Source organism: Anopheles nili, chromosome 3, assembly GCF_943737925.1.
Source record: "Anopheles nili chromosome 3, idAnoNiliSN_F5_01, whole genome shotgun sequence".
In the NCBI taxonomy this organism is placed as follows: Eukaryota; Metazoa; Arthropoda; class Insecta; order Diptera; family Culicidae; genus Anopheles; species Anopheles nili.
The window spans coordinates 50527248-50807761 of NC_071292.1; the positions used below are offsets into that span (position 1 = coordinate 50527248).

The window sequence follows — 280514 nt, forward strand, 5'->3', positions numbered from 1 at the left end:
GAAAGAGAAACCAACGTGGACGAAGCAACGTAAAAAAAAAGAGTGAAGGAATTTTAAATTCGCCACACATCACGCGGCGTCGTGTGTGTGCATTTTCTCAAATCATGGTGCACTAAACTTTTGTCAGCTTTTAGTCAGCGTTTGCGTGAACACACATGTTAAACCATGATGCTGCTTCGTTTGAGAGCATAAAATCCTGCCCTTTACTTTGTGGGATTGGTTTGCACGGGGTTGTTGAAAAATAAAACTTTGCCATTCGTAGCATGCAACCAAAGGGAAAGGTTCTTTTTAAGAACATCCTGTGAAAAAAATAAACCTCTCCCACTGGCCGTCGTCGTTGCATCTCGGTTGCAAACTCCCACTGCATCCGAAGCGTCAACAAAGCCACCGCCGCCACTAACAAAGTATCGAAAAGTAAACGGATCGAAAGCGGATTACGTTGTCCCGCAAGTGTTCCATGTCAAAGTGAGCGAGTGAGTGAATGAGTGAGAGAGAGAGAGTGCAACTATTTATAGCTGAGGGTACCGGTGCTGTGGCGATGCGACAAAAACGGATCTCGAGTCCTGACGTAGCGTTCCTTCAAGCGATGGCGCCGTGAGTTCAAAAGTGAACATGTTATTAATGGATATATGCACTTGCCTGGGCGTGAAATTCGTCCAGGGAGCGATTTCTCTTGGTTAGGTTCGAAGTAATACACGACCCTTGTCTTGACGGGCACTTTGCTCGTAATAGTTGGTATTTGCATCCTTTGCTTATATGCAGAAGCAGCAGAAGCAGCAGTACAACAATTGTGCTGCCATCAAATTTATGCTCATTAACGAGAACGATCACACGCGACGGGGGTTCGTCAAGAGGAAGTAAACAATTGGGCGGTAATAAAAAAAGGGGTATCTTCCTTTCGTTTCGCTTTCACAACCTAACATAACCTCTCCAATTAGCTGTTTCTTTTGTGCTATGCACGCACGAAATGGTGATGAGTTGCTACACATCTTAAGGCATCCAAACACCAGTTGTTTTCTCATCCACACTACCATTCGCTCTAATATGCAGCTTTTCGTTCAATTTTAAAACAATTTTCCAAAACACTGGTTTTGATTTTTTGCATTGTTTTACGGCGTTTTTTTTTCTTCTCTGCCTGATGAGTGAGACTAATGAACAGAGAAAAGTAGGAAGCAATTTCCAGCAGTAAAAACCCTCTACTAGGAAGTGCATTGTAACTTTCTGCAACTTTACCACACGCACACACACAAGTGGTGTTATATTTTGTTTGATAAATTGCCCGAACCGTGCTTTGGTGATCTCGAGTAAAACCAAAGCGCCATAGAACACCATGTTGATAATAAATTAACAGCGCTTAATATTAATTCCAGCTACCTTCACGAGACAACAAACGAATAGGAAATTAAAAAACTTCACCTTTCAAAGCGAATTGTAGCACATGCGGTTGCCCACAGCAAAAGTGACCTCCAACTCGTACCAGCAGCAACGGTTCCACCTCGCCGGGATGCATTATTCAATTCATTATGCTTCCATTCTAATGCAACTAATTTTCCACTACCCGTGAGCTGGCGCCAGCGACCGACGTCGGGGTCTTTTGTTTCGTTTTATGTACGGCTAATGTACCACTTCCAGCGCCGCACGCGTTTGTGTGTGTGTCTTAGAGCAGGACGAACTTTTATGCTCATGTTGGGGGTGGTGGGTGGGGCTAGTTTATGCTTCCGGTGCAGTCGCACCGAACCGAAGCATCGTCTCCACTGCATGATGATACAGTGCAGTTTGAAAGCCCGCTCGCGCAAAGCATTTGCTGCTATCTGGGAGACAATTTTCTGGTCACTCGAGTCGGGCGTAGGGAGACTACTATTAAACGAGCAAAAAAAAAACAGAAAAAGAAACCCACAAAAACGCCCACTGGAATGAGAGACGAAAGCGCAACATAATCGAGCAGTGGAGTGGCTGAAGTAAACGCACACAAATTGCAGGCTGCATTTTGTGCGACGATGCATCATCACTGCACTCGATTCCAAAAGGCGGAAGTTTTGTCGACGTCATATGGTTGTTGCATCGCGTTGGTCCAGGTTTCTTAATGTCCCAAAAAAAATTTCCCCCGACAGGAAAGACGGATGCGTTTGTGCAATAAGAAAAACAAAATGCAAAGCAATGAAGAAAAAAAACACACACTAATATCGTTAACACATGTAGCTCTCGCTCGTTCGCGGTAGGTCTGTGTGGTTGCTTTTCCCCACGAACGCGAATATGCGTGTCCCGGCCGTGGTTCCGGCGGCTTGTTTCTCGCTTTTCGTTTACAAGGTTCGCGCAAAGAACGACCATGTACCGGATGCAAGCGGCTCTCAACAACGTCGTCTAGCTTTTCCGCCCATTTTCCATCAGCTCACATCAACCCGATGTGGGGGGAGGCCTTTAATGATGGTGTGTATGTGTGTGTTTTTTTCGATTGCATTTCTGCATTTCATCACCAGGCGTGCGTTCTCTCCCTTTTTTCGGATCGATTGCTGTGAGGGTGGTGGTTTGCATTTCTCTGCACGTTTTTTCCAACTCAAAAACCAAACACCAATTGGCATCTAATATTCCCGTCGTCCCCAGGGCTTCGTGTTTAAAAAGGCATGCGAAACCGTTCGTTAAAACGCGCACGATTAACACGCGAAACGCCCTGCAACCGGCGGGAGATGAAGAGAAAAAAGGGCCGCCCGTGCTTACACCGTAACAATATACTTAATCGATCGGCGGACCGAAAAAAGAAGCCGCCAGTGGCGGCGTCTATTACAAAAATGAAGGAAATTAATCGGTCGCTCGGCGGGCGGCACAAATCGTTCAAATGTGATGGAAGACTGCTTCCATATGGGGTTTTCGTGAGCCTCCCCCACCCTCGTGCAGGGCTTTGTTGTCGGTTAGCCCAACCGATCCCACCCACCGACCCCTTAAAGTGAAGCAAGAAAAATACCATGGGTGGAAGAAAATAGGAAATTGAACGCATTTCTTATGCGCCGCCGAAGTCGCGCTTCTTTCGCTCCTTTCTTGTTAGGGGGTCCATTTTGCAACGGATTCCGCCCGTGAGGTCGCTGAACTCTCGCTTGGCGTTCGTCGTCGCAAAGGGACGGTGCATTCCTTCGGTGGACAATGAAATCGAGGACAGAGAAAGTGCACTGACCGGGTGGCATTTATGGCTCGCAACGTGGAGCAAATGTTTCCTGATTGGACAGCGATTAGCATTTGGGTTCATTTTTCATCATCTAATCAATTATATTGCGCCGCTAACTGTTCGACTATCGACGGGATTGGGTGTTATTAAAGAGGAAAATGACCCTTTGATCATGCCTCGCGGTACGATAAGATGTTACAAAAATCTCAGCCAACGACCGGCCGTCGGATTAATCAACGCGTTCACGGGAAAATTAAACCCCTCCCGTCACCGAGGGGAAGTTTGTTACATTATTTTGTTTAACATCGCTTCAAACAAACCGCCATCAAACGCGACAAGTGTTCGTTAAAACCCGTACTTTCGCTCATTAATTGCAATGTGGCGCAGTGAAAAGTGGGCGAAAACGCCAGAATGGCAATCGAAATAACGAGGGTTTGCGAAAATCGCCACCTTCTTTTCCGAAAAACTGGCACTCGAGAGGCGCGGCGGGGATTTCGGGAAAACGATCAAAAAGTTTTGATTGAAAAGATAATCCACCGCGATGAGCCGGTTTTCCCATTCGTGGCCCGCTCTGTCGGGTGTTTCAGGTATTTCCGCGATTTGATCTCACCGCGTAGATGCGCGAGAAGGATTGGGCAGGCGCCGAGTTTCATCAAAAAAGTTTTTCCCGCGTCAAATCAAAACACACGCACAAGCCGCTAAAAAAGTGAAATAAAATTGAAAAAGTGATGAGGAGAATTTTGGGGGAATAAAATGTAATGATCAAACACCGAACACCCGTGCCGTTTTGATGGAACTGATGGTCAAAAGGCAGCGAAAGGAAGCAGCCGTTTGGTTTCATCCTTCGTCCCGATAAAATGACGTCGGAGTGTTTTTCACGGTTCGTCTGTGCTCGAAGCTGGATGACGAGGGCATAAACCACCGACCAAAACGCCAAAAAAAAGGTCCGGACTCTTCCACCCAAATTAATCTCGTCCGAATCAGCATCTGAATGGACTAAAACCTTTGCGCGGTCGTACGCGAAAAGCCCATTGATATCGTCTGCAAAAACGCACGCAAAAACGGAAAATCCCCGCCACGCACACACACACACAACAGGTTATAAGTCACGGTCGGCGAGCCGATGGGTCAAAGAAAAAGCAAAAGCAAAAGAAAAAGGGCCCACAGATGATTACATAAATCCGTCTGTCGAACGGATTAAGGGTTGACAAGCGATAAGCCAATTAATGGTGGCCTAATGGGCGACGGAAATCCGTCACAGCCCGTCGAGGTCTCCTTTCTCTCTCTCTCTCACCATATCACTCTTCTTCGCTACATTTCAGCGATCATGACCGGGTGGGGAAAAAATGACGAAAGTCGGCGGTGATTTCGTAAACATTGTGTAACAAACACGGGACTTTCGAACTTTGCTGGGGTTGCTTTGGGTGTTTGGATACCCGTTCGAGAGCCCTTTTCCAGTGTTTGATCCGAGGCGATAGAGTCATTGACCAGGCAGTGTCGGCTAGCAAACCAGCACCTGCCCTAAGATTGCCCCCTCCCCAATCCCTCCATCTCATGGGTCAACAGGTCCCTTTCCATCGCATTCCAATGATACGGTGATACAATTCGAATTCGGCAAGTGGATGTGGATTGGGGCGTTTTCTCTTTTTTGATCGGCTTCGATCCAGGGAAAGATCATTCGTGGGAGAAGTGAGTGGTTGCTGGTTCGAGCAGGATTGATCGCATGTTTCGATCGGCAGGAGCAAAAATAGCTAATGAAACACTATTAATTATGAACTTTCATCAACAAATTCTGACGTTTGAAGGGCTACGTTTTTCAGCCAATAGTTTTCCCAACATCGAACTAGTTTTTATAGTAGTTTTTTTGCTCCTCAGTAGGCTATGAAAACATCCGTTAGAAGGAGAGTAAAAAAAGCCATGGAAACGCGTATTTTCTCCACATCTCAGCACCGCACACCATAGCGCATGTAACAACGTTGAGCGATTTTTCTTTTCCCTTCATCGTAAATATACAGTTTCTCTCGCTCGAAAGGCACAACTTATCAACTCCATTTTGTTACCCGTTCCACCCTCGGAGCTGGGGGTTTATGGTTACAACTATAGGACAAAATAAAGCCACAAACTCGTCGAACAGTTTTGGCACCGTTTTGTTGGCCGGAACAACCGTTGCATGGTGTTTATGCTTGCCCGGTCGCGGGAGAAGAAAGCGTTCATTTTTCTTTGTGGCAGATACATCAATCGAGCGAAGAGACCGACCGGGGGCCACCAAACACAAGCAAAGAAAAAACGCAGTGAAACTGTTCCACTCTCCTCAGCCACGCGCACCGCCATTTGGGGTGAAGAAAATTGTAAAGAGGACAACAAGTTTATTTATTACGGGAAAAAAATAAATAAAAATAATGAAAACAAAGTCAATCCCACTGCAAGTGTTTTCTGCGGCTTCGAGCAGCATTGGGAGTTGCGTGCAAAAGCGAAATGAATGTGATTGCAAGAAAACTAGGAGGGTATATGTGTAAGCAAAAACGGCAACGAAAAAAAAAATGTAAATAAACTCCATTTTTCACCTTCCCATTTGGCTACAGCTTCATCTGCACCGACGCGGCCGTGTGAAAAAGTGGCCAACTAATCGGCTACGCCATCAACGGAAACCGGAAAGTGCCATCAACTTCCCCATTTGATCGATGGCACCCCGATGGACCGGCTCAGGGGGTTTTCTCTTTCACGGGACAACGAGCGGAGTGTTGGAGTTTTTCCTCTCGCTCGCCACAACCGCTTCTTCCACCTTGGCCAATTAATTTGATCACTTTCACGCGTACTGATCGAAGCACACGCAGCCACAGCCGTTGCGCAACGCGAATGATCTTGTCAAGACGATCGGATTAAGTAATGTGGTGCCGGTGGATTTCCTTGGCGCACCTTTTACAAACGGCCACCACCACCGTCAGGCATTTGTAAATGGAGTTTTGAAGTTAAAGGAAAGGAAAAATAATCACCATGCATGCGACATACGTATTTCCATCCATCATGGTTTCCCCCATCGAAGAAAAAAAAACCAACCTAAAACAACACGCAAACCATCCCCAAATGCATACCAAGAAGCACATCGACGTAAGAAATGTGTAGATGCATTCACAAAAAGAAGAAAAAATAACAAACTTACGCAATTCTCTTTCGCCAATTCAAGCGCCCAGAGGGGTGTGGCACTGTCCATTTGGTAATCGCGAACAAAATTTCCCTACAAACGTTTTAAAAGACGGCAAAAAATGAAGTGTGGCTTCTCTCGATCTCGGAGCTTGAGCTGGGCGAGTTGTGCGAAAAGGAATGAAAACGAAAGCTAGCTGATGGTGACGACGGACCATTTGAGTAAGTGTGTTGGTTGAACCTCAATTGAAATGTAATTGAATTCCGAATTGAGCCCAATAAGAGACGGAATTTAACGGCGATTTTTCGGCAACACCGCCTTGGTAAATGAGCCAAGGCAAAAGCATAAAAACCCTCGCCACGAGACGCCATCGTGGAGAAGCATGTTTTTGGAAACTTTCATTTCTGATCTGGTGTGTGGAGCTGAGAAGGAGACAAACAAAAAAAAAACAAAACAATCCCACAATGAAGTTTAAAGAGCCTTAATTTCTCGGCATGGCCAAAAGGGGGGCCTCCGCTTTTAATGATACACGATCAACATGTTTACAGCGGAAGAAGTCGATTATGCTCCATGAGGAGGAACAATCCGTGCAACGAAACCTCCTGATCGACGTGAGGATGGATGAATGGTTGTCATTATTTTAGGTTTTTATTTTTTGTATCTTCCTTCTCGCCGTGGTTTTGAGACAACAGAAATGAAACCTTCAATTATGGATGAAAAATTATTCACCTCCATGTGTTCGTTGGTTCCCGTGACTCTTCTTCTCCGTTGGATCGATGTCAATCTTCGACCAGATGTACCATCGATCCAAGCGATGGGCAATGGTTGGCTTCCGAAAGCGTGGAAAGAACAAGGTTGAGCAGAGTTTTACGGCGAGCTCATTTTCCCGGGAGCGTGTTTCTGCTTCAATCTTTACTGTTTTTTTTAAGGTAAAAAAAACCCTCTCAGAAACGCAGCTCCAGGCGATTCGGAAACGATCATCGCTCGATGGCGACAAAGGACATTCGAACGTAATTGGATACCTCCTTGGTAACGAGAGGCATCGCAACGAGCTCTGTCTTGCTCTCTTCTTTTTCGCTCTTGCTGCGCGCGTTATGCTTGGGATGAGAAGGCCACCTCCATATCCAGCTCGGGAAAAATAGCTGGAAATTAATCTTGACAGTCACTGGGCGCAGCGAGTTGACACGAACCAGGACTCACCGCCGTCAATTGGTTTCTTACGGCAAGCGAAACTCAAGAAGCGAAGAAAGCAAATCTTTACTTTCGGTCGTGGTTTATTTTTTTCCAACGCACCAATAGAGTGAAGAATTTCCTTCCGCATTTCTCAAGCATGAATACAGTTGTCACACCATCTTGAAAAAGCCACAGCCAGGGACCAGGACATAACATTTCTCTCGAGTTCAACGCTTGTTTGACGACACACCAGTGCTCAACCTGCCACGGTGGTTCCTTCCATTCGTGCGATGTGCAGTGGCACATAAGGAGCCATACTTTGTGTGGCTGTCATAACTTCTCGTTTAGACCGGAACGGTTGCGAGCCGGTTGCTAACGAGATTCCGAGCATGGACGAACGTTCCTTCGACGTTGCATCGGTGCTGTGGAAAACCCGGCGAAAAAGCGTGGAAGCTGTGCGGCCACCGACCTCTGGGTGCGGTGAGATTCGAATTTCATTTCCAATCATTTTTCATGCGCAAGTAAATTATTGCCTCCACCAAAAATGGGATAGAATGGACCCGAAAGGGAAACAAAACTCCTGGGTGTGGGTCGGTGAATTTTAGAGACTGTTCGTTGGAGTGCTGCTTTCTACATTATTTATAATCCTGGTGTCTCAGAAGACCGGGTTCTCTAGGGCTACATTTAAAGCAGGAATGTCAATCGCTCGTTTGGCGTATTTCACTTCCCGTGAAGCTCGAATTTAAAATGACACATTCTGGTGCATAAGATTGACGCGATTGTTGCTTATAAAATATGTCGAAATTTGACAACCAAGTAAACAGTGTGGAAGAAAACGAATTCATCCAAACGCCCACACGAGGAAAACCAAGCATAACATTTCCATTATGAGCTTCTTTAGGATAACGTTAAGCTAACAGGAAGACTCAAGTGCGTACATCACAAGCCTCGAGAAATTTAGAACACACCAAGCGGAGAAGAAAATTAGAAAACAACGCGGCGAACGTCATGACGGAAAACACAACAAGTTAGTCCAGTCGATCAACCCCAACCGGGACACTGGTGAGGGAAGAATTTTTACATAACTTCCGCCCAGTTCCGACCAACGCTCCCCGTTAAAAGGCGAAAAACCACTAATGAATACGAAATAAGGATCGCTTCCTTATTGCGCCTTTCCCAACAGGGGGAAAAAAAAGGCGTCCAAAACTAACGACGGCCGTGCTGTCATTCGCTCCCATTACCCACGCATTAAAGGATCTGCCCGTCCCGTAAAGGCACCCGTGAAAACAACAGTTGGTCTATAAAACCCGCCACACGACCGCGTTCACGCTTTTAAGGGGTGTCTTTCGGTGGATTGGCGTTACGAGGATGACTCTAGAAAAGCAAGAGCGAGAGAGATAGTGAAAAAAAAACCCTCCACAGGAAGGTGTGTGAAATGTCTCGCCTACTGGGATGCTCGCTCTCGGGGTTGCGCCTCCTGTCGGAAGCCATTTCCATCGACTAGCCCCATCTATCCGGTCGCAGTGGCGTGGAAAAACCGGCTGACAGCAGCTGCATTGGCTCAAGCACGGACGTGTTTGCTTTGCTTCCGCCGATGCACTCGAGAACCCATCGAAAAACCCCGCTGCATTGGGTCCCAAAAATCGAGCACAACGGTGCAGATCGCGATCCGCGCGTGTAGACGAGGGAGTCGGGAAAATGCCCAAATTCCAAACTCGAACCTGAAAGCCTCGTGGCGTTGTGAAATTCGATCGCTGTTTGGGTGTGAAAACAATAACACATTCGAGCGAGCGAGTTTTCTCCTATGGGAAGCCCTCGCGCGGCTGGGTTCGTTTCATCATCAGTCGCGAACGATGCTGGCGAAAGATCCCGCGTGGGTAGGAGGTTTGTTTTGAGGGAGGGTCGAAAGGAAAAAATGTGTACATTTTCCAATTTTCTACCACTCCTATGGACGGGAAATGTGATAAGGGAACGAAGCCGCTGCGAGCGCTGTGTTTAGCTAGTGGAGGAATATTTTTCTTCGGCGTTTGTGCGAGAGGAAACCAGAAAAAATGATCGAGCAGCTCGTAAAATAGAACAAAGCGCAATCCGAGTGTGCTCTTCTAAAAAAAAAAACTGGCTGAAAATGTTTTTATTGGCCACTTGGTCGGGGGCAACGAAATTGCACCGAAACATATGCTTTCGTACAATACTTTTTGCAACCTAACGAAGCTCAAGAGAGGAAGACAAATTATTTTCCATCCAAAGCAGACGCTTTTTCTTCAGCGGTTTGATTCAATGGCGACGCATTAATATGTAACACGACCATCATTTATCACTATTAGATCCACCACCTAGTAGGGAAGGGATCAGTTTTTGGTGCGCTTGATAAAATGGGATTTTCATTGTAATCCCGATCAAGGATTCCTCCGCAGCATGATCGCGCTCCACATCCATATTCACGAACGAACGGTCAGGTTGGTGTCAAAGTGATGTCGCTTGCTCTCGAACATTTGAGGGACGATTTTTCATCTTTCCATCAACAATGTGAAGAAAAAAAAGCACTCCTTCTGTGTCTTTCCCAACCCATGCGCATGGCACACATGCACAATCACCAATCGGAAGGACGACCGATGGGTAGAAAAGGGAAAAATAAATCACCATCCGTTACGAATGGAAGAAGATACACACACAAAAAAAGCAAACACCACGTTCTTCGACGCTAAATCATTTCATTTTCCTTCTCTCCGCCCCTGCTTGGCATGTTTCTGTTTTGGGAAGGAAAAGCTTGTTTGGTGATGTTTGTTTTTTCTTGCGCATTCAGTCTCTGGCTTTTTTTTTCATTTGTCCCCACGCAGCAGCCTCGGATTGTCGTGGGAATCCTTTATTTTTTCCCTCATCCTTTTCCACCGCTGGGTGCTGCTTGCTGTTTTCGATTCCGGGCGGGTTTTTCTCCAGCATCAAGCGACGCTTGGAGTCTGGAAGCAACGAAATGGTACCAATACAAGAAAAAACAGACGGAAAAAAGCAATTTCTTTGCAGCAGCTGGAGAAAATTGGTTTTCCTTTTATCCTTTTTCATTCCTTGGTTCCTTCACTAGTTTTTTAAACGATTTCATTCGGCAATCGATTTGAAAATTGATTGCTCGTGATTAGTATTTGTTTCTAACATTCATGGGGCAAATAAATAAAAAACGGGGGTTGCAGAAAATACACCAAAAATCGCATTGCACTCGATACCCCAATATCGATTCGTTTGTTCCAACAACGGACTGCTCTTTCCGCAAGTGAGTGAAAATTGGCAGGTATGCGAACATGCGAATTCCATCAGGAACAGCCACAAACGACCGTTCCAACTTGCTGGAAAACGGAACTAAATACCCACCAGAGAGAAAGAGCTTGACACGATCAAATCGTAGTTTGCTAATGTACTCTCCATATCCCACCCCTGCCGGAAGCAAAACGAAATTGAACATGTCCAAAGAGCCGCCTGCACATTAGCGACGATGGCACACGCAGAGTTGAATTTCCTTCCGGAAAGTAAAAAAATAACCCTCGTACGGTGTCAAATCTGGCGGAAAAATCTAACCTACATTTCACACACGCACGAATACCAAGAACACACCGGGGAATAGAAAAACACATCGTTTACTTCGAACGGGAAAAATCGTCCTGGCATCGTTTCGGACGAACGTGCGCCCAAATCGGTCGACAGGAGTTTTCCTGGGCCAAGGAAAGATGCTGCTGCCGCCGGCACATCCTTGAGGAGTACGTTTGAACTGGGGCGACGGTTCTGCTCTGTCGATTGTGCTAGCAACAAAAAATAGAAGCTACAACCAAGGACGATTACACAACAGCTCCACTCGGATGGTGGTTTCCGTGTTCTGATGCGAACAGTAAAAATGGAGCCTCGGATCGGGTGAAAGGAGTCCACACCCTGGAGTTCCAAAAAAAGGGGGACCCAAACGAGCCCGAAGGATACCCCAAAATGGCACACCGGGGAGTGGAGAAGACGGGCATGCGCGTAGACGAAAGGGAAAACGCAGGAAACAGAAGCGACACCTCTCGCGAGCTCTGCGTTTGTCCTTCGGAAGTGCGTGCGTGTGCCAGAGCGCGTCCTGAGTGGTGGCTTCTGGTGCGGACTCTTGATGTCCTGGACAGGCGTTTTCCGGAGCCCCACCCGAAAAGAAGCAGGAGCAAGCGAGAGAGAGAGTGAGCGAACGGAAAACATGAAACACCGCAGACACACGCCAGAGATTACGCGTGACCTAGTTTCGGAACGCGACGCCTGGAAGCCGCCATCAGATCCAGCAGCGTGTGTGCGAGAGGATGGCTGCTTGCGCTTTTCAGCTAACGACTGTCTGCGTTTTTCCTTTGTGGCAGGAAAAATATCCGCCAGGGAAAATGGTCGAATGGTTGAGTCACGAGGCCGCGTGGATCGAACGGCGTAGAGTGGTCGTTTTTCCACGCAGACAGCGCGTCGTCGGGTGTTTTCTTGAGAACTTGTTCCACGAGTTCCACGTCTTATCCACGGCAAAAGCTCTGGTCTGGTGGTCTCAGCATCTTTTCCACATCGTCCCTCACAGCTCAGGTTCGGGCTGATGACGAGCAGATGAGGCAGCACTCGTCCTTCTCGATCCTTCCACAGCCGGGCGGGCGTTCCTTTCGGTTTATTTTCGAGCTCGTTTTTCTTTTGCGGGATTAAAACTTTCCAACCGAAGCTCATTCTGTGCGCGCGAATCAAACCACCCGTAGCATTAAGAGAACCACATTTTCACACAAAAGTTAGCCCCACGTAGGTCCCATGGAAAGCAGCAGCAGCAGTGTAAGATGATAAGATGCAGCAGACGACTCTCGGCCCTTTTGCCCTTTAACTGGCACCCGATAAGCCACGGCCGTGCTTGGAAGCCACGAAACCAGAACTCGCTCAAATGGCAGAAGTAATAAAACATCGACCAACCGACAGGAGAACGCAAACTGTGGCTGGAGAGGCCGATGGTTGTTATTGTGTGAAGTGTGGTGTTTTCTTCCGGCCCACGCGGCATTACGCTCTAGGGAGCGATTTTAAGCAAGAAACGGAAAGTTTTATGGTCCTGCTTTGACGAGCGTCAACTTTGAACTGCAAAGCTTCCGCTCGCTGGATGCTGGAAAATGGCATCTTTCTCTGCTTTTGATGCCTCGGAGGATGGACGGTGTTTTATTGTGCATCATTGAAGTGCCCCGGGAATCATCGAATGCGACCTTCAAACAATCGAATTGATTGAATAGCTCCAGTCTGAGTCAGCGTGTGCCTTTTGCGCGTCGTAATGCCACGCTTCATTATCGGCCCTCGCTGGGAGAATGGCCAACGAGCGTACGGCAGGCGAGATTGGCAGCGATCGATCAGGCAGCGGAGGGCTGTAGTGCTATTAGGGATAATTTTCCAACCACGCCAGCGTAATCGCATTTCCAACCGGGTGAGCTTCAAGCGTTCACAGAAATGCACGGTGACAAAACTCGTCCAGTGGGGACAGGAAGTTGTTAGTCATCGCTCTCGCGCTCGTGTATCACATCGCGGAATTGATTAATTCTATCGTGCAAGAAAAAAAAAGCACAAAATCAAAGCTAATGAGAAAAACTTTTTCCAACAGCACAAGCTGCGTTGGCGGCTTTCAAGCTCATTTAGAGGTGAAGGAGAAAAAGAAAAGTGAGAGAGAAAGAGAGCTAAAAAAAGCGCAAAATATATATAGCGAGAGTCACAATCCATTTCCCGGGCGTCACCACCGGAACACACGGAAGCACATCCTTTAAATATTCATATCCTCGTTAACAACGATGCGGCCGTTGTTGGTGTCGTTCCACGGGTGCATACGGAAACAGATTATGAAGTTTGAAGTGATTGATTGCCTTCATCTGCTGGCATTCCTGACCCGGAGAAGGCGAAAAAAAAAGAACAACACGCTCATCCTTCGTTACCTTCCATCACTCGGCAAACAGTGTTTACTTAAGACGTGCCGCGAATGCGAAACGGGCCGGGACTCGAGAAAGAAATGGAGCAGATTTACCGATGCTTCCTCTAATGGCCGGGAAACTGCTAGAGTGAACTAAAAGGGCCATTCGAAGGAACAAAATCCAGCCTTCGTAGCTTGTGAGTGCGTCAAAAAGCAAGCCCACTGTGGGCATACTAATGCTTCATCCACGAAACAAAGAACTTTCAACCCAACGACCGTAGTATGTGACGGACGACGACGCCTCGAGACGAAGCCGATAAATGGAAACTTCATCCACAAAATGGACCCTCGAAAGCGTGCTTCAGATGGGTGGTTCACGTGTGCATCGACTTCGAGTGGTTGTTGGCGAAAAAAGGGCAACCAGAGAGCTTTTTTTCTTCTTGAGCCGGAAAGCCGATCGACAGTATGCTCCCCTTCAGTCGACCGAGACATCAACTTCAAGCGTAGTGGAATAGCCGTCACAAGCTTTTTAGTTGTTGGCTTTCGTTGCCACCCACCCACACACACACACACACACACCAGGGCGACCAGAATGGACCAAAAGGTTATTCCGTCATCATCGGCGATGATGATTTTATCCCCAGGCCGTGAGCCGGGAATAGAAACACCCGACAGGTGAGCGCCGGATTGCAGCAGCCGGGCGGAAAGGTTAAGAAGTTTAACACTACCATAAACCATCCAGTGGTTTCTCGATTGGAAAGTTTCCACCATCTCCGTGAGGAGGAAACCATCCTCCGTTTCCTTTCCAATCCCACCACGACGCGAAGGTTCAAGAGGGCAAATGACTTTCCGCTTCAAAAAAAAAAAGGCGCAATCTCTCTCGCGCGTTCCGTTCCAACTGCAACCGACCGTTTAACGTTCGCAATGCCGCAAAACATAAACGTTGCCAGTCGGAAGCATCTCATCGTAGCCATTTTCCATTAACGATCTTTGCTTCAAAACATCCCCATCGCATGGTGCGGCACAATATCCGCTTGCAAATCCTGAAGAATACGCACTCAGGCGTAAAGATTAGACATCCCCCGGCGGCCCTGGAGGAACAGCAGTTGATGTTTATTTTGCACTTCTTCCGCTCCAATCACCCGATATCCTCATCCTTTCGGTGTTTAAGCCAGGAAATTATCATCCGCCCTAATCTTGCAGCTCGTGGCGATGGATTGCGATGTGTCCTGGTTTTCAATTCGTCTTCTCTTTCCGAAGCGCGCTCGCCTCCGGGGTTATATCGGAATTCGATACGGCTTGTAATAAGCCCGGCTGGTCAGTCAGGTTTGTGTGGTATGGGACCACGTTGCAAGGATGTTTAGATTGAACCTCCTTCGGACTTAGCCTCACACACACACACACACGCGAGCGTAATTGACCAGGATCGAGAGCAAGCAAATGGTCAGCAATTCGATGAGTCATCCGTTCGTTTTCCCCGTTCGAAAGAAAGCAAGCAATGTTTGCACATGGTATGGGTTTGTCGTTCCCGATCCTATTATGCTCGCTTCATCGCTAGACCGAACCACAAGCACATGGCCGTTGGGGAAGAATTATGTACCGATGGAATTCAGCCCATGAAAACCAACCCGCCGCCTGGGATGGTTTGTGCGACCGGATGGCGACCTCTTTCGACATCGATCGGTATCGGTTTGTGCTCGTCGGTGGGTTCATGCCGAGGAATAACAAATTCAGAGCGGTTTCGAGAAATCCCGCAGGAAGAGTGAAGGATTCGATTTCCACCATACCGGCGCGGTTTGGCACCATATGGGTGATTTCTCGGGAAATCTGCAGCGTAAGGTGCGAGTGTGTGGCCCGAGGGGAAACCAAATCTCGGTTATGATGTGGCAGAATCTCTGGGGGGAGAGTTGAGCATCGGAAACCATCAAACCGAAAAATAAAGAAATGAATTCACAATCATAACACCATTACGCGGTTAACGAATCGTTTGAATTCGACACAAATTGCGCCTACTGTGATGCCGTAAACTGTGGTTTAGGGGAACCAGAGGATTCCCGATGAGGGATTTTGTAGAAGTCAACATCGTTTAGAGTTTAAATCCGTACATACAAATAAAATATTTGGCTCCATTTTGCCATCCCTATATCTGAAAAGTAAAGTAGTAAAAGTGTCGGGAATGTCTCAACACTTATCATGACATTTAAGCTCTATATAAAAAAGATGCACTGCTGCTACTGTATTCGAAGTGGCATGGGAAAGAATCGACTTCAGCAAACTCATCACCCGCTCTAGATAGTTTCGTATAAGGCACTAGTCATAAATCATCCATCCAACATGAATGCAGATGACGAGAACTACATCAGAGCCACCATCAGGAAGGAGTTATGCTATGTCACTATAAAGAACGATTCGCTTTAAACTAACTAGTGGTACGAGGTTTCGATTCAGTTTTTCTTCTCAGCTGTAGATCAGCATTAGTTTGCATTCTGTGTTGCAGAAGCATATTTTTTCATGTCCATCAACACTAAACGTACCAGAGTCATTGCATAACCCCAGTTGCATTAAACAAATCATACGAATGACTGTTAGCAAAGTTGAAATGCTTAACCTGCAGCAAGTATTACCTTCCTCGATACAAAGCAGAAATTATGTATCATTCTGGCGACATTCACATAGCACTGTGACCAGCAAGTGTCCATTTGCTCGACTGTCGAGGAAAATTGCCTTCGTTTGTTTACGGCATCATTTTCCATCGAGGCCTTTCCAAGCGATAAAGTTGCGTTACCAAACGTAAACATTCGTCGTGTCTAGATCTTACCTGTAAAAGAGAGAAAGAAAAGAAGAAGTTAAAATTAGTTACATCCATTATAAACAAAACCAACCGGCCATCTTCGTACGGCGGTCCCAATTGTGATTCTCTCGATCCAAACGATCAACCAGCGGTTATGAACGTAATTCCCCTTCCTGTGCGAGGGCCTGCAGGGTTTCGAAGAATGAAAGGGCTATTTCTTGAGAGTCGCCCACGGGGAGAGAAGGGCCAAGAACTCAACGCACATGACGCATGGTGCAACGGCTTCTTGATGGCATGCTGATGTGACCGAGTTGGACTAATGTGCCATGGACGTGGTTCACTTCATGCTGATTATGAAGCTGCTGCTACTGCTGTTGATGCTGAGCAACGGCAAAGGAGGTCATCTCATTCACATTCTCAAACGAACCAGAATGGCGAGCAAATGTGAAGCTCCATAGCATCTCAACCGGTTCCTCGTCACGCCACAGTCATGTCGTTCCATCGCATTCGAGCAATCGGCCACTGCAAACCACTGCCAACGAGTGTGCCAGCCACACTTGGGAGTTGCGTGAGTTATGAACCTGGTCAGTAATGCGTGCAAGAAAATATTGGAGGCACTGGGCGAGCATTGAATAAACATTAATGTGATGTAGTGACTTTGGAGCATCGGAGATTGCACCTCAGTACACCACAGCAAAACTTCACTCCCCCCACGGGTACCATAAGACACTCGAGCACATCCTACGCGGGGGTTCTAACGAGATGAAGAGAATGGAAGCCCCCTTTTAACAGGCCCCGACGACGAATGCAGTGAGGAAACACCGGTCACATTGAATTGCATTAGCATAAGTGCAATCACAGCTCTTTACAGTACAACAACAACATCGACTGTACGAGGATAACGCAATCGTGAACGAAAAGTGAGGTTAGTTACGCGATTGATTCTTGCGTGAGCGTCCAAAATCAAGCGTTGCTTTCTTCTGCGTGACCATTATCGCCTCATCCTCACTCGGGAAGGACGCCTACACTCTGGTTTACTCGAGAACATCTCTAAAGTTCTTGGTCGCCGATTGTCCACTTCGAAATAATTCACCGATTCTTAAGAGAGGCAAGAATTATATCAACCGTTTCACCATCCGGCCTTGCACTCGTAGGTGCAGCAGCCTGGCGCGTTACGATTACTTCTTTTTTCTCGTTCGAATACAACGCTAGCCTAATCTGAGACAGGCCCCGCAAAAGCAGTTGCCACTGAGCAGTTGCTTAATGGTCACACATTTTATTGCCCCAAGAGCGAACTGCTCGAGCACCAGGGCGCCCTGGCGACATTGCGAAACACGATTTATGGGGGATTGCCTTGCTTGTTTTGTGGCAATTTACGAGGGCTCTCCCTCCCAGAAGGGCCACTACACTTCCTCCCATCGAGGCTGGAAGCGCCCGGTCACCGATTTCATGCCAGTTGTGAATTGAAAGAATGCTTCGCCTCGTTAACGTGTTTCTACACTGTGCGTTTGGGCGTCGTCCCACCCGAGTCCTGCTGTCCCGAGGACCCAGCAGTTATTGTTGATGTTTCTGCTGGTGTACGTGCTCAAAACATCGACCAGTGTCAGTTTATTAGCCCAAACGCAACCAAACGGGAAGTCATATGGCTCTGCCATTTCCAGCTTTGGTGGTCGGAAAAAATGTTTCGAGCGTCAATAATAATCTATAGCGCCCGGACGATTTCATCTCATCATCAATTTCAACAACCAATAAAACCGAAGAATAAACGACCTCATTTGTGTGTGTGCTTTTTGTTTCGTTCGTCCTATTTTACTTCCCATGCAATTACGATGATTATGCTCCATAACTCTCCCAAGGATTGACGGTTTGCTCTCATTCAGACGCTTCAAATTGTGTGCTGAAATTGCATTTTGTCCCCGCGAATGAACGCGCGGTCCATAAATCAAAGCACCTCCACTTGGGAGGAAGTTTATCCGCACATTGACCGCAAATAAAACGTCTCACACAACAGATCTACGAGGAAGAATTAATGAGGCGTCTATTTCCAAATGGACGCGGACTTCAACTCTGCTGCGCTCGTTTCGAAAACAAATCATCACCACCGACTGACGGATTCACGCCGTTGATCAACTTCCTCCACCTAAGGAGTCATTCGTGCGCGTATTATAATGCATTCCACTGTTGTTGCGATCCGCTCGATTGCGATCTGCATTCTGCCGGCCAGATTGCATCGCCAAAACCGATGCGTAGTGTCGACTGACGTCCACGAATCGGAGCTCACATTATCTCTCCACACGCACCGGTGCCTTCGCACAAGGATACTCCGGACAAAGCTCATTACCCCCGTTGTGTGGTGCGTTTTCCCAGGTATCCTTGACCACTTCCTGTTCGGTGGCTTATCGGAGATCAAGATTTCGTTGACTGACCAACCGGTGGTGGGCATTCTAATATCGTCGAACCGTGTTCAGGCGGCCGATGTCCATATACAACACGCGCGGCGGATGACCTTGTCAAGTTCTTTAACTTCGCTGCCCGTAAGCAAATGTACGCAGCTACTAACTGACAGGGTTTAAGGTTTGTGTGTGGTACTTCCAACAATAGCCGCCCTTGTTGCAACCAGCGAACCATGCACGGTGCACTTACGTGAGAAGCGCGCGTCAAGTTCCTGAGCGATCCGCGAATCATCTGCGATTTAGCGGGAGGTTTGCAAGAACAATGGAAGCGCAATTTTCCCCCAATTTTCACCCTGCTCATACGGACGCTCGGGCACGCCCTGATGCATGAAGGGGGAGAGAGAGAGAGAGAGAGAGAGAGAGAGAGAGAGAGAGAGAGAGAGAGTGACAAAAAAACACCAAAGTCTATCGGCACCAGGAAGCGCATAGGTACGTCACCTGTCACAGTAAACTGAACGCCCTTGTGGCAGCAGTTCGAATGAATTGTTGATGAGCTGTCACACGTCATCAGCGACGGTAAGGAAGCCGGAAACTCGGTCAATCGGAAACTGGGTCTTGGTGTGTGTCCCTTCCAGCATGGTGGCCCCGGAAAAAAAATGGAACAGCAAATTTGCTTAACCTAAAATCCGTGTGTCCCTCTCTGCTTATTGGTTGGCCACCTTCGCCGGGCCGCTCCTTAGTGAGAGCGCAGCTTTCGAAAGCACGGTGTGGGGAAAGAAGCATTGACAAAGTCCACTTGCTCCTGTATGGAGACCTAATTTCGCATGCATTCTACATGACCGACCGACATGGATATGTCGGTAACGATGACATTGGAGCAGTCTCAAGCGATAAAACCATTTTGATCATCAAGTTTATGCAACATTTGCAGCGACTCTGGCGTTTGGAGTTTTGGTATTATTACAAGCTCAACATATGCTGATGTTTCAGAACGATTGTGTTTCACTGGCGTACCGAACATTCGCCAAAAGATTGGAAAGATTCGTTACGTTGGCGTGAGTTTGATCGGAGATTGAGGTCAATTTGCGCCGGTTTCTGCTACACTCACCGCAGAGGGAGTCACGTTATCAAGTGCCTCCATGACCCAGAAGTCGGCCACAATCATCCGTAATTGCCGATCGTTATCGCAAAGCATTATTCTACGGGGTGAGGTTCTATGGGGATGGAGTGGTTAAATTTTAATAGACTTTGCATGCCAAAATCTCGACCGATTCGTAAACAAGCACCAGCGCCCTCTGGCGGACCAAATCGAACACGAACTGCGTGTACGGAAAATGTTTGGTGGTGGGAAAGTTAGAAGAAGTCACGCGCATGGGACGGAAAGGACGAAAGAAAATTGGCTAGAAAAAAAAAACAGACATAAATTTAAGGAAAAAAAAAGAAAAATAAAATGAAAACAACGCGCGATGATGGAGTGAAAAATGTATCGAAATTAACGAGCGAATGATGAGAACCGTTTGCTACCATTATGCCCGTCTTTCTAAGTACTCCCAAAATGGTTTCCTTTTCCCTCCCTCTCTCTCTCTCTCACTCTCACTTTCATTCATCTATTGGTCCACGCCCTCGCCGACACCCACGCGCAACCATTGGGCCCATAAAAACGAGAAAAAAAAACCCAAAATCCATCCGATGCTGGCACATTAATTCGTCCGTAATCAACGATGACTTCTTCGTGCGCGGTTCCCGCGTCGGAGGTAATTTATTTTCAGCGGCTGTGCTGTCGCTTGGCGCGTGCTGAATGGGGCTAAAGTCGACTAGACTGGGACTGGGACCACTAATGTGTTTCGCTCTCGATAACCTTGATAGCGAGATGATCCGAGCGGTGAAATGTCGATGATCCCTCGCTGATGGTGGGCAACACCCGATTGATGCTTACCAGCTGACTTCTCAGAAGCGTTATCTATGGTTTTGCTGACGTAAGTGAGGGAAAATCATAATGAAAATTCATCACAACTCGGCGGGTGCACGAGGCAATGGATAACACCCACCCAAGGATACGCACGCACCGACGATTTTGCACGTGTGTTTGACACTTCCTTGAACTGGCCGGCGGCGCAAAATCTGCTATGGAAGGATGCGGAATGATAACGAAATCGATCGTGAACCCACCGAACCAATGTTCGAAAAACCACCAAGGACTTGCCCTTTGTGTCGCGATCTGTTTCAGCAGAAAGCAAGCAACGAAAAGTTTGTAAAGTGCCATAGCAAACATGTGACACATTTTGCAAGAAATTTATTTTAGATCTCATCCTCTTTATTTTCTTGTCATGTTTGACAAGCTCCTGATGCAGGGTAAAACATGTGCGAAGAAGGATGGATTTACGATTTGTGTGCTTGTATTGAAAGCATTTTGTGTAATCCACCACAGCACGGTCTATTCAAATGTCCAAATGTTTACGGACTGCTGCTGTTTATTCGCCTGATCGCCTGAAATGACATTCCGTTTCATCCGATTCATGGGAAGATGACTCAAACATTCAACATTTGAAAGCGTGGAGTGGTGCTTCCACGGAAATTTGAACTAAACCCAGCGCGCACAGTTAGCAACTAGACGAAATTTTCCACACATGATGGATTGAAATACACATGTTTTCTCAGTGTTTTTAGATGGGAAATAGACAAAGAACATGAAGAGCTCGCTGGCCGCTTAATTATCGGCACATCTGCGATCGGTACTTCAGTTCCCTTTTGTTGGTTGGAGTTGCGATCGTGTGCTTTTTTTCACATCGGCATCAATTTTAGATTCAACACAAAAAAACCCAAAAATCGTCGAGGAGGGAACTCACCATGAAATGCCATTTTGGTGGACTACATTTTTATCACGTTCTATCGCAATTATTTCTTTATCCAACCAACGAAGTTTTCTGCTAACGAAAAAACGAAATACAACGACAACACATCTGCGAGTAAGGGCGGTAACAACACCGCGAACACCGGCACACGAAAATCGTGAAAAACATAATGCTCCATAGAGAATACGTCCAAATGAACAAGAAAAAAGAAAACAAGGCACGTTTACCTGAATGCTGGATATCATCCAAATCAAATGCAAAAGCAGCACGCTGCACAAACATCGCGGAACGATTTCGTGTTCCACATCGCTGAGCAACGAACAAAACGGATTTCTGCTATTTGTACATCCCCCGCTGTTTTATTCGCGCCTCAAGAACAGGCTCGTGAAAAGCTTGAACTTGTGTACGCGCAAGCAGCCCTGCAATTCTTACACTTTCGATTTTGAGCATGGCGTTTATTTTACGTATTTTTTTTCTTCTTCCTTCACTACCATTCGATGGTTGTTGCCCTCAACAACAACAACGAAAAACAAGCGTGCACTCGTCCCTTTGCACCCCAAGTTGCCCATTACTTGAAGCATTGGGGGCCACCACACACCACCGGCCATTTCGGTCCGTTTCGCGAGATTCGACCGACCGACAGAAGCGACGGAGAGATTCAACAACAACAAAAAAACGCGCACCAACGAGATGCCGAATATCCAATTTAAAACCCATCCAATTAGCGCCGCCGTACTGCGGGGAATGGTTGGAATTTTTATAACTGCCAATTACTATCCGTCGGTGGAAACGACGCGACTTTCCCGGTTCTGCCCCGCAGACGAGCCCAGAGGGAGCACTTCGAGAAGTATAATATGTGTGTCTATTTGCTCGTGTATGCAAGAAAGATTCGCACTGTGAAACGATGCGAGTGACCGGAGACACTGTCACGTTTGAGGTCATTTTCAAAGTGTCCAATTTCACCGATACGCCCCCGACTCTGGCGTTGCAATTCAATTTGAATTCCGAAACACCACTTCCTGCATTTCGTTCTCTGTGTCCAGTGCAAAACCCCGATTCGAATTCGAATGCAAATGGTGGCTATGGGTGATTTCGTCAGATGGTGGAAAACAACGACAAATACCCTAACTCCGTTCTATTCATTTATCTCCTTCCGAGAATGACATAACACTCTTCGATCCTGAAAGACACACAACAGCCAACGGCAAGAAAGAAAGACATGAGAGCGAAATGGTCAAGCGGAGAACGTGAAAAAAAGAGGTCGCCTTCAACGAGTGCATTCCAGTGCGTTTAGCAAATGGTTCCTTCTTGTACGTTTCATCCCCGGTGGTGATCTTCTAAAAAGGCCAACTCCCCCGGTTGCGGAGAAACGAGAAACAGGCCAACAAACGCATCAAGCGCATCTCTACACGAGATAGTGGCTAGAGGACAACGCCTCTGCTCGCCAATCCCCGGGCAGGCCATGGTCGGTATGTGCGAGTCTGGCAAATAATTGACTTAACAAGGCTGCAGCAAGCGAGTCTCTGGTCAACGGAGACCGCACGAAACGCATTCCGTTCCCGGACACGCAAAAATCCTTGCCCGATTCAACGCGCGTCAGTGTGTGTCTGTCCTTCAGCTGGCTAACGCCTACACCGTGTCGAAGCAAATACAATTGATTCCATGGCGCCCATTTGCAAATAAAGAGAGGCGTTGCGTAATGGGCGAATTCAAAAACGAGAGGACGCGAGAAACGATGGCTTCAAAACGGACGAGAACTTGTCCATTATTGAACAACGGTTTCGCCCTCCCCATTTGATGCCGTAAATTGAGCGTTTTCGACATTGATCGGTCATTTTTAGCAAACAAACAAATGCACCTCATCAATAGCAATGAGTGAGAGTGAAGGTGAAACCATTTTCACTTCAACAAAAGTAACACAAACTGTTCTGCTTTGGACAGGCCGTTTAGCTGATCCAGCTTCCTTCGATCGAACATCGGTGACGGTTGGAAGGACATTTCATTGTTTGACAGCTGTCAAAATAAATGCCGGGAAGCAACGAAAAGCTGTAATTGTTTGCAACACGTAATGAAAACGGAAACAATTGCTTCATCAAACTACGCACGATAATATAAAAAAGAAGATCTTCTGATCAAAGTCGATTCAGTTCAATTCCATTGCCATCTGTGAGACAATTATTAAATAACATTATTTAAAGTTTGTAAGAGAAGCTCTCTTGAACCTCACACACCAGGGTATCACGCTACAATGCTTTATGCGATTAATTTTACACCTCACAGCTCAGCTTCAAGTAACGAAAAAAGAAGGGAAAAGCAATAACACCACCATAAGCTAAGAATAAGTTTCCGAACCCCCGAGCTATAATCTCTTAATCGTTTTCTTCGACTCCGAGCTCCCGTGTTGCCGTGCCCTGAAAACACCCTTCGTACCCGAAAATGTGCAGTAGCCGCACGGAGCGCAACACGTATCGAATGTCAAGATGGAAAATTCTGGCATTAAATAATAATGAAAATATTAAATCCCTACTTCTCTACCACCCCCAGGGGGTGATGGTTTCGTCCCTAGCCGGCAACGCAATGTGCGTGACTTCCGGCCGGCCAACCGGGACACAACCATTTGCCACAGGGCACAAAAATAATTATCCAAACTTCCCTAATCCCGCGTTGCACACGGGGCACTCGTCGTCCTCCGGGGGACGAATCCACCCCGTCCTGAAATGTCCAGAACTCACGAAAGGAAGAAGAAAAAGACAAACGGAAAAAAGGCATTATTGTACAACCGATAAATAGGACAAATGCCAGTCGACACAGAGAGAAAGAGAGCTCCCGGTGCTTGCGAGTGTAGAAAGTTCACACAAAGGAAGCAGGATTAACGAAAACTTGCGCTTACCGTCAACACCGTTTGTGTGCTTTATTATATCTTCCCGCCCTTCTCGGGGTGGAAAAGAGGCTTTTCCCAGGGAGTGCCCATCGCACAAAACTTCCTCGACGTGCTTTTAACATTGTGCCAGCCCCGGTTACCTTTAAGAAACAACGCCCTGCAAGGCGTATCCCTATGGAGAAAGCGAGAGCACGGGCAGATTTCCAGTCAGGCTGTCAAAATTCATTTCTTAGCTTTTTGCCATTCTTTAAACATTGCGCGCCCATGGTTACGTCGGTACTGCTGATGACTAACCAGGTGTTTTTGCGAATTGGCCGCGGTGTATATTGACCCAGTTGCATTGCCATTGTGACAAAACACGATGGATGAATAATGTTTGTGTTCGATGAGCGCCCGGTTTGCAATCGGATATGCTTCTTTAAGACAACGATAGCGCACCCAAACACCGATGAGTCATCGCTCAATCCCCTCGACCGAATCTGTGGCGATTATCAACCAACCTTTAGCTCATGCGGACAGAACGAAGCTTTATGAAGCCCAGAACATTTTGGCAAACGGCCAACCGATGTGCAATGTTCATCATGCGGATGGCGCAATTTCTCAACATGACAGCTTATCTCGCATTTGCAATCCGAGGTCTCCCACAATGCGAGTAAGTGAGGAATTTGAACTCAGCGAAAATTGGGAAAATTGTAACAACAAAAAAACAACAAGTTTTCGTAATCACCGTAATCGCACACACGACGGGGCAAGCGAAACATAAAGAAATTCCACAACCCCGGGGCCAGCAGTCGCTGATAAGAGAGGAAGTGGCTCGCTTCTCCATCGCGGATCCGAAGCGCCGATTAAAACAATTTCAAAACACATGCTAATCGCAGCCCGAATCACACCCCAGGCACGTGAAGGGCGGTTGTTTCCCGAGCCGTTGGTAAAACAAAACAAAAAAAAGGAAAATGAGGGAACGTTTAGTCGGTTCCAGACGTGCGGCTTAAGGCAATCAGGCATCAGCACAAAACGTCTCGTTTCAGAGCAGGCCATGCATCGTCCATGCATCGCGTACCAAGGACGACTTCGAGATGGAACGCGCGCAAAGGGGAGTGAATCTCGCGCAATGAATTATTAATCTCACCCAAGGGAGCTAAGGAAACTCCGCATCCCGAACCCAGCACACACAAGCCAACCCGTTCGCGTGCGGGCCCAGGAATGTGCTCGTGTTGGAGCGTTACAGGCAGGCACAGAGAGAGAGAGAGAGAGAAAAAAAAACAGCAGCTACACAAACAGAGCACGCGAAGGAATTTCAAGAATGCAGCCACTTCACATTTAATGCGTACGTTTGGGCCCGCGCGTTGATGCTATTCATCTTTCCGATCGAATAACACAGTAACTCCGTGACGCTGACGCCCCCGGATGTTTATCGCCATCTTGAAACCGGGGTGTGAAGCCAGGATCAGAGCAAAAACGCCAACCATCGGCCTCCGGAGGGTTTAGCAAGAATCAATAACTCACACCGGCTAAGAGTGCGTGGCTCACATGCATCATTTGGCACCGGAATCTATGCTCCATGTGTAAGGAAGCAGCGAGAGAGAGAGAGAGAGAGAGAGAGAGAGAGAGAGAGCTCACACCCGCTATTACACCCCAAACAGCGGCAGACAAGTCATCCGTCCAGGCAGAACAGACACCCTGAAGCCAGCCAGCCGCCACCGCAACCAGACAGACGGACAGACAAATCCAATTTCCTTTGGCGCGTCAACCGAAAATGCGCCACCGTGTAGGCCAGACCAGGAGGTGAGTTCGCTCTGGCACGACGTGGAAGCCTGGCGAAAAGCAAACAAAACAAAAAAGAAAAGCAAAAGCCCTAAAAGGAGAGCGCCGCCAAACAAAAATCAATTCCAATCCATCCGGCTTATATAGGGGCCGGACGAATGCGACCCCGGCCCGTCCAAATATTGTAGTTTTTCCACGTTCCGTAGCACTGCGTGTGTTCTCTCTCTCTCTCTCACTCGCTCCCGTTCTCTCTCTTTCTGTGCATTCCCATCGATTTTCTCCACTGCAATGGACACCAGGATCGAACGGTCACGGGCATGACACGTGAGGGACGAAATCCTGTAAAAAAAAAACAAAAGATCTCTCGCAGGTGTGTGAGTGTGTGTGCATCGAAGCAAGCAAGGACCACCCGCCTTTCAGAAATTTCCATTTTATGTGCTCCAAAACGATCAACTCCCAAGGGCGGGAGACGGACAGAAATGGCCATTTTATAGGCGCACTTAGCGCTGGCGATATTAAAAAACCCCGAGGGCAACCTTTTTTTTTGTTGCGTCAGTTGGCCAGGCAGGCCGGGAGGTTTGCATTTTGCATTCTAGGCTCCCGTTCCCGGGGTCGTTTGAAGATTATCTCCCGCAGGAGGAAAGAAGAAAAAGAAGCAAGCGCACAATTTCCTCGCAACAAGCAGCAGCAGCAGCAGCCGCAGACTGAACGGTAGCATTAATATCCGCTTTCAGGCTTTTAGATGATTCGACGGTCACTCCTAAAAATCACCACCACGTTTTGTGAGTCATCATGCGTTGGATTTCGTCGAAGAAACGCCACGCCAAGGAGGGAACGCTGCAGGTAACGGTCGACGTCATCACCGCCCAGTCGGCAGTTGTATGGCCGTTATATTTTTGGAAAAGAAAGGCCCAACATTAAATATCGATTTTGGTGCTTCCCTGCTTATTTGTTATCTTTCGTGCTCGAATGCAACGCCAGTTTTAAATCCGCATATGTCTGAACCTCGCAACCGTTGTGTGATGCTGGGAAATGTGGGATCTCATCCCCCTTGAACACCTGCAGATTAGAAATCCCACCAGTAAAAGGAAAACAGGGAGGTGGGTGGCTCGCATGAACTATAACATCCCACCAGCCACTTGAAGGAACTAGCGCTAACTGGTGGTGTCCCGTTTTCCCGGACGAAACACCTAAAAGCAGACAGAAGTCGTCGCCTTTGTAGCATGTGAGTAATTTCCGTGCGCTTTGTCATTCCGTTTTCGATGGGGTCCCAAAGAATTGGGAGCAAGTTGGGGGAAAAAAAATCCATAAAAACAAAACAAATCCCCGCCAACCAGACCAGAGAGTTGAGCGCGTTGGGGCCCACACAAAATTGGTCGAATGACTCAACGCGAATTGATCGTTCGCTTCCAAAAGCGGAACCCCGCAAGAAACACCAGCCTGAGTGGGACATTCTCGAGTGTGTGTGTAGGAGTCGGCAGCTGATGGATTTACTACACCATCTCTCCATCTCCAATCGCCACCCGTTCATCGATGGAAAGGCGCACTCTGAAGAAATGGCGATTGGAACTCGATAAGTCCCGCGACACGGTTACGTGGCAAAAATCGCGGCTTCGAGGATCGCATCGAGCGACCACATTCGTGGGAGAACCCCACGTCGTTGGGAGGGTGCTTTCTTCCGTCTGGGCGGGAAAGCTGGAAAAAATGTCATCGAACTCCGAACCACGATTCCGCAAAATGTCTGTGAGGCGTGAGTTTGCTCTTTTGTGCGGTTACCTCACGGTCGTTCGATGCTTCTGTCCAGACGAACGAACGGAACACACCGACCACCCCAGACCTGGCGTCACATAATTAAAGGGTGCCCTCTTGTTTTTCCCGACATCGAAAACTTCCACGTTCGTTCTTGCCGTTGCGCACTCTTTGGCGTTGGTTCGCCTGATTCCCGAAGAAGTCTTTGTGGCTTGAAGTTCACGCTCTGCAGCGCTCGGAACCTTGACTCTTGGCAGGGTCACACTTGGCAGGGTGGTGCAGCAGTAAGAAAGGGGTCATGGCTGACCCCACACACGGGCACAACATAACCACGAAAAGAGCCCACCCAGTGGTAGGACCGAAGCTCGCTTTTAACACCAAACACACCGGGAAGCAATAGGTCAACCGTGGTGTTGAACGTTACGTGACCAAGCTAATTTGCTTCTTGGTATTCATTAAGGCCAACGCCGGTATTACCCTACCACAAAGCGTAATCCTTCGCTCGTACAACTTCCGAGAGCCGAACTTTGAGTTGGGGAAAATCTCTCTCTTTCTTCGGACGTGCTACGGCAACAGATTTATTGTAATTTTCCTAAAAGCAATCTCCTTAGCGATAGCTTTTAAGCTTTTGCGGATGAGCCACCACAGCCGCAGTAGGCCACGCTGCTAAGCAAAATCAATATTCTTTAGCAAACGTAAACAAAACTTTATCGTCTGGGAGGGTCTTCTGCAGGACTGGAGAGTTTGAAGGCGATTTTGTGGGCAGTCAGGGTAGCGTACCGATTTCATCCATCCAAGACAAGAAAAAGGACGTTCTTCTGTATTATAAACTCGCTTAAAATGCACTGGAGTGTGGCACATTGCTACCATAACGCGTAACGCCGTCACACGTAAATGGTGTGCGTCTTTCTGCTCGTAAAATAGCGCTTAAGATAAAACAAAGCAAACGGGAGTGAAAAATTCCACATGCCAACTTCAATCACCAGCCACATCGAATGCAGCACCAAAAACCACATCAACGACGTCTAAATCCATTTTGAAGCGAGGAAAATCTCGTCGAATGTCATTGAATTACCACCAACCCACCAAGGGGCTCGTAAAACCCTCTAGTTCATCTTTGTCGTTTGGTTTTTTGCTTCCTCGTCTTTCTATGCGACCCCCAGTCGAGGCCGTCACATCCAAAGTAGGCATCTTCGAAGGGCACAAGATTAATAGAGATCCCACTCGAATTCGGAATCTATTTTTAACGCCCGCGAGTGTTATTTCTGCGCCTTCAGCCGCCTGGAAAACACCGTGCGACACACAATGCGTTCGAGCGGGCTCGAAACAGACCTGTAGAACCGCCTCCGGGGTCGTGGATTACAGTGAGGATTGATCCGTGAAAACTTAGTCCTCGTTTCCCGATCGTCCTTGTCTCGAGTAAACACGGCCCCATCGGTGGAAGATGAAACACACTCAGGCTCAGGTTCGCCCTTCAAATCATGCCCTCGCTTGCGGGCTATAAAAACATAAAAAATGCATTACGTCGTCCAGCCTCGCGTAAACGCGCGTCTGCTTCTTCCCCATTTCGTGAGGGCATATACAAAATATTCGACAAATTGGATGTCTCATTGATTTTTATCCACCCTTTCGCCAGACGGTTTACGTGAATTTTCAATTCGTTATCGAACGCCCGGAGCTAGAATTTCGAATCGAACGCCCGGCTGAGGAGATTCGAATCCTAGCACAAGCTGGCAACACTGCCCGTGGCAACATGAACCGTGTCGATTCGGTACGATAATTTTCAAACTTCGGTAGGGTTACTAAAGTTATTAAACACACGCCCCCGCGTTTCACGGTGTTGGCGACAAAATGCCTATAAAAAAATATAAATTCGAGAGTTCCAATCCCATCCTTCCATATGTTCCCCATGCGTCTCGTATTTCTCCGAGAGGTGTCTGCGGCCCTAAAAAACCCTAAAAAGAAGATGATCCATCGAGGCGGGAGATGATACGCACGTGCAGGGATTATTTGCTTTTCTCCGTAGTGCCGTGCGTTCGCAGGGATGTGAACCAGAAGGATATCTGGCCCTCTTCATCAACATACGCCCAAACGTTGCCGACGAAGCGGTTACTCAACCCCTTTCAGACGTTGCCCGGTTGACTAACACGTCGAGACCAATCGAGTACACCATGAGATAGGTGCTCGAAGGGCTCCGAAGGGCACCGTCTCCATGACGACACATACGCAACACCGCGTTCCGTAAGTGCCGATTAACTCCTTCTGTCGCGCCAGACCAAACGAACGTCCTATAGTGTCCTATAAGAAGCTCCAGACCATCCGCTCCAACAAAAAAAAGCAAGCCCTTTTCCATGCTCAACGGGCGGCAAAATTCGAGCATACACAGGGACGTGCATAATGCTTCAGGGAAGCGTGTTTCCGGCCTCAGCGGGAAGCCTATTTTCGGTGTAATTTTAATGATAATTTAATGGTTATGGTTATGAGAAACGGCCAGACTTGAGAGAAGGGTGTCTGCCCGCCCGCCCACTACACCACAATTGCTCGTTGTTTGACCCCTTTTTTATGACCGTCGAAGGGATAGAACCCCGTCTACCCATCCGAAAGACCTATCGATATCAGGCAATCGTTGACACGCACACCCTTCGAGTGCAAGGGTTCGAAATCTTATCACATCCCCCACATACACACGAACACCCTATCATCGGAGTCGTGTTTTGACGGTTCTATTTCCGTGGCTTTCTTCAAATCGCTCCGGCGAACTGCAGCCACTGCAATGTTGGTTGAAGCAGAGAGAAACCTCCTCGCGAGAACCGTGGGCTTAAGCAGACTTACAGAACGAAAGGGGATTTTTTGTTCCCTATCATCAGCACACCCTTGTCGGCCCGCAGCACGATACGATTAGGCGGACGTTCGCTTTTCCTAGCTCCTATCACACCCCAGCTTCCCGGGCAGAACAAAACTCGCTGCTTTCGTGAGCTTCTCAGACGCCTTTGCACGCAGCCCGGAAGCGATAGTGGGACAGAGCGCAATTCACGACCTCAACCGTGGCTCAGATTACCCCAACGGGCTGGAAAAGGCGAAAAAGGTTAAGCGATCGTCCCAACCAACCACACGGTCTTCGGAGTCGGTGGTTCAGGCTCAGGTGAACGTTTCGCGATTCGCAACCGGCTAAAGGTGCGACAGGAAATCGACGACGACACTAAATGCCACCGTGTAAGGAAGGTTCTTGGGACTTCGGGTGGGGCTTTTTTCCGGCGATAGAAGGGAAATATCCCTTGAGTTCTCTGTATCTCTGTGACGGGGTTTTCCCCCATTCGCCCTCGGGGGAGTATTTTTCATTTTATTTTTTATGGCACTGCTTTCGCTAAGTGTTCTCAACCCTCGTCCGTTCGTACCTGTGTGCTCTGTCTTCTTTGCCTTTTCTCCCCACAGAAAACGCGGCAAACATTTACGAGAGATGATTGGCTTATCTAACCAATCCTGCGGAGGGACATATTTTCCCTCCGTGTGTGCCTTTTCCCTGCAATAAAAGCCTGTACTCCATTATCACACCGATAAAGCTCACATAAGAGATCGAGTGGAACGCTTGGTGCAGTTGTACCTAACGCACACGCGTGCCAGTACTTGCAGTGTCATTGTTTTCTGTCGAAACAATCCGCTCTAGACTCGATCCCGGGCGGTATCTTCTCGGGGTTCTTATTGTGCCCTTCAAAAAAAACGAAATGATGTGATAACTGGCCAATATTTGCAACCGGTTTGGCTCTTGTAAAGCTATACACAGATAGGAGCATTCACAGATAAGACCGACCGATGCGGATGTGCAAATGAAGGGCGAGAGAATAATGTCTCTCAGCGAAAGCCCATCAACATCGTCGTCGAGAGGCAAGTGCATTATCTAGAGAAACCACACAAAAAACCTCGTGAATGTGAGCAAGCACGTCAATATTTTTAATTCAAAAGCGAACACTCATGTCACGGTGAGATGAAGCGAATTCGCCACCCAAAAAAAGGAGGCAAAGCAAGCCTCTTATCGCCCATTCACACGTACCAAAAAATGCCTCCCAAAACTTCTCCTCCAGCAGGGAAAACCCTCTCCCCAGACATTGGGTGGCTCGTTCCACGCAGTGAACAATAACAAGAAGAAGCAAAAAACAACACCCAGGTAAATAAACAACGGCTTCAAAAGAAGACGTGCCACCCAGTCGTGGGCAGCAGCGCCAGCAGCAGCAGGGTCGCTCATGAGTACGAGGAAAAGCCAAAAAAAAAGCACATATAAACCGTTTAGTCGACCGTTAAAAACGAAAATGTAAAGAAAAGAAGCCGCCACTAGCAGAGAGAGCGAGAGAAAGAGAGAGAAAGAGGACGTGGCGCATATTCGCGTGCACGCAACCTCCGCGTTGCGTTTTTTCTTCCCAATTCTTGGGCGTTTTCTTCGCGCCGACGGTAACCTTGAACAACGGGTGTATAGCCAATTTTCCCAACCACCCAAACAACCCCCCCCCCTCTTCGCCTCCTTTCCCGGGACAACCTAAGTAACAGCACAACAAAGAGACAGAGAACGGACCACCAGAAGGAGGCAAACTCGTCGTCGTCGTCGTCGTCGTCGCCGTGGTGACTTTTCGCCTGAAGGGTAGCAAGCCTCGAGAAAAAGGAAGAAAACCGGGGCCAGGTTACTACGCGAAAGGTGCACCGAGGAGTGGCCCCAACGATGGGGGTGGTGTCTCTGGTAGATGATGATGTCAACCGTGTCGTTTGGATGGCTTCTGCCATTCTTACTCCCTGGGTCGATGGTGTGTCTTTTTCTCTCGTCGCGTTTGATGCCACACACCACTTGCAGCAAAGCAAACGTTCAATACGCACACACACACACACACACACACACGCTGCTGTTCGCTCGTTCGCCAGCAATAGAAAGGAGTTTATTAGGCGAATTGGAAGTACTCATCTAGATTAGAAAACTTCCCAACGCCGACAAAAAGCAAGGTGTATTTTGTTGTTGTTTTTCATTCCTTCTCACTCTCTCTCTCTCTCTATCTTGCTTGCTCTCTTTCTGGATGCCTTTTTCGCTCCACGTAGCGCTTTGATGCTAAATGATGCATTAACGAATCGCTCACCAAAAACGATTCGCCAGCTTCGAGGGAAGCCAACCCAACGTCAACACCGAAAACGTGCTGTTTACTTCGAACCTGCGCGCCACTAGGAGAAAGAAAAAAAAAACAAACGCCACCTCTTCTTAATCAACATTTTGATTCGCTTTTTCAGCTCAACGTGAAGCTTCCAGTAGAGAGAAAAAAAGAAGAGGAAATTGCAATTTGTTTCCGCTTCATCCAATCAACGCCCCAAAAAATGATGGGTTTGTCACACAAAAAGGCTCCTCACATGCCAGCACTGGTGTCAGGAGAATTCGAGGAAGCTGGTGTGTCAGAAAACCAAACTTTCCGCATAGTGCCATCAGTCAGACGTACGTACCACCACCTCCGTAAAGTCCTGCCTAATATTTTCGCCCCACAAGAAGCCGTGAGATCGTTCTGCGCTCGTTCGGTGTGACGTACGGAACAGGACATTACGGGACACCCGGGTAGCAGGAAGTGGAAGGTCGGAAAGTGGTAGAAGGTCGTCGGCAACGAAAAAAAAAAAACAAGCGACACATAAATAAGCCACATTTTTGCCTTCCCCATTCACACTCGGTGCACGCGTACCGGAGACCAGTCGTCGGAGAGCCAAACAACAATCACTACGCGGGCTTTTAAGCGCCACCAGTGTGTATGGGTGGCCACGAGTGTTGTTATGTTTTTTTTTTCTGTCGCACTCTCCTATATTTTGTTGCCATGAACTTCCTTCTCCCCGTTCGTTGTTGCGTGTGCATTCGTTCACCCCTTTTTTTTCAGTTCGCTTCCTTTCCGCTACTTCGCTTGGTGTGCGCTTTTGCATGTGATGCAAAAAACAAAAAACAAAAAAGACAAACGGTAACAACCGTCGGCATGCGTGTCCACAACAACACACACACAAAACGGGGGGGAAATGGTAATTTTTTTAAATATCCCCTCCGCGAAAAACGAACGAATTTGCGAATTGATCGAACACCGACCAGCACACGGTGAGGCTAGTGATGTTTATTTTTTGCTCCCCCCCACACCAACCCAAACCCTTTGGCTCGAGGAAAAGATTTTTCATTTGTATTTTTCGCAATTTTTCGCCCCCTGATTTTTTGTTGTTGCGCGCGTTCGCTCACGCGCTTGGGAAACGATATCTTCGGTTGTTTGGTTTGTGTGTGGCGCTTTTTAGCCGCAGGTGAAATGCAACCCCCTGCCGTTTGGGAGGGTTTTTTGTGCAAGTGTTTTTCTTCTTCCTCTTCTTTTTTCTCTCTCCCGTACCGTGCCGTACCTTTTAGCAGCGCACCAAACAAAAATCTGCATACGCGAGAAATTTCGCCGCAAAACGTTTGTGCATTTTCGCGGGGGTTTTCTTTGTGGCGTTTTTTTTTTGCTTCGCGAATATATGCCACAGATGGTGCGAGGGAATTGAACAAATTCCACCCAAAAAAAAACCCAGCAACCACCACTTTGCGGGATGTTTCAAATGAAATGAAAAAAAATACGTACGAGACATAACCAAGCACGAATTTGTACAAACGGTGATGAATTGTGCTTGCGCAAAAGAAAAAAAAGGTGCACCCTCTCCCTACTAGCCAGGAGCAGAGAGTTTTGTTGATTTATGTGCAAAAATATTCCCGTCCCACCCCCACCCATTACGTGAAATGATTACACCAGCACCCTTCGCGGGAAGGTGGAATGGAAATACGAAAATAAAGATTGATAGCCGTTTCCTAGAGGCACTAAAATCACCCCAAACGCCATGAAAGCTTATTCTCGCGGGTTCCGGTGCGATGAAGGACCCTCTCCTGTGGTCGGTGTTGAGCACCATCGTCACATCCCCCCTTTTGCAAAAGGTCTCAAATTTCGCACCAAAAACCAAAAAAAAAACCTGCCACAATTTTGCACCATCACTTCCCAGGGGCTTGCGTGCGCGCATGTGGCACTAAATTAGGCAATGACTCCACACAAAACTAGTCCAAGGAGAGAAAAGGCACTCAAAAATCGTGTGCTTAGCTCGTGCGTGGGTCAGTGAGACTCGGCCAACTTTTGACAAGCGTAACCCGAGCGTTATCCTGACCTACGTGCAGAAAGGAGCAACACAAGCAACCCGTCCAATTTTCAACACCCACCACTCATTAACCTGCCAACTGGAGGAAGGGATGTTGTCTCGTGCCCTCTATACTGTCTGGAGACCGTTATCAGGACGACGACGACGACGGCGAAGATTGCAATCATCGTCACTGAGCGCGCACGATCCATTTGTTATCCTAGACAGTGGGGGTCAATAAATCCACGCCACGGTAGTAGCCGGGAAAACGCGGGTTTAGTTGTCGACGAAAATCACGACAAATTAGCGGCACGCCACGCACAAACACACGCAAACGTAAGCACCAGACCACACCACAACGTTCTCTATCGTATGGAGTTGCAGAAGTACACCTCGCTACTGTTCACTATTGACCATGAGCTACATTTGTTGCACCCCACCGCCCGCGACTCGGTGACCCTTGCACCCTTTCACCCACGTGGGGGTGGGTTTTGTTCGAGATTGATTTGCATGTCGACCGGACCCCGACGACCAGCTGGACAGTTTCACATGACCCGGCGGGGGGAATTGTTGTTTGGTTCGATGGTCAGCGTCAGCCTCTTCTCGATTCAAGCGTGAGCGATCGAACGGTCGTCGTGAAACGCAATTGCACATCGGTTTTTCGAGTGGCCAGAAAATTCCCATGAAACCCCTTTCTATAGCTTGAAGGCCGCCGATGGCGGGAATTGAACCGTTCTCGGCTACGGTACCTTTCAAAAAACGGATTGAGGGGGCGCCATTAGTTTTGGGGAGGTAAGGTTTTTTTTGTCTTCGCTGATCTGGTCCTCGAAAGTTCCCCCCTAAAATGATGCTGTGACCGTGACCAATAAAATGTCGACCCCGCGTCGAGAGGGTAGAACGAAACGCAACCACTCTAAAATGTGCCGAGAAATGTATCATGGCGTAGGCATTTCGTATTGTTTTAAGTTGCGGTTTTACAACCCCTCGCAGCTACACAAGCGGAAGCCTCGTGCAGGTAGACCGGAATAATCCTTTCGCATCGCCAAAACCTGTTTTATCTCCACAAAAGGTGCCCCCCTCCCCCCCATTGGCCACAACAGGAAGAAGCCAATTCGGTTTGGCGATATTCAATGGGGGTTCTTTCTTGAAGGCGACCAATTTAACCGGTGATCTCATCCCGCCGCACTAATTTGCGACATGTCGCTGGCATGGGTGGAGAGGGGGGGAGGGAGTGAGGGCGAGTAGGTGGAAGCGGGCAAAAGGCTGCTGGTCACAAAATCAGGTTTTCGTCCTCTGGTTCGAGGCTGGCGTCAGTTCTTTGTATATTGTGATGACGGCATATCATGGACGAAAAGTGAGTAACTGCATTTGAGGATGCTTTTCGCAAATGTTTCGTTTAACACTTCAGGTTGGAGTGTATCGTTTTTTAAAGGTTCTTACGGTTCTAAAGCACGCATAGAATTTGCGAAATGTGAAACGAACGAATCGTTGTTTCTCAATTTTGGCTCACTTTTCTCCTGTTCCATGTTAAGACCATCCTAGCATTGAAGATTCTGGGCATTTGACTTACCTAAAGAAAATAAAAGAAACAAGAGATACAAACTTTATGAGTTTAATTTTGTTCGACATTACTCGTCCTAGTATAATTTGAAGAAGAGCTTACGCTACGCCCTTTCTCTCTCTCTCTCTCTCTCTCGCTCTGCCCGGCCGGCCGCCCATCAGAGATAAACCATTCGAAAATTATTCCCACCCGATAAAAAGAAGCCCCCCATTACACGTCCATAAACACCGGATGGGTCGTAAATTCCCGAAACGTGCCCTATCTCCGGTTCAATAGCGCGCGACTGCAACGAGAACGCTGGTTAAAGAAGGGCTGGCCATCCTCACAGCCACATGGGCGGTTGGTTTCATTTTTTGCTCACATTTTTGGCCGCTAGAAGTTAAAACTGCGTGATGGCATTCGTACGAACTTATTTTCCACAACCCTAGACACACACACACACCAAGCTGAGCAAACAGAACTGTCGGATTATGGCGAGCTGGCGACAGGAAGACTCGTGATAAAATATGGCCGAAAGTACACGCTTCAATAAATACGCGCTGCTTTCGTTGTCATCACCACTTCCCCCGGGGGGACGAATCGACGAATAATTTGCATCGAATCGTAGAAAAGCGCACAACACAACCCGTTGAAGCCAAGGATCATCATTTATCAGCAACGTTATCGCTGAGGTAAAAATGCCATCCTGTCTTCCTTCAATTGTAGAACAGATTCTCGCGCTTCTGCGCTCACTCTTTCTCGCTGGAAGGATGACTTAAAATTTGACACAAAAAAAAAGAACCAAGACTAATCTGCTGACACACCCACCTAATACCCGGGGGTGGCGCAAACGAGCAAACGAGCAAGGAGCTGCTTCCCTTCGGTTGGTGATTGATGAACCGAGTCCTGAGGCGCCAGGAAGGCTCTCATAGTGCGCCTCCACACCGGTTCCTATCTAATTACCGTTAAAACCTGTTATACCTAATCTCGTTTAGATTTCCGTGCCACTGATTCCGATGATTACCTCGGTCGCCCTTTCTCCCCCCCCAGCGGATCGGTAACAGGACGTGACGGTGGAAGCGTAGGACGTTCCTTCTGCGTTTCGAACGACAACCACCCCACCACATAAGCACTTGCGTGCGAGGACACGCAAACGCAGGAGCCACTTGCTAACCAACCGCCAGAGAAGGAGGACTCGATTGCATCAGTGCCTTCAGTTGTATGGTATCGGGGAGGGATCGATTGATTCATCGATTCCTGCGGCTCGTCGAGTTCCAGGAAGTACGTCATTAGCGTGACGCGTGTGCACACACACACACACGCACAGAAAGGGCGGTGACTGGCGCTTGTCGATCAAAGCGAACCGATGAGGGGTAATGTCCTGGAAGGAAGCGCAACGAACATAGCCGTCGACGTTGGCCTCATTTATCGTGCTTCTCTTCAGGTCCTTGCCACTGAACGAAGGACCTCCCCACCCGTGTTTCAAAATCTCATCGCATTGGGAATGTTGCACAAACACTCCTACTCTTCGTCCAGGACATTCTGCTATTGTACCCCCCAAACGGGGCAAAAAGGATCACTCTCTCCATCTCTCTCTCTCTCTCGCGCGCTCTCGCTCTATAAACAGATGCCGGAAAAGCGATATAAGCACGGGAGTAGCAGAAGGATTGTTTGTTTTCCATTAGGGCAATGTACGGCTTGAAGGGTGAAACGACGATGTGGTCTGCCTTGCGGTTAGCTGGGGACAGCTGGCACTAACCAAAACATAATGGCGGCTTCCTCCCACACCGAGGAGAATCACCTTTCGCAATCCAGCCCTTCTCGCCCGGAAATGTCCCCGATGATACATTTGCGGGACATTTGAATTCGAGCAAAGCTGATACATGATCTTATTGTTCTAGCCAACTCAACAAGTAGCGGAGAAAGCGGCGACATTTCACTGCACGTTGTGGACCGTGCAGAGGGTATTGATTATAAACAATAAAGCAATTAGTTAATTGTCTCGAGCCGTTTGCACGAACGTGCGCACGTTAATGTTTCGCTTATTGTGTAAACATCGCATCGGAAGGCCTATAGATACTTGCAGAATAAATGGTGAATTGATATTCATACATAGATAGTTTTGCTATTCCCAAAGCGCCGCGGGCGGGCAAAGAAAAACACTCAAGTCAAACAAACTAACCCAAAAAATCAACAAGGGCTTCACGATTACAAAAACACCGCACCGCAATTTTCCACTGTTTATTAGGCTGTTTTCCGGGAAGAAATACGTCGCAGCGGCAACAGGAGCGTAAACAGCAACTTTCAACCCTCGTGGGATCTGAAAACCCGGGACGAAAGACTACGGGATTGGCTTCCAAATGATACAGTGGCAGTAGATGAACACCCTCATTACGGTACGAAGGAGAAAGAGAGAGACATTACATTCCCAAAAGAAACCGAAAAAAAAACCAGTTGCTCGATTAGTTTGTTTTCCTACTTTGCGCGTTGTTTGACCACAGTATTTTTCGTGAACAAGTACAAAGCACCGTAAAAATAATAATCATTAACAGATAAACAGACGGAAACGCGGCAAGGCCGCTGTTGCCTTTCTAGGGCTGAATTCTGCCAGAACCCATTGGGGTCAGAGAAAAAAAAGTAAAACACGACTCTAGGTGAAAGGAATAGCAGGTAAAGCTAACGGCAACCGCTCAATGCGGCCCGTCCTTAGGGCCAGCAATTTTCCGATACAAATACCCATGTTTAGCCTCTCAAAATTCCATTCCGTGAGACTCCTTCTTGGCTTGGTAAGACGGTTTTTTTTTCTTCAAGCATCGAGATATAATGTAAGCGTCTCCAGCAGGGAGAACCTTCAGGGATTTGGTCAAGCGATTGAAGAAGGAAGGCAAAAAATAAAAGCATCTGCAACGAAAGGGACGATCGTGTGAAACCGCACCGCATTCTTGAGACAACAACCAGGCCAGAAATTGGAGCTCGGAGAAAGCAGAGAGAGAGAGAGAGAGGGTGGCTCGTGGTGAAAAATATTTGCCTTTAACTATCCTTTAAAGTCCGTAAACCCTAGTCCCTGTTTTGGCCAACGCAAACGTTTGGAATGTATCCTTGGCAGCTACCTTTAGGAGAGGAGAGTTCTTCTTTTTCTTCCACTTCCATTTTTGCTGTTTTGGTTCTTTTCTAGACATTCAGGTGTACACACCAACGGCATATCGGGCGGCTGCTTTTTGAGTCATTTTTATCGGTTAGATTGTATTCGCCTCGCCTGGCCATCGATAAAAGTCCCAACCGAGCAGAACAGGTAAACTTTTCCCAATATCCCTGTGTACCGATGCTACCTGCGACACCGTGGTGAGACACGCAAAACAAAATAAAACGCAGGAATTCCTGAAAGGGTCGATTCTCGCTCGAGATGAAGCGCAAATATCGCCTTTTCATCGCCCCCTCCCCCCCCAAAAAAAGGTTTAGGTGACCGAGTTGAAAGGATAAAAAAAAGGATCCCCAGGAAACGCCCAAAACGCCTCTCTTTTATGTATGACCAAACGGGTTCAGTTCGCAATGCTCAGGACTCGATCTGGGCTCGCTCACGCCATTTTGCACGTGCACACAAAACACCCATGTATGCGTGTGTGTGTGTGTGTGTGTGAGCATATTGTTTCCCAAAACGAGCTTAAACCCTAATGCCCTCGGCTTCCGGAAGGAGGACCTTCGAGGGTTCAGCAGCCTCTTCAGATTCAATTCGACCCCAAAGGCGCACGAGTGGTGCAAGTGTTAATTGTGTGCTGAACTTAATGAAATTCTCCCACACCACAATGCGGAAGCTCGGAGGATAAAGCAAAAAACAAAAAGGAAAAAAACACACACAACTCACCATCCCACCACTCCATTAACGGGAGCAATTTAGCGCCACCGTTATCGCTGGTGTCTTGGAGCGCCATTTAGACGCCCCGGAAAGTGCTTACGATTACTTCGGTTTAGTGTTCGTGATTTGTTGCTGCTTCTGTCTTACAACCAACACCCGGAGCCAACATGGCGGCGATGCATTTAATCGCTACTTGCCTTGCATTCCTGCCATCGGTCCGGCTACAATGGTCCGCCATTTTATCTCCCATTCATAGTGCCCAATTTCCAATGACATCGGTGATGTCTCCGGTGCCACGTTGCGTTTCTGTGAGGCGGAATGCAATATCCTCCCCACGAGGCAACAAACGACAGACGCTATTAAACGGGTGCCCACAGCCTCGAGTCCACACGACAAAAGGTTGTAAATTGAAAAATTGTTTTACAACCAAACCGGCGGGTTTCCTTCTTCACCCAAGACAGGCAGCAGGCTTTTGAGTTACGCTGCGATGCCAGCCCTCAGCGTGATCGTCGTGATGTCAAGTGGAATGTGGTGCGTTGCTGGAGTTGATCAACAGTTGGCCCCAGCGCACTTGAGCTAACAATCAAAATTCCATAGCCAATGAGTGGCACACACAAAAAAATCCACATCAACAACCAGACTATGCTAGCAGGCTTCTTCTTAGCTTTTTGATCTGGCTGGTTGAAGTCACTGGAGCAAAGACTTTCACCCAAAACGACGGGAAGCAAACGAGAAGCGAAACGCCTAGTGGCACGAATTTGTTACAATTGTTGACAGATTAAGTTTGATTGAGTACTTTCTCTTTCTTTCGCCCGTTGCGTTGTCCCGTTGCCATGAGATACCGCCATGATGAAAAACAAGAAAGAACTGCACGAAGAAGATGCTCAGTAAACCATGCACGCGTACCAAAGCCTACTGCCTTTTTCTTTGCGAATATTCCCAATCGCCCTGTCGAATGACAATACCCAAAAAGCCACAGCACTACGAGACAGTGTTTATCTTTTGGCTCCCGTTCGTGATCCGCCATCTTTGCCGGGGTGTCATTTAACGCAGTGACAAATCACATTTTCCGCTTCCGTCGCAGAAGAACCAGCGACGCGGGAAAAGCGAGTGCGCTCGTTCGAACGGAAATTCAATTTCCACACGGACAGGGTGGGGCGTTACCGCCGACAGATCGTCGCGATAGAAACATCATACCGTTTCGTCGCTTTTCCACCAACCCTTGCACGGGTTTTCCTGTGGTTTCTTCCACGGCCAGGCCAAAACACTTCCGCAAACGCACTACCGTACAGCTCACATTACCACCAACTTCCGAGTCGCAGACAGAAGGCGTCGATGAAGCCAAAAGGGTACGCGCTAGAGAAAGAGAGAGAGAGAAAAATCACGCAAATAAATGCACGCGTTATGCGCGTAATGAGACAACCGCGCAAAAGACATGTACGCGCGTGTGTTCGCACGACTTGGGGTGAAAGTTTTCCCGAGCTTTCGCGCGCATCGACCGGCAAGCGGCCAAAGCATCCGGTGTGGTAGTAGCGCATGTAACTATGCTTATGTTCATGTGTTCCCTCTCTCTCTCTCTGCTCTTCCTCGTTGGCACCCTTCGAGCAACCCTTCCGAAAACAGGTCTTTGGCCGATTTTCTCGTTTGCTGAAGGGTTTAACTGCACCACCAAGGAGCGTTTAAATAAAGGCGCATGCCACAAGCAAACCAAACTAGTTCGTCTATTCGGCTAAATGGCCCGGAAGTATACGCGAGGGAGAGCGCTAAACCGCGCAAGCGATGCCGGGAACGGGTGATCGAACTGAAGGTGGGTTTTAGTTTGTATTTTTCGCGACCAACAACTAAACAAAAAAAATGGTTGAAACTTTTCCGCGTAATCGAGCGAACGAATCTCCGCCACGTCCGCTGACCGTCCGGTGGTTGTGCCCAAACAATGTTATCTATCGAACGGGATCGCGATTGCATTCGCAACGAATCGCAAAACTGAATGCAACCACGCCGCAAAGGCAGTGCTTTACTCTCGCCGATGGGTATCAAAAAGTTTGATGATGAAAATCCCGCATTGGAACTGCATAACTGTCGGATTTAGCTGGGTAAAGGATCCTTATCTTGCTTAGCTTTGGATGATCGTGCTTGGTTGGTGTGCCAAAATCCATCGCACCAAGGTAGATGGATCTCTCTCTCTCTTTCTTTTTACATCTCTTCTTGCTTCTTTGGAAAATAATTTCAGCTCACGCGTTACCTTATTTCACCCGCACTGCTTTTTTTTGTTTCTCCACCACTCACGCTGGATTGCTGCTCGCACGTCCACTTTAATTAATTTACGTCATCCCAGAAAAGCCGCTGGGAAAATTAATCAAAATCCCACCGACGAGCCGGTCGGTCGGTCGTCGCTCGGCTGTCTTGGGGCTGGAAAAAGCACGATGAAAATTACCAACCCACGCGATAAGACGCGCCACCACAGCTGGTTCCTTTTTGGCCACCGTACCATGCGATTACTGGCTCTCCTGATTTGCTACATTTTCCCATTTGTTTTCCCTAACTGCTTCGATGGTTAGGCTTTCATTGTTAGATCGCGCTTTATTTCCCACCTTTTTTCCGTGATAAACACACCGATTTTGGACGAGATTTTACACTTGAACCAGCTAGTTTGTGTGTCGTTTCCCCGTTGGTGTTTTTGAGCTAAAATGATCCAAAATGTAGCCAACCAGCAAACCCAGCTGGCAACAATTAAACAATAGATTATCTTTGATTATTATTTTGCGCTCCCTCCCATCCGAAATCGGGAAAACGAAACTCCGATGCAAATTCGCCCGAAAGTGATGATTTGAATTTTTGGAATTTATTACCCACCAGCAAAGGCCACGGATCGGAGATTAGATTAGCACCCGGCAGCGTTTCCTTGGGAGAGAAACAATCGGCCAATTAGGCGAACGGAAAAGACGAACCACCGAAGCGATCGCCACCACGCGGAAGGCAATCTATCATTCGTCTGCAACGCGACAAAACTGCGACCGTGCAAAACTAGCCCAGATTTCTAATTTTCCGGCAATCTATGTCAACATCGCAACACCCAGGCCCGGGCGGTAATTACACCAAAGCAACCTTGAATAAAACAAACCCTCCTCTCGGTCTCTCTCGCTCACTCTCGCAAGTGTCACACTGCGGGGTGGTTGATGGTTTGAAATTTTGACGTTTCTCTGACGTTCATTAGTGGGGTTTCACATTTTTCCACTCTTTTCACGACACGGCCTGCGTGTGCGTGCGTGTGTGTTTGTTTGTGATGAAAACGGCACAGGAAAAAGATGGCAGCAACCTAAGCTCTGCCACACGTGAAGCGACACTACAAGCAAAATTTGGGATGTATCGTTCGTCTCGACGTTTCATGAGCTTGTCACCTCTTCGATCCATACAAATTTCCAAGGCGTAGCGTTGTGCATGGGTGTGTTTGCTATCGTCGTGAGCACCGCGCGTACCGCTCAACACCCCGCTCCACACAGCTCCCACAAACTAGCTCATTTTTCTTGTCACTCGTATCGGCCGGGGTCGTCACGAGTTTTTGTTCCGTTCTGTCTGTACCAAAACTATCACTGCACTCGTCTTGAGCTTCAAACCCGTACTGAGCGGCCCTAACGTAGCTCAATCACTCAATGTTATTATCAGAACGGAATGTCCGTGGAACAACGACTAGAAGTTTGTAGCGATCGCTTATATTTAGCGAATTTCAATTAGGGGTTTCCCATTCTTAATAAATTAATAATTTCAAAATAAGTTTAACCCTTTCCGATGCCTCAACAAAATGGTTCAACCATTTAAGCAAATCACACAGTAGAAGAAAACCGGAGGGAAAACCGTATGGGACAATTTATTTTATCAATTTTGTAATCGTCGCGAAATTGTCTAAATTACGTTTACGATAGCTTTTCCTATAGGAGAGATGCATTCATAAGATGCCATGCATGCGAAATTCATTGACTTCAATTTAAAGCATAGACCGGCAATTGTTTCTACGATTGGTTTGCAAAGCACATTTTCATAACGATTCAGGTGCTTGTTTATATTAACAAAATATGGTATTGAATTTACTCACAACCGAGGGTAGGCTTTCTGGTAAAAGATACAGCAATTCGTACATTTAGCCAATCGCTTCGATCAGAAAGCTATTGGATTGGTTTTACCCTTAGCGAAGGAAGTCTGTTTATGATAAACACCGAAGAAGCAAATCCAGTACAATTGAAAGTATGCGGAATGATAAGGAATGAATGATTGGTTGGCGATGGGAATCACGATATCGGGGGATCGATGGATATTACCTACGTATTTATTACCGATCGATATATTACCTACCGAGCTCCATCACCTAAACATGGGAAACGGAAGTCCTTCCCTGCAAACCAGCCAGATATGGATAACGCTTTTGTAAGGTTGAGTTAAAGTCCGTAATTATGTTCAATGTTTTTTTCTACTTTCATATAAATAATATCGACTGTTGAAAGATTAGTTTTTTATATTGTCAAAGACATATGATTTTAACTGAAATATTTACGCTCATATCTCTTGGTGGTTCCTACTCATTTGCTCAAAAGAAATAATTTAGTCTGTAAGAAGTTTAATCCAAGCACACTTAGCGCCAAATACCCTAATCATTTTTTTTAAATCCACTAAAAATATCTGTCTTTTTGATTGTGATTTGCCGACCATGAACGTGAAATTATGGTGCAGATCAGAAACAAACTTACGAGACGGGATATTGCTAGGCAAATTCAAGTCAGTTTCACGTTATGGGTAATATGGGGTTCTCAGCGATCTCAAAATATATTTTAATCGGCGTCATAATTTGGCCTTAAAAGAAAGAAAGTCAACCGTTAGCAACGGGGCACATAATATGAGACTCGACGGCTGAATCGGTAAATTTTCGACGCTCAATCATTTCAATACGAAACTTCATATCTCATCAATTCTAACTTCTCCCCTCTCTAATTCGACCCGAAATAATTCAAATTTGCAAAGCAAAGTGAAGAGAGGCAGAAAAAGCAAGGCAGCCAAGATCAACAAGACCTAATCAGAACGAATACAGAGCATAGGGGGGGGAATCGTTTCGACACCTAGAACACTCAGAGCTAATGTTCCACTCCGACATGCACTCGCGGCCACACGGTCAAGAAGAGCTTGAAGCGAAAGTAACGAGAGCAGAGCGTACGGGCCTGAGCTTCCTTCCACATGGATTTTTTTTTATTTCATGATCACTCAAGTTTACGTGAGCGCCATTGATTTGCAACACATGCTAGGCAACATCCTCATGAAACGTCGACTTTTTACTGCATCTCGACGTCGACGCGACGGTCGAGGCGACGATACGAAACGTCGGCTCGACGTACAGAATACAGAGCATAGGGGGGGAATCGTTTCGACACCTAGAACACTCAGAGCTAATGTTCCACTCCGACATGCACTCGCGGCCACACGGTCAAGAAGAGCTTGAAGCGAAAGTAACGAGAGCAGAGCGTACGGGCCTGAGCTTCCTTCCACATGGATTTTTTTTTATTTCATGATCACTCAAGTTTACGTGAGCGCCATTGATTTGCAACACATGCTAGGCAACATCCTCATGAAACGTCGACTTTTTACTGCATCTCGACGTCGACGCGACGGTCGAGGCGACGATACGAAACGTCGGCTCGACGGTCGAGCCGACGATATTTAACGTCGCCACAGCCCTAAATGCTAGTCGTGGAACTAAACGCTGAAACATTCAACACACGAGACACGTTGAGCAATCGGAAACCTAAACAATACCGGACCTCAGGGGGGCTTCGGAATGTTGCTGGGCTGTTTATGTTGCTGCAAATGATCGCGATGGAGTTTGCAGTTGTGGATGGATCGTTTTTTTTTGTATTTGTGTGGTTCCCTCGCGCACCGTTTCGATACATTGTTTCCGTCACATCCTTTCCAGTTCTCCTGCTCCGGAAGCACCCCAAAACTCCGGTGAATGAAATGTTTGTGTTTTAGCAAAACACACGCTCAAATAGCGGTCCGACGTGTTTCGTGACCCTACGCCAGACACGGTTATTGGGGGACGGAGATCCATTCAAAAAAAAAAGATCACAGCTCTCGAATTTAGTGCAACCGTGAGGATCGGGGGGAGATCTCATGAAACTAAAAACTATTCTTAAAATCTCGCACCCACCACCCGACGCGGGGTTTATGATGGTTTTAATTTTATATTTTTTTTTTTCGTATCTAACCCCACCCAATGAAACCTTCACCCTTTGCGGAATATTACCAGTTCACTTCCCCACCGCTCAGGTCACCCGCCGGAAGCGGTTTGAATAGACAAAAATAGCTCCCCGGTCAACGGAAGCGAAAGGGGGGAGAAGATGTTTGTAAAATTGTTGAGCGACTAAAACAATAAAAAAGACGGGGGGGTGGGATGAAAATCACCATCACCTAACCTGCCTTGGACCGCGTGCAGGCCGTTATAAAAACCTGTAAAACCACTATGCAAAGCTAGCGTTTGTCGCCACGGTATCGTACAACGATAAGTCCCCCGGCCAGTCAACGGACGCGACCGCAGAGACCAGCAGCAGGTTCGGTTTGGGGGGGGCCCACGTTTTGTACGGTGTGAAGCAAATATTCGAAATTCGGCGCGACAAATGTCGTGCCTAAATTTTCGATCCCGCGGCACATTCTTCGCATTCCAATCGTCCTCACCTCCTCCTCACATTAATGCCTCTAGTAATGGTGTTCAACACACATACGCACACAGAGTACGCGAGTACGAAACCGCGATCGTGTGTTTACAAACATTCAAACATGACACCGATTTCAAATGGTCCGAAATGGTTTGACAGTTGGCAACCGCCGTCCATAGGAATCAACCGTTGGCGATCGACGTACAGGGGAGAGGATGGAAACGAGGGCACGACAACGGGGGGCAACGGCACTCACTTTCAATTGCGTTCAATCAAAATTCCACCGGGTGAATGGGGAAACCGCTAAAATGCCAGCGCGCGCTACCGAATCCGGTTCCCTCGCGAGGGTCTCGAATGACGAGCACGCGTGGTCGAAAACAAAAAAAACTCAACCCTTTCCTAAAAAAAACTCACCCCTGAGAATCGGGGTCGGTTCGTGTCAATCTTTGCAACCCCTAACCCAAAGGGGGGTTGCCGTGCGTGACGTTTGGGAGCAATCTTGGCAAGGTGTTCGTGCTCGTAAGGCGTAACAAACCGCTCCGTGAGACCTTCGCGGGTTGACCGCGGGGGATTCAGTGGTCTGTTGGTCTTACGCCTCAAACATCCTCCGAAATCGTGTGCATGCGTGTGTGTGTGTGGTGTCCTAAATTTCTGCGGTTCGCTAGCGATTTTGTAAACAATATTTCAATGCATGCATCCTGTGACGTTGGCGGCCTCCGTGTGTGACCCAACCATGATGAGGTTTTTGGGGGTTCAACTTTCTTAATGATGAGAACACCCGAAACACACATGACGGGAAGAAAACCTCACATCCAGTGCTAGCCGCTCGAGGGTTGCTCACTAGGGGGAATTACATTTAATTCAATCATAACTGCTTGGGCAGTGATGTCAGAAGGCATATGCTCCACAATACTGCGCTGGGTGTGACTTTGTATTACAAACGCACACACGCACACACACAACACACATATTCAGGGTCACTTGTAGGGGGGGTTGGGGCAATAAAGCGAACCCAAAAAATGACCACCATCCCCTAATTTAAGTCAAAAAAAGACACGTTCATGTGGTCACCTCTCTGGAACGGAGACCGTGTGGTCGTTATTTTTTTTTTGTTGCTTCTTTTCAGTGGCAAATGTGTAACTGGCTTGTTTGGCACTGTTTGTGGAGCCGTAACGGTGTAACGACCACAGCACCACCTTCCTTCTCTAATCGACTTCACCGTGGAATCCGCTGATCCGAAGACCGGAGACTTATGCGCCTTCAATCCGAGACACGCGCGCAAGGTCAGAGTTGCGAGAGAGGGAGCTTATGGAACAGGTCCGAAGGCGGTAGGGGGTGGTGACACCACCCAACAGCTGTAGGTCTTCCGGTGCCAGTATCAACTCCTTCAATGTCAACGCGAGCCGCGCGAGAATTACGCCTCCTGTGGTTTTTTTCCACGTGTGCCGCTTGTTCCTCCGGAAGGTTGCGTTGTTGGTGCGCAATAAACTACGCAAGGGAATGGATGTAACGAATCCCGGTGAGCTTACCCTCTCTTGAACGCGAAAAAAAACCAGATTGAAAGCATCCAAAAAAGCACCCACAAGGTCGCACGCCAAGTCAACGGTGGAAGTGGTGCTAGGAATCGAAAACCGAAGGAACATGCTGGGTTCACACGCATGGAGAATATTGTACGCGGCCCGGGACGCACGTGTCTGCACGCGTAGAGACAAAAGGCATGTGATAGAGGCTCCCGGACTGGCCGTTACGGAGCAAGCTAGTGACCATCACCCACTTGAAGACGCACGCCCAGCAGCTGGGGTAAACTGAAAGGGGTTTTTTTTACGCAATCAACGCGGTGGGTGATGGTGACGTTCGAAGTCACGCGCCAAATTCCAACGCGTCCTCGTCAAACCACACGACCCACTGATACCTTGGCCCGCGAGAGAAGGCCTTTTACTAGCGGATCCTCAACAGGAGCTCAACACTACTGGGCTTACGGGGAGAAATTACACCAAACATTTGAGCAACTTAAGGTCAACATATTTAAACCCTCACCAAACACGAACGTCTGCAGTCCTGCTCGGGGAGGTCCAGTAATGACCTCCCCAGGAAGACTCGCCAGCAACAGCGCATTGCAACGAACGAAGGCAGTGATTTGGGGGCCAAACTCCCGAAAGATCCTTGCACGAGGTGAAGAGGCACGATTGCAAACACCCATGGAAGGCTGGAAAAATCAATAAATGACGACGCCTCGACCGCAACCTAGCGAGGTCTTCTCGTGTTGTGGGCTTTGCCAATGCGAACCATCCCAAGGCCCTTTCAACTGGGAGAGTCCCTGATGTTCTGAGGGGGCTGGGTAACTTGGTGGTGCCACCACTTGCTGGTGGCGTAATTATGCCACCACCACGTACACGTTTACTTCTGTTGGTAATTGCTACTAGCCGGGGGAGACAGTGGGACAGTTCCATTAGGACAAACTGGTGGGCCTTTAAACGCTCGCGGGAAGTGGAAACATATCGCGCGGGACCTTTTAAAGCCAATGCGCGACGTTTCGTATGGCACAACGTGTCGATAATCGATCGTAAGCCAGCTGGGACGGTGGTGAGAGTGCTTAGTAGGGGGAATAGCGCCAACGGTTAAATCTGCAGGAGGTCTCGAAGGGTGAAACCCTGCCAGTGGCTAAATCCCTCTAAGCTTTGTGCGAGCTCCAAGCAGGAAAACCCGATTAGGCGACATTCCGAGGCGTTTGCATTTGTTGGCCAATTGCCTCCATTGAAGCTGTCTGCTTACTGTACCTGAGAGCGCCCAGCACGAGGTCCAGCGATTACGAAATGTGCCTGTGGACCAGAAGGTCTCAAGGCGGGAAAGGGGGCTGCTTTGGAGATTGAGTGGGGATTTTGCCTTACGTCCAAAAAGGCCCTTAACTAAAGGGTTCGCTTGATCAATGCTGGCATTACGTTTTTTTCCCCAAACGAACCGTCCAGAAATCGCGTCAACAGCGATCGAATCAACTCGATCTTCTTATCAACCGCAAACCCTCCGGGAAAGAGAAATGAGTCACAAAAACGTAAGTCAAAAGTCCATCACTTCGCAGGCATCGTAAAAATTCATGTTACAAAACTCATCAGCGCGTAAGATTACAGTGAAGGACATATCACTGTTACGCTTTTTGGTTGATTTTAAAGCTTCAAATTTTGACGCACGAATCCACGGCACTGGGCTGTTGCTTCATACCCATTTGAGCATTTTAAACAACATCAACCGACCAAATCACAACCAAACGGTTCGCCGATGCGTGACGGAACGCCTCATTGAGGGCTAACGGCTTATCAACAATGTCCTCGCAGTTGTCTCGGAAAGGGGTTCTAGAACTAAGCCCTCTTCTTCCGCCTCGTCCGATCAATGACCGCACGCGGGAAGTGCGCTGGAATTCGAATGCATCGCTTCGAATGGGCATGGAATGGGTAAACAAATAAATTAGCTCCCCTGCGTCTCGGACGAGAGCCAACGCCTCAAGTGACCCATTTTGTGGCGCCCATAAAGCTTCGAGTGCGTCCCAATCGAGAAAGTGTGACAAGAGAGCGCACAAACGGGGCCAGCAGAGGGGCCAGCGCTTTATCAGGAGGACAAAATCCAACCACCGTCAGCGATCGGTAAATGTGAGGAGGACGAGCGTAAAAAAAAGAAGGGGTTTAAAAAACAAGCACCCTTGTCACGAGCGACTCATTGGCAACAAATGCTCATCCAAAAACGGCAAAAAAGACACCCAAAGGCGCTTCAAGCGAGTGCATTACCAACATAAGACCTGGGGAGGCAGCGATGATAAGGTTTAATCTGCTCGAAGAAGAAATATTCCTCCATTTCAACCGTCTCGGTAAGTCAAGCAAACTAATCACGAATCGCCTCGCGCGCAGAAAAAGATGACTTAATTTCCGGCGGCTCAATAAAGGTTTTCGCGGGTGGTTTTTCTTTCCCCCCCACCCAAAACATTCCCGGGCGTTATGCCGCACTTTGCCAACTTAATTTCGCTCGAGTTAATTTATTAAAGGCCAGCGAAATCCCCACAAACTTGACTTTGGAAAGTCTGTGATTTTTTTTTTGCGCTACCTTTCTGTATGTGTGCGGTGTGAAAGCAACGGTGGAAATGTAATCAATAATTCAAAACCACTCCCGAAACCCTCGTCCAAACCCCCAGAAAGAGTGCAGTGGAGTTGAGCTTCGAGGAAGATGGATGAACGAAGCGAGGGCTAACTAAACGGAGGCTATTATTTAGGCTGAGAGCTCGATTCCATTCTCAACCGAATAGGGGGGTGGTTTTTTTTTGACAGCCGGGGTGAAATGTAGACCCCAGCCCCACATCAGCAATCTCGGAAAATTTGCAGGTACGGCAGGTACACAAACGAGTGAAGGCCGTGAAAAGCCGACCAAAACCTTCCCCCAGCTCGATAAAGATTGGCCCTAATAACGCTCGTTTAACGTTTTCGTTTACGACTGGCGGCCCTTTTTGTGCCGTTTTCGAAGAACACGTGCAAGAGAGGCAAGATTCGCGATGGCGATAAAGGTATAGTTGGGTGAGAAAATACAGCATCAGAAAAATAAAAACACACGCGAGAACATATGAATTTCCCAACGAACAGCTTTTGGTGCGCGTCTCGGCGAAAATGCGATGGATGACGCGGATTTTGGGTGGAAAATTGGACCACGAGACGTGGCGAGCAGCAGTTTCCCTTCGACTAGGTACGAAAGCGAAAACCCACCGGACCGGCATGGATGGAAATTACGAAAATATGGCTTCTTCCCCGTTTCGCGAGCTTCATAGGTGGATGAGTTAGGAAAGGAAACGAAAGAAAAACCCTCCCAACCCACGATAAACAGAGGGGTCGCTCTTTTATCTCTTCTGCACCGCACCGATGCCTTTCGAGGTCATTATGATGATGATGCTGATGCTGATGATGATAGTCGTGGAAGCGGCCTAAACGCAGCCCCCGGAAAATGCACCCTTATCTGGAGCGTTTATTTAGGAGATGCTGATTTTACTTTATCTATTTTTCGCCACACACAAACACCATCCATTAATTGACAGAATAGTGTGGCTAGTTGGCGAATTGTTGCTTCTCCTGCGTACACAGAAGGTTTCGCGTGAAAACTTTCTCGCATGGGAGTGAGAGAAAACTCCCACTTAGGCACAGGCAACCACCGTGGGCCCGGAAAAACAAATTAGATTTACTCTCGTTGTGCGCACACATGTTTCGGGTGTTTTTTTTCTGTGCGATTTTTGCTTTTGCCGCACTGTCGACAGCATTTTGCTCGAGCACCGTGGCGTGATTGATCGAGACTAACCGAAAGGACGTCGCTGGTGTGGGACCCTATGGGAATGTGCTCAATTATGCGGATTTTTCAGCACCGGGAAAATGAAAACTCGTGCATGAGCAACAAAGTGAAACAATTTTGTGCCTAATAGCGCATCTGCTTCCCAAAGACGACAACTCGCTCCATTCCAGCCATTCCTCGCACAGATAATGAATAGCCACATTATCGTAGCGGCAGCAAACGAACGCCAGCTTTCAACGAACACGCCACTCCCGGGTGTGGGGGGCTTTATGTGAAAAAAAACTTTGCTAAACAATATTTCACAACCAGGCACGGGGGGCCTCGAACAAAATTTCCTTCCCAATCTCGGATCCATCAAACACACTTGGGGCGGATGCGAAGTTTTTCCCACCTCTCCTTCTTTCAAGCTTTTTGATCGATCGGACGCAAAAGGACGAACCGAGATGCATCCTTTTCTGCCCGGTGGCTGATCTCGTCACTGAATTCGCCCGCTTACCGGAAATAACGACGGCGATTTTCTGCGGCTCCCGAGCTGGCTCCAGCAAAATGGGCCTTCAATGGGTGCGGAATGTGGAAAATAGCGTACTCAAGGTGCTCGAGGAGAACGCAACGTGTGAGAACGTGCAAAACCCCTCCCGGCTGGCTGGCTGGCTGGCGCTGGCGACAAACAAGGACACTCCATCCTTGACTGGTGGCTGGGGTGCAGGAAGAAATCGATTGTCGTAGGCCGTCGGTGAAGGTGACGAGGCCGCAGGAGAGGGTCCTACTACACACATCATCGTCGTCGCCGACGTCCACCGTCGGTTCTCGGTTGTACCGGTTGTGTCCTTGGGGTTGTCGGTGCCGATTCAGCGGTTTCTTTCGTCCCCGTTTCGTCCCTACGCGCAGACAGACGACGCGGATGGAGGGTGTTTTTCCGTTTTTGTTTTTCTTTTCGGAATTTCCCAACCCCTTAGCTTCTCTCACTCTCTCTCGGTCTTCTGAAGCGCATCGAGCAACGGACCGGCTTCATTCATTTGCGAGGAGGAAAAAGCTCACTCCATCGTGAGTGCGCGAAAAATCGGAAATCTGTAGCAGGCGTAGGAAGGTGATGGCATAAAAAATTGCCTAACTTTGATTTCCATTAGCCCAGCCCTAGCAGAAAAACTTTTCCTTCTTCTTTTGCTAGAGAAACCCCTCATCTCTTATCAAATTATCCTTTCACACCCGCATGCAAAAGGATCGAGCTTTGAACAGGGGGGAAATAGCTCGAATTTAGCCGCTCACCAAAAACGCAAAGTGAAAAATATCCTACTCAACGGCAAACTGGACGCGCCCTTCGAGCTGGCACAACGCGAAAGGGGGGGGTCTCTGCTTGGGTGGCCTACAAATCGTGCCCCAAACGCCACGTACACTAGCAAATGCGACGATGACGACGGCAACGACCCACACAACGTCACACAGCCAGGCACAGGACACGAAGGACGAATCGGCTCGAATGGAGTCGCCCAGTCTGTGGTGAAGTTGATCCACCCTGCGCTGCTCCCCATTTATGCAGATACGAATCCGCGCGCGTGTGTGTGTGTATGTGTGGGAAAGTTGGCTCGAATTTACTCACAAGCTCAAACACAAACACACACCCCGAATCCGTGTGCCATCCTGCCAAGGAAAAGCGACTCATTTTCACTCTCGCGTCGTCAGGCAAAAGAGTCCTCGTACGCTCTCTCTCTCTCTCTCTTTCATTTGCTCGCTCTCGTGCTAGCCCATTTTGCCCGCTCGGCAGGATGTGGAGCAACACCCACGCGTTTTGGATTGGGTGGAAAAATCGCACCAATACACGCGGCCTCGTCTCGGCCGTCTGTTGGCAGTACAATCCGGCTCATCCAGTTCGAGACGAATCTGACGAGTCCTGTCCTGTTGTATTCGGGGATGTCCAGCTTCCTTCCCAGGACACCGGCGCCTGAATGGGGCGCGGAGGTCCTGAATGAGTGGGACCGCACGATCGGGATCGGGAAAGCAAAAAATAAATCTTCAACCCTTTCACGCACGCACGGGCGGGGCCACCTAGCCGGGTTGAAATTTCGAGTTGGTGTTGCAATCGCTGGCAAATGGAATTTTCCCACCACCAGCGCCCAGCTGCTCTCTCTCTCTCTCTCTCTCTCACTCACTCTCTCCCCCATTCAGGGCAGCTAACCCAATCCCAGCAGGAAGCGTGAAAAAGTGCTTTTAAATGCCCCCCAATAATTGTGCTGTAAGAGGCAACAACACCTCTCTCGTCAACGAACGAAACAACGGAATCCTCCGGCCCCGTGTGTGGTTTTGCGCGGGGTGAAAGATGATTTACGATGAGCGAGAAAAAAAAGCGGCCGGGAAAAATGCTTCTCGCAACTTCCACCCTCCTTCCACTGTGCGGATGGTTGCGAAACCGTTACCGCCCTCGCTGGCGGAGGGAAAGGCCTCAAGGGAATCGGTTTTGTTGCCGTTGCCGTATGTGGGATGGGAAAATGTGTGGCATTCTCGGGAGTTGGGGAGGAAGGCACGGTGCGAGGGCGGTACAATTTATCGGAAATTGGAAAAAAATATATGATACGTATTTCCAGCCGTTTTATTACGCACAACGCTCGCGAAGCGATTTTGCGTAACGTCAGATCGAGTTACCAACATAAAAAAACACACCCAAAAATGCCACCCATAAGCCTCGAGGTGCAACAAAACACCACAAAACGAGACGAGGTAGAAATGCAGCTGGCTGCGCTGGTGGAAAGCCCTTTTTCCAGCGCCCTTTCCATATGGTGGGAAATCGATCCCGGAACCGCAAAAAGTTTACTCATCCTTAAACGTTTAAACACCCCATGCCAAGCACCCAAATGGCGAATCCCCCACGCGTAAGCGCATCCTTGCGTGAAAATCCTTTTCCCAAGATCACCCTGTCCGCACTGGCAATCCCCAACTTACCTTGGCTATTTTTAACTGCATGCGGCACGTTTCGCGTATTCCTGGGATGTGCTCGAACCCACTGCACTGCACCGTACACATGTATCCTTTCTTTGTGTCGCACAATGTCGGCCGGGAGGATATCGCCGACATTCGTACCGTTTAGCGCGTTTCACTGCAAATTTTCCACGAATGCGCCAAGAAAAGGACCCAGGACACCCGGGGACAGGATCACTCACTCACGCACTATCGCGGATATCGCCCACAAACGGCCCACAAACACACACACGGCACCATTTCCGGCCCGCAAAACACTGGAACCTGAAGGAACCTGTGCAGGAGACAGAAAATCACGGAGGTGGATGAAAACAAACACCCGAAGAAAGAACAAAAAAAAACAACGGAAGGCATTTGTTTATCACCTTGTGCTTCTACCAACACACACACGCGCGCGCCCGCGCGAGCCCGCGAACGCGCATACACGCTCGCACGCACGGCAATAAGAGAGACGGGAGCGGCACTCACTCAAGAAGGGACAAAAAAAACAGCACACACACGCTCCAGCAGCAATGGCGTTCAGGGGCGTTGTTTTGGCTCGTTTTTCGGTGCATTCGTTTGTTGTGCGGAATTTGGCAGGCGGCCCTTCTACGCCTGCGAATGGTTCACGGGTTCACGCTTCATCCGCTACGGGGACGTTCCATCGTTTCGCGCAATTCAGCTACACTGGAAATTAGCGTTCGCGATGCGCTGCGGATGAAAAAATAAACGCATTGACCCATGCACACACACACACACGCGAGCGCACACGGGGACGGATGGGATGCAGTGGATGACGCTTTCTCACTTGCGCGACGCACGCGTCCGCTTTGTTGCGTTCTCGCTCGCACCTAGTAGCTGCCACGCAAACGGTACTCGAGACCGCGGGTCCAAAAACCAGGCTCGTAGCAGTGCGGACCCCCGTTGTTGGTACCCTTTGGCGCTTCTCGCTCACTGACCTCGCTCGCACGGGATGTCGAGCTGCACTTGCGTTTCGCGCTCGGAAATAGGAACTGTGCAGTCGCTAACCAAATCCCACCGATCACCGCAAGCTGCTGGGTTTTGGTTTACCTTCTCGCCACCAGCAGCTTCGAGACGGGTTCACGATTTTCACTATTTCAATTTTCACACAAATGGACTCCGCGCGCGACCTCTTCTGCTTCGCTCGATGGACTAAACTGTCAAACGCCCCGTTTGGCCCACTGACGTTATGGGTGTCATGGCCGCCGCGAGCAGGGTGAGATTGTCTCGTAGAAAATGCACGCCAGTGCCAGCAAACCGAGATGCCAGCATGAAAAATGCTGTCACATTTCATCGAACACATCGCACCGAGAACACGAGCGATGTGTTTCTACCTTTCTGTGTTGGCTTTCATAGCTAGGAAGCTCGTGGCCGTAGTAGAACATAGCGAAAATAATCAAATAAAAGAATAACAACCTTTGAATGCCCTTCGTCGTTTACAACACCAGAAATCTATGAACCACTTCCATGTGTGATGTAGTACTTTCTCTATCGGATAACGCCTCTCTTGGAGTATAGCCATAATTCAAACTTTCAACGATGTAACGACGAATTGAACTAAAAGAAATAATAAATAAATATGTTGATCATTGCAATACTTTTTTCTGTCCAACTTTCTCATATGAGCTAATTTAGACAAATTGAACTCACTTCCAGGCTCACACAACGTATGTTCCGTTGCAGTAACGTATAGCGCCGCATACGTATGCCACATGTATCCCCTCAGGGGGCACATATGTATCGAATACCAACATTTTTTGTGGGAATCAACCCACCCTTCCAATCGTAAAAGAAATCAAATTAAAACAACAATCCACGGTATGAGATCAGTGAACGATTTTTCTAGGGTCAGGCGAAATGGACCACACTTTTGGGTAAATGTGGGTACAATTCTTGATTGAAAATGATTAATTCCTTTCACTTCAGCAGCTATGCTACTGGTAAAAGTCGCAAGATTCCAGTAGTCATGCGGGACAAGTCAGCATAAAACTTCTTTAGCTACTTCGTGGCTTCAACCATTGTGAGGGAACCACCCGTATTCTATTGAGAACGGGAACTGACCCTCATTGTAATTTCTTATTAGCACCCCATATGGCGAGGGTAACAATGTGACGCATTATGTTACGCGCGTGGCTCTCTCGTTTCACCTAGAATTAGATTAGTTTGCCCATTACTGCTGGCAGATAAATAGTATAACAAGGGGTGAATAGAAAACATGAATAGACTATACACCACTCTATCGTTGCTTAAAAGGCCAATAGAAAATTCGCATTATCTCGAAGGATGAATTGGCGTTCGAATATAATAGACTGGAGAAAACTTCGATACTCATTAATACCCATGTCAATTGTAACAAACGGGATATTCAAACATGAAGATTACAGATTTGCATAATTGCCGAAACCTATAAACCTATAAAAACTAAATGTATGATAACGCAGCTCTTGAAATGATCAGCTAAAAATTTACAAATTTATGCATTATACCATTCTTTTGACTCTTTTAATTCTTCATGAGTATATCGTCTAAAAATAGTTGTCTTAAGAGGAAAACGTTAGCTAGTCGGCGTTGGCGGAGAACTTTAGTAAGCTTTGTTACATGAGTAAGAAGTAATATGTGATACATCGTATAATGCTCTATACAAGGTACAACTATATCAAACAAGCAAGAACTTTCCGATCGATTCCCTATTTACAACTAAATAGAATCTTTTATGTCACCAAAATATTTAAAACAATACGCATGACAAATCGTTTTTGATTTTTGTTTAGTTACTTGGTTTTTGAGGATATTTAACCATACTTACATCACTTCATTCGGCACTTATTTGCCTTTACCCTTACGTCGTGACAGAGCTCGCTTTTTGCGCTGAATGTTCTTCAACCGTGCCGCCTTTTCACGTGCCTGTTTCGTTTCTTTCTGCATTCGGGCCTTGACGATCTGTTCAGGCGTTTTCAGATCCGCATCGCGCAATTTACGCAAATCGGCCTTAGCGTTATGACGACCCCAGTGGGTGGTAGGATAGTGCTTCTGCAGAATTGGAACAGATGGTGTTGCCTCTTCATCATCCGATTGCTGTGCCTGCTCGGCCATAAGCTTCTCGTCCATCTTTGTGCGATCCTTCCACTTGTCGTAGCGACCTGTCTTGTACGAGGCAGCAATCCAGACGCCGTGCTCAGTACGGATCTTTCCCGCTTTTGGATTCTCTACGTTTACCATCTTCTTCTTCTTGCGATCCCATTTCTGCAGTTGCCGGTTCATTCGCTGGCCGTCAGCCGTATCGCTGATCACGCTCAATTCGGCCGTGTTGGCCTGTCGCGCAAAGTTATCAATCGCATAACCATCCTCTTCGACCGCATCCTTCGCTTCGTAAGCAATAAAGTGTTCCTCATCACGAGAGGAACTTGGCTTAAGGCGTTTCTTTCCGCCGACAGTCTCGGCAGCATCAACGGCATCTGCTATTGCAGCATTACTTTTTTGTTTCATTTGCTCTTCCGCCTCCATTTCGGCGAGTTTGCGTTTGTGTTTTTCGATTTTTCCTCCGTCCTGTTCACGTTTCTGCGTCATCGCAAGCAACTCGCGGGCGTTAGGTTTCGGGTTTAGCTCAAATATGGTTGCATTTGGACGGTAATTTTTCATACGTGCTAGAAAATCATTCCTAAACGCGTCCGGGTCCACGTCAGATGCATTTGTTTTTCCAGATTGTTGTTTCTTCTCTTCTTTCACAGTCTCCGCATTGGTTGTGGTTTGTTTCTTAGTCTTCGATGCAAACAGTTTTCCCTTTTTCCATTTCTTTCCCTTCATATTTTGGTTCTCCACGTTGTTTTCTTGCAAGAAATCCTCCAACACTCCTAATTCGTCCTGCTTAAACTGCTTCGCTCGTTTGTTGGATGCTGCTGAGGCAGCTGGTCGGGTCACGATATATTGTTTGTAAGCATTGTTGCTTACGCGGTATGCCGTGGCCAGATCGATATGTTGAACGTACTCCTGTACAAGCTGATGTTCCGTTTCCTGTGTGTCAGGTGGTACGATTCCAACATTACGTTTGTCGGTCGTATCAAGCGGTCTATTGAGAAACATATGCAAGTCGATCAAATGCGCTATGTCGTCGTTTGAGAAGATAGAATAAGCGGTTCCACTGCGACCGGCACGAGCACATCTTCCAACACGGTGGATGAACAATTTCGGCTTGCCAGGGAAGTGCAGATTTACTACAAAGTCTAGTGTAGGGATATCGAGACCACGAGCCGCTATATCCGTTACAACGAGTACGTTAACCTTGCGATGGGTAAACTTTGCCGTGTTTATCTTACGAGCGGAAGCGTCCAGCCCAGAATACACATGACTGTTGGGAATTCCCGCCTTCGTAAGCATCTACAAAAAAAAAGCACAAACGTGTACCAAATGCGTGAAATTTTTACCAATATCGTGTGCTACTTACCAGGGATATAAGCTCCACGTGGTGTTGAGTACCAGCAAAAATAACCGTTTGGGCCGTAGTTGGAATGACGTCCCGCAACAACACTAATAGTGTGGCGTAGCGTTCCGCTGGTCTACAATAAATGTACTTCAAATCCAGCATATCGGGTATTTTCGACTCCACATCTAAGCGTATCAGCACTGGCTGGCAAAGTCCGGCCGACGCAAAATCGACCATCAACTTCGGTAACGTTGCACTAAACAGGACCATTTGACGGGCTTCCGGAAGGCGCTTTATGGTTTCTGTCAGCTGCTCGCCGAACCCCATTTCAAACAGCCGATCAGCTTCATCCAGAACGCAGTATTGCACTGAGTTTAACTTTAAATCCATTTCGACACACAGATGTAAGAAGCGGCCCGGAGTGGCTACGATGATGTCTGGGAGTGTGTGGACTGCCGCAAACTGTGAATCCATTGAATCACCTCCGAGCACCAGAATCGTCTTGAGGTCCAAGAATCGTCCCAGTTGTTTGACAAACTTGAACGTCTGAATAGCAAGTTCGCGTGTTGGTGAGAGAACCAGAGCGCGGGCGCCTCCGCCCGCTTTTGCTTCACGTTGTTTTAACCGTTCAAGCAAAGGAATAAGAAAACAACCGGTTTTACCGGAGCCTGTCTTGGCCATGGCCACTACATCACGACCGTCCATGATGATGGGAATAGTTTTCCGCTGAATTGGCGTGGGTACCTTATAGCCCATCTTAAGAATGCCCTTCAGCACCGGTGCGCTTAGCCCCATAGCTTGGAAGCCGCCGGACTTCTTTTTGCCCTTTTTTCCAGATGATCCTTCCGCTTCATCATCGTAATCAACTTCAGCTTTGTGGATCGAAAAGCCTGGCACTTCGTCCAGTGCCATTACACTCATTTTCCCCGTATTATGGGTAATTTTAACCAACGAAGTTCACGGAAACACGCGGTTAGCTGCCGTTGTTTTCATTCAGTTAACTAAACTTACGTTTGTTTCACGAGCTGTCACTGAGTACTAAAGCAACATAATAATTGTGCTAAATTTCAGTGCATCTTCCAAAAACCGTTTTTACTTTGAGGCGGTATGTATATTAATCCCTGTTTCATTAACTAATAACACTTCCAAATATCGGCAAAATGGTTTGGGGATGGATTTTCTTCACCTACAGTCCTAAACTATTTACATGACATGCTGTATTGTTTTCTTTGTTATCCTGCCGCTAATGCCCTTATGGAGATGTTTGAAGGAGCCATCGGTTTGTTTTGATGCACCCGCGCGTCTGTTGACAACATATGATTTCATCACTTTTCTCTCTTACCACATCCTGCCAATCCCATTAACGCAACCCGCCAATTTAACCTGTTTCACCTCTTCTACCACATACCGCGACGATGATGGATTTCCTGACATTTCCTTACATCAAAAAGATGTTGCTGCCGCAAAACAACCGTGACACTACAAGCGTACAAAAATAAACAACATCTGTCAAGCTAAACACCCATCGTTAATTTGGCCGACGCTAAAAATCATGGAAAGTACAAGTGTATCGACAGTTGCGACGGACAACATTATCAATTCCACTGACTCACCGGAAAACGTACAAGAGAAAAGAACAACACAAAGCACAGAAAGCTTACCGGAAACAGATGAAGCCAAGGAACCGGTAGACGAATCCAAACAACCTGAACGCAGTGAGGATATCTCTTCAGGACAACGCGAATCTGTTCATCAGACCGTCGATGAATCAAACGAAAAACCGGCCAATGAACAGGACGAAGACGAGGATGAAGAAAAGCTCCAACAACGATTACAAACTCTGAAGGGAGATAGAATCGGTGAAACGATGTACTCCGAGCGCTTTGTACTGTCGACCATCTTGAAGCTATCGAAGCAAGAAAACAAGTTGCTCAAGGACGACGAAGAATTTGAGCATGATCTCTGCAATTTATGGGACATGACCATAGAGCCTGATGTTGTGCGGTTTCTTCTGCAACAAGACGTTACCGAGCTCTTCCTAGCTTTGGCCGCCAACTCGAAAGACGACCGGTTGATCGAAATCCTTTTTGGCATCTTCGGAAACATGTGCTGTGTCGAAGAGATGCACGATTTGCTGAAAGAGAAAAATAATATCCTTGTGGAACTTTGCGATTTTCTAGCTATCACCGACGCATTAGCACTGGTTCAATTAATGCGCACTTTCACGACCCTTTTCGACCGGTCTGATGATGAGCGGTACCACTGGTTTGGCGTCATAAAGCAAGTGGACAATCTAACGGAGAAAATCGCTCTCATCCTTGCTACCAGTACTAGTCGAGAGTTATTACAGCACACGGTCGAAACGGTTAACGCCATGATAAACCGCTTTACCGAGGCAGAAGTAAATTACGAACAATTGAACGAGTTTTATCGTCTGTTTGCCAAAAGTTGCCTAATGGAAGGACTTTTTGAGGCTTTCTGGCAACTCTATCCGATGCCTGCGAAGGATGCAATGGATATTTCAAGTGGTGACGATTTCGATGAAGATACACTTACGCTGAAGGACATTAGAACTATGCGTCGCTTCCTAGAGATTCACGAGCACTTCATGGTGAACGCGAACGAGCTTTATGAAACCTACGTTAACGAGGTCGATCAATGCGTTCAACGGGTCCTTTCGTCGTTCGTACGCAAAAACGTGCTCCTTCCGGTGACCAGAAACCATGTCACGATCTTCGTGGCGATCAACAAAATTTTCAGCGGTATTATGTACCACTTTCGGCCTGATACGTTCATCAACGTGGTGCGCATTTACGATCTTCTGGCGGAAGCCATGGACCATCCAACACAGGAAGATCAATCCCCGGTGCACGATGCTGCTGACGATCGTGGTGTCTTCGACCTAGAAACAGCTTGTGAAGAAGTGCGAGAGATAATCTTTTATCTGGTCGCACCAATCAACGAGAAAATCATCCGTGCCGCTATCCAGGCGGGGCAGCTCAAGGAGTCATCATTTGAGCGGCTCTGTCGTGAGCTACGTGAAACGATGGACGGAGAGCCTCTGCTCTACCAGACGTGTGCGAAACTGATGAAAGCCATTCATTCGACGGATGAAAATGATGATTTGCCGCATCGTTCCGACGATCTAGCGACTCGGGAGTAACGTAATTTGTCTAAAAACCGTAACATATAAGGTATGCTTAAAATCATTGTCACAGTCGTATTAAGCCATCTTTAATAAATAATAACCATCTCCATAGAATAATGGTTGAGTTCTCTCTACCCAACGTACGAATCCTTAAAACAATCAAGCAAAAGGTCCCAACAGGATGCCTGAGTCTGTTCGTTTTCAACCTTACTCTTTCGTAGATCAAGCAGTACGCGGTGAGACTCCAGCATGGCAGCGCTTTTCTCCGGCAAAATTCGACTGATTACTCGTACCCAATTTCCGCGGACCGCGTCATACAATGGAAGCAGAGGGGCTGCCATCAGCGGTACATCCTCCCTTGCTGCCAGGCGCAGGAGGTGTGCTAACGATAGACACAGTTGCTCCTGCAGCGAATCGCGACGCTTGTACTCATTGTAATCCACTAAATTGTCCGATTGTTCCAATGCTTGCAGCAGTGTTGCCCAAATTGTTTGAAAGAACGACCCGTAGTATGATCGGCGCCCGACTACCGACAGCGCTTGGGCGGCATTGATGCGCACCTTAAAGTTCGGTGAATTCACAACTGTCTCGCATAGAGCGGGGAATACTCGACGCTCCCAAGAGGCACTGCTAGTAGTGAGCGTGAAGTAGGCTTCATTTTTCATCATGTTCCCGAGCGCGTAACAGGCATTCCATTTTACCTTCACATTTACGGTGCTCGTGACTGTCATGTTTTGTACCAATCGTTCGATCGCATCCTGCCAAAGCACACTCCAGGCGGCTTGTTCGAGCTGCGCTTGTTTCAAAAGATGCAGCACGTTACCTATCACACGTACGGCATTGCTGCGCACTTTATCGTTGTCGTTGGCCGAGTCCAGGGCAGCATTCAGAATGCGTCGCATCAGTTCGTCACTGATCATCATGTCACCATCGTCACCGACGATCGATTCCTGCTGCGATGCATGGTGTTGTTGGTTGAGAATGAGTGCATCAGTAACGTTTCCGAGCGACCAGCTGGTTTTAATCCGTGCCATTGCATTCGGGTCGCGTAGTATCCTTAGGATCGATTCGATCGTATTGTCCACGTAACATACGTCGTCCCGAAGGGACGGAAACATTATATACACTGACAAGGAGCGAGCTGCCGCTGAAGAGACGGCACTATCTTCATCGAAAGTGCAACCAGTCAATAAGGAAACCAGCGCTAGTTGACGGTCTCGCTGTAAGGAAGAAAGAAGTCATATATTTAGAAACTCACGATAAAGCCCGACAGTCAGCTGATAGGGCAATCATCCACGCTTAATTATGTACCGGAAATTTCTCGTATATGTGCACACCAACGTTTCCAAGGGCATCGCAATAAACCGAGCGCAGGTTTGCCACCAGATTAACGTTCTGTATCTGCTCCGTAACCGTCGGAATGATGGTGATCCAAAAGGTAACAGCCACTTTTAGTTTTTCCTCATCGATTTTGTCTTGTAAGAAAAAAGGATATCAGCACAACCTAATCGAAAGCAGGTTTTCTTGCCTACCAGGCTTACCTTTTAACAATAATGAAGTATGAATAGCGTGACCAAGCAGATCCAACAGCCGACCAGCATACAGCTTTATCTCCGCCAAAGGATCACCGAATGTGTTAATTAGTGCTTGCGCCACCGACGGTAGATGATCGGCTAAAAGCGAATAATGGCTGCTCATAGCGCACAAAACTTGAAGGCACTCCATGCGGACGGGCATCACAGGACTGGCAGTACAGTTGACTCCTAAATTCTCTAGAACCACTTGAAACAACCACGACATGGATATATCACTTTCGGAATCGTTGCAATCGCCGCTGGAAGCTTGTTGCGTTTTGGTATCGCATCCATCCACTAAATGTGTTTGCTCGGAATCGGAATCAAGTGCTTCTTCCTCTTCCTCGTCCTCTTGATTTAGCGACAGGTCGAATCTGGAGTGATAAAAACATATAAACCGATCGTTACCGACACCTTCTTAACCGACCGTTTCAATTATAGTGGTTTTGTCGGATAGTGCATACCGCACTTACGCTTTTGTGACTGGCTTGCTCCGTGCTTCATTTCCGGTGGGTGGCTGTGCTAATTTTTTGATCCCGATCAGTTCTGCAATTTCCTCAGTCATATCGGGAACCGATATCAGAAAACCCATCACCATCATCGCAGCCACTTTGATAGTTGGATCCCGGTGTCGCACCAGCGGCCGTACGATTCTCACGAAACGGCTGGCAATTCCATCTCGCAGACGATGGAAGGGTGTCGCCTGAATTAACACAGTTAGTCCTTTCAGCAGTTGCGTGAGAACGGTCAGATCGCTCTCGAGCGCTATAGCCTGCGTCAACATGGCATACATTTCCACAACCATGTTGCCTAGGATCACAGAAAACGGTGTGAACGAAACGAGGGGTTTCTTGCTGTTTTCCGCCTGTATCAAGAACGGTTTCGACTTGTACAGCAGAAACGATGTGGCTTGGATGGCTGCTATGCGACATTTAGGTGATGGGTCGCGTAGTACGCAGTTCAGCAGGGAAACAGTGGCTACGGAGCGATTCTCATCAGGAAATAGTGCGTGCCAGTAGCCAAACAGGAGACGTTTCTCAACGTGTTGAGCCATGGTTCCGATCAGAGCTAATGCCGAATGGCGAAGCTTTGCAGAGCGGTGTCTTTCAATCTGTGCTCGAGAGGACGTTGCCTCGTTTTCCGAATAATCCGAATCACTTGTGTGATAACTTCCAGACTGGAAAGATTGTCCTTTTGAAGACCCTAATGATAGAGAAAAGATAAAGCGAATGACACGTGTTATTTTCCAATGAATAAAGACTAGTAACATTCGCACCTACAATCCAACACCAGGCTTAATTCTGAATACGGCTGTCGATTGATATCTCCTTCGTTGGTTTGCTTCTCTTGCATTCGTCCTCCAGTTTTTTTCGTTGTGCCAGTTCCTCTCCGATTTTTTGGATGAGTACGTGTTTTACGCGCCTTTGCTATTTTTCCTCCCTTACTGATCGGTATATGTTCCGGTTCAGGAATGCCCTGTTGTGATACCGGAATACGTTGTGGTAGCAGCTTCCCTACGTCAGGCACCCCGTACATCATAAAGGCCTTGGCTGTGCCAATCAACCGGCCCAGTTGGACATTTGTCCATTCGTTCGTAGTGTCCAACGTTACGATAATCCGCAGACAGTTTGTTGCAGATGTAGCTAAATTGTAAAAAGTGAGCTCGGTGAATGATTCCGCGCGCACTTTGAATAATAAATCCAGCACTGCATTGCCCATCAAGACAAGGTATGGCTCAACCTCCTCACAGGATGATTCTGAGCGTATTAAAATCGATTCCAGGCAAAGCAACGACGAAAGATAGAGCTCATTGGTGCTGCAATGCTCGAGGTTGTCTATTGATGGTGACTTTTGTTCAATTCTTCTGTAATCCGGATCGACAAGAACGTTGATAAGGATACCGTTGTTCGATATTAGAAAATCGAGAAACTAAAAGAGAAAAACTGTAACATCAGAATGTAGGCTATATGTACAAATATCGTACCGGAGAAATTTCGTAACACTGCCGTAGAAGCAATTGCATCGTGCCCAAAACTTCGGAAGCTACTTGATAGAATCGTCTTTCAAGACATTTTCGCAACCAAGCAATCATACTGCGTGCTGCTCCATCTGGAAGTACTAACTTTTGCCGGATAACGAGTGATTTGACGAGAAAGCAAGCTTTCACTACCAGAGTGTCCTCGTGTGGAGGAATGTTTACGAATGATTCCACCAGCCGTACCGGGGAACGCACGTCGGTGATTCGAGCGGCACGGTAGTTCAATCCATTGAGCTCATTCAACAGTGTATTGATTTCATTTCGGTAATCGGCCAACTGACTGCCACAGTTTAGAAAAAGGAATTTTGTAGACAGTTGAAGAAATTCCTGTTCCAGCTCCATATGGCGGCTAGCGTGTACCAAAACAATTGTAAAACTACTCTTGATTTTCTGCTTCTTCTCCAAATGTCAGTCTAACGTCAAACCAACTAAACATTTCCAATTATTCAACTGTACAACAAAATCGGTACTAATTATTATCATTAACTATATAGATACACATATACATATGGTTTAGGCGCTGCGACATTTTTTTTAAATTTACAACAGTTGTTATGCAAAAATGAGGGTTTCATAGACTTTCTTTTAATAAACAAAGAAGACAGAATGTGTCACTACAAATGAACTGCATTGTATTACATCTATTTCTTTTTCGACGCCCCACCCATATCGTCCAACTGTTGCTTAAGTTCTTTCAAATCCCGATCAGGAACATATCGCGCTTCTTCATGATCCCACGTATGTTCCGATACATTCAACGAAACACCTTCAGGCAGAGCCGCCTGAAGTGTTCGAAGCAGCAGCGGATACAGTGGAGCTTGTACCTTATCTACCTGCACCGTGCGTTCATACACGGTTAGCTTGTACTCACTATCCATAACACTGGAATTCGGTTTGAACTTTTGTACAGTCAGTTTCTGCGGTGGATGCGCGTAAGCATCCACAATTTCTAAATCCATAGAATCAGCTACGTTGTGAATGAACTTTTGATAGCTCTCAAGCAGTGGATAATCATAGCCTTTAATAGTAAAGTTGAGCGTGTCGTGAAGTGGATACTTAGGCTTCAGCAACTGCAAAAAAATATATTCAAATTGTTAAAATTGCCAATGTTTTGGTATTGTACTAAAAATTATGCTTTGGATGACTTGGGTGAAGTGTATGAAATATAAATGTCAAACAGCGTCTGTTGGTATTTCCTAGCGCTTTGAATTCAAGTGGTTTTATAAACAAATTCCCGTTAAGTTTGAAAATGCCACGGAAAAAGGGCAAACCGGAAAAGGGAAAAAAATCGACGACCAAAAATATAGAATCACGACCTCGTCGAACTTATTCCGATAGTTCTAACTCAGAGGATAACGCATCATTATCATCAGCATTCGATACAAGACACAGTCACGAAAGCCGGAGTAGCACGGATTCTAGATCAAGGGTTTCCGATGGCAAAGGAGCACGGTTATCGTCCTCATCAGAGGATAGCGCATTTCCACAATCACCGTCGTCCAGCACGAGGCACAATCGTCGAAGTCGGAGCAGCACAAATTCTAGATCAAGAGTTTCCGATGACGCAAGACCACGGCGAAGATCTGCTTCATTATTTTCTGAATCGTCCCGACCTATCACTAATACTTCATACAGAGTTGCACCGTTTCTTCGCGACGTAATAGCATTACAAACATCATGGAAGCTCGTCATCCCGAAGGCATGCATTGCAAGAGTGATGCGTGAGATACTTAATTCCTTCCACATGTATCGTATTACTATGGGTGCACTTGAAGCTTTGCACGAAACCACTGAAAACTTTTTGGTGCAATTGTTTCAAGATGCCTACTTGTGCACCTTACATCGCAACCGAGTTACGTTATTACCTAAAGACATAAGGCTAGTGCAGTATATCAGGAAGGACTCCGATTACCTCTAAATAATCCGGCTCATACATTCGATTCAAGCATCCTGTTGTTCTGCTGTACGATCGACTGCTTATAGTATCCAGTAGCAAGCGCCGAGCCGCCTAGAAAGAGTACAAACCAAAGTGCTCTGTAACTATCTACACCATATGTATCAGACAATTTTTTTACCATACGAAGCGCCATGTCTTTGTAATTTTAACTATATTTTGCGAAGTTTTATATCTAATAAACCTCGGAAACGAATCTACTGTGTGTTGTTTTGGTAGTGAAGCTGAAAACTGTAATCTGTCAAAAAGCGCTCTCGTTTGAGGTTATGTAAGAGAAAAACAAAAAGCTAAAAATGATACGCGCGGAAGCGCGAAAATATTTTGCCTAGTGCTCAGAGTTTTCCATTTAAAATAAACAAAGCTAATTATCGAAATGCATGTGTTACGTCGTACTCAACTATTCTGGCGAAGAGTGGGTTCAAAGGAATGTGAACGATTTGCTGGGCGCTCATACGCCTCCATAAAACGGCGAAGTGTGCTTCGGCAGGATGTATCCCAAATGCCAGTGAACCGATTTCCTATGGCCAAGCCCAACGATACACGAGTATATGTGTGGGGTCTGGCTGCAACGGGGGCCCTCGGTATACAGACGTCGGTGAAGAAGCAGGCCAAAATATTTACCGATTTTGTTCAGCATCCTAGCAGGCTCAGCTTTGCCGAGGCTCACTCAGTCACAGACGTAGCAACGGGCTACGGATTCACGATATACGTCGTGAAATCTCTCGAAGGCACAGCACTATGGGGTACCGGCATTAACACCGATGGACAATTGAGCTTTCAAAAAGCTACCGGAACGCACAAGAAACCGATCGAGTTAGTTATCTATCCTGCTCCAATCGATCTTGCCGGCGCTAAGACGAACCAGGAAGACATTGTTCAAGTGGCCGCCGGGAGAGCTCACCTTCTAGCACTAACTAATAGCGGCAAAGTGCTCGCGCTGGGTAATAATGCTTATGGGCAATGCGGTCGGCGAATCGTTCACGGTGAAGACTACTTTTCGAACCCCGTGGTAAATACTGTCACCGTTGATGAGCCTGTGCAGGGCGTAGAATGTGGCCAGGATCATAGCCTGCTGCTTACCGAATCGGGAAGGATATTTTCCTTTGGATGGAGTGATGATGGACAAGCAGGCCAGGGTAGATATGGATTGATCGATGTTCCCGGCCCGGCCGAGGGAGACATTAAAGGTGAAAAGATCGTGAAATGTTCAAGCAGTTGCGATACGATTCTGGCGATAAATGGTAAGCATACAGTAGGCTGCTGCGCATCAACGCAAGTTCAATTTAGAAACTACCTATTCTTCACGATTGTTCCACAGATAAGGGCGAACTATTTGGATGGGGAAACTCGGAGTACGGTCAACTTGGGGACGTTTCCCAGGATAGTCCACAAATCAATTCACCGCGCCACTTGTCTTTCGCACGGGAATGCGGCAAAATTGTCGACATAGCAGCCGCTGGCTCGTATTGTCTCATTTTGAATGGTACATAAATCAGTTCGACTACTAATTACATTCGCTTTCGAATACATATTCAGTAGTTCCGTTTTCTTTACTTTAGATCAAGGCGACGTGTTTTGCTGGGGCTACGGCATACTTGGCTTAGGGCCGGAGGTACAGCATCGGCCCATTCCTACTCGAATTTCTTCCGCATTGTTCGGTCGGAACGAGTTCAATCCAAACTCACGAGTGGTTGCGATCGCTTGCGGAATCACTCATTCGGCAGCGGTAAACGATCAACAGGATTTGTACATGTGGGGACATAATCGATACGCCTGTCTAGGACTTGGCCACAAAAACGATCAATTCTTCCCACTTAAGGTAGCCCTCAATGCGCGAGTTCATAAGGTCGCATGCGGGATCGACCATACAGTGGCACTTTGTACGGCTTTTGTATGAGAACATGCATCGTTATGGAGATTAATGATCATATTGATTATTTAAACCGATGTAAATACATGCGAAATACGTAAAAAAATGTATGATCGTTTTATTGTATGGACTCTGTCTAATAAGAGACAGAGGTTAGGCAAATTTTTTGCCATGAGTCACACGCAGCAATAAATCCAGAGCCCATTTAGGACGATCTTTCGGCACCATGTGACCGGCGTTGCGCACCAGAACTTCGACCAAATTGCCGGCCTCCTTAGCGTACCCGGCAATTTCCCCGTCCACTCTCCAAATGTGGCGAGGAGCCTTCTTGTAGTCATCCATTGCGGGGAAGCTAAGCTTCGTCACGTAGTTCATCGTGAGCGGATAGGCGACGATAATATCCAGCTGGCCGTTGTAAATGACCACACGGTACGAGTGCAACAGCTCATTCAAATATGGGACGACCGACTGCATAACGTCTAGCTTCAGGTGTTCTTCCACCTTATTCTCGCCTTCCAAGTCGTGGAAAGAGTTGTTGCCCACGTGGATGGCCCGACGCGTTTCCGCCAGTTGCAGGAACTTGCCCATATAGTCGTCCGCCGGATCCGGCACTGTTTGCAAGTAGTTAAAGTACGTTGTGAAGCCGGATACATTTTTGAACAGCGATCCACCAGCGTATTGGTCGCCATTGATCAGCTCATCGAACACATTGAAGGCACACTGGTAGTCCTTCTTGGTGATGCAGTCGCGGCCCTTCGCCTCGTACTGGTGAAACAGATCGCGCGTTTTCCCATCGATCAGCCCCAACTGATACAGGTAGTCACCGTACACCAGCTGGTGATAGGGATCACAGAGCCCGTTGCCGATCGCGATTCCTTGCAGGTTCAGCTTCACCTTCGCATTCCCATTGTTTCTGTGGATCGTGTGCGCCACGGCCGGGACGTACTTTCCGCCGTACGATTCGCCAGTTACGAAGAATGGCTGCTTCTGCAGATCCGGGAACAGGGTGAAAAACTGCTGCAGGGCATTGTACAGGTTTGCCCCGACGTGCGTTTCGTTGGTCGAGTAGCCCTCGTCCTTATCGGTGAAGCTGAACCCAGTTCCGACGGGGTTATCGATGTACAGGAGATGATGATTCAGGTGCCAGCTGTATTTGCGCGGTTGCAGCTTCATGTCACTGCGCACGGAAAATGGGCCGTTTTCGGTAAACAACCCGTAAAGGGACGATGCTCCCGGACCGCCCTGTAGCCATAGCACCACCGGAGCGTCCGGGTTTAGTTTGGCCGGGAAATACCAGAAAAAGAGATTCGAATTGGTGGCGGCGTCCACTGTCAGGTAGCCCGAATAGCTCTCAATGTCGGACGGAATGGCGGAGTGGTTGACTCGGGCAGCCTGGCGTCCAGCGTCCACGGATTTGTTGGCGATAAACGGCGTCAGAAAGAGCGGTTCGCCAACATCCTCTTGTGGGGAGAGTGGCAGGGCCTTAAATTGTGGGTACGGATTGATAAACGAACGTTTTGCTTCGCTTCCAGCTGGATTCCATGCCACAAGCAGCAACGAAGTGCACAATATGGCCAACATGGCCGTTCCTTTTTTTCCCGAATGAGTACGGAGTAATTGAATTAATCACGCGCCACCTACCAACGAACGAAGAAGACTGACTGCAGGTTCTCTACTGACATGTAAAGCGTCGAATGCTCCAGACGCTTGGGTCGGACCTCCCGCTGACCCCCTGCCCTTACGAACTATTGTGATTGTGTCAATCATCGCGTGAAGAAGAAGAAATAATGACCCATTCCTGTCAATAGTTAGACGGATCTGGATTAAAGAGCTTATCGACAATCGATAAGGCAATTTGTTAAAATAGCTTAATATATTTTTAATTGTGTCAAGCAACAGCAGCAGCAGCAACAGATGATGAATATTTAATTTATTCAACCGAGTAAAAACACTTGCAAATTAAGTGAAATGCTCATTTAAGGTCACCGTCTGGGGTGTCTTATTTTACCATTTGAAAAATGGTATGATGAAGTGGTGAAGCAAAATATATACATCAAAACCGAATTGATTGATATGTCCGAACGAAGAATAGCATAGATATCACATATTATCTTATCCATCATATCAGATATCACCTGTGTCACTCACTTCCGCAATTTCTTCACAAACCGGCATCTTTACCGGTCATCGTTCGCTTATCGCTAAAGTGCATAAGCGACCCCTCAAAGCGAATCCGCGATAGCGCCCGGTTGTAAACAAATCCCGATACAAAACAAAGCAACCCGGCTACACCACTACGTACACACACCACGTGGTACTTCGAGCCCCACCTCTAGCATGCTACTCCCCAGCATGGTGCCCCAGCCGAGGCCACCCACCAACGAGCAACATTGCCGGGAAAACAGCATGTTTCCCACGAACGAACACAGCTACATGTGCTTTGTGGTGTGTGGTACTACCGCACATCCACGAGACACGGTGTGCGCGTGCGGCGTGAAAAATTGCGGCCTGAGCTGATGGGGGAGGCAGCGCATATTTTTTGACAGCAACCACTATTTCGCAACCAAACATGATGATTCACCCGGCAACGGGCGGTACGTTAGATATTGCTTTGCTTCTGTTCGATATTCTAAGCACCATATTGACGTAACCATGAAGTAGCATCTCGGTGTGCCGTCGTAGCGTGAGATTGTGCCGTTTCGAGTGTCCCTCCACACCAGGGCAAGTTCTCCACTGTGGACCGGTTTGTACTTAAGGGACTTTTCTGTGTACTTGGCACCATAATTAGGTACTGCAGTGGAGAAACTAAAGAAAACAACAAAAAAAGCTCACACACACACACGGGGCAATGGGAGCCGAGTGACGCCATTCGAAATCGTTTAACCATTAACCGCGGCAATCTCTAGTGTGCCTTAAAGCAAACAACCGCTTACACTCTCAATCAGTGCCGGCTTTATGCGGCTGTGTTACGCAGAACATACCTCATCAAAATTCGAAAACTCAACCCGTCTACTCTCTCCAACAAACATGGCTACTACGAGCTGGCACAAATTGGTGCTGCTGTTGTGGAAAAATTGGATCATCCAGAAACGCCACTACGTGCAGACCACATTCGAAATCACCATCCCGGTGTTGGCCTGTTCGCTGCTCATACTGGTGCGCGGTCTCGTAACGCCTACAGTCTACAGCGAACCGACGACCTTCAACGGCCTCAATGTACAGAGTTTGGCCATGATACGGTAAATTAAACGGGGAACCAGCAAGGATCCAGGGAATATGAATCGCGAGGTTTCAACTGTTATTTTGTTTTCAACCCCCGTGCTTAACACCCCACAAAAAAAGAGAGATGGTCACCAACCATCCGATCAGCTTAAAAATTGCCTACTCACCGCGAAATGACGTGCTGGGGCGAATTGTTGGTATAGCTGCTCGTATGCTCGGTACCGATGTTCTGCACCAGGGATACAACGACAGCGGCATCATGTACAAGGAACTCGTGACGCATAATTACCTCGCCGGGTTGGAGTTCGATGACGAGCTTAAGGTAAGGGACACCTGCGGATGTAAAAAAAACCCAATTAGTACTGACCTCGATTGCTCTGTTGCAGAATATAACGAACCTTCCGGACAGGATCAATGTGGCCGTTCGGTTCCCGAGCGAAATGCGCACGACTCGGTTACCGGGGGCACAGTTTTGGGCCAACTGGCGCACGTTCTTGATCTTCCCACAATTTCAGGTGTATGGTGCGCGCAATGTGAACGATAGCGATGGTGGTTTTCCGGCGAACTATTACTCTGAAGGGTTCCTATCCGTTCAGAACGCACTCAGCCGTGCGGTGCTGCAAATGCGCACTGGTCGAAACGATTCCTTGCCGCATGTTGAGCTAAAGGTACGTGTAAAATTAGCAGAAATACTTGCAAAATTCCGTCAGGCTTTAGACTTACCAAGTAATCACGTGTTTTGTTTCACATGGTCATCAATTTCCACTAATTTTCTTACTTCCGTTTTTCTTTTATCGACAGCGCTTTCCATATCCGCCCTTTTACGACGATCCGCTCCTGCGGGGATTAGAAAATCTCTTTCCGTCAATCATCATGGTTGCTTTTTTCTATTCGTGTATCAATACCGTTAAGTTTATAACGCTGGAAAAAGAAATGCAGCTGAAGGAATCGATGAAGGTGATGGGCCTCGACGGGTGGATACACTGGGTGGCCTGGTTCATGCGCACTCTTACGCTTCTGACCATCTCCATCACACTGATCACGATCCTGCTGAGCTGCAATCTTACCACCAACACGAAAGTGGCCATTTTTCCGTTCTCCAACCGCTTTTTGATCTGGTTGTTTCTCTTCGTGTATGGCATAACGACGATCATGCTGTGCTTCATGATTAGTACCTTCTTTTCTAAAGGTAAGAATTCTGCGGACACTTCTTAGCTAAACATTTTCATCCTGTACTGATTATTTTTTGTAGCAAACATTGCTTCCGGTATCGCGGGAATCGTGTGGTTCTACTCACTCACGCCGTTCCAACTGACATTTGGAAATTACGACCGGATGTCGTTGGGCGCAAAGCTCGCTTCCAGCCTGTGGAGCAATACCGCAATGGGATACGGAGTGATGCTGTTTATGAAACACGAAGGAACATCAATTGGGTTGCAGTGGGATAACATCCTTGCTCCCGTCACCGTCGATGATCAACTGACGATGGGACACGTGTTCGCAATGTTGCTGGTCGATGCCGCGCTTTATCTCGCCATCGCACTGTACGTCGAACAGATAGCGCCCGGGCAGTTTGGTGTGCCCCGGAAATGGAATTTCATCTGCACTGCGAGCTTCTGGATGGAGGAGGTTTTCTCTTGTGCACCATCACACGCCTCGAGAACCGTTCTTACCGAGGAACCGATCGAAAGAGAAAGACTCAGACCAAGCGGCAAATACCAGGCAAACCGTGAGGAGGAACCCACCGATAAACCGGTCGGTATCAGCATGGTTGGACTCACGAAAGCGTACAATGGTCAATCCCTGTCCACTGCGGCGCTTAAAGGACTCACAGCTAACTTTTTCCGCGACCAAATAACGGTGCTGCTGGGCCACAACGGGGCAGGAAAGACAACCACGATGGGCATACTGACGGGGCTGTATCCACCGACGACCGGTTACGCGACCATCGAGGGCCACCAGATTGGCAGTAAGGCGGTAAACCAGCTACGCAATACTCTCGGGTTCTGTCCGCAGCACAACGTGCTGTTCAACGAGCTTACCGTGGCGGAACACATACGGTTCTTCGCCAAACTGAAAGGTATTCAGCAGGAGGACCACATCGAGGTGGAAATTGACCGGTATGTGCGCGCACTAGAACTCGACCCGAAACGACACGCGCAGTCACACACGTTGTCCGGGGGCATGAAGCGTAAGCTTTCGCTGGCCATCGCACTTTGCGGTGGATCGCAGGTCGTTTTCTGTGACGAACCAACATCCGGCATGGATCCGAGTGCTAGACGGATGGTGTGGGATTTGTTGCAGCAAGAAAAAAGCAACCGTACGATTGTGCTTTCCACGCACTTTATGGACGAAGCGGATGTGTTAGGTGATCGCATCGCGGTCCTATGCGATGGTGAACTGCGAGCAGTCGGGACACCATTCTTTCTGAAGAAACGCTTTGGGACCGGGTATCGGCTGGTGTGTGTGAAGAGACCGACTTGTCAGCCGGATGTTATTACGGAGCTATTGCGGCAGTACTTGCCGGATGTAGCGATCGAGTCGGATGTCGAAACGGAGTTATGCATTCGACTGCACGAGCATCATCGAGCTATGTTTCAGCCGGCATTGGAAGAACTAGAACGTAGCATCGAACGTTGTGGTATTTCCAGTTACGGCATTGCTTTTTCCACATTGGAGGAAGTCTTCATGCGGTGAGTTATAAGACACACGTTCTTATGCACGCCAATTTCATCCATATTTTTCCATAGTTTGGCAAACGAAGATACTGAAAAGGATGAGCTGCAGCCCAGCGTAAATGACGGATCGATGGAAATCCACAAGAAGCACCTGCAAAACGGAACACACGTTCGCTCAGATCCACCTCCAATAACGATAACCGAAACGTACGAACTGCTAACCGGTTGGCAGCTGATTCGCAGCCAAGTTCAAGCAATGTTCAGCAAGAAATGTCTAACCTTCATGCGCACGTGGAAGATATCGCTGCTGCAGGTGTTACTGCCAATGCTGTTCGTCCTGCTGGTTATTGCGATCGTTCGTTTCTTCCCGAACAACGTCGTCCTGCCGCCGCTAGAAATCACGATCAAAAGCTACGAGCGCACCAGTACAGTCGTGTCCGCAAATCCTCGAAACTCGTCGCTTGTGGCCGCCTATGAAAAGTCGATCGATAACGCCCCGGGAACCGGTTCACACAAGTTCATAGTGACGGAGCGAAATTTCACTGAATTTATCCTTGAAAAGGTAACGTGGAGGCGCTCCATGAAAGCTACATGCATTAATCATCCGTTCGTTCTCCCAACAGGCGGTGGAAAACATTCGCGTCGTGGATAATACCTTCATGATTGGAGCCACCTTCGATGAGACTAAACGGAATTTTACTGCCTGGTTCAACAACAAGGCCTACCACACGGCGCCACTTTCCCTTAGCGTGCTTTACAACGCACTTACGCGTACGGTTTGCTCAAACTGCAGCCTCACTGTGACGAACAAACCGCTTCCTTACAGCACACATGTTCGATTTTTGCGCACACAATCGGGAAGCAATCTAGGTTTCCAGCTTGCCTTCAACACTGGCTTTGCCATGGCCTTCGTTGGCGCGCTGTACATCCTGTATTACGTCCGCGAGCGAGCATCCGGCTCGAAACTGTTGCAATTCGTGAGCGGCGTCGATGCGGTCACGTTTTGGGGCGTATCCTTTTTGTGGGACTTTGCCGTGTATTGCGTGGCGATGGGTCTGTACATTGGAACGTTGGCCGGCTTTCGCGAGGAAGGTTGGTCCACGCCGGAGGAATTGGGACGCGTGGCGATTGTGTTCCTCTGCTTCGGGTTAGCCGTCATCCCGTTCACCTACGTCGGGGCGTACTGCTTTGACGTGCCGTCCACCGGTTTTATTAAAATGTTGATTTTTAACATCTTCACTGGAACGGTCATGTTCACGGCGGTGTTTTTGCTCAAGGTGAAGGACTTTGATCTTCGGCACGTGGCGGAAACGATGGAGTGGGTTTACATGGTTTTCCCGCTTTTTGCCCTTAGCCACAGCCTGAACAATATTAATGTGATGGAAACCACACGTCAAATTTGCGATGCGTACTGTGACGCGATGCCATTTTGTACGCCTCAATTGGCGTGCAAATTTGAAGAACTTTGCTGTGGTAAGTTAACTGTCTCTAGGAAGCTTTTATAACGTTCGAATACGGCAATACTAACGTCTCGCTTCTTTCACCGATAGATGTGGAAATATTTTCCTTTAACGCACGAGGAATAAACCGCAATTTGGCTTACCTGCTCGGTGTGGCCATACTCTCATTTACGGTGCTGCTTCTCAAAGAGTACCGTGTTCTTTCTGGAATAAAATTGCCGACGCAATTAAGCACCTGGTGGTCTAGCCGACACCGTAGAACAACGGCAACATGCGATCATCTAGCGAACTCTACCACCGTCAGGGAAGATACGGACATCAACGATGAACGCGACCGAGTAGAACAATTCTACGAGAGCCTGGAGCACCAGAAAACGTCAGGACGTGCCCTGCTAATGGTGCGGAATCTATCGAAAAGATACGGAAACGCAGCTCCACCAGCAGTCGATCGGCTTACATTTGCGGTCGGTGAGCGAGAATGTTTCGGATTACTCGGAGTTAACGGTGCCGGAAAAACGTCTACCTTCCGAATGTTAACTGGTGATCGTCGCATAACATCCGGAGACGCGTGGGTCACTAGCTACCATCTACGCACGCAGCTGCCTTCAGTGTACCGGAAGATCGGTTATTGTCCGCAGTTCGATGCCCTGCTCGAGGATCTCAGCGGTCGGGAAACGTTGCGTATTTTTGCTCGTTTACGGGGCATCCCCAGCCGGTCGATCGAATCACTGGTGGAAAGGTTGGCCGTGGATCTACACTTTAAGTGTCACTTGGACAAACGCATTCAAGCGTACAGCGGTGGAACTCGCCGGAAATTGAGTACTGCGCTCGCGCTGATCGGTGATCCGGCAGTGGTTTATCTAGACGAGCCCACCACCGGCATGGATCCAAGTGCGAAGCGCCATTTCTGGAACGTCATGTACCGCGTGCGAGCGGAGGGTCGAACCGCCCTCGTCCTTACTTCACACAGTATGGAGGAATGTGAAGCTCTCTGCACTCGCCTAGCAATTATGGTGAACGGCACGTTCCGGTGCCTCGGTTCGGTGCAGCACTTGAAGAACAAATTTTCACACGGATATTTCCTTACGATAAAACTGAAGCTAGCTGGCGATGGCTCGAAGGATGAATCTGAAAGGAGCAAGCAAACGATAAAATCATTCATGCAGGCGACATTTCCAGCCACCACCATTGTTGGTGGCGCTGTTCTGAAGGAAGAATATCAAAACTACCTCACCTATCACATCCAGGACACCGGGCGTCGTTGGTCGGAGATGTTTGGTACTCTCGAACGAGCACGGGAGCAGTTGCAACTCGAAGATTACGCACTTGGACAAACGACTCTCGAGCAGGTGTTTCTGGCTCTGACTGCCAATCAGCAAGCATGCAACGAACCGTAGGAACAGAATCTCAAAATTGCCGCAAGCCTTACACGAATCTGAATAATTTCACGCTCTAGTCTATCTCTCTTTCTTTCTACGATCGTCAACACCAGTTGTGGAAGGCAGCTGCGCATATGAAAACTGTGGTACAGGGACGGTCAACACGATTGTGATTCATAAATCTTAATTACCGCCTAGTATTTCCGTATTTTAACCGATGCAAATAAAAAAAATGTTAATTAAACGAAATTGTTAATGAGAAATACACTTTACGAGCGCAATTTTATGGAAATTTTCTTGTATTTGCTTCCGCATGTGGGGCATAATCCGTTTCTTTTCACAATCTGTGCTGCCGAGTGGCTCTGAATACTATTAAAATTTCTGAAAATTAGTTCTGGAGAGAATTACTTACAAGAAACTTGCTATTTTTTTACCAAAGATGCACGATGTCGAATCTTCTTCTTACACTCTTGCCTTTTCTTCCCACAAACGATTGCAGGATTCTACATCATTATTGGCGGTGGTGGAAAAAGAAGAGGGTTCTTATCTACATAAATTCTAATTCTCAATGAGTAATTTCATGCCATTTTCCTTAAGCTTATGATTTGAACGTTGGCATTTCCTTTTACAAACGCGAAACTGTATCCTTAATTACGTTAGATGTATACTATACAATCTTCTCACTCCAATTGCATGCTTTATCTAATGATGTGCTTAATTGCAACGTTAAACGTGTTGTTTAGTATTAGATTCACATTCTCGCGGCTTAAAACAAAAGATCCATAATCAACAACGAATAATCAAAAATTAAAAATAGTACCAAAACTATATGAGAAAAAGTTGAACCACAAAAACTTCTATCAAAACTAAAACAACAAATAAAATCATAGAAAATGTACAGATGCCCAATTGTTTGTTGGTGCGTGAAAACCTGGTTAAAAGAAGTACAAACAGACACTTGATATCAATCGGGAAAGGCTGCTTGTCCGACCTACGGATCTTAACACAACCGGTGGTATTACTACCCCCTCCCAATCACGAACGACTCTTCAATTATCTCTGCAAATAAAAAAGGATTAACAAAAGCAGAAGAACCACAATTTTGCGACCTAATTGTTGGCGCTGACGCTGTTCAGTTTGGCTTGTTTCTTATTTTCACGTTCTCGTCGCCGCAGCTTCTTCCGCCGACGATCGATACTAGCCAGTTCGGCTTTAATAGCGTTGTACGTTTTTCGAAGCTCCTGTATCTTTTTCTTGATTATCGCTATCCGTTGATTGTTGTTGAGAGAAGGATCTAAAAGCAAGACAAAGGAAAGTAGTTATGCTTATGCGAGTTCTTATTCTTACTTTTGGCGTTCTCTGAAGCCTTCCATTGATTTTTCTTACCCAAATTGACCAGGAAGTTGTACTGACATGGCCTTCCAGATTTGCTGCCAATAAATACCAGAGACGATGAAGATGATCGTTGTAATGCGGCGATGGTGTCCGAGTTATCTTCACTGTCAGTTGCTGCAGTAGTAACAACAATATTATTATTATTACAATTAAAAGCGATCAAAGATCTATAACTAATTTTTTTTCCAATTCACACACCATTGCTTGTATTTATCCCCCGCTGGTTGCGACCGTAGCTGCCGCTGGAACCATTATTTGCACTTCCATAGCCACCTTGGTTGATATTCGTCGTCCGTCTGCGCTTAAGTGTTGGCTCTTCACTGGGCTTTCGTTGCCGACGTTTCTTAACCGGAGACGATTCTTGATCATGTGCTAAAATTAGCAACAATGAAAAATAAAAAAATGAATGTGAAAATTGGAAAGAGGCGAATCAATATCCATGCACTTACTCTCATCTTGACTAACTGAATCCCTCGGAGAGCTGTTGGGCGTATCGACAGCAGACTCTCCTCCACCACCGCTGGGGCCTATTTTACCTCGCAAAATCTGTTGATGTTGCTGCTGCTGTTGCGGTGCTTGCTGCTGGTGTTGTAGTTGCTGCTGCGGTTGTTGCTGTTGATGCTGCGATTGTTGCTGAACTATAGTGGAATTAAACGAGCCACCAATTCCTGCTGAAGCTCCACCTGCAGTTTGCGCGTTTTGACTACTGCTGCTAATCGTTGTATTGCCTCCTATCGTTATCGTCATAACAGGCGGCTCCAGATCCATCGGCACTGGCTTCAGATCGGTCGCGGTTTGTACTGTTTGTGGTTGTAGGAAGGAAGAGGAGGACGACGACGACGTCGATATTGCAAGCGGTGGTTCAGCGTATACCTTCCGCCCCACCGTAGAAGGCGGTAAACGATCGTGATCTTTCGGTGCTGGAGATCCGGGAATTGTTTCCTCGCACAACAACAATGAGAGCGATTCATTGTTTGGTGCCTGCTGCGGTTGAGATTGGGGATGCTGAACCGCCGGCAATTGCGTTTTATCTTCGCCCAAACTTTGCCCTTGTTGAGAGAGCGATGGTGTTACTGTGACAACCGATTCGCTTGGTCCTGTGGATGTTATAACGGACGCCGACGTGGATACTTTACTTTCGGAGTGCTGCACAGGCAATGGGACGTCCTTCCGACTTTCAGCTCCAGTGCCCTCTCGTTGCTGCTGTTCATGCACTTTAAGCATCAAGTAATCCTCTGAGCTCATTCCACGGCTTGCGGTGTTCATCTGTATGATCGTTTCTAGTAGGCTCTGCTTTGCTCCAACTGAAGTTTTCTTTTCGCCTACGCTCGTCACCGCCGTAGAACCTGCCATGACAGGTTTCACTATTTCGTCCTTGACTTGCACGGAAGACAACGCCGGATGTTCGATGGTTGCTGACCTTTCATGCTTCAAGACTAGCTTTTCTTTGCCCGCGACAGCCGCCACGGCCGCGGCCGAAGCAGCCGAAGCCATTTCGTGCGTTATCGATGGAACATTTGTGCGTGGTTTTTCCTCAAAGAGTTCTTTTTTGGCTGAGGTCACCGACGGTGGAACGGGCTGTTTGCTGTCGTAGTGTACAATCACTGCCGTTGTGCCTGGCGAGTTCATAACCAATGCTGCTGTCGGAGTATGTGCCGTTGGTGCTCCGATACCGGTGGAAACAGGCTCACCGCTGCCTTGGGATTCGGCATCCTCGATTATCAATCGATGTTCCGAATCGTTGCTATCCGTGGATTCATCGTCATGTATAAACCTTGGATCCGGATCCAGCTTGCGTATCGACTCGGTCAGATCATTGCTGCGAGATGTAGGAATTTGTTCGAGCAAATGCAGCTTATGGGCTCCGGAATTTTGAGAGGCTGGAGTTAGCGCACCTTGCGAAGACTGTTGAAGGACCGTTGGAATGTTCGTCTTCGAATCAACACCGATCGGAGACGATTTTGTTACGGGCGTAAAGGACTCGTCAGCTTCCTTCTTGATGCCTAGACTGGCCGTAATTACATGTTCCGAGCTCTTGCTTAAATGTGTCTCGTTTGCCACCTGGCCCGTCGCCTTCGCTGGTAGCGCTCCCGTGATCGATGTGGAATAAGACACAGTGCTAGTATTGCTGCTCATTAAATCCGACTTTGTCATCGTATGAGCTAACGACATTGCAGTAACGGAAGACATCGTGTTGCCCGATTCCAAGCCAGCACCCACTGAAGACGATGATGCGGAACTTGTGATTGCAGGTGGCTTATTTGTATGATGCATGGAGCTCGGCATGTACTTTGGAAAGTCTGGTTTTTCCGATTTAATTACTTGCTGTTGGTTTTGTTGTTGCTGCTGTTGACTCAATGCTTTCAACACCTTGTCCGCGATTGATGGCGGTTTCTTCACGTTTGGTGTTTCGAACTCAAAATTCATATCGTTGAAGTACTTTTTACAGTTTTCCAGCGTTGGTTCTTCTTTCGCGTTATCATCACCTGCCTTCGCTAAAAGGACGGAAGTGGATGGCCCCTTTCCGTATGGATAGAGGACCGACGAAATTGACCGATCGTTGACCGAGCTGCCGACGTTCGATGTTACCGATATAACCGGCGTAAAAATACCTGGCGTTGTGGTTACCGTCGCTGGCGGAGGCGTCGGCTTTGTTTCGCTTTCTTCTGAACCTTTTAGAGTTTCCTCCTTTATTCCCGGTTGGCCTGGCGTTACCAAGTTAAAGCTTGGGGACTTCCGCAACACGTCGAACGTTGAATCATGCTTTATGGGCGTTTGCACAAAGCCTGTCGACATCGCAGAGATCGATGAAGACACCGTAGCTGCCGCTGAAACGTTCACCTTCTGCGAAGATTTCTCCTTCAATGATTCACTAGCGGCTGACGATCGGAGTCCTGAAGATTCTGCACCTGTTACTGGTTCACCTCCGACCGAACTCTTTTGCTCCTTCTGCTGATCTTCTTTTTCCTTTTGATCGCGCCGTACCAGACCTCCTACTTTCGGTGACTTTGTCTCCGTTGCCACCGGTTCGGTTTTGATCGGGGATGGTTTTTTCGCACGCTTTGCTGCACTGTAGAGTCCGGTTCCTATACCAATGTCTAGCGGATCGGAGGACGTCATTTGTGTCTTTCTTTGCAATGATTTCTTGCGCTTCTCCTCACCAAGAAGCCCACCGCCGGTGGAAGATCCAGAGGATACCGAAGTGAGGGACATTGAGCTAACCACTTCGGCAGGAGGCACATCCGAAACGAGCTTGCGAGGGCCACTTACGGATGTGCTAGTTGAGCTACCAGTACCGTTACCGCTTATAGTACCGCTTGGGGTTTGCTCATCGTACTCATCTTCGAATTCATACACGTCGGAAATCTTTTCATCCATCCGGTTGGCGGTCGACTCAAATATAGATTTGATTGACAACGCCTCTTTGCTAAGGAGTTTATTCTGCGCCGGGGTTAGTGTCGAGGAAGAAAAGTGCTTCTTTTCTCCTAACGGTCCAGAACCTCCATGTTTTAAGGAGGATGCCGAAGATACAGGTACGGTCGCTGTTGTTGGCGCCGTAGTGCCACCATGCACCGATAAAGACCCTGTTGTCGTGGAGAATGCTGACATTCCCTCTCTGCCAAGAGTAGGTTTCTTGTCCGTTCCCGAAATCGTTGAGCCGACCCCAGCGAATTGGGCCAATGATTGTTTCTTCTCAGATCGCAACATTCCAAAACTAGTGTGAGAGGGTCCCGACGAGGCCAAGTTCTGCAAGCCTTTGCTAGAGGAACTGTTATCATCTGATGAGACAGCGGGCACTATTGGTTGCATCGAGGCAGCAGATTTTAAAATTCTATTACTAGCTCCGGTAGCAGCTGTAACGCTCTGCACTGTGGATTCATCCTTGTTTCCTCCTGTCCCCGACGGGGATGTGCCAGTTCCTACTTTTGTGCCTGTTGCTGTCGCGGGTGTCGTTCGATTTCCTGCTCCTAGAGGCGATGTCATATTAGTGCCAGACGAGACTTTTTCCTCCAATATACCTCCTTTCGCTCTTGTAGATAATGCGGACGATGGCCCGATTTGTGGACTTGTCGCCAAAGCAGGAGACAAGTGTTGAAGATGTTTTTGTTGCGTTTCTGAATCTTTGTGTGATGCTACTACGATCTGCGGTTTTACTTCGCTGTCCGACGGGCCGTCTCTCAAAGAAGAGAAGGCCATCTTTTCGGCATTGGCGATGATTGTAGCCGCTGTTCCGTACGTCTTGATCGGTGGTTTTCCTGCCAACGATGCCAGGCTAGTAGACATTTTGTCCGCCATCGACGGATCTATGGTTTCCTTTTTAACGCTGACCGCACATTTTTCGAGTGACGCCTTCATGTCTGCTGCCTTGTTGACCACGGTAATGAGCGGTTCGGTTGAAGATGAATCATCCCGCTCGACGCTGGGGGCAGGCGAATCGGAAGTCTTTGGACTTAATACGTTCGTATTGGCCAACGGTGTCTCGGCCGTATCCGAATCGACCATTGTCGTGATCGGCGAGCTGGAAAATGCTTTGTTAGACGACTGGGATGAATCTTCCTCGCTGAGTGTTTCCGATTCCGACGACTTTTCCACTTCGTCATCTTCTTCGGTTACAGTGGATTCTTCTTCTTTCACTGCTACTGGAATGGCTATCTCCTTCTTCACAGTTACCAGCGTACTGGTGTTCGTAGAGTTCGATTCGGCTGTATCCGTGGACGCTGACAGGACATTCCGCTCGCACGCTGGTTCCTGCTTCGGAATGAGATGCTTAGGTACATCTGTCGTGGAAGATCGTGGACCGGACGATCCTTCACATGCTACTGCAGTTGTAGTAGTTGTTGTGGTCGTGTCAGAAGCTGGAGAGCCGGGTGATTTTAAATCCTTGAAGCCCTTCAGTTCAGAACGAATCTAAAACAAAGGATTGATATGGTGGATGGGATCGGGCAAATACGCATATTCGTTTGATTAGAAAGGATATAACACAAATAGATGAGATGAAATAAAAAAAAAACAATGCAATAAAAGGAAGCAGTACCCAATGTGTCGATGAAATGAAGCAAACCCGCGAATCGCGTGGATACGAAAGGAGCAGAAAGGGAACGAGAAAGAAACAGAGAAGAATGGCCCTCGGTTAGTAAAGATCTAGATCGAATGGTTAAATACAGCGCAGTTGGTTGGGAAATTACTTGATTGAGATCATAGTCACGACCACCACCCTTGGTTGCTCCGTTGGAAAACTCGTCCGATATGGCCGCGGCATCGGACGAAGAACCGGCCTCGGCAGTTGTACTTACTTTCGTGCTGGTGGACAGAATCGAGATCGACGAGTTGGACGAGGTAGTCGACGAGGTGCTGTTGGTAGTGCACTTTTTCATCATCGGCTCGTCCGAGTCGGTATCGCTCGTGTTATCCGGATCGGTCGGGACGGAGAGCGACGAGGAAATGTCAGTATTGTTAGACGTGCGCCTTCCAGCGGCGGCGGACAGCGACGCACCGGAAACGGCGGATGATCCACCACGTGTTATTGGGCGCCGATTGGACGGCGTTGCCGGGGATTTGTTACGCCCGACGTTGGGAGTGGTGGAGCGAGGTGTCGAATTGCCACCTGGCCCACCGCTCTGATCGCCCTTTGAATTACCGCGGCTACGTTTGCCAATTTTGGGTGTTTTATCACCACCAGGCGTTAGTCCGCCGGCATTGGAAGATGATCTACTGGTGGCGGATCCTCCGCCAGCCGGTGGATTGTTGGATGATTTGCCTTTCTTAGTTTTGCTGTTGGTCAAATTCTCCGCTATGCGCTCTTTACGGACCCACTCATCGTACCTGCGAATATATTAACCACATCGTTAGCGTTGTTCGAGTTATAAAATAGCTCATAGAAGCCCTTACCTCGTATTCCAACCGGTGTAGTGCACCAAGTAAATTGGACTTCCTTCCTGTTTGGCGATCTCGATCACCTTTGCCTCGTACGTTACTTTCTGCTCGTCGTAGTACACTTTTAGCTTATCCCCTACCTCGATGGGAAAATCAGGTACCGATCCTGTAGCAACTCCTCGAGCAGGGCTAATGTTCCTGCTACTGCCACTTTGGGTCCCCCCTGAGCCCGGACCTGTCCCATTGCCACCACCAGAACCACTGTTCACGCTGTTAACACTTGCACTGCCACTTCCAGGAGGACCTCCGTCTTCCTTCTTGCTGACCGTGGCTTGCTTCTCTTGTTTAGTCGTACTACTGCCCCCACCTCCACTGCTACTAGCGGAACCGGCAGTACTTTCGCGATCGTCTTTCTTTGAATCTACTGAATCGGCATCTTTGCGCTTGCGACCCCGCTTTTCCACCGTTTCCACGGGTTTCACCACTTTGGGAGTAAACTTTTCCTTTTTAGCTACCGTTGGTTCCTCTTTTTTGCTGGCCGTTCCACTACTATCTCCCGACGCTTTGCTACTTGCCACCGAAGACTTTTCCTTCTCACGTTCCTTCTCCTTCTCCTCGAATTTATCCACCAGCGCTTTAACCTTCCCCCCACCGGCTTTCCGTTTGGTGGCGCTTGGCCGCAATACCGCACTTTCCGCCGCACTCGATTCACTCGTGTTGCCTGACTCCTCCACGGCCGAGTTTGATGTTTCCGCAACTGTGACGGCCACTGCAGCCGATACCGCGACCACGGAAGACGACGAGCTGTTTGCTTTGGATGATGAGTCTGCTGCCAGAGCCGCCACTGCCTTTTCCTTTGCCGTTTGCTGCTTCTCTTTCTCCGTTAGCTTCGGGGATTGCACCGAGCTAGCACGGACCAAGCTACGGCCCTTCGAGCGACTCGTCTTAGGATGGGGCACCATCGTACATCCGAGCTTTCGGTTGAACTCCTCGAACGAAAACAGAAACTTCTTGTATGCCTGCTTAACGAGGTTGGTTATGCTGGCGGTAGCCGGTGAAAAGCCTAACCGTAGCGCAATCTGCTTCCATTGATTCTGAGTGGTGACGCGATTGTACCCGTGCAATTTTTGCACCGCCCGGAACAACCGGTACAGATCCACGTCGCGGTTCGTGATCGACGGAGCCTTGTTAAGCGGCGTGCCACGGTCATCCATGAATTTGTAGAGTTGCGCCACGAAATGATCCTTCTCCTCGGTGGGTTCGTCATCGGAGCTGTCTGTTTCCAGCTCCTGATCCGAATCGCTGCAGCTTCCGGACATTCCAAACAGTGCCTCGCGATCCCAGTGCGGCGGAAGTACATCGTTGTCCATGTATTCGATCGCGGCGGAAACAGCGGCCGCTTCCGACTTATTTACGCTGTCGCGCGTGAATTCGGTGGCTTCCTTTTTCGGCACAGTGTAGTACCGACCGTCTTTGAACGAACGCACCAAATATTCGTCTTTCACGCGGATGCGTACCGTGTCCTGAGCGGTTGGTGCGACCACCAGCCCCGGGAACCAGTTTTCCTTCGGGTTTTTCTTCTTGTTATCGCTGGTCTCGACGCAAACCACCTTGCCGATGTTTTCCTCCTTGTCGCTTGCGTTCGAGCGAGAATGGGTTGTCGGTTCATCTTCCTCGTCCGAGCTTTCATCGGGCAGCAGGTGACGGGATCTGTAAATGAAACGCGATGCAGAGGGATGTTGAGCGATTAGTGCTCGAATCATGTTGATTGGGGAAAATGCTTTCAATCAGTCTTACCTACGACCCCTTCGTCCTCCGATGACCGGATTGCCAAAATGCTCCGGATGTGTCAAGGGAAGCTGATCCAGCGTTTCGCTTTCGTTAAAGTGTCGGCCGCTCTTCAGACACAGCGCACTTCTCCGGAGGGTCGTTATGTCCCCATCATCGAACACGACCGTGTACTGCGAGCAGTCCTGGATCTTCGTAAGTGTCGCCTCAACGTACTCTTTCCTTTCGGGGTGTTTCACCTCGACCGTTGCACCCACTCGCAGCGCACCTTTGATCTGGTCGTCCGAGACGACACCGGACCCTAGGCCTTGCTGTTTGTACGCGACCTTGCATTTGATGTTGCGCACCACCTTGCGTACCTTGGCCTCGCAGAACGCCCCCTTATATTTGGCGCTAACCTCCGTTCCAACTGTTAAATAAGGGGGGTCGTCCACTTGCTGCTCGGAAAACATAGGAAGATGGAAGAGAAAATAAATGTACCACCGGAAGAGATACGGCCACTTTTGATGTGTTACTTGCAACACATCATTACGAGCGTGTGTTTGTGCGTATTTGTGCATGTGTCACCGCTCCGATGTAGGAGGTAGGAAGATCACTTTCACGGCCCCTGACAAACCAGCTTACCTGCATCTTTTGGAGGAAATAGCGCTCGAAACTCAAATTATCGCTGACAATCGCCACTTTTACTTGTTGGCTTATAAGCTGGCAAGGTGCATAGTATTCTCCTTCCTTTCCTCTATTTTGGCCGCTCCAAACACGGTTGGGTTGAGCGTGCCTTTGCCAGAGTCGGTGAGATGAAGCGTAGTTACGCGTGCTGTTGTTTAGACTCCTGTCGGCTCGATTCACGACAATTTATCGAACGGACGGCCGCACTTTCGTTTTTCACCTCACCATGATCGACACCGCTAACCGTGTAGACAAGCTCACAACGCGTTTCGCGTAGCTTCACAACAGGATCCTTCGCCCAGAAATTTGGCTCTTTTTTCTACCGTCCCATTGACAGACAGCTCACTAGCGCGTATGCAGAAGATATGCGCGCCCGTCGGTCCACGAAGGGCGATGGTTACGGTGAGCGGGGTAGTGCGTCGCTGTCACGTAAGCGCGCAAATCAGCTTGAATTGCATCGTATCCGTAAGCGAAAACGGGAAACACTAATGGAAATAGGCCACCACGGACTGTATTCGACTGAGCTGTTCTCTTTCTTTCTCCCCTCGCATTGAACATGCAAACACTACGTCCTCTTCTTGGCACTTCATTTGCTTTCTCTTTTTCGCACTGTATGTCAGTTTCTGGATTCGACCACGACCGACCATTCGAGTAGTTCAAATTCGAATAGTCAGTGCATTTGTGGATAAACAAAACCTTTTTATGACCGCTAAAATGTTACAAAAACACATCAAAAATCGTATAAATATTTTGTTTAAAGGAATTGCTTGTACCATTTTAAAATTGTTGGGCTTGTTTAAATAAAATTCAAAACATTATGATTTGAAAATGACAACAAAAAAGTCGCGCACTCGGTGCTACCAACTGCAAAAAGTAATGACAATCATACGAAGCGGCTCTGTTTGAATGAAAGTCAAACTGTTAGCTTGGTGCAGTTCGCAAACGGTCAAATCGCTCCTCCCTGGCAGGGATTTTGTGTTCGTTTGTGTATCGAAATTGTGCAACAATCCTCTTCAAACGACATACCACTGCTTGTTCTCACTCAATACAGCTATTTATTGATAGCAGGTGCGTTGTTATTAGTACGCCCAACTAAATTTGTGCTGCATGCGTGCTTGTTTTGTTGTATAAAAACCGCCACCATGGACGCCAGCAACGGGCAATCGGAACGAAATCAATCTAACAACAATAATAAACCAGCAAAATCCAACCAAAATGTGCAGGTTTATGTGCGCGTTCGGTAAGTATGCTGTGAGCAACAAATACACTGTCCTGGTGTACTGACCGGTAACCCTTGCTTTTCTATCCGCGGTTTACACATGCTAGCCCAACGAACAACAGAGAGAAACTGATTCGCTCACTGGAAGTTGTAGAGGTGGTATCGAACCGAGAATTACAGCTTAAATCAAATTACGCCGATTCGCGAACGTCAAAAAAATTCACTTTCGATCGAGCTTTCGCTCCAAACTCAAAACAACATGAAGTGTACCACGCAGTGGTGGCTCCCTATATCGAGGAGGTGTTGTCCGGTTTCAACTGCACAGTATTCGCTTATGGGCAGACCGGAACCGGTAAAACATTCACCATGGTAGGTGAGGAAGAGCCCGAGTTGAGCGCGGCCTGGGAAGACGACACCCAAACGGGTATTATTCCACGGGCAGTTAATCACCTGTTCGATGAGCTACGAATGACGGAATTGGAATTCTCTATGCGTATATCTTATCTGGAATTGTACAACGAGGAGCTGTGCGATCTTCTGTCGACTGACGATACAGTTAAGATACGCATATTCGATGATGTCCAGAAAAAAGGATCCGTTATCGTACAAGGATTAGAGGAAATTCCAGTGCACAGCAAGGACGATGTGTACAAGCTGCTGGCCAAAGGCCAAGAACGACGTAAAACAGCTTCGACCCTAATGAATGCTCAATCTTCCCGATCGCACACAATTTTCTCCATCATAATACACATCAAAGAGAATGGCATCGATGGTGAGGAAATGCTCAAAATTGGAAAGCTCAATTTGGTTGATCTTGCCGGTAGCGAAAATATTTCAAAAGCTGGCAACGAAAAAGGCATCAGAACCCGCGAAACGGTCAATATCAATCAATCGTTGCTTACGCTTGGTCGGGTAATTACGGCACTGGTTGAGAAAACGCCTCATATTCCGTACCGTGAGTCGAAGCTCACGCGCCTGTTGCAAGAATCGCTAGGAGGGCGAACGAAAACGTCTATTATCGCCACTGTGTCACCGGGGAACAAAGATTTTGAGGAGACCCTTAGCACACTCGAGTATGCACACCGGGCGAAGAACATCCAGAACAAACCGGAAGCGAATCAGAAACTTTCCAAGAAAACAGTCATAAAAGAGTATACGGAAGAGATCGATCGGTTGAAGCGGGACCTGATGGCTGCCCGTGATAAGAACGGCATCTATTTGGCGGAAGAAACGTACAACGAGATGGTTTACAAATCCGAATCCGCCACCAAGGAACTCAACGACAAGTCTGCTCTTATCAAGGCATTAAAAGACGACCTAGCGAAAAAGGAAACAATTTTTAAGGAGGTGTACAGCAGCCTAACCGAACGAGAGGAAGAACTGCGACGCACCACAGAAGATCTGGGACACACACGAATGGAGCTCTCCAACACAAAAAGGAATCTTTCGCAAACAAAACGAAAATACGTCGAGAAGAAGGTCATCCTCGATCATCATCGCAAAACTGAACAAACACTCACCGGACAGGCAAAAGAGTTGATAAACGTTGTGGAAATGGTAACCGAAGACACGCACGGTTTGCATGTAAGTTTAAAAAAAATTCTCCCATGTTTCGAAATTAATTTTAATCTTGTGCGATTCTTTATTTTTCTCTTAGGACACTGTTGATCGTCGTAAGGAAATCGATAGCAAAAACAAAAGTGCATCGGAACAGTTCATCGATCGCGTGAGGCTTCAAATTTACACGATCCAGGACGACGTTGGCAAATTAGCTACAGAATGTAACCTGTTGACTGCTGACATGAACTTAGGGTGGAGTAAGTGCTGCATCACTTCTATTCGAATCTCCAACGTTTCACATCGAATGCATGCTATGAAATGTTATGTTTTTTTTTATATTTAGAAAGCTGTAATGAGCAAGAAGAAAAGACACATCTCGAGACAAAGGGCTATTTGTCGACGTTGGAAACGGTGTGCTATAGTTTACTTCAACAGAAAACAACTCTCGTCGAAGGTTTCAAAGTAGCGATGGGTGGTAAATTGGATGAACAATACGGGGACGCTATCCGGTATCTCGAAGAAGTGGATAAGTCCCGTGGGGCGCTGATGCAATCGTTCTCAGCTGCGCTGGAAAAAGCCAAAAATGGCATACGCGGTGTGATAGATTGCCAATTAGAGGAAACACGGAAGCAGTTTGATCGAATGATAACACATGGTCGCGCTTACGACACGAAGTGTATAGAATTTTGTAACACATTCTCTGAGCGTCTGTCTGAGTTGGAAGCAATAGCAACGGCTTTCGAGAGAAATCACAAACGCTTGGAAGAATACGCTGCTCATTCGAAAGAAGAGTATCGAAAAGAGACAGAAGCGCTTAAGGAATATGAGCAGAACGTGAAAACGTTCCTCGAGCGAATGGCCACTTCCAAGCAGAGGCAAATGAAACTTTCCGATATCGTTTCTGACGTTTCTAATGAGCTGAACAATCAGGGTAAGGTAGCATCGGACCAGTTATTCGGTCTTCGTGAATCCATCGAGCAGAAGAAAGTCATTGCTCAAGAATCAAGCTCTGAAAGAGATCGTCACGTTGACGAGTGCGCTTTATTGTCGCAGCAGCACAATCTGAAAGCAACGGAAGAGCTAGACAGTGTGAACCTTGTGGCAGTGGAGGTTTGTAACCAACAATTGGGCAGCACAATCCAAGAAGAACACGTCCGATTGTGCAATGCTCAAAAAGATATTCACTACAGTATCGAAGAGTTTACAAGCAATTTCGAAGCACAAAACGTACACTTCAAGCAATCGCAAGAAAAAAGCGTCAAACTTGTGGTTGAAAGTTTAGACGCCCAGCAAACCACACGGGAGCAGTTCTGTACCGCTAATCGCGACTATATTCAACGCATTCGTCAAACTGTTGAATCCTATGAGCGAAGGGCAAAGGATAATCAGTTGGTCGAGCTGCAGGGCGAATTCGAGCGTTTCCATGAAAAAGATTTGACATTCTATCAATCGACGGGAAAAACACCGATCCGGAAAAAGGTGCAATACCCCAGAGATATTGCTATGACCTCACCAGATGATCGTATTGTACGACGGTTTTGGCGTGAAAAGGGCATTCACGATATTGATCTTTCCATGACGATATGCGAGGTAAAGTTAAAGCGAAAGGATCTGAACTAAAAGGATCAAGCAGCTAATAACCGATAATGATTCAATCTTTCAGGACATCGAAGAGATAAACCCCATCGAACGTTGCCACAACAGAGATCCAGAAATTCGTAACTCAACACCACTCTTTCAAAGATCTAACATCATGAACATGGATCAAGATCGGCAACATTTGAAGGACCTGCAGATATCAAACATCGGTCCTAAAGTAAGTTAGATTGCACTCATGCAAATGGAGGGTGTTACTTACCGACTATGCATTTTTATTGATTTCAGATTCACTCTGTGCAACTGTTAGATGACAGTGTGGAAGAGAACAAAGAAAATCAAGAACTCGACCGGAGGGATATTCATCACAAACAGGAAGCTGGTGTGAAAGAAACATCCCAGAATGGTCATACCGCGTTTATAATTATGTCCCCATAGGCTTCCTTTCAAGTTAGACGGTGTTTTTTTTGCACTTTGCACAACCACTCTTTTGACTTTGATTCCCATCAATTGTATAAGCGCCTAGATCCACGCATTTACGAATCCACTAGGCTGATACCAACGATGATTCCTTATACACTAAAGCAAGAGTGTCACATCGTTCCTTTCTGCGTTGTTTTGCTTGTAACCCGAACGTGTAACGTAGGACACTAGCCTTGAAAACCATTCTATCCTTCCAATCGAATCGCGATTGCGTACATGAATGCGAGATAGCGCTTATTCGATTATTGGCACCGAAGTGATAGATCATCAATAGTTTTTAACTAATGCATGCCATTGAAATGATGCAAGTACGAAACACAACATAAGCTTGAAAATGGGCAATTTTGCTACAAAAACGACGTAAAAGTCTTCTGAATACATATAAGGTTTTATCAATTGTATCTTATCTGTATTTTATCTTCAATCCCTTGATCACATAACCGTGGGCAGAGAGCATTTAAGCATCGTTTTAAAATAGGGTAGAACTATTACTTGTACTAACACCGATAGAACGTTTGACAAACCAAGGAGTTTATCCACGGAGTAAAATGAAACACCGTTGATGTGCAAGATGCGCAAGTAAGTTTTAATAAAAAAAAATCAAAAAATGGAAATCATACTTTTTAGCTTAAAACAGCGGATTATTTTTCAAGTTGTGCGGGGAATTTTCTTTTGTACAAAACTCTTTAAACACAAATCATCACAAATGTTGCATAGTTTTTTTTTGTTTGTTTGTATCGGTTTGATGCTGTATCCTTATTTTATTTTATCGTTTTGTTTTCCTCGTTTCTCGCATTTTGAGTATATGCCGTTTATATCCGGTTAGTTTTATTGGTATTTGAGTATGCCATTCTGAGGATCACGAAGAAGAATTCCGGAAGATTGTTGTCGATTGATACGCGTTAAAAATTGTAACTTGCTCTTCTCCACACTCGCGCTGATGCCATAAACTTGCCACCCTTTCCTCGTTATTGCGGTATTTATAATAACATGCTGTTTTGTCTTAAGAATTATGTGCCTGTTTGAAGTAGAAACGCGGTTTTGCTTCTCGTATGTTCGTAATTTTCGTCACTTGCGGGATTGTGAAGGTGTTCTACTACGTTCGTTTCATTGTTCACGTGGCCGATGGGCATATTATGATTCACTTCCACGCTGTATCCCTCCGTGCCACTTGCTATTCTAGGTGTGCCATTTTGATTGATGAAGTGCTACCTTTCTACTATCGTCTCGAAGATGAAGATCCGCATACAAACGCCACAGCATGCGCTTGAACCGGGTGCATTATTGTGCATTGCTATTGCCACTTACTTTATATTCTAACATTCAAAAGAATGAATAATCAAAAAACAAAGTAAATAAAAATCACGTAACCCGCTCCCGGTTATCACTGGTTGCCTAGGTGTGCCTTAGCGAACTAACCGGTCTCTACATCGCGTCTAGATGACAAAATAAACCTCGTTGCGAAACGAAACGTATGCGGCTGACTAGAGAGATTGCTTTTTTTTATTACGATCACATTCAATAGAAAAGAAAAGACACAAATAACCACAATTCGCGTTTGCTCGTTCGTCTCCTGAGTTGGGAGATGCGATCCTGGTGTCGCGCATTCCGTCGATCGGCAAAGACTTCTAAAATCCGATGCGAAAAACAAAATCCGTCAAGTTTTCCCTCCCATAAGTGCACCCTTTTTGCTCACCAGCACCACACCTCCGGTCACATCGCTCTTGCTCTTTCTACTGCCGGCAGAACAGCAGAGGGTGGTAACACAAAGAATCCTTCCCGGGCGATGCAGCAAAATGTTTGTAAATGATAAAATGGTGTTCCTCATCTTCACGCGCAACTCCTTTTCGAATGATATTCCCATAGAAAAACAAATTTAATGATAAAAAAACCCCGAGCGGCAATCCAAGGAGGGAATTCCATGTGTTTTGCAAGCAGTGTTTCGTTGTAGAACCCGATTTTGCCTGCAGTTCGTTGCGCTTGGGTAGCACCTTCGGGATAAGGATGGTGCAAATTGCAAAGGTGTTCTCTAGGCGGTCCTTACCCTGCTCTATCTCATGTTACTCAGTGCGGTTCACAGTAGAGCTGAAACCATAAGCTTCCGATGTCCTTTTCATAATAATGTCCTTTTCGTGTTGAGTATTGTGCATGTTGAACTCCGGGGGGAAAAACACAATTCATTCGGCACCACCGGCGTATCCTTAACAGTAGATTGCCTGCGTTAAGCTTCCTTTTCCTGTTTTCGCTTGCTGCACGGAAAATTGCCTTTTTGTTCGATTGATTTGGTTTGGTTGCTGGTTGAAGAATTTAATCCTTTCCCCGTCTCATCCTCTCCTCGCGCCTCCATTCGTCATTCTACTCCTTTCGCTATCGTACGGTCTAGGGAACTGAGATCAGCAGCGGAGAGCAGCATCTGGGGGGCACTTTTACTCCTGCTTGAGTCCGTTGGAGGTTGGCTGCGAGGCAGCTGCCAGGGCCGCTTCTCGCCGGCTTGCCTGCAATGGCGGAAACAGGTGTGTGTGAGTAAATAATTAATATATGAACGGGCAAGTTATGCGCTTACCTGATACCATATCACTAGCCGGCCGATGAGCATGAAGGTGAAGACGAGCGCGGGACCGGACCGTTCGAACGGATCGCTGACCATGTAGTGCGAGTAGACGGCCAGGAACATCAGCATGAGGAGCGTTATGTTGGCCGCATTTTTTATTTTATCTTACCAGCCGTACGTGGAAAGTGGGAGAGAGTTTAAAGGTTAGCGAAATCAACGACAAAGGGAATGGATATGAATCCATGGCAGATGGTTTGCGGTGGTGTGAAGAGGAATTTAAAATTTTACTATTTTCCCGAATGGTGTTTCGTGTGAAATTTCATGTACTATTTTTTTCTTTTTGAGCTCATTAAAAAAAATCATTGTTTACAAAGCTTTGCAGTGTGACTATGCTAACAAAAGAGCATATTCTCTATCACTTTCTTACTAATTTATATCACTATTTTACGAAACAGTTAAGCTAAGTCCAGAACGGATAGAATTCATAAAATTATCCAGGCAAAATAAAAACAAAAAAAAAACTTGCGATAATATTTGTTCCTACCAAGAATAACTTTGTGAGCCAATCGTGCCATATGGCCGGACCCTGAAGTGGCCGATTTTCCAGAAGGGTTCACTCGACGGCGGATCTGTGTCTTTTCTGCCGATAGTCCATGAATTTCCTGCCTCGCTCTCCTAACGCCCCCATCCTCCATCCCCTCTGCGCGTACCCCCAACCGTTTGATGGATTCCAAACATGTAATGTTGTTGTGCGCTCTATCTATTTTATTCTGCCCTCAGGAGGGGGGCCCAAAAGTGAGAGACGGGTTTTTTTTGTTTAATATACTTACGGCTTGGAATGAGCACCATAGCGAGCCCGCACAGCACCTCCAGACCGCCGACCGACCGCCGATACCATTTGGAGGGTATTTTGAATTCCAGCAGTGTCGAGAGGGGAAATACTTTCGCATACTTGACGTAGTTCTTGCGCTGTAACGAAAATCATAAATATCGGTCAGAGCTCGGTCAGGTGGGTGGTGTGTATGTTTTTGTGTTATTTTTTCTTTTTGTGAATTCTATTTCGTTGCAAGACGTTCGAGGAGCCGGTTGGCCGGTGGTATAGACAACAATTGAAAGTTATTTTAGTAGTTTCAAGGGGATCCGTTCGTAAGCGATCGCGTTCGCGGTGTAAGGGGTTGAAAAAATGCTACTTTAAGCAGATTTATCCATCGTCAGCCGCAGAAGCGAGCCACATGTTTTGGGGAGCCGTACAGGTGGTGGAGAGGAGCAAACCAAGCACCAACGATGAAAAGTAGTTTGCTTTAGATGCTGGCTTTTATCGTAACGAAGACTAAAATTACCCCAATGACCGTCAAGCCGTTTGATGAGCATAAAACGAGACCATACTGAGGGGGCATACCGCTGAATCACGTGAATATTGCTGCGTGGTTGAGGACACGAGCCGGCACACTTTCGTAAACACGTGGTCGGTGGTTGCTAATTGGCGTTAACAACCCAAGTTGTAACCCACGCCATTCATCAACCCTTCGGAACACACTCATGGAGTGGTGGTTGAGCATTTTTTTGTGTTTGCCTTCCCTTCATTTGTTTACATTAAATCACACCTCCACCGCACGTGGTGGTTATATTGCGAAGGGCGGAGAAGCTGTAAAAAGACGGCAAAAACGCGTGCTAAATATCCCCACCGGGTGCGATGGCTTCAAACTGGGAGGAAATGCAACGTCCGGTGATGTAATTTTCCCGTACGATCCATCGGTGCGTGGGAAGTGCAAGGCAGCGAGAAGGATGAGTTTATTAAAAGACCCCAGCCAAGGCGCTTGTTTGGAGCATCCGTGAAACCCGCCCTAAGGTTGCTTTTTCCTTTTGCCCCTGGCGCTGGGCCGTGGAAGGTCGCTGGGCCCGAGTGCCGCCATTCGGTGGGTCGTATATAAATAGTTTAGCCGTTCACATAATTGCCGGTACACGGGCGAACCAGGCGGTGGGAGCATTTCACGGTGACATAAACATCCTCACGTTTCTGGTACAAAACTTTCAAAGCATCCCGGCGGCGTTCGAAGCAGATGCCGACCTAGGGGAACGTCGGTGATCGACATTGATCCGCGTGAGGAGTAGTATAAACGATCCGTTTTAATGTACAGAAACCACACCGTTAACCCGTTGGTTCGATTCAAGTACACGCTAGTTTCGTTTGTGGGTCAGTGAGCGTCAAAAAAAAGAAGAATAGATACAGGAGAGAAGAAGAGATAAAATGCGTGCGCTTTGGTGTAAATAATATCGCGATGATTTAAAGCCGCCCTAAACCTGCCACGGTTGACGTGCGTAAATAAATATCGGCAGCATACAGAAAAGCACGTGCGCACGATGGAGACGCCTGGTGCCTGACGAGTTTTGCGAGCTGTCAACGGGCTAGTGTACTGGCCGCCTGCTTAGACTCATTATGATGGCGTTGTTGCCAGCTGATGGTTTTCTAGCTTCTCTCTTCGTCATAGCAACCCATCGCCCTCCAGTGCTCGGCGAACAATTGACGCAAATGGGAAGTGGGTTGATGGTCGGGAAAACCAGCAAGATTACAAGAACAGCCATTCCGATGGAGCGAGTGGAATCGGGAAAAGCGTGCGAGCAAAGGGAGAATCATCTGTCAAGCATTATCCATCGGTTTCGGATCCTTTCAACTTCCATGCGGTTCTTAGTGTTGTAGCAAAACATTTTTCTCACTTTTCGCTTCTCGTTCCTTTCCATGACGTCGGTTCTCCGAGTCGGCACCGGCTGTGATCTACCTCATGAATGGGTTCTAATGGGTTTGTTGAACGCAAGAGCACAGAAACCTTTAGTTTGAGACGTCTTAATAGGAATAGTTTAAAAAAGACGTCCACACGAAAACGGGTGCGATTTTTGTCAGCTGAATGCAAACACCACCTGTAGAATGAGTAAATTCCGTCCCGCTCACGTTGCTTGGTGATGATAAAAATATCACAAAACAAGCAGCACAACAAATGCAACATAATTGCACCACCCCTATCAGTGGTTCATTAACAACTGTGGTTCGTGTTTATGTCCCCGCCACCTCTCAAGCTACCGTGTCGCCGAACCCTGCCGTCAACTGACACGGCAGACGTGCGAAAAATCCAGGGAAACTGTCGCGTTTATTTTTACTAGAATTCCCCGTTAATAGTCCTTTCCCCGTCACCGGCTTCGGTCGTTCGGTTTGACGGTCATAGGTTGGCTTCCCTGTAGTAGACTCTTTCTCTACTTTTCACCTATGCTCTCTCTCTTTCATTAACTCTCTCTCTCTATCTCTGCCTGAAAATCGAGATTATTTGCTTTCCTAGTTCCTTCACAACTTTTGTTTGTTTGAGTTGACGGTTCGTTAAAAACTAAGAGAATATGAATTGCACTTAGACCGCGAAGCGAGAAGAGATATTTTTTCGTCTTAGGAATTTCTGTTTCTCTCAGGAATGCGCTCTTGCCGGGGTCAACACAATGTCTCTGGTTCTAGCAGCCGATGAACTGACAGAAAACAGGAGCAATTACTTATAATAAAACGCCTTCGAAGAACGGGTGCTTTGATTTGATCGTAACATGTAACATGTGGTTATTAATCCCCAATGCTCATCATTTTTCAGTGATCGCTCCCATCACCAATCAATTCACCGACTCACGATCGAGCGCGTTGCGTCAGGACGCGAGAGAAGAAAATTCTTCCCCCCAATGAACCGATATCGAGCCATCGGGCAAACCCGGTGCAATGGAAGCCAGCTAGCCGGGATCGAGACGTCAAGGAAAGCAAACAAACGAAAAGAAAAAAAAACTCACTTCAGAGAGACACGAGCAGAAGCAGCACGCCGTGTAGTGTCGTGACTATTTATACCACACGACCCAGGAGGACCCGACCGATCGGAGTGATGGTTCTTCAAGTTCAAGCGATACTCTCTCATGGCCGCACGCAGTGGCAGGTTGGCAATGGCCGCCGACAGTGTGACGCGTCCGGATCGCCATTGGGGTGGGTTTTTTTTTTCCTTACACCATCTTCCTTTCTCTCTCACTGTCTCACTCTCAAACCCCCCCCCCCCAACACACATACACACACGAACGTTCAGTTCAGTTGCCAATGTTTACTTTGATTGATCGATTGATATCCCCACACGCGGCTCCCAACGGTGATCGCGAAACGAGCGGGCTTTCCCCACACTTTCCCGAGTAGGTGTGTGCATGATCGAATCCGTTCGGGGATTGTCATTAATCGCTACGGTTGATCCGCCGTGCCGTGGCCGTTGTTTATCCACCTTCCACCCGCCGCGCCACGCCGATGGCCGATGGATCTTTTGTTTATAAATATCGGACACTTCTGTGGAAGATCTATGACCGCCGCCTCTAGTTCTATTTCCAATGCTTGGCGGCCATTGTCTGTGACCTGGTCGATGGTTGAGGTAATATTTGTTGCCTCACCAAAGGGTTGTTTGAGAGGGAGTTGCATTGCATAACCATTTACAACCCCTCGGTTGGTTCTGATAAATTTTTGCATCGCACAAGTTCATGATCTAATAAAGTGGCTCGTTGTTTGAAGTCCAAAATGGCAAACCAAATATGATCGTATTCGGAAGACAATGCGTTTCCTAAAAGCGTCAATTCGCTTACCCTTGAACAGAGAGCGAAACGACTTTTTCAAACGAATGCAACACGCGGCAACGTTCGTACGATTTTTTCCCAATCCACGTCCTTCCGGTAACGAACCCCGAAATGGGTGGGAATATTTTTATCGCAAAACCATCGACTTTTCGATCGATTTTGGCAGCAGTTCGTGGAAAAAAAACACACACAAAACCTCCTCATCAAATAAACAAACCACCCATGGTGGTGGTGGAAAAACGTGTCACACAGATCCGTATCCGCGAGCGCGATCCGGTGCACATGCATAATTGAACGCTGTAATGAATAATCCGCGTGATGCAACGGAGCAACGACTTGGTAAACCGTGAAACGAGGCAACTCGGCATGGTTTACGTACAGCAAATTACGTACAGGGGGCCTACACGTGCCCTGCTCGGATGTTGCTCGTTCGATCTAATGAGTTATCGATTTGCGTGGAAGGTGACGCTTTTCTTTTCCTGTGAGGGAAAATGACATTTTAATTGCGACGAAATAGGGAGCTCAAATTGCCGCCATTAGCTAGAAATGAAGCGCAGAAGGTCTAACGGGTGGGAGAGCACAAAAACCATGGTTTATCATGAGGAAATAGTTGATCATATACCGTTAGTTAGATGTAATAAACTTATTAAAATCACCGCCTTCTATACAAGAACAAGCCTATCCGGGTTTATTCACCTAGCAAAGGTTGTTATACATCTCATCCCAACCAACCTGCGCAAATGCATCTTGATCCTTCCGAGTGCGCTATAGCGCAACAGCAGGGTCATCCTTTAGGAAGGCGCAAGGACGACACTGCACCGTGTCGTTGTCATGAACGAGCCGTGAAATGATGCAAAAATGAGAAGGTGGAAATAGACTGGCCCGCAGTTCATAGTGCACGCTGCCAACGGATGAATCTGCTCGTGTCTCGTGGGATGGATATTTTGTTAGCAAATTTTTGCGAAATATCCTACACGCTACAGCGGGATAAATGGTGACGATTCCATCCCTCGTGGACGCCTCAATCGTGAGCAAAAATTGAACGACCAGATCGCCACCGTAGATAGCGAGAATCAAAACAAAAGTGGCACAAAATTAAAACCGAACACCGTGTTGGTGTTCAAAATAAGAAAAGATAAAAATCGATTCACGCGCGTAGAAAAAAAAACACACACACACACGCCAGGAGCAGCACCCCCGTCCTGCGTGTGTCCTCGATCGCTTTTCTGCTTCTGTTCTACTTTGCGTGCGTTTCTTTTACTTTGTGTGGTTTTTCCTCAGTCGCTTTTTCGTCCGATCTCCGATGTTTGCACCTCTCATTAGCCGTGTTTTGTAGAAAGTCGTGCGGTGGGTTCATCTTCCCAGCGTGCGATCTCTTCTGCCTGCTCCTGGGCCATTCGGTGGCGCGTGAAGTGGAACAAAGTGTAGCACAAACCCCTCCCTGGTTTGCTATTTTAATAAGTATTCATCAAAGAACGGGCGTACAGTGACCGCCAGATGGGTGGACGTGGCGTGAATGACCCCTTTTTTGATCTACTTCTATCCATAAATTAGTAACTGGAAGATTGTCTGCAAGCAACTCGAGGGAGGGAATAAATTTGTAGCGATTTTATTCCATTTTTTTAGCAATATTGCAGAGCAGTGGTTGATTCGCAGCGTGGCGTACTGTACATACAAAATTAAGCAGCAAAAGCATATGCACCGCTCGCGAGACTCAACCGGGCGAAGTGATACTAGAGCACGAAAATGCATATCATTAATTTCGAGGGCAATACAATACAACAGCCCCACCTCCTCTTTGGCTGCTCAATCCCTCGTCCACGTCCTGGTTCTCGTCCCCGACATGGTTAGGCGAGTGGGAAAAAGGGATCATTGTATTCACCGGTGATGATGTGAGCGCAATTTGACAGCAACAAATGAAGACAGCGTAAAATAACACACGAAACCAAGCGTTGGTTCGTGCACCATTCTGGCAACAATAACAAGAAGAAACACCCGCAAGAGGGAAGAAAAACTCTCCCACACTCAGCTTCATTTTGCAGCGGTTGCAATCGTTTATGGGTATCACGTTCTTTGCCGTTTGGGAGAAATTGAGTCAAAAATTCGCTCGCACACTATTTGCCTTCATTAGACGGTGCTGCTCATCCGGTTTAGTTTCCGGTACAGGGGCAGCCATTGCTCGCCAGCCGAAAGATGGCACGTTTTTTGCTGAATTATTGATTTCATTAGATGGATGCAAACAGATCGCTCAGAGATACCTTAGTTTTGCACCAAACGCACCTAAAAGAGCACAGTAGACTTACCAAATCTCGATGCAGATCCTTGCTGAGGTGTGGCGAGATCTTCATGATGCCGATGAATATGAAGAACAACCCGAGCAGTATCGAGAGGCTCCTCAGCACCAGCGAGGACATCTTTTGCGTGTTCTGCGTAATTTTGACGGCCGTTTCGGTGCACCGGTGTCAGCAGGAAAAGGGTTACGGGCTGCTTATCGGCACGCTGTACGATGGTGGAGGCGTCTGGTATTTCCCGCTACACGCTTTTTGCGTTTTTTCCCCTTTGGCAGTGTAGCAGCGTTGCAATCGGTTGGTTATCCTTTGGACGATCTAATGCACTACGGTCACTGCGGAGGCTCAGAAAACCCTCGCTAGGCGTGATGCCTTTTGATACACTGGCGACCAATGCTTTTCACTGCTGCAAACGAAATCGCTGCCATCAACTACACTTAGAACTGAATATCGAAATGCACCTCGCACACTTCGCTTTCACGGGGCACGGAAAATACGAAATCGCGCCCTTCGAAGGATCACAAGAAAACGCACAGGACACTGAACTAACGCGCGAACACGCGACCACGAACACGGACACCAATCAATAACGCGAGGACGAGAAAAGCGCTATGGCGGCTGATGCTGGCCACACGGATGCCCTACCCGCCGTGGAAGGGCGTGAAAGCGAGACAGAAAACGCGAGCGAGACGGTGCAGCGTGCGCCGGGATGCGCACGCGTTCGAATGCGTTCCCTGCGAAGGATCGTACGGGTGTCCGAGGCGAGGAAGCACACCGACGGGAGGTCCTGGAACGAGCCCACTGTCAACGACCGGAACAAACAAACGCCTTGACAGGTGACGGACCGGCCGGGGAAAAGCCTTGCAGCTTCAAGCTTCGGATCGGGCACTCAAAACGCGCCGAACGTTGGAGGAAATTTCTCGCTTGCAAACGTCGAGCCCGACGGTTTCCGTTTCATGGTAGTGTCCATGAAAAGTGTCGCCCTTTTCGTATGTAGCCAGATTTATTCGCTCAACACGCACTGTTGCTGCATTGCCCCTGCCGGTACACCGATAACGCCGTTTACGATTATTGCCTTTCGTTTGCGAACGCACACGCACACACGCTCTCGCTGGTTTTTCCTGCTCGCTTTCGTCGCCGTCGGTCGATGCGACCACGCGGACTGATGCTTTTCGTCTGGGAGCTTGAATTTCCGCGTTGGCCGCGAACGTCGCCAGTTTGTTTTTGGGAATTTTGATGCGCTCGCCCGCACGAGCGCGCGCTCTCGCTCTCTCGCTGTAGATTGCATTTATTTTTGAATCACGAAACAATTCTCGTTCCTCGCCTACCGCTGCTGGGCAAGGGGAGCAAGGCTGGTTGGGTGAATATTGGCGCACTAAATTCGTCCTACCTAGGGAAGGAGAAAGGCTCGGTAGAGTTTTGCGGTCGTGGGATGCAAACTTTCGCTACAACTCGATGGAAGCTTTCTTCATCGTTCGGTTTAGGGCATATGCTATGAAAGAGTTTTTAGATTATATCGGTAACGTTTTTGCATCTTTTGTATACATCATCATGCAACAGGAACATTATTCGAAAGGTTTTCAATAATAAGATGGAATGGAATTTCATGAATTTGAACCACACAAATCACAGTTTATATACGATTAATGACAAATACTCCCTTGCTTGTAATATTTGCTCCACATATGCACATATATAGTCACGCAATGCTGATAATAGATTAAACTGAATAGATGATTCATACCTTGAATAAAATGTAATCTTAATAACGTAAAAATTTCAAGGGACACATGAATGATCCGCTGTAAATAGCCGATTCAAAATATCACACGATTCTCAAGCTGACATATAGATGGCGCTCGCTGCTACCTCACAAATAGGCGGTTGGTAGCCGTTCCTTCTGAACTGTCTCGACACGGGCTGTTTTGCAACACTTTTTAAAATTAAATATAGAAAAAATACTCAGATTTTATTATTAAAATCTAACTTAAATCGGCTTTATTTGTTTGTCGTTTTCTGTATGTATTCACACACTATTTTCTCGCGCCTATCCTGCTCATTAACTCTTTTGCATTTCACTTTTGAACGGTTCTCGTTCACTTGAAAGGTATTATTCGAAACTGAAGAAAATCAATTGAACTGCTGCTACACTTGCTCCGAAATAAACGCAAAGCGAAACTAAACAAATTGCTTAAGCGTATGTATTTTAGCGCTTCGCTCCTCACTCACGCGCAATTTTGAGGCAGTTTGCCGCATTTTAGCTTCTTTACTAGCATACACTGTAACCCTATCGATACGTATTGCTTATTTACGAAAAACACGCTAGAAAATGTTTGTATAGCACTATCGTTTAGCTAGTGGGCAATATGTTTCAGTAGAAAAAAGGACTTTTCCTTGAAAAAATCTCCAAATTGGCTGCGTACCACCCACTCGTAACATCTTCTGAGAGTGCCGCGCGTCATTTACATGAGATAAAAGCGAAACTGCACCTATTGCGTTTGTTGCAAAGGGGCTACACACTATTCCTTCTATCGCCGCCACAAGCTATGGACTATTCTATTTCCTCGCGCTTTTGCATGAAAAGCACTGCAAGCCCTTAAGGGGCTAATCCGAGGAAACTCGAACATATTTCCTTCCTACGTACAAGAGCTATCATTTTCACAGATACCTTGGAGGGAATCAATTGTTTGCCTTTATGTTAACCGTTTCGCTACGTTTACTGATTCTAGTAATTTGTGCTCGAAAGCACGGAAATTTTTTTCGATGAGTGTCTCATACACTTCAGGGTTTTTTATTCTCACTGATTCCAAATACACTCTGGTCTACACACACGATTGTCAGGATTTCATCCTTTGTCGTCAACGCAAGGAAAAAGATTAAAATTTCAGAGGTCAGAGGTCAGAACTAAGCCTACATTGCCTACTCCTTTTTTTGTAGTGTATTAATCGATATGTGTATGTAACTGTATCTGAGAGGATCGAGTCGAAGCACATATCTTCCGTCGCCACGATAGCTTTCTGTCGCACTGTCTGCCTATTGTAAAGATTGGTCACTTTCGTAATACATATATATTCCGCTGCTCTTTAGAAACTGTATGGTTATTTCAAATTATGGATTCTTTCTGATTGCCTGAGCGATCGACCTGAGATTCGGATATGCTAGCTCTGTATATCAAACATCGATTCATTAAGGTCATTCTACAGCGATCGATCTTCCTTCGGTTGTGATTCTTTGACGGTTTGGTTCGACTTGAGCCTGAGGTGAACGTTACGTTGGAATGCGTTGTTGGGTTGGTGTTGTCCTGCCTGCGATCGTACTCCGGTACGCTCTTACGCCCGTTTCACGTACTGCGCGATCACAATCATCGTCAGTATAGTAGCCACCGCCATCAGGACACTCGAAACGGACAGTGCGCTTGCACCGCCACCATAACGTGCCTGCCCACATGCCGGCGGGCACACGGGAATGACGGACTCGGTGAACTCCACACGTCCTTCAGCATCGCCCAGCTTGTTCGTCGCCTGGCAGATATACTCCCCGTACTGGCGCTTCTCAGCGGTGACAACACGCAGTGTCGAGTCGGTGAATTCGTCAGCCGTCGAGAACTGAGACAGTGTGTAGTGCTGGTTGCTGGATAGCTGGACGCTGTCCTTCAACCAGCGAATGGCCGGTGGCGGGTACGCCTCAATGTGGCACTCAAGATCCATGTCGTACTGGAGCGCCTGTTCGACACGTGGTCTCGGTACGGTCACAACCGGTGCGAACTCCACCTCCAGGTTGACGTTACGCCGATCGCCTCGGCTGACTCCGTTATCAGCCACACAGTAGTACGTGCCACGATCCTGCTTTTGCACCGAGTGGATGTTAAGCACGTTGCCCGAAAAAGTGGCACCACCTTTACAGAGAAAAGAAAGCATAACAATTCATTAAAACTATGGCACCAAAATAACGATGGCACTTTGAGCGGGTTGAAAAGGGACACAAATAAAACATGAAAAATTTAATTAATTTACTGCAACAGTTTGTTTAATGCCACAACGGGCTCCGTACACCATCGCCCCCATGCCAAAGCTCCTTTTCGGACCCTATCCCGCTTCCGAGGCACTTTGGACATAGAAGAAAAATGGCTTCCGGTCGGGAAGATGCGAACGCGCTTGGGGTATTTCATATTAACGCCACCACACGCCACCAGCAATCTGTTGTGTGTGTCGGTTCGAGACCGTGTTTATCGTTCGCGCTTTGTTGGTCACATTGCGTTGCTGAATAGGACCCCAAGCCGAACATTAAAAAAAAAACATACATAATAAAAAGTAGCCCCGACCTCAAGCGCTAGGCTTGTCGCGAGTCAGTGAACACCGGTGCACCGATAATTTGCCGCCGCGTCCTCATGGATCTGTCCAAAAAAAGGGGACGCGCGCACATGATTATGAATAGGAAATTAGTGTCGAGGAAATGATATGAAACATGGCGACTCTGCCGGGTGGCAGGCACGCAACGCTAGCGTCCCACGTGGTTAGTTACGCGCTGCAGCACGTGGACAAACCCCGGTAAAGAGCTGAAGCCTCATCCGATTGCCCCGCGTGTTGCTTGCGTTGCAGACTTTCTTGAATTTCTTCTGCGCCGCTAATGCACTAACGGTTTCAATTCCACACCCCAAAACGAGCAGAAGAATTGACGTTATTTGTCAGCGTCACCATGCCCCCGTTCGACCACTCCCACGCTCAGCAAGGACGTTCTCGAATGTCCAACACGCCAGGACACACATTCATCGCTCGCGTATTTATGCGTTTTTTTTTCATGTTTTTATTTTTTCGTTTCCGCGCGAGTGGAGATGTCACAGGGTTCAACAGGGTGGAACGGATATATTTGTTTCGTCCTTGCATACTCACCTGGAGCAAGCATGACATAGGAGATTTGTTAAGCGTCAGGATAAGGGACCTATCCCTAGAAACGGACACCGAAACCCGCATGATGGATGATCATGTCATCTGATGCATTTTTGGTGGCGATACTGTACGATTGCCGATAGGAATACGAGAAGTATCCATTCCTACCATGAGCGAGTAATATCATGAAAAGGTTCACTGCTCTGGTTATGTTGATTCAGTCAACGGTTTTCGACTGTACATCGCTCTTTCGTGTGCTTGAAAACTCGATATAAAATTCGTTTAAACGCCTCTCGAGCATAGCATACACATTATGCAGCCCTCTTGCAGATATATTCGTAAACAGTTTTCTTTATACATGATCGTAAACGCACTGTCAAGTGTCAAGTGTGACGCACTTGAACCGGAAACACTATCTAAATCCACAGAACGCGTTGCTCAATAGTTGCCTTTCATTTATTTCGTTTGAAGTTGCTCAGTTTTGAGAACTCTGAAGCCTGCGATAAAAAGAATATAAATTGTATAATGCTTAGAAATTGATAGCATGACGTTAAACAGACTCCCCCTTCTTACACTTCTAGTACAATGATTCGTTTGTTAAACAGAACGCAATCATGATAGTTTTTAATACATAGTTAGCAACAGTGATGTAACTGGTGACTACTTGACTGCGTGGGTACTGCGGTCACAGCATCGCATACACTATGTGTCGAGAATTAAAAACATACCCGCAAGTTTGAAAAATCTGTAGGATAAAAAATGTCTAATTAAAACCGTTTGTCGTTTTCCCCAGAATGTATATCAGATGGCAGTACGCAAATACTTCCCATTCTTTGTCAAAATATCCGTCGTATCCAGACGATGTTTGAGCTCACGTTTTCTTCGCGCATGTCAAAATCGTATACCACCGCCAGCTGACAGGCGTTAGTTTGCAGACATTGCCTAAAGACGGCCTCAAATGCACACCCACCCAGATCAATTATACGCAGCGGAATACATAGATTTCAGATCCACTACGAGATAGAGAAACAAAACGGGCCATCGGAGTCGGTTCAAGAACACTTCACCAAGCACAGTTCCTGAATTTCAATGAGCCACGGGGCCTATTACCCAACAATCCGACACCAATAATGGCGCAAGCGTCGGATTAGGCGTGAAACACGACGACACCACAGGCTGCTCTGCCGGGTTTGAACACCGGCGACCCAGAAGGGCACGTTTGGTTTGGGCGTCACCAGGAGAAATTAATCCTCACACGCCGAGTTTTGAAGTGCGCTTTTACTCGTGTCACCTTCCAGCACCGGGTGGGTCCTTTCTCGAGTACTGCCGCAATTGAACCGACAAGGGAGTAGGAAGACCTGTAACCGTCCGTTTGGTTTTGAAATTGTCACCCATAAAAACCAAGGGCACCGGGCTTCGCACCCCGGTGGTGTTCGGTGAGGCAAATTACATTATCTCGATGCGTCCAAAAGCGACCCCCGGTAGGGTGGCATTGTGAGTCTCAAAATTGTCACCGACGCCTTTGCGTGCCTGCGGTATGAATCGTACGTTTCCCGTTTGTTTTATGTTGCCGTTGCGCCCTTCGATTGCATCATCAAAATTGCCTCAACCGACCGCGGGTTCCCGGGAGGGAGGACCAAAAAGCGATAAACTTAAACGCACGATCCGACACCGAACGCACCGTGCATCGTTTGGCACCTACGGGACAATACAAATGATCCTGATACCGGTCCCAGAGCTTACGGTCCCTTTACCGCCGGAAGCGCATGTCCCTCTCTTCCGTGAGAATCCTTGAATGGGCTTGGGGTGCGCGTTAATCCACTTATCTTAAGGACTCACAAAGCGCACACGTTTTTGGCTCACCTTGGGTGCGTTTTTTGACAACTGTCAAATCGGTAGCCTGTGAACGGACACCAAGCTAACGGATTTTTTTTCTCTCCAAAGTCCAAGGAAGCGAACGCGGAATAATTGCTCAAAATAAAAACGCCATTACGGTGATCACTTGACAAATGGTCAGAAGCAGGACGTTTTCGCAAAAAGCAAGAAACTCTATTTGCGTTTGAATAAAGTTCGAGAAAATCAAACCATGCAGCTGCACATACGCGTAGGATTTGATACGTATATCCTGGAGGTGAAACATTTCACCACCATAGATCATGTGAAGGTGCTGTTGGCGATAAGGATCTCTATCACGCCCGATGCCACTTACCAGCTGTGCGTATCATGCTGTGGAAAAATGATCCGTGACGATGAAATCGTAGGGAACTTAGAGTCGTACAATGTGGACATCACGGTGCACCTGCCTGGCGGTAAGGTGCACGGTTCGCTTGCCCGAGCCGGCAAGGTCCGAAGCCAAACGGTGAAGGTGGAGAAAAAGGAGAAACACAAGCCCAAAACTGGCCGGGCTAAGCGTCGCCAACAATTTAACAGACGATTTGCACAGTCGGCTGCGGCTGGTGGCCACCAACGCCCCCAAGGACCCAACTCCCAGCGTGGTAAATGAGGAGTATGAGCCGACGTGGTTAAAGCGGCGCAGAACGATGACGGTGACTCTTTACTGCAAATGTATCTTTGTGAGACAATAAAAGCGTAAAACCGTTCTTCGATTGAAACTAGAAACCCCGCCAGAAAGTTGTTCTTTGGATCTCCAGAATGAGAAAGCAGGAAATTTGTACTGGTTGCGAATATGAGCCAAAGGTAGCCTAGCTGTACTTCATTATCTACCCTAGACATGCGTGCTCACCTCTAGCACTGGAAGCAGGAGATAGTCCCCAGAAGCTACCAGGCGGGCGTGCCAGTTTTACTTGTGCAAACTATCAGGTCATAGTGTCTAAGAGCTAGCACACAATGGGCACCACTCGATTGTGCTTGATTTTCGATGCGTAAATCCAACGGCAGCTGCTCGAGCGGAAGGGCCTCGAGAATTATCACGCCCGGGTGGTGTGGTGTGCTTCGGGACAGTCCTTTGGATTCTCCGTGTTGTGCCAACAGCAGACGATGGAGACGACGGGACGATAAGCCGATTCTGCAGTCGTGCATTAATACGCGTTCGTGCCGGATGAGCATCATCAGTTTGGGTTGCAGAGCGTGGAACACCCGGTCGGTGGGAAAGGATACGATCTGTTTTTTTTTGGATCGGTTCCGCATGGCAGTTACGCAGCTTGAACAGAGCTTTGTGCCTGGTGAGGGCTTTAATCCACTTATAACGCTACCATCCCACTAGCCGGCACAATTGGCACTATCATTCGTGCTTTTCAGAGCGAAACAAGGACACTAGGAGCTCATCGATGCATCTGTATTGTACCTTTCTTCCTTTTTTTAGGGTTCGATCAACTCGATTCAGGATAGGAGGAGAAGAAACGCGAGCGAATGGAATAATTACACTTCATGGAAAAACACCCAACAAAAAGTTGGCCAACATTTTTTCGCCAGACCAGCATTTGCCAAATTTGAGGGAGGATATTCAAGCCTATCTGGGTATCAAATCAGCAAGCTGCCAAATTTTGCGTCATTGGCGACCAACGGAATAGAAATAATTATAGGTTTCGATGATGTAATTAATGATCAAGCATATGGCAACAGCTGCACGGTAAGGTGTGATATACTCGCACTCTGTTCCTTTTTTTTCATGGAAAGCCGTAGTTAATGGTTGATGGTAAGCGAATTGTATTCGTATATTAGATATTAGAGGAATTGGTGTTCCCCCATCAAACGGAAAAAGCATTTCATTAATTTATTTCTAGAGTCGCCAAAACTACTAGCGAAGGTGGCCGAGGGAGATTCTAGCAGAAAAGCAAATCCACATAAATCTTGTTAAATCTCAGCATGTGCAGCCTAATTTATAGCCCCATTGTCCATCGGCTGTCTGCAGCAAATAATGGACTAAACGAGGGCGCCAACCGAAAGGTATCCCTTATAAACCCAACCGACACCCGGTTCGATGGTCTCTCCCTCTCTCCAACGCAAGTTCTCATTAGCACGGTTTTTCACGATCCCGTGCCAGCCACACCGAAACCCACCGATGAAAAAGCCAGCTAATTGTTTAAAAATTACTACACAAAATTTTGTCAACCAACTGTTACCATTCGACGCCACGCGCTCGGTGATCCACTTTACGGACAGAACTGCAGCAATGCACTTCAGTTGCGCTTGGATGCGTTCGGTGGCAGCTGGCAGGTTGCTGCTTGTGTCAGGAAATGGAAACCTAGATACGGTTGCTAGCAATAGTGCAATGGGCCGCGTGTCGGGGGCGTTTTTAGGTTGCTCGGGTTGCCGTGGCCGTAGTAAAGCCGGAAGTGCGTTGCTTGGCAACGGATGCGCGTGGCAGGCGCTGAGCAGCGTGATATTAAAATCAGATTGGCGACATTTGCATGCAAACGAAAGTAGCGAACGAACCATGCGGATGGGCGTATTTTTTAATGGGAAATTCGTGGTACGATGTGCCCTGAAATTGGTGTATTATTTGCTACATTTTCCCCTGCTTGAATCGTTTTGTAAGCTATATGAGCTTGGTTCATGGTTCATTCATATTCATTTTCCAATTCTACACCCAAAACGCGCTTCCCTTGGGTTTTATAAATACACAAAATGTAAAATGTCTCCTAAAGGCTCGGCCCGGAAGCAAAAGGACACCCGGCGACGGTTCAATTTTCATCAACCCCGCAAAAAAACTACTACCATACCAAAAAGAACCTCACACTTTCCTGATTGATAAGCTAATGGCAACATGCATGCCGGAAGCCACACCCTCATCCCTTGCGATCGAGCTAATGCCGTTTACCGGAAGTGCGGGACTAAGCGCTTCGGGAATGGTTCGTTTCGCCGCAAGGATGGCCGGTTGCAAAGGATTGGGCCCCCGAAAGGACTCGATTCGGTCGTGCAACCCTCGCACAATTTTTTTGTTTACCCCATATCGAATATGCGAAAGGACATCCGGCGAGACCCTTTCACTTTCCGCTGGGACAAGAGAGAGGAGATATGCCTGGAATGTGCCACAACACACAGAGGAACATAACCTCAACCAGAGGGCAAGGACAAGGCCCCTTGACAACGGTGGCGCGGGATTGTCAATTTTAACGACCTTTAACCGGTGACGTGTGCTACCCGAACTATAACCGTCGATGGTGTTTGAAAGGAAAAACACAAACTTTGGCTTCGTGTGTCATTGAAATCGCATTTGTCCCAGGATTGTGTCGGTCCTTTTGGGCTGTGTGTGTGTGTGCGCTCATAAATTAGGCCCGCCTGACAGGTCGTATCCCTGCCGGTTGTCGGGAGGTTTTAATGGGAAAAGCCATTTTTCGACGCGCCCGCCGGCGTTTCTTTCGATTTCGAGAGCACGGATAGCTTTTCCTACCTCCAACCAACGATGGAATGAGAAGCGCTTTGGGCGATTTTTCGCGCCTTCTCGTCGTACGGTGGACACCGGCATCCAAAAACTCGAAACAAACCGCCACCAGCATATGTCGCGAAAGGTTACCGGCCGGTTTTCAACGCACCCAAGGTGCCATCGATAAAGAACGAAACAAAGCGAAAAACAAAACCGAATACACACATTCGGAAGGCACAGTGTCAACATTGGCACGCCCGGGTGTGTCTCCTGGTTGGCCAGCATTCACCGGCTCGGATACAGGATATACGGGTCCGCCTGGGAAGCGTTTGATGGAAATCCAAATGGAAAACGAATGCAGATGTTTGCCAGAAAGCGAATGGGCGAAGGACGGGCTGCTGGATTGCATTACGCAGCGTTCGTTGTGTAAACGATCGACCGGCGGCATCGAATTTCCCCATCCCCACACGGTGTTTCTCGAGAGGACAACGGATCGGTAACGGATTGTGCAACGGAAAAGGCATGAATTTTCTTGCGCTTATTTTATACCTTTGTGCTATGATATGTTTTACATTACCGATACCGTGCCCGTAGCAGAAATCTACGCCAAAAAGACAAAACAAGTGGCGCCACACGCTCAACATGACATAAAAATATAAATTATAAACCCGCGCTCAATCCTACCTTCGGGGTTCCACTTTTTTTTTATGCTTCAAACGCACACTTTTCCCCCGCACTTAGAAAACCCTACTTCCCTGACAAAGAAGGGAAACGAAATCAGACACGAGCGCTGTCTCTCTCTCTCTCTCTCTCTCTCTCTCTCTCTCTCTCTCGCCGTAGAGCAGGACGAAACAGGACGCCACACGCAAATGGAAGCGAAAGGGATAAACGCCGCCAGCGCGATAGACGCTTTTATTTGCAGTCCGTCAGGCGACGGCAGCAGGTGCAGTATTTGTCATGTTTGCCGCCGGTTTCGGTTTCAAAATGCAGCCGCGAGAGACAGAGGGGGCAAATAAAGCAAACATATTTCCTTCTGCGTTCGTTCACCAGCTGGCGCGCGAAAAAAGGGACTCGTGCGTGGCAGGGAAAAACACTCCTCTTTTTCCACCCACACCGAATTGTTCGTTACTCGTTGCGAGACACGAAATGGAACCTAGCGGGCAGTGCAATTTTCAACTGACCCGCCGCCGTTCGTCATCCCATATCCGCAGCTGCTGCTTGTCCCATGATTGGGAACCTCCCCGTCATATTGCCACCACGCGATGCCTGGTGGAGCAATGAAAATTTAATTAATTACAATTATCAAACCGGGCTGGCGACTGGGGCAGGATGCGATTCGCGTTTTATCGTGGCCAGAATTCAATTAATCGACGGGTAGTGAATGTGATAATGCGTCTATCGCAATCGAGAGATCTGGCGAGGAATTTCACTTTTTTTCTCAACGACATATACATTGCATTTTCCCACCTCCTGGTGGATGGAAAAATTCCATTTTTTGTCTTATTTAGAAAGCATTCGAAGTATTCTACGCTCGTTGACTTCATGGCCTCCTGAGAGTGAGCTTCCGTGGAATGTTCTCGCACCAGACAGCCGAATGTCAAACTGCTGCCGGAGAAAGGGACTAGGAAAAATTGACAAATAATTTCCACAGCCCAACAGGCGAGTTCAGACCCAGACGGAAGATTGCAGACGCCCGATATCGAAGAACCGTTTGGAAAGCGTTAATTACAGTGATAGTGCATAAAAACTAATTCGCCGGCAATGTCGACCATTCGCCGAGGGGATGTTAAATAATATCCCCTCCACAGCGGCTGTGGTACAACTCATAATGACTACGTACGTTCAGGCGAATGATTTATTCATCGTCCGCGTGTGGGTCAATGATTCATGCAATGATGTAGTTAATTTTTTTTTTTTGCGAGAGTTCCAGGAAAAGATTTCATCGATCGATGAGAACACGAACGTCGTCGTTTGCGTGTGTGTTTTTTTTTGTTTATTTCACCCACTGACGCAAAGATATTGATTACGTTAAAAGCCACCACGAGGACGAAGGAAAATTCGGCAAAACTAGCACGTTCCACCTAACCTGACCTTCGGTTTGGCCGGTTTCGAAATAATGCGCAAAATTTATGACCCTGTCTATTAGTGTTTTATTAATCCCGACAGTCGTTTAAAAATATTGCCCTAACCTTGCGCGTCCTTCACGCTCCCCCTCCTGGGACACGACCGTACCGCGATCGCTTAGCAAAATGAATCAAAGTGAAAACAGTAATTCACTTATCGCTCGAGTGGCCGCCCGATTAGCCCGCACAAGGTTTAATCTCGTTCGAATGCGCTCGTAAAACGGCAACCTTTTCTCGTAGGGTAGCGGCATTGTGCCCTAAGGACGTTGCATCCAACAAAACGCCCGATTCCCGGTTGCACCACCAACGACCGAATCCCGGAAATTTTCTTCATTTCCCCCCCGGGGAATGGTCCCGTTTTTCCGGCGACAAAGGGACAACACGCTGCTCGTCACGCGCCTGGGGGCGCATCTAAAAACTCCCATTCCCCGTGGCAAAGACAAAGTCCCGGCGGCGATAATTGATTTATCATTGCGTGTGGCCGCTTCACCAGTGGCTGGATTAGTTACGAATCCTACGATCCTGGGGTGTGGGTGCACACTCGTACGCCCTCTGGTGTGGCGTATTTATTCCCCTCGGGCAAACGAACAACTAATTAAGCAAAAGTTTTTTTTTAATCAGCCTGAAACCCTCCGATCGAGCGCATCGCACGGTTCCCTTTTTGCTTGACTATCAAATTATCCACCTGGCGAAGGATGCGAACGCACTGCTCGTTGTTCGTCCTTGTTCGTTATCACACCGCGCACGCACACGCACATGCCACCCATTCTGAGGTAGGAAAAATTGTTTAACAACTTTACACGCCCCGCTTGCCGCTAATTAGAAACTATCTAAATAGTTCGGAAATGGGGTTTTGACACCGAACGTACATTTAAGTCACCCTTTTTGCCGCGAGCATTGTTTGCCCTCCCCGGAAACAGGGCGTGGAACTCACCCCCAAGGGGAAAGGGGGGGGGGGGGGGAGCGAGTCAGACCAAGGGAACAGGTTGGATAAATTTTTTCGTCGGTAAGGTAAAATGGTAAAATTTGTCGATGAAAATTATCATTTTCCACGACACACTAGGTGACGGGACGATGGGTGGCAAAGAAGACCAAGAGGAAAAGGGGGAAAAACGGTCTGTGCGTGTCTAGGGTTCACTTGAGCATGAAATATATCCTTCCACGCATTCGAACCCCGTCGGAAGACCATCCGTCAACCTGGCGGAGTCGTCCGGTCCTTCCCGACTTACGTGCAACGCCACAAAGTCCGGCTCGCTAGGGGAAACCGAAGTTTTCCTGCAGGAAACAAATAGAACCCACCAAAAAAGTAAAGAACTAAAACCGCACTTAGTTACGCGTCTGCGTGTAATCGTAAAGTAAAAGCGTGTCTAGTCCGGATGTCGCCATGCCCCTGGACGAACGGCAAAAAAAAACCTCTGACGCCGCGACTGATGACGGCGACGCCCGTCAGTCATTTGCCATCATTATGTTCCTTACAGGGTTTTTCCAGGATCGTCAGGATCCATCGCTTTACCACCGTGGCCAGGTAGACACCCGGGAGCATGACGACGACGAATCGTGGAAGGATTTACCCCGTGAGCGCGCTCCTTCAATCAAGTTTTTGTTAGTTTATTGCCACTTTCTTCGAGGTTTCAGTCGAGGTAGCGCTTACGACTACTCGTCCTGGTGGATTGTGCAGAGAGAAGTGAAAAAGGGCACAGGTTCGTTTGCACGAACCATACAAATCCCGTCGGTCTGTGTGCTCGAATCGTATTGATCCTTGCTTGTGCACAAGTCCACCGAGTCCTCGAGACCCGTGGATGTCGTAAAAGGGTAACAAAAAAAAACGTCCCCAAAAATGATAATAAACGTTTTGAACGATTGCAACAAAATATGTTGATCTATGCGCGTGGGCTGCCGGGCCACCGGGAACCGGCGAAGGGACGAAATTTATACACATCCCCGTTCAAAATCCATAAACTTTCCACCCCGACGACGGTCACGGTCAGGGCTGTTACTGTGGGGTTTTGGTTTTTCCAAGACCCCGGGGAGGGTTTGGTTTTTTTTGCTCCATGCCACATACATTTTTGTGACCATAAAACGATTACACACAACATAAAGCAGCACACTTAAATGAAATGCATTTGATTGGTTCGTGTTTTCGGAGAGAGGGAAAAAAGAGAACAGACAAAAGGATACATTAAACGGACAGTAAAAGTATCGCAGTCAAAATATGTGCATACAAAAAAAATGCTCCTTTCGTCCTTCCTGCACACGAACGCGCGAATGTTGGAGTGAGACATGTCCGAAAAGGGCGGTGTATAAATTCGCTTCTGACCCCTGCACCCGGAGGCGGTGGTTTTGGTCTAACGATGTTTATAGCTGCAATTGACAGTGACGCCAGGACGACGAATGCGGTTTCAGGACGCTTAATTCACCTGGTCCCCGGGACCCGGGGAAATATGGGAAGCTATTTCGGGAGTGGGAGATATTTTTTTTTGGCCTCTTCCGGTGCCCGTTACTAGGGAGTGAAAAATGGACAAACCATGCTCGGATGGCAAAAAGGAGCAAAAATGCAACCCATAAAGACTGATTGGAAACTTCCCCCCGGCCAGAGTGCATCGTCCAATTAACTGGCTATTGTGCATAGCACGTTCCCTCCTATTGCGGTGTGGAAAGAGATCGAGATCTTCATCTCATGGTGGGACAAAAAACCGAACCGATGTTGGTGCATTGATGCAGATGGCCTAATGATTCTCGCCACAGTGATGCGTGCACGGGTTTGCTTGCTTTGTAAATAGTATCACCGGTAAAAAATAAGGGCATTCTGTGCTTTCTATTTCACCGTTACAACACCCAAAACCCAACATCCTGAGCTTGGCCGATGCAATGTCCCAACGTGCAATAGGAAAAAAAGGAACCCGACAAAGTAAACATTTTCCCGCAATCGGAACTAGTAATTGTGCCGTTCGAGAACGGAATAGATAAGCAAAGTAAGCAGTCGAAAAGGGCATCATACACATCTAGACAAACAAAAGTACGCTTCACGTCCGGCAAATGCATGCGGGACACATACACACCTGGAGGAAGTGGTCGAAACGATGGAATCTGAATTTGATGAAGGATAGCATTTTTCAGTGCGTTTAAACGCATCAAAAAAAATACTGCAGCGCAAAGATCAACCGGCATTTTTTCAAAGCATTTTACGTTCGTTTATGGAAGAGGGCCGAGGGATCCTAAAATAATATTTGTACAGTTCCAAACCCCGAAAAGGTTCCCTATCGATCACGCTGCGGTCGGTTTGCCATCGATGAGTTAGAGCTGTAAAGTGATAGGTATTTCGGGCGAGCTTAGCTTTCCGTTCATGGGTGCATTTTCCCTCCATGTGTTTGAAACGGAAAAGCCAACCATGCTCGCTACCCATTATTGGCATCAAACTTTTGCGCGTGTTGTCGCCATGTTTTCATAATTATTGCAAAATTTATGAGCCAACTGTATTAAACAAATCAGAACGAGGGCGCTCTTTACGGTTTGAGCCCTTTTTTCGCATCGCACCGACAAGATCACCCTTTCGGGGACATAAACGCAAAGGATGGCAAATCTATGCCTGTGTCGAGTGGTTTATTGCATGCAGTTGCAACAGAAGAAAATAAAACCACACACGCACACACAAAAAATAGAAGCCAACTTAATAGAAGTCCTCGTTGGGCATAAGCGAAGGGAACATTGAAAAATCTCGAGCCCTCTTTTTTTCTACATGAGGGGATTTTATTGTATGAACAATCAAAGCAGAAAGTACCCTCAGCGGTGCTTCGTACAAATCATTTCTCAATTCTTCTACCTCTATGTCTAGAGCATACTCGCGCGTGGTCGATGATACGGCACAATATGCTGCGACGGATGGATGAGAGAAAGACGAAAAAAATCCCCATCACCTCGACGCCGAACAACGCAACTCTCTAACTTGTTATTAATTGTTATGAATAGCTAATTTTCCGCGCCACCGGAAGTCGTCGAATAACGGATTGGATGCGGCAACAGCAGCCATACGAATCCACAGCCACGCAAGAGCGTCCTGTTCGTAATTTTCCCGCACGAGGAAGGGAATAAAACAAACCAATCTCCTCCTGGCAGACGATCATCGAAGGGACGCTTGTTTTTTTTTGGTTGGTCCGACGAGTTGTAAAATCCAGTCCCAAAACGTGAGCTCCCTGTGATCGCCCTTCACTCGTTTTATGGACGATGTCCGAGAAGCGTGCAATGCAGCCGTAAAACCATTCTGATAAGCCAATAAAAATTATATTATACACACCCAGCACCCGCAGTAGGCGAGACATCAGATCGCCACCGTTGAAACGTTTACACTTCCGGTTCGGTGGGTCAAACTCGAATGCGAGCCGAGATTGAATCTTTAATGATCGAATGCGATCCGGAGAGAAAAAAAGCTCAAACAGTACAATGACTTTCCACCAGCGTTAGCAACCCTATGGTTAAGGGTGCGAAAAGGAAAATCTCGCTGGGACACCGCCGCGATGAACTACAAAGAGATTTTCGTGCATCTTCCCTTGGGCGATGATTTCTTAAAGCCTTTTCGACGGTGCCGTTCACACCGTCGTTATCCCATTCCTTTTCCATCCATTGCCATATGGGGTTGGAAAACCACCCGAGGTGCTGTTCCGGCAGAAGGGGAGGATCCTTGCTGAGTACTTACAGCAATGGGAAGTATATTAGTTACACGATAATTGGCATTGAATCCAGATTGGGAATTAACACTCACACTCACACGAACCGTGCGCGGTGCCGGAAGGACACCCCACCTGGTTCCTTTCGTCAGTAGAGGTCCTGTCGGATCGGCTTGCAGCCTTTTTTTTGCCTCTGAGGTTAGAGGCTTTGAACAACCCTCCCGTACGTGCGACCGTTTGGACGCAATTATCTTCACATTCAATGTCAATCATTCGTAACGGATCTCGGCAGGGAATGCACTCGAGTTCGGAGGGGTCTCTCTTTCGAATCTGCGCGTCCCTCGATTGCGAAAAAGGGATGAAAAGGCCGGCTCTGAGGGCAGGACGATGTTCGGCAAATGGCGGCCGCTGCAAGCCGTGAGCGAATGGCGACGAATCCTCGGCCATTTCCGGTACCGGTACCGGGTGGGGTGGAGGGGTATTTGCATATCCGGGGACTGGGCAGGGATAAAATGGTCGATCGTTGAGCCTGGCACCGTTTGCAATGCATCAGGCTTTGTGTCATGATTATTTACCTTCACGCGCGCTCGTGTGCGTGCACATTTCGAGCAGTTTCAAACGAACTTTTAAATGTCTCAATTTACTTTCACTCTTCGTGCTCACGTTAGCTCACGATAAATAAATGTTATCGCTTCCATCAGAACGGCCAGTAGCGGTAGGTGGCAAACAATTGCCGTATAATATTCGGGGGCCTACGTTTGAGCGGTATAAATTTCCCTTAGCACCTCAAGGTGGGAACATAAATCAGATAAAATTACGTCTAATCCGGCAATAGACCGGATGGGGGTGCATTGCGCGGAATCCAAGCGCTTTTGTATGCAAAATTATGCTTTCGACGGGCGACCGTAGCTGGCGCTATTAGCATAAGTGGCCTCCAGCTTCAGGGTAGTGAGGTTCTCCATTTCGTGGCCCACATTTTCTCTTTTCCCGGAAAAACCCACGCAATTCGGTGCGCAGTGCAGCGAGATGGTACCGAAATGCACACCAGCGCACCTCTAGAAAGCTGCGCGGACGGTTGTATTGTTCGATAAGCTTCAAAGACAACGGCGTTTCCAGTAACTTTTCCGCCGGCACGTCTCGCGGTTTTCATCCGGTACGGTTACACGCCTAAAAGTTGAATTTTCCACCGCACTAATCGTTACTCGGCGGGTTCGCGCGCAAGCGGGAAGTGGAGTTCTATTTAATTTCGTAGGGCGATCAAGCTGACCCCGACAGACAGTCTTCTGCTGGGGCAGATCGAGTTGGGTGGCGGAAAAGCGACTAATTACTTTCCCGAAATTGGTTCGTTTACGCAGAAAAAGCAACGCGACACACCACGGGCTCTCCCAGTACGGATTGGGTTGAAAAGAGAAGCCTAAAAGCTACCCCAAAAAAACTCACCCAACCCCGAAATGATCGGAAAGTGACACATTTAGAGCGAACGATGGATGATGGGTGTCCATCCGGCGATTGGGGGACAGCAGGAAAAAAGAGGGCCATTGCAAATTGATTGTTGATCTTTCTGCTATTACACTGCCATCATCATCATCATCGAGCTTCTCCTCATCGTCCTCTTTCGTGCCGTTTCTATCGGAGTTTATTTTCTCGATCTATTAATGATCTTATTAATACCAACCGGTCGTGGGTTCGCGCCGTCATCTGGCTTCATAATGGTTGACTAAATAGTGGCTGGCCTCTGGCGCTGACCTGCTCACAGTAGTACGCGCTTCTTTGAGGGCGTCTCAGCTTCACTTTAATTCACCGCCGTTTTCGTCATTCGAGGCTCTCTCTGCTCGCCATCGAGCACATTCAAAATGCGCCACCAACGCGTTATCAAATCACCCCGATCGCGGGACGTTAACCACGACAAACGCATCACACTTGCTTGCTTCTTGGCGATCGACCTAACCTAACATTAGAGATCACTCCAAGAATCTCCGCGCCTCCAGAGTGACGTGAGTGTGCGCCTACGTGCGCGTGTTTGTGTGTGTGTGTCCCAAGACCGCGGGAGGAAGAAAAATGGCCACTTAATTGGTGCAATTATGCTACGGAACCCAAGGAACCTCACGATCGGGGTGTCGGTCTGGGCCCTCCAATGGTGGCCTGGTGTGTCTCACGAACTGCTGCTCTTTCGCTCTGTTCTTCTGATCGTCTGTTCTCATCCCTTATGTACGTGCGTGTGTGTGTGTGTATGGGGAGTTTTCTGACAGACTGGAAAGTCGGCGGAGGTTATCGTTACGCATCGTGAGTCAAACCAAGCGAGTAGGTGGGTTGGCTCTGCTAGAACTAGCCCCCTTTTCATCTTCCCAGAGCTCGTCTTGCCTGGGCCCTCTTGTATGACAAACAATTATGCACCACCTCCACTAGGCTCCCGATTACCTTCCCGTTCAACAAGCCAGCCTACGATCGAACACCAACCGATGGTCACGACTCGTGTGGTGCTTCAAAACCAACTCCCCGAGATTGAAGTCTTGTTACAACATTACTGCGCTTTGTTACCGCTTCTGACACCTCGCGGGGTGCGCTTTTTGGGGGGAGGTGACACTTCCAACACGCATTCGTGGCTTCTTCCGGCCATCACATGATGCGCGTGAGGCGCACATTACGGGCAATAAAATAAGGTTAAATTTACAAGATTTCTCCGCTCCGTGTAATGGGGAGCGATGTAACGAGCGACCCCATAAAACCTAGCGGGCGGTTGTAAATTCGAATTCGAAACCCCGCCCGAAATTGAGAGCAAAGTTGAGGTGACTTTTCCCGACATCGCGATCGGCCTATTGCACCGAATTTATATGGCCATCTCTCGGCGCAATAATTGGCACCGTATGAGCCATGTGGTAGGCGTAAAAAAAGATGCTAAGAAGACCTCTAGTGGGGGTGGGTGGGTTTTGGTAGGTGAATGGTGCTCGTCAGGCGTTGCAAACAATGCATACCCATTTCCTTTTTTTGCCATAGAAATTTGCCCGACCTCAACCCATCCATCAGGCGTGGCAAAAGCATAAATCCGTATGTACACACTCACATGGCCATTCGCTCTATCTCGCCCTTGCGACAATGGGCGAGAACAGGCGGTGGTTTTCCTTCCAGCATCGGGTGGTCTAGGGGCCAGGCCAAAGCCACGAAGCTGGCCAGAAAGAAGCGAGAATGAAAATCGAACGGGCTCGGGAGGGAATAACGTAACGGACGCGACCCGATCGGTTGGAAGTCATCGACCTACCATGAAGGGCTTTTCTCCGATGCAGTGTGATGGTGGTTGCCGATAGGCACCGTTTGAAGTGCATCTATCCAGCGCTGCAGCATGTCGAACTGCCGCATGATCGTGCTAGAATGATTCTCTATCACCGCTGATCGTCTGTGCCGATCGACGAGGGGCTTTTCCAACTGTTTTCCACACCGCGAATACCGCAAAAAAAAACCGGGAGGCTAATCGATTGAATTATAATCCACACTTCGATGCCGACCTACCGATTTCCCTCCCGGCTGGGTAATAAACGGGACCAGGGGGAACGGGCCAATTTCCGTCCGGCTGATCGCGATCATCAGTCCCCGGTCGAGCCCTCGACACGGTTATCATTGGCGAGCTGTTATACGGTGCTTCGGTGGATCTAATTTGCATCCGAGACCGGTGGAGCGGTAATTGTATGACGGTGAACCTTCACCACCGGCTGATGGTCGATCGAAAACCGTTAGGCTGATGTGGCATCGTGACGTGCGTGTCATTTGGCGTTCATCTGTACGATGTGGATGAAGGTTAAGGTCTGGTTTTTGGACCAAAAAAGAACGTTAGTGGCACAAGTGTACTAGGCGCAATTGCACGATCGTCACGCTTCAGGTGAACGGCCCAGGGAGGACTATTGAACTGTAAAATGTTCTCTAAAACCTACGCCAATGTTCACTCTACTCATATCAGTGTGAGCGAAGATACCGCGCGAGGTTGTTCGAAAAGCGCATCTTCGGGAAGAAGAACGACAAGAAAAGCGACGCCTAGAAGCAGAAGGAAACAAGGAGACAACTAATCAAAGCCAAAAGGAACGACAACCATTTCACTCCGTAATCATCGTCTAATGAGCCTCTCCTCCAGAAAATGAGGTGCTTTTATGTCAGCCTTTTTCCGTTAGGGAGCCGCGTACGTACACTAACGAATTTCCGATTTGCTCAGACGGCGGAGACCTCGGGGATGGGGAGAACTTCGCCGTAGAAGCGTTGAACGACTGCTGAAGGGTGGGCTTTCAAATTAACGTCTATTTATCTAACGCCCTCAACAGCGATCGTTGGGATCGACGACTTTCCAAGCAATCGTTCTTCCTTCAAGAATCGGAGGGTTAGGTTCTTAGGGAGTTCCAGACGCTCCTCCTGATTGCCTCTCTTAATCGACGTTATATGAGGTGGAATGGTTTGTAAAGATTTCTTCTTCTTATTCAGCGAATGGTAGGAGACGAATACACTCTCCAGTGTGTGGCGGATGAGATCATTAATCAACGGGGCTACACGCGAAATAAAGGAAGTACTGACAGTCCACACAGGGTACGCAGGGTGATGTGTCACCAGACAAAAACTATCCTGGTAAATAGCCCTAATATGCTGCTTCATGCCAGCAACATTCAACAGATACGATCAATACTCCCGAGTGATCATACGATCGATCAAAATGGAAGAACGACAGTCAACAAACGAGATTCAAGGCTCCATTACCGATCGTCGTGCTGGAACGCCTCAAAACTTGGACTCGTTTCGTTTATGCATCCCCCAGGAAGACTCCAGGGGTGTTTGGCGCGAAACAACATCACTAAAGGATGCACTTTTGTAAGCTCTACATGCACAAGAACTTTCTTCCACGCTGCTCCATTGTGCGACCAAACGTTGGGCGAACGCGCGCGCACATTTTTCGTAAAACCTGAATGAAGTAAAACCGGTTCTGCATGGCAGTGCACCAGTGTTGGGCGAGGGACGTGCCGTTCGTAGGGCTGACGAAGAGAACTAACACCAGAGCAAAAGCGGGAGCCCAAGGGAAGCGTGCACCAACACACCCAGGAAAATGGGGCGCGCGTGTGAAAATTCTACCATCGCATAGGAGAAGCGCTAGAGTTCTCATAGCGAAGCATAAGAAGCGACGCTTGTTCGCCATCGCCACAACATCAGCATTACGCGCATCTGCAGCTCCCTGTGTAAGCTGAACAAAGCCGTTTGGAATCAATAAGCTTCCCCCCTACTTCTGAAGGTGTACGGAACCGGACCTGGGGACAAAAGCAAAAAACCAGATTCGTTACACCATCTATGTAAGCGCGAGGACAAACGAGACTAGATCAGGAACACGCGGGACCAACCAGTTCCACTGACCGTTCAAGGAAGCCCGGTTTGGAGCCCAGAGGCCCTTGCTTGGGTGGAGAGAGAAAAAAAAAAACGGTGAAAGTTAGAATATTTATAAACATGCTATAAATGAACGCAGCCTCCGCGCAGGCGGGTCTGCGCTGAAGCCCTGAACCTAGCGCTCATTTCCATACAGGGGGTGCCCACCTCAAAAACCTTTATGCGGGCGTGGCGTGTTTGGCCGCTGCCACTTTGGCGTCGTGCTGCTACACATTTGTCCCGTGGTTTGCTGGTAATAAATAATATTTCCCATCCGCAGCAAGGAAGCCCGTCACCGTGTAGCGGATTTTCTGTTCTCCACCATCGGGTAGGGCGTAGTAAAATAGTGGAGCACGAGGTGGATTGCTTTTTACGGATTGTGGATTAGGGCGGAACGCTACCAAGGAGGCCTGGGTTTACGGTTGCTTTATGATGGGATGGTCCTTCTCGATCGTCGAGTGTCATAATGTTTTGTGGAAACGCGTGAAGAATGTGATGCATCGACAACGCGCATACGGTAGAAGTTTGTTGCCGTGGATCACAACAAATCGAAGCGTCGACGAAGGACCCAACAGAGCAGAGAGATAAAGAGAGGTGTTAATTTTTTCTCCAATCAGGAATATCACGCTGGTCGGTTCGTGGGGACGATTATTTTCTTTTTTTCTTCTCTCGATACAGCTGCACACTCGAGGATGTAAATTAATGAGCCCAAGCGCGGCATATTCGCTGTGGAAAGCGAGCACGACGATAACGGAGATCATAAATAGCAAACCTACTGGGAAATGGCCGGTTAGATTGGGTTCCTTGCCTGCAAGCTCGATCTAGAACCTGCTGGGTAGACATATTTTTCTCCATCAATTTTTAATTCACCCCACGATTTCTATAGCCCTTTACCAATATTTATGCAGCAATTGTGTTATTAAAATTAATTTCGAAAAAAAAAAACACTACAGCAGCAAACCTCATGGTCGATATTATCTGCAAGATAATTGCTTCAATACACTGCGGAAAATTCGGTGAATAAACCAACACAGAGGGTAACAAAATGGGGTACACTTTTCGATTTCATGCTTAGGAAAATTTAAAGTAGCCTTTTCAATACAACCCCCCTGGGGGTTTCCTTTGCAAAAAATCAACCGAAACACAACCCTCATCTGCATTTGCGTGCATGAGAACCGACACACCGGTGTCAGTGTGTTTGTTTTGTGTATATTATATCGAAGGCCCCACGAAAGTGTCCTGGTTTTGTGGCTCGGTTTTGCAAAATTCTCGCCACAAACGCGAATACGGCAAAATGTGTGCTACAGTTTCGCAAACCCAAAGAGCGCATAATTGCAAAAGAAAACAGCGGAACTAATGTATTCACAACCGACCACCTTAGGGGCAGAAAGAAATGGTTTGCCTTTCGGTACCACTCGTATCAACGAGCCTCTATAAGATAGAGTTGGAGTGATAAAAGGCGTTTAAAATTGACTGCTCCTACTGCTGGCGATTGATAGGAATGTATTGTGCCACCCATGCAACTCCTGTTGGCGTCCTCACAACCAGACAGCCGGAGTTAGGGTATGGCATCAACTGGAACGAATTCAATTAGAATTCCTACCGTAGTGTCTTGACACACCCTGGCATCCCGTCAAGAAAATGCTCTCCACCCTTGTCTGGCCGTGGGGAGGGTGGTGTTCGTTATCGTTGTAACATATCTTCTGAGGCAATAGCCAGTAACTTCAGCCGCCCGCACGTCAAGCCGCGAAATTCGCACAAGAATCCAATATAGCGCAGTTCTAGCGGGCACAATTCGTGCGGCACCGTGTGGATTTATCATTCGTCATGCTCGATGATGCTATCATGCCCTCGCGAGGAGCTATCATCTTCAATCCAATATGATTTAATTCGTACACTTGCGTTCTTGCGTTTGCGTGCTGCGCGACCAAGGCGCACGTTGGCGAGGTCGGTTTAGATCATATTCAAAACGCAAGTGCATCTGGAATGGGCGGTTTGTTTGGAGCCGTAAAAGTCTGCTCGGTTGAGTGAAAGTTCTTCTGATAATGCTGAATGGGCTTGTAGCAACAATAAAAACGCTCTAAAAACGCTACAGGTACGCTCACATGTGGGATAAGCGCGTGCCTTTCCAACAACGACCTTTTCAACATCCGGACGGGCAGAAAAAAAGGGCCTCCATTAGCACGTTTACAGTTGAGTTTCGCCCACTTCTAGGGCCTAATGATGTAGCGGCCGACGCGACGTGCCGGACACGATTGTTTGCATCAAATAAACAGCAACGAACTGCATACGACAAACTGCGATAAACACTTAACAAAAACGGGCTGCTTCACTAGGGGGTTTGCAGAATGTAGAACATAGGGATATTTTTTGCCAAAAAAAGATTAAAGCGAAAGCACAGCGCTAGAACTGCAATTAGCAACGAGTAGAGGGACATTTCCGTGAAGCCGTTGCAATGCAGTAATTGCATTTTAGTCTTTTCAAGTAGGCTATTGGTCAGTCAAAAAAGGAGAAAGAAAGAGCTTACACTTGATAACCGTTTGACCAAGTTGGTTTTTAAAGTCAATTTTGTTTTTCTGGTAAAGACAAAGTGTATCAGATACGATCTTCTTCATTCAGGCATTTTTTTTACTATCAGAGGATTTGCCTTGATCATGCTAACCTACACCAGGACAGCGTTTGCCGCCACTTGCCACTTGCACGGTTCTGAACAAACTTTTCTTTCCGCTGCTGCCGTTGTTTCGCAGCGTAATCGTTACGGAAAGAGGCAGAGAGATTAACCATCCGTCAATTGTGTATAATGGGCCGAGAGTCGCCAAGTGGAACCCCCAGTTGGACCCTTGGTCAGAAGAGCAGTCCAAGAAGCAACGAAATATGGCTACAATGAATGCGGCGGCCCGACGAGCTCATGCTTGAGCTGATTTTGGTGGGAAACTTACTAACGGACTATCAATCTAACGCCTGGACACAAGGACAGCGAAATGTGTGACCTGCGACCAACCGAATGGAGCGTTTTTCAGAGGATTCCACCGGTGCAAATTGCACTTCCGCTAGGTCGAAAAGAAAAACCACGTTCCCTTTCGAAACAAAGACGGAAATTGAGCTGACGCGCGTCATGGGAAAGTGTGTGCTTTAAAATAATCACACGTATTTTTTGTGTTTGGTAAAGTTAAAAGATCTTTTGTAAAAGGTACAGAATAAAGTTCTCGGCCACATGCAACTGTGTAAAATATATTTTCCACAGTTTTCTGCCAATAAATCAATTTCCACGAAACGTTATATTAAACGTTTGTCTGATTGCGAGCTGTAACATTATCTTCCAAGCTCTATTGTACCAAGAAATGTCATTATAAACACCTAAAGGGTGTTAAGATCATGCTACAACAGCGCAGCATTCGCGATCTACCGCTGTGTAAGTCACTCCAGCGATCTCCAACACAGACAAGCATTTTCCTATGCTCGTGAGCGATCGCGATGATCACGTTGCCATCGATTCGTAATCGTTAACAGTGACTCACTTAATATGGTGCACATTATTCCGATCTCATCGTTGCATTCCCATTGCCCGCCATGAGATAAAAGTGATGTTAAAAACAACGTTGACTCACCTGTCGGTAGGATGGCGTTGTTTTCGCGTCGCCAGGTAATCTGCGGCACTGGGAAACCTGATGCGTAGCACTCCATCTGGGCGGGTTTGCCCTCAGAGACGACCAACGATTGGGTGGAATTGTCGGAAATGATGGGAGGTCGGCGCACATTAAGCGTCACCTCGGCGGTGATTTTGTTCGTCACCGAAAGCACAACCTGACACTGGTAGATGCCGGCATCCGTCTCCTGAATGTCCTTGACCTGCAGCGTGTAGGTCGTGGAGGACAGATCGTAGCGCAGGGAGAAGCGTGAATCCTTCAGCACGAGCGAGCTGCCAGTCGAAAGGAACACCACATCCGAGCGATCGTTGGTCGTCTTGACCCAGTGCACCGAGTATTCGGATCCATATTGGACCGAGCAGGCCAGCTCAACCGTGCCACCGATATCCTTTATCTGTTCCTGCGTGATGTAGGAGATGGTTGGCGTACGCTGACCGCAGGCTGGACCGATCAGCGCCAACACGGCCACTCCCAGCAGCACCGCCGGTAGGTTGGTATTTAGCATGGCGTTTCTTGGCTTTCGCATTCCTTGTTAGGGCTTGCCGCAAAGGGGAGAACTAGTAGATCGATGGAATGGGCACTATACGCGGTGAGAAATGAGGCCAACTTCTGTTCGGCGTCTCACAATATGGACGAATGCGGGGGCAAGCGCGGGTGTACGATCAAGCCACGTGGAAAAATTGAATGTATTAAACAAACCTCCTAATTGAAGCTAAACCAGCGAGTTTCCCGTGTATTCGCCCGGTGAGGTTCTTTAAATTTCTTCACAAACGAACGCACTTGTCACTGGAAAACTGAGAATATCAAGTATTTTGGGAACGGCGTCGCGAAAGCTTAAGTCAACGGGAGCCACACGGAATACACCACACCCCAAAAGCGCGGAGATGACGACCACGACGACGTAACGGCAAACACAGGTATGAAGCGCGTTGCGGCGCTCGGACACATACACCTATTGAACACACGTACACTCTCTATCTCTCTCTTTCTCTCGCACTTGATCTCCTCTTGCCACGATCGTTTTGCGGCTGTATTAGTTGATCGTACGCACCGCGGAGCCTGATGCTGACGGCAACACGACCGGTCGAGGCAAGTTTTACGGATGGAATGGAATGAAAAGCCAGACCAGCGGTAACCGCGCATTCTCCGTACGCATAAGCATTGCGTGCGGGTCGCGATACGCCCCTATGAATGTGCGCTTGAAAGAGAGGGAACATGAGCAACATCTCAGAGTGATAGAGATGGTAGAAAGACCCAGCTAGGGTTGAGCAACTATCTAACGACGGTTGGAGCGATCAACATGTTGTTCATACTTTAAAAACATTATTATATTGAATTAGTATTTAAGGAGAAACTTTTATGTTTGTTAAAAAAAAGCTGTAGAATATGCAACGATCATTGCATGTTCTCGGATAGAGAAACCAATCTTACAACGAGCTGGAAATGTTCCTCTTCCCTGGTCTAGCATAGCGTATTGTTTGAATTTGGTTGCTAAGGTGATCGTGAAGGTGTGTTGCATCTTCAGGTGCATATGCAAGCGAATAGAAGAAAATTCGTTGTCGGATTACGTTTTCAAGCAATAAAGTATAAAAGCATTGTACGTTCAAAACAGATTATGGAAATAATAGTAGAATATTTGATTTATGTAATAAAGTTGAATTTAGCGTCATATTTGTTGTTTTAATGATAGATGAGTGTTATGTTTGTGATCAAAATTAAAATGTTTATGTTAATATATATATATATATATATATATATATATATATATATATATATATATATATATATATATATATATATATATATATATATATATATATATATATATATATATATATATATATATATATATATATATATATATATATATATATATATATATATATATCATACATTGAAGTTATCTATTCTTGTAAGTATTTTTCAAATAAATGCAGCAGTGCAATAAAATGCATGCTGGTATGATGACAGAACCTGCAGCTCGACTGCTCGAACAATTGACATTTCTTAAGGTAAACAAACAAATGCAGTACGCAGATGGTGAAGCTCAATTTGCTTTCGAATTTCTGAACAAAAGTATTTTTGTGATGTGCTACAATGTTTAAATAATGACAAAAGTTATTGATTAGAATATTAATATGTTGCCGATAGTGCCGTCGCAATAACAAAGCGAGAAAAAAAAGATATCGAATATATACGATCATACTGCTTTGTTTTGGTGATCGCTATTCGCATTGTGATAACCAGTATGCGATTACTGGCGTCTTTAAAGCACACGAACGTGGATTAGTCATCGATAAGTTTCTTCGAAAAAGGGCCGTCTGCAAGGCGCTTGGCATAAGCGTGTTTTATATTTCCACTTACATATTATATTAGTTCATATTGTTGAAAATGACGCCTACAAGGCCCCTTATTGAAGTAGAGAGTGATGATGACAACATTTACCAGCAGGACATTCGTAATCGTAACATTACCGGCAGAAATGTAAGAAATTTTATTCCATAAATACTGCATCACCTATAATGACTTCCATATTCCATTTTTCAGGAACCGACAGATTACAATGTGCCGGTTACCAATGAGGACTTAGATCCTGCCTTTAACATAAATCGACGATTGAAGGAAGCCTCCCAATATGAGGTATATTGACAGACTGCATTTAAAATGTGAAGTTAGCAATCATTTTCTTAGAACTTAAGTTAAACTCAAGTGGTTACTGCCAAGCGTCTGAGCCAATCTGTTTCGTAGAATGCTTCCGATTGTGTTAACTGGAATAGAGAGGTCTTTATTGACATGATAAACCGTTTTGCATTTACGTAAATCTGACGTTGGTATGGCGTTGCAACGAGATAACAAAACTATTCCTGTTAAACAGTGGAAACTGCGGTGGTTCTATTTTTATTAGACTCAACTATTAATCTGCTAGAAACAGAACTATATACACACGTTGCCAGCCGTTGCCGTACGATGCGAATAACACAAGACGCGACAGAGGTTTTAAATCATAGAAATCATGGTCTGTATGAACAATTTTCTGTGTAAAATTAATGCCATTCTTTTATTTGTGAAACTAGAGCTTAGACTACGATGTCTGCGAGAATGTCTTATGGCGGCGCGATCAAACGAAGATAAAACCAAAATTCACCGTCAGGAAGGATTTCTCCCGGTGGGTGATTTCGCTACAAATCGGAGTATGTACAGCGCTCGTAGCATGCTGCATAAACATCGTGATTGAAGAGGTGTCGCGGCAAAAGTACGCCTTTCTCAAGCAACAGGTTGATGAGAATGTGCTGAAAGGTGACCTAAGCATCCCGTATCTCTACTGGTCGCTACTAAACCTTGTGCCAGTTGTTATCGGCGCTACACTGGTCGCCTACATTGAACCAGTGGCGGCCGGCAGCGGAATACCGCAGGTAAAATGTTACCTAAATGGCGTTAAAGTGCCTCGAATCGTCCGCATCAAGACACTTGCGGTAAAAGCAGTTGGAGTGGCAACATCCGTCATCGGAGGGTTAGCCGGTGGCAAGGAAGGACCTATGATTCATAGCGGAGCGGTAATTGCAGCTGGCATTTCGCAAGGCAAGAGTACGACCTTCCGGTACGATCTGAAGATACTGGAACATTTTCGGGATGATCACGAAAAGCGCGACTTTGTAGTTGGCGGAGCGGCGGCCGGTGTCGCGGCCGCTTTCGGCGCCCCGATTGGTGGGATTCTGTTTTCCCTGGAAGAGGCCGCCAGCTTCTGGAACCAGAGCCTCATCTGGCGAACGTTTTTTGCCTCTATCATCAGTTCGTTTACGCTCAACATCATACTTTCGGCTTACCACGGTTTGAGCAGCTTCCGCTACCGGGGATTGTTCAATTTAGGCGAGTTTGCACCACTTCCATTCGAATACTTCGAACTGCCGATCTTCATGCTGATGGGCGTGCTTGGCGGTTGCACCGGTGCGCTCTGGAATGCCCTCAACAGCCGGCTTAATGTATTCCGCGCGCACGCTATTCGTCAACGCTGGGCGAAGGTACTCGAGGCGGCATTTGTTGCCGTGCTGGGAGCTACGTTCGCGTGTCTGATGGCGTATACGATCAACGATTGTCGACCGTTGGGAAACGATCCTACCGAGCATCCGGTGCAGCTTTTTTGCATGGATAACGAATATAATGCGGCCGCTGCGCTGTGGTTTCAAACACCAGAAGCGACAGTTAAGGCGCTTTTCCACGATCCACCAGGATCGCATAAAATACTCACATTGGCGACGTTTGTGCTCATCTACTATCCTCTATCATGTGTCACGTACGGTTTGAGCGTATCGCTGGGAATCTTCATTCCGACGCTCCTCATCGGGGCTGCCTGGGGACGACTGATTGCGTCCTTCACAGTGCTTGCTTTTCCTGCTTCCGCTGTAAGTAATCTCAATCATATGATGCATATTTACCCATGTAGTAGCATGGTAGTTTAGTTGTAGTTTAATGACATTCGTTTTCGAATTTGTAGGCATTTGTATCTCCTGGAAAGTACGCACTGATTGGAGCCGCTGCTCAACTCGGCGGCGTTGTACGAATGACATTGAGTTTAAGCGTCATTCTCCTGGAAACTACCGGCAACATTGGTTTCATTTTACCGATCATACTCACACTGATGACGGCAAAATGGAGCGGGGACTACTTCAATGAAGGGATCTATGATACGCAAATCCGCACTTCCCGTGTACCAATGTTGCCGTGGCACGTGGAACCGGAATATCAGAATCTTTCCGCCCGCCACATTATGGCTCGACCGGTCGTATGTGTGCGGCTGGAGGAGAAAGTGCACTATTTGCTTGATATCCTGAAAAACACTACCCACAACGGATTTCCCGTTGTTGAGGATGGTGACGATGTAAGTGCCATTTTGAGTCCTGTGTTAAATTAACGCTTTTTACTGATACTCTGATATCTTATATGCATTTCTAGGGATCGCACGCCAATGGACGGCTTATTGGATTGATTCTACGCTCGCAGCTAGTAGTGATATTGAAGCGCAGCTTCTACCAAGAATCTAGTCGGTTCTGGGAGTCGACCGTCAACATCGAGGCGTTCCGCGACGAATATCCACGCTATCCTGCCGTAGAGGTGAGAAGCAGCTCGGCTGTTAGTTACTTTTTTGGCGTATATGCTAACTTATACACCATATTAATATTCTTTCGCGCTGCACAGGATTTGCACGTAAGCGAGGACAAAACAAGTGGAGATTTTTCAGTGCATATGAACTTATTCATGAACCCATCACCGTACAGCGTGGAGGAGGGCACTTCTGTGCCGAGAATTTTCCAGTTGTTCCGGGCGCTTGGCTTGCGGCATCTTGTCGTGGTATCATCGGAGAATCGCGTTCGCGGAATTATTACACGGAAGGATTTCCTCAAACACCACTAAACTCTTACTATAGCGATGGCAAACAAAAAGGGATTTTAGTTGTTGTCTTTACAAACCCTGGGGGGTTTTGTTTGAATCGTAAGCATTGTATTTTTTTTGAATGCTTACTTATGTTTACTAGATATGATTTTTATTCAATAAAACAATCTCGTTACTTTATAAAGATAAAATCTGGTTTCCCTTAGTTTGAGTACCAGTCGATGCCGAGCTATTGCAAAGTGGATCGTGTGAGCAATCAACATCCATCGCTAATGATGAAAATAACCATCCTCCGGGAGTAACCTGCTGCGTATACGAACCCATAGTATCTCGGCAATCAATATTGTGGCGGTAAGGAAATAGCCCCAACCTAGCGTTACCAGAGCTGGCCAAACGTCCACGATAGATACCGGTATGAAGCTGCTGCCTCCGACGCAGCGTGGCTTTTTCGTGTACAGCAGCGTATGTTCCCGTCCCTGAATGCCGAATTCACGCATTTTAAACAGATTAATGCGCACGGACTCACGAAACGAACTGTTCTTTTGCACCGCGTAGTACGGCTCGATCACTTTAAAGTACTCCAACTCCTGAAGGCCACATTTTTCCTCCTCCTGAAATGTTTCACTGATAAGTTTGTAGCATACACCAACCTCGACATGAAACGCGTAGTGTCCCTGGCGGACGAGTTCGATCCCTTGCGCCAAAGGGATGAAATTTTCCGTTCCATCCTTGTTTCTCATCTTGCGCTCGTACAGCGCCTTACGGATGGGTTCCGTTTCGTGCTGTAAAGGTCAGAAAGCAGGGATCATTTGACAATCAATTGCCCCCGATTGAGTACGCCCTGATTTACCCGAAAATAGTAATGGTTGTAGACCGTATCCTCGGCACCAGTCTTCAGTCTGGAGGCTAGCAAATCCCCCACCGTCTGGATCTTCGTAGACGGCGATTGAATGAGGGCGACAATGTTAGCAGAATAGCTGGCGTAAAGGAACATAAGCACCACCAGGCACAGCAACACAAGGCACCGGGCGGGGGCGGTTTTCGGTTCGATAAACGAACCCTGCTGGCATGTGGTGCCAAACACGTTCAGCAGTGTGTCCGACAATCCCGTAATGGAATGGCTTCCCGCATCGGATGTGGCCGTGTACCTTTGCTCGGTTCGCAAAACCACCAGAAGCAGCACACCGGAAAGGACGATGAAGCTAACCGTACAATACCAAACGTACTGATCGAACGGGAGCAGAAACACGTTGTCGGTGAAGGAGAGTTTCGGTGCTCGGAACACAAAGCTAGCCCGCGTTGAAGCGGTCATTGAGAGGAAATCGACCACCTTGATGCGATCTTGCGTGAAAAACATGGACGTTCCACCGAGGTCGGCTAAATCGCTTTGCAGCTCGCCGATCATGCCACTGTAGCGATCCTTGTCGGGATCTCGGTATCCCCAGCTATCGACGATGGTGAACCGCACGGTCGCATTGAGCGCTTGAGCCACGGTTTTCGTAAGCAGATAATTTACACGTGAAATCGTATCGATGTGCCTATCACTGTTTGATTGCAGAGAATAAACATTAATGTACGCTATAAGCAGAGCAGATTTTACTCACTGTAAATCATCCAGATGGTTAAGCGTTTCGTTGTGCAGTATAACGAGGGAGGCACGTAGCTGATATTGGTTAAAATTCTGTCTTCTAACTGAGGTCACCGTAGGGCGTGGAGCGTTCGATTCCAATTGAACACCCTTATCAGGCTGCCAGACTCCAAACGTTTCCATGGTCGTTACCGATGCATTTGGTGCAACGGACAAACGGTACTGCTGTCGGATGACATGACGTCCCGATGCAGGATCAGTACAAAAGTAAAACACCTCATTGCTGACCAACAATGGAAGCCGATCCAGCACCTGATAGTCAGTACAAGTTTTCCATCCTTGGAAGCTTAGCTCGTCAGCAATGCTTTGCAGAACGATCCATCTGAGGCGATAGTAGAGCAGTTGTTTTGCGCTCTCCAGTAGTAGCTGGGTTCCGGGACAGGATAAATCGACGACGATCACAATCTGATGTTGATTGGGATCGTGCCAAGGAAGATGGCGTGCATCGACGGGTGCAAATCGGACCGAAATCGTACTGCGGTGGTCACTAATCTCGCGGACAATTTGCCAGAGTTTGTGACGAACTGTTGGTGGCCAACAGGTCATCACCAGGAGCTGGTGGGATCGGTCCAAATGCACTAGAAGATCTCGCAATGCACCGAGTGGTTGTTCAATTGAACCTACGTGAAGTGGCCAGGTCCCATGGTCTGTGGATACGGCACTTAAAACAACGAAAGAAAGGACTGTCGAACGTATGAATATTCCGTAGATCATTTGAAGAACGTTTGCAATCACTAGAAAGGACGAAAATTAACAAATCGAGCCAGATTGTTTGGAAATACCTTTATATATGAGGCTCAGAGATGAATGTGTTTTTAGGGCGTGTACACGGGAGTTGTATAATTTCGATAATTCCATGTTTGCTACAATCGAGGAGCTAAGTTTGTGTAAGCATGTCGTATGTAAATACCGTGAGGAATAATGCAAATGATTACCGAATCCGCTTATTATTGGTTCGGGATAGTTATTTATCAGTGTAATGTATACCCTACAATTGGCATGAGAAATAATGCAGATGATATCCAAGCAACCGACGAACTGTTAAGTGTCGTTATTTGACAAAACTCACAGATTTTTTTTGTCAGATTGTTCTATTTGGTTACTTGGATGGATTTGTGAACTGACCACGTGGTTTTAAACAGACTTGTGTCTGAATATAACTGACACAATATATGTTGCGTTCCATAAGCGCAATCCGTAGGTCATACGCCACAATGATGTGCTCGAGGTATCATCCATCATCCGTAACCGATGACCTAAAGAGACAGCGGCGGAAGAGTGCGCTATCGCCGGTTCAGAAAACCTTCAGTAGAAGTTTCCCACTGTCTTGACTCATTGCGCAAACATGCAATCATGCTAAAACCAAGCGCTAATCATACGCTACCGATGAAATCGTTACCTCGTAACCATGCACCTTTCGACGAGTTGCAATTGCAGTTTCGACAGTTCGACAGATGTCGTCAACCACGTAAATGTGTTCTTTTTCCGAGAATAATTTTCAACCCAAAGGAAATTGGAAATATGCTCATGGAAGTGTTTCCTTTCTCCACTGTTGAACTACGCATCTAAGGCTCGTAAATTGCGACTAATTCCGGTCTTTTTTTTGCAATGCCTGCCTCGCACGCGTCACGCATCGGCTCGATTGTTCTCATCGCCCACTCGCTCTATCTGGCCAGTATAATTAGTAGCACCGGCCACTGACATTCGCACCCGCCCGGAACGACCTTCTTACACTTCGTTTGGGGCGCTCCCCAGCCAAGACCGTGCTATCACAATAAATCCCACCCTCAACGGCAAAAGTGCATTTAGTTGCGTGCAAGTAGCGAACGCGAGCGCATCTTTCGCGGGTTCCTTTCCCAGGCACGGAAGTACTTCGAGATCGGTTCCGATCACTTATTCACTAGACAATATAAACAGCCTCACCATGCTGTCGCCGTGGTCTGTGGCGGTTAGGGTGTCCTTTTTGGCAGCTGCGTGTGGTTTGGGGCCGCTTACCGGCCAGGCTGGGATTGTCGGGAGGCTTACGGACGACGTGGAGTTCATCGATCCAACGGTTGGGCTAGGACCGGGTGGAACCGCCAGCGGCATTCCGATCGGACCACGTGGCTTTCGTGGTTTTGAAATTCTGCCCCGAGTAAGTTTCGATAAGTGTTTGAAAGGAAGGTTTCGACGCGCAAAAGAGTGCTCGTTTGACAAGTGAATTTTGGACATGATTTTACCCCACAAAATGCGTAGTGATTTGTAACATTTTAAGTTCAAAAACTAGTAACCACCGTGCGTGTAATGTAGCCCTGTTACAGCGATCGTCTCACGATCCGATCGTGCGTAAGAGAAGCCACTTTGTTACTCTGTAATCATTCCATCCGGTGGTGGTCGATAGAACAACCCATAAACATGCGTATCATCGTGTGTAAATCAATTTTAAGACTAATTTCACTCGCACAAACACGAAGGTTAAGCAAGCTAGCTGGGTGCGTGAGAATCGACCGGTGCGAGATGACGAGGCCTCCGAATGCAAATTACTTGCAACCTCCGAAATGGGGAATCAATTTATGAATGCGCTCTTGACGCAACACCGCTCTCATCGCACCGTGTTAGCTAGTTTGTTTTTCGTTTTGTGTGTGTAGTGTATCACGTTATGGCCACGCATTCCTTTATGTACCTATTGTTTCCGTTTGCATGGCCACCCCACTAGCCGGAACCATCGTGGAAGGCGGGCGCCACGCTGGTAGCGGACAATCCGGAGCAACAGATTATGGGAACCATTTCCTTCCGCCAGTGGGCACCGGGTCACGTCGAAACGGCCATCAATGCAACGGGCCTGCCGGTGGGCAAACACGCGGTCCACGTACACGCGTTCGGTGATATGCGCGAGGGATGCAAATCGACCGGACCGCATTTTCGCAGCAGTATCGTAAGTGTGACGCGAAGCACCACCTTCGGGAGGGACGCCTTCGACAACGGAGCTTTAATCTTTGCTCTTCTATCCCTCAGATTGGGAACATCGAGGTTAAGGAGGATGGAAACGCAGTGATCGATTTTCCCAGCCCGTACATCAACCTGTTTGGGTTCGCTGGCATCGTCGGACGTTCGATCGTGATACACGAGAAACCGTCGGAGATTTACCGGTTTCCGGACTTGTCGATCAACAATCCGATTTCCTTCCAGGGAGAAGAGGACACGGTCGGTGCACGGATCGCGTGCGGCCTCATAACGATCTTGGATAATGTTGCACTGTAGAAATGCACAATAAATGCACGCATGCGACGGAAGACGAGAAAATAGGTGATTTTTTTTCCATTACTGCGAGCCATTAGAGAGTATTGCGAATCGATTCGTTTCTCAATCGAACGGTAAGATATTCTGGAAGCTGCTTTGACGATTTTGGTTTTATTTGCCATTGCTTACAAAAAATGTCGCCACACCTAAACGTTTCACCAGCTGTAATTGAAAGGAATGAATGGAGGGAAGTATAGGTTTTCCACTCCAGAGGGATACATATTTTTAAACATTTGTATCGAACATGCATTTGTAGTTGAACATGAATCATTACATTCACTAACATAAAAAAGAACACTTCTTTGGCGCTGGAAGTTGTTTAACTAGCGAGTTATTCTAACTATTCTTTCCAGTATATATATGACGACTCGAAATGTTTGTTAGCAATGCAATCGTGTACAGCGATCAACGACACGATCTTCATGCTGCTTTATTTTCCACCTATTTGCTCCATCCATTCTGTTTCCCATGAAGTTATACGGTTTTTGTGTTTCGTTTATCGCAGTATTATGCTACTATTTCTTTGACCTTCGTTTGCTTGCATTCGAACGTTTCGTTATTTCAAGAAGCAAATTTCGTTACAAAATATATATATGAACCATTGTTTATATGCCACTTAGAGTCACCACTTTACAGCTTCTAAATATATATATATTTTTTTGTTTTGTTAGCTCTGTATTCAGCTTGTTCAATTTACTACATCTGCTACTCTCCGCACATCCCTTTTCCGTCGGATGTTACATATCCTGTACGGTTACTACGTCCAGTGAAATCAGCATTTCATTTTTCGTAAGAAAACTTCTTAAGGTACATTTTGAACGATGGAAAAATATAATTTGCTCAGCGGTTTTGAAAATATCGTTTCGATTCTGGATCTCTCGGTAGTTAACATGGATTTGCTACTGGTGCAAAGGATGCTGCGGGAAATATTTGGTAAATTTCGTGTAAACAACTCATAAATGCTATCGTCACACATACCCAAGCAAGCCTAATTCTTTCTTTGGCTGTATCTGGATTTTGTAAGTTTTCATATCTAGGCCAAGTTAATGGATGGATGAATGGTTTTATTCATTTTGTTCAAGGTTTTACGTTAAGTTCCGTACATTAATTGTGACCGTATTCTCGCGGCATTTTCGAGTCGATTTTTGCATGGTAGTTTCTAACGACGACTACGAACTCGTTAGCTCCAGTGCCGTTTGATCTAGCTCACGAAAAACTCATCTTTTTTTCTACCAGACTAATTTGTAAAGTAAAGGCATTTGAATACAGAACTATGCTTTCTGGATAGTTCCTTCATTCGTCCAACAAACGATTGTGGATGAAATGGTCATTAATATGATGGCATTTAAAGGGAAAGGAAGAGAGGAGTCAACAGCTTCAAGTGTAAATCGTTGTGCCTGTTGTGCAAAATAGTTTGTGGCAGTGACTAGAAACTGATACTGAATTATAGAAATTGTAAAACAATGGCGCACGCACGTCTTCTGTACTCAGCGAATCAATGGTTACTCGCGAAACCTACACTTCAGATTACATTGGTTGGCATTTGTTGGAGGATTGTGTGAATACCATTCTAAAAAAGTAACAATACTTAAATTACCACCCTATACCCTGAATTATGAAATCAAAAATATATCTTAGTATATAAAACAATAGAACATAACATTGTATGATGGAACGTGCGCATAATCAAACGAAAAAATGTTTCACATAATTCAAGTAGTGGTTTGTGTTGGACATCAAGAGATACGCGTTGGAAGTTATTTCCATAACCAAATGACTTGACGCACGAAAGAGAAATTGCCACCTTTTCACAAAACGTCGGCATACTTCCGCTTCGATTGCGGCAGATTTGGGCTATTGTAATACATCCGAAATTGAGTATTGTTTGCGACTTACAAGGGGAGAATCATTTTAAGTGTATGCCTTCGTAGCAGCAAAAAAGGTTATTGGTTCCATTGCATGGTACAAGGACACACGTGTACATTTTACATTTCACGAATGCTTTCTTAGGCTACCACTAATTGTTCGTTTTTCGTTCGTCGTTGATGTTCACTGGTTGCTCTTCCTTGGCATGTGTCCTTCTCCGCAAGCGAGAAATGTGAAAGTGTACCGATGCCTGCATTCTAGTTCATGTATGATCTTACGCACCATTCTTAACCAGCGTGTACAGACTAGAAAAACGAAGGTTTAAAGTTTAGAAACAAAAGCACTCAAAAATCAACAAACCAACGATGGCGGAATAGAGCGGATGTTTTGAAAGCACGCTAAGCATCAGCAAAAAACAAGAGCTTGCGTTAATGCAAATGTTTATGAGTAAAGTTGTGTGTAATGTGTTAGATTGGTGTTTTAAAAATATGACTGGGGTGATTTTATGAACCTAGAACAATTGTAAACAATTTGGAAGATAAACCTTGTAATACTGCACTTGCCAATAAAAATGGTTTACTTATGACATCGTTTGCTAGTTTAAATAAGATACCCAAAGCAATATAGATTTAGAGTGACCTAATTTCTATGTGGATTTATGTGTACTAATTACTATAGACTCTATGGAAAAAAGGGTTAAATAAAATATCTAAGAGAGGGTGTTCTAAAACGTATTCTATAGATTGAAGGACTCACTCATTCATACATATCTTCCATATTGTAGAAACGACAAATCCTCAACGAATCACAACAAGTGCATTTCTGTGTTTTCATGTTTGCTACATTTAAAATCCGGTACGTAGAGATCACTGAGAGAATGTACTAGGTATGATGGTGTTGATGAAGTTAGAGAGATAACTGCATGGAAATGTGTTTTAAGCTTGATATTTTAAAATAGATGGCACATATTTGTAAAAACTAATATAACAGCATGAATTATAAAACTAAATTGTAATCAATACAATTCACGAAGAAATAATGTTTTTTACGAAGGTAAATGGTAAAGGTAAAAACCTCAAACTATCACTTCGGGATGCAATTCCATCACCACATTTGTAGAAGGAAGATCAAACACTGCCTGTAACAGAAATGAAAACCAATAACAAGAAATTCTAAACCCGACAAACAAGAAGATACATGGAAAACGCAAAAAAACCATGAGCTAAACGATTAAACTATCTATAATGCTAGTCAAGTTTACAAAGTAGTAAATCGTTACACACTAGCTACAGCGCTGTAAATTAGGCTAAACATGTTTACCCAGAATCTAATCATTGCATTTTAGTTGTGGCACATTTTAGCGCATTTAGCCAACTTACGGCTGTTCTTATTCTATTAGACCTTTGGCATGGACAAAACTAATTATACATAATATTTTCGTAAATCGTAAGGGCTATTAGATGGTCTCCGATAATTTCATGATATTCTACTGGCACTAACGATGAAGATGATGGTATGTGAGCTATTTGGTTTGTCATACTTTTTTGATTTGTGAGCGTGTTCATGAATGTGATGGCTGTAGGTGTGAAATTAGTGTGCCTCTTTCTTGTTTAGATGTACTTATGGTTTTGATTTACCCGCGAGATGTCAACTCCAGTGATCGATTTAACCAGATCTGGAATCTTGTTTACGATTTGCAGCACTTCGCCGGTCAACTTGACGGCACCGACCTCACCATTACCGCTCGAGACCATGGTGATTTTCTTCGCCTGCGACAGCGGTGCTGCAACCTCCGCGGCAACCTGTAAAATAATACGTTTTTAGCCTTGATATATTCCACCGTAAATAAAACTAAGTAGTAATTAGTTACCTTCGGTAAAGTGTCCAGCAGCATGTCGACCATTGCTGCCTCACGGTACTCTCTCCAAGCTTCTGCTTTTTTGGCCATTTGCTCCGCTTCGGCCTTGGATTTGGCCGCAATTGCAAATGCCTCGGCTTCTCCACGTACCTTGATCTATAAAAACAAAAAAACAAAAAAATTGTCGACACAAAGGTACAGAAAATTATTGCGAAAAGCATGCTTACCGCCTCAGCTTCTGCTTCTGCCTCAAGTATGACACGTGTCTTGTTAGCTTCAGCCAGCTTTTCAAGCTTGAACTTTTCAGCTTCAGCTGGCCGTCGAATGGTAGCCTCGAGTTCGCGTTCACGGCGCTGCATTTCCTGTTCCTGTACAGCGATTTCCTGCGTGCGCTCAACCACCTTGATTTGCATTTGTTCCTCCTTGATGCGTTGCTTAGTTTTAGCGGCTTGTAGCTCGTACGCCATCTCTGCTTCGGCTTTCTTCGTCTGAACCTCGACGTCGTAAACGGCCTTCTTTAGCTCGAAATCTCGCTGAGCCTTGGCGATCTCGGTATCGTTTAGGAAGCGGGCGGCCATCCGCTGTTCTTCGGCAATCGCCTCCTTGATTGTTGCATCGCAGCGAGCTTCCGCCTCGCCAATCCGTGCGTCTCGTTTGACTTCGGCCGTGCGGGCCATGCCAAGGCTTTTCAAATATCCCTGCGCCAACGAAACAGGAGCGGAAATGCGGAAAAGAACGGAAAGAAGGGACATGATCGTCCTCGATCGGTTAGTCGATTCACTTTGGCTCAGTAAAGTGCATTCGATCGCTTTCCAGCGAAGAGAACAAGGCTAAACATAATTAGTTGAGTTCTATATTCTTCTAAGAACAAAAATCAAAAGAAAAACAGTGATAATTCAAATAATCGTACACAGGCACACGTACACACACGCACACTCATATATGTTATATTATGAAATGTATAATCACACACGCGCAAACATGGGAAGAAAACTTTCACGGGGTGGAAGATGAGCGTAAATTTGAACGAAAACCAAATTTCCATTTAAGACGATATGCATTTGCAATTCGAACTAAAAGATTCGCTACAATAAGCTGGCGGAATCGGATAAATTTCATACAAACGAATCGTACCGATACCTTGAACGAGTTACCTCGAATTATGTTCTTCTATTCACAGAACTGTGTATGACGTGAAAAGAGCTGCATTATAATTATGTTTCAGTCGCATGGACGCAAGACATTGGTTTCCGTTAATTAAAAGTGAATTTACAGAATCGTCTAAACTATCTTTAGGACGGGTATCCGTTTCACTTGTAATGGATATTTATTTGAAGGAAATGCGAAAAGCTTTTAATATTGGCAACATAGGAATACTTCACATTTCGTTTTAAGTACATTGATGCAAAGATAATACAAAAAGCAGCATTTTATATTTATATCAAGCACAGGTAAGCTGATCATGTTTCTTGAGCTGTTTTTGTACAGTTTTTAGTGATGGGCATTCTCGCAGCATAAACGTTGACAAATTGTGAACCTGTTCTAGAACAAGTGTACTGAAAAAATAGCAAATTTATATACAAAAGGCGCAACAATGAAGCGAGGGGGCACAAATAACGACTAATGCTAAGATTTATCAAAACAGCCTTATTGCGTGGAATATATAGCATTGATGAACTTGGCTATATTCAATGTTTTATGTGTTCGATGTTTAATATCCGTAAACAATAACGTAACAATAAAGAGTGTGAAAAAGGATTGGCTATGCACGAAACTGTGATGGTGTGTACAAAACCAGTGCGTTCGACGGCAATGGAGGACTTCTCCCCGCTTCCGTAAGTCTGTTTTGAAGTGTATTCGCAACTGTGTATGATATGATTGCATGGAGGCGAAATAAGGTGGATTTTTATTTGTTTGTAAATCATTAGTGGTGGAAGAAAATGGTTCTTGCCCTGAAAAAGGTCGAGAGTTAAGTTAACATACCTTAGCACCCTTACATTATCAAAACATTGTTATTTTTATCGTTAGCGGGAAAAAGGTACACGAAAAAAGACAAAAGAAGAAAAGAAAAAGAGAACCAATGAAAAGGAGGATACGATAAGAAAATACGGCTGTGTGGCTGGCGGTTGTAGCGCAGAGCAGAAAGAGCCAAAAGGACTATTAGGATCTAACGGTGGTCTGGTTCTACAGGTCTATTACTTTAGCCTGAGGAGATTGGATAGTGGTTAATGGGGAATGACCTTAGAGATAGAAAAGAGCGCTTGATGCTTGTTAAATGAAAAGTGAAGATATTCATCAATATTAAACTAAAACAAGAAAGCAAAAAGCCAGAACTATGTCAAGTTATCGAATGGTTTACATGTTTCTTATTTGTAATGTTAACCCATGGTCGGAAAACAGATAAATGAATTTTAATTTCCTCCACACGATGCGCACATAAATTTGTGTTTTTTTACGCTCCTTATTATCAAATCATGCAGTTGACTTAACTATTATTAATCTCGATACTAAGAATTTGAAATAGGTTGCACAATAATACGCAAAATTACGTTTTTGACTTGAAATTATTCATAAAAGCATAATTGTTGTACTGAGAATTCTCCTGGTTATTCAGTGAATAGTGTAATTTTTTCCTTAACCGAGTCAGCCCGGGATAAGGCTCACAGCGGCAGTAGGGAGGAATGCCTTTCTGTCATAATAATAATAATAGTAATTTCTTCCAACCTATACCTAAACTTACACGTTAAAGAAATGCATATAAAGAATCCCCGAAATCAACATCACATCTTCATAAACTCATACAATAAAAATATCAAGAAACAAATTTATGAGAGAAAAATAAAGTCCAATGGCAGGCCTTATACCTGATACACCACATAACCAAATAGAGAACTCAAATTGTTAATGGTTAATTTAAGCTTTATCCTAAACAATAGCTATACTTAATAATTAAATCATAACAAAACCTTACCACATTGCGGCCATTATACTTAAAATAAACAAGGAAAACAAAAACATAACATTAACGACTCGAGCAATAAGACTCTTTTATAATTGACAAATGGATTTCGTCTTCTGTTCACTGGAGAATAAGTTATTCTTTGTTGTACGTTTGTATCTAAGTATTGAATAACACATTTAGTAAAATGCAATTGGCGCACCGTGTGGTGGAGCACTCCAAAAACTCGCAAACAAATTTAGATCATAAATAGAGCATAGCCAAATCGAAAACTAATCATTTTTTTGTACGCTCCTACAAACTACTATAGATTAGAACAAATCTTATTTACGAAGGCGATATAAAGTAAAAAGAAGATAGTAAAGAAGTGGATAAGAAAATGGTGAATGGAAACTGTAGCACGTGAAGAGAGTATGAGAAAAGTATAGGTTACAGGAGTGTGTGTTGTGTATTGTGTTGATAGAAAAAAGATTGTGAAAAGGATCTCCTCGTAATTGATATAACTTTGTGGTGGATAACAAGGACAGTAAAGGCAATTTCGATTCATGGCTGAGGTATTATTGAACTCTTGTGTGAACGATGACGAATGGTAGGGGACATTCTTTTTCTGAAGTTAATCAACGCCGGCAAACGGGACAGTGGACTGCAAAATGCTAGCTCGGGCATGCTTACCTCCTCATCGCGGATATCCTTGAGCGTGTACGAAACGACAGTGATGCCCATATTAACCAAGTCGGACGAGGCGACTTCGAACACCTGCTTCGAGAACTTCTTGCGGTCTTTGTAGATCTCTTCGACCGTCATCGAGCCCATGATGGCACGCTGATGGCCCTCGAGCGTCACCAGCGCAATATGCTGAATTTCGGCTTCCGCTTTGCCCAGGAACTGCTCGCAGGCGGTGAGAAGCATGTCTTCATTTTGGCCCTGGATCTTTACCTGCGCAATCCCGGTCACCGAGATCGGCACGCCCTGGCTGGTGTACACCGTCGGGCTTTCCACCTGCAGCGTCATGGTATTGAGCGAGATTCTGCAATATTAAAGAAAATTAAAATGAAAATAGTGAAGCAATATAAGCGCTCAACGATAAGCTATCGCTGGAATGTTATCGAGCCATTTAATCATCAACCATACTAGCGTTATGAATGGCATATTGATCGATAGCAGGATCGAGGGCACATGATTTTAATTACCTTTGCACTTGTTGAATCGATGGCCAAACAAATGCTCTTCCTCCTGGTACCAGCAAAGGCTTCATATAACAACATCCTGCAAATATAACCAAGCAACAGGCGCCGGACATTCAGGTCAATTTAATTATTAGCATCACCAACATGCTTCCAACTCCACTGAATAGGTTGTTGAGAAAGTTCATCCCATGGGTTGTTGGATCGACTGGCATATCAAATAATTGGTTCATGTACACAATTTACGCCTATATTGTAATAACATACTAGAATGAAAAAATTGGCGCGAAACCATTTCGTGTATTCAAAAATAACCCAAACAATAAAAACCCATGCTAAACGGGGATGTGAAGGATGCTGTGTTACGATCCGTGTTTTATAGCTTTTCTGTTTTTCTATTTTCATCCTCTCAGAGCAATTCATTTCATGCTCGAACGCAGTACTGATAAACCACGTTTGTAAACAAAGTTCTTGATATAAACGACTCTAATCGGATGCCTCTCCCAGTGCATTAGAAAATATGTTATCAATTTTTAAGCTCATATCTCCTTATACCCCACATACTTCTCCATGTTGCCCTGAAAGAATCCGTAATTTAAATCGCTCCTGGCAGTGCAAAAAACTGGCCACGATAGTTACAAAAGCTTATTCGAAGAACACCACCGGAACAAGAGGCCAATGGAGCAAAAATCGATACATCCTCGTGACACTTTTAGGACATCAACAGATAACAGACAACTCACGCTTACAGTCATATACACATCCCTTTTCCAGTTACCATTTCCTACCCGTCTTCTATCTATTTGGGAAAATACAGGGCCTATATGCTTTCCTGCTATCTGTGGTTGTGCGCATGTGTCTGCTGTGTGCTGTGATGTTTATTTTATTCTTTTTTCAAAGGGAGGGATGAGTAGATGGGGGTTGTGGCATAGATACTGCAGAAACGGACACCGACTGTTTCTTTTTCAATCGATTTTCCGTACAGTCTAAACTGGAGAACTGCCTGCAGCAAATGCATAATTACAAATGGTATTGCATTACTTTAACATTCATCCGCGTAGATCCTTTAACAACTTTAACAATGTAGATCCGCGGGCAGTTTAAAGTACGCGGAAGCCATAGCAAACAATCCTTGCCCAATGGAACTGAATCATTTTAAATGCCAAATTAGGATTTTACTGAAAACATAAAATATGTTATGAACGTTGTGAAATGTTATGAACGTTGTGAAATGTGGAGAATAAAATAATGGAATGCTATCGTACAACGACAACAACTTCTAACAATTAAAGATAATTTAAGAGGGATAGAAAAAAAGGGGCTGGTAGTGTGATGCTCCACCCATTAGCTCCCGGCCCGCATATCACCCCAAACATAAGCACCGGCGTGCGATGATGTCACTCTCGCCTCGTTCCTACTTCAGAACGTGCTTACAAAAATACACCCGTGGAAAACAAATCCAAGCACTTTTATTGGTAGACCCCAGGGAAGGGGGATGGTGCCGTCTTTTTGACGCCACATATTTGCCGCATTTGAGAAAAAGGGGGTGACGCGCGCCCATCCGTACCTGATACCACCAAGGCCTCGTTTGGGCCGCAAGTAACAAAACCCCAAACCATCGTTGATCACACAGAAAACACCACACTACACTTTGATTGAAAACACGGTCAAGCAGCCAAAAACTTGCTTAATTTCGTTTAAGCGGTACAAATTGTTTCGCGGATTCCTTCACCAGCAAATTTACGCACAAATTTGTGGATGGTTTTTTCCAAAGTACCGAAAAGGGAAGGTTGTGCAGGAAGCTGTATCAACTGTCATGATGGCTGAACGTTTGACATGTAGGGGGCACAATAGTGGTTTACATTTTACGCAAAAGTTTTGAATGTAGCGTTATTTTTATCAGCCATTCATGTTAAATATGAATTAAGCTTTGATACTACAAAGAAAATATAGCGGCATAACTATGCTATCATTTCAAATAAAGTAACAGTTTCTTACAACCGAGTCAGCCCGGGATAAGGCTTACAGCGACTGTTGGGAGGAAATGCCTTTCAGCTCAGAAACAATTATACAAATCTCAATACGTCCCTAAATAAATAATAATAACAGTTTCTTATGATGATGTAGTTCAATCACTGTTTCTGCATGGAATGGAGAAGCATGAAATTATTTAAATGATAAAATAAATCTATGAAAACAATACTCGAGGGAGATTTTAATACTTATTCAAAACTAACAAAAAAATCCGTATTGGTAAACATAATTGTTGATCTACGCTCTCCGCTAAATGTTTTCTAAAAGATACTTATTTTCTAAACATGAACCATTTGGTTTTTCACAATCTAAGTTCAACTAAAAATCTTAAACAAACCATTCAACGCTCTATTACGTGATTGATGCATATGCATATCACATTGATGAAACTCGAAAATCCAATCGTTGCGTAATGAATGATTAAATGTGTTGCTCAGACGGAATAATTGTTGAACTGATCAAAAATGGAGTTGCAGCACTTCCAGGAAAAGAAATATACAACATAGGAATAGAATAAAGAATAAACGCTTCTATCATCTATGCCATGTACAAGATGAAACAACGCCTACAGTGCACAGACTAAAGGATTGAATTGCGTTTAGTAAATTTTTGCTAGTTTTCCAAGGTTTACTTGTCCTATTCCTATAGCATAGGCTTTAAGATGATATGATTGTATTTCGTTAATGGAAATGACCATAACCAACGCCACATGCCATGTAGGAAACGGAAAACTAGCGAGGTTGTTTGCTAATAATGGAGCTAGCTTACTGCATGTTACAAAGGATGTAACTTCATGTTACAAAAGACATTCCAAGACTACAGAAAGGTAACTTCGGGGATCATCTTCTGCAAGTTGATGTGAAATATTGGCATAGAAATACAGTGCTGATATGCAACCAACCATACTACAGTCTGCGAAAACATACTCAATGCACTTATTGCGAAGGCCGAAGCTAACCCTATGCAAAACATTTATAGAAACAATACTCTCATACGCCTCATATGAGCTCTGCCCGAAGCTGGCGAGATTCTTTTAGCTACGTATGAACATAAGCCATATTAGCTGTTAGTTATATGAGCAGTCATTATTGTACTCGACAAATTGTAGACTTGTCAACGTATAGTGGGTTGATCTTGCCATTAAAATTACAACGGACAACCAAACCATTAAAAAATCTTCCACACGAATATATTACTCGCAGCAGAGCCAAATTTAGATGAAGGCTTTGTAGTGTTTGTCAACAGAGTCGGAATAAAGGGTTGATAAACGACGGCGCTCAATCATGTTTGGTTTCGGATTTCGGAGCAGGCCAACACCGCAACGCAGTTTTGCTGCCGGTTAAGAAGAGAAGAAATTTTCTCAACAACCTAACTTCTAAAATAATCAAACAATGCCAAACTTGGGTGAAACAACATTTTATTGTATATGAAAGTAATAAATATATCTTATGAAAAAGAGCACCATTGAAATGTATTCGAACGAAACACGATACGTGTTGATACATTTTCCTTAAAAACCAGCACCGGAAAGTTTAGTTTCATATGATTCATTCATACGATTCGGACAAACGCTCACAAAACGTACGGTATAACAGCCTTCCGTTGTTTAGGGTAGTTGGGAAAATTTTCTTTATACCACTGGTGCGTCAACCAGGAGTTCATAAACTGATTCGATACGACCCACAGCAGTACGTACACCATTGATGTATTTCGATGAAGCACCCCGAACAGCACCATGTACATTACGATCTCGAAAAACATATGCGGAGAGGATACCAACTCAAAATAATCTCCGGTTGGTAAAGTATGTTTCTGGCTGATTACTTTACCAGTCTTGTCTTTTCGGAGGTTCGCGAGGATAACGTTCGAACGATACTGATGATACCAAGCGTGATAGAACACTCCGATTGCTAGACCTAGCGTGAGACTAGGTTCAAATCGGTAGCCGTTGGTTGGCAGTGTTACAGGACCAGCACGTGTGAATCCTTCAGCCTGTGAGAGGATCGCAACGATCGTCCCAAAGTAGTGAACGTATCCTACCAGATATGCGGAGAGGTTGATTTTCAGCTTGCTCGAAAATACTTGCACAAACCAGGTTTCGTAGAATCGACGTAGGCACTGTAGTGTTATGAGCGTCATTGCGATCATAGTTTCGGTGGGAGTCGTGCGTACCACGCGCTTGTTTGTGGCCATCGTGTCAAGAAAGGCTACCACGAAATCTGGTGCTGGATTACCCGTACGATATGTTTCGAGCATCACAACAAATCCTGCCACGGACCAAAGGGCAGCGAAAATGTAGAAATGTTTGAACCATCCCTTAGGAACTTCTAGTAACGAAACCAGACGATCAGGTGTTCCCTTCATTGCATGCTTGCCATAGCGGAACGTCTGGCGGATTGCGGTGGGGAGATGCTTTTCGAGCGTGGCAAGCAGTCCTCCTAGTATCACAACGGTCACGATAAGATTGACGAACAGAAAGTTGATCAAGTTGATCGATCGCAGATCGAACCAATGCATCATGATTACAAGTTACTTTTTTGCTCTGTTGATTTTGCTTCGATGAACAACACATTCAGTCAAACCACTCCACGCTCAATGTACTACCGAAATACCATAACTGCGGCAAGCGATCGGCAATCGGGAAGTAGGTCACGCCACATCAAGTTTTCACACCAGTAGATGATATTTGGAATTTTGCTCTTCTTTGGCTTCTTCTGGATCGTCTAGTATTCCTTCTTCCAAATTACACCGTTTATCCGTGGTTCCAAGGTATCATATAGCTGCCAGAAGTTGCGGGTGGGAAATTTAAGAATTTTTTATATATTCTTGGAGTTCCAGTAGTAAATTTTTAAATAAAAACAGTTTTAAATCTTAAGAATTATTAGACCGTGTTTTGTTTTGTTTTTTTGTTTTGAAAACAATCTTGACATTGACATTGATGTTCTTTTCATCGTCTGTTTTCTGTGTTAAGTTATAAGTTAAACACCCAACCAAAATGTGTTATGTGCATTCTGTAAAATTGATGTATTACAAAATTCATACATATTAGATGAGAACAAGTAAGGTACTATAAATTGTATAATTAACTGAAAACATTAAATTGTCAGCTGCTGAAAAACTGCTGAATTCAACCCCACGAATGATGACGTTCGACGTGTGGTTGTACTGTCAAATTTGATGGTACACGACGACGGTTCGGCATTAAAACAATATAACAATATAAAAACAACAATTTCAGGACGAAACAAACGTGCTCCTGCTAAGCTCTGTGATTTTGAGCAAAATTAGTTATCTTATGGTTAAACAGTAGTGGATTAACGGTAGTCTTACTCATTCAAAGATGGTGTTTGTAAAGTCCTGGGAAGATTTTGAGATCGCTGCTGAAAACATGTATATGGCGAATCCATGCGAGTGTCGGTTTACGATGAAGTATACGCACAATCGAGGCGCCGTTTTCTTAAAGCTGACGGACAACATAAAATGTGTGCAATACAAAACAGAAGTCTTATCTGAGCTCAGACGAATTGAAAAATTCTCCGGCAATCTGATACAGATGATGGCATCAAAGGAATAGCAAACCACCGGCGGAAGTTGAACGATGTTGCGGACATGCATAAGGAAGCGGATGAAAATGAGGCAAGGGTTTAAAATAAAAAATGAATTTTATTATTAAGCGAAACTCATAACAATTATGTGCCGAGAAAACGATCCGAAACAGGAGCATGATAGGAACCGGCAATCCACCCCAAGGTAACCGAAAAGCCATCCCAAGGTAAGAGTTGATATACACATCTAGAAGAGTCAATTCAGTATGAAAGTATGATCAAGATGCTGATAATCAGAATTTATTTAGCTCAATAACTTTGCCTTCTCGTTATCCACCAGGAAAATGGAAGCGAAAAGTTGTCATACTTTGAATCAGAGGTATGTTTTAGCTACAGTTTGGCTGCCGCTGCAACTGCTACCAGGTAGAACCAGGTAAGGGCAGTCTATAAAGATTAAAATTGAAACGGTAGTATTAAAATGGTCAGTACTTCCTCGTCGCCCGAGAAATTGGAGTATGTTCACCACGTCAAATTGAGCATAGTGAGATACATTCGGAATGTTGTACCAGGTGTTACGTATCGGCCCTTTTGAAGGGTGCTTCCTTTAAACCTTTCCCAAAATGTCATGCGGGTACATCTTTTTGCGATAGCCTCGTTTTACCACCATCTTGATGGCGATCACAATCATCACTATACAGGTCACGTAAAGCAACGCACTGAAGCGTATATCAATATCACTAAGCACGTTACCATACGAATGATAGCTGGTTTGTGCGCCGGAAGCGGCAGCTCCACTCCACTCCGATCGACCATCGGTACCTTGGGGTGCGAGGCTGCTGTCGTGCAGACCGAATAAATTGCGCCTCTCATATGCATACATGTGCTTCAGATAGGTCAATACCTCCGTAAGGTTCCACTCTTTACCATCTTCCATCGTGTACTGCTGATGATTGTGATGGTTGGTGAGAATTTTGCGCCGACACTGGGCGCAGTCGCTCACGCTTGGAAACTGTATCTTCGGATGTTCTGGATCTTCCGTCGCGTCACCGGCCAACCGTTTATTCACCTCGTTGTGGTTCGTCCAAAGCCACAATATGGCATCGTCCTTAGTCAGCACCTGCCAAATTCGATTTCGGTCAGCCATCTGCTGGAAATGCTGTGAGCACTCAGAACATCCAAAGAAATGTTTAATGTATCCATGCATCGCTTCCAGAACTTCCAACGGATTGTTAGATAGATCGTTCTCAGCTGCCTGCACTGTGAGATAGTGAAAGAGGGTCCACAATCCGCACGGGTACCTTCGGAGACCGTCTTTGGAGCCCGAACAACCGATCCAGTGGTTCGACGAAAATACTGGCTTCCGTTCAGTTTCCAATGCTCTCACACGTTCCACAAATGCCTCTCCATCTAGTCGTTCTTCGCCGGCATTCAGCACGTATTGACGCAGTTCAGTTAGAAAACGGCGCCCGTTATCGTTGAACGGAAAATAGCGCACCAGCACGTTTAGGAAGTTACGCAGCGCCATCAAACGATCGCCTTCGATCGACTTATAGCGAGAAATCTCATGGTACAAAGCAAATCGGATTGCTTCCTCTAAATCGGCTTGGTACACGACCGCAGCACCGAGTTCCTTCACCTTCGCTCGGATCGCAGCTTCCTGCTTCTGTTCCATCAAGGCGGATATATTTTGCTCCGTCGTTCCCGAGCCTCCCTCGGCAGCTTTTTTCGTCGACTTGGTCGACACATCCGTTACGAGAATATTGTGCTGCCGTAGGTGGGTTCGTATGGCTTCGCGGAGACCAACCCGGGAAAATTCATCAACCGGTAGTGCTATGATACTCATAGATGCACCGTCTATGGCGGATAGACCGTTTGCTGCTAGAGTCGGATCGTGGCTTCGATACACGGTCACCTCCGGGGTATCATGAAAGTCCAGAATCACCTGCAGCCCGGTTGTTGCATTCGAGTCCTTCTCGTTTATCAAATATACGTATTTTGGTTTTGCAGCACCCAGAGTACCGCTCTCGAAGAGTGTTGCTTTATCATCCGTGCGATTGATGGCGGTTAGATTTGGCCAGTTTGTAGGTTTGTTCTCCACGTGCTGCATATATTCCACCAATCGGTCGGTGATACGTTGGCCATCGTGCTCTTTCACTGGTTCTCCTGTGATATTAGGCAAAGAAAGAAAAAATTAGAACAACTTCAACCGACTTCAGAACCAAGAAACAATATCATACAATGCAATCACGAGTAATGCGATAGAACATCATCATTGTCGCGAGTCGCGCATGAAGCAGCACAATTCAAGATCATCATAATGCTATTTACGAGGATTAATAAAACGACCCATTTCCGTCGTTTTCGTTGCCTTTAAAATTGGCCCTCGTGCTAAGCCAATGTGACCATTATGCCAGGTCCAGACGAAATCACAGCCCGTAATTGAAACTATCAGCGAAAGGAGAGTGAAACACCAGACGCCTAGGAATGTACGTTCACAGGAAGGCGTACGGTTCTCGGCGTGGCCATAATGCAATAAAAGCAAAACACTGCAATTGCAAGGCGTTGCACATTGCATCCTGCACGCCCTTGCCTGCACCGAGGGCGGCAAGATGCGTGATTTGAAACGAAACGGAACTAACGCGAAACATTAGGCCCGCGATGGCACGTTTGTTTTCGCCGCGCCAAGCTACGTGGAATCGAAACGGGAAGAAAAAGAGTGTAATGGTTTTTGATAACGCTGCCCATCAACAACAGTAACAGCTGGCTATTGGCCGGTAAAGGCTCCATTACGAAATGATTTCCGCGAACAACCCACACCACCACCCGACCTGTGGGCGAACACCGAAATTGATAATGAACACAGAGGAGAACCTCGCGATAGCATTGTTTTTTTTATGAACTATCGTGATTCCACGTGTCCGGTTACAACGTTCGAAGCTCGATCATTCAGTGCAAACTGCAGCATTGCAGTTGCGCGCCGAAAGGATTGTTGAACCATATGGTGTGCGGTATGAATAGAGCACAACTTTTGCTTCATACGAAACACAGGAAAAACTGTTTATGTATCCACTTTTGCAGCTGAATCAACACCCGGTCTCGATTCGAATGGGACAGTGAAAATAAAACACCGCACACATGGCCACTATTTACGAATCATAAAACGAAGTAGTCGATGGAGGTCGAACGACGAACATGTGGCAGAAGTATAAAGTAAGCAACAAAACATGCACTTTTCGCTGATGTTGTAGATTTCTGCGCGATTTCTAGGAAAAAAGCCACAAATATCGACTTGTACCATCGGTTATCGAATGTCGATACCTTCATGCCTGGCAAGTTCATAACGAACACTGCCAAAATGCTATCTGTACCTATCCGATAGGACCAGGACCTTCCGTCTCTTGTACTACGTTATATCTTACCTATCTTTTGCTCGCCGTCCGTGTAGTATGGAGCAAAGAACCGAATGGTCGGATAAGCCATCACCTCAAACTCTCGACAAACGGCATTGTTTTCATCTCGCGAGCAATCAAGCGCAGTTACTCGGACCAGCTTCTGCCAACCAAGGATATCAACGGCCAGCTGTTTCCAGATGGGAGCAAATCGTCGACAGAAACCACAGTAGGAGTTATAAAATTCCACCAACGATGCGTGTGGCTGATTAAACACCCGCTGCTTCAGGTTAGCCGCCGTAAGTGAAATGACAGAATCCGTCGCATCGTACAGGCCGTTGTTTTCACTCTCCTCGATCTGGCGCTGGAAACGCCGCTGCTCGTACACACTTAGTTTTTCACGCAACCCAACAGCCCCGCCGTACACGCTACCGAGCCAAGGACCGGTGCCGAGGTCCACGGTGGATGCTATCACCAGCAGCAGTAGCCACGCAGCTGACGACCGTTCCGGCAGCAGGCTAAGGGAGGAAAATCTTCGCAGCACAACCATCACACGACTGCCGGGAAAATGAATCACGAGTAACTCTAGTCCTGCGTGCAGGCGAACGTCGAGGCGATCGTCTGCGATAGTGGTAGTCGCTGGTTGCGCGCGGCACACGACTTTACTGGCTGGCGGCCATTTGGGGTTGCCCCAACGGAGATACGGCTCGATCGGGCACCGCGAAAATTGCGCGTTTCGTTCCGGGTACAGGGCGACGTGTGTCCACTAGCTAGTGTATGAATGAAAGAGCAGGCTCACGATTGAAGCCATTTAGCAACGTACCCAAATGATAACAATGATAACCTGCCATTTAGGGGCACATTGAACTAACGCGAGCGAGAGCGAATGTGAAAGCGAGAGCGAAAAGCGCATGGAGAGAGGCGCAAGAGAGACAAACGAATAACAAACCACCAGCTGAGATTGACAGACGTTGACAGTTCCAAATGCACCGTACTCCGCTGTCTAGACGGGCAGGGAACGCGAATTCTGTCTAGACGGAGGGTTTTCGGTTGTGAGCATGCAATTAAGTGCAATGGCTTGCAGCAGACGCAGTGCATTCCTTCAGAAATGTAGCTCTAATTATACGCGTCTAGCAAACATAGTGCATTTGGCGATGCATAGTTGTTCGTTGCCCAAAAAACCTGCTTTGAAGCGAAGACAAATGCATCCTTGAATTGCATGCGGAAGTGCATATGCAGTTCAATCATCCAGTGCATAGGTATAAAACATGGATCTTTATTCAAACTTTCTGATAATTATAGTTTTTCTCAAGTTGCTAGTCGAGCTTGAAAGCTCATATATCAAATGCTTTTAAAAGCGATCAATTTAAAATCAGTTGAAATGTTGAATGAGAGCACATTAAAAGAATCTCTCTACCATCTTCACGAGACTTTAGATTATTTTACGTTTTTTAAAATAATATACGAACGACTGGTGCTCCGTTGACGTCATGAAAATACAAAACTGAGATATATTTAAAGTTCACTGGCTATGCTGCTTCGTGCGAGTGGTTATAGCATTCGGCAAGCGAGAGAGAAAATACGCAAGAAAGAGAGAACCAGCCCGAACTCTCTTCGCAATTGCCGGGACACTGGGACCGTAGAGATCGATATGGTCAATTTATGAATACACAATTTTTCAATTTAGCCGTTGGCGAGCACGGTTGTGTCTTCCGCAGCTCCTGCTCGGAGTTTTGTTCAGACCGAGTTGCGCTTTCTTGGTGTGTGCATAAGATGTTTACGGTTGTGATTCGCTCTGGCTTGCGGTGCTCGTGTGATTAAACGGAGACGAGTTTTAGTTTCGCTGGAACCTTCGCGCAGGGCACGTTGCCGCATTGCATCTGCTTCGTTGCATAATAACTTAATTTCGCGTTGGAAACGAGTCAGGTCTACGCGCCGGCAAAGAAGTGCATTTTGGAGTGTTGCGTGAGCTGTGCGTTGACGATCTTCTGTTGACTTGCTGATTGATCAATTGCCGGTACGTCGGTTGCCGATCACTAGGGCATTCGATCGCTACACATTGTTGATCGAGAAACCACTTCAACCTGTTTAGCAGGGATGCTGTTGGAAGATAAGGATTCGACGAAAAAATTTACTTCTATATCACTTTCTGGTAAGTAAAATAGCGGCATTTAAACATATTCAAAACGTGCGTTTAAAATAGAATTTTTGCTCAATGTTGTTTATTATTTGCTCTATCAACCATCGTGAAGTTTAGATTATTTAAATGCTATATGCGGTGCATGAACGATTGCTCATACAAAGCTTTCGCAAGTTAAGGCGTGATTGTACCATTTTATCTATGTTGAATTGTGTCCTTTTAAATTTGTGTGGCGAGTTCAAACTTTCTCTCCGATTTCATCGTGGAAGGGGGATGAATTGGCTAGTGGTAGATTCCATCGTTGGCATTCGAGTAAAAAAAAAAGAAGAAAGAGTGGGAGGTGCAGCAGCGGTACGGGTGTTAACATTTTGCCACATTCTGGCGTTGCGGGCTTTCGATGCCACTTCCACACGAAAAATCCTTTTTTTTTCTCCCTCTCCTTTTACCATGGATTATTTATCACCGTCAAGCGTCAAGCATGCACGATACGGGCAGCGAGGAAAAGTTCGCCAGAACAAGATTTTGGAATGTCCACCGCAACTGCCCTGCCTGCCTGCCTGTCCGAGCAACACGCTTGCTTGAGCCGCTCGTCGAAAAATTAAAAACCTTTTTTGTGGGCTTTTTTTTCCGGCACCTCCACCAATCAGCCTCATGCTGCCGGGTCCGTGCAAGAGCAGGATAAGGGATGAAGGCAGGGGGTGGGCGCAGGACAAGACAAAGGGTAACGTTTTTTTTTTGCTTTTTACTCTTTTCCACCTCACAGATTTTTTTGCTCGCTGGTTTCCTCCCGCTTTTCTCTCGATCTCTGCCTCTCTCTCTCTTCTTCTCTCTATCTCTTCTTCTCTCTATCTCGGTTCTTCTACGGTTTCTACTCCACCCCGTGCAGCATCCAACCACTTCCCAACGATTGCGGTGGTGATTCCTGTCCTTCGTTGCCTCCGCTCAGCCAGTCAGCCAGCCTCGCTAGAGCTGGCTAAAAGCGGGCTTTTTTTGTCAGCTCCTTGCATTTCGATTATGCGGTTCACACTCACGCCTTGGAAGCTTAGGGCAGAAAGCTCCGAACATCCAATGTTTAAGAGTATTTTTTTTCTTCAGTCAAGGCTCGCCTGTATTCCCCTGCTCATGTCTCGTGAAGAATTTGATTTGAAACCTTTTGGTCCGTGCTTCATGTTATTTGGATGTGGTGTATTTTTTTTTTGGGAAACTGCGTTTCAAGCTGTTGAACCGGCGCGGAATATAGTAAACCACAAGTCAAGTGGAATTTCGCGATGCCCACCGCAACTCGTGTCGCTGCCGGGAAGAAGCACATTTCCGCCACTAATTGGTCGTTAACAAGCTGAAAATTAAGTCATCATAAATTAGACCCCATTATCGCGTGGGACCCGATCGCAGGCGTTCTTTTTTTTGTCGATCATTGCCATCATCAAAGCGATTGAATTATTGAACGTTTGTCGCCTGGAATCGGAACCTTAGCTCGAAGCCAGGAGCTTATAGGGCTGTAGCTATAAACTTTGCGAATTAAATGTGTGTACGTTGGTGGCTTGATCTGTGCCTCGAAAACCTGTGCACCGAGGGGAAATCTGATCGCTACTTATAGGCCCTATTGACGATAACTTAGGTAAATTAAATGCGTTGTCTCACCATAAATAAATGAACATGTTGCTCTGGCGGTTCGATTAGCGTTCAAAGTGTGCAATAAGTCTAGATTCAACAGCACGCCGTTACGAATCAAAGAACAAAACTACATTAAACCTTGATAGAAGCAACTCCACCCAGCGAAAACTACGGCAATCTTAAGCGTGTGGGCATGTGGAATAAAACCGACTGTTCTAAATCCAAACTCCCCGATGGACAAAGACATAAGTGACTTAATTCGTTGCTTCCTTATAAAAACAACTCCTTCCTCCAACGCGATCGGGCGTAAGTGTTGATGAACCGTGTCTCCGGAAGGCTTCTAACTTTCTAACTCCTTCTTCCGTCACTTCTTTATTTGGCTTTCATTTAGGGGGCAATTGGATGCTGTTGTTTGCGATATATTTCTTTTTTCATCTGCAGTAACGCGCTCTTTATCGTAGAACAGCGCTGGGTACGTGGTTTGAATGTGATCTTAACATGCTATAGCCATGTTTCTGCAACAGAAGATAACTGAAGGATTTTAAATGTTTGCAAGCTTTTCTAGTGGCCATACGAACCTACTCTTGCAGCATAGTATGATAAACGCTGCTCTTGATTTCGTTTGAAGGTGAAATGTAACATCATCGCGCTGACATAAACGACTTTAAACTAGTTTCAATGCACACGTGTGCCCATGAAGGACAGCTTTAAGGGTCGTCTCTGTTGTCTCAGGTGGAACATATTACATAAACCGGACTGTGATGAAAGATAAGTAACTGAATATGAGCGAAAAAATGTACCTTCTCGCTTATTTGTGTCACCACAAGCAAAAAGCGTCCCTCTTGCTCATTCTAAGCAATGTGGCTCCAATCCATCTGCCAATTCCATGCAATTCCATCTTGTAATCGACGCATCGCGGCTGTTCGGCCGTTACATTTGTACCAGGCATGCGGTGGAAAACTTGCTTTCGGGGTCAATTCGATGACCGATCGTATCGCGATCGCTGACATCATCGACGGCTCCAAAGATCTCCACGATCGCCTTCCCGCGGGGTAAAACGGTTGTGAGATAAATTGCTTCAGCTAATTGCCGCCGCACGGTTGTTTCGTTTTCGGCAAAGGCATAGGCCCATGGGCGATTGCAACACGCCACAGCCACCAGATTCAGCATCGGAATCTCATCCCCCGCCCGTGCGATGCGACTTTCTTTGCCCTTTTTTTTCTCTCTCTCTCTCTCTCTCGATCTTGCACTCATTCATTTGCCTGCCTCCTCGGCGGCTCGTGGGTAGGCCGTTTTTTCCGTTTGCAACTGGTGCGATGGCGATAATTGAAGCAATTGAAACGGTTCAGTCTCATCGTTCGCGTGCTGCAGTTGTGGGTTGGAGGGAGTTATCAGATACCGGATCCTCCCCTGGACCAGATGGTAGATGCATCTGGCTTCGATGCACGGGAATGTGCAGTTTGGGTTTGCTCATTCTTGCCACCCGACGGGTATTGCTTGCACGAGCAGGGTTTTCACGCAAATCTGGCCAACTTAAAAAGTCACCTTCGTGAGTGCGCCTTTGGGTATAACGAGCCAAGCCCGTTTAAAGTTAACAACGAGACATCTTCATTGTGGGCTTAAAGGCGTAAGATATGCAACAGGCTGTGTGTTGGTTGATTTAACAACAGCACGACATTCAGCGCTCGAGATCGCAACTTTATGTACCTTTAGGGGCTCGCCTGCACGAGCGTCTCGTTGACTATAATGCATTAACTTTCAATTTTTTAAATTTATTTTTCCAGCTTTTTGGCACTAACACCACGACAGCGCTTCGAAGTGCCCAACGAGGTCGTGATTTGCTACTTAGAATATTCATCCTTCTGCCCGATTTTCTCGTGCTACTCAGTGCAGTGCTGTGCCGGTCGATAATCTCCGTTGTCGTTATCAAATCAGGTCAGCTTGTATCAGAAAGCCATTACTCTCGCGGTTGCTGACCAAAGACGAGCCTCGTCCTGGCAAGCATCGCAACCAGGACCGGTGATGCGTTTTATAGTGCAGAGTACGAGATAAGTGTGTAGTTTGTTGAAAGTGAGCGCAAATATTTAACTCCCAAATTTCCATCATACGTTGCGTCAGTGTTTTCCTTCGCTTAAGGACATTTGTGGTATCCGCTGGTGGAAAATTAGTATACAAGCATTTTCTGCAAAATTGAAAAACAAAAAAAAAACACCTTCTTTAGTTGCTTTACATCCACTAGCCCGCGGACAGTTCGTCGAACGCGTGTGATCAGCACCCTGAGACCGACCGGGGTGGCGCCAACGAAACCGCAAACAACTTGTTCGAATCCGTAGAATCGCGCCAGTCGGTTGTAAACAACCCGATCGGACCGGAAATACGACACCCCTTCCCCGGGACGGGGTGTCTTTTCGCGTGCGCGCATTCAAACCGGGGTGTACGTTAAGAGTTGCAGTGTTCTGTTTGCTTCCCGAAGTGCTCCCAGCCCGTGTGCCTCGTCTGCTCCTGCTTTGCAGGAGGGAAATGCAATTTTAAGACCTCCTCCGACCCCCTCACGGACCACCAGACTTCGCAGAACTGACCTGGTGGTAAGTTGGCCTGTGCCACGGTTGACCACGATGTGGCTGGCTCCGGTGTGCTGTGTGACGGTGGGTCTGCTGTTGGTTGGAGGATTGCAGACGGCCGCGGCCATTCCACCGAAATCGGAACCCACGGTAAGTGAATTCTGGTGAATATGCGCTGCCAATGACCGAAATGGTCTCTTGCTTTTTTTTCAAACACCCTTTTTTCAACACATCCTTTGGTGCGTGTTTTACTTATGGACAACTGATTTTATATGCGCTAAGCTTTGTTTTATTTATATGCGCTTTCACTTAAATTACTGAACCCGGTTTTATATGACATTTTATCCTAACTACTATTTATCATCATCATCATCATCATTTATCAATTTGCGTTTAAGAACTGCATAAAACAGCTTCAGCAGCACATCCCACAGCAGGATCGCAAATGGGGAATGGAATTAAGCGATAAATCAATCGTTTGATCAATCGAACGGTTTTATCACGAACAATTCACATACTTTAGCTGGGTCGCGGGACTACCAAGAAAAAAACACCATCCTCAAATGGGCTCGATCGCCAAAAAAAAGCGGCTTGTTTAAAGAAAAAAAACAACGCCGACAAAAAATACCCTTCCACATCAAGTGATCGACTCGATCAGGCTACACGCAAGCGCTCAGGCAACGCAACATCCCTACGCCCAGCTCGCTGTAATTTGTAGTGTCTGTGTGCCTCTGGCTCACCGTTTGCGCTGAGGCTTTCCACCTTTTCCAACTTTCCGGGCACGACCTGCACGACCCCTTCCTGTCGAAGATCGCTGCTATAATCGACGCGTCAGCCTGTCTGGAGATGGCTGTGGCCGTGGGTCGGAAACTGAGCATAGTTTGCCGAAAGAAAAAAAAAACCCCAACCAGAAAGAAGCCACGCAGAAGAGAGCCCGCAGAGGATGCTGCGCCCTTGCGAGGTGTGTTTGGGTCGGGCGAGCGGTTTTGGAGTTTCCTCTTTGGTGTCGGCTTCAGAACGGTGGCTTTTAGGGGTCCACTAGAGAGGCCCTCTCGAAGAACATAACTCAAGCCCGAGGCTCGGGCATGATCATCACACCACCATCATGATCATCATCATCCTTCCCGTGGCCGTCGCTCTCGATGGCAGAAAGAAACCCTCTCGAGCAGCACCTTTTCATTGCTGTATTTTAATTGTTTGGAGCTTTTATGTTCGCTCTTTACTTTTTTTTTTGGTGTTTGTCGGCATTCGTTCTCGGCCACGGCTCGTTTGCCCACTGGTCACGCTTTGGACCGTCTCCCAGAAGGCAGAGGCGTAGCAAGAAGCGCTCCAGACCGGCCGGTAAATGATTCACATGAGCACCGGTCGAGACGACGAATCAAACGTCATCGTCATGAGTGTTGCTGGGAAGTTCTTGCTATCTTTCGAATGGGATCGGCACCACACGCAGGAAGGGATGTGTTCTTCTCGCCAGGCGCGCTACAGAAAAAGGCTGATGGTGCCTGCTTGTCTGCGAGGAGGGCGACTTGGGTTGAAAGGATTTTGTTTTGCAGCCTGATGTTCGTTGTTGGGAAAGCGTTATATTTCGCCGCCAGGTACACTCATTTATCATCCCCTGTTTGACATTTGACTTGAGTGTGTGTAGTTTCGCAGGTTCTTGAGGACTTTCTAAAGGACTCGATTGTCTACAAACACTGCTTAAGTCTATGCATATTGATACGTATTGATCCTCGATAATAGGTAGCTTTATAGGTAAATTATTTTCATTAAACAAACCCCACCGCAGCCAATGGTGAATCAGTTTAAACTCCCAACATGCCATATCAGACTTAACGAAACTCCACGCCACAAAACTAGCTTGCTCAAAGCGAGCGGCAAACATTTCAGGGCCATCTGAGTCTCGTTCCAAAGCATACATTATGGCTAACAAATAGCAGGAGAAGATCCACTTCACGCTTTCGGCCCTGGCTGAAGATGATTCCCTTTTCCCTTTCGGTTCTGTTTTTGTTCAGTTTCACCTCCAACCGAGAGGCGAACCTCCTCGAAAAGGAAGGTGGATGCTCACGACTGGGCAACGGGGCCCCGTAGGTCGGGGCTGGTAAGCCGGTGGAAAAGCCACAAGCCAGCCTTTCGGTATGGGAATAAAAAAAAAAAACAGACCGGGACTGAGGTGAGAAGGCAAGAGGAGACCCAAACCAGGGTTCGTGGCGACGGTTTGTCTGGCCCGGTCTGGGTCTTGAACCGGCCTGCCGGCCGGCCGGTTTCCCTGTCGGAACACTGGAAGGGACAACCGCCGTGTGTGTGTGTGTTGTTGTAAATGGAATGGAAAAGAAGGAAGCAAAGAAGCAGCGAGGCAAGAACGAACAGGAACAAAAACAACGTTAAAAATAATAAGCATAACCTCTCGATCACTCGATCGCTTTCGATCACTGTTATGCTGGGCGAAGAGTGAAGAGAAAAAGCAGAGAGAGAGAGAGAGAGAGAGATAGAGAGAGAGAGAGAGAGAGCGAAAAGAAACGGAACGATCGGTTCCCTTTTCCCGACCTTTCCACCGGCGCGGGTGAAGGGACCGGGTGGTAGTTGAGGTTATGCGATTTGGTAGCTTTGAAGTTTGCGCCCTTCCTTCTACTGATGGCTCTTGTTTTTCCATCTTTTTTTTCTGCTCCCTTTTCCGATGGCCCTCGACGCGCGTCGCCTTTTGGAAGCTGCACGAGCGAAGTAGCGTGCGCAAAGGAGCTAAGGAGTGAAGATGAATAGTTTAACACCAATTTCCTCCCTCCCGCCTCCCCCCGCACCGCATCCACCCTCGAGAAACCCCGTGCGAGGAGCTTTATTGAGGTCGAGCAAGGAGGAACGGCGCGAGGTGTTTGGAATTTGATCGTGAAACTTTTACAAAGAGGTGCCCGTTTTCGTGTTCCACCGGCGTGTGTGTGTGTGTTTGCTTTTTTTTACATAGATCTGCAGGGAAAACGCCCGCCGCCGGCAGGATGTAGTGGGAAGCGAACGAAACGCCTAAAGAGGTTGGCAATATTCAAAAAGGGCAAGGGCAGCAAACGGCGAACGGGGAGCAGCCTCTGTTGCCTTTGGGGATGGTTTGATTTATTTGGACAATAATTCGTTCAATTCGTTCGATCGTCTGCGAGAAGCGCACAACCCAAGATGATGGGTGTTGCTGGTTGGGAGCTTCGAAAGCAGACCCAGAGCCCAAGAAGTGAGTCTGTTCGTCTTTCGCACGCTTCGCGAACGTTTGCCGGTGGATGTGTTCGAAATTGGTCGAAAATAATTGCTGCTCTAGTGGTGCTTGGGTGCCCACACCGTTTGACTGCGGTAAAAGATACGCCTTGTGGGTATTTACCGCCGGGGGAATCTTCCCAACGTAACACCGGATTGCATTGACATCGAAGCCGTTTGAGCATGAGCTCGTGGAAAACTGTGGCTGCTGTTTAAGGGCGAGGACGAGCCCTGCTTGAGATAGAAGCTGATAGAAGTCTCTTGTGGTGTTGTTTACACAACATTTTTCCAGCTTCCATAAACAAATAAATACACAAATAAATAAATAAACACGCCGAGAGCAAACAAACCAACAGACGTAATGGGAACTGCTCTAAGCGCGTGGCAGCTGCGGTGTTAAATATGTGTGTCAGGTAAAAAAGAGAGAATGCTGAAGCCTTGTAATACGATGATCACGAGACATACAAGACAGACGTCCTAGACTTGTTGGCTCCACACGCGAGAAGCTCGTTGTAGTTATGGTTGCTCGTAATGTCTCCACATGCCTGTTAATGCTCTTAACACATCCGGAAATGATAAACACGTGTCTAAAGGACCGTGGGGTGTCATATGTTGTAGACAAGGGAACTGAACTTTGTTCCACAAGTGAAGACTTGTTGATGGTTGCGTTGTAGAAATCGAAGGTCACCTATTTATCGTCATTTCATAATTTATTTATCATGGTCACGATGTGTCACTTAGCTGATCAGTTTAGAGATCTAAGTATTAAATTTGGTAAAGTACTCTGCCCACGACATGTGAATGTTTTCTTCAGGTGCTTAATGTATCATAGCTATTATCTCAAAAGCTGAACAATATCTCCATTGACAAGCGAGACATCCCGTCTGGAATGATCAGCTGGAGTCGAGCACAACAGTTCTGTGACGTGTATACAAACCTGCTGGAGATTGGAAACCCCGTCGTTTCGGTAGACACAGATGTTGACCCTAGAACTGCTGGATAACTTCACAATGATCTTAGGTTTTCCGTTATTTGTAAACAAGGAAAGACTTTGCTTCGAAGAACGATGTATTTTGTCTTTTTTGGTTGCAGGTTGAATATAGTGCTACATTTATTTGACTGTATAATTAAAAAAAGAGTAAAACAATTAAATTGACGTGATGATACACGGCTGGTTTAACCGCACAGAGATCGAGTTTCGAGAAAGTTTGGGGTGTCATGAGCTAAACTAAGACGGATTGAAAAACGAAGCGTGTGGTTACAATTTGCGTAAATGAAATGGTATGCACGAGGAATGTGAGACTTCGAACGTTGTCCCGTCGGCCATTGTCCGCCAACGTACGTCAGGACGAGCAAGATTAAACGTTACTAAACGACACATTTCCTTTTGTCATAAAATATTAATAAAGAACAATAAGCGAGCGGTAATGAAGCTGTTTGCTGGCGACGGCTTCAGTGACGTTGGTGGATTTGGAGGACATTGGGAAGAAAAGGCGAACGGATGTCTGGATACGGAAGGTTGCCCGGGCGGGCAAAGATTTTGGGGAAGATTATCTGGTTGATATATGAGCGGATTATTTTTGCGTCTAGACACTTGATGGCGGATCGTGGCGACGAACGATCGTTCACCCCCGGTACCCAAATGAAATTGAAACTCATCACTCCTCTCCGCTCCCGAGTGTAAAAAGATCTTTTATTTATCATCAAAAACGGCAATCCAGGCGCCAGAATTGAGTTTACGCCACACACGCCCCATGCATGTGCTTACGCATTACAATTATTGCGCAGCGTGGCAATACGCACGACCGTTCGCGTCTTATCCTGCTTATTGGAGCACGCTGACTGACGGCTTCCCGCGAAATTGAGTTTGATTGAGGCGAATTGAGGTTTACGACGCTGAAGTACCATTTGTGTGATGGACCCCTACCTTTTAGATGGGTGGCAACAGCCACACGAATACTTGGACGCAATAAGGGCCTAGCAGAATCAGCCCGTTTCTAGCAGAAATCGGGCTGCCAAGTGAAATTAGATTAGCAAAAATCCCACCAGAGGCCAGTGCTTTCTTTACGTGAACAGAGTGACTCAGTGCAGTGTGTTTGGTGTACAGCTTGTCTCGTCCTAACGAGAAGGGTCAGCTAGTTGTTACGGTGGATGGTGATTTTATTGAACGTCGTAAAAAATGTTATAGCTATGTAGCATCAATGAGATGTCCCAGTCTAGTCTCGTAAATTCGTGCCTATTAGAAGGAGCATTGCAAGGATCATTACAAGATAAATGTGCAATTCCAGGTAAATAAAAAAAGAAGAGCCGTGCTTAGTTAAATAATTGGTTAAGCTACATTTGTACTACATATCCTGCTTCTGGTTATTGATCTTTAGGATTCATATAAAATTATCTTGAATTAGGATTTGAACAGATGAAAAATGTTTTTTTTTGAAATTATACATCGATTTGATCGTGACTCGGCTTTGAAAATGTTCTATTTACATTTCAATACTTGGCTTAACATTTAAACAAGCAAATTAGCAAAACCTCTTATCAAATATGTATCTACTGTTTTACTCTATTAATCTATGGCTCTTAGAATAGCTATCTTTGGGCAGAAACAGGTGAAGATCGCTTTGCTGCCTAAGCCGAGAAGCTGAACCTTTTTGATTCTCTCTTCGGCGAGCATCCGTGTTTGTGAAAAAAAACGGTATCCAGACACCAAACTGGATTGTTGGAATTCCAGCCAACCGGAGGCGGTGGAGACCTTCGATGTGTGGCGTTGCATAAATTTGAATCGCATTATGGATCATTAAACAGCTCGCAAATGAATCATAAACATCAAACAGCCCCAAATGAGCGCTCGCGCAGCGATTCGGTGTGAAATAGCGAAACTCCACTCTTTCCCGGATGATGTGATCGCCCAATAACGATCAATTTGGGCTCGAAATGTGTTTTGTGGAAACGAGAGGATTATCACCATGTTTTGCCTTTTTTTTCGCAGATAAATTATGCATTTGCGTAAGTGGTATGGAAATGGACTACGGCTAAGAGGTCTACGGATCAAGATAGATCTATTCCAATTGGCCCCAATCGTTGTCTTTATTATGGGCATAGTTTCACGTTTTTAAGCCATCGCTTAGTACTAAGACCATTTGATCAAGTGCACCCTTTCGAACCGCTCAGAACAAAGGACAATCGATCGAGTTGCACTTCATCCAAAGATGCGCATTCTACCCAAGGCGCTAATGTCATTGCGGTGAACTTGCTCCTGAAAGTAACGGGCATAAATCACAATAATCTAGTTCGGTTTAAATCATTGGAGTTTCGGGCGGGAGTAACCGGCGTGTCGTCTAATCGCTTGTTGGCACTTTGTCACTTAAGTGCCGACCAGAACGGCCAACAGGCGCGTAGGGAACGTGATCACAGCATCCCACAGCTGGTTCGCGCCGTCGGACGACAGGGAGACCTATTTATCATCGACCCTGTCCGCGTCTCAATGATCGCGACCACGCGGAAAACTTCCTGGCGCGGTCGACAAGCGGCTTGGGGTGCGTCATCAAGCTGAAGCTGGGTTAAATTCAAGCTACGATTCTATCCAGCAGGGTTTGCCGTAGGAGGACAAGTAGTTGCGAGGTTCCTAGTCCGCGCGAAACAGCTTCGTCGAAACAGAACTCCGGAGTAATCCGAGCGAGTCGCCGTGGTGTCGCTAATTGATGCAAAAGTTATGGCAGACCATTTGGCCTAAAAGAAAATCGGATCATAAATGAATGCTAACTCTAGCACGCTAACGAGCTTCGAGGGAGGAGGATAAATTCGATACCGTAATCTCAGCAAGCGATAAGCTGCCAATGTGGTGCCAATCAGTGTGAAGAAAATATAACTGTTCGCAAGGGTGTTATAATCATTCAAAATAATTGATATTTTCCTCGAACCAAACACCCCAGGTGATCTTGTTATCCTCGGCAAAAAAAAGCTCGGTGATCAATCACGCCCGATCGGCAAAAAAAAAGCTGTTGACAGGCGTTTCAGAGCCGGGCTGATTCGCTCCAGCAGGAACCCGGATACCCTGGCTCTGGTCGGTGTTTGAGCCGTTAAAAAAACACCCTTCAAGCGCGATCACTCGGCAATTTGCACACGGCAAATTTACGCATCGAATAACACCCATCATCGCAGCACCCTCCCGGGCTCGAAATTCCGAGCTCGAAACAAATCCGTAGTCCAGCAAAGAGATGAGATCACTGGCGTGTGTGCGCGCGCGAGCCAAAACGACGTGTTTGTTTCTGCTGTTTGTCAAAAGAAACAGACGTTAAAGTAAACACAACCAAATCGGCCACAAGACGCTCAATTTGACAATTTGTTATACATTTACCATCGTAACCGCACGGAACCTCCAACGCAAGATCAATACCGTGTGCGCAAACACAAACATGGGGTTTGCGAAAAACGACAAAAAAAAATCGTAAAGAGGAATATAACAACCCCACGAAAAAAAAACGGCGCACGAAATTCCAGCATTCCAGGGGCCCATCTGCCACTCCTGCTGGTCATCGTTGGCGATCGGGGGGAGGTGAAAAATTAAATTAACATATCTTCGACCAACCCGCTTTCTGGGGGCGACCCCACAATATCTAACCGCGACAATCTCTCGCCTCTCGGCTCGGTAGAAAATCTGTCATGCTGTCAGCGCAGGTGTCGTCCAGGTCGGCAAGTTAACCTGTTCGATGTGGCCAAATTGAGCGCGCTTAGCGAAACCTCGGGGCCATCCATCTATCCTGCCCCTGACAATGGTATGGCGTCAAACGGTAGCTTCTACGGGCTGAGGACACGACTCTTGCGTCTCCATTACCACGCGCATGGAGCGGCCACATCCGGCGGGGCGTGGTACCGGTGGAGGGAGGTGGGCAGGTTGGTAATTTTTTAACGGCGCCTATAAATCTCTCCCAAGCCCCGAGATGACCGCTGCGCCAAACCGGTACCCGTAAAACCAGCCACCAGGCATGGCCGGGTGTTGGCCGGAACTGGCCGTGGCTTTGCTGGCGGTTTTGGTTGGCAAATTCCAGGCTCGAGCTGGCGCCGCCGATAGTTGTCGAAATAACAACCGAACTGGGGATGGGGGTGGTGGGGGAGAGCACCCAGAACCACTATCGAAAATGTTGTGAGGTAAAATCATAAAAATAAATAAGCCACACGAGCGCGCGCGGACGCTAACGATCGATGGAAACAGTCCTCGAACAAAGATGGTGTCAATGCTAATGGGCAAAGCAAAAAAAAAAAATTAACAACAGGCGACAGGCTCAACGCGCGCGTGCGAATAAAAAAAGCAGCAAGCAGATTTATGCACAATCGTTGGTGACGCCGGCGGAGGATAATCATTTGCATGCGACAAACTTCTGCTGAAAGAGGATCCATAAAAGAGGCGATAAGCTGGGGTCCTGTTGCTCTATCGCGGGGTATCGGGATTTTGTTACTTTATGCCATTTTATGTGTGCTTTCGTCATTATTCGTGCTAAATGCGAGTGGCTTAATTGATCCGGTTTCAGGTTCATTTCAGGACGAGCGAAAGCCCCCAATCTGCGGTTGTAAACGGTTGATTGGGCTGCCCGTTTTTTAAAGACTATTTTTCATGGCATCCTTAGAGCCACGTTTATAACCCAAATTTTAGCGCTAACCCTGAACGTAAGGTAGCCGGGATGGTCGATTTAGGAATAAATTTTCTCTTATTTTCCCCCGGCACTTCGAAACAAAGCAAAACCATGCCCAGCAGCCAAACGCAACCCCGAGGCGGGTTAGCGAAGCAGTAGTTTTTGGGAACCATCTATCTAGCGCCGGCTCGAGTGTATGCAAATTAACCGCGTAAATCAAGCCGCAGTGTTCTCGCAGGACGTGAGCTTAAGCTGCGCAGGTGCCGAGAAGAGTCGAACGAGGCAGCACGCATCAGGTGGGAATTAACAGCGTGTTTGGACAACAGCTCCATTAGCGCTCGCGTGGATGGCTGGAGTGAAAGGAATATACGGCCACGAGGATGACTGGCGCCTACTATTGCTCTGAAATCGCCTCAATCGACTTAAGCAAACACACACGCGCGCTGGAAAGGAATCCATGCGCCACGGGATGGAAATCGGTAACATAAACAATCAGCGCGACTGTTTGGTGCGAGGTTTTTGCGAAAATTGCGAAAAGATCCGCTTGGGGCACGGTGAGTATGTGCAGCTACGGCATGTTCCGGGATAAGTCGTCGTCTTTTTTTCTTTTTTTGCCCCAAACCCAAACCACTCTGCGGAGCTTAAGAGCTGGTGGACGGAGTGGTCAAAAGACGGTTATAACCCGCTGCGTTTGCAATGCGTTCTGGTCAATGTACATCGGACCAGGCTCGTTCTGTGCCGCACAAATTGAAGGGGAGACTATCGACAAGTGTGATGGCAGTGGGTGGGCTCCTTCCAGTCCCTTCCACCCTCCCCCTTTTTAGCTCCCAATCTCCAGTTTTTCCCATTCCGCGTGCGGTCACGATGATCTCGATGACAGTTTGACATCCATCGTTAGGGTGGAGAGGGCATAAAGGGGAGAAGGCGTGAGGGCGTGAGGAAAGGAGCACCACTATAGCGGCGGCTCCGGCGAGAAAATGAATGCATTTGAAACAAGCGAATTGATTCTTATTATTATTACCCGGTCTGGCAATTAAAAACATTATCCGGAGCTTGTAAAACAAACAATCTCGCCTGCAATCGGATCAGCGCGGATAGGGTGTGGGACCAAGTGGGGGGGAGGGATGGCGATGCAAGGAAGGAAGGGTGGTTGGAGCTTCAAGGGGAGCTGAAAGGCGGCACTAATCCTGCGTAATGTCTTGCTGCAGTCCATTCCGCGAGTGCCGTAGGCTAAACGGAGCAGGCGCTTAACGGATCTGGCCCTACGCGCGATCTCTCGGGTGAAAGGCCCTTGCTGGGTCCCGATTCCCTGGCGTGCCAACGTACTTAACTGGTCCGAGCGCGAAGTGAGGCGTGCATATGTAGTTTTTTTTGTGTGTGCGTAATTTGTTACAAACCACGGCGCCTGTCCGCGAAAGAGGGCGTGCTTTCGAACGCGTTCTTTGTTTTAGTTTGCCGCCCGGAGATGCCGGTGCGTGGTGGAAAGAGATATTTAAATAATAAAAAAGAGAAAAAAAACTGTTACATTACTCTGTTTTATGACGGGTTAATTGAAACTCACGATATCAGTGGAACGCTATAACGGAACGGTTAGTTGGAACAATTAAAACCGTATCGAATCGATACAACACACTTGCCAATAAACAGTGTAGCTAAATGTAAGCAGACTTTTCCATGAGTCAACACGTGTAACTATGTACGATTTGATTTGAAACGGACAAAGACCGATGCTATGCGATTGTCTTTTCATTTCTCTCCCCAGTTGAATAATTTATGAACCATTTACTCACCTAGCGTCGTAAAGTTGTATCGCTGTTACATTATATGCTTTTCCATCTTGGAGCCACTCTTCTCTAAGCCTGTAAAAACAACCTTATGTTAAAGATAATTTGATTTGTACCTATTTCCCCTTCAGGGGTGCGCTTTTACGACGCTCATTTTCCTGCCGGCTTGCTTTTACATGGCATATTTACACACCACCAAATAAAAAAGGATTCGTTATGTATCTCTCTCTCTCTCTCCTACACGTCTCCTGCACGCCGATGGGAACACGCTGCAGATGTTTCGGGTTATTGACTTTCCGGTGATTTCCGCGCACCGATCGTACGACCACTTTATTAGCGAGACCCGTTAAGGACAAAGCAAAAATACCAACAACAAAAAAAACCCATAGCTTCCGTGTCCTGGTCCTGCAAACGAGTAACGGGCACGAAAACGTGGCACGCTCATTATTTACTGTCGTTACCATAGAGGATATGGTGCTGGCCGGTGCAGTGATGTCTTCGATTAATAAACCACCGCGGAGTCCTTCCGTTGCCAATGGAGATCGGAAAATCGTCACCAAGCAACGGAAGGTGCGGTTAAACTTGTTTATTCGCGTCCGCGCGTCGTTTGGGTAGGGCTTTCAATTTTCCACCGCACAATAACCACGAGTCCTCATTAATCCGCATTGTGCCTGCCCTTTTCCCCGGTTGTATGGCAGACAAATTTGCATGCCTGTGAATGTGTGGTGGCGTGTGTCCTGCCATGGGTAGTGCAGGTGCAGGTGGTACCGCCGCCTTCCTTCCCTGTCCGTGAGTCCGTCAGTGTCAGTGAGCTTGCATGATTAGTGTAGCGCTATTGTCTCGTGCCGTAGTGGCCGCACCCTGTCAGTTGAAGTGAAGTGGGAGTGGAAGTGGCGAGTGAAGAAGAACCAGATACATAGCGTAAGCATAATTTTGTGCTATGTAGCATGCTTTCTGCTCAATCTAACCTCTCTACCCTCGATCCGCAGTACCGCGGGAAATCGGTTCCGACACGAAGGTGGCGAGACGGTGAGGATACGGCGGGGACCATTGAACACCCGGGAACGAACCAAAGGACGCTGGAAAGGACATCGAATGCATCCGCGATTCAGTTCGCTTCGAGCACATCGCAGAGATGGTAGCATAAAAGCGTGACTTTTTTTTAGCGTGTGTCTCCTAAATCTTAGTACGGTCGCGTACCGCTAGAGGGCGCGCTAGAAACCCGCCTCGAACCCGTTCGCCGATGGGTTTGCCCTTGTTCTAATTCCGACACCTCGTTTTCTATACCCTATTGCCCTCGATCGTGCCCACCTTGACACGGTGCTCTGTCCCGGCGGCTTCCTTCATCAACCGCTGGCTTGTAGAGTCCCAAGAAGAAAATGTCGAAAAAAGAACGTGCCCGGCTGGAGGCCGAACAGGCCGAACATCACCGGATGGAGCTGGAAAAGGAGCGCCAGCGCAAGGTGGAGGAGGAGAAGATGCGCAAGGTGCGGGAAAAGGAGGAAGCGGAAAGGAAGCAGGTCCAGGAGATCGTGGCCAACAAGCTGCGTAAGGTGCAGCTGGAGGAGAGTTACGCGTACCTGGCGAGTATCCGGGAGGAAGTGCGAAAGATGCTGGCCGAGGCGAAGAAGGAACGTGAGGTATGAGGTACCGCAGGTGGAAGGGTGGGTTCGATGTTTGATCTGGCCACTTAGAGAGAGGATCTTTTGTAGTGGGAGCAGTACATGCGCTGTAACGGGCTGCCGAACGCGTACGATCCGTCTGATCTGCGGAAGTACCTGCACATTTGGTGTGAGAATATTCGCCAGGTGAACGAATCGGAACGGAACTGGTTGCTGCAGACGAACGAGCAGAGTATCCTGACGCAGAACGTCACCGTGGCGAACCTGTCGATGGAGAGCCTCAAGCAGCAGCAACCTCAGATCGGCAACATATACGCGGAGAAAGCGGAAGAAGTGTTGGGAATATTGGAGGAGATCGACGAAGCGCTGCATGATGCTGACGTGCGTCCTTCGATGGTGGAAGATTTGAATGAGGTTGTGCTGGGAGAAATGTTGGGAAATCGCAAAGAAAGCTCATTCACCCGTGGCCTTTCCTTTGCTTGTAGTTGAAGGTGGAATTTCGCCACGTCTTGGCTGATTACATCGATGAGTTTGCGTACAAGATACTGAGCAACATCAACCGCGATATGGATTTAAACGGATTGCTGGAGGTGTCGCACAAGTTCGAGTCACCGGTGTTTAAGGCTCATTTGTATGGGTTGCGGGACATGCCGACACCTCAGTTGTAACTATCGAAATGCAAGACCCGAAAACAGGGCTTATTAATCAGTGGTTTTTGGTTGAAAGTAGATTTGTAGATATTTTTTTGTGTTAATTATTACATCCTGTGTCCTGCTAAAAAGTCCTGTTAGGGCAAGAATTATGCTTTAGTTTAGCGATATATTTGTAATGTGATCGTTTGTCTAGGAACCCAAAGGAACGGGCAAAGGAGGACAGCAAACACACGAGTATAGATTTTCCAACCTTAGGCTTTCACCTGACGCTGCCGGCTGCGGTGAAATGCCACCGAGCAGCGATCAGAGGTCTCTGGATCAGCTACGATCACTACAGTGACTACTGTCCGAGCTACAATATGCCTTATCGACAGGAGCAATTAGCAGGTAACGATCTCTCGGTTGTGCTCTCAAGAAATTGCTCTGATTGCGTGTCCCACATTGTGGTGAGTTTAGATTTACGCATCATAAGCCGCATCGAGTGGAAAAAGCGCAAAGAGATCCTGAAGGCGGTGTACGAGGAACCGAAAGAGAAAAAAACCGAATCCGACGAGGACGAACAAACCCCGCAGGACATTGATGTGGATAAAATCTACACCGAGCATGCGGACGAGCTGATGAAGAAGGAGCGTTTGAAAAAGGGGGCAAAAACGCTCAATTTAGGTGAGCACGACGTGAACACGCGCAGCCATCGGATCGTGGCCGGTGTGTACGCGATCGACTACCTCGAGCAACCGTTGCAGGATGTGAAAATTGCGAAAAAGACGCTGCTGCGAACAGGTACCGCTCGGGAAAATGTTGCTTATTTTGGGTGTTTTTTTTTGTTAGTTGAATGCGACTTTTCTTCGACTGTTCCACGCAGTGCCTCAACCGGGAAAACTGAAGCGCAAGAAGTTCTATCAACCCTACCGAGCGCCTCCAACACCGCAACCTGGTGTGAGGCGCCTACCCGAAGAAATCGAAGCCGAAATTAAGCAGATGGAGGAAAACCTAGACAAACTCGCGCTGGTGACGGTACAACTTCCAGAGAACGTGTTCTGGTTCGAGCCACCCATCGTGTGCCGTTGGGAGCAGAAGGAAGAAACGCTCGAGTCAGATCCCGGTTTCGCGAAGTACCTGGACCGGCTCGAGAAGCTGCAACAGGCCGCACGAGAGCGTAATGCCCGCTCGAATCTAGACCGTTGCACCAAGTATGTGGAGGACTTCAACATACTCGACGTTCCGCAGCACATTCCGTTGCGCGCGATTGTGACGGATTTCGTGGTGCCGAAGATACCGGACAGTGCCGGTATTAAGGTGACGGTGGCGGAAGATAAACGCCGTGCGACGCCCTCTGGTGGTGGAAAACGCAGTTCAAAGCAGAAGCGCCGGTTGCACAAGCTGCCCTCGAGTGTTACGTTGAGCAGCATTGTGTATGAGACGAAGATTCCGGATTTCCTGTTTGCGACAAGGGTGCCGTTGCGTGTCCTGAAGGTGTTGGATCGTCGTAACAGGCAGTGTTACCCTTGCACGGTCACCTCAGATAGCGATGATCTTGACGATTACGACGAGTCAGACAACGATGTGGTCCAAAATCGCAACCCCAAGCGCAAGGTGTACATGTTCTCGGCCTTTATGAAGGATTTGGATGAGTTTTTGGAGTCGAAATCACCCAAACTGCAGGCTAAGCTGGAGCAGGAGTTGTTGGGTGGTGCGACCCAAGGTGGCCCCGGCAAGCAGTCACTGCAGGTGGCTCGATCGGATGAATCTCGTCCTACTCGAGGTGAAAAGGGTGATAAGGGCAAAAAGCCAGCCAAGAGTAAGTTCGATTCCGACGATGAGGAGGTCGATTACGGCAACATCCTGGAGGTCGGCAACTATAGTATGGTGGAGAACGATAGACGTTACATCGGCAAGTGGTCCACGAGGGATGTGCATGATGTGAAGTTCAACGAGGACAAACTGACGATCCAGTTCCGCGTTGGGCGGTTAGGATCCTTCGCATTCGCGGCCAACCGTTACAGCAATGTGCCGTACCAATCTTGGGAGCTGAAGCCGGACATAAAGAAGTATGCCAGAAGTAGTACTATGTTGTAGTCTTCCGTTCGTGTTGATTCTGTTCTACTTTAGTTGAGGACACTCGGTAGTTTAGATTTTATTCTCTTTGGTTCATCATTCACTCACTCAAAGAAGTGTCTTTTGATTAGACTGACTCGTTTCTTACCGTAACGTTTGTAGTCCCGGCACAGTAACGTTCTCCCTGACCGCTTCGGTTGTGAGCACCGAAATGACGATCACCGAGGCTGGGTTCCGTGTCAACTCGCTGCAGGGTGGACCAACACAAGCCTTACAGGAGATCCTCGGTGTCACGATGTCCTTGCGTAAGCTGATTAAAACACTCCGCTTAGCGGCAGTTGACCTGTTTCCTGAGGATGACGCGTTTAACTACACCGAGGGTACCTGCGAGAAGAATCCCATCATGGAGTCGCACCTGTACGACTGCATGGGGTTGCTCGCGCTGACGCACAACTTCTCCTGGTCACGTTGGAACCTTCTGTCAGGTTGTCGAATGTGTGTGCTATTACTACGCGAAATCATCGAACATCGACGGCTTCCCAACCACTCGACGTTGCTCGTGACGCCACTGAAGGCCAGCGTGATCGATACGGTGGAGGTGTCACCGGTGTTCAACCCAAACCCGGTTGAGGGAATGAATGTAATGAGTCGGACAGTAGTGAGGGGTGTAGTAGAGGCTCTAAACTGATCGTATCTTATCTGTTTCTCCTCTTGCAGCATTACGCCGACCTGTACCACCTGGGGCGAGATCAATCACAGCCCTCTTCGAGGATCAAACAGGAGAAAATGAGCCCCATATTGCGGGAAAATGTAACCCAACTGCTCAAATCCGTACGGCCACTCAGCTTCGCTTAGGCTGCGTGCGTTAATATTAAGCGTCTAATAAAGCAGAATGCAACCATCTAACCGTTTTTATTTTGTTCTCCATCCGTCCGATCCGCGTGTAACGCCAACCCGATCAAGCTGTAGCAACTCAATTTGCCCTCACGCTATCGCGGGTCATGCTGGAGGTGTACTTCATGTCCGTCGCGATGGCTAACAAGCAACAAAGTTACCGCCCGGAATCACTTTTATCTTATTTAAATTGCCCTTACCGCAAAGCACGCCCGCACCACGCACTGTCCGGTCGCAGATCGATAAACGGCGCTCAATTAATAGGACAAGATCGTAAAACCGTTTGCGAGTCACTTTACGGAACCTCCATCTCCTGCGAGGTTGGAAATGGTTCCGTCTAGCCGATCTCCAGCTCCCCGAACAGGGTAGCTTGTTTTTGCAACGTTTACAGCCAGCATGGAGCGGCGTTGTGCGTAATTCAAACGAAAACAAACAATTCCCCACGCCAGCTTGCTGCCAACGGAGCCCATTAGTGGAGGTTTGCCCGATTGGTGTTTCGAGCGGTCGATCACACGGTCGTAGTACGGTCTGTCCAGCTGATACGATGCTTAAAGGCGAGACCGGTGGCCTCCGAGATTATGGAGATGTGCGAAATAAATAGACCGACCGCGGCGGGCGGCTGAGTCGTGAGTCGGAAAAGGTGGAAAGGCAAGCGCCACAAAAATCGCCCCCTTGGCATGGGGCAGACCAGTTATGGGAACGGGAACGGCAGCATGTAAAGTCGACATTACTACTATTATTATTGCTGCGGTACATCTTAGCGCCGGTAGCCCTCTTGAACTCGCGGGAAATGATAATGCTGGCGCCACTCGTATGCCGTATGCGTACGACAAAGGCGTGCTATTCGCGTGCGCATGTCCTCTGCGCTAGCTTACAGACAGTTAAATCGGTTGGTTGGATTTTATTGGAATTCTATCGTGCCTCATAAACCTCGCTAACTTATGATGAAGAGGCATTAAATCTGGAGATAATTTTCTTTTCTAAATGATCCCTTAAATTTTTATTCCTCCTCTTTTTAAGTGATTTGATTCCTTCAAACAACATATCTTATTTCCCGTCAAGATCTGGTTAGATCTTCATCGTTCCTTATCCCTGTACGTTGTTTCATCGCATCCATTTCTTTGCAGATATCTGAATGCGCCGCTAAGGGCGGTGAATGCGACGAGAGCAAGGGACGACCCGTGTGCGGAAGTGACAATAAAACCTATCCAACCCGGTGTCATCTGATCAGGGCACAGTGTAGTGGACATCAGGTCGCCTTCAAGCATCGCGGATCGTGCAAAGGTGAGATGATAAGAAAAAGCACTCCCAATACCCAGGTCAGGTTGTTCTAATCGGTCTGGTTGCCTGTTCTACTCCCCGATCTAGATGTTTGTATCGCTTCACGAACCTACGCCCTGCAGCAGCGTGCCAACTCACCGTACACGATCAAGTACGTGCCACGGTGTCGCGAAGACGGAACATACGCCCCAGTCCAGTGTATCGACGGTGGTGGCTGCTGGTGTGTCAACGGACAGGGCAAACAACTGCCCAACACGATGGTCCAGCACGGGAAGCCCATCTGCGTGAAGAAGGGCAAATCCAACCAACGCCGATCGTCACCACGAAATCCGGTTCGCAACAAGCGCAGTAAGTGTATTTCTCTCTCCCTCGGGGCGTTTGCATTCTTCCCAACGCTAACGAAGATCTGGCGTTTCGGTCGATAAGCATTCAGAAATCGGTGGAAAAATGTGTCAATTCGACCATTTTCTCCTGTGGGGGAGCTATTGTTCGGGTGTTTGATGGGGCACTTCAGCAACGAAAGTAACTGCCAGAGGGATTATGCAAATTGCGTTCCTTTCTCCTGGATGCACTACATTATCGGTGGCTTCCTGTCCACACACAGGTTGCAGCGGGCTGGATCGGGCCATTTTTAACACCAACCTACTGAATCTGTTCCAAAACGAGCACGTCCGAGTGCACCAACATAACCTCACCGGGCCGGTCAACGAGAAGGTGGTGCTCGACTGGAAGTTCGCCATGATGGACCTGAACGGGAACGATCTGCTGGACAAGACCGAATATCGCACCATGAAGCGCCTGATAAAGAAGGTAAGAGTGTTAGGGCGTCGCTTTCTGAGCAGCTGTTTGACTTTTCCTTTTTTTTTCGTTTTGACTCAAACCACAGGTCGTGAAGCCGAAACGTTGTGGCAGATCGTTCGGTAAGAACTGTGACGCCGACCAGGACGAACGACTATCGCGTAACGAATGGTACAACTGTTTGGCAAAAGACGACGTCACACGTGAGTACTTCTCAAGCCGCTTTCCCAAGAGCCTGGGGCGCCCGTCTAGTAGCGTAGTGTTGGTATCGCACAAGAACAATTAACGAAAGGATGCCTGGCAGTCTTGAAAGGAAAGCCCGGTTCTGGGGCTTTGAAACTGAGCGGCTCTCGTTAACTCGCGCACCTTTTTGGTCTATTAATCTCTGGTAACAAAATTGTCACTAACGCCACGAAAACCACGCCACGCGCAGCATTAACAACGACTTGGTTCATAATTTCGTTAACGGTTCGCGAAAGCGTGCGAAAAGATGAAGCGCGAAACGTCGCAACCCCGATCGCGGGCTGTCCTTTTGGGGGCTGAGCTGCGAATGTTATGCGCAACAGTGTTTACTTGCCGCTGTACCTAATACGGTTGTATTTTTCTTCGTTTTCTTCTAACCACGTTTCGGAATCACTAATCACCATCCATCATCGCCACTTTTCATGCACTTCGTGCTCATAAACGTGTCCTCTGTGAATCCTGGATCCTTTTTTTCCATGCGATTCCTCGCACCTTCGAACACTCCAGCACAACACCACTCACCGTCATCGTCATCATCATCCTCATCATCATCACCATCAATATCTAGTTACTCTTCCGGTGGTTCTGGACACTACACTGTTCCCCATCATCATAGCACTCTCGGTGGGCTGGTACGCGGCCATGGTGGTGTGGGTGGTGGGTCTGGTGGTGCGGTCGGCGGCGTTGGCGGCACCGGCGGTGGCGGTCACTATCTGCGTGCCGACGACGATGACTCACAGAATATCTCGAACGATTTCACTGACGATGACGATGACGATCATTCAGAGAATGAGTACGATTCGGACGAACTGCCCGACAGTGATAATGCACTACTAAACGGATTGCAGTTGCCCGTAAACGGATTGCAGCCATACCTGTGTATGTATCTTCTTATCATGTTTTTTTCCTCTTCCTCTTGTTGTTGTTGATCACACACACACACACAAAAAACCATCATCCTACCCCGTATTTCCAAAACCCTCTCCTACCCGGCAGTACTCTAGAGATTTTGTTCATTTGGCAAAACGTGAAAATGCAAAGCCCAACACGTGGTAGCAAAAATCGCTGAAGCTGTTGCAGCAGAAGGGTTCCAGATTGATTTCGCGATCTCGTTCAAGTACTTCAGCGTGCAGGCAACACCGCTGTTACATATATGATTCTTACATTTTATATTCAACGTCTTATCACAGCGTGTATTAGCACCAACATAATATAAGCCACGATTTAAATAAGATGCACAGTAGAATATAATCAGCAGGTTGTAACGTTCCTGGCACTTCACACCAAACAAAATCAACCGCACAGCATCCTCAGTACGCAAATCTGCGATCGTGTAGAAAAATTAAACTAAAGCATAATGATTTCTTCTCGTCACTAAGGTTTTGGCCTCATAACAAAAACAGCCTTTTCGGGTTCATGTTCATTCGGATGTTATTTACCAGCGTGGAATGCGTGTGTTTTTTTCGCTTTTCCCGCGGAAAAACGACACGACCGCTCCATGCTGGATTTCAAAATTAATCCCAATTTAAAACAAACAAACAAAAATTACAGTGTGAGAGATAGAAAGAGTACATCACTAGTATTACAACAGTTCGGTTACTCCATTACTAATGTTTCGGATCAGTCGCGCTTTTGGGTGGCGTTCAAAATTTATCGTTCCTCGTGTTGTTCCCTTGCAAAACCTTTCCTCCTGTGATGTGACGCGCTGCTCATCGTACGATGGTCTCAAGAAACGCCTTTTCCTCTCGACAGTGCTGCAGGGCAAGACCATGGTCGACCCCAAGGGTGAGGATGACGCCATCTTTAAGGACAGTGAAGCGGATTCGGACTGCCTGAGCGATCGCAAATACGCCCTCGATGAGCAGAAGGTAGGCAAAAACAGCTTGAATTGTTTTTTTTTTCGATTGTGCATTGAAAATGGTTGCATTCGTTTGGCTGACTTCTTGGTGGCAGTACGGTACCAATGCACTGTATGTGCCAGAGTGTACACCGGATGGACGATACCAGCGGGTTCAGTGTTACCGATCAACGGGCTACTGCTGGTGCGTGAATGAAGACACGGGCAAGAACATCCCTGGGACATCGACGAAGGACGAAAAGCCCGTTTGTGATCAGTACGCTTCCTCTACACGGCCCATGAAGGGCTGCCCGGAGGAGAAGAAGATGGAGTTCCTGAAGGATTTGAAGGCCTTCCTCAGCAAGCAGGTTTCGACGTCCTTTGCTGGGTTAGTTCTCAACGACGGAACCATATTGGACTTTATTTAACCAATTGTATGGTTCGACAATTACAGCAAAATAATACCAGTGTGGAACACGGAGGAAGAAAAGATTGCCATATTGAGCTTCGTGTTATTAGACAAAAACCAGAACAAGCAGCTGGAGCGAAAGGAGTGGAAGGCTTTCCGCGAGATGATCACAGCTACGAGGTACATGACTAGCTCAGTGAATAGTACTCCTAATCATACTAACATTGGGTGTGTGATTTTAGGCAATTGCGGAAATGTGGCAAAAAAATGCCACGATACTGCGACGTGAACAGCGATCGGAAGATCACCCTGTCTGAGTGGATGAGCTGTCTGGATGGTAAGCGAAATAGTTCCGTGGACGTAGCCGCCATGAGTGCACCATTAGTGCAGGCTGAGGCGAAATCTATCAGCAGCAGTACTAACAGTGGCAGCAGTAGCGCAGGTTCGCCAACAAGCTCGAAGTTCAAGGGAAGAAACCCCCTAGAATTCGTCCTGAAGAGTGACTAATGAGCTGGAAGCCTTCCCCGTAAACGGTGCTGCTCTATGGTGTGCGTGTATGCGCTTATGCCGGAAAATGCGGCTTCCGGAAAAAGCGAGACTTAATTCCAACCCTAATCCAATCCCATGCAACAACAAAGCAAAAAACATCGAACGAATCGAAATGTCTTTCTCCCGGTTAGAAGGATGATGTGCCAATGGTTGCTACAAGCAATGCCTCTCTGTTGTAGAGGATGCCATTTAGATAGGATATTGCTTTTAGTGCACCCTTTTCACACTTCCCTCAGTATTGGTGGTCGTAGCGCTTCCAAATGATCGTCATAGCAAAACCCCGGAACCAGTGGAAGAAGTGGACGTTGTGGGAAGTTGTTCGTTATTGACGATGATCAGTATTAGCAATCGATGGCAACTAGACCATGCAAAAGGAGGGAACCAAACGAGCAACCACAACCCGAATAACCGATCTACCCATGTGAGGATCGTCTGGTTAGGTCGGTTCTTGAAGTACTGTTCCGAAGGAGTTGTTTCCATCCACCGTTTCGCGGCTTTGTGTGCCTAATGAAATTGCTAAAAGTGCGTGTGATATATGTTATTCATTTCTAATCTGTTTATATTTAAGTGAAACCTAACAAGCGTAAGAAAGGGAAGGTATTTTACCTCGAGGTAGGCAGAAGATCACGGAGCCGCAATAGAGCCATGGAAGAAGATTAACAGTGGAAACTCTGAGCAGGGGTTTTACATCAATTTTACTCTCGGTGCGAACATAACAGTAGTATAAGGGTAAAACAAAAACAAACGTGAACAGAAAAGGGACCGCGATTGCAACGATGTGGAAACGGATACGTGGAGCGTATTTTTCCTCAGCCATTTGATTCGTTTCTTCCAGGGCCCAAGCCGGCCCAGACAATTCGCTATCCCTCCGTCAGTTGTTGCTAACACTATTTATCTTACGGCTCTGATTCATCTACCATATCACAAAACAAAAAACCAGTACCAGTTTATGTTAAGACATTTTTTGAAGCGAACTGTAAAACAATGCCCACACGCTCGTCCATTGTGTTGAGCGATTTTAGGTGATAAGGAGTTTGTTTTCTATTTTGCAAATAATAAGTATAGCTTTCGCAGGTTAGCTTAAATGTAAGCTAATTGTAGAAGCAACCTTCCCTTCCGTCGGCGTTTGCGTTGAAATGAAAGAATTAAACCAGCCAGATCCATTTCGCGTGGTGTCGTTTTTTTATTAGTGCGTTTGCTGCGTTACGCTACGAAATTTGTTGAAACGCAAAACCAACAGTTTGGGTTTAGGTTCTCCAAAGGCGGCTTGATTACTGATTAGCGTAACATATTACATTAAACTCTGCATAGCATCAACGGGAAACAGAAACGGCTTTAACGAAGATTCAAACATTCCACATCACATCGGCACACGCCCAGGACCTGAACCTGGCTCGGTCTGTCTTTGGCGTCGTTGGCCATTCTCTACCTCTATCACAGTTCTTCAAGACGTCACAGAAAAATAACAGGAAAAAAGGAAAAACAAATCACGTTTAACCCAACGAAATCGTGCACTATGAGACAAACTGATCCTGGTCGAGGCTTAAAACACATTTTCCTTGTGCACGCTCTGATGTTCGTCGTCATTTGGAATCACCGAAGGTTCCTCCGGTATGGTGAGTTGTAACGCTCCATCACGCACCGAGGATCCCCGGTTAAGCTGAAGTTCCTCGACTGGGGTTCCATTTTCGGAACCGGCATTTTCCATCGATCGATCACAATCGGTGCCATCTTCTGCGGCGTTCTCAGCACGCTGGTGGTTTTTCTTTTTCTGCAACACACGCAGCTCGGTTGGGGTGAGCATTCCGCGCAGGATGGTGTCGTACGAGACGGCGAGTCCTTTCTTCGACATCTTCAGGAACAACCGGTAGCACTCTTGCTCCTTTGGTGTTTGAACATCGCCATTCGTCGAAGCGCTGGTTAGACCGGCCGGTTTATTTGTTTCTGCTTTGGAACTGGAGGATGAAACTATTGCCGGGACTTCCGGCGACAAGGACGAACCGTCTAAGCGCTCGTTATCCTCTTGAGCTGGTTGCTCATTTTTCTCCTCGTTCGTATCCTTTTCATCACTGAAACGAAAGCGAAATCAATGTACTGACACAACCAGAGAGGCAGATTTAAAAAGATAGTCACGAATTACCTACCTGTGGCCTTTATCCTTCAGCTGGAAAGCGTTAAGCGTGCTGACAAGCTGCTGCGTACGACGCAAACGACTAGCCACCGTCGGCTGAAACGCTGGCTTTCGATAGTCCCGATTCAGCCCAGCCGTAGCAGCCGGCTTGAGATCGCTCTCCTGAAACGACACCGACTTTCCCGCCTTCTTAAGCATCGGAGCGCGTCCCTTAGCAAACTGAACGGAGGAAAACTGTGCCGCCCTGAGAGCAGCCGTCCCGGCAGTCGTTGGAGACTGTGATCCCGTGGCTGGGGTGGTTTGCGATGCGCTTTCCTGTTCCTTTTCCGAGTCGCTACCACCGGAACTGAGCAGGGAAACAAGCGTTTCAATGTCACAAGGTCCACCTAGCACGGAACGGGATCGCATCGGCATAATACAGGCCGGCATCTGTCTTCCGGCCGTGCTGCCTGTGAGGTTAGCCGCCACACCGACCAGCCCTGTTGGGGCCATCTTACAACCTTCATCGTCACTGTACTCATCCTCCTCGCAGATATTGTAATCGTCCTTTTCCCTGCAACGTAAGACGGAACAAATGAGAACCGTTCAAAGGATGGTCGTCCCCTCTAAAACAGACTCACCTAAGCACTTTCCTACGGCGCGGTTTTTTCTTGCCCTGCAGGAACTTTGAAGCGTCGGTATCGGCTGGACGGATCGGTGCGGACATAGCCCGCACCAGTGGCGGGTGGCGTCGATCGTGGGCTTCCGAATTTTGCCTATTAGCCTGGAATTGGGCCCGGCGCTGTGCTAGCGACGATGTACGCCCGCTCGACCCATTTCCCGGTGCCGGTGTGTTTGAGTTGCTTTGGCCAGCGTTTGGGGTTGTGTTTGGGTTCACGGTCCCAACGGTGGGTTTGGATTTTCCGGGCGTGAAATCGGTGGACTGTGAACGAGAAAAATTGTCGCCATTTAATCACATTGCAGGTTCGGTTCAATAATTCCATCCAAAAACATGCAAACTATGTCTCACGATGAGTGCGATGAAAGCACACCAAAATGGGTCACCTCCACCCCCATTTTGACACGAACTCGATGTCCTATGGGCCATGCAGTGACGCAATTCCTTGCGCTAAAAGGCTAAACGCTTGCAATGCATCGCTCGCACGCGCGCTCGCCCACGTGCTAGTGAGCTGCAATGAGTTGCGCTTTCGCGCGAACTGGCGCTGTCACGTGTAATTGACATGTAATTTAACACTTCGGGAAAGAATTTGGAAAGCACGCGCGGGTACTTAGTTGCCTGTTTACAGCTCCCTCTCTCTCTCTTTCTTTTCCTTTTTCATCCATTGCCCAGCTAATGCTGCTGCCAATCAAATCCAACGATCGACAGCTCCTCCGGCGCAAGTTGCCACGAGGAGTTGTGTTATTTTTTTTCTCTCATGTGCCCCCATATCTCATAACGCTTAAATGCACTGCTCAGCCGAAAGGGTGGGTGTTTTATGTGTGCAAAAATAACCTCACTGGATATTGGCAAACAAAATGTCGATCGTCTCGACGCCGCCGATGATTGATCGACGCACGTCCGACGCGTTACCAAACATTCCTTCGGCTGCTTTTTTGGTGGCGAGTTTTTCATCTCCGTAATATGTCACGCGTCTTTTTGGCATGCCTTGTGGGCTGCATTCCACAGCTATGACGCGTCCATCCGACTCAGGCATAGGAAAGGGGACTGAAATTACACAAAGTAATGCAAAAAAAAAGACAAACAGCATGCTCCCTATTGCCTAACACCTCCATCCGTGCTATCGGTCTCCGATCACCCGACTGTTGGGGAGCTGATTTTCTTTTATTTTGCTTCCCCAAAAGCGCTATCAGTGCCGCATGTAGACGCAGATAACATTTGCATACGCAATGGCGACCAAAACCGGGAAGGCCCAGAATCACTTCGTCAGATCGATTAGACAATGATGAGTCGCGAGTTTTCTCTCCTGCTACTCTTGCCCCACTGCGGTCCGCCCACCATGGGAACTTATCTCGGGTGGAAGACACCTTAGGGTTGAGGGATGAAATTCCGAGATGAAACGCACTGGTCCAGCCAATTTAGGTGCCAGTCCAACTGGAGCAATCGAGAGGACCGGTTCGATCCTTTCGTTAAAAGTGCGCGAGTGCTCCCTTCGAGGAGAAACACAAAAATGGATCGCTTCCTGGTGTTGATAGTGTCCTTGTTCCTGCTGTTCGGTGGAGGTAAGTTGGGCAGGTGAAATAGGCGTTTCGTTCTGTGGCAGGATGTGAAGGATACCGCTTCTGTTTGCAGCCCGCTCGCAGCTAGTCTGTTACTCGTGTTCTGACTGCGGTTCGGGCATTTCGGGAGCCGTTTCTTGTGGTGGTTGGGGTACGGGAAACAACAACAATGGTGGGTATCCAACCCTACCCACAACACCTGCCCCAACGTACCCCACCCAGACGTTACCGCCACTAGCAACTTGGTACCCAACGCTTGCAACCATCCCACCGTGGCCACGAGCTCGCAATTACGGTTACGTGTGTTACCGCATTCAACGTTATGGTTCGTATTGGAGAAAAAAAACACCATGCGCCTCCATCAGATCGCATCCTTACAGTGCATTTGTGTTTTGCAGTTCCATCGGAATGGCGCTACGTGTACGATCGAGGATGTGCGTTACAGTTAGCCTCGTACGAAACGACGTGCCACAGCATAACCGGCAATCAGGGCTACCAGCACTGCGAATTCTGCACCAGCTCGCTCTGCAACTACTGATACGACGGATCGAAACGTTCACAGACCACCGAAGGAAGTTTCTCGCAACCGTTGTGAGACAGCGGCACCAAAAAAAAAAAAGACCATCAATCATCCGATCGACGAGACGTCCGATGACCACCGAAGGTCTTCCGAGCGGTAACGCGAAAAGATAGCCACAATATGCCTGTTATCTGAGTTCCCACCGGTGTTTAATGGGGAATCAAATAAAAGGTGCTTCCCGCTCTGGGAGCAGCGCGCACAAGGCCCAAATCCCTTTCCGACGGCGTTCTCGGTGACAGTAATATAGCTGCAGTTGGTTTTTAATCACCCTGCTCCTGCGTGGCTAGCAGCTACAGCTTAAAATAGACCTGCTTCGTGTGTGGGGCTTTCGCGTGTGAGAATGCAAATTGTTCTTCACACCCCACAGCCGTGGTTGTTCCACGAGGTTGTTGTTGGTTTTTTTTTTATTTCAGCAAAAGCCACCCCATTCACTGGGTCAAGTATCCTTCCCGTTCTCCTTTCGTGGTTCGCCTTCTCACCTTACGGACGACGAGCGGTGCCTGGAGCACTCCGGGTGCATTCGCTAATTATGCTAATGTCGGCGGAAGCATGCGATGCACATTACTTTCTCGCTGGTGCTGACGCGAAAGCAGCCTACACCTCACTCGGGGAGTGGATGGTTGTTTAACTACTTCATTACAGGACCGTTGAGTGTCCGCTGCATTTGCACATGAGCTGAAACGCCGCAAAAGCAGTCCATCGAGAGGAAGGCACACGTTGGAAAGCGCATCCGTTCGGGTTTCGGTCTATTTGTTGTACGTTTTTGGCTTTTTAGGTGAATATACACCAATAGAGCTAGTTAAATAACGTAGCTGAAGGGCTTTGTTTAATCGTTGGTAACAAAATGGTAATTTACACTACCGTTGGAGACACACGAATGTCTTCTAACGCTATTTCGGTGGGTTCGTTACGTCAGTGGCTCAAAATAATTCAGCCTCAAATTATGTACGTCAAATTCGATTTATAAAAACAAAAATATCAGCTTGTACACAAGATCCTGCGTTAGATAAATGAGCAAGCACTTCAATTTGCCGTTCAACCGTTCAACACCCTTCGGAAAGGTGTACACTTTTTCGCGCGAAGGGCCAAACGATGCGAGCCCTACTGGTTGTGCCTTGGATCGCCGTTCGGCAGCAACTGGCCCACGGTAGAAACGGTCCTCCGGGCTGGGTGGGACGAGCTAACATCTAGAGCCCTTCATGTTACCGAACATGCCCTTCCAGTGCCCACGACCGGTGCATAAACCTGCACCATGTTCCACGGCAACACCACCGAGCCCGACAAAACAAAACCAACCCAACGAAGGCGCGTGGGAGTGTCGAGCGCATCATGGCCGGGTGCAGTTGTGTGTGTGTGTGTGTGTTCCGGATTCTTTTTTTCCACCGATTGGGAAAACCTCTGTTTTGTTCTGTTCAGCGCGCAATGTTCGATATCGCAAGCCCTTACACCCCTCACAACCAGTGAAACCCGCTCAATTCTAATGAGTAAAACATGCACGAGGATCGCACTCGGTGGGGGAAAAAAGCAAATCGGAGGCAGTCACGAAACGGTGCTGCACTTTTAATCGCAAACCGGTCGACCTGATTGCGGAACCTGGGTCCTCCAAGGGGTCTGTCAGGTGCAGAAGGACTGACGCCGTCGTCACGAGGTGAGTCAAATCAAACTGACAGGCGTGGTTGAGTGGGAGGAGAAATAGAAGAAAAAAATGTAACATTGCTACTGCTAGGATATTTTCGAGAAACCGGTTTTCGAGAAACAGCTGGCCCGAGGGTGGTGTATCCTTGCGAGGAAACCTTCAACCAAACTCCGAGGGAATTGAATGCCGTACATCTGAAGCAGCTCGTTGTAATGAACGAGTTTGTTCCGCTAACAATGTGACCGCGGCACGTTGCGAAATTGCGCGTTGAGTGCAGACGTTTTAAAACAAACAAAAAATGACATGAGAAAAAAAAACAAACAAATAATACAACGGCTTCTGGCCTTCTGCGATTGGGAAAAACAACGCGAATGTATGTCAGCCGCAGCCGCTGGAGCCGTTTGTCATGCTTTCACCCGGCTACCGGAAAATCGATCAACTACGTTACATTTAGAGGGAGCTTTTCGGCAGCGTAGTACGGCCGCTCGCAACTGGCTCAATTCCACTTTAGTTGGCTTAGTCCTCGCCACCCAAATGACGGGTGCCACTGGCAGATTGGTGAAGTTGCGCTAAGGAGCGGTTTGACCTTCGATTCGTTTAAAAAACAAAATCCTTTCCTACCTGTCGTTGAGAACTTTTCCAACCCCGAGCCTTAAATTGCTGCTACGCAGACGCTAGGACACCACCCTCCACCCCCAAACAAGGATGTTATCATTATCAAGTTCGACGGAATGGAGCCGCCTGGTGGCCCACTTTCGCAGCGTGTGCCGACGACCTCGTTCCGGCACGTTATGCATTTTTCGTGTGCGGGTGGTGTTGTTTGGTGTGTGGAACGAATTCGTTCCCGATTCCCCCCCACACACACACATACACACACGCAATCCACATGCTACCCAAGCTAGTTCACTAACCTTTCTGGAGGGGTGGATTTTTTTTTCGGAGAACCGTTAGAAGCCCCCATTCAACTTACCACGCTCATGGTGGATGGTTCTGGTTTCGGGAAGGGCAGACTCGAACGTTGTTGGCTAGTTTGCTGAAGGGCTGCCACCGCTGCCGTTGTCGCTGGACTCGCGCCCTCCGTATCGCTGATACCGGTGTCGGAGGAATCGTGCTGAACGGTTTGGCCGAGAAAGATTTTAATGTTGATGCGCGAGTCCTTGCCGGGTTTAAGCCCTTTTCTGGTGCCCGGTTCGGAGCTGAAGTTGGAAAATGACACCGTTAGTTGGTAGTCCTTTTAGCTATGCTACTTTGTTCACAAAATTACACTAGTTAAGAAGGGGAAAACAAATGAAAGGATCAACCGTACGTTGGGGGAAGTTCCTTACATAAAACGCATACTTTCGAATACATCATTTGCGCTGGTGTAATACGTGTTTGAGCTGATCGTGAGGAGTGCTACCGACACTACTGATACAATTACACTACTCTCAGTGGCCCATCGAAGGGATAAGTGACGTTCAAACGATGCGATTGGTGCGGAAACACAATTTTAAGCTACAGTATTATCCTTGGCTAGCTGTAGGTAACCGGTTCACTTGGGAAGGAAAACAAAAAAACACTATTAAACTTGAAAGCGCCACCTTTTAGTCCTTTTGACGCTCAGCACTGCGATTGAGATTAATTTCTGGTATCTCCAAAAATCCCATCTCCCCTCAAAACAAAAAGGATGCAAAAAACAAACCCACACTAGCAAACGACGAACGGTAGACTATGGAATACGCACTCGTTTCTGGGTCCAGTTCCCGGCCGATGCTGCTTCCGGTTGAAGGCCCACCCGTCGCCTACCTCGTCCCGCTCGCCACCCATCGTCAAAGGCAGAGTGCCACCGGACGCAACCGTCGCCATGCCGGACGCGATCGTCGATGCCACCAGGATGCTCCGGTCCAACGACAACTGCTGGCACAGGATCGGTCTCCGATTGGACCGGGCCGGACTGGCACGATCCTCACCAACGGACAACCCACCGGCACTGGCACTGGATGGACGGCGACGCTGCTGCTGCTGTTGCTGGCCACCAGCGGCAGGATCTCCGGCCAGCGAGGATGGGCGCGACCGCAGCAAGGATGCGCTGGCCCCGCGGTGCGCCTGGTTGTAGGTGTGATAGGTTTGCAAACGGTTCGTGTGAATGATCGCACCGGTGACGAGAAAGTGCCGAAAGTCCGTATCCCCGCCGGGTTGGCCGCTAGTTACCGAATGGAGACGCCCGGTACCGGTGGTCGGATGCGGTACCGGTGATGGTACGACCGAAACCGGTGGCTCGACGCAGGACAGCTGCTTCCGGAGTGCTGGATGCCGTCCCGGTGGCGGTCGGGACCAGTTTAAGCAGCGAGCGCTCGACATGATCTTGTTTTAAGCGAAAAAACCGCAATCCCCCGACACACGACAGCTTACCCTCGCTCGGGTGAAAAAGGACGGGAGTGGCGTAGGGTGGGATGGGGTAGTGACAGCGCAAAAAGGATAACAAGGGATGGGGAATGAGTGGGACGAGGGAGGGTGCGAGGGGGTATGTAAAAATCCGCACAGGACGAACCGCCCGTTCGGGGTGCCAACGGAGAAATGCTCGGTACGCGAAACCACGGCTCGCGTCAGCAGAGACAAACGAAAGCGTAGAAGAAGAAGAAGCAAAGCACCAAACGGTGTCCTGGTACACCGCGAGGACGAATGGGACCACCGATTGGAAAGCACCTTTCGAGGCCAGGGATTGCGAACAATCGACGAGCGCCGAAGCGCACCTTCCGAGCTTCGATTGACGGGTTTTCACGCTTTGTTCTTTCTCTTGCTTCTTCTTCTGCTTCTTCTAACCGCACTTCCGCAGGGCTTTTTCTGGCACGAAGCACGAACTCGAACAATGCTCCGAATCACCTACAGGACACCCGAAACCGAAACACCAGCCCAGCAGCACGCTCGGAACAGCAGGGTCTCGTGTCGTCCCAAGCAAAAGAAAGCCCCGTCTGGCTTTCCCAAAAAGGGCTCCCGGGGGGGTTTTTTTACCGTCACCACCCCCACCGGCTTGTTGTCGCTTTGTCGGGGTACACCCTCGCGCACGTGTGTGTGTGTGTGTTGATTTACGATCTATTATGGCATCGAAGCACGGATTGACAGTTGTTCCCACGCGCACAAGATGGGCACACACGGTTTCACGGTTTCGTGGTGATCGCGACGCGCAGGCGGTGGCGGATTTCGGCCCGTTTCCTGCACTTCCTGGTCGAAAGGGGTTCCCCCGGACACGCGGAACCCTACTGACTGCTGGCGCGCGTGTGGCCTGTGTCCTGGGCCGAGCGCGCGACTGAACGCCGGATGCCAATGCCCTCTGGCACGAGGCGCACGCGGGCCAACCCGAACCAAGCACCCGACGACCCGACGATCCTGTGCTCCTGGGGAGGTAGGTAGCGAAGAAAATGGGGCTTGCGAGACGCTAGGGAAAACGCTAGCTTTTCCTTTCGCGCGCGCGAGGAAAGCGAGCACGGAGCGCCGGAAACCGCAGGACCAGGCCTGTCGAGCGCGGGCTTCGGGACGCCTCCGAAGAGGGTGTTGGCTTTCATTCAGTGGATTCTTACAACCACCCTTGGTTGGGGGGAGCCCGCGAGGGGGGTGAAGACACGGATGGAGTTACTCGCGGTGCGACTGGAGCCAAGAGTCAAGAAGCCAACGTTGAACGTTGATGATGATGATGTGTCTATACCACGCTCATGACGTGCCCTAAAGAATGGGGTTTTTCCACCGAGACCCTGTAGAGAGGGTGCAGGGGGTTCCCGGGGAGCCGTGTTCCCACGCACTTGCCAGCCCCCTGGTACTCAAAAGTATTTGGGATGTATTGATCCTTACGCTTTCATGGGGCTGGGTGTAGAACGGTTGCATACTTTTAGGCGCTTTCATTTGCCGATCAGTCGATGGACCAAAATTACGGATCCTTTTAGTCGAGAGCTGACTTCATCGCGCTTCGAGGCTGCTGCTGCCTTGCCAGTCCTTTCAATGTCGTTGAGTGACGAACGCCATTCGTTTTTTGTTTCTGCATTCAAGAGACCTTTAGCAGCCTTCTCCTGTGTGCCCGCATCTACCCGTTCCATTGGCCATGGGCTCAAAAATCGAAGCCCTGTTTCGCCAGTACCTGTACACCAGCCCGTTCCCAACTGCTGGAAAAGTTTGCCGAAATGACACGCGAAAAGCGAAACAATTCCACCCACCGTCGGGCCCACCAGGTTAGCGGCATCGTAACCGGCTCGTGAAAACGGCAGCATAGATACATAATTTGGGCACGGTAGCATCGGTTATGCTAATGGTTCGTGGCTATTGGATTCGTACGGTGCCAGCTTACTGACTTGCGTGAGTGATCGAAACCGCCGGGTGAAAAGGGAACGAAGCGGTTCGCAAAGGATTCGCTGGCCCAAAGTTTGCGAGTTCTTGACACACATAAATTCGGGTGGTTTTGTTTTGCTTCTAACCCTTTTTTTGCTTTGCCGTTGCCTTTTGGTTGTCGGTTCCAGCTGGAGCACTGGGGTTTGATTATTGCAATTTCACAACCTAAGCTCCGAAGCAACCTCGAGGGGACTACACTCAGCGATGGTTCTGTGACGGAGGTTAGGATTTAAAGGACTGTGGAAGGACGTGATGAACGTGATGGGAGACGGATTTAAGTCGACACTTTAAAATATAAAGCGAACTGTAACGATCTCTATATTTATATTAATTTATACACTATTCATATCAAGACATTTTCAATTATCCTTTGTCGAACGATGATCGTACGAAACACGTGTTAGATACAGATATAAATCCATTTTCATTCTGTTCTTTATTACCTTCAGCCTCTGGTTTGCATTCTTCCTCAGCTGCCTGTTGTAATTGATGGCAATATAATGGTACTGTACCGTACAACTTAATTTCGCCCTCGAATTCGTTCCAAATCATACATCGTCCATTACTGCAAGAAATTGGCAATATTGCCAAGTTCATCATCCATTCGATACACGCCGAAGGCTGAAACCTCCTTTCACCGGGTCCTATGATGGACAATAAATTAAAATGTATTCCGCATAAAAAGGATGACTTTCGAAGTCATCACGATCATCACAGCCCCATGGCCTTGATCATGTTTGGTCGTAAAGAGCAGAAAGAATCGGACTCGTCCTCCCGCGCAACCATGTCCTTGCTTATGTATTCTTCTCACTGCCATCGGTTACCGTACAGTGATTGAACGGTTTTTACATTGTATACCGGCTTCACCGGAGCACATCGCAGCGCACGATTCGTTCTTCGTTACACGTTTATTTGTTGACCCATTTCCTGTGCCCCCACCAAGAAGGAGGACAAGTGAAAGCGATTTGGCACATCATTCATCCATCAACCATCCGAAAGCTCCACCGGCACACAACACACCGCACGGAACACGTGGCCAGGTGGGCCAAGGGTGAACCACCCCACCAGCAAGACAGGTATGGATCAAACGGGCCAGCGAAAAGCCGTCGTAAATTTGACCCTGCACCGGTCCTAAGTAAAGGGCGCCAGCAGGCAAAAAGAAGCACATCGTAAATTTGCCTTCGCGAACAAATTCGACCGCAACGGCATCGATACACGCAGTCGTCAATTTGCAGATGGGCAAGGTGTACGCTAAAGGTGAAATAGAAAATGAAGGCAAGAAAAAACCCCGGCATATTGAACTGTTCATTTTGTTTTCGTTGTAGAGAGCAAGGCTAAAAAAAATCTGCACATAAAAATCGAAAACAGCACTACAGCTCGCTACTAACGAGACATGAGTTATAACGGCTAGAAAACGAGAAAAAACGAATGTATATAACTGCAAACCCAATCCGGGGTGTATCGATCAAATTTTTATGCTGTAGTTCTTGTTTTTGCAACTTGCAAACTTCGAATTTCTGCTAAAATCATGCTAAATTTCGAATCATGCTAAAAAAACTGAACTAAGTTTTATCCTAAGTCTAATTCCATTGGATGCATCGTTCGTTCCTCTTTTACTAGTTTATTTACAGAAAGGCCACACAATTTTATATAAGTAAAACCATATATCTAGGATTTATTACTTAACATAGTACATTGGTATTAACATATAACTCCAACAAGTAAAGCTGTAGTTTGAACGAGTAATTTTATCTGTATTCGACAAATTTTTAAAGCCCATCTAGAAAAACAATGCTTATGGGTAACTTGAACGTTTAGTAATCCATTTATTCATAAGTAAATTTTACTTTCTATACTTTCATTTTTCTTTATCGGAGTTTCAGTTCTACACTAGGGCAAAAATTAGTCTACACTATCGATCGTATCACATTTTGTACGTTTTCATCTGAACGCGACAATTAAGGACTCCTCAAAAGAAGCCTTCAGTAGGGCAAAGAGTTAGCTAACTCGATTCCTGTGACCCATTCCAATAAGGCAAGCGTCATTCGTAGCTTAGTTCGGCGTTCGTGGCCACTGGGATAGCCGGAATATGTTTGCCAGCAATCACCAGTTGTCCTGCGGTAGTCGGTACGTCCAGTTATCGCTTCTTACGACCGTAATGACTGGACCATAGTATGGAATGATGTACGCTGAGCCATCGGCGGGTCCGACAACCTGCGTTGCTATCAGAATGACATCTACCAGTTGGCCCAGAAACATGAAGCCTAGGGTGCAGAACTTCAGTAGCCCCAGTGCCGGATATCCAAGGTAGAACCGGTCTGCACCAAACATGCCGAGAAACACCGAAAGTAATAACGCGGTATCGAAGTGATAGCCATTGCTGAAAGTCAAAGACGTACAGATGAAACAGGAGTAATAACGTTTAGGTGACTAACAAATGTTTGTTATTTATACTCACGTCCATTTGCACGCCATTTCACGCGTGAAGCTGGTGTTCTTCGTCTCACTGCATATGATGCCGTCGGCAGCAATGCACCAAACACGTGCTTTATTTTCCTGGGTGCATCCACGAAGTTGTTGTGTTTTGGGATCGATTTGCCGTAGTGCCGGGTCTGGACACATGAACTGCCCCATTCGTAAGGTGTTACAGTCAACTTCCTTTTCCGACGACGTCGGTATTAGAAACAACAGAATTAGCACGACTATTGTTGGCGTCAGAAGATGCGGTGTTCGGACTACGTTATACATAGTAAGGACTTAGTTTTGTTGGATACACTGTTCCAAAAACGTTCAATTTATTCCTTTTTCGCGACCAGATACATGAACTAAAAGCAAAACAGCTGAGCTTTTGTTATTGTTTACAAATGGGCATTTGTTGACATTTGAAGGTTTATCGCTTGGCATTTGAATTTTAGTCACGTGTTCGTACAAAAGGTAGCGTGGATGACAACGTGGATTACATTTAAAAACCATTTTACAGGCAGTTTAAACCAACTACATTTATTCATAAGCCTTATTTCTAGCGAGTAACAAGTTATTTTATTCAACTCAATAACTAAAATACGTAATAGCTCTATCTTAAACAAAATAGTGTATCAGCAAAGCAACGGTCTCGATTTGGATCCATTTAATTTATCATCTCTCGAAGGGATGTTCGCCCTTCCACGGCGCATCATTATCTCTTGAATTCGCTCGAACGATTGTCCCTTAGTTTCTGGGATCACGAAATAAATCAAAACTCCCGTCAAAGCGGTACATCCTGTGAAGATCCAGAACGAAACGTACGTTCCCGCCCCGTCCGAAATGATTTGAAACAGTTTCACTACCGAAAACACTACCGCGGACGTTATTACCGCAAAGACGGCATTTGCCGCTGCCTTGATGTGTTTAGGGAACACCTCTCCGAGTATAGCAAAAGGAACGGTCGCTAATCCAATGGCGAATGAAATAATGAACATAAGCACACCCGCAAACGGCACCCAACCGTGGGCAGCACCTGGTTCGGGTGATAGAATATCGGTGGTAGTTTCATCCAGTGTAAAGTACACGGCACAGGTGGACAATCCGAGCAGGGAACCGGCAGTTGATGCGAGCAACAGCGGTCGTCTTCCGGCGCGATCCACAAGGAAAGTAGGCAGCAGCACAGATCCTAGCTGCACTAGTGCAAGGACAATTGACAGCTGAGCAGCGGTAAGTGGAAGCGCCAAACGCGAGAAGATCGTCTGTGAGTATCCAAGGATCGCGTTGATTCCCGTCAGTTGCATACCGAGCGAAAGAATCAGGATAATCACTAGGCTTTTCTTATTCGCAGGTGCAAGCAGCAGCTGTTTGAGAGGGTTTCCTTTTTGCTTGCTGTCCAGTACGAGCTTCTGCATTCGAGCCAGCTCTTCTTCGATAGCTGCGCCACGTCTCAGCCATCGGAGACTTTCAGCAGCACCAGATTGGTTATTTCGTGCCAACAGAAAATATGGCGTTTCCGGCATCCAAAAAAACAGCACGATAAAGCCCACGGGAAGAGCCAAGGAAATCCAGGCTAGCGCACGAAAGCCCACATACGGACCGACGGAGTACTCGAACAAAAACGCCAGTTTGGCCATCACCGTCACAAGCACGCCGATCGAACCTCGCACTCTGTCTGATGAAATTTCACCCAGATATATCGGTGTAACCGAATAAGCAAGCCCGTAACCGACACCATGCAGTAACCGGGCCGCGTACATCATTCCGATTGATTGAGCAAAAGCGATCATTAACCACCCTGCGATGAGGGGAACCGCACTGAATAGCAACACAAGCCGTCTTCCGTACCGATCGACGAACAAACCGCAAATGATCGGTCCGAAAAGGGATCCAATCGATAGCAACGACACGATCCAGGACCCTTCGTCGGCGGTGATGGGAATCGGTGAATCCTTTCCACGGAGCACCGGTATGGCCGGTGAAGACCATCCAGCACAAGCGACCGAAGCCACCAGAGACGACGTTGCTGTCGGTTGAAAATGAGACAACAAAACGATGAGCCTAAAAGTACGATGATTATTAAGAACCCACCCGCTTACCAGCCAACGCGGCGAGATATTCGTTGCGAAACCGTCCACGTCCATGGCCCTTCGGTTCGGGTGCATTCTCAGCTAGCATCCTATCACGCAAGTACACCTTTGGCCACGTTTGGCAACAAAATGAGGTACGATCCTTATCCCAAAACCAGCGCCGAGCGCGGCATCGGTATAATCAGAGGGTCATTACTCGACAGCGCGTTTTATGATGCACCAGAATCGTGGGAAGTGTTGCCGGCAGAAGACCGGCACATGCCGCGTGTTCAAAGAGTCTTTTATGTGGTCCACATCATAAAAGCACCATTTTCAGGGCAGTTACTTAGTGCCACGATTAAAGCCATCCATGATAAGTGCAGCCCGGAGCGGGTTCTACCTACGACGATTGAATTGCGATCCTCTTTTTTGGGGGTTTCAAAACATTTGAAACCTTGACACCGGTAGCTAATTGTTGGCCATAATTGGCCAGACTGTTGAAATTTAGCTATGTGCAGCTGAAATTAAACTAACTACATTAGAGCGGCGGTCAACGATTTTAAAAATGCTTATCTCCGCATGCATTTGAACTACGGGTCGCTGTTCGTTTAAAGCGCACCCTCCCAGAGGCAGCTCTTTATGGATGCGGTGGCACATTGATGCAATTTTATGTCCGGAGCCATTAATCGAATGAACTTTGTCTTCTTTCGGGGTAGTCTAGCATTACGAGAACTGTCTGCACGTTATCTGGTCTCCTGCCAATTGTGATATCACGTTTTATATCGTGTCGGGTATCGTTGGTACGAAGTTTTCCAGTTATTGCAGCAATAAAGCAGGTATTTAATAATTGCCTCATTGCTCTCGTATGCTTTCGACTGATGGAGTGGTTTGTTAAACTTACATAAGTCATAAAGTCAAAATTTTGAGATCCTAAATTAACACAAAATTCAAACAACAAGGACAAAACCGAGTGCGACCTCCCAATTTACAACGACCTCGATATAAAACAGATCACGCCCACATCCAACGAAGGCGCGGTTGGTCCTTCATCCCTGAGATAGGGATGCGTCGTCCAGCGCGCGTTACACTGTCCGACGTCACCATGATAACTCAGACGCGTGGCCCTCCCCGAAAACAATCAATTATAACCGACGGGTTCCGGCGGGTACAAGAAAATCGGCCGGGGGCGGAGAAGACGCTTATCAGATTTTCATCCGGTGTCTCGAAGTGCCTCTTATCCGGATGATATGAGAAAAAACTCAGTGTCGGATGGTTCGCGACCACCAGCGGCTTCTGGGGTGGGTGGGAGAGAACAGCAGCCCACCGTTTGCTGACGGACGCTAATCGATGATTTTTGTATAGACGTAATCGAATGAAAAATTAGCCATTGCTATTGACCGGTACCGACGGTGGCAATCAATTCTGAGATGGTCAGTTTGCGGCGTTCCTTGCTACCGAACAGATCGTGTGCAATTTTAGAGCAGCTTTTTGTGAAATTATTAAGCTGAAATTAAGTTGACCACCCAAGCACAAGATGGGCGTGTGGAGCAATGTGAAAGATTTTCGAAAATATTCTCATCAATACCTGGCCGCCTTCACCGGTACGATGTAAACCTGCTGCAAATGGGGCAAAGAGTGCATAATGAGCGACCACCAGCAAAACACCTGAAGAGTTATCATGAACATTATCTTATCACGCTCATCCTATTGCCTTGTTCGGATTATTCAACATACATATCGACCGCTGTCTTTCGTGAGACAAGATAAAAGCAGGCGACGACGAAGCGATGGCTTTTGTTTTTTAAATTGTGACGGTTTGTTTTTCGATCCTCTTTTTTCACATATCTCGAAAGGCACTCTGCTCATGCTCTCGGTGGCCGCATCGTACGGCTGGACATCACCAACACTTCCTCGGCTGCTGAAGGACGACTCGCCGCTTCCAATAACACCCGACGAAAGCTCCTGGATCGTGTCGATCCTTGTGCTAACCTCGATCGGTGGTCCGATCGTGTCCGCGTGGTTGATCGATTTCGTGGGCCGCAAATTTACGCTCCTTTTCGCCGTCATCCCCAGCATCGTCGGGTGGGTCCTGATAGGAGTCGGCGAGTCCGTCACCGTCGTTTTCATATCACGCGCACTCAGTGGGATCTCGTACGGTATGGCGTACTCCTCGATGCCACTGTACCTGGGTGAGATCGCGTCCGATCGCATTCGAGGATCCATCGGGACACTGCTTACGGTGATGGCCAAAACGGGCATCCTGCTCGAGTACACCATCGGACCGTATGTTGCTTATCGGACGCTTGCTTGGATATCGATCGCCTTCCCAACGACGTTCTTCGTGTTGTTTCTCTGGCTGCCGGAGTCTCCGTATTATCTGCTCGCGAAAAACCGTCCCGAACAGGCGGAGAAGAACCTCCGGTGGCTCCGACGGACAAGTGACGTCCAAGAGGAACTACAAATGATGCAAGCTGCAGTCGAACGATCCCAGCAAAACCGTGGCACCTTCCGGGACCTTCTGAACCGTGGCAATCGGCGTAGTTTAATCATCATCCTGGGGCTGGGCGCTCTTCAGCAGCTTTGTGGCAGCCAGGCGGTGATCGCCTACTCGCAGCAAATTTTCGACCAAGTCGACACGGGCCTGCAAGCACACGAATCGTCCATCATTATGGCCGTCATTCAACTGGTCACGGCAGCCCTTTCATCCTCGATAGTAGACCGTGTCGGGCGTCGTCCTTTGCTGCTAATTTCCACCATTGGTTGCGCCATCGGCACCTTCATCGTGGGTTTATACTTCTTCCTCGACCAGCAGGAAGTTGATGTCAGCGGAATCGGTTGGATCCCGCTTGCCGTTATCATGATCTACATCGTGTTCTACACCGTCGGGCTTGCGACGGTCCCATTTGCCATCCTGGGTGAGGTTTTCCCAACCAACGTGAAAGCTGTCGCCGCTGCCATCTACACGATGTTCGCCGGGTCCGTTGGGTTTGGTGTGTCGAAGCTGTACCAGCTCATCTCCGACGAAGCGGGCACGTACCTTTCCTTCTGGATCTTTGCCGCCTGCTCTGCGGCGTTTGTGGTGTTTGTGTTTGTGCTTGTACCGGAAACGAAGGGCAAACCGCTCGATCAGATATTGATCGAAATGCACACCTCCACCAACCGGAGTCTCAACTGTTGCCGAACGCATGCGAAGCAACGTGACCAGTGACGATACGATGTTTAGGTTAAGGGAAAGTAAAGAGACGCTAGCGCAAAATGGAATGATTTTATGTGAATTTTCTATTATCAATCATACACCATTTTAACGGGGACCACCACCATGAGTTGTTCTTCACGCGCTCACGGTTAGGAAATGCTTGGCATATCGTTTCGCCGATCGAGCAAACCGAGGACGAACTTTTTGTTACAGATCGCCACACCGACTTCTTCTAGCACGCGTGTCACACCATCGTCGTCGAGCGTTTCCGACAGCAGCGTATCCCGCAGCAGTACAGCGGAACCAAGCGGCAAGGTAAGCAACGTGCAGGCATCATTAATCCTACAAAATGAAGCATAAAAACCGGGACGTTTAAATGTCAACGGATCGAAGGATCGTGGCGAAGGATCAACCATGAACTTACCGTTTAAACAACAAATTCGTTTTCTTTGCGTATTGGCTAAACAAACTGAACAGATTGCGCGTCATGTCGTAGTGGAACTGCTGCCCACCACCGGTGGAAAACTTCGTGTTCATCACCATGCTCGAGATCATCCATTGGTCCAGTTCGGCTGCGATCATACGCACCACGGTGAGGAAAACGTTCAGCGAAAGCTCACGCTCCATGTTGTGCAGATGGTTCACGGTTGTCTGGAACATTTCGCTTGCCGATGCGGACACCATGATGGTTTCCTTTGCCTCGTGTAGATTCAGCGATGGCCACAGATCGTACCGGTACGCTCGCGAGCGGGAAGTGATTTCATGCACGATCCAGGTCACCATCTCCTCGATGAGCTTTTGGTGGCAATAGTTGAGCTCCTCGATCGTTTGATCGAACACGGAGCTTATTTCTTCTGCGTCGGTACCGTACAGGGCGGCGTGCAGATGGAGATAGTGCACGTTTTCGCCCCATTCGCGTAAAACCGAGGTTAAATAGTTGAGCGCGTTTAGGATCTTGGTTGGGTTAACGCCGTCGTTGTACAGCTGCAACAGACGACACCGGAAGTTGTCGATTAGCTCGAGTTGCAGCTCGAGGAACTGTAGCTGCTGTCGGGGTTGGGGTAGGCAACAGTAGCGCTCCTTTATCGCGTCCAGCAGGCGTATGAATTGATCGGCACATTTCGGTATCTTCAACTCGTCGAGTTTGGCGGGATCTAGGAGTTCAAACGGGTCGGCAGTGCTTAGCATCGCATCCATTTTGTCGGTAGTAACTAGAAACAGTGAGCAAACGGACGACAGTTACAGCGCAGTGTAGGTGGATACAATACAGTACATTATCTATTACAATACAGCACATTATATATTACGTTGATAAAGCATAAGCAATTCAAAGTCATGATCAATTTAGATAGATACTGCTGACTATTCAAACAAACGCCAAGAGACGCATGGATACGCACAGAACGTGGTCGTTAAAAGCGAATTATTGATAGCGTGCAAAGTTACATAGGTAAAATTATGAAGATCCACAAAATTGCCCGCGCACCGATCGGGCAAAACCGAAAAAATTTGTCGCATAACAAGAGAGCATACCAGCTAAGAGGTGGATCTAAAATGCATTATAGTACGTCTAGTATTAACTAGGTGGCGTTGTTTACGCTAGAAAACGCTTAAAATATTCACTCATAGATGGAGCTATTTTGTCCAAGCTAAATTTTAAGCGTTTTATAGAGCGTATTATAGCATGCTTAGTTGGTACTAAATTACTATTATAGCATGCTAAATTTAATTTTAGCACTAAGTACTAAAACCGACAACAGCGTTCGCGCTATTTTGTCGAAGATTTTGAATTCAAATGCTCGAGATAACTAAGCAAAAAACCAAAAACACTCACATTTTTTTTCGATAGCCATCCACTTGAGGAAATAGACGGGCTGCACCAGCACCGAAACGACGCTAGGGTAGCTGTTTGGATACCCGAGCATAGTTTTAAGATCCTGTTCAAACGGCAAAACCTCATCGATGAGGTGCGCAAATAGCGCCTCATCCTGCACTATTTGTTCGATATCTGCCAACAGCTTCTCCACCGCCAATTGCACCAATCCGCGTACAAACTCTAACTGCAAACAAATGTGGTACATATGTAATCGTCTCCCGAGCCAGCCGTCCTCGTTGCTTATTCCTTACCCTCACGCTACTGTTAACTATGCCCGCCCGGAGTGCCGGCGACTGAAAATGTTGCCCCACAAAGATGTGGTTTTCTTTCGCCCACGTTAGCACCTGCGTTAGATACCATTCCGGGCGGTCCAAACGATTGGTTTGCTTGTTGCCCGTAAAGTGAAACTGAAAGCGTAACCGAAACGGCTTTACGAACAGTGCCACCGGAGCCGTGTAGTGTGGGCAGATAATGCTTGGTGATAGCTTCACGCTGAGCAGATCCTGATCACCGGGTAGCTTCACCAGGAACAGATACTCCGCCAGTACCACGAGCTTGTGGATGTGGTCTTTGGAGGGATTGAACTGCTCGAGCGTTTGGTTCAGGTTCGGCCACTTGATTGCCTTCAACAGGGTCTCAAATTCGGCCGAGTACTTCGCGGTCAACACATCGTGCCAGTGGAACGCGGTGTTACGTGCGTACATCTTTAGGTGCGGCGCTTCTATGTCCTTGATCCGATCAAGGATGCTGTTCGGGCCGGTGAGGGCAACGTACAGCGCTATCGGTTTACCGTCGTCCTTGCCATTAACGGACACGTCCAGCTCCTGGCTTACGTTTTCGATATCCTTTATAAGCGCCATATAATCCCGAACAGTTTGCAGTTCTCGAATCTTTTCCATTTTACCGCCCACTTCCTCCATTAGTTTTCGGTATTTTTCGATTCGGTCGCTTAATTTCTGCTCGAACACGCCTAGTCTTTCCTGCTTGGTGTCGAGCTCCTCTAGCGTGGTTTTGCTGTTTTCGATCATCGCTTTAACACTCGGGATGCATCCTGGTTCCGTAAGTGTTACCTATGCGTGTAAAACAACGTTCAGATTGAACTTGAACTGGTCAAAAAAATGGCCTCCCGATTCAACAGTTACCTTGTCCCGCAAATCCTCCAGCTCCGAGCGATAAAACTTTACCAAATCCGCACATTTGTGTATGTTTTTAAGGTCCGCTCCCAACTCCTGATTGAACCGGGCAATCAGCCGTTCGTCTACGGTAGTTCTGTCCGCCATATCAATTGCACCTTTTACTGTACTAAAAGAACGATCCGTACCCACCGGGTGAAACCGCTACCGCCGTATACGGATTTTAGCTGTGCACTAAGCAATAAGCTTTTTGTAAAGTTAATTTCAATTTTGCCACATCAAGAGCATGTGAATATAGGCTTATTTCATGGTCAGATAGTGCTGACATGACATTTACAAGCGTTGCATATCAGAGGGAGCACACTTGCTGGCACATTCTGATACTCGAAAACATTTGAAAATTTGGCCTATTTCGTGAGTGCACTAAAGAAAACCTTCAATAATCGACGATACTATCCCTCACAGACTGCGATAATAATCATGGAAACCAATTTTATTGGATTGGTTGCCTACGAGTTCGAGATCATGAGTTTTGTACACATCTGCACGCAAAACGTCATAACAAAAGATGACTATGTCACTTGGTTTTTTGACCGAATTCGTTGATGAAATTTAAATCAGGAAGTAACTAAGGTAACTAATATTCCGTATCACAAGATATTAAAACAAAGACCAGGCAAAATACTGCCTCCAATAATTTATTGAATTTTATTAATACAGCTTCACATAGCAAAACAAGTTCGGATCACAAAAGCGGGTTGAATGAACGACAAAAAACGCAAACATTTATGAAATTAATAGTCACAATATTATTGGATTCGATTAAAAATGTTATCAATCTTGAGTTTTTTTTTCACATGGATATTTCGACCGTTTTGAACATGAAAAACTTAGTTTCAATTATTAATACATTGTCCTCACGATACTGTCGTCATGCATGCTCGGCGAAGAAAGTATTTTCAAATTAAAAGCTGCATGAAATTTATAGCTGATTTACGACACAAATAATCGAACCAACATAAGTCTGTTGAAAACCGCCCGTTCTTCTCCCAGCAATGGTCCTACAACAATTGGGCATGATCCATAAAAAGGTACGTAGTGGGTTTACTTTTGTTACCTATCATTAAAACTTATGTGGAAACAGCGATTAGAACAAATCAACCGGATGGCTGACCTTGGTATCAAACCACTAAATGACTTTTTACAAAGCGCCACAATTCCACCGTTTTGAGAATATTCTTTTAGGGCGAATCTCCTGTTTTGTGTTTGATCGGCGATTTCTTATTGCTAACGTTTTTAGAGTTTTCTTTCTCGTCCGAGCTAGAATCAATCGAAATTACACTATTACTTTCATCGCTAGACGAAGCTGAATCTTCACTATCCTCTGGTTTAGCTTTTTCCGTTTCATCTTCTACTATCTCGACCACATCGTCATCGTCCTGCTCTTCTTTCTCGGATTCTTCTTCGTCAGTTTCGCTATCTTCATCCGATTCCGGCTTTTTGCTCATCATCATCTTATACTCTTTCACCGTCACCTTCTTGGGCAGGATCTGAAGCAGAAATTCCAACTTATCATCGTCCTCGACGTATTGAGCTAGGTCTCTGTATTCTAACGTTTTTCTTCCCTCCCTGTGGGCTCCTTTTGCCATGTGATCTATAAACATTTCCTGTGAAAACAAAGTGAAATTATTACCACCGATTTTTGAGTAATTTGCGCTGGGTAAAGCTGGGACTACGTACGGCCGCTCGACACATTAAAAACAGCGCCTCATGATTGATGTTTCCCATATCGGGAGAAGTTTTCATGACGGTGCGGATTCTCGACATCGGCAATTGCGTTAACCGATCGTTATCCATAGCTTCACTAAAAATTAATGCGTCTAATTGCTACTATTAAATCTGTAATAGAAGAACGAGCGCGTTTTCTTTAAAACGACGCCAAATTTATTTGGTAACTGACGTATAGCCGAATGTAAACAACATCTGACGGATCTGAATTGTCATTCGTTACAACGCCAAACAAAACACATTACAATGTAATTTGGTCTACACCAGATCGGAAACCTTGTCATCAGTGATCTTGGGGAAAGTGAGGAGCGAAAAAAGGATATTGACTGCAGATTTCGAATTGGAATGAAACGATCGATTTATTTCAATTGTTTCTTCAACAGTTTGAAGAAATCCTACTATCATTGTGTGCTATATAATTCAAGAATAGTTTTCGTCATTGGTAACACAGGTATGTGATGCATGGTACGCGATCTACTTGCGATCTTCAAAGTTAACCCATATACCCGATTTCGGAGCCATTAAAAAGCTGCTTCTGGCAAATTCCAAGGGAAGCTCCTGTTTAGGGGACAGCTTCACCCGGTACTTATTCAATAATGTTGCAACGCCTGTTTTGGTCTGGTGCAGCGCAAATTTCATTCCTTAAAAAAATACAAACATTGATTATGAAATCTTATCCGCTCTTTCGTACACAGTATTTGTACATACCTAGGCACAATCGAGGACCTTCTCCGAATCCCAAAAATGCATGTCGTGGTCGAGTTTTACGATTTTCCTCCAAAAAACGTTCCGGATTGAACACATACGGCTGTGGATAGAACTCCGCATCATAATGGATGGCTGATACCGGTATAACGACCGACATGCCACGGCGAAGGATTACTCGTTTTGTATCATTAGGAAACTGTGGCGGAAGCTCGTAATCCTTTGTGCATACACGTGGGAGTGTAAATACTGGACTGTGCATACGAAGCGTTTCCATCATGGCTGCTTCCATGTAGACTAGCTTATGTAAGCTGGCTTCCGTTAGCTTTCCTTCACACTCCTCCAAAACAGTTTGCAGCTCTTCAGCTACTCGATCTTGAACTGACGGATTGGCTGCAAGCTTAAAGAGCACAAAATACAGGAAGAATTAAATATATGTCTTATTGTTCCAAGAATAATCATATACCAACCTCGTACAGCAAATAAGACATCAAGGTACTGGAGGTTTCGAAGCCTTCCGACAGAAACGTTACGGAATGGCCAACGATACTGTTCGCATTAACTTCGACGGTTCCATTTTCGGACAGATTGTCATACATTGCCTGGAAAAAATCCTGTCGTTTCGTGTGCTTTCGCTGACGTATAGTCTCGTTAACCATATTTCTGAACCACTGATCGACGTAACTGGGAACGAATCTGTAAAATAAAATACATATGAATAGTCCAGATCGTTTCTTATCGCGTATCTGAGACTTACGGTACACGTAGAAGCTTGGCCAGGTTTGGTGCAAACAAAGCCAACTGCGATCGTATAGCCGTCATCCATGTTGGTGCGAACAACGCTTGACCCATGCGTGGAAACTCTGCGTTAGGATTCGTAAAGGATTCTGCGTCGATGCCGAACGCGACACTAGCTACTACATTAACTATGTAGTACGTGCAGATCTAGTTAAAAGAAAAACAATTATCAGAGAATGATTCAAACAACGGCTTTTATTGAGGCATCATACTCACGGTTTTGGCCTCGAAATGGGCATCAATCTTACGCGTACGATCAATGTACTGAATAAAATCCTCGGCTATCTGTTGCACCAACGGAAAAGTGCTGCGAATGCGGTTCATCGTAAAGACGGCAGTCATTTCTGCACGTCTCTGCTTCCACCGGTCTCCGACCTGCGTGAACGGATTGAACGCGAGCAACGGATCGACCTTCTCATCGACGTGGAAATCGTTTGCGTTGAACGAGGAAAAGCTGCTCGTGATCACTTCTCGCACCAGCTCCAGATCGCGCACAACCACTCCTGGTTGGTTGGAAAATTTGTAAAACCCAACCCAGCTAGCTTGCGGAAAAGACCGGTACATTTCTTCGAAGATTTCTCCAAAATGCTTTTGGCCAGTCAGCTGCTCCAGCAGATTGCCGAAGATCGGCAACGGTTTCGGCCCGGCCACATTTCCTGCTCGCGTCCAGTAGCTGCAGCTCCATTTGAAGTACAGACAAGCTGCTAGCACGATAAGTGCTACGTACACCTCGAGCATACTGCTCGTTGCGACCTGATAATGTTCAACTGCTCTTACGGACCGGTCCACAGCAAAAGAACTCAACGTAACAACTAACCCGATTGACCAGCCCAATTGGCTAGAATTTAGTCCTCCCTCCCAAAAACGTCTTGGTTTCTGTTAATTGAACGAAATTGATTATGATAAAATACACACCAGCACCGGCAAAGAAGGTAATAACGGCAAAGAATCGCGTGCACTGCTTATCAAACCCGCGCTTGCCGTGATGCGCACCCTTATATTTGTCGCACCCCTCTGTATGTCACCCTTCGCTACGGGGCGCTTTTACTCTACGGCCTGCTGCGACGGCGCTACAACTGTCATGAGTACGATCGTTGGTGTTTCTGAATTGTAAACGGTTTTACGAAAATGCCTTACGATTATGTAAAACAGCTGTCATTTACGGCGTGTGAAAAAACAATGACTTCGGTTGGCGGTTTTCTCACGATCGGCGCGAATCTGCAAAGCATGATGTCACCACGAAACCGCCATTAGGAACGTGCTAAATTGACGAATTATTGTATATGGTAGGTTTAGTGCATATGCATTACAGCTACTTGATCGAAACTGTATGCGATGATAATATTGAGTTCATTTGTTTTGCAGCTTGTGGGTTTATCTTATCGCGCTGCCTCCTAGTAGACGGGCAACCGCAAATAGTTAGTGGGATTCGTTATCAGAGACACTCTGGGGTGCTTCTTCCAGAAATATCAATTGCTTGTCTACCGAAAAGTTAACAGCAAATTGCGCACTCGGCACCGGCAGCGCAACGAGTGCTAGTCTAGTGATCGTGATGGCGGGAAGCAACGAAACGATCGTGATCGACAAGAGAGATCTTCACGTGAAATTAACAGAAATCTTCCGTAGCCCCGTAGAAGGCGCTGGTGGCACTCTACCGATCGCGTACTCAATCGAAGTCGCTGCCAAGGATGACTTCGACATTGAAGCGTTAGAGCGACTTTCGCCTCAGCCCATCTCTTGCGCACTTCCCTGGATCTCGGACGAAAACTTGCGTTACGATGCGGATTTCCAGTGCGCACCGTCCTTCCAATTGACGGAACGACTTCAGAAGGCTCACTACACCGTTGTGAACCATGTTTCCTGCTACAATTTAACGGAGGAACAGGCCGACAGACTGCTGGCTGCCGGTATCCAGAATGTGTTCATCGTACGCGGAGATACTGTAAACCCAGCGCAGGCTTTCCTCCATTCAGCCGGCTTAGTAAAATATCTCAGACAGCACGAAACCCACAAGCTTACTATCGGGGTTGGAGGATATCCTTACGGTCATCATCAATCCCCATCAGAAACGGATGAGTTGCGTTATCTGCGAGAAAAAATAGACTGTGGGGTGGATTTTCTTCTTACGCAAACGCTCTACGACGCTGAGTCGTTCTTTCGCTATCGCGATCGGTGTCGACAAGCGGGCATTAGTATACTAACGATTCCGGGCATTTATCTGCCGCACTCTTATAAACACTTGCAAGCCATGCTGAACTTGACTCGCATCCAACTACCACCGAGCATTAGGAGCATGTTTGATGCACACGCAAACGATCCGCAAGATCAGTTTGAAGCGTTTGTGATTGACTATTTTGAAAGAGTCGTTCGGGGGATATTGGCACCAGGCGCAGAATCAAGCGAACCCGTTAGACTTGTACATTTTTTCTCTTTCAACAAGTTTGCCATGTTGCAAAAGCTACTCTTCAAGCTAATTGATTTCTTCTAGTGAGCCTTTTCGAGTCAATTAGCCTAAAAATTGAAAAATAAAAATATTAATTTGACCATAAATTATTACTGCCATACGTGGAACATTTTCTCAATGTGACATTAAATTAGCACCATTCGTAATTCGTTTGTTGAATAGTTTCTTTATTCATTTCATACATTTCACGTTTTGTCTCGTACAAATATTATGATGTTGGTGGTGATAGATGTTCCATAGTTTATCACTACAATTAGACATTCTTCACGCGCATGTTCAATTACATTGTGTTTTGTTCTTCTTCATGATATCAATGCCCTAGCCGTGATAGTAGCTTTTATTGTTAGAAATACGTTCAACCTCTTCTTTTCCACTCTTGCTAACGCTTCAATCAAGTACATCTGGCTGCTAATATATATATACTCACGGCGGCGGTGTAGATTTTTGTATACGAAACCCAACCGATAGTAATGTTTTTAGTTCTTTTTGAATCTTGAAACTGGGTCTTTCAATCAAAAGCGAAAATCAACAACTCTGGTAGTTATTCAGGAATCAGAGGCATAGTAAATATATCTTTAAACAAGCAATGGTTTCCCTGTTCTAGACCAGTTTTATGTTTCGAGTAGTTGTTTTGAACGACATGCTTTCTAGTAATTTGTCCGCTATTTCGTAAAAGCTGCTATTCATTTTTGTTTCAATAAAATTTTCAAAAACTTTTCAACGACTTTTGATTTCCCTAAAATATACGCTGCCTTTGAAGGTTCATGTTGCTAGTTGGATCTGTAGTTTCATATAAATATTTTAAACAAGTGCAAGTAATCGAACTTTTTCAAGTTTGAAAAACTCACATTTAACGAAGTTTACTTCGTTTTAGCCATAGTTTAGGCGGTTTTTTTTAATGAAAAATGTTGAAAAAGTTTCAAGAGCTCTGTGCTCGTTTTCGCACATATTACATCGTTATAAAATATACAGCTTTCCAGATAACTTCCTTGCACTATGAATATTAGATAAAACAGGATCGTATTGCGATAGCAGCGATGTCGGAGACGGTTCATTGAAATTGCCAATCGTTTCAGGAATTGCTATTGACTGATCATCCAAAAAAATGGCACCACAAAACTGAAAAAACAGTTTTGCATTCGTATCTAGGCCTTCCTGGCGGACACAACAATTTCAAGGCTTCGCAATATAGATCTCTCTCTCTCTCTCTGTAAAAGGATACGACCAGCCCACATATACGAAACCAAACATTCCGGTGAGCAAACTGATGAGCTCATAATGTCCTTAAAGAAACCAAAAAATGCCTATGTTTAAAAATTAGAACAACACACACGCGTGAATCCTCACAAAGAATCTGATTGCGGAGTTTAATTGCTAGATTGCGAGATTTGGTTTTCGCGAGATGGTGTAGCATGTAATAAATATGAACATAATGCATGAGTGACTGAACCAAATGATGTAAAGCTAAAGCAGGAGTATTCAAACACATCGTCGGGGTTTCAGCCGCGAAAACCCAAACGGAAGGGATTTCACACCGTTTCACAACAACGCTTTCTCCGATCGCAATACGGTACCCAAATTTTAAGTGTCTTGCACGGGAACAAGTAACAATAACCCCTCTTTTCCTAACTCTTTGACCTTGTTTTCAATCTCGTTCGAGCTTTCACGTTTTCCAACATTTCGCCAACATCAATTACCAAATTCCTAAAAGGAGTTCTCTTTTACATCGTCCTTGTATTCATACATTTAAATTCTAGTGAATTCACATGTTAAGTTACGCGTTCCCAAACGGACCTAAATAAAATGTGTTTCCGTACAGTGCATTGGCTGCTGTCCAATCACTTTTTTATATACTGGAAAGAATGTATTTTTGTTTGCCAGGATTCATAACTTCAATGTGGAAAATAAGTTGAATATTTTTAATTGTGATCTTGACATTTGTCTCAATCTCAGAAATGATCTATTGTGTAGGTGCAAGTAATAAAATATCGATTCTGTTTCCTGTATGATGTACATGTCAAAAATATCCCGAATTGTATGCTATTGCGTCAATGAGATGTGGTATGTGTAATGTTATCATATCCTTGGCGGTAGTACATAGATTAGCGAAAAATACATTATTTCTTACAGTTATATAGTTTTATACGAACACTAGCAGAAACACACTTAAATTTATCGGCTCGGGCAGCGATGCGTTCAGCTTCCTTGGGAGACAATCTTTCACATCTCGAATAAAGCGAATCGGAATTATTTCGCTCATTATCGTTGTTTGTGTCAAACTCCTCCGAGGCAGTAAGTGTTCTTGCCCAGGATCTGATATTCTTTATCGATTTTCCGCATGCTGCCCTATGCATTAACTGAGCACATTTGTGCTCAATACTGACCGACTTCACATCAAATCCGCAACACTGGCGGCACAGTTAATATTGAACACGAATGCTTCGCGGTACGCGTCAGAATCTAGTAAAATCTCGATCGCCGCTATACTTATTTCACCAGTGATTGGTAGGCGCTCTGGTATGTTCGGGATTTTACTGCATTCCTCTGCGTGCGATGGTTGACACAACCGGTACGAGGAATCAATAAGCATCGGGAAACCATGGGCAAACAATGCCCCATGCCTAGCCGAACCTCGAAAATGATGCGAGAGCCACCGCCCGTGGTAGACCGCGTATACGTATTGAAAAGCAGATTGATGAAGGTTATCAAACAAAGTACATAAACTACAAATACTAATACGCGATACTAACGACTGGGGAGGGGAGAACGTCGTAAGTAATAATCATTGATCCTCTGACTAGGATTTCCCAGTAAGGGTGCCTTGCTTGGTTTCGGCTTCGGTAAGCTACATTTAGCACCCTACTTAACTAAGTCAGGGATCAAGAATCAACTCTACGATGACATATGGTTACTCTAAGTTACTTTCATAAACAACGACTCGTACCTTTGCGAAGGATACCCGTCTGATTGTGTCTTGAAAGCTACTATTACAAACGTTTGTTTTTAAATTATTAATAAAATATTTTCACTTCCTTTTCTCTCCTATTCTCGCTATCGTTCACACACGCTTCGCGGCTAATGTTAATTCAAGAACCTTCATACGCATCTCTTCTCATAGTCCACTGCTGTGATAGTTTATCCGTTAGTCCGTCCGATCGTTCGCAGGATGGTATGCTTTGTTAACCTTATATTGGTTTTATTTTCCTCAAACTCTTTGCTTAGGTAAATGGTAATCAATTCTCTCCTCACCATGACTATTCCTGTTTGTTGGAATAATGATAGCGATTTCTAAATCCAAATAGATACCGCAGCTGGTACGCCATTTATAGATCACTCTTTCCCTTTTTCGCAAACAGCCGCACAGAGTGCAGTAGCTTTGATAAGTTATGCTACCTAAACAGAGTGGCAATTTGTAGCAATTTGTCTTAAAAGCATTTTGGTCGATCGTGTACATATAATCTCTTGTTCGGCAACTACAGGTTCCATTCTAACTATTTCAGGATGCTACCCACCCATCGATTAACTTTCGCCGACAATTTAAATTCGTCGATAGTTCGTATTGGTGATAAATTTGGCGGAGCCAATGAAAAAGCTTTCAGCACTCTGTGGGCTATTCAAAATCATTCCATTGCTCGTGAATGGCCAAAAACACATGGAAAATAGAACATGTTTTGACAAAAATCAAACAAAACATAACAAATCAACAAAAAGCTACTAATACAATACAAAATTAGTTTCACTCTTAGCATCATCGAAAACTAGGACTCATGCATCGAGATTCACTGTTGGTTTCTCACGAGCCCACGTATCAGCTATCACGGCAGAATCGAGACGTTTTGTTAAATAGATGAGGATGATTTTTTGCACTGTTTAGTATGTCCATTTTGTTGTTCGGGCTTCTGCGACCCAGCAGCGTCTGGTAAACGTTAACGAACATCACACATTTTTCTGATGGCTTTGGCGAGAAAGACGACTGCAAGATACTTACATACGGTGTTTCACCGCTATCCTGTTAACACTGTTGTAATTATCAACCGCAGTCTGCCGCCTATTTACTGTTCGTTGTTCCAGAAGACGGCACCGTCGCTGTTGCCGATGGTTTAGTGACCGTGTCGTCTATGGTGCTGTTTGCTGGAGCTTTAGGTTTCACGTTGTCCAGACCGATCTTGGACAGGATCTCTAAAGCACCACGAGCTGCTTCGTCATGGGATTCCTGAAGGCTTGCTCCACTACCATGGCACAGCTGTGGTGGCTCCGTTGACAGAATTACTAGAGTGAGATATTCGCCGTGGTTACCCTTCGGAAAGTCTGAAAATTGAACCTGTAACGATGCGTGTCATGAGCAAGATGGTTAAAATGCGCTAATCAGGCGTTATGTGTGCATGGCATCAAATTTACCTCAAACTTCAAGAGCTGGGCCAGATACAGAAGCTGTTCTTTTTTGGCGCCCATATCAGGCTTCGGTACTGCAGACGAAGCGCTAGACACTCCCGAGCTATTCGTTCCCATGCTGTCATTCGAGGCGATGCTGTCATTCATAGATTCATTTGCACATTCACCTTTGCCTGAGGAAAACACCAATCATATCAACTGCATCTCGAGCCACTGTATTCCCAAACTTACCTTGATTGGCAGCAATTGGATGTGCGCTCGCGGTTGTCCTGTTTGCCGCCGACACGCCGTTTGCTGGCTCATCCTGGAACTTCACCTTTCGTGATCGTTTTCCACCTGGTGGAGATAAGTCATTTGCGGCGCTAGATTGATTCTCTTTGTTCGCCGAACCATCGGACGCTGTTACATTCGCTGATGCAACCTTTGTCTCCGGAGCATAGCCCAGCTCCACCAGCAGCGCTTCGGCCGCGCTCCATTTGGCGGCTTTTTTCGTCATGCCAACACCGGTCGCCTGCCGACCACCGGCGTTAACCTCGATCGTGAATTGCCGGCGGCGACCAACGTTGGGTTTGTCGTTCTCCACCAGCGTGTAGACAGGCTGTTTCTCTTTTCGGGCTTGCTGTATCTGCATTAACCGAGAAATGGGGTTCTCCTTTTCCGACACATCAGCCAGGGATTTCTCCTTAATCAAATTGCGCACCTTCTTCTTCGCCGTGGCACCGTCTACAATTGCGCTCGCTTTCGGACCGGATTTGCGCTTTTCAGCTCCCTGCGAGCCCGCATTACCGTCACCCCAAGGCGAGGCGTACGATTGTTGTTCGGCTTTCTGTAATTTACGCAGTTCCTCTAGCATTTTTTCGGCAGCCCGCTTTTTGGACAACTTCTTGCCGGTACCTTCACCCTCAGTCAAAATCGTGCCCACCTTGCATTGCGTAACGAACACAGTCATGTGCGGTGGCCCTTTCTCGCTGATTACCTCGAACACGACCGACAGACTGCGTTGCACTGCGATCTCGTGCACTAGAGAAATTGGTGATTTGAGTTCTGCATTTGGATCACCGGAATCGGCCGGCGATTCATCATCACCAGAGCTCCCGTCACCGTTGGAAAGCGCCTCGCCCGACTTGCCCTTCCCATCAGCGCCTTCTGCCGTCAGTGGTTTAAGTACCTCTAGGGCGCGAGCAGCAGCATCATGACGAGCGGCCTGTGGTGTGTGACCTTCCCCGAGAAACGTTCGCTCGCCCACGCGTAAGGTGGCTTTGTAAAATTCCTGTACTGCGGCCATTGTGCCGGACGATCCGTGCCCACCGTACCCATCGTTAGGATGGTAGTGGTGAGCCGTGTGTTGCCGATGTTGATGATCGTCGCGCAAATGATGATGCTGCTGTGGTTGCTGCTGTTGCTGTTGCTGCTGCTGGTGTCCCGGATGAAATCCACCTATGCCTCCACGTCCGCCAACACCAGCCGCATGACCAGTAGATCCGTCCATTCGGCACCAGTACCTTCCTCCCGCGACCATTACCTTCGGTGCACCGGTACCGGTTCCATCAAGATCGTATCTTCCAGCGCCGCCGTACCCCATACCGGGTGGATGTCCAACGCCCGATGAAAGCTTGTCATCTACCGACCGTCGTCCCGCGCCTGCCGTTTGGGTGCCGGTGCCACCGTTTACAGCATTGGTGGGGCCATACCTAGACACCGGTACCGGGACCGCCTTCACCTGGTAGACCGTCGGTTCGCCACGTTTCATGGCAAGGGCGTTCAACTCGACCGTAGGAGTAAAGCTACTTACGTTGCCCTTAGTGCCGGTTTTAGTGCGTCGGTTCGTCCGGGCCGGAGGGTGCTTGTATTTGGTGGCCGCAATCGCGTCGCCGGCAGCTTTGTGCTGTGCTTTCTTAATACTCGCACCCTCTGCTGTGTATTCCTCGTCGCCAAGCTTCAACGTGACCGTAAAGTGCTTCTTGTGAGCCGGCCCGGACTCTCCAGTTAAGCGGTATTGGTGCTGGATTTTGTTATACCGCGCTAGTTCGTTAACTAAACACATAGTCGTTTTCTCTTTAATGTTTGCCAAGGCTTCTATCGATTCCGATGATACCGCCGGTTGCGATGATCCGACAGCGTTGGACTCACTCGGTACCACCGTGGACAAGGCGCCACCATTCACAGCGGTAGTAGAGGATGCTTCTGTTTGAGTCGTCATCACTGGTGCAACGCTTGCAACCGTCGGTGCGGCACTCAATGCACTCACGTTGTTGGCAATTGTTGCAGACGAGTCTTTCGGAAGCGGACTATCATTTGTGATCTGCTGTTGCTGCTGCTGATGCTGCTGTGGATGATGTGGCTGATGCAAATGTTGCTGCTGTTGTTGCGAGTTGTGATGGTGATTGTGATGATGCCTGTTGCCTCCACTGGGACAGATTCCCCCGATCGATTTCGTCTTATCCATCGCCAATCCTGACTGGCTCGTTTGATGGTGCGTTCCCTTCGAACCTGGACCGCTGTTGCCATTTGTTTGCACTGTGCTATGGCCGTGATGGTGATTTTTGTCTGAAGTCGAACGAAAAATACAAAAGCAGTATTAGACAGTAGTTTCACACATTTATGCGCCTTGTGCACTTACGGTCCGTGCTCGACGGGATGTGCCGCGTCTTCATTCCAGCCGATGTTGCCGCAGATACTACCGGTATCGGCGGTGGTGCTTGTCCAGGACCGCTAGTCATCGGTACCGAAACATGTACGGACACTGGCGGCTGGTGCTGTCCCATTGCGTTGGTGGTATTGCCGCCTGGTCCGCCACCCATACCATACGGTAACTTCCCGCCAGGACCTGCAGGATGGTTACCACTGACGACCGACGGCAGTGGCATCGTGCCTGGGTGTTGATGCTGGGGTGGAAGAGGCTGTGGCGGCTGCCCAACACCCAGTCCCGGTGGCGAAGGATGCAGATGAGGTGATGTCAGGGGTAGTGGTTTAGGCAAACCGCCATGAATCGTACCATTAAGGAAGTACGGCGGACCTGGCGGCTTTCGGGCGTTCTGTGACTGATGCGGCTGATGTGGTGGTGGCGGAACCTGGATCGGAAGGTGCGGTGCCATGCCGGGTGCTTGATGATCGACACCGCGTGGATGATGATGGCGAGCGTTGTTCAGTCTGAAAGAAGATGAGTATAAATAAGAGTAATACACGTTAGTTGCTGTGATAGGAAAAGTCCCTTCCGCAGACACGGCACTGGATGATCGGGCGGACAGTTTGTAGTATTGCATTAAACGCTGCAGCGATCGAATCGATTCCACGCGCATATGACGACGATGGTATGCAGTTGTGCCGGCTGTCGCTTTTGGATATTGTCTCCTGTCCAGGAGCATGGCGACGACGTTCCACAGATTGGCCTTCCGTTCGGTTCGCCAAACGGCACATTCGGATTCGAGCCGCAGGAATCCTTTCACGACCGTCGCCGGCCACAGACTGCCATGGAAGATAATCGCACATGGTAAATTGCCTAAAAAAGGACATTCCCTCTCTCTGGCTGCTGATGTGGTTCAACAATCCTCACTAATGCTACTCAGCCAGTCAACATCTTTTGATTGCCCTGGTCAAACACGTTCGCTCACTGTCTAGGGCAAGCACATTTGCGTTTCCCTCTTCGATTAAAGGCAGAACTTGCGTTCCTTTTCCCTCTCAATGGACACCTTTGGCAGTATGGTAACCGCAATCTGATTTACCCTATTTACACACTATGTCATATATTATTAATATGAACAGTACTGTCAACCTGGTTGGCACACCCAAGGAGGAATCTTACCCAGCTCCCCATTCTTGTTCTCTTTCTTTTTCAGGGCTCGTTCACTTGGGTATCCTTTAGCATTTGCATAGCTTCGTGAAAGAATCTTATTAAGCAAGCTCATATCAATTTTGTTGCCAATTGTAGTCCTTGTAAGGAAACGAATCAATTACATCATCATGACTATCGTCAATTGTTATGCCCAATTCCACGACATTCCAAATTGACTGAAAAATATTTTTCCATAACATTCAATGCAGCAACTGCATGTGGATACGCTTCGACTGAGCTATTTTTTTAATTTTGAATATATCCCATGCTGTTGCTTTTCCGTTTCATGAGATGCTACCATTTCTGCATAACGTTCCCCAGAGTTATTTTACTCCTTGTGCACGACAGTTCTTGTCCTGCTTCCAGGGTATACATAACGCCATCGTTTAGCACGGACGCTTTTAAATTTCTTTTCAGCTTACACATTTGCTTCTTTTCATTGATTTCCTGTCTCTGTCTCCTTAGGAACTGACAACTTCCTTTGGGCTACGGGATTGAAGAATTTATAATGTGTTTTCCCCGCTGGACTCTACGAGCCGTCGCACTACGAATTGATATTGTTCGGTATTATAAAAAAAATCAAATACTTGCAAGAGGAAAAACGGAGCGAAACATAGTAAGGGCAGACGATAACTGGAATGTCCAGTATTGTCGTCGGTTTGGTGAGGTGAGAAAAGGATTTACGACCATTTACTGAATAAAACAAATAAATAATAGGACATTTCGGAGAAATCCTGCTGTTTTCGTAGCTACCGTATTTTATGAGCGATATGTGCAAAGGCTTCCATTTTCAGCCTTGAAATGGTCCTTAGCTAGGCAAATCTGGACGCACCAGGAGACCCCTAAGCAAAGATTAAAAATATGGCATGCATGTAGCTGATAATCTAGTTCTTGTAAAGTAGTTTATTACATTATTAAAATGTGCTTTACTGCACAAGGATCTGTTTTGCATATATACATTTTATACATTATACTGGCAGCTAGTTTCAAATTCATTAGCAAATACAAGAGAAAACTTTAATAATAATAACTTTTTCAGTGCTTTTCGTAAAAGAAGGTAAAACAAGGTTTGATAAGTATTGTTTCGTAAAATAAAAGAAAGGAATTGAAAAAATATTCCTGGAAAATGTTTTGCTCCATCGGTTCCCAGAACACACGTGTTTGAAATATCGGAATATGAAGTTGTGATCTACAATCAATGCACGATAAACCAATAAACGATAAACCAATAAAAATTGCTCATTTAAAGTAACCATAAAGAGAACATGCAAATAGTTGTAAAAGAAAAATATATATAAAAAAACAGTTTAATGAAATCGCAAGCTAAATATTTCATCTACTTATTTCACAAGTTTACTAAGGCTTTAATCTCGTCAAAAACATGCTAGTAAGATTTAACAAGACCTAGTTTAGTTATAACAAGCTTGAACATTGTTTCCATCCTTCCTTTCGTTTTGAACCCCATCCATTCAACCGCTGCAGCAATGTATCACGATACCGGTATAAGATACGGTAGCACGGCAGCATTTGTGCTCCTGCAGACGAAAATCCGTTCATCCGCGTCAAACACCACGTGCACCGCTGCTCGTACCCATCATAATTCCTGAACCCGCTATAGTGGCCGCATTCAATCCTCTCTTAACTTTTCCCTTGTTTATGCAAATAATTGCATCCATGGCTGCATATGCATCCGTGCTAGCTATCCATGTGCTGTGCGGCAATCGTTTTCCCTTCAAATCGCTACCAGCAGGGACATCATTTTGCCACCAAAACATATGATTCTTGCCTGGCAATCTTTGCGCAAATGTTTCCTTCTTGCAGTTACAGTGCAGCGGCTATGAGTAACGCATCGAAAATATAATGCACCGTCGAATATTATCCAAATATCTTACTAAATATTAAGATTTTTTTTCTATCGAAAGGCCACTCCTTACCAGCAGGACCTTGCATCGTTTATAATTTTGCTCTCTTTTGCATGCCACAACGTGCGCAGCATGAGGCATGATTGATCTTTTTTTTCCTCTCTAGCCTGAGTACAAAATATGCATTTCATTGCAGTTTTTATTGGTTGGCATCGGCAGTGACACAAGGGTCTTTTGATCTTTTGACCAATGCACAAGGCGTTGCTGCTACATTATATGCTTTTCATGGCTTTTCTTTGTCAGGCTATGTGAATATATAATTTATTTTATTCGTACATCAACATCCTATGACGAATGCTTGATAAAATGTGTGTTTTCTTCTCTTCTCGTTCACAGTTGCTGTTTTCTATGGTATGTCCTATTTCCTATGACTGTATGTAATAGCCCTTTTCATTAATTTTCTTCTTGCATTTTGCTGCAAGCCAAGTCTTGCATTCGACCAAGCGATTTTCGACAGTAAAAGAAGTTTTATTATAGCTTCCAATTTATAATATCCCAATAATGTAAATAATACGACGTTGGTAATTGGTTTTGCTAGAAATATAATTATATGTTTCAAATTACAATAATGGAATTAAACAAAATAAAAAAGTATTGCTGGCAATTTTAATTACTATGTGTGCTCTTGTCTGAAGTAATTAAAAACGCATGAGTTTAATCAATCCTGTTTCCGTCTCAACAATCTAGTGCAAACGCAATAGGTGAATAAAATGTATGCTTTGCTATGAATTATCGATCGTATATCATTCGATTTACCCTTCCCAAGCTTTCGCCAATAGGCACAAACGGTGACGATTCAATATACCGTGTATCAAAACGGTTGCATGCATCTACGTATGGTGACGTATTGTACATTTGATTTTCATCCTTTTTCTCTTCCGTTTAATGTCCTTTCTACAACCACCGCTACTTCTTCTCTTTCAGCTGCTCGGATACCCGTACAGAATCATCCGATGAAACAACCATACGTTGCCTTCTAAGGGAGCAAGTAAGAGCGAGAGCACTGTTGGGAAATTTGAACAATAAAAATTGCTTCTCTCATCAGATGGCAACTTGCTACAACATGCATCAATATATTGTAACATTCTGTCGGATGCATTGGACAGAACCTGCGGCACACTTCGTGCAACTGCACACATTCCAGGAATAAGTTAGCGACTCTATAACGATATTCAAATGGGTATGTATGCAGAGGTCCAAATCCATTAAATATTTGCGGTCACATTTATAAGGATTTTGTTGGGAAACGTTGCTGGATAAGGTATTTAGAATAGCACACAACTGTCGTGCTCTTTTTGGGCATATTCTCTTTACATGTAAAGATGAGCGGAATGACCAGGAGTAAACGTTACTTAATAACATATCTTTTAAATTTTCATCAAATATTATAAGTGGAGCCTTCAGGTTGAATTTAATTTCTGTTGAATCGTGCTTGGCGAAATCGATTTAATTTTTACAAAACGATTGCTTTAAGCTATCGTAATTGTTTTTAACCTTATCGAACCATAGTCGTTTCGATGCTTATAATAGAAACGTTAAACGTGGACCAATAAAAGGGAAACTTATATATCATACCGAGTGATGATTTCTCAATCACGAATAACCACGGTCGAATGGTGTGGAAATCAGGAGAAACCGCTTTGGTTTCGTGCAAACTATCGCCAATTAAATGCCTATAAATTATTGCACGTACTATAGGCACATATTACGTGGAATTTGCACAAGGGATCGCATTCCATCTTGATTGAGCAAAATAAAATCGCTTACCTATTAACGGGATGGTCGCGCTGGATGCTATGGGGCGGCATATTAGTCAAATGCGTGAGATGCGGTGGTGGTTGATGTGGCGGGTGCATTCCCGGATGCTGCTGTGGTGGCATGTGCCCGTGCATTGTGGTTGCTTCTGGTGGGGTTCAGCAGATACTCGACAAAAGCAACACACAACTGATACTCAGCGCAAGGAGGTCCGATTTATATTTCACTTACAAGGAGTGCACAGATAATCACGTCATCTAAGTTTAGACTGTAAAATCGGGTTTCGTTTCGATAATTCTTTCAAGAAACTTTCGAAAAGAACTGACACTCTTTCAAGCTATAAAATGCTCATTCACGCGAGTACCGCCGGGGTTGCACGTGACTGTAGAAGAAAAAATGCCACAAACACAGTACGACACTGATTACGGCACTGATCCCGCTTGTTTTTTGTCACCAGCTGCTTCTTTCGGTAGATGTGTGTCGAAAAATACGCTCGCGTGATCTGAAAAATGTTGAAACAATTAAGCACAAGTTTTTCCTTAACGAAACGGTCAATAAATAAATAAGGATCAATATAAAGGTGCTGAAAAAAAAACAATACAAGATATTCGATAACCAAACGTAGTTTGTCTCAGGGTTTGTAAAATTGTGCAGTGAAAATGTTGCAAAGCCAACTGTTTGGTTCCTTACATGCCTAAAATAATTGGTTTTCCCTTCCGAACCATTATCGCTGTAGCAAACGAGCTAACAGAAGACATGAACTTGAATCAGCTGTTTGCAAAGAGTTTGTGTTCTTGTGGGTCAAAGCGGCACCCAACGACGGAGCATATGCAACAAGCTGCGGCCTCAAGAAGGTGAAACCGAATCGGTACGGCCATTCGGTATGAATGAAATAACGATCGATCGAAAGAACGAATCCACACGGAGGGGAAGTTGTTGCGTCTTCGTTGACGTCGACGCCGCTGATGTCCATTCTCTACGGGTACGCAGCACGGACGCATCTGCCTTCCTAGGACACTAAAGGGGCTGATGCATTTCTATGCAAAGCAAATACCTTCCCCTTTTAATACTGTCTACTTTATATTTTTGTTCTCGTCTTATTTCTAGTCCCTTTACCGGCCCTTGGTTCTACAGCATCAGGACTTAAGGATCAAGGAAATCTGCTGCGAAGTTTATTCAAAAATGTACACCTTTTGTAGGCAAACTAATGCAATTTAAGCAACTATCTAGTAAAATGGTACAAGCGAGAAACGTAACAATTTTTTTAACATTGCATATTATAAGTTTATCATCCGTCGAAGATAGCATGTTGTGCTTAATTTCGTCACCATACTCTCATTTATCTAGCGAGCGTGCGTATACCTCTTCAAGGTGTTCACTTATGGAAAATGTCCTGCTGGCATCGTAAGAAAATGCGTCTGAATTTATACGGTACTTACTTTTACAATTTTTACCGCAATGCTTGCACGACTAGGTTTTTCAAATTACGCGTTGATGTACCAGCTGGTTGCAACACTTCGCAACCTTTTTATTCACAAGAACTGCACATTTTTCTACCATTACCGTTCAACAGGGAAACAGCATCCTACGCGGAAAAACGCACACGGATTTTAATTGATCCTTTTTTAAATGCACCACCACACCACTTTAACACTAACTACATTGCAGATTCACTAGATGATAAGAATCGTCGGCAAACAGTAAAGAAAAAGGTTTTCTTAAAGGTGGATTTTCCGGAGGGAAAAGGTAGTGAAATTATCTAAACATTTGCCGTTTTCTCGGTGTTACCAGAATGCGAGGTATTTCTTCTTATTGTTTGCTTACCTGCTGTCAAATGTTGACAGTTCCGTTTTATCGTTGTTATCGTTTTTCACTCAACGCGCGTATTAGGTAAACAAGAAAGGCGCGAAAGGAAGCTGATGCGGTTGACTTGTCGTATCTTTTGCAGAGATTGTGTTATTGATTAGTTTTTCTTAACAACAGACGCTTACTATCGCCAGAAATCATGCCGGAGGAAGTAGCTACAACGTCGGGCGTATCGGCTCATAAAGAGACAACAGCAGAGAGTAAAAAGAAGAATCTCCCATGGTATGTATAACGTAGCGCCATATCGTATGGTTGATCAAGTTGATGTTCCTACGAAATACTTTAGGATTGAGAAGTACCGACCGCAGCGCTTCGAAGAAATCGTTGGCAATCAAGAAATGGTTGTTCGGCTGGGCATTTTCGCTTCCCAAGGCAATGCGCCAAATATTATCATAGCGGTCTGTTACATATTCTGTTTTTTCTTTCGATAGCAACGTGAATAATTGATTCAACTGTTGTTTTCATGTGCATTACAGGGTCCCCCCGGTGTGGGTAAAACAACAACAATTCTTTGTTTAGCACGCATTTTATTAGGCTCCAATTTTCGCGAAGCAGTGCTCGAGCTAAATGCTTCGAACGAGCGTGGCATAGATGTCGTGCGAAACAAGATCAAAATGTTTGCCCAACAGAAAGTTACATTGCCTCGTGGACGGCACAAGATTGTAATTCTCGATGAAGCAGATAGTATGACGGAAGGGGCGCAACAGGCTCTCCGACGAACGATGGAAATCTACAGCAATACCACGCGTTTTGCTCTGGCTTGCAACACAAGCGAAAAAATCATCGAACCTATTCAGTCACGGTGTGCTGTGTTGCGATTTTCGAAACTCTCCGATTCCCAAGTGCTAGCAAAAGTTGTAGAAGTATGCAAACATGAAAATCTTAGCTACGATGAGGATGGTCTTGAAGCGATTGTGTTTACCGCTCAAGGGGATATGCGGCAGGCACTGAATAACCTTCAGTCTACTTCTAACGGATTCGGACATATTAGTGGAGCAAACGTGTTCAAAGTGTGCGACGAACCTCACCCGCTGCTTGTGCAGGACATGCTGCAGCACTGCGTTAAAGGCGATATTCACAAAGCAAACAAGATAATGACGAAATTATGGCGCCTTGGGTATGCGGCAGAGGATATTATTGGAAATGTTTTTCGTGTTTGTCGTCGCATGGATATGAATGAAAAATTGAAGCTATACTTCATTCGAGACATTGGAGAAGCACATATGAAAATTGTTGATGGATTGAATTCATTATTGCAAATGTCGGCTCTTTTGGCTCGTTTGTGCGAAGCTTCATATCAACACGCCTGATTATTTTCGACTAGAGGGTATTCTATAAATAATAAACGCATTCTTTTGCGCCAACTGGCTTAAATTATTGATGAAGACATGGAACCTTTTTGTACATATGAAACATATAAATCATGCGGGAAATTACATATGATATTTTGTTTGGAGAAAAAACCTAACTCTTCTGTAACATGTAAAAAATCAGCTATACTTAGCGATGTATCACAAATTAGGCTATAAGCCGGTGATATATTAAAAATTAGGCAATGTGTAGTGATACGGGGTTTATGGTTCCATTTGAATGCCCACCATCATAACAAATGTCATCTGTTGTGTCAAATTGATGGTCAGATTCCATGCCGGTAAACATTCGGAATTGAGAGGCTGGTGTAAAATCAGGTTTGTTTTGGCATAATTTAGTGTGATATTTACTAACAATAGTGACAGACACTAAAAGTGTTTATGCATAGAGGATAAAGTATTGCATATGCGCTAACATTGCTTAGTTTTTTTTGTTTAATAACAACCTATGTCGTGTTCTTTATTCAGGAACGATACGGAGCAAATATGAATGAAGAGCAGGCACCTACAACGTCTAATCAGCTCTTGAAACAGGGAGCTGAAGGTAAGCTATATGTTGGTACTTACAAAGGAAAATCATGTTTGGTGAAGGAACGCTTTGAAAAGAAGTACAGACATCCAGCTCTCGATCGACAAATCACACGACAACGAATTAAGGCGGAGCAGAAAGCCTTCCAGCGATGCGCTACAGCCGGGGTGCTTACTCCGGAGCTCTATGGCATAGACTTAGAAGGACGTAAAATTTTCATTGAATATCTGGAAAGGAGTAGAACAGCGAAAGATTTTATAGATGAATTAACCGCATCCAAGGGCGCTACGGAATCACTCGCACTAAAAGTATTCGCTCAAAAACTAGGCCAAATGATAGGTGTGCTGCATCAGAATAATCTAGTACACGGTGATTTAACTACATCAAATTTTTTGTTGGATCCGATAGAAAGTAATGATGTTTTACCATATAAATTGGTGATAATCGATTTCGGACTGTCCCATTTTAGTGATAACACCGAAAATAAGGGAGTAGATTTGTACGTCCTGGAGAGAGCTATACTAAGTGCTCACAGTCAATTGCCAGATCTTTTTGACTTAATTTTACAGTCATACTGTGAACATAATACGAATCGCTGTAAAGAAACTATTGCAAAATACGAAGAAGTGCGAGCTCGCGGTCGGAAACGAACAATGGTGGGATAAAATTAACAAAGCACCAATGAAATGTTTTATTTATGAACTTGAAATACACAATCACCTGTTTGAATTTAACACCACTGTTGCTAAACTCGGAAGACACGTACCTATTTTAGGAAAAGAGTTTACAACCGGGAAGCCATGCCGCCGGATGCTACAATCGTTTCACCAGTAATGTAACTTGCGTCATCTGAGACGAGGAAAGCGCATACACCCGAGATTTCATGCGGTTGTGCTATGCGGCCCATTGGAATTCGTGACTCTGTTTCTTCTTTAGCTGCATCCGAGTCCTGTAACTGAAAGGCAACACATTCGTATGATAAGAAGAATTAATTTAGTGTTGTTAGCATGTAAGGAATATTTACAGCTCCGGCAAATTTAGTTTGAACCACTCCGGGAGCAATGCAGTTAACTCGAATATTTTCAGACGCCAGTTCTAGACTTGCCGCTTTCGTTAATCCAAACAGTGCCGTTTTACTGACTGAGTAGGCACCCAGCAGTTGAAATGGTTGAAATCCAGCGATAGATGAGATAAAAACGATACTACCACTTTTCCGTTCACGGATATATGGAAGTACTTCTTTGGCGAGTAAATATGAGCATTTCACATTCACTTCGAATATTTTGTCCCATGATGATTCGCTGCATTCAAGCACACCTCCCACTTCTGGATTTACAGCAGCATTTGAAACCAGGATGTCTATTCCACCGTATTTTTGAACTGCATGCTCATATAGGGTCTTGCGATCCGTGCTGTTAGCAACGTGACATTTGATTCCAGATACTTCGAGTCCGGCGCTTCGGAGATCATTCACTGCCCGGTCGACGTTTTGCTGTTTACGACTGCTAACGACTACCTTAGCACCTTCTTTTCCAAGACGTTCCGCAATGGCATAGCCGATGCTAATGGTGAAGTTTAAAATACATCTCATATATTAAAGAAATAATTATGAAGGCAAATTACCTACCCTTCAGTCGAAGCTGTTACCACGGCTACCTTACCGGTAAGCCTTTTGGCAGAAAATCCCGAATTACTGCAAAGTTTGCGATCCATCGTTATTCGTAAGGTTTGTGCGAGGTTACTGTTACTTAAGGTTCGCAACATTTTCTCTTAATTAACCCCTGAATCAGGTGAACTTTGAACCTTGTATTGATAAGAGAGCAGACAATAAAATACGATAAGAATGTTACTTCATGTCAAATCATTCATTAGGTTGTTTTAAAGTAACAGCATAATTCGATAATTATGGAAAAAAATATCGAAATAAGTGAACAATAGTTAAATGTAAAGAATGTTGTTAAACTCTTAGCTATCTAGAAAGCAGCAATTGAACTACTTTAAATTTAATTAAAAATAAAACGTGGGAAATATATCCTTATGCTACATATTTTCGTCGTCAATAGATTAATTGTTGAACACAGTTATGATAATTAAACTTATAAATATTTCAACGATAATAACTTTCAAATCATACCAATCGAAGCAATTGAACAAACTTACAAAACTACAAAACAAACAGGTAAACCCTCAAGTGCCAATTTTGACAAAACCATGATTTGTTTGGTTTATAATCAACGTCAAACTTATGGCCGTTATTACAGTATCTTTATCTGCATCTTTTGCAAATTATTTTGAGAAGTAATGATGCAGGTTTTTGCAAATATTTGATGCTATATTATATCCCCAAAAAATCACAAAATTTAATATAAATATACAGTCTCTACTTCATTACTAAAGTGACCCCCCTTTTAATCTCTTGTTTGTAAATCTGATTGAAAAATTTTAAACTTTAAATGTATCCTTTTGAAAAATAGAGATGTTTGCATTTAATTATTACATTATTTCAAATTAACCGACTAGTTTTTTTCAAGAATGCTTGGCAAATCCAATTTAAGCTGTTATAATAATAAAGGTAGATACATACAACGGTTTCATATTGATAACGGATGTCTGAACTAATGTTTGAAATTGAAATGTTTGAACTAATATAATCTACTTCATTTAGCCATTAAACAATTCTGGTTCATTATCTTTACTAATGCTCTGATATCGTGATCCACTTGATTGAATGTGTAAAATTGCGACGGTTTCGCCACGTGTTACTCAATCAGTTGTGAAGTTGTTCTTTGCCAACGAACCGGCGAGGAAAATTGCAATATTTGATCTGATTTTTATCTTCCCCATTTTTTCTGTTCGACATTGTTGATCACAGAAGCTGATAGGTGTGCAAAAATGAAACAAATCCCCGAAATAAAAGATATTCCCTGTTTTACCAATATATGATATTATCTACGACGCTATTCTTTTTTGGATGCCAGCAGGATACTATAGTGTATAGCTTCCGTTTCGATTGGAAATCGGGCTTATGCCACGATGTGTTTTTTGTTGCGTAACTGGAGGACGGGCTCGTTGTGGAAACCGATCTTCTAGTTGCTTTCTAAGATAAATAGAGCATTTTTCGCAATCTACTCTCAACGCCCTTCCAGAACGCGAAAACAAGTATTCTTTACTGAACAATTCGGCTTCATTAGGGTACGATAAGGCAGGACGCTTCAGTGCGATCGTATTGGAGTGATAAGCGTATCCTTGGCCAACAAAACAATTTAATCCCGCAGTCCATTGAGGTACGTGGTGCCATCCTTAGCCACGCCGAGCTGACTGGCAATAAAGTCAATTTATTTAGTCTATTATGGAATGACTGCACGTTCGCACCCCTCTTCAACATGTACCTCCTCCGAAGAGTTTGAAGACGATCCGCCACCGAAAAAGCGGTGCGGTATAATTATTTCGACCCACGGTAATTGCTCCCTGGGTGGTGTTTTCGGCTTGCTCGATTTCATCCGGAGGGTTCTGAAATCAACACCCTCAAGGTAGGGTGCGATTACCCCAAGCCAGATCAAAGAACGACAATTTACGCCAATGTAATTTGGTTTTAAGTCGTTCCAAATTAATTGTTAATCGGAGAGCCACAGGGATGCGAATGTACAGAGTAGATCCTGTACCGTTGGCTTCGATTGGTCTGCTGGGAATGCTTCGCAGTAACGTGAGTTACACGGGTAACTGTTCGTTCCTGAACTGGTGATAATTTGAGATGACCACTGAAGTGGTCATCGTGGCTTAGAAGGTTCGGTTACTTTTGGAAGAATTTGACCGACACAGCTTATTTATCGGCTAATCTCCGTGAGTAAGCGCATCCGTTGGCAGATTTATGAGAATCTGGTTTTCGATCGAATTGAAGAAAGTTGTTTAATAGGAGAAAGTTATCCAATAAATGTGAGCCACGCGAAGGGGGATATAAATCAACAGAAAGAGTGGTACCATCAAATCTCTGTGAGCTGGAAATAGTTGCATTATCTCAGCATTGATATCTGACCTCGGTGGTGTACTATTTTATATCAGTTTTTATACTCAAATGAGGCATAGGCAGAACCTTTCGAATACTGTTTCATTTCGTTCACATTTATTTTATTCGTGTATAATATATAATGTACATTTCATCACAGTTGTTGCTCTCATTAACGAGCTAACCACTAGAACCCGTCCAAAAGTCAAATAAAATGGTAATCGTTTTACGATGGCTCACTGGAACGATTAAAAAACTGGCGTGTCGCGTCAAACTAGTCTCGGTGGACACATTTTAGACTAACTTTAACAACCCGGCAACTAACCCAACCGAGCGGTCAGGCGTTGCTGGAGGACGAACTCAATTATTATCAAACCCATTTACATCTGGCATAATTTATCGTGGTCTGTAAAACACCGAGTATGAAATTGTTTCCGCGTGATAAAGGTGATAAAATCTTTGCCCGCCTGTCGTGTTTTCCCAGCTTCCTGTGGAAATTAACAAAAGAGCGGGAAGAAACACTTTTTGCTCGTCAATTTTTCGGCGCCGGCAGTTTGGAAATATGGAAAAGGGGAACTGTAAAGGCGTACAACTAAAAACATTTACGCACGATAACCATCGATTCGCGCCCGAGCACCCCTGCCCGACAACAAACGGAGGGTGAGTTGGAATATGCCGCTAGAAGAAAAAAAAATCACTGAAATCACTGAAAAGGATGCTCCGTCTCAAAAAGGGAGTACGGGCTGTGTGAAAAAAAAGACACAGCCACACACGCACACTTCATTTCGCTTGAGCCGACCCCACTTCGGGATGATAAACGGCCACAGGAAGAAAAACAAATCTGCGGAGCGACCGCCTCGTGCGCCTTTCTGTCGCCCTTCGGCCCGTAGTAAGTGAAACCGATGAGCAAACATTTTAGCAACGTTCGAAAGAAATCAAGCAAGGGTGAGGGAAGGAACAAAGCAAAACTAGAAAACGGCCGGAAAGAGCGAAATCTCGCTAGGAATGCGCACAGGAAGAGGAAAGTCGGAAGTAAAAGTCGAATCCGGAACCGAACGGAACGAAAGTGAGCAAACCCTAGCTACAGCAGGGCGAATCTCAGCCTTAACCCCAGGGGTCGGTGGGCCTGAGAGCATGTTCAGGCGATTGTTCTGTTTACGCTCGTTGGCGTCCCGAAACCGGTGTATATGCATCCGGGAGACCTTCACGCGGCTCCGGCAGCCTCGTGTCGGTAGCGACCACGTGGCCTAACAGAACGTGGTTTCCGTCACTTGTACGGAAATTCGAACCTCAAGTAAATCTCAGCCCAGCCGACGACCAGAAGTCGATTGATTTTGATCCTACGGTGCGGTAGAGCCGGGCTGTTTGCTCTCCAGTGCGTACGAGTGCGTACCCTGGATCATCGCGTCTGACCGGTTCAAGTTTCGAAAGATTAATGATCACTGACTGTCGGGAAATTCCCGCTCGGGAACTGCGTGCGAACGCACCAGCGGTGGGTTGAATGTCCGCTGTGAGATGATGACTTGTTCGGTTTAATATTTAGACGTTCTGGAGAAGCATTTGAAATGCAAATAATACCGCCAAACTTGCTCCACGAAGTCATCCAGGGTATCGACTGCGTGATGGCATTGCGAGCGATTTCTATGTTAAGCAGAGTGTATCTTTCGACTAAGCCACGAACCTTCTCAAGGGTGCATTTGTTATACGAAAACCGCACCCACGGTCGGATTAGCAGCATCGGTCATTACATAATGGGCAAACATTTGCCGTCGTTAGTGAGAATCAGTCCCGAGAAGCCCTTCAATTCCCTCGGGGAATTGGACGGGTAAATGAGTGAGGATAGAAACGCCAAGAACTAACGCCGGCATCAGGCTGACGAGAAGCACCGAGTGCTATTTATCAGATGAAAACCATCCAATTTAGCTGGTGCTGGCCATGGGAACGCTCCAACCCAGCGTAAGATAAGCGCTGGAAGCTCTGGCAGCTCCATCGCATCGTTGTCCTGGGTGAAACGACACCCGAAGGACAGAACCGCGTGTGCAGTGTGTGATTCAGCCGATTTTCAGCATCAACTTGCACCAATTTGTTATTCCACCATGGGAACCATCGCTCCATAATGGAATCGTGTCCACGCTTTACAACAGCGGACAAAAAGAACAAACCTGCTCCTTGCTGAGTTGGGCGTAAGAAATAATCAGATTTTTTTCCCTCATCACGAGAACGGCCAGAACATGAAGAAGTAGCCATCGTTCATTGAACCGGACGGACGTGGGACGAATCATCGGTGTTATGCTCGAACGAAACAAAAAAAAACGTACACCCAAGAAAGACGCTACAACGCGCTGGAAAGGGATCTTAGACTGGGAGCAAAGCGAAGCGGGAAGATAGTGTCTCTCTGGAAAACTTTGCCGCCATCTTGGCGCCAGTTTTATGTGCGAACAGATTCGTTCTTAGCTGCACCCACCATTCGCGTGTTCCCGGGCGATTCGTTGTATTTCTTGGGGACATTATGCTAGCTTTGCTTGCTCCCATGCTGCCTTCTGGGAGCTCGTTGCGAATGACTGGTCGTTGAATTCATTGTATGGCCAGAGGAAAAGCTTTCTGGGGAGTGCCGAAGCCCGGTTCGGAGAGTAGTTACTGCTGCAGCTTTTCCGTCTTTTACTTCCGTCCTGATAGGGTGCTGATGGTTCTAAAGCGAGAGCCTTTTTTTTAACGAGCCGAATAAAATGAAGGAAAGCTTAGCAACGGCGGTCCCGGGGAGCCATTTTGAGGCTTGATTTTTGTGGTAGGAAAAAAATGGCGGGGAAAACTAGGAACGGCGTCTTAAAGGCGTAGGCCATGGAAAGGCGAAAAATGCGAACAACATATACGCCACCAAACGGTAAGAGCCACCGGAATGGGTATCTTTTATGGACGATGATAACTTTTGATTGTAGTTTCCCATGCATGACTAAAGAATGCATAAAGTAAGCTGTAATGGCGCTGTGAAAAGCAGATCCAAACGCTTGTATATGCGAGTTCGGTGATTTATGGCAGCGCTTTTATGGCAAAGCGAACTGGGGTGGCATCGCACATAGGTCTCTCGTACCAATGATGCGCGGTTTTATTCGTGAACATTCGAAATTTATTTCCAAAACTAGCAATTACAAATGACCGGCGATCGGCACGAGTTAGGAGAGAAAATTTATATGCCGCCTTTGGCACGGCCCTGTATACGGTGCGCTCTTAATCGGCAAAGTTTTTCCCCATTTTTGGCTCATTTACATTCTCCAATAGAGAAAAAATCTGGCCCTTAGATAATGTTTTTTAACCGAGTCAGCCCGGGATAAGGCTCTCAGCTGCTGTTGGGAGGAAATGCCCTTCAGACCACAACTAGTTGTACTAAGCAAAGATGAAGTTTTTTGAGCGGTCAATCTGTAGGACGCATGCTTTCTCAAAGGTTATTTATTATTCAAATGCTAGCAAAATGTCAGACGCTAACATTTTATTTGATGGCAGAAACTGCCCTTTGCTCAATTTCCTTCTTTCGTCGAATTCGAAGAATTTGCATGCAGGAAGCGGAAGGTCGCTTATATTGCTGACGTTTGAATGATAAGTTCCGGAAACAAATGGGAACCCATCACCCTAAAACCAAGTCATGTTATGGTCACAATAAGCCTATACGTATATACACATTTTTCTTGCCATTTTTGCTATCTCGATCCCCGATAGAGAGCTCTCCTATCGCCCAACCATCAGCAATATTACCGATTGAAGGGGCGTTTGTTCTTTCCACGTAACCCACCACGTACGAGAACACCTCCTTCTTGCCAGAGAGTCTTTGGCTGGCGTTTCTGTCAGTACTCACGTGCCAATCCGTCACACACCGGAAGAAGTGTGACCGTTCGCAACCGGCACCGGAACCGATGCGCCAAAAGACATCGAACCATCAATTTTTATTACCGTAGCATCCTACACACCACTCACAGCTTCGGCCTCACTGACGGCCGGCACCGTGACGCACAGATTTGTTTTCATCAGTGTGGCCTATCGATTCGGGGCAACACTGTTTCGCATTGAGGGTGCGATCGAACCAGCGTCCCTTTACCTTCGCATCGGGCAGGGCCTGGGGATCGATTTGGACGGATTTTTGTCACTTCCGGTCAGGACACAATGGTGAGATGAAGATGCAGGCTGCAGAGACAGTTGCTTTTTTTTTGTTTCACTCTCTAAAAGCCAAAGTTGATTTCCTGCTTCAGTGCGTTATCGAAACCCCATCGCTTCCACCAAAGCGCTGCACGGTGGGAGTCGGAAGTGGCACAGGCGCATCGAATCACAATAATGCCATAAATAAAAACAAATCAATTGTGCAGAATTCGTCGACCTCCCCACGTGCTGCTTACCCACGTGGTACAATTGCCACGCCGCAACCACATGGCTTCGTTTAAAGCAGGCATGGCCGCAACGGTTTCTCGGATTGCGAGAAGCTGGGAAGGCATCTACCGGCACTTCATCGGCTGCTCGATCCAGCAAGGGGTCGGGCTAGCTTCCCAATATTGTATTAGCAGATCGATTTGGTTTCGCAAAATCGGATATTTTCCACGCAAGGGTGCAGCAAGTCAACAGCTCAAATCAACCGAGGCGCAACATGGGTGACAACATAATTTATACGGATGCCGTACGGACGGTGCACGGCGTCCGGAAATGCCATTAAGATTATCACTCCGAGAGCTCGGGACCGGGTGCGATTTCGCCAATCGGGTTGTGCGATCGGTGCAGCAAACGGAGCGTATTAAGAATTGTGCCCCCGTAGCCTGATGCGTTGGGAAAATGTAAACTATGAAAAGAGACCGGTCCGAACTGTATTACCCATTGTAATTTGTTTGGCGTTTTGAGAAGCGTTCGGTTTCAGATAGAACCAGTGAAATATGGATGATCCAAGATTTGGCTTGTCGATTTGGAGACGTTCCTTCAAGCATTTGCAGGGTGGAACCGGTGCGCTTGTCTGGTTTCCATCTTTCGAGAGGGTACCATTCGTAGGAGTGACAGTGATATTTTCCTCCCATCGTTGCCGAAGGGCGTACATTCGAGCGGCGGCGTTTGCCAAGAAAAAGGGTAGATAGTTTTTCTTTTCCTAAACGACGCAAGGGCCACCCCTAGCGGACAAATGAAGCCAGTGAGGGGAAGCACTTGGCGATGTAGTTGAGGCGTAACGTAAAAAGGACAACGCCAACGTATGAGTCATCCGGCAAATGGAGATTTATTATCCTGAGAGATAGTTTAGAGTTCGAGCTGCTTTACACAAGGACGCTGTGGCGGATGTCGTTCGAACGGTGATGGTGGAGGCTTTGCGATGTAAAATTTATTTATGTTTTTGAGAAGCACCACTTTGAATATTTTAATAACGCGTACATGCTCGGATTGTATTGAACCTCTCACAACATTATGCGGCAGAATATTTTCCGACTGCGTGTTGTTCATTACCGAACAAATGCGCGCAGTTTGGATTTATTTATTCATCCGAAAGCTATTCAATAGCTTCCCACCATTTTGGTGCTTCTGATGCCATAAAACATGCAGTTGTTCTCATGTATATTTATTTTATTCGTTCCATAGCACCCATCATTGATGATGCCGATGACAAATGGTGAAATTTCACGCCATCGTTTTTATTCCGGATCATCAAATCCTCGCTGATGGCCGCACGGAATGACTCGGCAGCGAAAGATCAATCCCCATGCGGTGAATCCTTAACCCAAAGACTGCCTGCTCCTAGACGATGCGGCAGCCTCGTGGGGAAAGATACAATTTTCTGTGAGTCACAGTTAATTCCGGTGTCCTTGCACAGCGGTTTCAAATTGTCTATCGTTGGATTAACGACCAATGCTGCCGCTCGCGCATCATCGCGAATGAGGTTTTCTTTCCGCGTGCGTACGATCCCTCCGAGCGCAGTGATGCAGATTAATTCGAGCTGATTTTCCAGGCGTCGTTAACTCGTAATTTAATGATTTTTTATGATTTCCATCCGCACGCGATGGTTTAACGATTGGTTCCTGCTGCCGGCCTGTCCTTCGCATCAGTAGTTCGCGGGGATGCTGTAGCCCCTCGGCGGAACCAAAAAGGGATCTGCTTTCCGCAGGCCACCGATAAGTGAGCTGTAAAAAAAGGGGAAAACTTAATTGTCACCACCGAACCGCGTTGCCCGGTACCCAGGCAAGAGCTGCAAGTGCAAAGTCCCTGCGGACCGGAAACCAGAAAGGATGTGGCCGTGAGTTGCGACTACATTATGTTTCTTCGCGCTTGTTTTGTCGCAGTCGTCGGTGACGATAAAGGCGGACGTGGATAATCGCTGTAAATAAAATGATAAAACCATTCCAAAATGCGAAAAAAACAGACTTATCGTACCACCGTAAAGGCGTCGTTAAAATCCTGCCGGAGCGGTCTATCGTCGGTCGTTGGAAAAGATCTAATCAAGTGTTTACGGTACCGCAAAAACTCGCCAAGAAGTGTCCCTCCAGTTCCGGTTGCGCCAAGCGGGCTGACAATGGGCTGACTTAAAATAAACAAGTCCCCGTGGAAGATAGCAATTAGATGGACATCGGCACGGTAAACAACAATAAAAAGGCACAATAAAAAGTGGAAAATAAAACGATATTCCGATGACACCTTCAGCATGCGCCTGAAAGTATGCAAAGGACGAGGTCGTGTCGTGTCTTGCTCCAGCACAGCGGTACGTAGTCGAATGCCCAGCGAAGCGCAAAGAGACGTCTCGACGGATTTACCGAACCACGAACACCATAAATCAGTTTCCAGGCCTGCCCATTGGTCTTTCGTATCCTCGCCGGCTTCAGGCAGTGAATTTTTTCCGCCGCCGACCGGAAATCGTTCATAATACAAACGTTACTGAAACCGACTTTAGGAAGATGCTCGCATCCATACGCCAGTTTCCATTGAAGCGAATTTCTTTTCTGCCCATTGGCGTGCTGCCAGAGCTTGGGCAGGATCTTTCCGAGGTTCTGGAGCACCACTCGTTTCTTTTTTGTCTTTTGCTCCTTATCGTTTATTTTTCATCACGCGCGAAAACGAGCCGCATTCGTCGATAAAATGTTATTACAGTAATGCATTACTATCCCTCGGTATGGATTTGTTTGCATAGCGTGGAAAGTGATATTTATTTATCTTCTTACCCGAACGGCGCCGTGGTCGGAACAGAAACACCACGTCGAAAGGGACGCGAAATGGCGCACGAAACAGGGCGCGGGAACAGAAAGCCCTCCCGTTCGTACCTCCCATGCAGGGAAAATTGTATGACAAATGCCACATTTTCCGTAAACATCCTCCCCGTATATATCGCTTCGTGTTGCAGTAACACGAGGGTAACTGGCGGTACAGTGTTGAGGGGAGAGAGCGCACCCATCGAGTGGCAAATCACCTGCACGTGACCGTTCGTTTGGTGTCGATGGGTCAAGCTGAGATTGCTGTTCGTATGAAATATTCATCGAGTTCTCGACGCAAGAGAGAAGTAATTAGTCATGTAGTTCTGTTAAGCCCACAGGGTTACTTTATAAGGCAGTCGAGGGGGATTTACACACTTGATAAATTGATCGAACTGAAGAGAGTTGTGTAAAGGAAATAACTACTAAACGAATGCATTCTCTTCATATATGTATATTTTACTGTATTATACGCAGGATCGTAATTAAAACGGTTCGATGTAGACCTTTTTACACTCCCAGATAAATTTAGCTAATGCGGATGGCTCACAATTTATTTCCTAATCCACTCGACCATGGCATATTCAAGCATAAATGGTAAACAGGTTCGACGACCGGAGTAATGGCACTACGACTACGATTAAAAGCGGCGCAATTATGAGCCATAACCTGCGCGTATGCCGTTTCCGGGAAATTCCCCCCTCCACATGTAAACCTTGCCATCCTTGCCGATGTCCTTTTCGCCAATTCACCAGCAGCCCTGGGTGCGGGCGAATTTTCTAAGGCCCATCCAGCCGGTTTACGACTTATTTATGCGAATCAACGAAAGTGCAATAAACTGCCACTGGTACCGAGCAAACCACCAAGGGAACCCGAGAGGGCCATATTTTGGTTGGAACAACACCTCCTCCCTCAAGGCAACATGCGTCCGGGCAATCACACCACCTCGAGGCTCGTGCGAAGAAGCCGGAAAATGGAGCTTAAAAATCGGCCGGAATTTAATCAAATTAATTGAAACCATTACCATTGCTCTCACGCGCGTGTGTTCTCGCTGCAACGAGCCGCCCTTCGAGCCAGCTGTCATAATCGGTCGACCCTTGGGATTCGGGGTGGAAAAAGACCCGCGTGGCGTTTAGCGGGATAAGCGGCAGCATAATCGAGCGTTTTGCCCGTCCTGTGTGGCATGACAAACGGGCGATTCGGCACAAAATGTGCAATTTTTGTTCCACGCGTCTGCCCGTTTCGGAAGGGGTTCCCGTGGAAGCCGTCATCGATAAATCTCGGCTCGATTTCAACCGTGCAACAAAGATGCGGTGAACGGGCGCTAAGTGGATCGGGTACTTTTGGCGGGGGATTCGCGTTGAAGACAGCTCGGAAAAACTCGGATAGATCGGTGGAACTTAATTCAATTAACCGTGATGGTAATGAAAATTTATGGCCCAATTTGCCGAGCCCAGGTTGCAAACGCTCGATGGTAGGGAGATGCAGATACATTCATAAAATGAAAGTACTTGCTAGTGGCACACGTGTGCAACTCTCGCTCGAGCACTTCCTTGTGACCAAGGGTCTAGAAGGATGATGAGATTGTTCAAGCATGTAGCGTGAAAAGAACCTAAACTATTTTTGGTACATTAGATGTATGCCTTAATGTATAATTTCAACTTAGAATATACAAGCTAATGCTAATATTCTATTGTTAGCGCGAGCGCGAGCGCATCTCATCATGCAAACCCGTGCTTAGTTTTTTAACCTCCGAATTTTCGTCCTTTTCTTTATATTGTTTATTCATGAGAAAAAGGAATGAAAAAAAAAATAACATAATGATGCTCCGAAACTGCTGACAAGCTTATTACTGCAGAGATTTCCGTTGCTAACTAAAGCGCACGGTCTAAATTGCGATAGTGATGGCGTTGCAGGTTTCAGCTCACGAATGTTGCCGCAGAATGGGGGAGCTGAGAACATTCCAGCAGGATCCCAAAAGCTTCCGGGTGGCAGGGTTAAAGGCGGCAGAGCAGCATCCTTTCCATTTCCATTTCCATCGCTCTACGGAGGTCCGTTTTGTTCTCTGCTAGAATTTGCGCCAAGGGACGTAGCGAGATGCTCCACCATTCTGGCGCCAGTTGGGCGGCCGATTGGCAGCCTTTTTTTGAGCCTTTTTTTTATTCTCTCTACACACTGCGACAATCTATTGCCAAGGATACAGCCTGCCCCGGGAGGAATGCGGAGTTTCCCGCTTGCCCGGAAAAATGGCACAAATACTATGAAAGTAGATCCATCTATTCGTCGACTGGCACCCCAACGGGGCATGGGCGTATGTACTGACAGTGTGAGAATAAAATGGCGGCTCAGCGCAGAGACATGGTGGCCCCATCGATGGCAGCTGCTGTGGTTCCGTTCTCGGCAGCATGGCTTCTCTCAGCGGCGTGAGCCTCCAAATTTGATACAGTCAGTGTACATCCTACATAGGCTTGGGAACATATCCATCGGGGTAGATGGAAGCAGAAGGCAACAGAGATTTTCCGGCTAGGACAATGACATAAAATGGCGCCAGGAAGGCTGGAAAATAAGATAGGGCAGTTTGGTAGATTTCCGCTGATTCGTTGGATGCGGAGGCTCTAGCGAACTAGAGAGTTCTCGATGAAAGTTCTATGTAAAATAAACCGTTATTTAAATTGCCATAGTATTACTATGCTACGGAAGCAGTATTGATTACTATTTTGAACTTGCTTTTCAGCAAAGCATATTTCAATGCTTTCAAACGTAGATCTCACACAATAAATAAGCATTTCATGACATTTTTCATGTAAATTGTGCACAATAGAATGCCTATTAGTAAGTAGTAATTTAATTTACTTTATACACATTGTAACCCGAAAAGCTAAAGTTTTTATTGGGAAAATTCTTGTAAGGGAAAGGTTCTTTAGCTAGACGCCATTTTGTTTCGCAATGCTGAGCTCCGTTTCGCTTATATACGATATTTGTGCACCTGATCCTTCCCATCAGATAGCACAACAGCACATAAGAAAAGAGAGGAAGCCCGTTCTTCATGATGTTGAACCTCATCCTTCAGTTCTAATGTCGTGCGCATAGTCATCGACTATTTCGCCTCGGCACGAGCGACTCTGTCTCTCGTTCATTATTTGAAGGGCAAGAAAGGATAGGATGCGGCCGAGGGAGCTTTATGGCAAAGAAAATATCAAACAACCAGTAGCGAAACAGCTTCAGCGTTTTCTCATCCCCGTGAAATGGTAGCCGCCATAGGTGGGTGGATCCGCGGTGCAGGAAGACTGCGCAATGAGTCGTTTTCAACATCTTCAGGGCGATTTTTCTTATACGGACCAATGAACTTCGAAATCGACTCACGATTGGGTGGAGTCGAGCTGATATAGATACTGTGCTTTATACATTATTTCGTAATATGTGATAAATTCTGATATTAAACACAATATTGTATTAGAATACGTATACGAATCTTCGTTGCACTGCTAATACGAGTTTTGAATACGATACTTAGATTTCTATAGTGTCTTTCTTATGTAAATATGTGTTGTTATTTGTGTTTGGGTTTCGTCACTTCTATAAAAAAGATTAAATTTTTCATGGTAATTCCTTAAGGTAATAAAATTAGTTGACCTATTTGGTACAACAGTGCAACTAGCATACTAATGTTGTTAAAAGCACAAAATAATTAAACATAACTCATGCAATTTTAGTGAAATCGGCAACTACAAAACGTTTCAATCTACAATACGTTTGTATATGCTGATTGATACATATTTATTATTATATATTAAATCTGATTTGGTTCAATTAAGAATACATAATGCTTGATAAGAAAACCACCATGATAAAGTCATTTGAATTAAATTTTGATCATGACAAATACATTTGCGAATGTAATTATATTTTGATGAAATATGCAATGAAGTATCAATGAGGTTGTTGATAAAATACTGATTCATTTATGTAGTAAAATGTTGTTTTCAAGTAATATGTTCATCTGTGAAGAACTCTTCCGATTGAAACTCGATTGTTGAGTTTTGTACTTAATTGAACAAAGCTATTGCATTGATTATATAATTATAACAAAGCATGTTATCTTATGATTATTTTACTCATTGAAAAAATTTTCACCTCATTTTCATAAAAAGTAACGATTTTCCCAAAATTTCCTTTACGAGCATAAAAAATGACGTCACGGTAGCTACTAGAGAAGGAAAAGCTTCGGTAGAGGGAGAGAAGAAAGCCGCGTTTAAAATTCAACGTTATGTGTAATTGTTAATCATTTGTTTATAGCGTGATTAATATAGCAATGTGCAACAAAATTACTTAAAGAATCATCAAATTCAGGTGTCAGAAAATAGAATGAAAATAGTTTATTGCCGGTAGCAGATATCCATCGTATATCATCGCACAGCCCATAGTGCAGCACCGACGATGGCTGTCAAAACTGTCAAGCGGCCAGAAAATCATAGCACAGAAAAAAATCGTGAAAAGTAAACATTCGCAGCTTGCTGTGAATTTTCCGTGGTTTTCCGTGGTGAAAAACTTCCCTGAGCCCCCGAAACAGGTACGTGCGTTATATTAAACCCCTTAAAGTACGTGGATGTGGTTATCAAAGCATTCAGTGGGCTGAAAGTGTAAAAAAACAGTCACTTTTTCTGCATCTGGCTACATTGCAAAAGCAAGCGCTCTAGTGCTCGTATCGGAAGGAACGGCGTTATGTTCTTCATGAACTGAAGCCCCTCCCCTCCCAAAGATATGCGGCTTGTGGTAGCAGTAATAAAGTTATTCATATGGCAGACACCCTGTGTAAAGTTGCTGTTAAAACATTGCGAACTGAAATCCCTGGTGACAGGCAAGCCTACTATGATAACGTGCTAAAGAATGAGTGTAAAAAACGCAACTCCTCGAGCTGGTTCCTGCGCTAATTATCATCAGCCGTGCAATACCAGTGCGAGTCGCCATTTTTTTCCTCCCTCTTCGCTGACAGTCCCCAGCGGCATGATACGATATTGCTCCAGGTGGAAAACTGTTCTACGTATGGTTGCTGAAAGAGGCATAAAATTAAACACTTCAAAAGTGTACATTAAAATGTTTCGAAAAAACTTGTCGTGTGTAGGAACGGTTTCGTATATAAAATATCATAGTGGCCCTAAAATACCTCATAGATATGGAACATGGATATATGAAAAGAGTAGCCTTTCCATCCACAAGGACGATGTGGCAGTTTGACTAGTGCGATGTTGTTTAATCTTGGGTAGAGGAAAAAAAAACGAATGTTTCCGTGTGATTCATGTAGTATCATCGGCTCGGGTATGAATTCCAAGAAAGCAGGCAGGCTGCGCGGGGAGCAAAAAAATGTACAACCGCCCATTCGTCACGATAACCAGCGGACGTTGTTTGGTGGGACGGTCTGGAACACCAAGGCCTTCCTGAGTGTGCGTAGTGAGATACTGATAACAGAATGCATCGTTGGGCCGGCTGAACCGACGTGGAAGAAAACCGATTTCCTGGTCGAGTAAAAACGCCCTTCCACACGGTAACCCTTTCGCGCTGGTTTAGATGAAAGTGAAGATGAGAAAAAAACACACTCGCCCGTATACCGGACCACGGGTATCCCATTAGTATCCGGGCTGTGTACTTCGGTTCGGTACACATTTGGGGCCAGGCTAGGGCAGGCGAACGCTCTGCTTCAATGAGCGGTAGCATGGTTCATTTTTCGTGTTCTAAAATTAAACGCATATGAAATCATCATGCGTTATTTTTGGCTCTCGCGTAAACTACCACCATCGAATCTCTAGTGTGGAAGCGTATCGTTTGGGTCCATCCCTTCTGCTCCTTCTGTTTTTTTTTTCGGGACGATGGACGGGTCGAAGGGTGAAATGCGCCCAAGAGAAGAACTCACTATCGACAAACTCACTGCCGTTCATCTGCCGGTGAAATACACAAAATCAATGTTGCCTTAACAGGGTTACAAACAGAAATGTGACCTCTTGCTCCCTTGAGACGATTTTTTCCCTTTAGGTGAAAGGTTGTCAATCAATTGGAACCCATATGAGATGAGATGGGGAAGGCTCATGTTGTACAACCGCCATCCATCCGCTATTAATGAATACTTCATCCAAGCAACCAGCACAGGGATGTAGACCTTTGCTGTGGTACTAATTTTGATTGACCTCCGTTGGGTGCTGCAAAAAGGCATTGTGCAATTTCTTGCACTATTATTAGTGCAGTACGTTACTCTTAGTGAGGCCTTCACGTGATTTGCGTTTCCCACCATTCGAGCTGGTTCATGCAGGTGCCAAAAGGTGCATGGATTCGGCTGTACACGTTGATCACCCCGACATCGGTGCCGATGGCCATCATGGATAGGACCTTTCCGACAGATGACTGTAAAAAAGATCCCACAAACAGCCGGTGCATATCGGCGCCCGTTCCACTTGGTCTCAACGCCAGATTGATGTGTGGTCGGTGCACGGCTCGCTCGATTACCGGTTATCAAAAATCATCGCGCTACTGCAGCTCGCTTTCGATCTTTACGTTTTACACAAGCACATCCTGCCGGCACGGGACTTCTGGAGCTGCTGTCTGATTACTGCCCGCGATACCGGTTCGCCTTGGGGTGATGGCGGCGTGATGGCGTGATGGATTGAATGGTGAACTACATTCGGACGTTCGGATCTTGGATCTCTCGTCCGGTGCTGGACGGTGAATTCCAAAGACCGCGCGGAAGCTGCGTACTTGGTGTGCAGCACCGTCCCAGCGGAGGTGCTGTTATGAATGGCACGTTTTGTGGTGTTGAAGTCTGATCCCCGCACCCGCACGGATCGCGATTAAAAGAGCAGATGCACTCGGGAAATGATAGAAATAAAAAAAAAGTAACAACACCACTGGTCGCATTTTGCAGTTGCGCCTGCACTTGTCCCGCTACATTGCACCACCATTTAAAGTGAGCCTGGGCGGTTTGGAGCGCTTCCAGTGGAGAGGAATCGGTTCGACAAAACGTACCGAAGACCTTCGGCGGCTTGCTGATATCATTGCTGAACTATTTCTGTGTGTCTCACTCTCTCTCTCTCGCTCTCTCTCTCTCGCCATTCGGTAAGTCCGCGTGGTACGCTCCATCGCAGGGCACAAATCCCGATGGAGGGATTCGAGTTTAGCTGCTCGATTTCTGGCTACGGTCGTCAGGGCAGACGCCTTCGCAATCGACGCCCAATCGGCCATAGCACCTTGTGCCGGGGGCGGAATACTTTTTGAACGCGGTTGTCCGCACAACCTGTAGTGAACGGCTCGATGGATAAAAAAACAGGCAAATCCTACGCCTCCTCGCGCGCAATACGTTCGACTAATCCCAGCAGCACAAAAGGCTGGTTGGTGTTGAAGTTTTTACTGAATGAATGAGTAGTTTCGCTTTGATGGTGAAGCAGGAGAACTGAATAAAGATCGCGTCCAGCAATGGCGCGAACTTGGCCGATCACTCTGAGCGAAAATGGGTTTACACGGGATCCAGTTATCTATCGTTTGCGCAGTAATGGATTTTATGAATGAATGTCAACACGAGAGAGCTCGATCAGCTGGGGAAGCTAGATGGGGAGTTGAACGCGGTTTGAACATAAAACAAATGGGGCAGAACGTTACGCCCTGGATTAGATCGGACTTGGAAGTTAGCGATCAAATTTCCGTCACCAGTAACTGACAGAATTTGCTTCTATATCCTTTGGTAGAGAAAGCCCACCTTTCGTCGAAAGTCACAGGCCCTGGAACATGAGCAAGATCGACGAATGGAATGTGTTAAGTTTCGCTGGCTTTCCCTCCGAGAAAGCAGAAGCAAAATCAACCTTACAAGTGCTCCCCTTGGTGGCTCCAAAGGGCACACCTAACCGCACCGATCGGTCGTCCCTTTTTTGGCAAGTAACGGTAGGGCATCATCGGACAAGTGCAGCAGCGCTTCACGATGGAAAGCAACCGGCATCAGGGTCCGGTCTCCGAAGGAAGGGCCTTTATTTCTCTCTGTCTCTCTCTGCGTGTGCATTCCAATGGTTTGATTTTCTCTTATCAGTAGGGCAAACTTTCCGATTGCAAAATTTTACATGCTAATTTGTACCTTTGTCGCGCCATCCTGCTACATCAGATGCCATCGGGCACGTTGCTGAAAGCATACGCTTCTTTTTCAGGCCCGACGATCAGAGCCACCTACCCAGCCGCGATGAAGCGCAAAATGCGCAAATAAATACAATTATCCGCCATCAGCATTTGTTTGCCAGAAGCGTCTGCGAGAAGGGTTTGATTTTGCGCCCCCACTGACAGAAACTGGTCGGATTTCGTGCGCACGAACGATCGCGAACGTCCGATCGAGCACCGGAGTACGAAGTTTGCCGAGAGTAAACGCGGTTCAGATCGCGCGCGCTTGCATCAACGGTCGCATTTCGTACGATCACGTTGCCGGATCCGGTACCAGTCGCGGTTTTGCTGCGTATCAGTTCGTTGCTTGCTCTGTCCGCCGCGTTGTTCTCATTGAGGGTGTTTTTTTGCATCAACAGCAAACTAGATAAGAATTGCGTTCGTGCGCGTGTGAATGCTTGCGAATTTCTTTCTACGCGTGGTGTGTCGGCTTTAGAGTGGTTTTGAGGTAAGAGTGCGATTTAAACTAGGCGGTAGTTGACACGTGAGCATAAGTTATCAACCTGTGGTTGTAACCTGTTGGCAAAGGGATCCTCGGCAGCTCAGTGAGAACGATCCCTTAAAAATGTGAGAATAGTGCAAAAAAAAAAATAATACAACTGAAAGAAGTACGATCAGTTCGACTGTAGTGCTCAAGGGTGGTGTATCACCTCCCGAGAACAGGTTGATGTGACTCGTCTGCATGGTTTTCCACGCAAATGTTCCGTTTTGGATGGATGCAAACGTACGCCATCATTTTCCACAAGTTGTTTGAAATCACGTTTTTGGTTTTTCTCTCTGCTCTCTCCGTCAAGTGTAATTAATTTTGCGAATGATGCGTTTAATTAAATTACGAATCCTATTCGATTCTCGCGCACATATCGTCAGAAGTTTAGTAATAAGGTTGTGCCCGAGAGGGGTTTACGGTATTTATTTAAGTCCAGTGGAAATAAAACATGCAAACGCAACAACTGGAAGATGTGGGAGATACATCCGGTGAACTGTGTATGTTGCAAGAAACGCGCCTCGAAGCTCCTATCTCGCACGCTAACAAACTAGCTGGCGAATGAGATGCGGTATTAACTCAAGAAAATCGTGCACAGTTTGTTCACATCGCCGACGACGGCAACATATATTAGTAAACATCGTACCTCGAGTGTGTGGCAAACATCAGAAACAGTGTATTTATAACATGGAAAGCGGCTAGACGAGCAGTTGCGCGGCTGAAACATAATTTTGCGCCCACAACATCTTTCTCGCCCCCCCCAGGGGTAGAACCTTCGAACCATTCCTACTCCTACTGCCAGGGCAAAGGAGCTACTATTTCGTTAGTGCGCCCTGCCAAACCATCAACATCCGATGGAAATAGCCCCGACAAGATCGCACACCGGTGACTGATTCGTCCCACTCAAGTCCACCGGGCATCCTTGTAAGTAGTGCGCTGCCTTTTGGTGCCACCTCTGCCACTCGACTTAGGTCACTATGCTTCGCGATCTCCTCGCGCACCAGCCAGGCATAACCTCACAAACGCATCCGTTTTTTTTACTACCGATCGTATCGGCGCCCCCGCAAAAACATTTGCGCAAACGGCGCGATTCGATACGTTCGCTTACAGGGGTAGTTTGCTTGGGTGTTGGATCGAACTCGCCTTGCTGTGGTGGTGGAGCGCGCGTTGTCGCTCCTACGTGATTTTCGTGCAACATTGGGGAGGGTCTGCCAGTGGTTAATTGGATAATGCGGAGGCTGTCGGTGAAGGTTATGGCTGGTGTGAGACCCTTCGGGTTGTGTTGCAGCAACTGCACGCTTCTCGCGGTCCGTGATCGTTGAGTTGGCTAACCAATGTAGATCAGACTCTCGTACGGGTGCAGATGGAGGTGTTGTTGGAACTCAATGAGAGTCAGCAGACTTCCAGAAATTGCATTGACTGTACTACATTGTAGTTGATTTTTTTTCTAATTGTAGAACAGTGGTGTTCAATGTTGGATAAGCAAAGTAAATGTTTTGTTAGGAATTGACCGTTTAAACTGACGCTTTCTTCAATTGTAAAGGACTCGAAATGTGCAGTATTGTGGATCGATATGATCCATCCCTATATATAGGAACGGGAGGCATTTAAAATCCGCTCTTTTGGTCTGCTCTCTGGCAGTTTCACAATCTTACCTCATAGTCTCATGTTCATGATCCCCCCCGATCTGGGTGTACGTGAATGAAACAGATTTGATTTTTTTTGTCGATTTCGTGAAGAGCTCACGGAGGGTAACATTTCCCCAGAAAATCCGTGAATCACCGGCGACACTGGCGTGAGTAATTCACTCTCCAATCACGAGGCCTGCACTTGCCAATGCCACGTCACGCGCGAAACGAACCACGGTGCTGTTGCTGCTGCTGCTCATTTGGCGTCTTCTGGCGATCATGTATGCCAAGTCGCATCCGGTTAACCAGTTTTGTATTCCACACTCCGCCTGTAGTGGTGATTCCGTCGTGGTCAGCTTTTCGCGATCACAGGTGTGTGTCGCTTTTTTTTTGTGCTTCTCCCCTTTCTTCTGTGGGTATTTTTATGTGCGCTTATGTATGGTGCTTTTTCGACTGTTCGTAGGGCATAAAGGAACTCGTTTCGCGCAAGACACTCGTCCTTCGTTTTCATTACGTCAGGGAGATTTTATGTTCCTTTTTGTTTGATTTCTGTGTGCTCCGATGTCTTTTTCATTAGGGGGTCAGTTTCTCTCGCTTTCTCTTAACTCATGTACCTTTCCATCTTTCTCTGTCGGTCTTTTTTTGCATATAATATTTTCTGCAAACCAGAGTTGGCTTACAGCCAATCAAATTTTTTTTTTGGTAAAACCTTATTTCCATATTTTTACCAATCAAATATATTTGCATTTGATCCAAGTGGTGGAATCCGATACGAAGCTCCGGAACAGCTTTCTTCCCACCTCTGCGATGCTGTTACATACCCAAGGAAGAGAGTTTCGGCAGGTTTCAAAACACACCGTTCGCTCAGTGCAAGTCATATTTTGGTCGAACTCGAAATTCGAACATTTAGCTGGTGGGCCGTTAGTTATTTAGTCGTTGGCGCCCTCACGCAGGGGGCTGGATATTTTTTTCCTCGTCCGCGCACGGTAGTGTCTTCGACTGGGGCGAAGCTATAAATAGTTTTTGATCTCGCCCGAACAACCACCAACCAACCGTCAAGAGTGTGGTCATTTCTACAACGCTGCGTGTGCCGAATAGCGAGCTTCTTATGATCTCAGCTTCCCCAGAAACATCTGGACTGGTTGAACGAGCTCGGGTTCTTCCGAACGCCGCTGCTGTTTTGTTTGTGATATGCAGTAGATGGTTGTTTAGGGGAACAAAAAATGAAATATGACTAGACAAACTAGACGGCCAAGGATCTTGGCTTGTGTTCATAATGAAGTCAATGTTAAATTTTGTCGTAATTCGTTGAAAAACCCAACACGAGTGTGCGGTTTGCATGAAATTGTGTGTATTGCATCACGATCGTACCTCGAACTAACACCGGATCCCGAGAACTCATACTAGCAGCAACGGAAAGAGCTTGATCATTTGTTAGCTGTACCGTACAGTAATGATGTTGCTGCCTGTCACTCATTTCGAATAATAGCTAATGAAGACGAGGCCGACGTAGTGTCTGTTGTCATTTTCACTTTTTTATGGTTGTTTTTGTTATTTTGCTCAATTGCTGCAGCATTGTCATTAAATACCGTTTTTTACTTTGCTTATCAAAAATATATGCCTTAAGGTTCTATGGGGTCAAGAAGTTGACATTTATTCTGTTGCATATTGTGTGCTATTTTAATTTAACATGTGTAAGAATCGCAGTACAAGCGACCTGCGTTCGACATTTTAAATTGGAAAAGCAAAATTTGTTGTTCTTTTATTACGTATATTTCAAACAATAGCGCCAGTCCTTATCACATATTCTAATCGAACTTGAAACGGTGTTTTGTAAGACCGGTTTATCAACATAACAGGTTGCCCACCTGTTTTCCACTATTAGCTGAGCCGACAGCGAGCCCGAACTCGATCGAACCGCGTTGCTTTGGGGCTGGGTAAGACATCATTCCAAGTTAAAGGCCGCCTTGGCAATTCGAAACGTCGCCAACGAAAAGCCGTATCGCTTACGGACTCGATCGATCGTCGGCACAATTGAATGTTGCGGGACCGTCAATTGGCTTTCATTGTCACGCGTACGATCGCCGAAGAGCAAAAGCGACCATTTGCTCCGGGCTCGAATTCTCAGCATCCCCACTCAGAATTAGCCAACGGACGTATTGGTTCAGCCTCCATTGGCCATTACTGCACTATTACCTCATCGATGATGCGCTCTCGCCTATGCTCGCGGCTCTCCGAGAACCTCCAGACCAGGCTACTCCGCTAATTGGAAAGGTTAATTTTGCGCGCTTCGCCCTCTTGTGGTCTCTCGTAGCGAAGATCTTTTTTTTTCAGCCTCCACGATCATGACGTCATGGACGTCATTTTTTTTGTCACTACCCACGATGCTGTTGTCCTTGGCGAATCGGGTTGTAGTATCTTTTCGACGTCGCCAACAACAGCAAAAAACACACACAGCTGACCTCATGGGAGGTTGGTTTGTTGGTTGGGATACGAAAAAAAAAATCACAACCACACGTTGGTGTGCGTAATTTGTTTGCACTTCCGCCCCAATCGATCGCCATGATCAGCGAGTGGGACGGGGTAGCAGAAGCTGCAGAAGCGTTCGTTTACTGGTATCCGATCGTTCCGTGCACGGGCGCCATTTATGGTTTCCCTTTTAGGACGTGGCACGGTGTGGTGAATAGCTAAAACATTCCCCGAAAGGAAATCCAGCAAGCGCGGAAAAGAGCGGACTGTCGTCTTGTTGCGAGTCGTTTTGGCCTACCATGAACCCGCGAGGAGTCTTGATCGGCTTTTGGGGGGAATGAGACGAGAGAAGATCTGTTAGAATAATAAACATAACCTAAATTTATCTCGTAACGCCCCACCGAACGGATGATCAGACAATGGCAGCGAGGTTGGTTTGGAAGCGAACGGCAGTAGTAACGGCAGAAACGGCACAGGAAGGAGAGAAAATAAAGGGCCAAAAAGCGAATGAAACGCAAACGAATGTTTCGATCATTTGCATCGAATGCCAAAGCGTACAGCGTTCGAACCTTTGTGCCGCTTCTCGGCCACCGCTGGGCACGTCTTAGATCTTCAACATCCCAAATCCGGAAGGTGTAAACACGCACAAACACACATACGAGGGCCCTCCTTCCTTTCTCGCAGACGTAACGCCATTGTTGTGCAAAGGGAGTTTCCCCATTTGGGCGAGGCCGAAGAAGACGCGTTGCTTGCGCGTGCAAATATGGCGCTCGTTTGCGATGATTTAAGCCCTCCGCGGTGGTTAGTTTAAATTTTGACGTTTCCAGTAAACATCCGAGAGCGTTAATTAAATTACGAGTTGACGGTATCCACGTTCTTTTGCCTGCGCCAAAGCCGGCCATTCTGTGGGAGAGGTCTCGGCGTGCGAAAGAGGTCATCCGGTCAATAATTATAAACCACCGGCATGTTGTATATCCGCAGGGCAACCGAGGTGGGCTATCGGTTTAAAAGTGTTGAGCATTTTAACGGCTGTGCTTACCTTGCTGGCGGTGAGTCGACTGAGCCTAAGCTTAAAAAATATTGAAGTGAATATTTTACGATAAGTTTGGCGCCACACGACTAAGCTCTGCTGCTCTGGCTTCTGTGAGCTCTTCGTCAACGTCGGAGATCCGACGTTAGTAAATACAGTCTATATAAGGCATGTCCTGCTCAGTAAGGCAACCGTCGAGGAAGGTAGTTTAGGGTTTGCTCCATCAAAACACTTAGACCTCGTGCGGTTCGTTCCACGAGCGTACGATACGATTGATTTAACGAAGGGCGATGGGACCTTCCATTCCCAATGGGCTCGGCCGGATGGTGCAACGTAGAAGGAAGACAACCAATCTAGAACCAACGCTGCCGATTTGCTGAAGTGTCCAATCGTGCACCGTTCCGGAACGAGCGGTAACGATCGTGAATACTTAATTTATGTTGCCCCCATCTCTCGTGGTGATCGCTGTTGATTGGACTTTGGCTCTCGCGGGCGCTGAGATTGCGCAAGAATTTCCACGGAAATGGTTCCTGTTGGGATGGAGATATTTTAGTCACTTTTTTCGCCGGATGTATTTTCCTGCGCGCTGTTTTAGATGCTACCGTTGAATCTCGTTATGCAGAGCTAGCGCTACAAACACACACACGTAGGTCTCGAAATTCCTTCGCGATGCACCCTAAAGCCCCTTGGGGTGGTGTTTTTTTCACCTCTGCAGCGTATGCATTTTTGTGCCGTTTTGTTTACGAAGTGTCGTGTTTGAGCCCCGGCCGTGGATATCAAGCGTGTGCGCTGTAGGTTCATGGCTTTTCCGCTCATCGCGTTAGTCTCGCTGTCGATATTCTGGAGGTGATGGCGAAGTAGATAGTGACGTTCTATTTGCTTCTTGCGTTCGTTTAGTCCCTAATAGCGCACGTTACCGCGACTTAAACCACGCTGGGGAGCTGCGTTATCAGGCGAAGATTGTTTGCTTTGGTTTGGCGGTAACGCTTTTATCCGCATTCCTTCGTGAGCCGCATGCTTTGAGGTGGTGCTGACGGAGCAGACGGGCTGTTTGCCAGACTTACGATTAAGTCTCGAGAGTTTGGCTGTACTTTTTCTTTTATCGCTTAGTTGGATTTGCTTTCTTGAAATTTTATCACCACCTGAAACATCCAATCATGAGGTGTAGGGACTAGATTTCGAATGACCGGGGTCAAACATGGACTTCAACCCCACTCAATTTAAAAACGCCTGCGATACTCTCTTGATTTGTGTGTGGTTTTGAGCGTCCGTTTAACGCTACCTATCAATCTTGTCGCAACCACACTGGCAGGCGCAGCTGTTGACCGTAGCAAAGTGGCCATCTAGCTGGCCTTCGCTTTACGCGGGTTGCAACCTCGGAGGGGGTGTGGATGTTACCTGTCGGCCGTTGCCTTGTATCCAACATGGCCCTGCCAACATAACCTACCCGGTACTCGACGTCTTCCTAATGCAACGACGCACCGGTTGGGATTTCTCGAGTGCGGCTCGCGCGATTGGTGCAATATTTGTGCTGATTGTGCATATACTAAAAATAAGCACCGTCGACATACCTAGGCGAACTCATACTCATAAATCGCACACCATAATGCACAACTCACACTAGATTGATACATAAATTTCGTGCTACGTTAGCAAACCCGCAGCACTTTTTTTTGACCTCAGATTTTTTTTGACCTTATAACGCATGGACGAGGTGGAAATGAAAAGACCGGTTATGGTTGAAGCCACCCAACCGCACAGGAAATAGTCAGGAGGATGATTGTCTTGTTCGTGATGTCAAGCTAATCAAGGAGTAAGCAATGGGCAAGGAAATCCTCCGGAAGAGAACGTTCGTCATCGTGTTTTATTTGTTTTTGATTTATGAGTTAAGCATGGCTTCAAGTTATGACACATAAATCATACACGGCTTAGTAACACGATGAACTGAATATTTATTTTATTTTTTGGCGGACATTAAATGGCTAAGTAACGATATACGATATCAATATGTATCTCTTTCGTTTGATGTGAGTTACATGACGTGTTAGCTGTGGCAAAAAGTTCTGTCCCCATTTGCCTCCATGTGGTTTGTGTGAAGGCTTTTGACACAGGAACGTACGAGCAGAGTGCAGATAATCTCAACACCATATGTGCGAACAACTGGTCATCTGTCAGCGTTGAAACGGGAAACCCAAACCAAACCTCCTCATTTTTAACCAAACAGATCGTAATTTTTCGGATTATGTCAAATTCGAACCACTTTTTTCTTTCCCTCACGCGCTGGCGCTTAGCTGAAGGAGTTGCTTCATACGAAAAAAGCGGCTCACAACCAACCCGGTGGTGAATATCCTACGCACTTCCACAACCCCAGTCGTCGCTGTGGCCACGACTTCTCACGACGAGCGTTAATCGGCCTAGCGTGCTGCGATCGTTTTGCAATGTTAATATTTTCTTCTTCTCGAAAGATGTTTTTCCTATCTAAAAAGACACGATCTCATCTTGGGTGGGTGGACTATTTTATCCGTCACTCACGCCTTTTTTTTCCTCTACTGGCGCTGCACTGCACGTAACGGGTGATGCCGGGAAACAGCACGCATGCGATCTGGTACGAGGGTGTAAAATATATCTTCATCGAGCGTACGGCTGGCTACGATAAGTTATGCTGCATTCGTGTTCGGTTGTTTCCACCACAACTCATCCATCGATCGGGCGCGTGATCAATGCAGCTAACGATATCGTCTGCATGGGGCGTTTGTTGGATGTCGCCCTATTTGCATATTGGTTGCCCAGGTTGATTCCCGGCACGGGGAAGGTTTGGACGGACAAACTAAAAAGAAAGTAAAAGGCGTAGGTGTTTACGATCATATCGTCTTCACGCCCGGTGGGATACGCGAAAGAGCACGACTTTATGGTGTAATTTACGATCGAAACAGAAACACTGATGTAGAGCCGGAAGTTATTTTTCGTTTTCTTTATTTGTTTTGTTTTTCACGAAGGCGTACACAATCAAATTGGCAATTCACTCAAACCGTGTAGGAGAAGCAGTTGTTTGATTGTAACGCGTAACGGCTTTCTGATGCACTCGCACTTGGAGGTTTCATTTTTTTCGCAAAAAATAACCTCAAGCGTTTGAAAAGAGACACACAGAGTTCTTCCTACAGCACGGATCTGTTGAAAATCGCAGTTTATTTGGCAATCGCTAACGAAGTGACGCACAAATCGTCACCTTTACGGTGCCCTTTTTCATGCGTGTTCCACATACTGCAGCGGAGGACTGGCCTCGTTGAAAGATGAATCACTTTAGCGTCTTGCAGGGTTGGCAAAACGAGCTCATTCAGTAATGTTTTCTTCCCAAACGTTAAGCAACAGAAGATGTGCCAAAAGACCACGAGTAGCTTGGCTCGATTTGCTTCAGAGGGATGCGCGACTGACGCAGATTTAAAGTACTTTGAGTAGAAAGGGTACAGCCAAAAGCAACCCCATCAACAGTAACGTAAAACGATCGTAAACGAAACGGCCGAAAGAGGTTGCTTTTTCTCCTTTTCGTCTGGGTTTTCCGGATGCTTCGCCCTTTGCGTCGTTCGATGCGTCAATCCTCGATCTGGCGACGTTGAGATCCTCCTCGAGATGATGCGAAATCTTCCCGAGTCAACCGCGCCACACGTCCGGTGCACCGAGCGAAGGTGATCTTATAATTATCCTTCGTGCCCTAGACAGCAGCGTTCCGTGCAGACATGGGTTTAGTCACCGTCGCCAGTAATGAGACGTTCAGTCAGAGGGCGCGCGAACTTGTAAGCTTGAGACTTTGCCTTTGCCTCTCGGCATGACAAAGCAGTCTGGTTGCTAGTCAATCACGGCAGTTTCAAGCGTATGTGCTTGTGTGTGTGTTGTTCGTTGTTGTAATTTAATGACCCACATCGTAAAACGCCCTCCGTTGTGATAACTCTGGTGGTTCCTCACGAACGTACAGACATTTCCTCACGTACAGATGTGCTGGCTTTTGTGGAGGTGTTTGGTCTTTGTTTTGTGCTTCTTATTATGCATGCAAAAACCTTGCGTGTGAGACGTTTCTGTTTGTTTGATATCCGATTGGAAGTAACACCAGTAGCCAACAGTAATTTATTTTTAATCGGAGGTTTGTGTCGAGCGTAGGTGTAGGTGTTTTTTAGGATGTATTGAACTTTTACGGAACGTCGTTAGGCTTGTTCACTTTTGGTTTAAGATGTTTAATCATTGGGCATCTAAAATCGATAGTTGAACTGTCTTGACGATAAATTTTGTTTGATTTTTGTATAAAATGAAATCTTTATTACCAATTTAAGATTTTGTATTTATTAAATGTTTAGAGGTAGTCAAATGTTTATTTATATTAACCACACGAAAAAAATTCATGCAAAAAATGCTCTCTGTGGTTGAGATAGGTTTGGTTTAAGCAATATCAGAGTAACCTTAGCTGGGACGTTGCATGAATAATCGCAATCACACCGAATCGCACCAGAACAGCCGATTAAGTGCAGGAAGGTTGCGAAAAACAGGCAACAATACTATGTGTAAACAGTGACGATCGGAATGCAGCCGCAATGACTTCGCAGTCATCAGACCCTCTTGACGCCATTCGAAGTGCAAGAGCTCTAGCGTATGAGTGAAGTGCAGCTGCTCGATCGCACACAAGTCAGCGCAGAAAAAGAAACGCTTTTATGCATTTCTGACGCGTCTTGAAGGCGAACGGGCACGTAAGGTTAGTGTTTTTATTTTTCGTTCCATCCATCGTCACAACTCACCGGGAGTGTTGATTGGAGGCAATTTGGGCTAAGAGGAACGAAACGCTTTAACACATTTCGGTTTACTCGTCGAGATTGGGATATAAATGAGCGAATGGGGCGCGAATGAAAGCACTTCTTCGCGGGCTCAGAATAACATTGTTCTCCGTGTCCTCTCTGTTGGGTTCATTTCTGGATGCTGAGAGTTGGCCTCATTTCGTAAAAAGGGCTATGCATATATGCTGACATGCTGGTGATGTGTTTTAGTGGCCGAATGTGTTCTCGAAATTGGTAGGAAACCTATTCCTCAGGATTGAAATAGTTTCATGCATATCATTGGTACTACCACTATCTATCTAGTTTATGATGCCACACTTTTATGATTTCCCAAATATGATGCTTTATTGCTCAACTGCTTAGACTAGTTTCTTAAAATTGTCAGCAGCAACACACTTGTTAGTAATTGAAGCAGCGCAATATTTTATCACCTCTGGTGATGACGGAACTATTTGAAGTACACCGGCATGGTCCGTAGCAACAATTTGCACAGTGTCGCACTTAGCGGTGCACTAATTATTACATAGAGCACCATCTTGACTTGCCATTGTTTGTGAATAGATGTATTCATTAGTAGTTGATCTGTTTGTGTAAACCTCTTGGAAGCCGGTTAGTTTATAATACCGATATGCTTCGATCGCTCCGTAGGTATATTGGTGTATTTGATAGAAAAAATAAACATAATGGAGGCGCCTGATATTTTACTCGACCGATAGAAAGTATTTTTTTAATTTTTACTTTATACCGCACACTCTATTAGGCTAGAGTGACGTAAATGAACTGGTATTCGTTGGTGAAATGCGGGAAGCAGCCTATAACTCATTTTCCCCGTAGCGACCGACGCGACTTTCCTTTCCAAACATTTGCGATCACTCCCGCGGCCATTTCGCTGCATAGGGCAATAAATAAATCACTTGTTCGGTGGGGGGTTCTGCTAGTGCTAGTGGGGCGAGCAATAAAGCCCGCAGAGTAGGTGCTCCAGCTGCCAGCTCCTATGCTGATTAAATAAAAGAAACAATGAATATTATATTAGAATCGCATCGTTTGCCGTTTAAGTCGAGGAATTCGTTCTAAGGACTTTTCCGCAGAAAAAAAGGCCACCCAAGGTGCAGATCTGGTGGTACCCAACCATAATGAGTAGAATGCCTTCGGTCTGCGGGCACGCTGGTTTGTACGGGCAAAACAAAATGAACGCGAATCCACTTACGGCGACCGACGTGGCATAATCGGTCTCCATTGACATTTTCCTGGGATGCTGTGGAGGCAGAAGTCGCCCTTACGCCTACGGAACGAAGCCGGACGGGGGAGGGCCATTCGAGTATGGGTCACCGGGCGTAGGAAGGAAGTCTTTTTGGGGAGGAAAACGGAAGCTACCCGGCAAAGGTAACGGAAGTTGTTGACGATGCGATGCGACCTGAAAATTGTCTTGACTAGCGTTGTGGATGCCGAGCAGGGACACTCATATCATCCTTCGCATCCCCGCACGTTTTGTCTCTTTCCGGCCGCTCGAACGTGCGGCTGCAAATGCTGCGCTCCCGGTGAGGAAAACAAGCTCCTCAACGGTGCAAAGCCGGGGATAATTCCCATCCCAAGCCTATATCGGGTACACGAGAAGGATGATATCCATCGCCGCACCTCTCTTGTCTTGCGTATTTTGTGCCCATTGGGCACCCATGGAGCCTGGAGGAAGGATCGGAAGAACCGTTCCGGCGGATGGGGGGATACCGGAACGCGGGGGAGTCAGGGAAAGCGGGAAAATCCGTGGCGCCCGCCAGTCGGTCGCCAGCTCGAATTTTTTTGTCGATCTCTGGGTGGTACTGGGTTTTGCTGTATGTACAGCTGCTTTGCTCGGCGCATTATGTGCTCTTCTTATCCTCCGCTCACACTCGCATTGTTCTTTTTCTTCGTTGCTCTCGCTCCGTCTCTCTCTCTCTTGCGAGTTAGAGAGGTCTCGAGAGGGCGGGAGCCCGCTCGGAAAGTACATCCATTTGAACTCGTCCTTGCGAGATGCCACCATTTTTTTTCTTCTCCTGCCGCCTTTGCTTTCATCCAACGTTACTCTCGTTGCGCCTGATGGGAAGCTTTTCCTCGTCAGCTCGATTGCCACAGCTTCCTGGATTGCCGATGGGAAGGAATGCACGTGCGTACGGGTGGCAGGTTCGGTGTTGGAAAGTTTGCCACTTGGTTGCTCCTGCTCGCTTTCATCTTGATCCAAGGGAACCCCTTGGTGTGGAGGATGTGAAGATTTTTCTCGACGCTTTTGCATGTTTTGTTTCGCCCGCTTTCCCGTGCACCGACGATTGACTGCGACATCTTTTGCTGGAATCAACTTATTGTAATTTGATGATGTTAAGCGTGTGTTTAGAAAAGGTGCACCGTTACATACCTCGGAAGTTTTGTCGAAGGCACGCCGTCGATCCTTGACTGGTGGATAATTTATGCAGTTTGATTAATTTCGTTCAATTTTGTTTTTTTTTTCACCATTTCTAGAAACATCCAATAACAACAACATAAAATTAACAAAAAAAAAATCTATCAAAAATCGCTGGGAAGCAATCGGAGAGCAGCCACGGGGACATAACCACAGAACAGCACACAGTTTTTTTTCCACATACAGCACAAAACGAATATGAGAAGCAATAATTAGCTATTAGCAGCATCCGTAAATCTGCCTTCAAAGTGCCTTTAAAGAAAACGAAACGACGAAACGAAACGAGTGTTTGTGTATTTGTGTTTGCAAAGTTTTAGTGTTTAGTGTATCCAGTAAATTCGACTAACATACCAACGACAGTGCGCACCGTCATCAAAGTTGCTGGCGTAACGGCGCGCGAGACCACAATCATCATAAATCAACCTATGCAAAGTGGAGGGCTTCCGGAGAACGCCAACGGTTTAGAAATTTCAGCGAATTACTAACGGTAAGTGATTTTTACAATATCAGTCGTAGGATTTATTGTACCGCAACACAAATGCGCCTTTTTCGCGGCGCCGATGTTCGTAATTGAAAGTAAATAAATTGCTATTTTTTCGCGCGCGCGTGCTGGAGATATAATAGCTCGCTGCTGGATTGGGTAGAATCAGTGTGCTCTTATCTCACGGCAGGCTAGTTCTGTAAGTTTCCAGCTCGTCTGCTCAGCTCGCGCACACGGGGCTGGTGAAGAGCAGAACATCTCCTGCAAAGCTCGCCTTAAAGGGCACCGGCAATGGTGGAGGGACGAACAGGAAGGCTCACAATTTATCTGGCGCCAATCGGTCGCGCCACTGTGATGGCAGCTCCCGGAACCACCCATACGTTGGTCGGGATGACATTCCTCTGCGCCGGCAACCAGGCTACCAGGCGTGCTACCGTCCTTCCCGGACGCTGTAAGGCTCCATTAGGAGCTGTGCTATGCTTCATGCTCTCGAGAGTAGCCCTGCTGGGAGCTCGTCCCGGTCTTACCGAGCTCGAGCTGTGGGTAGCAACATCTTTCACAAAACGATAGCTGTTTATTCCATCTGTCAAATGGGAACATACGACGTGAAATTTATAGAAAGCTCCTAATGAAGCTTTTGTGGGGATAATCTACGGTTTTATAAAATGGCTACTGTTTGAACTTTGACGGTGGTTTAGTGACCTCCAAATAATCGAATATTATCAACAATTGTCAAACCCGTTTGTGTTCCATCTCATTGACGCCAATGGACGTTCATTCCGCAGCGTATTGATTCCGTATCCTTTGGCAATTGCAACTGAAACATCCCTCTGCGAGGTTGGTTTAATACTTGACAAAATTTGGACCGCAGGAAAGCGATCCAGGATGATGATCAAGATGACACAAGATGACCTCTGGCATCCTGCTCGCAGGAATGGCGGCAAACTGACCGCCGGACATGTGTCCTTTGACTTTTGCGACTCCCACTTGTGCCAGTTGTCGATGGGGACACACAGGAGGCATGGCGTTGCAGAAGGAGCCATGCAAATTCCTGTCCACTGACAGGAAAAGGAAGACAAATAAAATACCCTGCGAGGTTAAATATAGCAGCAACAAAATCATCACCTCCCCCATCCCAAAGTGGGCTGCCATTCGAATTTATTTGAGTTAGTTCTGCTTGCGTGGCACAAACACAAACACGGCGCGTGCAGAAGCGCTCGTTCAGACAGCACAAAGCTACCGTAACGATTTATGATCCATTTGATTTTGAATTTTCACCAAAAAAAAAGCAGGAAAACCAGTGTCTCTTTCCAGTGGAGCAACGTGCGGGGAGTTATTAGGGGTGAAGATTCTCCTGTTTGTAGGGTGGTGTGTGTGTTAGTGTCGATGATAGGCAGGGGAAAAGCGCTTATGTAATGGATGCGCTATTACATAGCCACGTGCAAGGGATGCCAAAACTGGGAGAAGGACCAAAGAGTACACCGCCAGCCCGAAAGAGAAGGAATTACTCTCATTCTGTTGACAGATAGGTGTATGTGTACCGTTGAAGCCATGTCTCACCAAAACAACCGCAACGCTTTCCCCTAGCAAGGATATTCGGAAAGATTCGCCACGGTTTGGGGTGAATATCGTGATGCCATGGTGGAGGACAACGTTATTGCGCCTGTGTACGATTTGACGCGAGTACCACCACTACGGAACCTGATCAGAGGGAAAAAAGGTATCGTGGTGTTTGCGCTTGCGTTCGAACGATTGCTGCACACAAGGCGTGTGTGTGTATTTGCGTGACACAAGCGCTTATCCTCATCCTTTGCTTGCTTGTGTGGGTCGCCTCCGTGTGTAGGGTGGCATTCGATACTTTTTAAGGATAGTACTCTCAATCATTACCATTGCCCTTTTGCTGTCTCACTCGTCCTTTCGTTCACCATTCTCGTGCATCTCGTTTGCGTGCAATGAGCAGCTTGAGGTGGTAAATAGGCATACACACACCCGAGATCGAACGCTGGCGCCGAAAAGCCGATCCTGCACAATCCCACGGGCCCGCCGCATGTGTCGCATGGGTTTTCGGACCGGTGGCGAAGAACCTTTCGTCGACAACCCGTTGCGGTGGGCTAACATCATTCTAGGCCTAGCCGTTGTTGCGATCGGACGGAAACGGCCGGCCAGACTCCGGTCGTCCGCTTACTCGCGCGAAGTCTCCGACTTGACCGCCACCAGAGTTTCTCCATCGGGGGACCACCGTTGGCCAACCGTTGGTTAGTCTCCTGGCCAGCCGGTCAACGTACGCTGGCTTTGGGTCGTAGTCGTGCTTCAGCCGTGCCGCGGGTAAGTCGTCATCGTGGGCCTGGATTGGGTTCCACGAATCCTTCTCGCCGGTGTCCGGATTTTTCCTGCAACATCTCGGCTACAAAAACTGGCCACTTTCCTGTGGTTTGGTGAACCGAACGGCAGCGGAATGTAGTGTTGCGCGTGCAAGAGCGTGAAAGAGTGTGAGCGTTCAGGAACAATGAAGCCTTCGCGAAGGAGCACCCGGTGCGATCCGGGACGTCCTTTCCGTCCGTCGTTACTGTTTTTGTTTTAATTGTTTTCGATGCGTTCGATTTGTTGCTCACAAAGTGCCTCGTAATCCAGCCAGTTAAACAGTGCTAGTACGCCTTACACCGAGTGCCTCTCGAACTTCGCAACAGATCCTGCAGAGCCTGCGTAGGATTCGCGTTGTAGTCCGCAAACCGACTCCTGTTACGTTAAGTTTTGTCGAATGAGTTGAGTTTTCGTTTTCGGGAGTTGCCTGAAACAAAACAGAGCGAAGAAAAAAATCGTTCCGCGGCGAGGCATTCGGTCATTTCGTTGCTCTCACAAGTGTACTTAACTCTCGCTCGAAAGTAGCCACGCCAAAGGCAAGCAGCGAAATCGGCATGCAGCGAAGGTGCACAAACGTTTGTGTTTCGAAGAACTTTTACCAAAAACTTCTGCGATCGTGCTGAGCTGGGGATCGGTCCACACCCGGCCATACCCGCCGGTATTTGGCCGCTTTTCGGGAGCCAATGCCATCCTCTGCTGCATTAAAACGTGAGTGTTCTATGGCCCTTTTGCTTTGGCTGTTTTTCTTTTCCTTTTACAAAGTTCGTTCAGTTGTTCCCGCTTTTCGTTTCTGCGTTTGGAAAATTGTTTTTTCCCCGTCATCGACTCGGCAAGCCGCTTGCCGGTTGCTATTTCCACACTGGGAGCAGCGTGGCATGCTGGGTTGAAGTCTGGGAAAAGTTTTTCTCCAAAAAATGCTTATCTCTTCTTCACCGTATGTGTTCTCAAGCGTGTGTGAGCGATCATCGTTGCGTGCTGCAGCTGAGAGATCGTTTGCTGAATAGATGTTTTTTTTTCTACTCTTTCCTTTACGAAACTAAAGTGATGCCGTGTATCGAATTCATTTGATGGCGGTTTAAGAGTTCAAGATGTCGAGAATGTGCTCTGAAAGTTCTGCACGAGCTAGGGTTATCGTTTTCCAATTCTCGCACGCAGCCAAGTGCGCTGCACCTTTGAATGGATGATGCTTACCATTATCGTGTTTGATTGCTTTATCGCACAGCGTTTGCTTGGAATGGAAACACTGAAGCAAGCCTGTAGAAACTAAACAATAATTTTATGGCTACGGTGGAAGTCGTAAACTTAAATCGGGCTTCACTTGTTAGCCATTTTCGTTTTATTATATCATCACCTCCGCCCAATAATTAACCAAACACATTTAGTGAACAACTCGCACAGTCCAGCACGAACTCAACCGAGCTGGACATTATTTCCACAGCACATGCCCATCCATCAATCAGGAAACCGTACTATCGCTTTCCAGGCGGGTTTTCCTTCGCTCTCTCAGTCTCGCTCGCGCTCGCAGCGACCATACAAACGTGGTCGTCGGCAGTAGCGTTGCCATCACGTGGCAGCAAACCGGAAAATGCTACACTTTTGTCTGGTTCTGCCAGCCGTGGAGCGTGGTTTTGAAGACCGCTCATCTACCATCCACCAACACGCGCTTACTGGCGCGCGCTGTACGAGTCCGCTGGAATGCGATTGTTTGACACTCGACGGTAGGCTGTGTAACCAGGACACGGTGTGGCTTTTTTTTGCGCACTCGTGCATTGGTTGGGGGGTTTTTTTTTTCGTTAAAATGTTGGAAAGCAGAAAGGAACGGGTATGGAAAAGTTTTAGCTGATGGAAACCCATTTCCACGGCCGATCCTTTTCCTTTTGATTTTGCGTGGCTTTTTTTTGTTGCATATCAGCACTCTCGTTGGCATTCTCTCTGTCTCTACTCACTCGATCGTAACCCGATCGGGAAATCCCCCTTGGGGGTAGGTTGGGTAGGTCAGCAGATCCCTTTTGGAAAGCTGTAAAGTTTTTCAGGCCCCATCCGTCCGTGTCCCGTCCGTGGGTGATTTTGAGGCGAACCGACCGGGAAGTTAAACCGGGTGGAAGTCGATTGTTCTCGTGATTGCGGCTTTTGCGCTCCCCTTGTGGGACTGCGTTCCCTTAGCCTCTTCTAGAAAAGGGCAAACTGTCCATGAAATGGCCTTTTTGTCTCCCCACCCACACTGGCTTCCGGCTTCGTAGGCTCGGGGAGCCGTCCAATGAGATGCGGGACGAGCCTTTCGAATTGTGAGGTGGCTTTGGAAGAAAAGCACTCGAAGAGTCGCCCGATTTGGGGTCTTTAATTACGTTTTCAAAGTTTTTCCTGCCGCTTGAAAGGTGCAATCCTTCGACGGAGTCGTTTAGGTGCAGTCTGAAGTAGGTTGGTTTGATAAATCGCTTGTTAGAAGCGTGTTTCAGTGCCACTGAATTCGGCTAAAAAGCGATGGTCAAAGAAGAAGCAACGAACACGCGCGATTATCGGTAGGCTTTTTCATCTGGGCTTAGCACACCATTCACCACTCATTTACATTTTTCGAACCCATTTTGCCCAAATCCACTGCTTATTCGGAAAACTCCAATTTCCATCTGCAGCTCTCTCTCTCTCTCTCTCTCTCTCTGTCCCTGTGTGTGGTTTTTGTGGATGGGAAAAATGCACAGAATTTGGGTGAAATGATAAAAAAAGTGCTGTCCAATACCACGACCCAGTGAAACCGGGTGTACCGATTTGGCTGAAGTTTTTCATATCGTTTGCGTGGTTCCATACCGGACCACGTGCCACGGCGGTGTTCGCACACAGCGAAATTCACCGTAAAAGGATGCCAAAACCAGGATAATAACACCTCGAAAAAGTGCGCGTTAGCCGTGTTTCGGGTTGGACAGGTTGGGCTGGTTGGCTGGCTGGCTGGTGGAGTATGGTGTGCTGTTCGAGTGCTCCATGGTTTTGGGAAAACTAATTTACGAAATTTAATAAAAATTTCGCACTCCTTTTTTCGCGTGCGTATGCGTGTAGCGCCCTCGCAGGAAAGAGACCTTGCCTTGCGGGAAGCGAGTAAAAGGGAGGCTGGTGCAGGATGTTGGGAAACAAAAACGAACAAATGTAATCGCAAAAAAGTGTGCCTAACCCCAAATGGGAGGGTTAGGTTTGGTTATTTTTCATCCCCGAACACTCACAGGCGTTTAGAAACATGGTACGGTGAAGAAGTCTTAAAGCTTGTTTTAAATACGATCCTCCTTTAAATTCTTCTCGCACAAATGTTCGTCATTACCTTTTTGTTCGTTTTCTCTCTTTCTATCTCTCTCTCTCTCTCTCTCTCTCTCTCTCTCTCTCTATGTATTTTAACCTAATCCTTTACCTATAACCGGCACTGTTTTTCGCGCAGAAAATAGGATGCCGTACAAGCGCTCCCGACCCGCTACCTGCATCGATTCCCGATATCGCCACACTAACACTGATCGAGTTTCGTTCCCCAAATTCACCATCGCGACTGCCAGCAGAGTGCCTTCCATTGTACCGTTGTTGTCCCCATTCGGGAGCTGTTGTTAGACGTGCACCACCGTTTGCGTGTGCTGCTCCACGCGGGGCTTAGCAGCAAGGACAGTCCGCGCGAGCCTTTTTCCGCTAAAGCCTTGCCTTCTGCGACATCCCCTGCGATCCACGCGTTAGTTAACCCACTCACATACAAAAAAAAAACAAACACGCACACACGCAGTGGCACACCAGCGCGTGCCTCACACAACGTGCCTTTCTTTGATATTTGCGCGGTTAGATGTTTTATGATTTTGTTTTGTCCCTGCACAAAACTTTGTTATTGCGCTCGCTCTCTCTTTCTCTCACTCTATCCTTCTCTCCGGTCGGTCCTCGGAGTGTGGGCAGTTGGTAAATGGTCGGGCGGTATCCTGCTGCGAGTTGAGGCAACCAGCAACACCTGTTCCGTTGTCGTGTCGCGGTTTCAACTCTCAACGCACGCCCGCGCCCCATTGCCACTTGATCGCCCTTGGAAGGACACGGCCAGGCAAGACGTTCCCGGTTTGTGCCTTTGGTATTTTTCGGTCGCTTCTAAGTTTCTACGCACGCGGCAAGCGACAAGAAGGAGCGTCGGCGTTGCCTTCCGGTAGTCCTCGAAGCCCGTGCCAACCCGCCCCTTCGTGTATATGTGTGCCGTTTGACCGTTTTGTGCGTGTGTGTGTGTGTATAGTCATAGACATTTGGTCGTAAAAATATAAACGCAAAGCAAAGAACAGAGAAACAAAAATCCCACCCCGCCCCATTTGGCAATTTTTTTTTCCATCGACTGCATTGTGTTCGCTGCCGTCCGGAGAGCCATCATGGATCAACTGGTGTCGCCGAGCGTCCTTGCGGGCTGGTAAGTGTCATGGAATGGTCATAATATCTATTGGGTTTGCGTTTGGTTTGAGACGGTGTATCGGCTGTTCGAAAAAACAGGCCATCGAACTAGCAATCGCTAGAGTGAGCTCGAAAAGTCGTGAAAATTTCTCCACACAATGCATAAACAACTGGCGCCTCCATCGGCGCCCAACGCGTGGGGTGGGTTTTTGCACTGTGCGCACGATAAAACGAGAGACTTCCAGCGGTCGAGCGATCCGAGTGTGGGATGTTAAATTCGTCACTTCCATTCCTGCGTTGGTTAACCACGGTGACACTGGTGACAGAGTTTGGCGCGGGTTTTGGGGAGCAATTCTTATGATATAGATAATCACACCAACCCACACACAGTTTGTGTTATCGGGCTTTATCGTTTTATATTTATCTTACCTTAGCGACCTGCTGTGCGTTCGAATGCGAAACTCAACCGCTGGTTGAAATATTGCCATCGAACGCAGCCCAGTAGCTCAGCCGGAGGTCAGTGGGCAGCATTTACTGGCATCAACCCCCCCAGGGAATGGGTCAAACAGTGGCAAAGGGGACCCGGAAGATGGGGCTACCAACTACACATGGGAATGTAGCTGGTGATGGACGATAACGAGCCCGGTGGGTTGAGCTTTGGTCGCTGAAAGGAATTCTCCATCTCCATCTCCCCATTTGTCCCATTTCAGTAAATTCCAGCCTAATTCGTCCCTCGCTGGGTTGCGTTTTGGGTGCGAGAAGGTGGTGGTTGTCGGCTCCTACAACCATTGGAAAATTCCAGCCCCCGGTAACGGGAAGGTGGGGGCGTTAAGTGGAACTGCGAATCCCTCGGAGGTTTGGAAGCAAAACCAAGCTGCACCAACCAACCAACACGTGCGAATGAAAAGCGTGCGACCTTTGAACCCACGCCAGGATTACTTCCCGTTAGCACACGGCGGCGATAGAGCAGCCCGTAACGCAGAAGTGGAATGTTCGCGGTATTTCAACGCCTGGCTGGTTTGACAGTGCTACAACGGGACGGTTGCAACAGTCGCTTGTGGTGCTTTTTTGGGTGGATTTTTTTTTCGTGTGTCTGTGCCCACGAAAATATCTATTCGGCAACCAACTGTCCTATTTAATCCGACACATGGTTAGTTAGGAGGATTTTTTTACCCATGTGTGTGTGTTTTGGTGGTGTCTCTCATTGCTGGTTGCAACATTTAACGAACCACTTCAAAACGATCCTTCAGCGGAGATTGATCGTAATTGATGCTTGCACACAGATGTCGCCTAATGACAGCGAGTTTCCAATTTCCATAGGTCAGCGTTACTGTTTTCCTTGTCGTGCGTTCGACTTATCCACCCGAATGCGGTCATAAATGCGCGCAGCTTCGGTACGATCTCATTTCGTCCCCACGATTGCACTCGCGCGGGCAAAAGCGAATCCTCTCGGCGCTGCTTCGTTTTGCACTATATTCGACCGACCGGTCGAAACCGAATGTCCTGGCAGTGACAGAACTCGCCATGCACGATAAATGATCTCTTCGGTGTTGTAGTTTTCTCGCTTCCATCTGCTGCCGCTGACTGGCTGAGAAGACCGAGGCCGTGGTCGTGTTGTTCGAACATTAATCCCAGAGAAAAATGGCCGGCAGCCAGGGGATGTGTGGGTGGAGCTCGCACACAAGCACGCGCGTGGCCTCTCCTCAAGCCTTGTTCAAGAACCCCGTGATCGTGACCAAGCACGATGCGACGAAGCTAACTAATTATGTCGGGCCCCGAGCCAGCGTGTGCCAGCGTGGGCATAAGGGCGTAATGGGCAATAACAGGAACGATTCGTTTCGTTTGTTTGTTTATTTGTTTACGAGCGATGGAAATGGTGCTCCTCCTTGCAGGCGCAGCGTTGCAGTGAACATGCAATGGTGCAACGTGTGACTGGGAATGCAGCTTGGGTGTTATAAAAATAATTCGACTCTCGGCACGCTCTTGCCATCGTGTGCTAGTCTGTCTGTGTACCAGAGGGGCACGACAACAGGCAACTTGTTTGTCCTTTCGAGGAGTTGCCGTGACCGGAAAGCTCTCGTTCTGCGAAAGGACGAAAGGAATTAATTGACATTTTTTGACCACAATTTAATTTGCCCGCTCGGTGACGCGCTTGATGGGCCACGATATGAAGCCGTGATAAAGTGAATGCCACTCGCTCGGACACGCACACATGTGTGCATCCAGGACACCAGAAGAGGAGACGATAAAAGGCACCAGGACAATAAAAGGCGTTAACTGGTGTCAATCGGGTCGCAATAAAGCCAAAATCGAATAGAAATGCTGGGCGTTGGTGGTTGACGGTACGAAGAGTAAAGAAAAAAAAACAAGGAAAACCCAACCCACAGTAATTCAAGTAACAGCGACCAGTCCACGGGAGGGCCGTGGAAAGACGGCTAAGGAGACATAATTCTCTGTAAAAATCCCTCCCACCGATGGAGAACGGAATGCGGATGGACAACAGCATTCCGTTCTAAAAGCGAACAGGACATGCTGGGAAAAAGTGGATGTGTCTGTTCCGAATTTATAGACACTCGCGCCAGGAACAACAGTGTAATGGTGAAACGGTTCCATCGCGTCCACTTCGAACAGCAGCTGGACTTAATGCCACAATTTTCCTGCTGGTGGCTATTCGCCGTCCAATAGTTATAAGTTCTTTAAATTACGTGCACCACGATGTGAGGGTCAATCGTTGTATTCGATGTCTCGATGAATTTGATTGGAATCCTTTTTATGCCGGAGAACTTTGCCTATTGACTGCCAGTCTATGGAAGGGTGCGTCTGGAATAAAACTGTTATGAAATTTCCCCGCACGACAAACGAAAGTGTTAACGAAATCTAATGTTTGTTTCCTTTTTATGCAGCGTTTATTCAAGACGGCCACCGTGTTTGTTTCTTTTTGAACACAATTTTCGGTACCATTTGTCGTTTCATCGCCCACGGTAGACCGGGCGCCTCCATTAGGCGAATTAATTCGTGGGTCCGCATTGTCTTTCACGCTACAACGATTCGGATGGATGATGGATGGCGTCAGGTTTTGTTTTCGGGCATTATTACGAGCACACGAGCGCAGGATGTCGGTTCCTCTGTTCGCCCGTTTCGAGACGCGGCACACGACGAGTCTGTTTGTCATCGAAACTCATTAGACGATGACACAAATGAACTTTTGCCATGGAAACGACCGTAAATGGACGCGTAAGCTGCGCTCATAATGCGTCGCCTCCTTGTTTTGTTTTGTTATGCCGCCCAAAATTTCTTGTTTCTCCGTTTCACGGGAAAAAGCGTCAACAGAATGGAGAATAATTTTCGGATATCTCGTCGCTCGCCCCTGCTACAAAACGGATCCTAGCTAACCCGTGCACGAAACGCCGTCACGGCACCATAATTCAATGGACACACCATCGGCAATCGGTTGAAGCCCAATCAATGCAACCAGCGCCTCTCCGAGCCCCCAATTAGAGGATTCGGAGCGATTTTTCGGATCCCTTTTCCATCCTTCTTCGTTAACTGCACTGCTCGCCGACCGACGAATTAACGCGTAACGTGAACCATCCCGCACAAACACACACACACTGCCATATATAGCGCAAAGTGTTCCTTTTTAGCTCGCGTCAAGCTGCTGGAAACAGTTTGGCAACATATGCTGGGGCAGGATCTGGTGGTGCCCGATTGGTTTGTGTGTAAATATTTCCACCCCGGCACCGAACCACTCGCAGCGAATGGGGGATGATTTATTTTTACTCACGTACCGAGGGACATCTTTATGCTCGACCAAATTCAATTCCGATCAGCCCAAATGGGCAAGGGACGATTGGCTCTAATTAGGATGATTGAACGACAGGGTAGCGGAGGCGAGTGAACACCGGATGGAGAGTGTATTCCAGATTCATATTCATCTTGGTCTCTTCGGTTCGATTTCGGGCTGAGTATCGCCTTTCCAACCAACGGCTGGCGATGGTGATAGGCTCCGCGGGAAGGGTTCGGTTGGTCTCGAAAAGGACGTAGCTGTCCCGTCGGTTGATGGACATCACAAAAAAGACGAGCGTAAAAGCAGGTCATCTTTCTCCCAGCGTCGGCATGATGCAGCCCGATCCAGAAGGCTGCTGTCAGCCGTCCATCAGCAAATGCCGGGGTGCGATAGTTAGCAGCATGGTGAAAAGTGTCACCATGGCGAGATTGTAACTAATTTGAGCCCAGCAACCACGGACGGCATTGCAAGGTGGGTGTTATGCTGGTGAGCCGGCAATTCGAAGTATGTACCACGAGTAGGAGGTATTGTACACGTTACCGACCCGGTTGCAGCCTTGTGTGGGTGTGTGTTCTCAGCGGGAAGTTACCTTCTTTCATCATTGTCATAGACGGGCGACCGTCGAACACAAAGGGCGCAAAAATTTTGACGTATCGATTTCTCCCACTCCCAAGTGGGAAGGCTTATGTCTCACCTGCAATTAATGCGGCCAGGAAATATCGCACTCAGAAGCACGTGCACTCGACCGTTCCACACTTCCATCGGCCTTTCGTAGGGAGCACACGCTGTTCGAAAGTTATGGATTGGTCAAACGAAATGGAACTGCAAATCACGGTCCCTTTCCTGCATTGTGCTGAAGAATAATGACAGCCATTTATTTTTCTGCTTCATGTCATGCTTGTGATGCTTTTGAACAATCGTTTGATGGGGAATGAACATAAATGAAACTAGATGCTTATGTTTATCTGCTTCAACCTGGCTTCGAGAGAGTGTAGTTTTATTCTTTTGCTGTTTTTTTTGTTTTTCAAAGTGATATTCTGCAAAGAACATAATTAATACCATCGGTGGTGGTGTGTTCTGGATAAATTAGAAGGAAATGACACACAAATTACGGAAGTGAGCAAATCGAACAGCAGGAGATAACGAAGCAACGGGATTTCAAAGGCAAAAACGGGCAGACAGACTTATTCAATTACTTCGATTCCCGTTGGGATTCTCCCATACGGCTCCACAGCAGGGGAGATCAACAACGACGGTCGTTGGGAGCGACGCAGACAAACCGATATTCTCGTGCTTCTTTCACGAGTCACGAGCGGAAGGAGTTAATTTTGCGCATCAAGCCAAATCGGCTCCAATCAAAGCCGACGATTTTCGAGCCATTTTTGACCATGAGCCGGTGTATCGCACAGAGCCGGGGAGGTAATCTGTTTCTTCCGTTCTCATTACGGACAAATAAATTATCTGCTAATAGATTAGACCCACCTATCGCCGCCTTGTTTGCCACGCTGGGCGGTGTTTGTTTGCTCACATAAACACCCTCCATCCCACCCACGGTGCTGTTTTTTTTTTGCAACTCATTTTCCTTTTGCTCCTTCCGGCCCAAGGGCGATCAAAGTTTTGTCAGCAAAGTTTGGACAGTCTTACGATTGCGAACCCAAAAATATTGGGCTAGCGTTTGCACTGGGTAAGCGGTTGAAGCAACTTCTACCATCGCTAACGAATCCCTTGCAACTTGAAGGAAAACTCCGGTCAAGTGACAAACAGCAGCCAAACCGAGCAGGCGGCTACCATCGGAATTGATTTTAAAAGGATTATTTTTCCATTAGGTTCAGCTTAAAATTGAATTCATTTTAATCAATGGGAAACCCAACAGTTTTATCTTCCTTTTTGTTCCTCCACCCTACTCTCTGTTTCTCTTTAAGTTTCTCTTTGTCACCCTGGGAACTCGCGCACGTCCCTCTTTCTGGTCCAGTGAGGTTTTGACACTGATTCTGCGGCATGCTGAGACCGGGTGTCCTGTATTTTGACGACAATGTTTTTTTCCTACACAGCATAGATACGACTCTTTTTTCGCAACTGTTTTGCTGTTCCATTTTCCGTTTGATCCTCGGAGAGAGAGAGAGAAAGAGAGTGTGTGTCATTTCGATGTCGGTTGGCGAAAAGTACGCCATGATGACATTTTGAAGCCGGGAACCAAGTGGGTGGAAAAGAATACCTAATAGGGCAACGTGGGAGGAAACGAGAAAAGGCCCGTATCGCACAGAAAATGTGTCAATAATTATCGGACAAACCCGTCGGGTTGGTGGACGTGTACTGTGTTATATTGGATCGCAGCTGAAGCAACTGCTTGAAGAGCACACGATCCAATAAGGGATGATTGGTCCATTTTTTGCATGCCCTTTTTATTATTTGTTAAATTATAACTTTGGCCTGCAACCAACCAAACGGTCCGTCGACCGAGAAGGATGAAAAGCTCATTACGAGATGTCTAATTCATTAATGAATGGTTGCTGATTTTAATTTTGAGTGTTTTTTTACCTCTTTGGGTTTCTAAGAAGTAATTACAGCTTGCCACAGCGGAGGAAATCCAAAACTCTTTTTGTCCTAAATGTTTTAAACAAAAGAGCTAGATCTAATTTTCCTAGTTTACTGAACTGGCTGTGATCACGATGGAGGCGCCCCATCTTTTACTGGTCCCAGTATGAATTATCAATTTGCGAAGAGCTTAAATAGTAATAAAGATATTTTTTAGTTAGATGACTGTCAAAACAAAAAATTGCATGCATATATAAAAGAATGTTGAAGGAATTGAAAATGTTGCTTCTTGAAATTTCATGAAACAAAATAATTTTCTCATGTTGTTTTTATCAGTCTTTGGTCACAATGGAGGCGCCCCATCTTTCACAAATATCATAATGAACCAGCTTAAAAAACTGAAAAGAACATTACAGTGGGTGTCTGTTCCAATAATCCGTCACGTGCGATCAACGTGCATATGTATGCGTAAATTACACGGCAATGTGTGACGGTTTTCGTTCGTAAGCAGGTTTTTCCTTTAACCGCATGCATTTTCCTGCATCACATGGTGGTTTAAAATCAACAAGATATCTTGTTTTTTTTTAAATGGTAAGTGAAATATTTTCTCACACACGGAAAAAAGGGCTTGAAACTGGAGATCACTGTGTGCTCAGTGGAGTGGGTCTACAGAATTTCGGTTTATTGCGTCCCCCTGCTGAATTCCAAAGCATGTGTGGTTCATGTATGGTTTCGCAAGAGTCATCGCCCCAGAGACCCCACAAACAGAATGAAACGGTTAGATGAGCAGATGATGAGCGAAAGAGACCGAGCAAGAGAGCATAAGCTCCGTGACTTTGCGAGTCGCATCGCCGTGAGTGTTGGGTCAAATTTTATATTTTCATTCATAAATTACATCCCCATGGGCGTAAGGCGAGTGCCGCTCGTCTGCTGGACGGTAGCGTTTATCCTTGCGTAGTTTCTATCGAAAGTAAAACCACCATTTGACGGCACACTGCTGGTCCGAACAAAGCGACGCAGGTTCATGTTTCCATTCTTGGGAGGGAAAATCACTCAGCTCAACCAATCAATCATTTACACCCGCTCGGGGATGTAGAGTTTTTTTGTGTTCGTTGATGTATGAACGTTTTTAAAGTGGAGAAAGCTGAGGCCACTTTTTTATCGATCGAACTGTGGCTATATTGCTTTAATGATTGTCAAAAGTTTGTTTTTTCTTGTGTGTGTCCTTTCCCTCTTTTTAAACCATCCAAGGTGAAATAGGAAACCTTCTTTCATCGTTTGCACAAGAAAGGCAATCGATTGTTGAGCGCACCGTGTTGGTGGGACGGTGTCTCTAATGGAGATGGTATTGGTAATCGACAAGGCGAATCCTTCAGCACGAGGAAGGACGAGAGGACCACCCCGTCTTGTGATCCATAAACCATCTCATCTTGCACGTCGACGATGGTTGATTACCAAAGCGAGCGCACCAACGGACGCATTTCGAAATGAAAAATGGTTCATAAAGCAGGAGCGTTGAGTTTTCGCTGCCAGTGGCGTTTCGGCAACACTTGGGAGTGCCGTGTGTGTGTATGTGGCCTTCCCATGCCAATCACCCTTTGTGTGGAAAAGGCTGCCGTCTCTTGATAATGCCAATGCGGGGTTGGCCTGTCACCAGAAGTCACCAGTAGCCTTGTGTCAGTAAGTCGGAGAAAATCGTCTACAAACGTTGGCGGACGACGGTTTTGCTAAACGGTGTGCATATGGCGCTGTCCCGGTTAACCGAAGAGGCGATGCCCAAACCACTCGTACACCCTGCTAGCTAGGTTGTAGTCTTTCGGCGAAGAAAGGAATTTTAATCCTTCTTAAAGCAGCTCATAAGCCGCTCAACGAAGACAAGGTGAGAAAGAAGAACCTGAGTGTGTGTGTGTGAGAGAGAGAGGGATAGAACGCAACCAAATTCGCTTGCTAGTCATGTGTCTCATCGCGCGATGGTGTATTCAAATCAACTTTGACAACAAACTCCTTCTCTACCAGTACACTAACACACACACACATACATATGTGCCCCAATGTCCTCCCGGCCTCCTACGGGCTTTTCTTCCTCCTAAGGGTGTGCTTTGAAACGTCGTTTCTAGAATGGCTTTTTACGAACTCGTCGAACTCTCCGTCGAGGCCGACTATTGTTTCTGACGGTGTATCCATCTCCGCTTTACGTAACACATGAAGCCACGCGGCAGGTATCGCAGGATGTAACGGATGGAAGGATTGTTTTTCGACCCACTGACTAATTTTCGACTCTACCTACCGGCACCACCTGCAGAAAAAGGTTGAAAGAAACCCCTTTCCTGTAGGAGGGCGGTTTGGTGTCATGTTGCTTGCTGCATTGGTCCTTATCCACTAACATTTACGCACCACTCACACCAACCTTATCGTGTTGCGTTGCGTTATTGTTGTGTTCGAGCGCAAAGGGGGTGCTTGTGCGTTGGTCTGGGTTGTAGCGGGATAAGATGAGCAGGCTAAGCAGCATATTTCGCCCACTAAATCCTTGCCGCATTGGTGGTTGTACGTCAATGTGCATGTATGTACACTGCGCAGAAGTCGTCCCATTTGCGAAGGCAAACCCACACATCTACGCGGAGCATTCCAAAATTTTCGTGCCACGATCAATGGACCGGTAGGGGTTGGGAAATAGGCACAAGGGTGAGTTTTCCCTCCCTTCCGTATGGAGAATGGAATAAATTTTCAACTACTTGCACACGGGCACACTGGAACACCCCTCGTTCGGTAGGATGAAACGTCGTGGTGGTAGTTCGGTACGCTGCTGTCCTGTACAGTTCAGTCGATTGTACGCCACCGAAGGAGTAACAAGCGCAAAGAAGTGAGTGCGTCCAAAATGGTGCTTCTGTTCGATATTTTCGAGTGAATTTCCATGTTTTGCATTCATCTACCTTTACATTTCGTTTGGCAATTGTTGTATCGAAAGCTCGGAATATGAAACTAGGAGTGGCCGATTGTTTTACGTAAGGTTTTGTGCAATAGACGCTCGCCTCTTTAGGCAGACAACGTGAACGGCTCGTTTCTCTGCGTGTGTCGGTGTATTTGTGCGCTGAAATAAGGATAATATGGTTATGGGTGAATCCCTCCTTGCGCGATTACGCCCGACTGGGGCGTAAATATCGGTACAACGCGACGCCGACGTTTTCGTGTGTTGGTGTTGCTCGGGTGTGTCGTGTTGTTTTGCACTTCCACCACTACACCCGTTCGCAGCACCCACGTCCTTTAGGTGGAAAAACTTGAAAAAGTGTGTTTTTCGTCACGTTTTCCCTACAAACCGTTAAATTACTTATACAGTAAAGTTTCGGCGATTCGCTTGAAGTGGAAAAACGAAAAACTGGCAAATGTATATCGATTTCATTTTAATTCCGTGAAACTATGCAGTCTTTTAATTGATTTAGGTGAAAGTACGCTAGCAAATTGATGCTGGTTTGTGAAACAGCACAAACTGTAAAAACTCATCAATCTAACCGAACACGATCGTTCAACTTAGAGACTACGTAAGGCCAAGGTCCCAAAAATTCAAGTCACAATGCGTGCCAAAAAACGGTGAGTTTTTGAGTGCAAATAGAAAATTAATTCAAAATGAACATTTTTTTATAATTTCACGTTATTGGTTAGAAACACACAAGGTACAATTGAAATAAATTCATTTCTATTAAATTTATTCATTATGTCAAATTTCGAAAACACATTTTTTGTTTGCAACCTACGTTCCTTGATGGACTGACTGGAGGAGCCCGATGGAGCCATTTCCGTTTTAAATTAATACAAAACAAATTCATTTGATAGATATCAATTTGGCTCAATTTGGGGTTTGAAGGAATCCGGCAAATAAAGTACCTCCCTTCTTGAAACCCTGTTCGGGTACCTATAGTACTTTAATGTTAATGAGGCATAACGGTTAAACGATGCATCCGTTTGGTCTGGTCTTTTCCCTCCCACCCGTTAAACCGATTTTACTGCTTATGGCGGTATCAAGCTGTTCGAGGAATAAGATGCTGGCGAAAGTCGAGATGGCGAACAAGCCGGAAATGTTAGCATGCACCATAAATGGTAACCATCGCCATTTATTGGTTTTAATCGCTCAAGAGGCAAACAAATGATAACGGTGGGCATTTCAAAGATTATTTGAATATCAGAAATCGTCCACACAACACCTTGTGCCTTTTTTTCTTGGGTTCGTCTGTAGGAAAAATAGTACTTGCTTTTTCTTTCTAGCACCCTTTAAGGGCTCCCTCTTTCTCTAGCACCCGTATCAAACACCCCTTTTTCTTTCATCTTTTGATGAAGAAAAAGGTATATCACTAAACCCACCTGTCATCCGTCTGGTGGGGAAAATTTTGACCTCTCAAGCGATGGGGTTATTATATACGCAAGGTTATAAACAACACCGTAAACGGGAATTGAAGGAAATAGCTGCCGGATCGATGGAATCGTTCGCTTCCGGCACAGTAAATCACTTTCATCTGGTCGTTTTTTATTCCTGGTTCGTATATCTCATCGCATTTATTCTTCTTACGCTTTTTGCTGTCCTTTCTCGGAAGATGCCTATGGTTTGTTGGTATTGCCACCGGATGGGTTTGAATGTTTATGATAATTTCATGCATTTCTTCGGGCTTTTTTTTCTCTTGGAAGCTAGTTTCGCATTCCTGTATGAAACTGCGAACTGGTTTGCCCGAATAATAGATAATTTAAGGAGATCTACATGGGCGTATTCTAACTGGAATTTTATTATAGTAAAAACCTTATACTATAGAATGCTATCATGTCCATGCTCCTATTTTCAATTCAAACAATCATCACTAAAAAATACGAAAAGTCTTCAAACCAATAAACATATCCATCCCGACACACATGCACACGATGTACGTACCAGTTTATTTCCGGTGCTTTCCTATCCAACGTCACTGCGAATAACGCTGTTTGTTAAACTCACTCGCATCCATCGTTATCGTGTGCCAGAAATGCTTCCGCAGAGCTTACAACAAGTGCTATTTCAATGCATCGGGATGGTGCGGCACCTGCTGTTGGATAAGCAAAAGGATCGATAAATTTGCATTAAGAATGCTTTATCTTTATCCACACCGGTGGAAAACCGATATGATGGCCACCGGCATGAGTTGTCACTGAAGAGAGCGAGAAATATGATGCCGGAAATTCGAATGCTTTATTTTATCACAACCACGTCGCAGGTTCTCTCCTGAATCAGCCATTTTGTCGTAAAAAACCATACCACACACCGTGGTGTAAAATCTTCCTGCATACAGCAGTGAGTAGGTGTGTCCGAGATGGGAGGTCAGGTGAGTTAGTCTGCTCAACAGGTTGCTCATTGATCGATGCATGGATTGGACATTGACAGGGATAGCAGCTTTCACTGGACACACCTTTACGGAGATTCCAATCTAAACGTTTTGATCTGTTAATTAATTTTTCATAATTTGTCGTTGTTTGGTGAGCTCGTACCAAGTTCTTCTCTTCTTTAATCCCAAACAATTTACTGAAAAAGGCTATATATTTTTTCAACAATAATTAATGGCAAACTAGCATCTGTACCTTTAGTTAGTGGTATAAGCAATTATCAAATGTTGCCAGAAAAAAATCGAATGCAAACAATGCTCTCTGTACGTAGTATTAATTGCATGGAAACAGTCCATGCGAAAAGAGCGTGCTCTTTTGCATCATAAATAAAATCAAGTACGAAACTCCGTAATAGCTTGACGTAATATCGGATAGTTTCTATTGTCTCGTATCTATCGTGCTGTGTTAGTCACGATTTTTCGCGAGAGTGGAAATGGCACGTCGGTCGGATGTGATGCCCTTTCATCAGCAGTAAACGAAGACAGGAAACGAACAACAGTTATCCTTTTGCACAATTGCAAGATTATTACGTCCGCTGTTTGCACTACTTTAACCGTCTTTCATGGCAAATGACTCTTGACATGTGGCGATGGTGTTGGAAACCGAAAGTAGGTATTGATTCTACAACCATTTTTTCTTCAGCAAACGTAGTCGTTTTGATAATGCAAAATTTTCTCTTAAAAATCGCTTCCAACGGCGCTTTTTTTTCGTTCGTTCAAAGACAATCGCAAGAATTGTTCGACCAAAGCCAGACAAAACGGTTTGTCAAAGCAGCAACGCTCTGTACGAAGCCCTCTGTCTAACTTCAAAGGGCAATAGCCCTTAGCACTGAAACGCCATATGGAGGGAAACCCCCGATAGGGGGAAAAAACGAACCTTTTCTTTCCCTTCCGAGTATTATATTCATTCATATTCGCAGTAATCGATCTTTCTTTAAGTTCGCTTTGAAATGGAATCACCGGTAAGCGGGAGGACTTTTAATACCGCGCTTTGGTGCGAGACAGCGGCAGAAAAGGAACGATTTAACACTTTTATAAGAATTCATCACGTTGCTCTCGCGCCAGTAAGTTTCGCAAGAAGCGGCGATGCTGTGCGGGTGTAAGTGTGTACGTCCAACGAGACGGCGACGCTTCATTGTATGCGCAGGCGTCCTTTCCGTTGCCATGGCGACAGCGGACGAACGATGTACGGACGCTCCTGTGCAAAAGCATGCAGTTGTTGAAGGCATTCAATCGAGTAGGCCGAGTTTGATGTCTACAGCCTTCGTTGACAGCCGGAGGGATCGATGAATTCTTCGAATCGATGCAGGGACGAAGAGGAGCCGTATGCCGTGTCCTTGTTGGGCGTCTGGCAGCAGCAGTATGTTTCAATTAATTTCTAGGACCGGAAGTAAGGCACTTCATCGAGCTACTCGGGGAGAAGGAATCAACGCTCTGGATTCGTGAGGTGCTGAAAGGGCACCAACGACGTAACGTTATCGACACGAAGGTTTCCATTGCCTGAAGAATGGGAAGCTTTTCCGGTAACGCACACCACCAACACCCATCCACTTTCCACCGGTGGCCGGGTCGTCGGCTGCTGGATTGCCGAAAAGTGAATAATCACATTAATCCCACCACCACTGCGGTGTCAGATTAGGAAAATAAAATTAATGAACAGCGGTCGTTGCCTTGGCGCCGTGGCGTCCCTTCGTTTCTTGTCCTGCGCTTTCCAGCACCCTCAGCCTCATGGGTGCGGTTGGCGAGGATACTTCCGCCATTGCGCTCGGCGCTTCCTGGGTGGCAGATTAGTATGGCACAGGACACGCCGCTCCAGTCTGAAGCGGGTAAATCCGTTGCCCATTGGAAGCTGAACCCAATCGAATAATAATAGGGGGGACCCATTTTTCAACAGTCCATAAAACGATAATGAGAAACACAAGGGCGCACTCTTCGCGCTCGCGTCAAGCATGGCGATAGTAGTCCATCAACGGATCCGTCGGGATCGCTTTGCGAAGATTTTCCGGCGGCATCGTTATCGATTTTATCGAATGCGTTTTTTTCATCGCTGCTAGCCTGGCCAGCCGGGGGACAAACAGAAGGAAGGGAAGGGATGGGGGGGGGGTGAGTAGGAAGCTGCTGTGGTGTCGTGCTGCTTGCTGCACGATTTATGGCCCCCTTTTTTCGTTGGCAACATATTTTAATGTAACGGCTAATTTTCCACTCCACTGCAGCATCGAGCTTAAGGATCGGCACAATGGTTCTCCAATGCTACCAAGTTCCCTCTCCCACGATAGAGGACCGCCATGGCGACGAGGCTTTGCTGGCCGCTTTTCCGCAGCGACACAAAATGGCACGGTTTCGGTAATCGTAACGGTGCGGGTGGGCGACTGAATGTGGCTTCTGGCCACCCGGAAGCCGATGGCGCCAACAGAAAACCGAGCTTTGCTTATCGCTCGGGCATTGCAAAAGGGGGGCGGAAAGAAAAGAGTACAATTGAAAGGCAAACGAAAGGAACGTGATCGTGATAGCGCTTCGTGACTTACGCGACTCGAGTGTATCGCATGCGTCCTTCGAGGACTTTAGTAAGAGCAGGAAAAGCCAAGTGAAAAGGATCACATCCCGTCATTGACCTCTTCAGCGAGAGTATTGAATTCATTTAAGCGTAAAACTCTATCAAGATGCGCTT

At 46.6% G+C, this 280514-nt stretch overlaps 32 protein-coding genes across 33 annotated transcripts; 13 read left to right on the forward strand and 19 right to left on the reverse strand.

The window, feature by feature from the left end:
• Positions 1-58134: 58134 nt before the first annotated feature.
• LOC128723597 (ATP-dependent RNA helicase DDX54) lies at positions 58135-60662 on the reverse strand. The gene is made up of 2 exons (XM_053817353.1): positions 59763-60662; positions 58135-59695 (listed from the first exon to the last, which is right to left on the reverse strand). The coding sequence occupies exons 1-2, from the start codon at positions 60660-60662 to the stop codon at positions 58145-58147; spliced, it is 2451 nt and encodes an 816-aa protein (XP_053673328.1). The 3' UTR covers positions 58135-58144.
• A 631-nt stretch (positions 60663-61293) lies between these two features.
• LOC128724547 (uncharacterized) lies at positions 61294-62904 on the forward strand. Its single transcript, XM_053818272.1, has one exon. The coding sequence runs from the start codon at positions 61294-61296 to the stop codon at positions 62902-62904; it is 1611 nt and encodes a 536-aa protein (XP_053674247.1).
• Positions 62905-62946: 42 nt separating this feature from the next.
• Positions 62947-66843, reverse strand: LOC128723346 (HEAT repeat-containing protein 6). Its single transcript, XM_053817075.1, has 6 exons — positions 66448-66843; positions 65744-66392; positions 64937-65666; positions 64431-64837; positions 64201-64364; positions 62947-64109 (listed from the first exon to the last, which is right to left on the reverse strand). Exons 1-6 carry the CDS (start codon positions 66841-66843, stop codon positions 63021-63023), a joined length of 3435 nt encoding a protein of 1144 aa, XP_053673050.1. The 3' UTR covers positions 62947-63020.
• Positions 66844-67085: 242 nt separating this feature from the next.
• Positions 67086-68669, reverse strand: LOC128726358 (uncharacterized). Its single transcript, XM_053820162.1, has 3 exons — positions 68577-68669; positions 68414-68509; positions 67086-67571 (listed from the first exon to the last, which is right to left on the reverse strand). Exons 1-3 carry the CDS (start codon positions 68589-68591, stop codon positions 67143-67145), a joined length of 540 nt encoding a protein of 179 aa, XP_053676137.1. The 5' UTR covers positions 68592-68669; the 3' UTR covers positions 67086-67142.
• A 159-nt stretch (positions 68670-68828) lies between these two features.
• Positions 68829-70352, forward strand: LOC128724548 (RCC1-like G exchanging factor-like protein). The gene is made up of 3 exons (XM_053818273.1): positions 68829-69696; positions 69774-69938; positions 70015-70352. The coding sequence occupies exons 1-3, from the start codon at positions 68829-68831 to the stop codon at positions 70350-70352; spliced, it is 1371 nt and encodes a 456-aa protein (XP_053674248.1).
• Positions 70353-70478: 126 nt separating this feature from the next.
• Positions 70479-71953, reverse strand: LOC128726357 (venom serine carboxypeptidase). The gene has a single exon (XM_053820161.1). The coding sequence runs from the start codon at positions 71904-71906 to the stop codon at positions 70479-70481; it is 1428 nt and encodes a 475-aa protein (XP_053676136.1). The 5' UTR covers positions 71907-71953.
• Positions 71954-73352: 1399 nt separating this feature from the next.
• On the forward strand, positions 73353-79082 carry LOC128724549 (phospholipid-transporting ATPase ABCA3-like). Its single transcript, XM_053818274.1, has 8 exons — positions 73353-73564; positions 73668-73869; positions 73934-74215; positions 74349-74736; positions 74800-76240; positions 76298-76787; positions 76849-77698; positions 77776-79082. Exons 1-8 carry the CDS (start codon positions 73353-73355, stop codon positions 79080-79082), a joined length of 5172 nt encoding a protein of 1723 aa, XP_053674249.1.
• An 830-nt stretch (positions 79083-79912) lies between these two features.
• On the reverse strand, positions 79913-88751 carry LOC128724551 (mucin-5AC). The gene is made up of 9 exons (XM_053818275.1): positions 88746-88751; positions 88131-88558; positions 86349-88043; positions 85646-86282; positions 81099-85367; positions 80909-81041; positions 80658-80831; positions 80451-80573; positions 79913-80358 (listed from the first exon to the last, which is right to left on the reverse strand). Exons 1-9 carry the CDS (start codon positions 88749-88751, stop codon positions 80174-80176), a joined length of 7650 nt encoding a protein of 2549 aa, XP_053674250.1. The 3' UTR covers positions 79913-80173.
• Positions 88752-89929: 1178 nt separating this feature from the next.
• LOC128724552 (kinesin-like protein Klp61F) lies at positions 89930-93600 on the forward strand. Its single transcript, XM_053818276.1, has 6 exons — positions 89930-90027; positions 90114-91590; positions 91664-91823; positions 91910-93156; positions 93230-93382; positions 93451-93600. Exons 1-6 carry the CDS (start codon positions 89930-89932, stop codon positions 93598-93600), a joined length of 3285 nt encoding a protein of 1094 aa, XP_053674251.1.
• Positions 93601-94188: 588 nt separating this feature from the next.
• On the reverse strand, positions 94189-104272 carry LOC128727315 (novel acetylcholine receptor chaperone). The gene is made up of 4 exons (XM_053821210.1): positions 103126-104272; positions 97027-97165; positions 96209-96360; positions 94189-96140 (listed from the first exon to the last, which is right to left on the reverse strand). The coding sequence occupies exons 1-4, from the start codon at positions 103234-103236 to the stop codon at positions 96072-96074; spliced, it is 471 nt and encodes a 156-aa protein (XP_053677185.1). The 5' UTR covers positions 103237-104272; the 3' UTR covers positions 94189-96071.
• Positions 104273-105109: 837 nt separating this feature from the next.
• On the reverse strand, positions 105110-129664 carry LOC128727526 (lachesin). Its single transcript, XM_053821444.1, has 2 exons — positions 129100-129664; positions 105110-107005 (listed from the first exon to the last, which is right to left on the reverse strand). The coding sequence occupies exons 1-2, from the start codon at positions 129662-129664 to the stop codon at positions 106440-106442; spliced, it is 1131 nt and encodes a 376-aa protein (XP_053677419.1). The 3' UTR covers positions 105110-106439.
• A 1865-nt stretch (positions 129665-131529) lies between these two features.
• LOC128725434 (H(+)/Cl(-) exchange transporter 7) lies at positions 131530-134669 on the forward strand. Its single transcript, XM_053819175.1, has 6 exons — positions 131530-131622; positions 131686-131778; positions 132213-133538; positions 133631-134014; positions 134089-134247; positions 134332-134669. The coding sequence occupies exons 1-6, from the start codon at positions 131530-131532 to the stop codon at positions 134545-134547; spliced, it is 2271 nt and encodes a 756-aa protein (XP_053675150.1). The 3' UTR covers positions 134548-134669.
• Positions 134670-134795: 126 nt separating this feature from the next.
• On the reverse strand, positions 134796-137413 carry LOC128724553 (glutamate receptor 1-like). Its single transcript, XM_053818277.1, has 4 exons — positions 137383-137413; positions 136131-136794; positions 135377-136070; positions 134796-135308 (listed from the first exon to the last, which is right to left on the reverse strand). Exons 1-4 carry the CDS (start codon positions 137411-137413, stop codon positions 134796-134798), a joined length of 1902 nt encoding a protein of 633 aa, XP_053674252.1.
• Positions 137414-138094: 681 nt separating this feature from the next.
• On the forward strand, positions 138095-139426 carry LOC128726262 (superoxide dismutase [Cu-Zn]). The gene is made up of 3 exons (XM_053820060.1): positions 138095-138308; positions 138870-139088; positions 139169-139426. Exons 1-3 carry the CDS (start codon positions 138099-138101, stop codon positions 139412-139414), a joined length of 675 nt encoding a protein of 224 aa, XP_053676035.1. The 5' UTR covers positions 138095-138098; the 3' UTR covers positions 139415-139426.
• Positions 139427-139545: 119 nt separating this feature from the next.
• Positions 139546-149008, reverse strand: LOC128727208 (flotillin-1). Of its 2 annotated transcripts, XM_053821091.1 has the most exons (8): positions 148888-149008; positions 147327-147402; positions 146809-147163; positions 145161-145169; positions 143405-143875; positions 143190-143333; positions 142957-143121; positions 139546-141624 (listed from the first exon to the last, which is right to left on the reverse strand). In XM_053821091.1, the coding sequence occupies exons 1-8, from the start codon at positions 148937-148939 to the stop codon at positions 141607-141609; spliced, it is 1290 nt and encodes a 429-aa protein (XP_053677066.1). In that variant the 5' UTR covers positions 148940-149008; the 3' UTR covers positions 139546-141606. The 2 variants fall into 2 exon arrangements, with proteins under 2 accessions (XP_053677066.1, XP_053677065.1); XM_053821090.1 differs by lacking the exon at positions 145161-145169.
• A 1811-nt stretch (positions 149009-150819) lies between these two features.
• On the reverse strand, positions 150820-151874 carry LOC128726250 (polyprenol reductase). Its single transcript, XM_053820048.1, has one exon. The coding sequence runs from the start codon at positions 151872-151874 to the stop codon at positions 150927-150929; it is 948 nt and encodes a 315-aa protein (XP_053676023.1). The 3' UTR covers positions 150820-150926.
• Positions 151875-152601: 727 nt separating this feature from the next.
• On the forward strand, positions 152602-153018 carry LOC128725887 (signal recognition particle 9 kDa protein). The gene has a single exon (XM_053819660.1). It carries the CDS (start codon positions 152695-152697, stop codon positions 152926-152928), a length of 234 nt encoding a protein of 77 aa, XP_053675635.1. The 5' UTR covers positions 152602-152694; the 3' UTR covers positions 152929-153018.
• Positions 153019-153126: 108 nt separating this feature from the next.
• LOC128722781 (sulfhydryl oxidase 1-like) lies at positions 153127-157054 on the reverse strand. The gene is made up of 2 exons (XM_053816462.1): positions 156319-157054; positions 153127-155062 (listed from the first exon to the last, which is right to left on the reverse strand). Exons 1-2 carry the CDS (start codon positions 156836-156838, stop codon positions 153504-153506), a joined length of 2079 nt encoding a protein of 692 aa, XP_053672437.1. The 5' UTR covers positions 156839-157054; the 3' UTR covers positions 153127-153503.
• Positions 157055-162657: 5603 nt separating this feature from the next.
• LOC128724555 (dynein axonemal intermediate chain 7-like) lies at positions 162658-178433 on the forward strand. The gene is made up of 9 exons (XM_053818278.1): positions 162658-162753; positions 174613-174888; positions 174961-175284; positions 175356-175534; positions 175717-175910; positions 175980-176303; positions 176386-177571; positions 177741-178218; positions 178296-178433. Exons 1-9 carry the CDS (start codon positions 162658-162660, stop codon positions 178431-178433), a joined length of 3195 nt encoding a protein of 1064 aa, XP_053674253.1.
• A 583-nt stretch (positions 178434-179016) lies between these two features.
• On the forward strand, positions 179017-183547 carry LOC128724556 (SPARC-related modular calcium-binding protein 2). The gene is made up of 10 exons (XM_053818279.1): positions 179017-179058; positions 179600-179756; positions 179841-180101; positions 180358-180563; positions 180640-180754; positions 181302-181673; positions 182547-182662; positions 182748-183019; positions 183086-183220; positions 183283-183547. The coding sequence occupies exons 1-10, from the start codon at positions 179017-179019 to the stop codon at positions 183545-183547; spliced, it is 1941 nt and encodes a 646-aa protein (XP_053674254.1).
• A 1585-nt stretch (positions 183548-185132) lies between these two features.
• LOC128724557 (uncharacterized) lies at positions 185133-192493 on the reverse strand. Its single transcript, XM_053818280.1, has 5 exons — positions 191877-192493; positions 191124-191349; positions 186341-186642; positions 185734-186273; positions 185133-185658 (listed from the first exon to the last, which is right to left on the reverse strand). Exons 1-5 carry the CDS (start codon positions 192491-192493, stop codon positions 185133-185135), a joined length of 2211 nt encoding a protein of 736 aa, XP_053674255.1.
• Positions 192494-196573: 4080 nt separating this feature from the next.
• On the reverse strand, positions 196574-197257 carry LOC128724558 (TM2 domain-containing protein CG10795). The gene is made up of 2 exons (XM_053818282.1): positions 196968-197257; positions 196574-196889 (listed from the first exon to the last, which is right to left on the reverse strand). Exons 1-2 carry the CDS (start codon positions 197255-197257, stop codon positions 196613-196615), a joined length of 567 nt encoding a protein of 188 aa, XP_053674257.1. The 3' UTR covers positions 196574-196612.
• A 459-nt stretch (positions 197258-197716) lies between these two features.
• LOC128724559 (facilitated trehalose transporter Tret1-like) lies at positions 197717-199147 on the reverse strand. The gene is made up of 3 exons (XM_053818283.1): positions 199069-199147; positions 197795-198995; positions 197717-197723 (listed from the first exon to the last, which is right to left on the reverse strand). The coding sequence occupies exons 1-3, from the start codon at positions 199145-199147 to the stop codon at positions 197717-197719; spliced, it is 1287 nt and encodes a 428-aa protein (XP_053674258.1).
• Positions 199148-200572: 1425 nt separating this feature from the next.
• Positions 200573-202320, forward strand: LOC128725932 (facilitated trehalose transporter Tret1-like). Its single transcript, XM_053819705.1, has 2 exons — positions 200573-200639; positions 200892-202320. The coding sequence occupies exons 1-2, from the start codon at positions 200573-200575 to the stop codon at positions 202244-202246; spliced, it is 1422 nt and encodes a 473-aa protein (XP_053675680.1). The 3' UTR covers positions 202247-202320.
• On the reverse strand, positions 202221-211876 carry LOC128725929 (RINT1-like protein). Its single transcript, XM_053819703.1, has 6 exons — positions 211863-211876; positions 205253-205379; positions 204362-205180; positions 204069-204294; positions 202659-203445; positions 202221-202576 (listed from the first exon to the last, which is right to left on the reverse strand). The coding sequence occupies exons 1-6, from the start codon at positions 211874-211876 to the stop codon at positions 202384-202386; spliced, it is 2166 nt and encodes a 721-aa protein (XP_053675678.1). The 3' UTR covers positions 202221-202383.
• Positions 206193-207100, reverse strand: LOC128725934 (chromatin accessibility complex protein 1). Its single transcript, XM_053819708.1, has 2 exons — positions 206984-207100; positions 206193-206910 (listed from the first exon to the last, which is right to left on the reverse strand). Exons 1-2 carry the CDS (start codon positions 207098-207100, stop codon positions 206485-206487), a joined length of 543 nt encoding a protein of 180 aa, XP_053675683.1. The 3' UTR covers positions 206193-206484.
• LOC128725931 (probable cytochrome P450 308a1) lies at positions 207389-209548 on the reverse strand. The gene is made up of 5 exons (XM_053819704.1): positions 208751-209548; positions 208494-208681; positions 208207-208432; positions 207740-208136; positions 207389-207672 (listed from the first exon to the last, which is right to left on the reverse strand). Exons 1-5 carry the CDS (start codon positions 209270-209272, stop codon positions 207506-207508), a joined length of 1500 nt encoding a protein of 499 aa, XP_053675679.1. The 5' UTR covers positions 209273-209548; the 3' UTR covers positions 207389-207505.
• On the forward strand, positions 209727-211449 carry LOC128725933 (5,10-methylenetetrahydrofolate reductase). The gene is made up of 2 exons (XM_053819706.1): positions 209727-209820; positions 209900-211449. Exon 2 carries the CDS (start codon positions 210087-210089, stop codon positions 211020-211022), a length of 936 nt encoding a protein of 311 aa, XP_053675681.1. The 5' UTR covers positions 209727-209820; positions 209900-210086; the 3' UTR covers positions 211023-211449.
• A 3128-nt stretch (positions 211877-215004) lies between the features above and the next one.
• LOC128725279 (maternal effect protein staufen) lies at positions 215005-223036 on the reverse strand. Its single transcript, XM_053819009.1, has 5 exons — positions 222912-223036; positions 218011-218540; positions 215622-217937; positions 215397-215563; positions 215005-215319 (listed from the first exon to the last, which is right to left on the reverse strand). The coding sequence occupies exons 1-5, from the start codon at positions 223034-223036 to the stop codon at positions 215047-215049; spliced, it is 3411 nt and encodes a 1136-aa protein (XP_053674984.1). The 3' UTR covers positions 215005-215046.
• Positions 223037-224904: 1868 nt separating this feature from the next.
• LOC128726139 (replication factor C subunit 2) lies at positions 224905-226075 on the forward strand. Its single transcript, XM_053819929.1, has 3 exons — positions 224905-224987; positions 225052-225163; positions 225242-226075. Exons 1-3 carry the CDS (start codon positions 224905-224907, stop codon positions 226073-226075), a joined length of 1029 nt encoding a protein of 342 aa, XP_053675904.1.
• Positions 226076-226621: 546 nt separating this feature from the next.
• On the forward strand, positions 226622-227329 carry LOC128724560 (EKC/KEOPS complex subunit TP53RK). The gene has a single exon (XM_053818284.1). The coding sequence runs from the start codon at positions 226622-226624 to the stop codon at positions 227327-227329; it is 708 nt and encodes a 235-aa protein (XP_053674259.1).
• Positions 227330-227345: 16 nt separating this feature from the next.
• Positions 227346-228438, reverse strand: LOC128727833 (dehydrogenase/reductase SDR family member 4). Its single transcript, XM_053821780.1, has 3 exons — positions 228292-228438; positions 227689-228226; positions 227346-227619 (listed from the first exon to the last, which is right to left on the reverse strand). The coding sequence occupies exons 1-3, from the start codon at positions 228426-228428 to the stop codon at positions 227449-227451; spliced, it is 846 nt and encodes a 281-aa protein (XP_053677755.1). The 5' UTR covers positions 228429-228438; the 3' UTR covers positions 227346-227448.
• Between the last annotated feature and the right edge of the window lie 52076 nt (positions 228439-280514).

Coding starts and splice junctions, on each gene's coding strand:
- LOC128724557 (XM_053818280.1), bottom strand. CDS start 192,493: ATGTCGAGCGCTCGCTGCTTAAACTGGTCCCGACCGCCACCGGGACGG. Junction 186,643..191,123: donor AACCATCCACCATGAGCGTG/GTAAGTTGAATG, acceptor TCTCGTTCACAG/TCCACCGATTTCACGCCCGG. Junction 186,274..186,340: donor CGCCGTAGGAAAGTGCTTAG/GTGAGTCTGTTT, acceptor CTTACGTTGCAG/GGAAAAGGACGATTACAATA.
- LOC128724559 (XM_053818283.1), bottom strand. CDS start 199,147: ATGCTAGCTGAGAATGCACCCGAACCGAAGGGCCATGGACGTGGACGG. Junction 198,996..199,068: donor ATATCTCGCCGCGTTGGCTG/GTAAGCGGGTGG, acceptor TTCAACCGACAG/CAACGTCGTCTCTGGTGGCT.
- LOC128723346 (XM_053817075.1), bottom strand. CDS start 66,843: ATGGAGCTGGAACAGGAATTTCTTCAACTGTCTACAAAATTCCTTTTT. Junction 66,393..66,447: donor AGTGTTACGAAATTTCTCCG/GTACGATATTTG, acceptor TTTCTCTTTTAG/TTTCTCGATTTTCTAATATC. Junction 64,110..64,200: donor ACATATACGAGAAATTTCCG/GTACATAATTAA, acceptor TCTTCCTTACAG/CGAGACCGTCAACTAGCGCT.
- LOC128722781 (XM_053816462.1), bottom strand. CDS start 156,838: ATGGTTGTGCTGCGAAGATTTTCCTCCCTTAGCCTGCTGCCGGAACGG. Junction 155,063..156,318: donor GGACGGCGAGCAAAAGATAG/GTAAGATATAAC, acceptor CTAATATCACAG/GAGAACCAGTGAAAGAGCAC.
- LOC128727526 (XM_053821444.1), bottom strand. CDS start 129,664: ATGCGAAAGCCAAGAAACGCCATGCTAAATACCAACCTACCGGCGGTG. Junction 107,006..129,099: donor CAACGCCATCCTACCGACAG/GTGAGTCAACGT, acceptor TTCTCTGTAAAG/GTGGTGCCACTTTTTCGGGC.
- LOC128725929 (XM_053819703.1), bottom strand. Junction 205,181..205,252: donor TGGAGGATTTGCGGGACAAG/GTAACTGTTGAA, acceptor TTACACGCATAG/GTAACACTTACGGAACCAGG. Junction 204,295..204,361: donor TAGTTAACAGTAGCGTGAGG/GTAAGGAATAAG, acceptor ATTTGTTTGCAG/TTAGAGTTTGTACGCGGATT.
- LOC128724549 (XM_053818274.1), top strand. CDS start 73,353: ATGGCTACTACGAGCTGGCACAAATTGGTGCTGCTGTTGTGGAAAAAT. Junction 73,565..73,667: donor CAGAGTTTGGCCATGATACG/GTAAATTAAACG, acceptor CCACAAAAAAAG/AGAGATGGTCACCAACCATC. Junction 74,216..74,348: donor TGCCGCATGTTGAGCTAAAG/GTACGTGTAAAA, acceptor TTTTATCGACAG/CGCTTTCCATATCCGCCCTT.
- LOC128727833 (XM_053821780.1), bottom strand. CDS start 228,428: ATGTTGCGAACCTTAAGTAACAGTAACCTCGCACAAACCTTACGAATA. Junction 228,227..228,291: donor GTAACAGCTTCGACTGAAGG/GTAGGTAATTTG, acceptor CTTCACCATTAG/CATCGGCTATGCCATTGCGG. Junction 227,620..227,688: donor AAACTAAATTTGCCGGAGCT/GTAAATATTCCT, acceptor GTTGCCTTTCAG/TTACAGGACTCGGATGCAGC.
- LOC128723597 (XM_053817353.1), bottom strand. CDS start 60,662: ATGAGTGTAATGGCACTGGACGAAGTGCCAGGCTTTTCGATCCACAAA. Junction 59,696..59,762: donor ACGTGGAGCTTATATCCCTG/GTAAGTAGCACA, acceptor TTTTTTTTGTAG/ATGCTTACGAAGGCGGGAAT.
- LOC128725934 (XM_053819708.1), bottom strand. CDS start 207,100: ATGGATAACGATCGGTTAACGCAATTGCCGATGTCGAGAATCCGCACC. Junction 206,911..206,983: donor TTTTAATGTGTCGAGCGGCC/GTACGTAGTCCC, acceptor TTGTTTTCACAG/GAAATGTTTATAGATCACAT.
- LOC128726262 (XM_053820060.1), top strand. CDS start 138,099: ATGCTGTCGCCGTGGTCTGTGGCGGTTAGGGTGTCCTTTTTGGCAGCT. Junction 138,309..138,869: donor GTTTTGAAATTCTGCCCCGA/GTAAGTTTCGAT, acceptor CCACCCCACTAG/CCGGAACCATCGTGGAAGGC. Junction 139,089..139,168: donor CGCATTTTCGCAGCAGTATC/GTAAGTGTGACG, acceptor TCTATCCCTCAG/ATTGGGAACATCGAGGTTAA.
- LOC128726358 (XM_053820162.1), bottom strand. Junction 67,572..68,413: donor ATGAGCCGGATTATTTAGAG/GTAATCGGAGTC, acceptor ATTTTTTTGCAG/TTGCTGAAGCCTAAGTATCC.
- LOC128726250 (XM_053820048.1), bottom strand. CDS start 151,874: ATGATGCATTGGTTCGATCTGCGATCGATCAACTTGATCAACTTTCTG.
- LOC128724551 (XM_053818275.1), bottom strand. Junction 80,832..80,908: donor TTCAGTTAGTCAAGATGAGA/GTAAGTGCATGG, acceptor TGCTAATTTTAG/CACATGATCAAGAATCGTCT. Junction 80,359..80,450: donor CAACTTCCTGGTCAATTTGG/GTAAGAAAAATC, acceptor TCTTGCTTTTAG/ATCCTTCTCTCAACAACAAT.
- LOC128726139 (XM_053819929.1), top strand. CDS start 224,905: ATGCCGGAGGAAGTAGCTACAACGTCGGGCGTATCGGCTCATAAAGAG. Junction 224,988..225,051: donor AAAAAGAAGAATCTCCCATG/GTATGTATAACG, acceptor GAAATACTTTAG/GATTGAGAAGTACCGACCGC. Junction 225,164..225,241: donor CGCCAAATATTATCATAGCG/GTCTGTTACATA, acceptor TGTGCATTACAG/GGTCCCCCCGGTGTGGGTAA.
- LOC128725279 (XM_053819009.1), bottom strand. CDS start 223,036: ATGCACGGGCACATGCCACCACAGCAGCATCCGGGAATGCACCCGCCA. Junction 218,541..222,911: donor CGCGACCATCCCGTTAATAG/GTAAGCGATTTT, acceptor ATCTTCTTTCAG/ACTGAACAACGCTCGCCATC. Junction 217,938..218,010: donor CATCCCGTCGAGCACGGACC/GTAAGTGCACAA, acceptor GTTCGACTTCAG/ACAAAAATCACCATCACGGC.
- LOC128724558 (XM_053818282.1), bottom strand. CDS start 197,257: ATGTATAACGTAGTCCGAACACCGCATCTTCTGACGCCAACAATAGTC. Junction 196,890..196,967: donor GAAATGGCGTGCAAATGGAC/GTGAGTATAAAT, acceptor TTTGACTTTCAG/CAATGGCTATCACTTCGATA.
- LOC128725887 (XM_053819660.1), top strand. CDS start 152,695: ATGGTGTTTGTAAAGTCCTGGGAAGATTTTGAGATCGCTGCTGAAAAC.
- LOC128724555 (XM_053818278.1), top strand. CDS start 162,658: ATGTGGCTGGCTCCGGTGTGCTGTGTGACGGTGGGTCTGCTGTTGGTT. Junction 162,754..174,612: donor CACCGAAATCGGAACCCACG/GTAAGTGAATTC, acceptor GCTGGCTTGTAG/AGTCCCAAGAAGAAAATGTC. Junction 176,304..176,385: donor AAAGACGCTGCTGCGAACAG/GTACCGCTCGGG, acceptor TGTTCCACGCAG/TGCCTCAACCGGGAAAACTG.
- LOC128724560 (XM_053818284.1), top strand. CDS start 226,622: ATGAATGAAGAGCAGGCACCTACAACGTCTAATCAGCTCTTGAAACAG.
- LOC128725931 (XM_053819704.1), bottom strand. CDS start 209,272: ATGCTCGAGGTGTACGTAGCACTTATCGTGCTAGCAGCTTGTCTGTAC. Junction 208,682..208,750: donor CCCATTTCGAGGCCAAAACC/GTGAGTATGATG, acceptor TCTTTTAACTAG/ATCTGCACGTACTACATAGT. Junction 208,137..208,206: donor TGTCTTATTTGCTGTACGAG/GTTGGTATATGA, acceptor GTGCTCTTTAAG/CTTGCAGCCAATCCGTCAGT.
- LOC128726357 (XM_053820161.1), bottom strand. CDS start 71,906: ATGTTGGCCATATTGTGCACTTCGTTGCTGCTTGTGGCATGGAATCCA.
- LOC128724552 (XM_053818276.1), top strand. CDS start 89,930: ATGGACGCCAGCAACGGGCAATCGGAACGAAATCAATCTAACAACAAT. Junction 91,591..91,663: donor AAGACACGCACGGTTTGCAT/GTAAGTTTAAAA, acceptor TTTTTCTCTTAG/GACACTGTTGATCGTCGTAA. Junction 93,157..93,229: donor TTTCCATGACGATATGCGAG/GTAAAGTTAAAG, acceptor TCAATCTTTCAG/GACATCGAAGAGATAAACCC.
- LOC128724556 (XM_053818279.1), top strand. CDS start 179,017: ATGCTTAAAGGCGAGACCGGTGGCCTCCGAGATTATGGAGAT. Junction 181,674..182,546: donor CGGATTGCAGCCATACCTGT/GTATGTATCTTC, acceptor TCCTCTCGACAG/TGCTGCAGGGCAAGACCATG. Junction 182,663..182,747: donor ACGCCCTCGATGAGCAGAAG/GTAGGCAAAAAC, acceptor TCTTGGTGGCAG/TACGGTACCAATGCACTGTA.
- LOC128725932 (XM_053819705.1), top strand. CDS start 200,573: ATGGGCGTGTGGAGCAATGTGAAAGATTTTCGAAAATATTCTCATCAA. Junction 200,640..200,891: donor ATACCTGGCCGCCTTCACCG/GTACGATGTAAA, acceptor ATATCTCGAAAG/GCACTCTGCTCATGCTCTCG.
- LOC128724548 (XM_053818273.1), top strand. CDS start 68,829: ATGCATGTGTTACGTCGTACTCAACTATTCTGGCGAAGAGTGGGTTCA. Junction 69,697..69,773: donor TACGATTCTGGCGATAAATG/GTAAGCATACAG, acceptor ATTGTTCCACAG/ATAAGGGCGAACTATTTGGA. Junction 69,939..70,014: donor GTATTGTCTCATTTTGAATG/GTACATAAATCA, acceptor TCTTTACTTTAG/ATCAAGGCGACGTGTTTTGC.
- LOC128727208 (XM_053821091.1), bottom strand. CDS start 148,939: ATGGTTTGGGGTTTTGTTACTTGCGGCCCAAACGAGGCCTTGGTGGTA. Junction 147,403..148,887: donor CGAGGCCTTGGTGGTATCAG/GTACGGATGGGC, acceptor TTATATTTGCAG/GATGTTGTTATATGAAGCCT. Junction 143,122..143,189: donor TGCTGGACACTTTACCGAAG/GTAACTAATTAC, acceptor ATTATTTTACAG/GTTGCCGCGGAGGTTGCAGC.
- LOC128724553 (XM_053818277.1), bottom strand. CDS start 137,413: ATGGATGATACCTCGAGCACATCATTGTGGC. Junction 136,071..136,130: donor AACCATCTGGATGATTTACA/GTGAGTAAAATC, acceptor GCAATCAAACAG/TGATAGGCACATCGATACGA. Junction 135,309..135,376: donor ACAACCATTACTATTTTCGG/GTAAATCAGGGC, acceptor TGACCTTTACAG/CACGAAACGGAACCCATCCG.
- LOC128725434 (XM_053819175.1), top strand. CDS start 131,530: ATGACGCCTACAAGGCCCCTTATTGAAGTAGAGAGTGATGATGACAAC. Junction 134,015..134,088: donor TTGTTGAGGATGGTGACGAT/GTAAGTGCCATT, acceptor ATGCATTTCTAG/GGATCGCACGCCAATGGACG. Junction 134,248..134,331: donor CACGCTATCCTGCCGTAGAG/GTGAGAAGCAGC, acceptor CGCGCTGCACAG/GATTTGCACGTAAGCGAGGA.
- LOC128724547 (XM_053818272.1), top strand. CDS start 61,294: ATGGAAAGTACAAGTGTATCGACAGTTGCGACGGACAACATTATCAAT.
- LOC128725933 (XM_053819706.1), top strand. CDS start 210,087: ATGGCGGGAAGCAACGAAACGATCGTGATCGACAAGAGAGATCTTCAC.
- LOC128727315 (XM_053821210.1), bottom strand. CDS start 103,236: ATGTCCTCGCTGGTGCTGAGGAGCCTCTCGATACTGCTCGGGTTGTTC. Junction 96,361..97,026: donor TATGGTGCTCATTCCAAGCC/GTAAGTATATTA, acceptor ACGGCTGGTAAG/ATAAAATAAAAAATGCGGCC. Junction 96,141..96,208: donor GGCTAGTGATATGGTATCAG/GTAAGCGCATAA, acceptor CCGCCATTGCAG/GCAAGCCGGCGAGAAGCGGC.